At 41.1% G+C, this 288358-nt stretch overlaps 4 protein-coding genes across 7 annotated transcripts; all 4 read right to left on the bottom strand.

Moving 5' to 3' along the window:
- Positions 1–7503: 7503 nt before the first annotated feature.
- On the bottom strand, positions 7504–45543 carry LYPD6 (LY6/PLAUR domain containing 6). 2 transcript variants are annotated; one of them, XM_049811744.1, is made up of 5 exons: positions 45266–45543; positions 19195–19355; positions 17609–17707; positions 12224–12354; positions 7504–11139 (listed from the first exon to the last, which is right to left on the bottom strand). In XM_049811744.1, the coding sequence occupies exons 2-5, from the start codon at positions 19310–19312 to the stop codon at positions 10936–10938; spliced, it is 552 nt and encodes a 183-aa protein (XP_049667701.1). In that variant the 5' UTR covers positions 19313–19355; positions 45266–45543; the 3' UTR covers positions 7504–10935. The 2 variants fall into 2 exon arrangements, with proteins under 2 accessions (XP_049667701.1, XP_049667691.1); XM_049811734.1 differs by lacking the exon at positions 45266–45543 and adding an exon at positions 41625–41773.
- A 34895-nt stretch (positions 45544–80438) lies between these two features.
- LYPD6B (LY6/PLAUR domain containing 6B) lies at positions 80439–131412 on the bottom strand. The gene is made up of 6 exons (XM_049803077.1): positions 131364–131412; positions 88289–88370; positions 86840–86993; positions 85599–85697; positions 84544–84674; positions 80439–83151 (listed from the first exon to the last, which is right to left on the bottom strand). The coding sequence occupies exons 3-6, from the start codon at positions 86952–86954 to the stop codon at positions 82987–82989; spliced, it is 510 nt and encodes a 169-aa protein (XP_049659034.1). The 5' UTR covers positions 86955–86993; positions 88289–88370; positions 131364–131412; the 3' UTR covers positions 80439–82986.
- A 5255-nt stretch (positions 131413–136667) lies between these two features.
- KIF5C (kinesin family member 5C) lies at positions 136668–226412 on the bottom strand. Of its 3 annotated transcripts, none has more exons than XM_049808773.1 (26): positions 226125–226412; positions 199669–199759; positions 192732–192805; positions 188178–188282; positions 185440–185488; positions 184501–184556; positions 183488–183575; positions 181317–181441; positions 179131–179235; positions 178639–178787; positions 174147–174295; positions 169865–170040; positions 167686–167754; positions 163775–163981; positions 162643–162789; positions 160103–160291; positions 157550–157667; positions 156386–156462; positions 154910–155019; positions 153985–154086; positions 153274–153334; positions 150950–151021; positions 150048–150152; positions 147454–147670; positions 146324–146448; positions 136668–140471 (listed from the first exon to the last, which is right to left on the bottom strand). In XM_049808773.1, the coding sequence occupies exons 1-25, from the start codon at positions 226248–226250 to the stop codon at positions 146342–146344; spliced, it is 2874 nt and encodes a 957-aa protein (XP_049664730.1). In that variant the 5' UTR covers positions 226251–226412; the 3' UTR covers positions 136668–140471; positions 146324–146341. The 3 variants fall into 3 exon arrangements, with proteins under 3 accessions (XP_049664730.1, XP_049664721.1, XP_049664739.1); XM_049808764.1 differs by having other exon boundaries at positions 146335–146448; XM_049808782.1 differs by lacking the exons at positions 192732–192805; positions 199669–199759; positions 226125–226412 and adding an exon at positions 188362–188555 and having other exon boundaries at positions 146335–146448.
- Positions 226413–236188: 9776 nt separating this feature from the next.
- On the bottom strand, positions 236189–288012 carry EPC2 (enhancer of polycomb homolog 2). Its single transcript, XM_049815507.1, has 14 exons — positions 287611–288012; positions 268694–268853; positions 260466–260611; positions 256970–257176; positions 256016–256164; positions 255618–255750; positions 252735–252926; positions 252363–252452; positions 249632–249777; positions 249188–249531; positions 243536–243672; positions 241527–241686; positions 238856–239189; positions 236189–237464 (listed from the first exon to the last, which is right to left on the bottom strand). Exons 1-14 carry the CDS (start codon positions 287761–287763, stop codon positions 237392–237394), a joined length of 2424 nt encoding a protein of 807 aa, XP_049671464.1. The 5' UTR covers positions 287764–288012; the 3' UTR covers positions 236189–237391.
- Positions 288013–288358: the final 346 nt, after the last annotated feature.

The raw sequence follows: 288358 nt of genomic DNA, 5'->3' as shown, positions 1-288358 counted from the left end.
TACCAAAACAGGGCGTTTTCACACAAAATTTTCAATATTCGTGGGATTTTTTTCAATTTTTCTTACACAAAGCCAAAATCCATACACAATTACTGGTGTTCTCCCTGAATAGCTGTTGTTACCACATATGCATCAATATTTATATTTTTACTTGAGCTGTTGCTGTGCACATAAAAGTTGACAGGAAAACACTCTGGTTTAAGCTTCCCTTTCAAACAGCAGAATTTTACACCGGCTTTTTAGGACCCTCTAGGAAATCCACAGAGATAACCCACAGCTTGAAAAGTTGCATTTTCATAGCTTGTGTCTCCATAGCCTTCATGGCTCCTGACGAAGTCTTGCTGAGTAGATCCAGAGTGCAAATTCTACCGGTATTCTTGAGTTAAGATAACTCCCATTGAAAACAAGGTGTCCTCCTGTTATCACAGAGCTTTGATTAGTTATTAACTCAGGGTAACACTAGGAACGTAACGCAAAATAGCGTAGCAGTGAATTATTTCCTAAGGAAAACAAGGCAGAATGTGTTAGTGCTGCTGCTCCAAGACTGGCTTGTGTGTGCTATTCGGGGGGGGAGCCTCTCACTAGCTTATACTCACATGGTGGCTGTATTGTTTTGCCTTTTAGTATCAAATACTTCATTGTATGTCATTGTTCTAATTGGATGCAATTCTATGTTGGGGTTTTTTGTTTATTTTTCACTTGAAAAAGCATCATATGGGAAGGTACCGCTTATAGCTAGGTGTGCTGTGAAAGGGAACATGAGGGTGGGTCCAAAAAAGTATCTTCTGTGCAATTGCTATGTCAGGAGTAAGCATCAAGGTTAGTCAGAATTTCCAGCAGAGGAGACTAATTGCAGGTAAGATATTAATATAAAGTTCCTGCAGTTTATTTTAAGTGCTTACCTTTCCTCTTCAACCGTAACTTCAGCAGAGCTAAGTAATTTTAATTGCAATTAGAGTGGTGAAGCACTAAAGTTTTGACCCTGCTTTTAAAACTGTTGGCCAAAGAACTTCCATCAGCCATCAAGACCTCAGCTACCCCTGAGCACTAATTGCTGCCACTGATATGGCCTGGGCTTTTTTTTTTTTTTTTTTTTAAACTTTTTGGGGCAGTTGGCCAGCTGTTTTAAATTATTTCATTGAAGCCAGCATGCGCTTTCTGTTCCAAGCAGGTCAGTTAAAGCCTTTTGTACCCTCACGTTTTCGTGCAGGCTGGCACTCGCGTAGGGGAACTTTTCCCTAAATGTGGAAGTTGTCCAGGAGCTACATGCCCATATGCACACGCGCACCCGAGGCTCGCAGCAGCTGCTTGATGACAACAATAACAGCTTGTATCAGCTACAAGAGTAAGTTATGTATTGGCTGTTTCATAGGATCCTTCTCTGTTATAATTCTCTTTGTTTCCAGGGGAATAAGGGCATCTGACAGCCGCCTTTGTCACGAGCAGATCTTTGCCAGGGGACGCATGCAGCGTTGATGATATATACGGCTTAGGTCTGGTTTAGAGGTGCAAAGTTTATTTTTGCTGTGTGAGGGTTTTCTGTGCCCTGTTACCATGCGGGGTTTAACCTTAGGGCATGTATGCCAACATGTGCCTTAACCAGGTGACTGAGACTGGATTGTTTGTTTGCGAGCACATCCCACACATCACACTTAAACACAGAAACTCTTAAAATAGCAAATTCTAGCAGCAGCACAACAAAGCTGGATTTGCTGCAAGGCACCAAACCAACCCCATTTTCTAGTTAAACAGAACGAACCCACCCACCCACGGGTTACCAGGGGAGGCAAATTTTTGGCAGGTGGGTAATTGGGACTCAATGAGCTGCAGCTGTGTCCCTCTGCCCTGCCTGGCTTGTCCTGCAGCACAGTCCTGCAGTGGGGCTTCTTGTGCCGAGCTTCTGAACTAATCCTGCTTCTTCTGAGAGTATTCAGTCAACGTTGTGTCGCCTTGACGTGGGTGAGTTGTGTCTGTGGGATGCTCTTGTCTTTTTGGCTCTGGATACTGTGAAAATAATTTAAGTTGCTGTATGAGTATGTGGGTCTCGAGGCAGGGAAGACCCTGTAAATGTCTTACAGGTTTTGGAGAGGCTTTGTCTGGGCTTGTGCTGGTGGTGGGGAGGATGGGGTTCAGGAGAAGGGCAGTCCAGTGTGGTTGCGTGAATTCCTCCTCGGTTTGCAGGCGGCCGCAAACCTGCTCTCTGAGCAGCTGTTTGAGGAGGAAGACCCGAGTGTGACATCTGGCGTGGTCTTTGCTGAGAAGCTGATGTGGTGACAGGAGAAAAAGCCTCAAGATACTCAGTGAACTGGTGTTGCTAAAATTCTTGGTGTTTTTGTACCAGCTGGGGTTTCTCTAGGGCTGACTTTGCTGCAGAGACCCCAAGGCTGCTGCCTGGCCCCAGACCCTCCAGCTGATACACCATAGTAGTGTCTTAGCTCAAGAAAACCTGAAGTTGAAAAATCTTGAACCAAGTAATTCACTAATTTGAATAGAACTTAAATGCTGGAGTGCAGCTGATGAGCTCAAGAGAAATGTGGTTATTTAGTTATTTTCCAGGACTGCTTTATTTACTTGCAGGAGTTAGATATATTTCTCTTTTTATTTTGTCCAGTGGTCTTTGCTCCCTCTAAGGGGGAGTGTTGTGTGGCAAGTGTGTTTTAAGTCCAGAAGTGGATAAGATTTGAAAAATAGAGGTTGGGGATGAATAGTAAGATGAGAAGACCCAGAGGTGCAGGAGCGAGGTACACTTTTATAGAGGTGCGGAAAAGGAAATTGGGGGGTGAGGGGAAAGGGCAGCATCATTGCTGACTTGGTAGTTTGGAGTCTGAGAGGGGAGACAGATCAGAAAAGTTCAGAATTTAGATACAAAAGCATAGATGATAACATTAGTAATTCTTATAGGCAGGAATCAGAGTAGGAATCAAAGGAAACCCAGGTATTTAACTCCCTCCTGTTATTTATGAAAGTCATCCAGAGGAACACAGGACTTTCAGCTCAGGGGATTTCCCTACAAGCTGACATCCTCCTGGTTGTGCCTGCAGAGTTTGGGGGATAGGACCCCCCCATTCCCACCCCTTCCCCTCCTACTGCTCCTCTAATCCCAACACAAAACGTGACCATGTCCTTCCTAAAAACTGCTCAGCAAAGTACAGCTTGTGCAGGCATGACTCTCTTCCAGCATCTTGTCCCTTCCCAAGGGAACGTGTCCCATTTAATGACCCAGATATTCCACAGAAACGGGAACGAACGCAGGGCTGGCCCAGTGGTGCGTGGGGTTTGATCTTTGCAGCCCTCCAAGGCCACTGCTCTTCCAGCTAATCTCATTAAAATCATGAGAGCCACACACCTCCTATTGCTTTTGCCAGTTTTCTCTTTTCCTTTTTTTTTTTTTTTTTAACAAAAAACTTAGTAATCCCTATGTATATAGTGAGTTGTTCAATTTGGAAAACTATTTATTAGGCACTTAAGTGCAGGGATCCTGGGCTGTATGGACTGAAGCCTTTCACTTCAGACTGTGCATGCTCAGCAACGGTCTGTGAGCAGTTCCTCCTTCTCCATGCACATGTCCTGTCCTCATTTTTCTGAAAAGACATATATATATAGATGCATGGCGTATGCTGTATATAAATATGTATTGTACTTCTAGACAGATGGATAGTAGTGTGCCTGCCTGGCTCTTGCACAAGTTGAGGTTCTTACATGCACGCACAGGGTCAGAGGCTGAAAAATCTACCTTTGAACCTAGAAATCCTTTATAAAGGAGGATTTTCACAAACAAAGCTAATAGATCAGGTTCACTGGCATCTCACACTGGCAATTTTAGAATAATTCCTCTCTCTGCCGTCTCTTTCTTACTGTTCAGATTTTCTGCTGGGTCTGTGGCTGGAAAATTGCTGCAGACTTGCCCAATATTTGGTGTTGGAAGGGGCTTCGGGAGGCTGTCAGGTCCAACCCCTGCTCCCTGTGGGGCCAGCTAGGAAATCTGTGAGTTTGAAAAGACACTGAAATGTCTATGAGCAAAATGTGAATAAAACGAACCCCTTCCATCCCTGCTCCTGCACTAAAAAAAAATTGGTTCTGAAAACTTGTTGGAAGTACCATCTTAATGAAAATTTAACTGAAAAAGCATCTATTATTCCCAAAATTCTAGGCTAATGAATGCAGTTTTCTGCTACACACTTAACACCCACATCAAGGATAAGAAATAGCTGTTGTCTTTTTTTCCTCTTGGCAAGTATGCCACCATCATCCTTTAAGGAAAGAAACTGTGGTCTCGCCTGGAGAAAAGCCAAAGGCTGGTGGTGGAGCTTTGACCCCAGCACCCAAACCCACAATCCACATCAAACCCAACACTAAATAATAGTTGCAAGCTGACTTTGGCTTTTATCTTCCATGGCCTGCTGCGGTGCCTTTAAAATAGTAGCCCTTCACCTTGGCAATGGCAATTCTTGCTTTAATATTTTTTTTTTTCAGTAGGGCTCAGGCTGCTATTTCAGGAGCTGCACAAACACAAAGGTCTCATCGGTGTGGAGTCTGACAGGGGAAACCTAACAGGATTATGAGACTGAAATTTCATGCAGCTGGGTGTTATGCTTCACTGAGAAAGTAATCTCTACCACTAAAACTGCAGCATCTGGCAGACTGGAAAAGCTTAAAGAAAAGCAAATGTAGTCTGAGGGCTGGACTGTGGGGAGGGGTTTGTGTCTAAAAGAGACACAGTGATATCCCATAGAGACTAAGTGATGACTGCTAGAAAATGTTGGGAGATGAACTTGTTGGAATATATTTCCCCTGGCGGAAACTCAAAATTTTTGTTAGTGGGATGTTTTCAGGTGACACTGCATTGTTTTGGTTGTGAAAAAGCCATGTATGGGTGCATATGTTGCATCCTACCAGCGCTTAGGTTGATAAGATGTTAGTTGAGTGTGAACAGTAAGAAATACCCGCTCCAGGTGGTAAGCTGTGGGGTCAGCAAAAATCAACCCTGCATTCTTCTGTTCCCCGTGATACCTGCCATGGGCTTAAGGTGCAGCTCTTTTCTTTGGCTGTCCAGATACAGCACTGCATGGCACACAACCTCACAGCAGGAAGATTACAGTTTTTTACAGGGAAAACCTGAGCAAGTTACCCCTTCAAAATAGTTAACTACTTAAAATATTCTCCTTTCAGCACCTGGCAACAGAAAGGACTTGGCTGGCAGCCCCTTACAGCTGTCCCAAATCAGTGCTTTTTGGGTAGGAGGTGGGGGTTAGCCATTTCTAACACACGTGGACTGACAAGTTGAGGTTTAGCTTGTCTTTGGTAGAGCTTGATAGAAACATCTGTAGCACAACTAAAACCTGTTTAAATTTTACATTGGTGAGTAGTGAAATGTTTATAAATGTCAGTAAAGCTGGCTTGTGCAGGTTGCTTCTTGGCATAAAAACCTCTGGGAGGTTTGGTTCGGTTTGTTGTTTGAGGATTTTTTGATAGCTTGGTATCGCTTTGTTTTTCCAGTATCATCAGCCCTCTGTTGGATTTGTTTGTGTGCCTTTATTGTGGATAGGGTCCACCATGTTGAGGATATCCTGCAATTTTTTTTAGCCTAAGACGTGTAGGGTTGAGCTCCACAAGATGAAATGTGTAAATGTTACATGTCTAAAACCTGATGAAATCTTAAAAAAAATGATAGGAAACCTTAAACCCCATAAATACATAGAAGTTGAAATTGATATATTTAAAATGCTTTCAACTATATAATGTCAATGCTAAAGGAATGTAGTTACTAGTTCAGCCTGGGCGTCGGGTGGCTGATGGTTGGCTAAGGAGGAATCTAAGTTTGGGACTTGGGGATTAATGTCAAGGGGAATCCCACCCAGAGATGAGCAAAAAGAAATTGATACAAGAAACAATCAAATGATCTAATGAGATTGACATTGTAAAGCATATATTAGCAAGATGTAATAAAAATTGGGAGCCTATTTTGGTATGCAGCAGGGGCTGTAATTCTGTGGGAGTCTACAAGGACTTTATTCGGAGGGCTGGTTCCCATCTTGGTCTTTAAAGTCTGAATTGATGCTGCTGCTTTGGGCATTGCCATTTCCAAGGTTTGCACCTTCAGATCATGAGAGTTAACTTATGCTTGCCATTGATTCCATAATACACATCTTTCTTTTAAGTATATTTTCCATTTCCTTTCCCCCACCTACTTACAGGTATGATAATACCATTTACCAGAATCAGAGTTGAACTTGTTAGCGGTTTCTTGGTGGAAAGAGCAAGTTGTGATGCAGAGTCCTCTCCCCAGCCTTGAATGGGAATATATGGGAACCTCCAGGCATTAGTGAGACACTTGGGGTATAACCTTTGTTGGTTGCTCGAGCCTCTTTAAGGGGGTAAACATGCTCTCAAAAGCTTTGGCCAGCCATTTAGTTCAAACTGGGTTTTTTTGTGGTACTGTGCTGGATTTTGGCTGGCAAGAAGACCCAAGAAGAGGTTCTTGGGTCTCAAAAAAAGAAAAATTGGCTATTACAGCTGCTGCATTGCTTTGGCTGCCTTGGTACTAGGGGGTTTTGTATGAGCTGGGTTGCTGAAAGCTCTGCTGGGCTCCTTGATGGTTTGCCCAAGAAAGCAGGTAAAGGCTGTGTCTAGTGGCATTTAAGGGGAGGAAAAGAGCTACACAGTCAGGATGAATTGTTTTTACTGACACTGAATTCAACTGCTTTGCAGAAATTAAAGCATTTGTTAAGCAACATCTACCTTCAGCTCACGGCGCTGCAATGCTGAAAATCAGTAATTCACCCTGAGCTAGAGAAGTGCGTGCTGCAAGGCTGTGTGCCCCGGGGGTTATCCTCTTCCTGACCCTCAGCAGGGACTGGTGTTTCCAGAGGCATCTTTTGAAATGGGATAACAAAATCTCTTCCCTCAAGGCATGTTTGTAAGCCAAAGGTGTACCAAATGCGCAACTACCAGAGAGAAACTTATTTTGGGACTAAGGGGAGGTTTAGGAGCTCTAAGTCAATATACTGTAGTTAACTGTTAACTGTAAATTGCATTTATTCAACTTAAGGATGTGGGAATTGGGGCTGTGCAGAAACAGCTTTATCCAGCTTCACATTATCCACAAATAACTTTGTGCAGCTAATGAAAGGTTTCAGACAAAGTAAGTTGTTTACATTCAAGTAGTTGTTGGTTTCAGGAGTGGAAATCAGAAGTAACTGCATGAAAACCTCCAGAACATGCTGGGACTAAATTAGGGTGATGGCACAGTGATGGAAAACATAAAGCTTTCCCAGAGCAGGCAAGGGGAAGGAAGATCTGGGTGTTACAAACTAAACAGGAACCTCCCCAGACTTGTTTTATATTAGGCATTTAATAAAATAATTTGTAACAAATAACCATGGGAGCTCAACAGGTGGAAACCACAGGGAAGATTCACTAGCTACGGGGGGAGTTAAAACAAAATGTTTTAAATACAGCTCAGGTCTCTTTTTTTTTTTTCCTAATGGGACATCGGAGAAAGGAAGAGGGGACAGGGAGCAGACAGCAATGTCCCAGCACAGGGGATGGCACTGCACGGAAGAGCAGGGCTGGTGACAGCAATTGTACGTCGCTATTAAACACCTCACACACCATCTGAATATTTAAAACATTTATTTATACAAATGTACAGCATTTACAATAGTTAAAAAAATGAGACATTTAAAAGGAATATCACATATATAAATACGGTGCAGCTTAGCATTTATGTGCTTTAAAAAACCCCCAACAGCTCAGCGGGCAGCCCGGGCACATGGACCTGCTGGTGCAGAGAGGATCCCGTGCAGCTTCCTCACTTGCTCTCAGTCACCTTAATTTGCTCTTTTCAGCTCAAGGTCTATAATGCTTGTACCAGAGGTAGCAGCTCATTTGGACAGCGCTCAGGTCCCTTCTGAAGGGCACAACCGTGGGGGAGAAGGACCACCACAGCACAAGAACCAGCATTTTCTCCATCTACAGTGACATCACGGTCGCAGCAAACCTGGTGATGCGCTTGGGAGCGGCTCCTGCTCAGGTATTTGCAAAGCACTGGTCTCGGCATAACCACGTAGCTGGCAGCTGGATGCTCTAGGTGGGATGCAGCATTCATTTCCAAGCTGCTACTTCTTCTAGGCACATGCACAATTAACATAATTTAACCATCTACCTTAGCTTACAGTGAATCAGCCCCTGAAATACCATTTTTTCCTCCACTGACTGCAAGAGAAGTAGAAGTAACTGCCTTGGTTTAATACCTCTACAATGCCGATAACTAAATTTGATCAGTGGCATCCCAGTCTTTGTAGGTAGAGAGCACTACCAGGTACCCAAAAAAGTCTCTGGTCTGTCCGAGGTCCACCTAAACACAGGATGAGCCAGCGGGCACTGGAGCCCACGTCATCTCACACTGCAGGCACCACACTTCTAGTGGTCCTGAATCTCCAACAGCTTATGAAGAAATCCAGACATTCCTGCAGCTCAGCTCATGTGGGTTATACATATCTAGCTCAGAGTTAACCATAGCACAGGTTAGACTTGATGTTAAATAACAATAAAACTGCAAAATATATCGAAAATAAGGGGAGGTGATGTACAGAGAAACCAGAAAATGCAGCCAGAAACCTGACTGTGAGCTATCAACCAAGGCAGCCAGCTCAGGTCAGGAGGTAACATCTGCTTCTTGCTGCTGGTTAGGTATCTTACTGAGTGACTCCTAAATGCGCGTGTTGAACAGCAACACCCAAAGTGAAAAAGTAAATCCTTAAAATGTCCAGCTGAGCTGCCACCACCAGCATGTGAGCCCCAAGACAGCGGGGAGCTCCCCACGAGGTGCTGCTGCTGGCCACGTGCAACACAGCCTGAGCCTCAAGCTCACCTTGGTTGAAGAGATAAGCAAGATGTTCGTGTCTAATCCCAGATTTCCCATGTTTCTGCATCGTGCTGGCGTTACGACACGTCTTCTCAAAGCACGTGTTCTGGATCCAGCCCTGCTCGGACACAAGAGTGCTGCTGGAATGCTCGGCCAACCTGTTCAACCCCGGCCCCAGGAGAGTAGCTGAACCACTGAACAAGGTCCTTCCAGACTTAAACTCTTCCATTTCACAGGATAATAATAATAAATATTTAAATTGCTGTCGGAGAAGTCATAACACCCTCCACCGCATTCTCCCACAACCCGTAAGTACCTTGCATAGCTCTGCTCAAGTGAGCTTGCAGAGGAGAGGGACAGGCTTTATAAAGACTGCAAGGTTAATTTTTTCAGGGTCTCCAGAGATAGGTCTAACTTGCATAAAATAATAATACATTGCAACTGCCCTCTTAATACTAGTGATCTGTGAGCAAGTCACAGAAGAACTGAAAGGACAGCAAAATACAAGGTTTGTCTGTGAGTGAGGTCAGCCAGCCTTTCCTCAAAAATGTTAGTTCTATATAGAAAGTTAAAAATAGGAAAGAAACAGTGTTCAAATTTCAATTTTCACAATGATGTATATATACATTTTTTAAAAAACATCACCCAGCAAAACACACCAAGGCTTCCAGCCTGTTTTCCTTCCCCAGAGAAATCACCTGAAACTAAATTGGGAGCAAGTGCCACTCTTGGTCCTCCTCCTCCTCCTCCTTTGCCTCCAATAAAACTCCCCAGAGTGCAAGCAGAGTTCACTCCAAAGCTCAGATCTGCAGATTTCTCACCATTAATGGTATCCGAGACGGACGCTGGTAGATGAGGGCTTGCCGGTACTCTCTAGGAGCCCTTCACAAAGCATTTGGGTTCCAGCATTGGCTTCCTTCATCTGTGCTTCACTGTATAGCTCACTGAAAAAAGCACTCCAGAGCATAAGCATACTCTAACTCAATAAAGCACAAGTTATCTTGGAGCATGAGTAGCCAAAAAATAGCTCATTAAAGAAAAATTTATGACTATAGTGTTTTTTTTTAAAAAAAAAATAATAAAAATTAATTATAAAAAAGTTTGGTTTAACTTTAAATCAAGTTCATGACACCTTGCTTTTATTACTGACCTTGCAAAAAAAAGTTGATTCTTTTTTAAAAGCGATGCAAAACAATATATATATATTTATGATAATTTATATATTACAGGCTTACCCACTTGCCAAACAACCATCTTGCCTAGCAATATCAGTAATAAGAATCTTTTAAACACTTTAGATCCTACTCAACATACAAAAATAAATATTGCATACATGATTTCCGAGCAAAAGAGGTCACCAAAATACAGTTGTAGCTAGTAATAGTCCATACTCCGTAGCGGGAGTGCATTAAATAAAATAACAGAAGCTACTCGGGGTTGACACTCTCTCATACTGTAGGACTGGGTGTCAAAATGTGAAAATACCTAAAGCCCTGAAATACTGGGAACCCGTTGGCTCGGCAGGCACCAGCATCTCAATCCAGAAGGATTTCAGAGGAGGCATCTGTGTGCAACGCTGGCCTGATCCAAGCTGCTCCTGCTCCCTTGACCTCATCCCTTCCAGCAACTGCTGCCTCGAGGAGGAGATGTGGGGACACTGCAAAGACATACCGACTATATATTATTTACCCTATGTTCTCAAAACAGGTTAACGAGACACCAGAGTTAGCGCGGTAACAAATTACAGTGAGAAAGTTTCATATGCGTAAGTGGCGATACTAGCAGCCAGCAGGGATATAGTACTTTTAAATAATGTTTCTTCTTGGAGAAAAGACAGGCATTAAGAAAAGCGTACGCGTCAGTCTCAGCCATGGATTCTGGGAACGTTTGGCGTGAGTTTCTTCAGAAAACAGTAGAGAAGCACGTGATGGTTTTACCCCCTTCGACTACGTCTACCTCCCAGGCTCCCGAGTTCGTCATCAACGAAGAATGAGGAGGAAACCCAGTCCTTCAAAGACAACTCCAAAGATCGGAGAGGTTGACCGTTCACGCCGATGTTCTCGCCCGGCTCAGCTGTCCAGACCCGCCACGCGCGGCAGCGTCACCCAGTGCTGCGACATCAACCCCAGCCAGAGACACGCCGTTGTCAGCAGGACAGGTTGCGACAGCCGCTGTGTTTTGTTGAGGGGGGAGAGGGTTGTAAATATGGCGTCGGTTGTGTTCCGTGGTAGGGGCAGGTTGCAGATGCTTCCTTCGCAGCAGGAGGTGCAGATCTGAAAGAAACCAGGTTTAACTTGGTTATTTGAAAAACACCAATACCACGGAATAAAGACATAGGGGAAAATAATACAACATTTGCAAAGGAGTAGAGTGGCCAGTCTGATTTTTATTTTTTTTTCCTTCCCCCCTCCATTTTTTTTTTTAACTCCATCTACTCAGAAAACAATTTCACCTGTACAGGAACAGTACATTGGCTGGTATCGGGATGACACATCCATTTTGAAGAGGTTATTTTCTTTCCTACCCAAAATAAGTGAACTGATGAAAACCAGTGTTGTTTCACTGAAGTAGAGCTCACAAGCCAGAACTCAAAAATAATAATAATAAAAACCAGTATTTATTCACATAGGGGGTTTTTTTGTTTCCTATCACTTGGAGATGATAGGCAATTCCTGTGTCAGCCCATAAGGACACGCAGGTCTGCCTTCTCAGGGCTAGCAAGTGCCTGTTATAGCATGCAGCCAGAGCACGCAGGTTTAGAGCAAGAAGACTAATGCACCCAAGGCCAAGAAAGCATAAAATTATGTGCAAAAGAGGGATGGGGCTGCAGTGTGCCTGGCAGCTCAGAAAGCTCTTTTATTTTAACCTGTTGGTAAAGTTCAAAAAGGTCAACTATTGACCTTCAGAAAAATCTTTAATAAATAACTGTTTGAGTTGGATATAAAGCATTTCATCCCAAGGTTTTGGGGCTCCCCCCCCCATTTCAGGAAGAAAACCACAGTATGGTTTGTGGGCATCAGTTGCAGAGCAGAGGGGACAAAATACAGTGCAGTTCTGCAGGCAGAGCACTCCTCAGCCAGAAGGAAGGGAGTGGTTTGCTCCCCTGAGCTGCTGGCAGGAGAGTTATTTAAAGAGATTATTCTTTTGTTCTGGGAGAGGTTATTCCTTTGTTTCTGGAGCAAATGGAAATGAGCTGGAGCTCATTAAGAAGAGAAACTTCATTTTTGACAATGCTGATTTACCCACTGAACCAGTCGGACTTCTGGCAGAGGCCAGAAGGATTCTGCCCAGTTTTCATATTAAAAAAAAAAAAAAAAAAAAAAAAAAAAAAAAAAAAAGGAAATTTTTATCCCATACCTTGTATTCTTCATGCTTTACATATGTGCATCCTGTAGACAGACAGTCCTCTAATGGTACGCAGCGTTTGGTGACGGATACACTCTCTCCAGTAACTTTCATCATATGTTGGCTAAAGCAGTATCTTGTACCTAGAAAGACAGAAGAAAAATGCGTTTAACTGTCAAATTTGAGTTTTGGGATGGTCTACAAATGGGAAGAAATAGGAAAGATCTCTTAGATTTTTTTTTTTTTTCCCAAGCCTTGGGATTTAAAAAAAAAAAAAAAAAGGGTGGGGGGGTGGGACGACTTTTGTGTATTGCAATAAATACATGAAATGTCACTAAATACACACCCATAGCCCAAGCTCTGGCACAAACCTGAGGTTTCAGAGCACTCTGGAACGCAGAGATTTGTTCCCAATGCTAATGTGGGCCTCTGTTACAGACAAAGAAATGCACACAAACACATTGGATAATCAAGTTACAGAGAGAGGTTCAGATAAACACCCCAAATCTTGTGCACCATTAATTTTATAGGAATTATCTCTAAAAAAAAAAAAGAAAACATTCATGATAGCTGCTTATATCTGAAGCAAACTTTCGTCTGTATAGGTTTAATTTTTTCCTAGCTTCATGCACAACCACTAATTCTGTAGAACAACCTAAAGCATTACACATTGGAGATGCCTTTCCCTGTATCCTAGCAGCTCGTGCAAGCTGTCCTCACTGCTCACGCTCTCTCCCACGGCTCCTGCACAGCCCAGAGAAGATCCTTCACACCCTCTCTGTCCCTCAGTTTTATCATGTATAAAATAATGCCAAAATACTGGTAGAACAGTTGGGAGGATTTATGTATTTCACAGTTTCCCAGTCTTTTTGGAAAAAGCACCATGAAATGGACTGTCCCCCCAGTATTCCCATCGCATCTTCTGCATGCGTCTCCTGCGGGCTCCCCTGTCCCCAGGGGAGACCATCCTCTTCCTCCTCCTTTTTCAAGCTAGTCCTCTAGTGACATTTGTAAAACACACAGAAAATTCAAAGCAGGATGACTGACAAATACCATGGTTATCCTCAGGCATAAAGGAATTTGGGTTTATTTCATGCTTTAGTCAGCAGAGGGAAGTGGAAGGGTGCCGTTCCCCTTCTTAGCACTCCAAGATGAAAACACTGGATTTTCAACACAGGAAACATGCCATTATATATTTCTTCTCTAAATTACACCTTCTTATTAATCAACCTTATTATTAATAAAATTGTTGCTTTCACGGGGTGGGGGGGAAGTAGTGTAATTAATTTAAAGCGAGCATTCCTGTTCAGCCCTCATCTCCGATAGGTAAAGCCCTGCATACTTCTCATGTTTTAGGCATTCGGCAACAGCCGTGCGAGATTGCCGGCTGAACACATTATTTGTTAGGCAATAAAACCCCTCAGACATCTGTCATATCTCTGACCTGCTCTTAGCTCAAGTGCGATATCCACAGCAAACAGACTTAACTTATCACCAGAGGCTGGAGGCGCTCGGTGTCCTGTCTTCCTTCAAACCGGCCAGGGCTGCAACACGCGGTTTTTAATGCGTTTTCCAGGCTCTCCTGCCCTACGGGGTGAAGCTCACAGTTTTATCCTGCACGACGGCTTTGAGCTTCTCCCAGGACCTTGCCTGGAAGTGCCATTCCCCAGGAAATCTGTGCGTGCATTATTTCTCCTGCAATGACTCTGCAGCGGAGCTCACCCTTGGCAGGTAAAGCTTCTAGCACCTCATAACTCTTTTAAGGCTGTTTCATTCTTTCTTCCAAGTGTGTTTTTAGAAAAGATTGTGCAATCGTCTTGGAGATAGGTATTTTCCCCGCACAGGGGGACCAAGCGCGCCTCTCCCCACACAGCCGTCGCTGATGGCAAGGCAGGGCTGCAGCTTCAGAGTAAGTTCACAATAAGCAACAAAATCCACTCACTCAAATTAATATTCACTTTTGCACGGCATTCTGCTCTGCCTCTCTTCTCAGAGCAGGCTAAGTGTAATGAGGACAGGTGAAAAGGATTGGGCCAGAGAGCACCAAGAGCAAAGCAGAGGTAGGGAACATCACCGCGTCTAACCCGTAACGACTGCTCTGCAGATCGGGAGCCTGCCTGCCGGAGGAATGGAAGAGGAACTCCAGGCTGAGCCTGTGAAGAACGTGGGCCCAACACTACAAAAAATTTACCAAAAATATCAGAGAAGTTTAGAGCAATTAAAATAAAACACTGCAGCATGAACGTTGATGCTTCTAAGTAATGTGGGACCCAAGCCAGGCAGCAGTACGGCCACAGGGTAAGGATGGGTGTCGGTGGTATTGTACCAAAAAAGCATGGATTTGTGTTTCCTAAATTTTTCAGTTCCAGAGTGTCTTTAAAGGCACTTGAGAGCTAGGCTGATTGTGGTGGAATATTCAGGCTGTCCAGCAACGCATTCCATTACAAAAGCATTTGAAAATGAGATTGTTGCTCTATGGGATTATTTGGGGGATTTTCAGGGCTGTCGATTTCCACTGACCCCTGGCGCGACAGGTGACACCATCCCCTCTTCTTTTGCAATTTTCCTTCCTCTGGTGGAACTGTCTTGCAAAGATTGCATCATGCGCTTCAGCTATGAGGTATCTCCAAACATCCATAGACAACAGACCGCCTCGGTCTTGACCTGCCAGGAGCGATGGTGACCTCCAGCAGTATCACCCCACGGCTAAAACGCACATTCCCCATGGGGTCCACCTCACGGACACCCTTCTATACCCTTAAAGGCAGCCCAAATTGAAGAAACCAGCTACTGAAACCAGAAATCATGGTGCAGACCAACATCCAGGTTAAACGTAAGCAAACCCGCCCCACGTGTTGATACCCAGCAAGGCTGGTACGTGTCTCCAGTAGGAGAAATTGGACCAGTCTGCTTTAAACTGGGTAGGGAAACACTGAGTCTGGTATTTCAAAGGACCCAGAGTCACAAGTTGCCTTTTGGGAGCCCACTTCCCAAACCACAGCGTCTAACAGCGCTGGAACTTCACTTCAGTGGTCGCGGCCATCATCCCCTTCACAGGTTGTCGGCCTGCCCACAGGCCATCCAAAAACAGAGTACTGGGAGTATTTTGAGGGCAGCGTTTCGATACAAATTAAACCACAAACACAGTTTCTGCTTGAGCTGAAGCTAATAAATATCAGAAAACTAGGTTAATGATAGCAGGAGGCCTGCCTTCTAGGAAATGCTTTTTCTAATCTCTGTTCAAGATGGGGATTCACGTATATACTCTCCATTATAATTAATTTTGTTATACACAAAATGCAGTTCCCTTTAAGTCCTACATTATAGTTAATGAAAATATTTTGGTTTGCTTGTTTTTAAGACAGAATGCTATTAAAACAAAATAACACCAGCAGGATGGACTTTTCTTGTTTTCCCCCACCATTTAACCCAAGTGAAACAGCAAGGGTTCAGATCACCGTGGCGAGGGAGGCCACACCATAAGTGCACCCCTCTGACTCCCAGAGATAAGGTAATTACCTGAGGAGATAACCCCGGTCCCCAGAGGACGCCTGCAGTCACGCCTCAAACCTCAGCTTGCATTTCTGTGGCTTCCTTACGTGAACTCAAAATTACATTTGAAAATGAAAGCAACCAAATAAAAAGCTGCCTTAGTTAAAAGCTTTCTGACGTGGACGTGCATTGGATATAAAGCTAAGAGACGCCAACAAAAGCCGTCGGTGATGAGGCATCCCGAAGCAACAGCTGATTTCTGCGGAGTGGGGAGCAATGACGTTATCAGCTTTGCTTCCACTGCGACAGAACAGGGACAGAGCCTTTAAGCTTTAGTTCCCATCCCCTTTCCCCAATTCTCTGCTCCTCCAAAACACAGTAAATGCTGACTCGGCAGTTACTCCTTGGTGGCCGCCGGTACACCGGCTGCACCGGGGGGTCCCTGGTCTCACCCAAAATCCAGCAGCGAGGGGCCGGGGTCCGTGCCGCAGGCAGAGCCGTGCTCCAGCCCCAAGGCATGCTGTTTTGGGGCAGTCTGGGCATTAATGCGCCGTGCCTGGTGTAAAACGTTATCGGATCCCTCCAGTTTAAGGAGATAAGAAGTCCTCTGTACTGAAGATTAAAGACAGACTCGGATTTCTCATGGCTAAAACCCCATCCTTACATTATGACTGCGCAGTGGGTGTTTGTACCGGTGGGCAGGAGGGCTGGTGACCGTAACTAGCGGCTCTGGTGTGGATGAATGCAGCTGATGAGTTACAGATGCACCAAAGCATGGGTTTTCCCTCCCCTAAACAGCCATTAAGTGCTAACTTTGCTTTCCAGATTAGCATTTTTTTTGGTCAAGTCACTTCTGCTGGTTGTTACTAAAGGCAGGCCTTGGAGTCACACCTCTCTTCTTGCACAGTGATCTACAAGTAGCCATTTAAATACCCCCGATTCCTGTCAAAACAGGGAGTGTCCGTGAATATTGGCCTCATCTGATACCAGCCAGCTTGATCTCTTTTATCATTGTTGATGTTTTGCCGATTTCAGCTCAAAGCAAATAAATTCTCGGACAGATAACGTGCTCTGACACAGGCTGCAAACACAGCTGGTTCATCGCCATAGTGCTCGTCACTATCTTTCTCTTTCCAAGATAAATATTTTCTGAGAGCACTTGTAATGTCCCGCAACAGACCTGGATAGACGCTGAACAGGGCTGCCGAGCCCAGGGAAAGCACCGGGGAAGCACAGCATCCCTCTGCCTGCACGTGGTTCCCACACTGGTGAGGACACGGCCCATGTCCGACCCAGCTGAACGGGCTTGGTCAGGGGCTGGGGACAATCTTAATGCCTTGGGAATGTCTCAAAAAGAGAAATGGTAAGGGAGGAGGAGGTCTGGGGATCTCTCCGATACCTGCGCCTGATTTTTGGGTGCCTGTATTCCAAAGCCCTTTCTGAGCTGTTCCCAGCTTCAGACTCCAATGGGAGTTACGAGCCCAAAATACTGAAAACATCTCGATGCCAGGCAAAAAGAGGCAGCCCCGGCCGCCCTGAGGTGCGGGCTTGTGCCATAGGGGAGGGAAGCAAACAAAGCATGAACTGCTCCTCTACCCACCAATAAGAGAAACACAACCCTTAAATAAACATCAGCCTGATTTAATTTCCAGCTGAGCTATAGGAATATGGGGAGTAGATGAAAGTCCTAAACTTCATCCACCGCAAAGAGACAGAAAAGCTTAAAGGATTACTCGTATCGCTTACACATCTTTCTTGTTGAGGAGGCTTACAAGCGGAGGCAGCAATTGCCAGCATCCGAGTACACTCAAGGAATAATGGGGGCTCAGTGCTGTCCCACGGCAGCGACAGCGAGCGGTTGTGTTAAGGTGGGTTTAAATCAAACACTAGCATGCAGCTGGTTACCTCTTGGACAATAGACATCCGGAGCCCATCGGTTGCATTCGTAATTATCTGCTGCCTTTTCGCAGGTGAAACACTTAAATCCATGAGGATACGGTGTGGCTGAAAGGAATAGACAACATGCAGTTAAAAAGAGCCAATTAATCTGGTTCTACTAAGCTTTTCAGAGGCACGCAGCAACATTTGTTTTCTTTGGACATATCTTTCTATGTGTATACCTGTCAACTTCACCAAGTTGGTCCTGATTTGTAAAAATCCTACCAGCAATAGCAATGCAGAAAAGGCACATACAGATACAATAAGGACTCGGTTCAGCCGTGTTTACCTAGCAAAAGTGCCCACTGCTGACTTCAAAGGGAGTTAATGTGAGCAAGGAGTACTTACTCTCTTGGTATCAGAGCTCACATCCAATACCACTACTTTATCAGTGCTGATAACAAAATATCAGATGGATTAAAATACTTCTGGAAACTGTCCCACCGAGGAAACGAGCTACCCCTTTTGAAGGCAGGCTGATGTCCCCAAAGGAAAGGAAAATCAATTTGCTGAACCTCCAGTTTTTAACAACAGACTCTGTCCTAATTTATCTTGCCAAACGAAGAGCGTGACTTCTTAAGTGGTCTCCTGGCAGGGCTTCTGTCGCACGTTCAATACATCTTCAAGATGCTGCCACCTTCTCAGATGCCAAACGGTGAACGAATCACATTTATCTCCATGGGCGAAGTAAGCTGAACCTCTGCAGCCCCACAGGCCACATATCTTACCTCTCCCTCCCCTTGCCCACCGGCTCTGGGCCAGACCCCGTTCGGGTACGAGAGATGAAGCAAGAGGCATTTGCTGCTTGTTTCCCCAGGCTCCTCTGGGTAAGGACCAGCAAGTCACCTGGGAGCATCTCTGGTGGGACTGGTGCTGCCCTCAAGGAACAGCTTGGGGTGGGACAACACGACAGCACTAATTAAATTCACGCCTCTCACCCTGGACCTCTAGCAGGTCATGGTTATGGCATAAACCAAGAATTTCAACTTGCTTGTATAATATATAAACTTTTCAGCCAAATTCAGAAAGGCTGTGAGTTCTTACTGGGAGCAGGTGGCAGGCACAGATCTCTCCTAGAATTAAATAAGTTTGTGTCTGACAAAGTGAACAGACTAGCGGAAGGAGAGTCCATGGAAGGTTTGAAGATGCATAACGTTGCTATAGCATTACTTCAAGGAGTTACTGAAATAAAGCCAGGAGCGGTTAGTGCCACAGCTGCAAATGGTCGCGTTTGGCCCTTGCTCACAGCTATCGATGCTCCCAGGCAAACCGCGTGGCTTGGTCTTATAGCCAGAAATATTATTGAGGAGCAGAAAATAGCAAACAAAAAACCCCTGACACACTCCGCAACTGCCTGTAACGCTATCGCTCCTTTAATCCCTTTGGGCAGCAATGGTCCCATAATATCGACTAATTTTATGAGTAGTGGGGATGTTTATTTAATCTTTGCTCAGCTCTCAGCTCAAAGCCTGACATTTCTGCTGCCTGAACACACAATCGCCCTCGTCCTTACCCCCGCCCCTGGCTTTGCAGCCCGTGCGAAGGTGGCTTACTGGAAGGGTGGAGGTAGACGATGTCCTTCGCGGTGAAGTCCCTGGGCTGCGCGGCTGGCAGGCAGCCGGCCAGCAGGCTGAGCAGCAGCACCCACGCCGGCGTGGGCTGCGAGGCCATCGCCGGCCAAGGACGTACTCATGCGGCAGCCGAAAAAACTCACCTGGGTAATAGCAGAGAACAAAGGGTGAGCGGAGGAACCCCCACCCCCCCTGCCAAGGAGCCTGGCCGTCACCTCGGCCCCCAGCAAACCCAACCTCGCCAAAAGCGTGACGGTCCCGTGACCCCGCAAAAAGCTGCCCTGCCGTGTGGGCAGGCAGCGGTGTGGTTTCTTTGGCTCGGCTTCAGTGACATCCCTGGCGGTGCCTGGGAAAAAGATTTGGGCAAACCGTCTCCCGGCCAGAGATCTGCAAATACGAGCCACGGGGAAGGGCGGTCGGGTTTGTCACTGTTTACAATTTAATCGGTCAGTGACCGGTTTGCAAAAACCTCAGTAGGATGTTGATAAAGTCATCAGAGACTGCACTGCGACAGGATTTAACTGCTTCTTTTAGAGAATACTGGAAAATTGCAGAATTAGACCAGAAAGGAAGGAAACGGGGTAGCTAGACACCCATTGGGATGGCTGGGGGAGCAGCGATGGGTCTCCCACACGCACACTCCAACAGAGGCTCGCACCCTTCAGAAATGCACCTTTTTGGCAAACCAGAAGGTCCACGCTACTTTCCACCTATCTCAGGAAAGGCAAGGAGCTCCAGCTGCTGCAGGCTGGCTGTACCTTCAGCTGGCTGCTGTTAATAACATAAAGTGATTATTGCATTTTCCTCATCCGTGCTCCAAAGGGTCTTACTCCCTCTGTGATGCTGTTGACAAACAACGCAGCGTATTTTTCCCACGTCCCTGAACGAAGGGAACTAATTTAAGCAGAAACAAATACCCTCTTGCTGTACCACCTGCGAAGCTGTCCCAAACCCAGCAGCTTTTAGGAGCATCCCGATCCTTGTACACAAGCTACGGGGAGCCCTCCAGAAACAGACAACGCTAATACATCATTAAATACACAAGCTCATATTATTACAATTCCTTAAAAATGATGAAAACGTGCCTCAAAAACTGAGCGGGACAGGAAAGGCCCGAGAGGACACGGTTGCCGCACCAGGCAGGAGCTGCTGGCGTCCATCCAAAACACACAGGGTTGGCATTTTTTTCCACCCAGACTGACCAAGAGATCTGCAGTACCCAGATATTTCCTAAGCAACTTTGAAAGCATGGTAGTTATTATTTAATAAATCAATTTATTGTTTTTTTCAGGAAAGATGTTCCAGGGGCAGGGATGTAACCTTCCACCTCTGGCTCCAAATATTTATCTTGTAGCAGAGACCCACACAGGACTAGCAGTGCGGTGGCCATCGGGGGGGGTCTGTTGTTATCCTTGGCTCTTATCTGAAAACAGCCCTTTTATTAAAACCGCGAAATCCATAAAAATAGAGAAACAGATAACACGTAGCTTGGTACATTAAACTTTGTTGCGTTAATCTTACAAAGAGGGAAATGCCAATTTCCATTGGGTTTACTCCACAGATGCATATCAGCCAGGGGAAAATGAAATCCTGATTAGAAGCAGAAAGGAAATAAAACAAGCCTCTCCCAGCCACGTGAAAGATAAAAGAAATGGGACCAGCGGCTCTCCGTGGGGTCTGGAGGAAGACCCCCCGGCAAAGCCAGCTGGAGCCCATCTCGGCGAGGGAGCCAGGTACGCCCGTGGATTCGGGACTATTCACGTTTTTGAGATCCTCATGGCTAAATACACGCTGACCTGGAGCTGAGCTGGCCAAATGCCGATGCTGTCCCGATGGTCCTGAGCCGAGGACAACGGGAGCCATCAGCTGAACAAGCAACAGCACCAGGTAGACACGCTCCACTCTGGAAGAGTTTGCTTTCGGGGCTTGTATCTATACCTAACGCACGTCACACACCACGCTCAGCACGAGAAAACAAGATATATATTTGGAGTCCTGAGCTGAGTCTCTCCATTCCTACCCAAGAGGAGACCTGTCCATCACCACAAACACGTCAGCCTCTCTGCTCACTGCTTGACCAGAGCCGCTCAAAGGCAACTGGGTTGTCACATGTGGAAATTGCTTTATATTCATACTGTTGAGATAATGAAGGTTTGGAGGAGAGAGGGATTTGGGGGATTTTTTTTTTTTTTTTTTTTTATCCCAAACAAAACAAGGCAGATTTAACGAGCCCCGTTATTCGTTTCAAGAAATCAGCAATTTGCAGTGAAACTCTCTGTCAGCTCACAGGGTCTCAGCAGCAATCCTGTGTTGCAGTACAAAAAACTCAGGACCCCCGTCCCAGAGGCAGGAGCTCTTCATAGCTCAAGGCAAACTCAGCCACAAGTCATGATTAACATATGTTATCAAACAAGAACATAAGGAACAAACAGCAATATTTTAAGTTAAAACATAGCAAGATTCAAACGATGGCAAGAATTCCTCCCAGGTAATAATAAGAAAATAATTTGTTGGGATTTCTCGGCATAGTCACAAAAAGCACTTATACTTACAGTACTGTTCAAAGTCTTCCAGTTGAGGACACCAGCTTTCCCTCTATCGTATACGCTCCCTTTTATGGGACCAATTGCTTATTCAGCCAGTCTCCAAATGTCTGTACGTAACTGTCAATACTTGCCTAGTCGTCAGATTCAGAAGACAAGTGGCTGTTAGTCCTGCCTGAAAGGGTGGCAGAAATCTTCCAGCTGCACGCTAAAAATACTCACATCGTGCCTCTTGTCATTACAAGAAGCTTAATTGCCAACACCACTTCTAATGAGTTGCAAGAACCACAAATGAATATATAGAATTCACTTCCCCACCTCTATTTTATATGCTTGAAACAGATTTAATTATAGGTAAGGAATTAAAATAAAATAAATAAATTTTAAAAAGCTGTGTGTGTGTTACAAAATAATCCTGAGCAGACCAGAGGTTTTGAACCATGGCAGTTGCTGAAGTACAAAGTACTAATTGAACAAACCACCTGCCACCGCTACAGTCACTGCTCGTCACAACAAACACGTTCTACCTGGTCGTGTCATAGACACATAGGTAGTATAAAAACAGATACTTCTCTGGACATAGAAGTACCTACTGTCGGAAACCTGAATGCTCAATATTTCACAAATATTTTGAGTATGCACACGTGGGTACACATAGTTCTGTCTTTCACAAGGGGCAAAATACACGTACAAATATACTACATCCAATTGAGAAAATAGTTGTGGATATTCAAGGTAATACTGGTATTTCACAGAGAGTGGAATATCAACACCTGTTTTCAATAAAATCAAACATATTCGATAATTACTGTTCAGCACGCTCATTCTCTCTGTTTTTACAGCCACACATAAAAATAAAAAGTAATTGCTTTTTTTGTTTTTAAAGGAAGGCGAGATATATATGGATGCACTGCTTTAAAAACTGCAGACGTCTGACAAAAAATTGTTTTCAGTTCACTTTTTTCCCCAAAATCATGCAAAATGATATTTTTCTGCAAAGATGGCTTCTCTTCATGAAGCCTATAAGCCCCAAGAAGTTTCATCAAGGCCACGAAGGCTTTTTCTTTTGCTCATAAGCCCCTTTTAGTTCGTGGCTTTCAGCCAAAACCACCAAACGTTGTACAACAATATTTTTTAAAACGGTTATTGCTGACCTATTGGCTAGCACGGGGCTAAACCTCTGCTCGCAGAACAGACTTGTTCTCCAGCGTACGGGCGCACATTTTTTCCTTCTGAATTAACTCGGCTCCTTTCCAGACGTAGTAGCCTCTCTCGTGCATAGCAGAGTGCACGCACCAACCTAATAAGAAATGGCATGGCCCACTCTGAATTTGATACCGGATTGCAGTTAGGGGAAATAGTCACATGGTATTTAGATCATACAGTCTGTTTATAAAAGGTCTTGGGCGCTGACACAGAAATCCTAGTTAACTCAATCTTTCCAGCTTCACCAGCACCTTTCAGACGGAAAGGCATCCCCATCCCCGCTCTGCAGCAGGATTACTTCTTCCTGCCCTTTGCCCTGACACGGCGCTATGGAAATTAACCATTAAATTCCCTAAGCAGCAGCCCAATTGCCCATTTGTCGGGTCTCATTAGGGTGGCGATGTCTTGTCCTCGCCGTCACCAGCGCTGGGGACAATGGAAGGTCCCCGTTCTCCAAGGAAGGGCCGGGGAGCCCTCGAGCAGAGGCGCTGATGAACGTCAGACCTCCGGTTCTGGGGGAGACGCGTTGTCGGAGATGACGGTTATTTGCGAGGATGTATTTGGCCCTCCTGTCCCTCTCGCAAGCTCAGTAGACACCTGCTAGCTGGCCTTGAGTGAAGACCACAAGCTGCAAGGTTGCAGCAAACGTTGCAGTGTTTCGAGAGCAAAAAGAAGTCAGACACCAAATCTTCCCACACAAACACTTGGCCAAAGGAGGCACGGAGGAATTCCTGGTTTGTGGGCATTTCTGTGCTCCTCCTCCTCATGCGAGTATGGCACGTGCCGTGGCGTTCAGTACCCTTCCACCTCCCTCCTTCCCGTGGGAGATGAAGCATCGCCCTGCTCTCCCTGGTCATCTGATGCAGATGGAGGGTGCCCAGTCTCAGAGGAGACTGATGATTCTCCTGACATCTCAGCTCCACCTTCCTCCTACATCTCCTCCTCACTGTCTGGGCCCCATCTCCAGGTTTTATATCCGACTACCTCATTTAATCTTGAAGACATTTTCTCTTGTCGCTACACTCGGAAAAGCCTCTGCATCAGAGCACCCTAAAGCAACACTTCCTTCGGATAAATAAAACAGCAAAAGCAAATAAAAGCTTCCTTTCAGTAGGCAGCAGACATATCAGCCCTAAAGGACCAAGCACCGTGTGCCAAAGCAGCAACATCTGTAAGAAACTGCAGAAACCACAGCACAAATAATTTGCTCGAGCAAATTCCACTGTGAGAGGTCAGCTGGACCATCCTTCAACTATGCTATGATGTTTATTCATCAGTGATAAACCAAGTCAAAGGAGTCACCACCAGTACAACAATGCTGGAAGGCCTTTTTGTGGACGCAAATTCTACCCAACAGTAGCTCCTCCTTATGCGCGTCACCAGCGTGACTTGCTGAACCACTGCAAGAGTCAATTCACTGTTCTTTACGTTTCCTCCTGCCTTTCTTCCAATCTACATAAAGCTGCTACTGAAACTATAATATAAGTATTCATGTGCATCTCTCTACAGCTTCAAAAACTAAACCCCAAGTCTCTGTCTCCATCACTTCATCACTGTCCAAAGACAAACCCAAACTGCAATGGAAGTTTTCCCATCTACCAGCTGTGCAGGATCCTGGAGAGCAATCCCAGAGACTATTTGCAACTTTGCCATCTCTAATTGCATTTTTCCCCCTCCATCCCTATCCTGCTGAATTATTAACCTCCTTTTTTTTGGTCTCTTTGTTTATTTCCTGCCTTTTGGTTCCTACCAAAGACATCAGAAAAGTTTTGAACAAAAACTGGGATTAGTTTGAATTGCCTTCAAATCCAGCTTCTTTCCACTTGCCGTTTAGAGAATTTTCTTTGTGGTTTGGCCCTGGGAATGGTTAAATATACGCTACCCTCCCGATAAGATGGGATGTAGCAAAGCACACGCAACTTCTACCTAAGGAACCTGTAGGAGCTCTTGCAAAGGGGTTCGCTACCTCTCCTCAATTACAGTAAGCAAGAGTAATTAAACAATCAAACACAATTAGCGCACAGATTACTCCCAGAAATGTGGACGATCTAATCGCCTTGCTGCTAATTACAAAGCCTGTAGTTCATTGAGCTAAAAGCCCACGTCCTGGGGAAGTGAAGGGGGGTACAATATGTTCCCTCTCACACCATCTTCCCTTGGATGCAATTTAATACTTAACAAGATGTGATCTCAAGATTATTTTAGAAGGGGCACATTGCTTCTATTTTCAACCTGTATTACTGATATTTTCAGTCCTACTAGTGAAAGCTTAACTTTTCTTAGGACCTGTACAAACCCCTCATCTTCTAACGAGTTGTAGTAAAATGCCACTTCTATTCATGCATCCCCAGAGGATAGTTTGGCCTTAGGTAAACACAGAGGAGAGATGAAACGGATATATTTCACTTGAGTATTTCAGATACTTAGTATTTGACAGAAAAAAAAAGTTACCTTAAAAATCAGGCAGGCTTTGATGTTCATATGAGAATATAGAATTTATGCAAACTAACTGTCAAACCGAGGAGGTGAGATACTCAAAGTTAGACATAGTTCATTCCCATTTCACTCCACCATACATAGCACACAGTGGTGCGGGGACAGCACTAGTTTTTTTTAAATTACACATAATATTCAAGACTGTGACTATGAACACTTGTGAATTAGCAGCAAGATAGACACAGATGACCTAATAAATCATTTCACGACCTATCCCCCAGGTTTTTGCATGGCATGCAATAGAGGCAGCCCTGAACTCAACAGGATGCGTAAGATCAGGATTCAGCTCAGTTTGGGGATTTTGGAAGCCGGCGCTTGCCCCTCCCGTGTCCCACAGCACATGGGCTGACCTCAACGTGCGGGGAGCCCCCAAGACAGCCCGGCTCCGTGCAGACAGAGGTTAAGGAAACCATGCGTGAGCACAGAAATCCTGGGATTTTCCTGCTAATAAGCAGCAAAAAACCCCCAGTCATCGAGTTCCAGCAGCCAAGCCCCTCTGCAAAAGGGAGGAGGGGGTTTAAATTATTTCCTAAATAAACATTTAAGTTCACTGGGACAACTGAACGGGCTCCCCTGTCCAAGGCAGGGATGCTGTTTCTGTGGACCACATGTTGCATATGGCTCCTTTCTGCTCCTCATGAAAGTCTTGTAGGAAAAGGGGGTGCAAGGCTTCGTGCAGCTGGCCCCAGGGTGCCCAGGGAAGGGTGTTTCGGGGCAGGGAGGCTGCGACTGCCGGTCCAGGGTTGGTGGCCAGACCACGAAATGGCACTGGCAGTGGGCAGGGTGGTGATGCTCTCCTAGGGAAAAGTCAAATGAGGTCCCGAGCCTATGCAGCAAGTTAAATTTGGGTGAGGCTCGGTATGGCAACAGCAGCTGGGATCATCCTGGACCATCTTTCCTATTTACATTTAACCCAGTAGGCAAGAGCATTCCAACTAAAACACAGGGAAGCAGTGACGATACGACTGTGCAATGCATCTGCTAGGAAAAAGGGAAAAATACTGCAGCATGTTACCAAATAAAATGTAGCCAAAGAGTAAGAGGTGCCAAAGAGACAAGTGAAATCAAACCAAATGGGAGAATATATCCCATGCTTACGAAGAGGTAGCTGGCAAATGATCTACTCTGCAACCAACACATGAAACTCTTCAATAAAATAGTTTTCTAGTCTATGTACCGACCTGGCATATAGATAAACAGCAGTTTCAAAAGAATAAGATGATCCTGGTGAGCTTTTAAAGTTAGATTTTTATTGAGTCTGGAAAATTGGGACAGTCTAGAGACCAGGAAGATCATCAGCACAAACTCACTATTTCTAAAGGATTAAAGGAGCGACTGCTTAACCTAAGGTCAGTCCTGGTTAAACTCACAGAACAGTTTATTTGTGCTACAGCAACAAGCTTTCAAGTTGTAAAAATTTGCAAAAAAGCGTTTGGTAGGATTTTGTGGAAAATAGGTCTGTAAACAAACCCGTCATTTTCAAATGGGCAGGATTACAGCTCTGGCTGTGAAAGGAGACTGTTACACAGAATAATTGGGGAGAGACCAAAGCAGAGAGCCAAAGCACCAAACCCTTCTGATTACAAAAATGTGTTCTACCCAATTAACCAAGCATGCTCGGGCCAAATTAAAAAAACACAGCTTAGTGACATCTCAAAATATAATTGGTGAAAAGGACATCTTCAAATGAAAATACTTCCCCCCCGCTTTCCTGCAAGGCTAGGTTCAACATTTCTGTACCAAAAGTATCGCCAACAAGAAACTTCTTGTATTAAACACGGCAGAAGACGTTAAAGAGTGAGCCAAAACGCTTGTCTGTCATGCAACAAACTGTGCTTTAATAAAACCATACATCAATCTGCACCATTGTGTCCTCGCTCTGCTGATGCCTTCCCCCTCGGCTCTCCAGAGCGATTTGTGACAGTTCTTCTCGGACATCACCCCACACATTTGACATGCTAGATTAGGCACCGAGTCACAGACGGCTCAGCATCGACCCAAAGCAAGCTTTGTGGAAGTTCAGAGATCAGCCCCGAAAACACGATATTGTGGAAACGAGATTTTATTATTATGAACTAATTCAAAACTTGAGCTTTTCCCCTTGTAGAAGAGAAATGAGGGCTTTTTCACCAAAATCAGCGTAAGCAGGATCGGGCTATTACTATTCCTCGCGATAGGCGAGATATTAATGAACTCCCTTGCTTTTGCCCATTCATGCTGTAGTGCCATGTTTTTTTCCCCAATTTAACATATTTATGTAGTAGTTAATGAACACCAGGTGGTATTGTTCCAGCCCCAGACCCACATAGATTAGGCTGCAGAAGGGCTCTGTTCCCCTGGCAGTTCACCCGGAGTTCATGCCATTTTTTATTTCCCGACCCACACGTGAATTCCTGTTGGCACAAGGCACCAAAAATACTGGCAAGCTACAAAGGGAGGGGACATGTTTGAGGACAACACGGCCGCTTTTGCTCATTTCCAAAGAACGTGTCTCAAACCGGGCTGCAGAAGATGCCGCACTGATGTCAGCGGCTAACCCTCGGGGAAATAATTGGGAATGGGCTGACCGTTCCCAGCTATACGCTTTCGGCACCTACATAAAGTTTAATGAACAACGACCCGAGCCTCGCACAACGACCCTTTAGATAAGTATCTCATTCTCTTTTTTCTCTTGATAGAAAAAAGTAGCTCATGTTTGTGCGTGTCCACATCTAGCCGAGTCAGAGGTGGCATCCAAAACCAGTTTTGTGCATCAAAATAAATCAAACCTTTCTCTCGCGCTATTTTGTTATTTGTACTGCCACCCTTTGCTCCACAATGACTGCAAGAGACTTTGTAGGAAATGTCTCTTTGCAGAAATTTCCATAATCAGTTACATTAAAAGAGCAAAATTAATCTGATTACTTTTTTTCTATCCTGTGATACTGAAATTCAAATACTTTGCTCATAAAGCTTTACTCAAAGTTATTCTGCTGCCATCCCTCTGATTTTAATGCATATTTTATTTGGTATAAACATTAGAAAAGCTACATATCATTAAAGTCATGTAAAAGAAACCCAAATTAGAACTGACCAATTAGTGTTCTTTCAGCTGTCTAGTTAATCCATGGAGTAAACAAACACCACCATCATTAATTCATTCAGATTTTCAATAGCTTTTCCAGAAAAACAAAACCCAGCATAACCCAAACAAACAACCTCCCGCTATGCTTCATGAGACTTTCAAGTGTTATTTGAATTCAATGGCCAATTAATTATTTGGCCTCCCAGAAAAAGCCATCTAATTCCTATTTTTTTCTAACTTGTTTGTGGAAAAAAAAAAAAAAAAGGCCAATTAAAAGAAAATTATCATCTCCACTATGACGGGAAGCTATAAAATGCCATCCTCATTTTAGCCACTACTCCTGTGACCGTTTCAAGCTTCCAACACCGCACCGATGGGTTTCAGTGGAGGTTTCGGAGATGGAGACCTCAGTGAGCAACCTGGTACTTGTCTGCATATACGTGGCCTGTGAAGCTGAGCAGTAATATATACGTGCCTTCCTACAGAAAGTTCTTTACCCTTTGCTTGTACAGAAAGCTCCTCTGCAACAGTCACCCACCCTTGTTAATGCCCCCACAGACGGACAAAACGCTCGTCCCGCGACCTGTCGCAAACCGAGTCTGCCAGAGCAGCGCAGTCTGCAGCCATGCACTGAATAGCTCAACTAATGCTAATTTTAATTCATCTTTCTGAATCTAAAGTGATCTGAACCACTTTGCTATTGAGAATTTGGAGGCAACTGCTTATAAAGTAAATTAACTGTAGACAGAAAAACTCTCGGACTAAAGCAGAGACATACTCGTTCCCCCTTGTACCAGTTTCCTTGCGCATTTAATTTTTCATTTGGTTTTCATACAAGCTCTGCACCCTCCCTACATTTCACTTACAGCTAATCACTGTCAATCATTCCTCCATTTTACTGTGTAGAAATCGGGCATAACACAATATTCTCATTAAAAATACTGTTGTTATACGACACAGTTAAACGCAAAAACTCCCATGATCGTTGTCTGCTAGCATGTCATAAAGCTAATGCATGTATTTATATTTATTCTTTTTTAGTAACAGGAAATCAAGATACTGTACAGAGGTAAATGCTGTTGCACTAGAATCCCTGCAAGCACAAAAACAGGCAGACAGGCTCTCATGCTCCTGGATTTCTACAAAACCAGACCCATTCTTCTGTAAGCAATGTCAGAAAATTTTTTGTTGGTGGTGGTTTTTGCTGCTGTTTTGGGCTTTTTGTTTTGTTTTGTGGTTGTTTATTTTTTTCTCCCAATTGTTACTTTAACCCACCAGAAATAATTACCTGGAGCTCATCAGTTATTTACTGTGTCGATTCACGGTTAGCTTCAAATAACATTGCACAAGGATAGAAAAAGTGAACTTGCCTGAAACTGTGGTGCCTGGCTAGCTGGTATTTTCCCAAAATAACAAAATTATATTCATGCCTTCATTTCACCTCATGGCAAAAATAATGCCTACCTGAATAAAGGTACCTAAAAAAGGGCTAAGAGGAAGGGGAGGGGCAGGAAGACTCTGTGGGCTCGATCCTGAGAGTCATGGGACCACCACAAGGTGCCCAGCAGAACAGGTAAACCCTGGTTCTGGTAATAAAACCAGAACAAACAAAAATCAGGAGAACGAAGCACACTAAAGCGAGATCCTGGGAGCCAGGACAGAGGGCTGGACATTGCCCGAGAGCAGCAGAGGAGAAGAACAGGAGCCGAGGCATGAAGAGATTGACTTGTCCAGGATGGCGAGAAAACCACATTCACTGAACAATTTTACTACCACGTCTCTTTACGCTTCACGCCATAAGAAAATGAGGAAAATGCAGAATCTAGTGGGTCTGCCCTCCTGCCTCTGTGGCCCCGCTCGCCCAGAGGCACACCTGTACAAACCAGTACGGGTCTCGCTTGACCTGCTTCACTGGGGTAAACTGGAGCACGCGCCTCCATAGATCGTTCTGCATACGCACCGAGTCAGTATGTACCGCTTGGCAACTTCGCCAATCTCCAGTACACAAAAATTAAAATGTAACCCCTGCTTAGTATTAGTTAAGCTTTAAGCTTCAAAAAGTAATTTCTCCCTCCACCCTGGAACATCTCTGCAATGTAGTTGTCGTCACCCCTTTGGTCTTGTGCCTCTGATAAACCTAGCTGGGGCAGAGCTCCCATGCGGGGGGGGTCAGGCAGCCTCTGCGGGGGTTTGACATCCTCATCCCCCCTTTACCTTCAGCTGTAACCAACCCCACACCCTGACGTCTCGTGCATTTGCCACAGCACCTTTGTTAACACCTTCCACCCACCGTCATCTCTGCCGCTGTCCGTTTCATTCAGTTGAGATGCTTTAGTATCATCAGTTCACTGGATGGCAAACATTATATATGATATTAGATAGCGTATTCGATATCAGTAACTGGCAGCTAAGGCAGACCTCCTCCTGCTCCATCAAACCTCTCACCTCCTGGAGATCGAGCTTCGCTGCAGACTCCTCTGCTCCTTCGTTCATCTCTTCGTCTGCTGTGCCTGTTGCTAGATCCAAATGCCTCGTCATGCTGGCATTAGAAAGTCCGCTTTCCCAAGGTACAGAGTGTTTATGGAGTATCATCAGTAATTCAAGTGTCTGCCAGCTAAGAGATGTTATCTCCAGCGTAGCTGAAGAATACCTCAAAATCGTGCTCGGACTCATCTGCCTTAAACTCTTACATACAAAACATGCTAAAAGCAGATGCAGTTTTCAAACTGTGCCCCCCCCCCCCCCCCCCCCCCCCCGCTTTAACCAGTTGCTTAATTTTCACACATGAATCATCCGGCATTCCACAGGCCACGATATATAGCTTTCATTATGTCACCGCTGACATTTTCACTGCTGGAAGACCACGATTTACTGGTTTTCATTAGACACGATCTCCACTCTCAGTCCTACTCCCCACTTTTTGAGGAATCCATGCCTGATCAGTGAAATGTTGAAAATACACTGCTCTTCAGCTACAAATTTCTCTAAAATTGACCCTTTCTGACAATTACTTCCAATGATAACAGTAAGCATATACCGCTATAAATAATGAGCCCGAGAGGACATCTCTTCCTCCAGCCTTGGGAGAAAACAGGCTTCTAGCAAAGACACTCCACAATCATAGCCACAACACTACCATATTTTTACCACAACAAATACAAAGGAATATTTAAGACAAAATAAAACCATTTTCTTTAAAACATTTAAACTCAAACTTTGTACAGTTCTGCTTTCCAACTTAAACACTAGGCCAATATCATTATATTTCATTATACGTCTTTCCTAGCAAAGAGCTCCCTAAGCGTTGAGAAACCTCCTCCAAGAGGCTGAAGGCTCCTTTGCATTAACAGAACATTGCCCGCAGGTCAGCACAGCCAGTACTGCTGTCCAAAATATATAGCTGACAGCACAACCAGGCCAGCAAATTTGGCCCACACCATTATTTGAAAAGACAGACAAAAAACCCACCAGACAATAAGCTGAGCGCTAGTAAGAACTGCTTATTTGAAAGATTTTACAGATCATTGAAAACCTGAAAAAAAAAAAATAAAAAATTAAATCAGCCTAGAATAAAGTATGATAGATGTTTACTCCCTAAAGGCAACAGAGAGGCTAACTAGCAAACAGGCTGAAAATTCAAAAATCTGGCTGGTCCAAAGGATACGGGAGAACACATCTGATGAGAGGAATTCCAGATTGCTTTCTACAGCACTATTTTAGTTAATTTCTTTTTTATATGTAATTGAGACCTCATGAAAAATTAAATCAGGCCAAGGTTCTTACAGGGAATGATGGCCTTTCCAAGAATATTATGGATAAAGCACAGATTACTTGACATCATCTATGATATCCCCAACATAGTCACCAATAGATACACATTTTGGTACTGAAAAACTGATTTAATTTCCATAACGTCCAATTATGTCACAAGTCACCGGCTGTAAAACTATGTACGTGCTTAAATCCATGTTGGGTTTAATCTAAAGAAAAAGGGCATTTCTGTTCTCTTTTGAAGTAAAACACGCACTAGCTGTAAACATCTCAAACAACCAATGCAAGACAGACATTAAAAAAAGAACTATAAAAAGTAAGATTATATTATGGTGCAAACCAGCACTATAAATAGATAGCAAGATTAGCTGATAAAATTGCTGGTTGCAATGATTATCTATTATAATCCCAGGCAGGGGCCACAGGAGCAACAAGAAACAGTGCCAAGCCAGCGAGGCTCACCATCAGCTGCCCGTTCAACCCAAAACCTGCCACCTCCAAATGGACCAGAGCACCTTTCCCTTTAGTATCTGGGATCGTCCCATAGAATTTTTGAAGAGTCATCCCATCCTCGCTCCCCTTTCCTATTTGTTTCCTTCTTTTTTTCTTATGAAAAGCAGTTCGTTATCCACGATAGCTTCACTGGTACCTCCCATTTCCAATAATTATTCTCCCTAAATAACTCATGGTGGTTAAGAGGTCTGGGCTAAAAAAAAAAAAAAAAAAAAAAAAAAAAAAAAAAAAAAAAAAGAGAGAGAGAGAGAAAAGAAATAAAAATTAATGCTTATCTAGAGAGAGAGCTCTCTAGATGCTGGAAGAACCACCTGAGCAGGTGGTGGCCATGCAAGGATGCTCAGGGCATGGGCACTCGTGTGCACGCACGGCTCCTGCTCCAGCCTGGCGTTTGCACGCAGAGATCGCGGGTAGAAGCTGAAAAGCGTGCGGTTATCTCGGTGATCACACCCTCAATGCTCCTCTCGGGGGAAGCCTGCAGGGTTTGCTTCTATATTTAAGGGTAAAGCCCTGCTAACTCCAAAACCACGTGGAAACCAGAAATTCCCAGGAGAAGACGCTTCACTTGCTTCGTTTTCCTCTGGTATTCTGGTGCTCAGTGCGATAGCGTTTGGGGCAGCAGAAAACCTTCCACTGACCTCAAACAGCGGCTCCGTAGGGCCGTCGTGGCATTGTCCGGTGAGACGAGCATCCTCCCTGCAAAGCCCGAGCGAAGACCGGCGCCGGCGAGCGAGCTGCGGCACCCACCCGGACCTGGCACCTCTTACACCCACAGCAGCTTTACACGTAAGCTCATAATTGCAGCCGCAGCTCCGAGCGCCACAATTACGAATACACGCTAAAAATAGTTTGCTCACACCCCACCGGTCCAAGCGCTGGAGCCAAAGCAGTGCCGTCGGGTCTGGCACCAAGGAGTCACCGCATTCTCACCCACCGACAGCCAGGTCCCTCACCTGCAGCATAAAAAGACCCTCACAATACAACAAGCGCTTTTAAAAATATACCTTTCTGCAGAGAAGGGACACGTAACCCAAGAAATCTAGGCCTGCCGAGATGCAGCTGGATAAGGCGTGCAGTAACCAAGCCTCCCAAACCAGGGGAACATTATCTCTCTGAACTCCTTATAAAGTTATACAGCAGCGTGAGAAGCATCAGGAATTAATTAGAAAACAGGTTGCCACATCTGATCAGGTGTCTGCTCTTTCGGCTACAGCTTTGTTTACAAGGAAGACAGGCACCAGAACTGACTCCTCCAGAAGAAGGTGACAACTATTGCTCTATGCACGCTACTGTGGAGGGGGAAAAAAAAAAAAAAAAAAAAAAAAAAAAAAAAAGCAAAAGCATTGCTCAAGATAAAAATGTTAGAGAAATGAAGAAAAAAAAATACTGGATAGAAGTTTGTAGAGTTTGCTCTTGTATTTACTCTCTGTGCACATCCGTGCCTTCTCCCCTGTGCAATAAAACAGGAAAACAGAAAAGGTCTCACTCCTCCACAAGTGATTTGTTTCTTCCAGGCTCGCCCTCTATAAATCCTAAAACTTTGCACACTGTAGCCATGAAAATTATTCACCTGAGAAGAAAAAAAAAATAATCAGTGGTTTAAGTCTTCGCTTTATATTCTTTCGGCTAAAAATAAATAAATAAATAAATAAATAAATAAAATCACCTTTACACCAGAAACAAAGTAGCTAGAACTCTTGCAAGCTAAACTGCCATATGTCTTATCTGCCAGCATAGATTTATTATTTTTTTTAGCGTAACTGGAAACACGTGCAATCCTCATGATTACAATTCTGCCATAAATCGGCAGACCCGGGCCAAAGCGGAGGCCCCGCACCGGGACATCAGGTGAATTTCAGCCCCGAGAGCAGCAGAGGGGGCCAGGGCCGGCACCCATCCCCAGAGCACAAAACCCATAACTTCATCCCTTCTGCTTGCTTATACGCCGGTATCCGGGTCATTGCAACAGTTCAGAACATTTTGTCTTTCTTCTCAAAGCGGAAGAGAAGAAATAAAAAAATAATTAAAAAGAAGTGCCATGCAGCCTTCTCTTGTTATGACAGACTTGCACAGATATTTCAATTTTTGATTTATTAACAAGGGGGGCTTGGTTTCTATGAAGCTCCAAGCCATGCTGCTGTGCCAGAGATATGATGTCATGTAACTAAATTTCTGATTCCCCGCCAGTTTGAGCAGTAACGTTAAATGAAGCCAAAATAAGCTTCCTGTGCTAAACTGGAAACAAAAGAGCACATTTACAACGCTGCCCTCAGGGTTAATAGAAATATATATGCCTAACTCAAGGCACAGTTACCATCTTATCACCCTATCAGCTTCTACATGCACAGAACAAAAATACAGCGTGGGCTTTTACAGAACGTGGCTATATTTAAGTCGGCGCAGACAGGCGCAGAGAGATTTCCCGACAGCGGTGGGCAGCGAACCACCCGCTCCCATCTGCCCGCCGCAGGACGGTCCTGCCCGGCTGCTCCTCTCCCAAACGTGGAACGCGTGGCGTGGGGTAGAAGATGCGACCTCAAACCCCGACTGGAGACAGAGGGGTTACTGTTTGTTTTGAATTACGAGACATCGTTTGGATCTTAATTCAACATCACTGCCAACCTGGTCTGATGGCTGTAGACACCTGGGAGTTTTAACCACAATTAAGTCAAGAGTGCGATTATGGGTGGGATTTGGAAAGAGTCTCCAAAGTCGATGTTACGACTCACACCAAGGCCAACGGCTGCTTAACTTGAACAGCATTTTACCCGCACAGACGCACTCTGTTATCGCCCGGCTGTCTCCGACCTTCGGCCGTGGAGGATGTCACCCCTGAAGAACCGGGCTCGGTGGGTTCATCTCACGCAGCCTCTGCTGGGCTCAGCAACAGCAGCAAAAAGTGGCCAAAGATCTTTCTTTAAGCAATCTCAATGTGTCATTTTAAGTGTCAGAGCACCCAAAAATTTCAGATGACACCGGAAGTGCCGTATTACACAGTCGAGCCTCATGTCTTGCAAGGTCTGTCCACGGGACGTGACTTTTCTAGTATTTCAGTGGCACCTAGCTGCTCTTCCAGCAACGCAAGGCAGCTGCTGCGTGCACGACCACGCGTGGACCCCAAATATGTCCCATGTTCAATGAATCCGACAAGATGGACCTGAACCCCAGGAGATGGAGCCACCAAGGACTGAAAAAATAAAGATACTTACACCTCCTGGAGGTACAAGCAGACTTAGCGCCCCACTGGAGACCACAGTTACGGCCTCGCTCCTGAATAATGAGCCAATTTTAATGGAGCTGTTGCGAGACACGGTGCCCTAAGAAATACCAAGTTAACTGACACAGATCTGCAGCTATTTTGGATTTGAAAAGAACAAGCAGATATTAAAGTCTTACTTGAAATGATTGAGAATAATGTAAAAAAATCCAGCAAATGAATGGCGCTCAGACAGATGTAGCTAAGACTGCTAACTCGTGGTCCAGCCCTGCCAGATGCTGTTGACAGCTGCTGAAAGCACAGGCAATCATTTCCAGAGAAATCACCTTGAAAATAATCCTCCCTCAGGAAAGCTTATGATATCCAAGAAATGTAAACCGTTTTCAGACATCCGTAGAAAGAAGAGAACTGTAAAGATCTTGGAAAAGCAGTTTTATAGTATGGATGCCGATCAGAGAAAAAAAACCCAGAGTGAAGACAAAAGCTGGCAACAATGAACACGGTTATCAAGTATTCTAGACCAAATGGGACAAAACTCAACCAAATGGCTTGAAAGTCCATCTTCTGTTCCTGAAGATGCTGTATGCAAGCTAGCAGGCAGGTATGGGGTCAGCCTCAGAAACGTGAACCTCCACTGTCGAAGTTCATCAACCTGTTATTGAACCACAAACGCCAGAGTGAATTTGGATATCCGGCACACATCATTTTTCCATCATCGGAAGCTGTCTGAGAGCTTATGAAAAGCAGGAGTCCTTCCCTGCCTACAAAGCAAGTTATTTTACTGGAAATTACCATATTTTTAAAAAAAATTCTACAGATAATGTGTGCGCTAAAGACATCACCAGAACTTGCCCTGTTGGATAACAGCAACAGCTCAGCTCCTCTCCTTGACTCACTAACCGTCAACAGTTAAGCAGTAAGATGCGCTGGTGCCCACAGAAGCTCTGTGTAGCTTCCACAGCTCTGTACAACAGATGTACCAACACGTTTGTACAAAGACATTTTTCCATTCACAAAAGCAACACAAAGTGTAGCTGCGACACTTTAAAAGCGCTTCCCATAACAAGTCCTGTGAATGGACACCAGATACAAGCCTGCTAAATACACGACGGTCTTGAATTGAGATCAGAGCCAGAATTATCACAGCAACAAGTCTCTCTATAACAAGGCAGTGGTTATAATGTTGATCCTACTTTTTGGAACTACAATACAATTTTCATTCGCTGGCTCATCAGAGCCCTTCATGTCTATTTTGACTGCCAAGCCAGGCAAACACCCTCAGAGCATAAGAATTAAAAGGGAAAAAAAAGTGACAGACGTACAGTGCTACACACCTTGCATGGCAACAATTTGGTGCATGGTCCAAAGCACCAAAACCTGCACTAATCACCTTGAGCTCATTAATTTACAAAGCTTTGGCCCAACTGTATTGGCTGGCAGATGATCAACCTTTTAGTTGATGTGATTCAAACTAATCCACTAAAAGGCATTTAAGAGCCAGCTAGGAAATCAGTATTTTTCTATTATTAGAAGCGCTAAAAAGTTTTAATGACATCAGACTCTCACGGTGAGGGAAATAATACCCGGCTCCATATGCGAGGATTTCCCACCTCAAATCCATGCACTGGATCACCCAGTGGTTACCCCAGCTTTTCTGTACCCTTTCACTGGAGACAGCAGAGAAGCAACCTGATGCAGCCTATGCCATTTCTCCCTTTTCATCCTTCTTCTTCTGATCCTATCTTCAGCATGATTTCCTAGGGAAAGGAGGATTTTGCCATCGTACGGGAGTGTGTGTCATTATGCACCTTTCCATTCCCTCCCCCATCCAAAGCAACGCTCAGACCCATCGGTGACATTTAACTAGGCTAGATATGAAGGTAGAGGCTGGGAAATTAATGAACACGCACTGGAAACATCCTCCAAGTGCCTCAGTTAAGGAAACACTGCAGCTTGCATCAGTACCTCAGTAGACACACACACACACACAAAAAAAACCCCACCCCCAAAACAAAAAAACCAACCCCAAACCCAACGGAGAAAGACAGAAAGAAAACTTTTAGGTGCCCCAATCATGGAAAAAAATTAATTACAAAGCACAAACCAGCATAAGACACAAAGCCGTAAGAAAGCAGGCTTCATCAGACACTGATAGGGCTCGTGGTCTACTTGGAGCAAGGCACGTTGCTGGCTAGTTTACTGTCAGACTGGGTCATACTCAAAGATTTTTATTTCTTTGGTTCCAGAAAAGCAGAGGCTTGCTGTCTGAACACCAAACCAAATAACACAGAAAAAATATTTCCGTGTATATAAAATTCTACCTTTGTTAAGCAGGTAAATATTCATTGGTTTAACAATGTTCTTGGCTGCCTCAACTGAAGTTTGCTCAATAAAGCAGTACCACAGAAAAATGCTCATGAGAACAAAAACGAAGAAGAAAGTCTTTTTCCTTTCTGCCACTTGAATATCAGATCTAGAACCAAGGTATACCAAGGTAGAAGCTGTTCAAAACCTCTTCTATCTGGGAAAAAGTAAGAAAATTACAATACAAATTTTTAAAATATTTTAAAACCACAAACCCCTCTCTGTACTCTTCTATATGTTAAAGTAGTGTACAGTTTGGTATACGCAAGCTAAACTCTTGTTGAAAACAACTTAATAGCACTGAAACTTTCATACTTACATAGCAGCTTGCCCGATGCTGGTAAAACAACTTTAAAATCTTTTCAATCCTTGAAGACCAGCTAACAAATATATATATATTTTTTTTTTTCTATATATATACACACACACACTCCTCATTCAGCAGAGAGAGGAGGTAAAAGGAGGACGACGAGAACACTTACTCTTTTCTTGGGCTGGGGGGAATCAATAAAGTTTTCACTCCCCCCAAACTACTTCTTGTTGTTGACTCCCTCAGATGCTCTGAAGGACCACAATTATTATCCACCAGATGAACTTGTTTGGCAGCTATGTAAACCTACCCAAAGTCACAGTCGTTATCCCAATGACACAGGGTTCAAGTTCAATATTTACGGTTGGCTCCGAAAGCCGTACCCCTACCCTACGCTCACCCGCTCCTCCAGCGCCGCTCCACACCGTGGCCGAAGACGCTGGCCACCACCCTCGCCAGCCCCTCTTATCTCGCTGATGACAAGCCTCGCTGGGGGCTGGAATCTCCTTAAGAGAATAAACACATCTCAAAACATATTAACTCTTAATATCTGCAGACTGGCAGCTGCTTCTGCAGCAGTTTAACCCCAAATGTGGGGGTTTTTTCTGGAAAGCGCGCTCTAAAAGCAGTAGGGATTTCTAGGAATTCTAGCCCTGTACTGGTTTAGCTTTAGACTCCTGTTATATTAACACCAGAATCCCAGGAAAACAAACTGCCTCAGCTAAATATTTAAGCCCTGCAGGCTTTTGACATCTCTTCCTCATCAGCATCCACAAAGAGCTCAATAGATGTAGTAAAAATAAAGTATGTAAAAATAACTTAAAAGCCATTAAATATTTAGACATACACTGTTAGCCAAACTGCTCATGAAAACTCACTCGTGTTCATGTCAAAGCCACCTTTATCTGAAGGTTTGCCTCATTTATGGAAATTCAAATGGTCTGTTTTATTATGCCATAAACTTATGTGGCGACACTTGAAGCAAATATCATGCAAGACAGGTATTTATAAAACATCTTTGAATCGAGTCTAAATCAACTGCACGTGCACATCAGAACCATCAAACCGATTATCCTGCCTAAGCACACTTTACCGATCAACTCGAACAAAGTGAGCATTGCTGTAATTTAGGGAAGCCTTTCCAAAACAAACACGAGTATCACGTGTTTTATCCCTGACAACATGCATGAGAAACAGAGTTAAACATATCACAACATATCAGCGGCCACCCGATCAGATACCGTTTCTGCTTATTGCGTTGAAATAAAATACGTGCACTCACCGAAAAGGAGAGCGCCAGATGAAAAGGTTCACATTTATTTGGGATGCTGAAATTAAACTGCTGCTTCTTGGGATTTTGGTCGGTGGAAGCCCACGAGACCGTACGACTTTAGCAGCAGATGCACAGAGCGATATCTTAAGAGGCTAAAATTTTATCAAGGACTTCCATTATTCTGGAGACAAGAGCTATTGTTTCCACTCACACATCAGCGCTATTTTGGGAAACTGGTTATATACACAATTGCCCAAATTAGTTTCTATTCAATTATTCAAAAATAACATCTGAAAAGTAACCTAAGTGAATCTACTTCATTTGCTGCAAAAATCACAGATGTCATTGTGAAACAACAAACAACTGAAAAGCTGCACGAGAAAGCTTGGAGCTGGCAAACAGAAATCCAGTGGTTTAAGTGAAGAATATTTTGGTTTGATTGCTCTCCTCCTTTCTACCAACCTTATTTTCAGGTGACTGAAACCTTTATGGCATACCTTTACCTTATCTTCCAAAACACAACTGTAGACCCACGTTATTTACTTAAAAAATCCTCCCTACAGCTGATTAAACTCCAGAAATGAGCTTGTCAGGCCCCCACCTCCACCACTCAGATAAAAAAAAACCCTGATTTCCATAACAGTAATGTGAATATTGTGGCATAAAGGGACAACAAGCTGCAATCACCCTGACTGCGTTTCAGTACGAGTGCTGGAAAATAGCACGGACTTGCATTGCAAAGTGATTTCATCTGAAAATCTCTGCACGAATAAAGGAATGATAACAGTGAGAGGGAACAGGGACTGGAGTTAGCAATTTCCAACTATTTCGGGGGGAATAAAAAAAAATAATAAATCAAACACTAACACAGCAGCAGTTGATGCAAGTTCCTGTGAAAAGCTATTTTTTTGAGGAATTGTTTTAATTGCCCTCAGGCACTTAATAGCCATATCTAATAAGCTCAAAATTAGGGAAGGTCATGAGTATGCAGCCTTCAGCATTTCTGAATATAAAATACCAGGAAAATACCCTGTTTGCCCGATTTCCAGTTTTCTCTTGGCTGCACTATAAACCAATTTCTAAAACCCAATAATTTGGTCGGTTGATCTGTTTACATACTTTTCTTCTTTTGCACAGCATGTCCCTTCGTACAGAAACACCCTTCCCCGTACAAACCTCAGTAATTTTGTAACCTCCCTCATACTGAAATATTTACATTAACATTTTTCCGGCCAAATACCTTCAGCATACAAAGGAATCATCTGACAGCCAGTCAGTCAGCTACCTACAAGTCATAATTCGTCTGTACAACAGCTAATGAGATGAAAGCGGATACACACAAAAGCAGTAGGTTGATTGCTACAAAGTAATTGCAGGCAGAATTCGATGACAGTAATTTATGTAATTCTGTTAAAGGAAAGGCAGTTTTATAGGAAGAGAATGAAAGGTCAGATAAAACCCCCAGAATTTAAATAGAATGCACAAGGAATTTTATATACTATGTGAACACATAAAAGGAAGGAGGACACGATAAGACTCGTAATTATAATTGACTCTATTCCTCCCATCCCTTCCTACCATATTTAGCAGTTTATATAGCAAATTTAGCTGTTCGTATCTAAAGCCAGGCAAGGCGAGCCCCCGCAACAGCTTACTCGGAAACACACGCCGATGGAGGAGCACGCTGGATATTGGATGTCCTCATCCTAAGTACATCCCAATATTTAACTTCAAGGTTTCCAAGAAGAATTTTCTGAGTATTACAGCAAAGTAAAGTCCTGGCACGAGGCGCAGCTCCTGCTGGGTGCATCTGCAGTATCCCTTCTGAGACAGACCCAGTCTTAATGCCCTGCCTTGGCTGGGCTGCTGTCAGCCAAATAAATAGCAATATTGTGGATTCAGACCGAATCACGCCCCGCAGCACTAAAGAAGGGTCTGAACTGGGGATCACGTAGGCGCAAAGCTGTGCAATGTACCAGTGGCAGCGCCATTTATAGAGAACTTTTCCCTTTTTTTAACACCTGCCAATTGATAAACCGTGATTTTATTTGGTATACAAACTTCAAAAATGTTTAAGAAGTTAACAACGATATATGGTCCGTGATGAAGTAGCCCTGCCTACATACATACACCTCTACCAGGGAACCCTCACAGTTTCCACAGCAGCTTTATAAAAACTCTACCCGAGACAATAAAGTACCATCTATGCACAACAGACCAAATACTGGCACTTATGGAAAACGATGATTATTGCTGCGAACATATGGTGACTGAGGGATAAGAACTACGCTCTGCTCTGAGTAGGTCACACCACACAACAAAGAACGCGGTAAATTCGCCGGGTGAAAATGGGCATCTAAGGTCTACTACAGCTCTCGTAATACTTGGCAGCATGGAAAACTATGAAGAATTATTTACTTTATAAGAGAAAGAAGGTTTTCCAACAAGCAGGCAGCCTTGTCGTTCAAACTAACTCCTCCTCCTCCAAAAATCATAGAATGCAAAATGATTTAAAAAAAAAAAAAAAAGACGAAATAAACATGGGATATATTTGTACTCAGGTCCTTCCTCACCAATTACATCCCAGGAAGGTATTGCCTAATGTAAAAATCTATTCAGAGTGCCAAAGAAGTACCAGCAATTCTACCTTACCGCCTACTTTGTGCTATTCTCACTCAATAAATACCTTCTTACAAAGGGAAGATACCTATCAGCAATGGAGATATGCCATGTTTTACCCAGGGACCACGTCAGCCACCCTAGGATTAAAATAACAGTTTATTTTCAAGGCAAATGAGTTCATTTTAACTAAGTATGTCTTACTGAGCTTTATCAAACCAAACCATCAGCCGCACCAATCCATACTTCAATCTCTTCCGCAGCGTTCACCATCGCCCAAGCTCGGCTGTTGTATCGCTTGACCCCTGTAAGTTGTTCTGCCTATTCCAGCCCATCAATTTGACAGTCACTCCGTGCAATGTGGGGGCCAGGAAAAGGAAGGGGGGTTATAGCTTACTGCGGTCAGGTTCATACGTGGCTAAGTAACATCTTGAAGGATGTACAGCAATTATTTTAGCACTCCTTAATCCGCTATACTCGCCGATCAATCCAGTCTCTAACAGTAGCGGGAAGCCTGGACAAATCGAGGGATTCAGACTTGGGTTTCCACTGGAAAACTCCAATTCTACTCATAACTTGTTCTCTTTCCAAACAACATTGTAACTCATGCTTTACCTTTCACACCAGAGAGTCGGAGGAAATCAGACTCAAGATCAGACACACGAACGCCAGATAATTAAACAAGCGGATCACAGACGCATAAATCAAGTTTTAGATTTACAGCGAACAAGTCTTCTACTGTAATACAACCAGGATGACTTTTCAAAAGTTTTTATGTCAGTGCTGGCCTGAAAAACCCCAGTGGAAACTCAAAGGGTCGGATTCCCTCCCTGCTGGCACCTCCCAGGGCCGTAGGGGAGGCAGCAGGGTTAGACCCGAGGACCAGCCTGATTAAAAGCCTGTCCTCAGTGTTTGCATAACTAATCAGGTGAGTGTTGGGACTCCTTTTATCAGAGCAGTACTAATGACCTAAATCACTATTGTTATTGCAGCGATCACCCGCCCGGAAGCGCCTCACCGATGATTTATTTTTACCTTATTCCACAGCAAAGCAAACATGGATCTAGCGAAGAAACCTCGTCCGGAACCCTCCTCTCTACCAAAGCTCGGAGCCTGCAAGCTCATCGCTCACCAAAGCGGAAACACCGACGTTTTCGTTTCAGCTATCCTTCCTTAAGCCCTTGTTACGCAGCAGACGGCACCCTTGCATTTCCACGCCAGAAAACCAAACACGCAGGTCTGAAATCCTCGGGGCTCCGCAGCCGGGAAGCTGGGTCAGGATGCCGGAGCCCGTCTGACCTCCTGACACCACCGTCCAGCAGCAGCCCTGAGCTCTGATGCATCGAGATAGTCGTATCTCTCTGCAAAACGGGGTTTCCACCACAATAAAAGCAAAAAAATTCAACAAAGATCCTTCTAAAGGTATGTTAATGGCCACACTGGGGATCCCCACCCAGTTCATGCCGAGATCTTTGTTATTTACCATTAATTCCCACAGAACAAGCTCTCTGAGGCAATATACTTTTTTTTTTTATTATTATTATTTTTTTGCGCGAGAGAGAGAAAATACATATATTGTGGCAGTTCTGCCCACTGGAAGTTCACAATCCACGATAATCATCAGCCCCTGTGCTCTGGCGTGGCCTTACAACAAATCTCACATATACAAAAAAGACAAACCGCAGCCCTTCCGCGCAGCCTGGACTTCTGATGCCATAAAAATCAACAAATACACACCTAACGATGTACCGTGTTACACACAACAGACACTCCTGCAGGTATTCCCACAACGTGGGCAGGTTTTCATACCTGTTGATATCGATTACCAACAAGTAAGAGTTTCCAAAATATAAAAGAAATCACGCAGATGTATGAAAGAATTATACAGCTTGCCTATTATATTGGCAAGTGATGTCATTTAGTGTTTTCCATCGCACTAGCTAGAGATTGTAATTACAATTAAGAAACCGTTAATATTCCCTCCAAAGACAGCGTATTTTAGCAGAAAAGAGCGTATGCACTGGCTGCAACTGGAAACACAACTATTTCTCTAAGAAATTAATTTGATTTTTTTTACATAGTGAGATTTTTTTTAAATAACAAAGAAGAGCGGGACGCTTTTTTTGCACCAGCGACGAGCTTTTCCTGCAGACTCACAGCATACATAACTATTTCATTTGCTTTGACGTGGAAAGCAATCTGTAAAGAACTACCTTTTGTAAGCAGTCCCTCAACAACAACGACAAAAATCAATCAAAATCACACCTCCGCTCCCCTACCAAATCCAAACAACCCTGCCAGGGAGCAGGACCAGCCAGCCCCCTGTGTGTGTGTCGTCCCCCCCCACTGCCAAAATCCCCCGGAGGACCCTCTGCATCCTCAAACCGTGCTGTGCAGCCAAAGAACATAGCCCCTCGCCCCCCGTCTCCAAAAAAAAAAAAAAAAGTCTGTGGTAAGGGGGGGGGGGGGTAGCAGGGAAGGGGGGATTCCAGCCCCCGGGAATGCTGAGGTTTTACCTCTCACCTGACACAACAACCCAGCCGGTTTTTCTAAGCACGTGTCACCCGAGGTGACTTTTAAACCAAGCAGATGGCTTTTTTTTTTTTTGCTATAATAAAGGGAGAAAAAAACCCCCCACAACAAAAAAAGAGATTTTATGTCATAAAGAGACCCGTACCTTTGTCGGCTGTCTTTCCCAGCACGTCCTTCAGGGGGTTTCCATCGCCCCCCGGGCAGAGCCGGCGGAGGGGGGACCCCCCCGGTGCGCTCCCCGGGTGGGGGTCCAGGGGGGTACAGCCCGGCCGGTGGGTGCCCAGTCCCGGTGCCCGGTTGCCGGCCCTGGGTTCGCCTCCCTGCCGGGGCCAGCGGCAGCCACGCTGCTCGGTCATGGAAGGAATGTGCCCGCTGCAGCTCTCCTCTGTCGGAAAGGGAAGATTAGGATCTTCGCTGGGCACGGATTGTGCTGAGCTCTAGTTTTCTTTCACGCTTCATTAAAAATTAGATGCTGGATTATTTCAAGCATATATATACAGACATATCAAACAATTACGTTACTCTTCTTACACAAGTCGCCTTTGTTCCAGGAAAAAGAAATAATGATAAATATAAATAAACCACAGACAATAAAGCATAAATTCAAAAGCACCAGAAGCTCTCGGGGAGAGCAGCCAAAAGGGGAGAGGAACGGCAACCCGCCGCAGCGTGGCACGGCCGCTGCCCTCCGCGGCAGAGAGCCAACCCAGTGCCTCGCCAGCACTGGTCAAATATGAAATATAAACACTCCTGGCTGCGGGGTTACCTTATTCCCAGCAGCTTTTCCACTCCGAGGGGCTGATGCTGCCCTTCGCAAGGGTCAACACCGAGTGATTTCTATCTGCTCCAGCTGGGAGTGTCTCTCCAGCCATGAATCATGCCGGTTTATCCCAGCATAATGTCACAGAACGCTTTACTCAAGCAAAACTCCATCTATGAGGCTGTGGGTTTTCATCTCTTGCCAACTTCAAGTGGGTTTTGTTATCATTAGAACAACGTAATTACGTCTACCTCCCTATATTCAAGTCTGTTTCTCAACAGCCTGAACATAAATACCTACACGTATTTAGAGAAGCATGACATCACATTTTAGCTCAGTTAAGTGGCTTTTAGATAACAAGCAATGCCCCGTCCCCGAGAATGCAAAGATTAGATAAAATATTGGAGAAGAGCTGTGACTTCCAGCCATTTGTTTGCACATACTAGCATAAAGTTTAACAACGCAATTTAATTCATTTCGGTACATTAATTAGTCATGCAGAAAGTATTCAAAACAGACTAAGCAACAATTCATCAAAAAAGCATTAGTATTAAATCAGCACTGGCTGCCACCTGAAAGCTGCTAATAAAGCCAGGAATGCTCTTGCCGATGGGAGAAGCTACACAACTTGTCCCCTGCTCCCAAGCAAACAAATCAGGGGCAGGGGCTCCAGCGGGAGCCCGGTACGGCTTCACCGGTCTTTCCAGCTCCATGCTGCCTCCCTTTCCTCTTGCCATGTTTATGGGAATGTCATCTGCAAAATAGAAGCTCGCTCAAACAGTTCTCCGACACGGCCAAAGATGTTTTTGTCCTCTGGGTTTTGAGCACTGCCACGCGTACGCTCCTATGCATAATTTCATTTTTTAAGAGTTGCTCTGTTGATACAACCGTTGTTCGCTCACTGGAAAGACTGCAAAGGCAGACCAAATCCGTGAATAAATTGCTTATTATTTACCCTCATGGCATCTCGGAGAGGTCCATGTTTTCCTCTTAGGGTTACTATCGTATAAATACTCATTTTAGAGGTTCCTTAGAGTTTTGCAGGAAAAATACTGCATAATGGAGCACTGACCAGGGTCAAGGGCAGACCACTGTATCTATCCCACAAGGCGGACAAAGGCTGAAGGAGAAGCGACCGGGAAAGAGGGAAACGGCCTAGCAGAGCAGGCAATAAACACAGAGGTCCAGGAAAGCCTTGAAGGGACCGAGGACCAAACCTTTGCGCGGGCAGGGCGAGATCCCCTTCCTTGCCGCGCTGCAGGACCAGAGGTGCCGGGTGTTTCTGGACGACGAGCTGCTCGGGCAGGTGATTTGAAAGGCAGATGCCAGCTCCGGGCATAAGACCTTAATCAGGGCTGGGTGTGGAGGCAGAGAGCTTGGTGCCGAGCTGGCAGCGCTTGGATGGGGAAGGTAGGAGCCAGAAAAGAGGCTGTGGTGGTCCCGGTTAGGTACAGGGCATTGCTTGGACCAAGGAAAGGCATCGGACTGGTTTTACTCACTGGGTTCACAGATTGCATCAACTGGTGGCTGCACGACTGGCTGCGGCACGGCAAGCGTTCAGCGGGCCTCTACGGACTGAGGCGGTAGGCAGCCTTACCCCCAAAAATAAATGGGTAAAGAAAGAAATCTCCTTTTCAAGGGACCTGATGAGAAAACAAGGTTAAAGGAGTGGAAGAGGCACCGAGTATTGCTAACAGAGGGTGGACGCCCTGGGACAGAGTTCCTGACTCAGCTCAAAGATCACCCTTCAGACCAAAAAACCCTAGCCTGACACACAGGACTTAATAATACATAAGTAATTATTTTCATATTTATTCCCACGCATACCATTAATAGGAACACAGTCACCTGGCTGGAGCTTTCAGGGCTCATGAATCATCCCAATGAATCAATCGTAACAATACAGACAAGGAGCTTACCGAAGAGAAGGCAAAAGCAGCAGCAAGGCGACGAGACGGCATCATGCAGACGAAAAGTTTAAAAGGACGGGCAAGAAATCCCACAACAGTGTCCAGATTATAAGGGCTGTAAGTCTCGTGAAGGTTACAAAAGGCTTGTGTTTCTGTAGGGAGACTATGAGGTCAAAAATATCTAATTGAAAAGGGATTTATATGACTCAGTTTATTCCAACTCACTCCGTCAGTACCTGTAGAAGGTACACCAACCGGACTGCGAATATATGGAGTTATTTCAAACAGCCTGGAAACGTTGTATATAAAACCACTGTTAAAATAACTTGTAAAATTATGTAAGCTGTGAAATAAACTGTAAAGCATTTTAAGAGTCCCATACAGGCTTGAGGATTAAAGAAATAATTGATGTTAACCAGAAAAAAGCTAGGTAATTTATCGTGAAAGACATTTGTTTCTTCTCGTGAAGAGGATTGCTCACTACAGCCAAGCATCACACGCATCCCTTTGCCGAGAGTTTGAGCGCCGACATGTGATATTTAAGGCAGGCTGACTAGCCGCAATTAACCACAACGGTCCAAGTGCGTGCTATGGTGTCTCACGCCAAGTTAAATTGGGGAATCCTGAAGCATCAAAGGCCAGCTATTAATAGCTATTATTAATTCATTAATTTAAAAGATTACATGAAAGAATTAACTATCGTAGACAAAACCAGCCGGCAACATTAGTTCTGTTGATAGCAAATCCTGGTTTTGTCCTTATGGCGAATGAATGAGTGACATCTGTTCCTTCAGAAATGGTTGGGGGGGTTTGGGAGCCTTAAGTGCTGTGACTCTGCCTTTGTGCCCTATGTAAAAATAGATTTAAATTTTCACATATCTTCAGACACTTCCTAATTGGCCAGGCATGAAAACACATTACTATTTAACAGTATCTTCAGTGCAGCCCTTGGCTTCTGTGCCAACATTCAATGCATTTTATTCATCCACTTGCTTGTGATGGTTTATGAATGATCATTTCATAGCCAGGGAAGATGAAAGCCATTGCTTTAGCTGCATATAGCTTATACAAGCAGCAGTGTGCATCTGTGGCTCTTAGCACTGCTAGATTGGATGCCTCAAATTCCCCATAAACACTGGGAAAATAGCTAAATTGGGACTGTTACCATTTCATTCTCTGTGTCCACCATGACCTAGTCTAGTTTAGGCACAAAGCTGAAGTTCTTCGCATCTGTGTCTCAGAACAGCGAGTCTCCTATTAAGTGAACCTTATTATTACTATTTATAGTTCTCCACTACCAGCATCAGATACAACATGTCTGTCCAAATTAAAATTTGCTATATGCTTTTTCAAAAGCCTTCTGCCAGTTTTAATCACCTTTATATCTTTGCTGAAGCTTTGCCAAGAGCACCCAGCATTCGGTGTTTCTGAAAGAACAGCTCGGTTATTGGCAGTAGTACATAGCCCCTCAGAAGGCACCCTGCCTATTTTCTATAACCTCCAGGACTGAGACCAAGATTTTAGAAGACAAAGCGTGAGTAAATCATTAACCTTTGGGCTTGGTGGAATTAGGGCTGGACATCCATACTCAGGCTGTACAAAAGCCAGGGCATGACAGAGAGATGCTCTCACGCCTCTGAGCAGCCCTTCCAGCCCACCTTCTCCTGGCTGACACAAAGACTGGGACAAAAAGACCACAAATTGATGGTGAAACACAACAGCAATTCCAAGCAGCCGAAGCCTGGATGTGCTACAATGATCATTTCGCTCGTTGATGGGAACCGAATCTCCGCATCTTCAGAGATACAGGAGAGGGTCTTGACACAGAGAGGTTGTTCAAATTATAACCCTCCAGCTATCTTCTGCTTCCTACGAACCTCGGGGAATGGAGGTGTTTGTGTGCTGACCCCAGAAAGCACCACTCAAAACCCAGCAGTCTCAGCAAGAAAGAGTTCAAAATCAGCGACAAGGATATTAAGCTTCACATCAAAGGAACGCAACTGAAAGCACTGAGTTTTGAAACTTCAAGTTCAGTTGCTACCAAAATAATTCTAGCAAATTGTCTTATTTGGTAGAAGATTCAAGGACGATACCTTGGAGACATATTCCAAGTTATTGGTGTTTTATAGTCATATTACAAATGTAAGGTTTAGGTTCCTGCATGCCCAAACAGTCCTTGGTTTCATATGGAACTAGTGACATAATTAACAACATTTAATAATGTTCAACAGATACTCAGAGCCAGAAGACTGAACGAGCAGTCTAAATGGGCACCTTTCTATGATATCAGCAAGACTGAATTTTCCAGTCCTGCAAAGGGAATTAAGGTAAATATCTGTGGTGTCACTAGTCTCCAGCATTTGGAAATTACTTTTCCAGTAGTAAAACTGGGAACACACTATTAAATCACAGCATTTTATGAAGAACAGGACACACTGGGCATTCTCGTATCCTTCCTTTGACTTCAGACTTCCTAGTTTAAATATCACTTGAAGAGAGAGAGAAATCTGATCAATTATTTGTTCTAACTGCATCCAGTCTAACACCCCAACTGCCAAAGCAATCTCAAAAAGAAAAGGATTTCATACCCGTTCAGCATCCTTCCATTCTCAATAGCAGCTCTCAAAAACGATTCCTTTTGGACATCCCTTCAAGAGAGCACAGCTTGATGGAACAAAACTAACACCTCTCTGCTGTAATAAAACCCCCTTAATACTACAAATAAACAAGAAAATGTTATAGGAAAGAATGAGGTAAAGTTTACAGAAAGACGGGCAGGTAAAGAAAAGTTGGAAGGAAAAAGTAGGAGAGCTTCAAGAGCTTCAAGGGGGTAACATAACGTGGAAAAGGGGAACAGAAGATCTAAGACAATCCATGGTTAGGCGACGCGGGAAATAGCTATATCCTTGAGGACCTGCCGTCCTCAGCCTGACAAGAAACTAGATTAATTAGCCAGTGCAGGATTCCAAAATATTCTTGTAAGGTTTTAGCCTACGGACAACATGAGTTGGGTTAAAAAAAAAAAAAAAAAAAAAAAAAAAAAAAATAAAAGGGGTGGTGAAGTCGGTAAGGAACTCAAGGCAGAAGCTCTAGCCAAGTAGCAACCACCAAAATACCCTCACGCAGCTACGCAATTCTGCATTTCCTAGCAGAAGGTACTGAAGGCGTGTGGCATGTTTTAATAACATGCTCTGCAAGTTATAAACTACAGTTTCAGCATGCCCGTTGTACCCATCGAGACCGGTATTTCAGCAAACGACTCATGGTGTGTTTTTCCTTCATTGCCAGGCTCTGGCAGGAGACACCTCTGCACCAGGAAGGGAATTCCAGAGGCAGGTATCAACCATAGAAACTGTAGTTGGGAGCCTTTCTGCCAGATGAAGGATGCTTCACAGAAAGTGCACTTCAGGATCAGCAGCAGCCATAAAAAGCACAGAGCCATGAAAAAAAAGGATTAACAAAACAAACAAACAAACAAAAAACCCGACCCCAAAACAACAAAAAAAAGAGAGTTAGTGGAATAAAAAGTGGGTTAATTTTATTTTTTTTTCCACATGCTGGTGGTGGGTTTTTTTGCAAAGAGCAGGGAGAGGAGTGACAGGCATGAAAGAGACCCCGATTGCCTATTATTAACTGCTAGTAGCACCATTAGTTTATTTACTAGAGTGAAAACTAATAAGGAGACTAATGAGAGGTTTGGTTTGAGGCATTGTGGTGTTTCATTACAGTCTGGTGGAAAATTGGAAATGAACCCGATAGCTCAGTACTCCATTAACTCTTTCTCGCCGATCTGTGTGAAAATGCAAACACACATGCCTGTATTCAGCCAGGAGAGCTGCTCATGATTTTTTGACAACTTTAATCCCCCCAGTAGAAGATTTTTTGCTATTTTTCCTCTTTATGCCTAGCGTTGCAGTATTGCAACATTAAAATTCATTTACCATCCACATAATAGTAGTTTATATGCCTGTCGTGCCTTTGATCAGGGTCTGTCAAAGCACAGCATAAAATGTAATTAATTAAGCCTCCCAATACTCCTGGGGTCGGCAGCGGGATAGAGCAGTGTCACTTCACCTCCCCAGCATGGCGCAAAGAAACGTTAATTCCATCAGTAACGTGCTCCGTAAAGATAAACGCTATCTCCAACTCAGGAGATAGGGAGAAGATAGCAAAATGCAGTATCTGCTGAGATTGGGTGAGGAAATTAAATTCATCACCTCTGCTTGATCAGTATCTTAGAAACTCCAGTGTAAGTGAATACAGAATAGCACCGCACAAGGAAATTACAAGATTTGGAAAACTGTTCAAAAAAAAATAGAAACAGGAAGGAAACAGGTAAGATTTCCTATAGTTTAGGGTGATGTAAACAAGAAAACCGTTTTAACCGGTTGGGTAATAACGAGGCCATTTTTTTTGCAAGGAGCCATACGTGTACAGAAGACTGCCGCATCGCCTACCTCTTTGCCCACATGCAGTGTCCCTTGCGTACACCATCTCCAATAGCGATACTGGATCTTTTGACTGCTTGGTGTGTTCATTTCTGGTGGGGTTTGATGAAGAAAACCCCCACAACTCTGCTTTGGGAATTAAGATTTACTTGAATCATTGTTAAAAGAGCAGCCTCTATCCCCCCAACACATGCATTTCTGTTTCTTCCCTGATATTAAAAAAGGGTGGATGGTCTCGAGTAACTCATTGCAGATCCTATTGGTATAAGCGTATGTACACCGCACAGTAGGGAGCATCTAGGCTGTGTGACAAATAACCTAGCATTTTCACAAAATTACCAAATTATATCTTTTTGTTTGGTTGGGTTTTCACCATTCCTTCTAGAGAAGCAAGCAAAACCACTGCTATCGAGGACAATCTCTCTGGTAAAAAGTTACATGAGGAGCATCTCTCTGCAAATGCATCAAAACATTCAGATGCAAAACACCTGAGCTTTCTGGAGATGATCCATTTGGTTTCTTGGGAGGAAAAAAGATAATCTGAAGAAGATTCCCAATAATTTCTGATATTCATAGCTGACTATTTGTAATAGTTCCTTGATTAAGTACAGGGGAAATACCTGTATTTAAGTTCTCAGCTCCCCAGCATAACTAGGTAGAGAGCACAACCAAGACAAGACAAAACAAAACGATTTTAAAGAAAATACCAAGAAAATACCAAAGGGGGCTACACTGACAAGTTTTATATTCTTCCCTCAGGGAAAGTCTTTAAGCAGGTGCAGAGATAAGCAGCAGAAGGCACAACAGAGTGGTGCAAACATGACATGGAAGAAATAGCAAAAATCACATCCAAATACAATTACATCTCCTTCCCATGGAAATGGTGTCAGATGCATAAACGAGCTGGGCAAAGAAAGCAGCTCTGTAACTGCAAAACAGCACACAAGTTGAACGCCAGCCTCTTCCTTTGACCATTTCTCTGTGTTACTAAAGCATATCATTAACCGATTTCACTGATCCCAGGTCAGAAAGCTGTTGAAGGAGTACATGTACACACATTTGCTTCAACTCTTCCTCTTGGACTCCAAAAAAAAAAAAAAAAAAAAAAGACTAAGATGCATTTTTTCCCTAAAGGATTTTGTAACATTCTGGGAATGGGAGAAATCTCCTGAAACCTGCCCCCTTTGCCAGCATCACACGCACACCCCTTTTAGTTTGGAGACAGTTCCAGCCTTCGCTAGAACCAGTTGATCTGCACAGCGGCCCAAAGCAAAGAGCCCTTGTTGAGATTGAAGCTAGACACCTAACTTTATTAAGCACCTGATCCAATGTCCACTGAAACTGCATTAATGCAAGTCTCCCACCAACTTCAGCCTTGTTTGATTAGGCTGTAAAAAAATAACAATAAAAAAAAATTACAAACTTCTCTTCTCTCCCCCCCCGCCCCCAGCTAAATTCCATCAATGGATTAGTATTTTTTTTAATCATCAAGAACATCTTGGGTTTTGCCTCTCGCTTTTAAGTCAAACTTACTGGATATCTAGTGTCAGCAACCTAACCGTGTTGCCTGTTGCCCTTGTTTTACAGATGGAGTTGATTTCAGGAGATGGAGGCTTTGGGCTTATACATTAAGAAGATAAAATATGAAACGGTAGAATGACAAGCAGATTAAAAAAAATAAAAAAATATTCAGCAGTAATTGCTTAGACTACCATACTGGAAATTTGGCAGAATTGGGATGTGATCTTGCCATGTGTAATATACAGGATGAAAACAACTGTGAATTTAATGAAATAAGAAAATAAACAAAAGAAGGAGAAAAAGCCATTGAGAAATACTTTGCGTGTCTTTATAGCTAAAATGTTAATGGTCCAAAATAACATCTGTGTTCTTCCTACATTCTTAAAAAAAAAAAAATCTTACAAAAATCACTTGCTGATTATGTTAGCTTGCTTTGAAAGCCCACAGCAGATTTATTATTTCCTTTGGAAAAAACGTACTTTGTTCTTCCTACAATATCATTCCCATCAACTCTAGCATGCCAAAAGAAGCTGCTTTGGGAATAAGCCAAAAAGATTGAGACAATGTGCTATACTCTAAGCACAAACTATTTATGGGCTATGAGAGAAAATCCCTTTGTAATTTTTGAAGTCTGCATTTGGTACTAGTTAATGAGAAAGTTTGAGAGACTGAAAGGTCTCATTATGATATGTCACTCTGAGATTGCATCTTTGTTTTCTTAATTTTCTTTTAAGCTGCTCCCAAGCTGGCTAAAAAGAATCTTTATGAGAGGATGAGATAAACTTTGAGAATTTGAATGCAAAGATGGCCAGTCCAGATTTGATCCAGTTATTTTGCTCTTGCAGTGAGCTGGAGTGAAGGAGCCTACAAGTCACTGAGAAGAGAGTCGGTCGACAGGGCTATAAAACCCCAGCTGTATTTTTCTCCCACTCTGCGAGCATCTTTTTGGGCTGAGTAGAGAGTTTCTGGTTATTTACAATACTGTACATGCCGATACAAATTTAGTCCTCCCTTCTGTTTGGGAATCTCTCTCTTTTTTTTTTTCCCCAGGATCCCTATCATTTTTCCAAATTATTTACTAGGTAATCCTGAGCAACGGCTGTAATCGTGTGGGTTATCTGCAAGACTGTGCCCACCAGCCATAGCCGGTTTGCTCAGTGAGCTGCCTCCTTCCTAAATGGAGGACCAAAATGAGTTGACATAGTCTGAAAAATTACTTTATCACTAGTAACGGATTATTTCTACTCATTAATCTTCTCATGTGATTAAGTAAAATCCTTTGAAGAGAAGCCATTTCCTAAGTGGGCAAAGAAAAACCTGTCACATGAAAATCAAGAAGATGGTCAAAAGGAAGAGTTTTGGTGCACAGCAGGAAGCAACTGCTGCAGTTATTGATTAGCTGCTCAGCTCTAGGACCTTTGTGTTAAGCGTCTACATACAAATACATACAACTTTGAGTATTTCTGAAATAGTTCATCCAGTGGCTTCACGGGAGTGCTGGCTCCATTCTTGGAACCTTCACCATCTGCACTGGGCTGCTTAGATGATTTGTTTCAACCCTAGCATTGCAATTTGTTGCACGCTGCCTTGTTGTTCAAGGAGGCAAAAAAGAAGAGGAGCTAAGCTAGCGGCTGGCACATTAACTACGGATGCGTTCAGAGGGAAGGACGTACGTCCCCTTATCACACAGGGGACCTACACATGTAGCACCACGTCCTTTGGCGTGCAGTTTTGTGACCATATCCAGCCCTACAGTAGTCTTAGATTTTTGGCTTGACATGATGTTTTCATGAAATGCTTTTTTCTCTTGAACAGAGTACTGGGAAAGAAAAACAAGAAGCAGGATACTGGAGAGAATGTCCTTCACCAGCAACCCTCATTCTCAGCCATTGCAAACAGTTCCGTCACGCAATCTGTTTCACAAAGGGATCGACTTCCATGTTAAACACGCAGCTCCTCCAACGGGATGGCTGCTCCCGAGTCTCACTGATCTGGTCACCACCAGAAACACTCCCCTCCACCCATGGCTGCATCACATTCTGTACTGCGTTAGCTTACACTGCTCCCAGCAGCGAGAAAGGTCAGCAACAGGCTTTTCAACCCAGGCCTGCTCTTTTCGGTTCAGCGTACGCGCAGAGGAAATCATCAAGAAGAAACCCCTGAGGTTGTTTCTTGTGCCTCTTCCAAAGGAGTAAGGCAGCATGTCTTTGCCTACGCGTGACTCCAGTAGGTCGCATTTGTTCTTGTGCCAGCTTGTCCTTTCAACAGAGCAGCTCAATCCTGCTTGCCCCGAATGCTCCCAACCCGCAGGACTTGCTCTGTGCCCTTCCCCTCCCCTCAGCCTCCAAACTACTTACACAGCAGGAGAACATGTCCCCGGAGAGGGAAGAGTTGCTGGAAGAGATGTAGTCGTGGTTGGAGAGGAGCTGAGGTACCTGCAATGAAGCTCACCGGCACGGTGACACCCCAGACCCCTCGCTCATCCCCTTCTCTTCGCTCAGCCCCCAGGGACCCAGGAGCAGCACGCCCTACACGTGCCTTATTTTCAAGAACGAGTTCAATTCTGAGCATACCTACCGAGACCCATGGCTGGTCTCTGCAAGTTTCTTTCACTTCTGGAGCTAACATTAAACTAAGCTGGAGGGGAAAGTTCAGATATGAATTTATGTGTAGAAGTAAAAAATGGTAGTTCAACCTACTCCTCGTTGAAAGCCCAAGTCTGAAAGCACTTCTGAATACTCGCTGCAGAACTCAGTTCCTAATCTAACACTTGGATTTAGTGATTTTCAAACAGACTGAAGGACCCAGCATCAGCTACGTCAATGTGCTCACGCACTCTGGCTTTTGGCACACAGCAAGTCCACGGGGGAGGGCTGGAAATGGTCCGGAGTGGTTTATTTTTTTCAGTTCAACAGGAGGAAAGAAAACAACATACACAATCAATACATTACCTTCTAAATATAAGCACAGGAAATGTAAAGGCATCCAAAAATAGTACCAGATGCCACCTGTCAGTCATTAAATAACTTTGCTTTTTTTGTACTAAATTAATAATAGCAATTTCTAGTGAATCTTTAAATTAGATTGTGGGATTAAAACTGTACCGAGGAATCTTCTTACCTAACGGGTAAACAGGCAATATTTTGAAGGATTTATGATGAACCTGAAAAATAAACATAACTTCTCCTATCTGTTTACTTCTCGGTAACCGGTTTATGCTAACACCCATGGAGCCAAGCAGTCTGCTTCTCCACAGAAATCAGAGGAGCTGTAAAATTGCATCAGCATAAAGATAAATGCCCTCACCTGGGAGACACAGGGATCCACAGCAAGCAGAAAAGAATGTAAGATGAGATCTACCACAAACGCCACAACGATAATAGCTGGGTAACATGCGAACACTCCCCAAACTGCAAAACTCAGGAAACGCAGCTGAAATCCAGCCCTTTCCCCATCTCTGTGCAAAATGTTTGCAATCAGCCTGCTAACTGCTACTTTCCAAATACTTTTGATTCATTGGAATACACAGATATCTCTTAAAATATTAAATGTGCCTTGTGTGTTTCTTCCTGGAGTATTGAAAATTCAGAAAATTTTTTTCTTCAAATCTTGATTATGAATATCAAATATGATCTAGTGCTTCAGTGGAAGAGAAACCAGTGGGAGTTGAACCCTTTTTGCAGTTTTTTTCTGGTTTTTGGTGTGGGTTTTTTTCATATTCTTCAAGCTTATTAGCTGTCACTTGAATGATTCTGTTCTTAAAATAGCATAATGACAACTGATCATCTCCAGCCTATTTTCATCACAGAAATTTTCATCACTGCGATTACTTAGCTTCACACAAACTGTAACTGGTACAAAACTCCCTGTTTGAGAACAATTAATGCTCTGACAAACAGCAGCAGCCATGGCTCAGCATTGGAAAAACCAAGCACATTAATCAAGAACGTATCTGAACAAGGACGGGAATGCCTCATTCACAGCCACAAAGCTCTCCAGCTCTTCTACCATGGCCCTGCCCCAAAAAGCAAATTGCATTCAGCTGGGCTACTCACATGCTTAAATGTACATGTATGCTTAAAATAGTTTTAGATTGGGATCCAGTCCAGCTGGCGACTGGAACAGACTCATTAGAGGGTTATCTGGAGCCCCAGCTAGATGGGGAGAAAGGCTCTCATTGTGGTCTTGTAGCTCGTACAAGAAAAGGAGGACTTGGGCATCCTGGAAGGTCAGAAGGTGCTGAGCATCGACAGCTATAACAAACAGGGCCGGCCAGCACCACACCCCAGGCAGCAACAAAAAAAGCAACACTCACAGTTAACACTTCCACATCAGGAGGTTAACGTCGGATAAACTCCATCATTGCTAACAAAAGACAGATAAGAACCGAGCTGAAGAGAAAATACTAAAAATGCTGCAAAGCCGCGTACTCTTGGAGAATCGATGCACGACGGTGGCAGCGGCACATGCGGGAGGTGGCTGAGCAGGACAGCGGTACCAGGGTCTGCAAGAACTACCACAGCATCCTCTCTAGCAAAAGCAAAGGTAACGAGGGAAAGAAAAACTACACCAGTATGTTGAAAGGTAAGAGGGTTAACTCTCTTGGCTCTCCCAAACGTGAGGTACTGCAGAAGCCAACGTGCTCTCAGCTTGGCCCCGTTGGCCTGCCCGTAGCACACATGGGCCCCAGCAGAAGATGCCCTCACATCTCTTTAGACAAGCCAGAGATGGTTGCTAAACCAACCATTGTGCTTTCTTGAAGGAAACCTGCTGAAGTGGAGTTGTTCTCCAGAAAGGCCCACATTGCTGCAGAGCAAAGGAATTCACAAAGGAAAAGCGGGGCGCAGCCTGAACGAGCCTCCCCAGCGCCTCCCCCGTTGCCTTCAGCCTCACATACACACTCTTCCTCCTGCCTGCCTCCATCTCCTACTCCTTTCTCACCTCTGCCCACCTTTGTTCTGCTCCCCAGAGCCTCTTGCCCTGATGGCACTCACATCCTCCCACGACATTGCTTTAGGACAGGGCAGGAGAGGAAGAGAGAGGGAGGCTTGACCATTAAAGAAGGACAAGTGACAAAAAGAGAGCAGCAAGAAAAAACAGAGCTCAAAACCCCATGACCTGCAGAGGAAGGTCTAATGAGTGGGAGCTATTCAACCTCCAGACATTTTCTGACAGAATGAAAGGGCAAGTTCATTAAAGGTTGCCAAGGGACAACCTACTCAGCCCGTTCATAATAGAATTGAACGGATCTACTACAACACAAAAACTGCTTAAGCTAGACAGGAACAAAAACCTAACGGTAAGGGTGGTGAAGCATAGGAAGAGCTCTCCTTGCCTTCAGTGGAGGTCTTCCAGTCCAGGTTAGACAAGGACCATGGGGAGCAGAGTTGCCTTTGTACCCATCTAGCCGAGACGTCTCGATGTCCCTAATACCAGTTGCACCTACTAGCGAGGTGACTGCAGCCGTGCCCTACTGTGTGGACACCAGAACACCCCTGGAACATCCTCTGCAAACGGCACATCTCTGCGCACCATGAGGAACGTCTGCTCCCTTTCTTGATGCTCGGGCAATGGTGAACTTTATGACAATCAGCTGTCCCAGCCCCTTTCCAGAGGCGCGGGACACTCCAAATAGTGTTTGACAGGTGTACCTTGCTTTTTTAAGCCATTAATGAATACTTTATCTTGTTAATCTGAAAAGCTGGAAAAGGATAACTGTCTTTAAGATTAATAGCAGAAACTGGGCAGGGGGCGGGGAACATGAAACAAAATTCCTTCAAAGTCAAGAGCATATTTTGCTAATGCAGCATGATTAATGACAAGGATGGTATTATATTAATGGAGAAATTTATTAAAGTACACTTTCAAGATTTCACAATTAATCCCATTCTCCTGGACTACAAATTAATGGACGTTTTCCCAGACTTCAACTAGTGCAAACTATAAATCCCACAAGAGAGGGACAGGCTGTTCTATAACCAAACACATCACTGCTAATGTCACGTCGACCTCACGCTTACAGGCCAACTGCTTGTGTTTGCATATGCAAATCAAAAATCTTTGTATCAGTCTGCTGGTGTCTAAACTGATTTACAGCTGAAGATTTTGATGAGTGCTGAAAAGACTAAGATCCAAAAATCTGCTGATAAGGATTATTGCCAATGAACTGTCAAAGACATTTTTTCTTCCCTTCATATTATAAATCCGGCTATAACCAAAACACGTTTCTGTAAAGCTAGACCCTATGCAAACCTGACCCTCACAAAACACGAACATTGGCTCCCATGGCAAGGTATCGTATAGGAAAGATGTTCATGCCTTTCCCTTCCTCCAGCCAACTTTCCTTTCTCCAGATATTTGAGCCCCAAACTCACACATAGAAGGAAACTGTTGTCCTCAGGGAAGATTATTTCATCTCATCCCATCACCTGATTCTTTTCCCTCCCTCACCTTGTTTTGGATCTCAGTCCCGGTGCAAAAGCTCTGGTTTCCACGACTTACAGCAGCGAGCCCGCACCCCCGGCCACTGAGCCTAGCCCTTCTGTTGCGGACTGACGGCCGTCCCAGCCCACGCCGAGAACTGGACACGGCGGTTGCACAGAGGTAAAGTCCGAGAAAAGGGCTCGTCACCTCTTGCAAATCATCCTCTAGTATTTTGAACTACCCAAAGATTTGGCAGTCCATGCAAGTGCAAAACAGCCACGGCGTTTTGATGGTTCAGAACACTGTCCTCTCCAATGGGCTGCATGTATAGATTTTGCTTTATTTTTTCCAAGTAGTGTAGTGAAAAAGAGAGGGTTCACCATGTCTTCTCAGCTTCAGCAAGACAGACGTCAATGCTTCACCCTGTACTTAAACCAGAGCATTAATTTAAGCTCTTGGCTCATTTCAGGGATGGTATCTTAGCCCTCCATCTCAGATCACCAGGTTTTTTCTCCTCCAGGCCCAACTCATACAAAAAGCTGCAATTTCTAGTTGTGCTGGCTGTGATCTGGGGAGCCTTGTGACGGTCCTGTGCTCTCCAGTAGGGTTTTGACACTGTTTCTGTTGACTCGGACTCTTTGCTTCCAGTCTGCCAAACTTTGTTCCTCTAAGCGCAGATTTTTCTCTTCAGTTAGTCTTTTCCAAAAGTTAAGTTTGCTGCTACGAAGACATTGCATCTGGATTATTCAAAATCTTCAGGGTGTAATTCTTCTCACAGTGGTTCATAATGTTCTTCATTCAATAGTCTCCTGAAAACCCAAGCCTTTATTTTTCTTGCTCTTTATTTTTCTGCAGTGCTTGTTTTGCCACTGGTTATATTTAACTCACACATGCCATATACACTCACAGCAGCTCAGCGCCTTTGCTCTTCTGCATCTCTGTATGGAGGTTTTCTGACGTTTCTGAATGCACACACATCCATCTTTTGCCTTCCCAAGTCAGCAAACTTCCCTACACGGGCTACGTTGTCAGCTGTAGTAGCCGGGTCTACCTGGGCTGAAGCCCAAAGCCCTTCTTTACAGATTTTAAGTAGTGGTGACTACAGCAACCCACAACAGTTTTCTTAAAAACAAAAGCCTCTTTCTAAATAGGAGGGGGCAAAAGGCACAACACAAGAAAAAAAACCTCCTGCTTCTTGTTCCAAACTTTACACAGCTTGTTGCATATATGCCCGATGTTATCCTGTGTGTAAAAGAAGCAACTCCAGATAGGTATTTGGAGCGCAATGCTTATAAACCCCATATTCTCAGTAAGAGAATATCAGTAAGGGAATTTTTCCCCTTTCATATATATGAAGTTGTGGCGTTAGCTGATTAGTTACACGTGAACAGGGGCAAAATCAAAGACAGCAAAGCTAAACTCATCAGGTGTGTACACATAGGCCTGGACAGGTATATACTATATGAAGAGCATGGGAAAACTATGCACAAAAAGCAAAGTCTGAAGGCAGTATGAGCAAGCATCAGGCAGGACAAAACCAAACAGAACATGCTGAATGCCGTTCGAGATGGCTCAAAGCCACAGAGAATTGGAGGTGGAGATTTTAGCCCCAGAAAGACAGATGCAAAGGATAAACTGCAAATCTAAATATCATTTCTGCGAGAGTTTTCCTACAGTATCAGCTGTAAAAAGCTTCTGCAAAACCTACTTCAGGGCTGTGTAAGCTGACTGGCCATCTCCCTTGCTCCGTAGTAAATGATAAAGAACTTTTTTTGAGGAAGGATATCTCGGTTTGACGATGTTACCAACATTTGCTGAATTCTGGAAAACAGAAATGGGTCATTTCATACATTCAGGAGTCAGCCTGAATTTCAGACCCACAGTGTGAGGGAAGTCAAACATGGTGTTCTAGCACTCGGACTTCATCCAGAGTGAAATCATCAGTTTTAGCTTTAACTCCGCAGAGAATAAGATCTCAAACAGTAAGGGGCAGGGGGGAAAGCAAGCTTTTTAGAAGCACAAAGGATTAACATCAATACGCAGCTTAGATGAGATCAGCAGAAACAGTATTTCGGTTTAGCATATCATTAGATACATTTGATACCGTTTCTGTATCTGATTTTCAGTATTCCCAGCACTTATGAAATCGTTTAACAGCCAGCAGTGGACCTTGCTTCTCTGCCTGTGGATTGAAAAATGCCATTTCCCCACCACCTCCCCCCCCCCCCCGCAATACCTTTTCCTGTACAAATGTGGAAAAGAGCACGGTCCTGATTTTCTCAAACCCAGAAGGGTAGCCTATTTAATCACTCATTTTCCATCTTTGAAGACTAGCATGAATAACACCATTGTTGTACACATATCAGCGCCCAATGCTAGGGTTACACTACGTTTGGAAGTAAGTAGCCTCTGCCCCTCCTATCAAGTATAACGTTTGGTTTTTTTAAAAAGGCATAACAGCATACCAAACAAACACTAGAAAATTAACATTGCATCACTTAAGCTTGTATTCAGATAAAAAATAGGAATTTTTACTAGCTAGCAAACAGGTAAAACACTATCTTTCCTCCACATAAACAAAATAGCCCAGCCTTCCATTTGCACTATCTCCTTGCATTTATCAAGTTTAAACTAACAATGGGAATACTGAAGAAATCCAGTGAGGAAACACAGAGCTATTGAGCTGCTATGGCCTATCGAGGATTCTATCAATCTTAATGTCTAATGCCACATTCTTCCTCGCTTAGATTTCAGCGGATACGAGAAAGCGTTGAGCAAATTTTATGTAATTGCTGTGCACTTAAGAGGTTCAGAGGAGACTGCATTTCACATTTAGTTACTTTACAAGGCACAGACCCAAAGTATAGTGTGCTAAGTCACCTGCATCCACCTTATCTAACTGCCAGGACAAGCTCAATGCTTCCATATCAGTCATGCAGCATTATTTGACCTTCAGTTATAATATCCAGAAAGAAAAAAAGGAGGAGAAAAAAAAAAGGAAAAAAAAAAAAAAAAAAAAAGAGTCCACAGAGATATCCTTACCAGCACACTTTACTGGATCTTTAGACGAAACTCATGTTACTGCGTTATGGCTGGTGACAACCACCTCATCAGAGGGAGGAGTACAAAAACTAGCAAAGCTGCTTTTCACGTGAGACAAATTACTCAGTCTCTATTTGCACTGAGAAATGCATGTTCATGCTAGTTCTCCTATTTGAATTCAGCCAGGATTATTCATATGATTAAAACACTCAAAAAATCTGTTCCTTAAATGCATTTCTGGCAGCTTTAGCAATAAAACCACAGGGATTTATTAGCAATAAAAATTATCATGATTTTTATTCTCCATGGATAGTATTTTCAAGTGTATTGACTGACTTACAGCCTGTTGACCAGTCTGAAAATTTGGCTTTGGTATTTTTGACCAGGCTTTTAAGGATATTGTAAAATTCCTTAGGAATATAAATGGTTTTAAACATGCTGCTAAGTAGCCACTTTAAAATCTGACCCCGAAAAGCCTGTCTTTTACTGAAAGTGAGAAGAACTTTAGCCATCACCTCCCTTCTCTGGTTTGGAAAGGACACTTTGGTACTTCAGTGTCCCAGAAGTTAAATCTTTAACACCACGAGTAGCCTTGCTCGCACGGTGACACAAAGCTACCCGGGATGATGAGCGTGTCTGGCTTATTGTGCACCCTGGAAAGGATTCTCTCCACACTGCTTTTGGTGGTCAAAAACTCAGGTCAAGGCTATTTACACAATTAAACACTAAAGCCTTCAGGCTAGGTGCCTTCTAATATATCCCCATAACACCTCTGACACACACAAATTGTGTACTTTACAGAAGAGCAAAGATAGAAAGAATTACACGGCACAGTTGCGGAAAAAGAGAATTAGAATTAACCAAGCATTCGGAACACTTCGTTCTGCGTTAGGTTTTTTTTCCCAAATCTTTATGATAGGCAAACCTTTTTTCAGTGCTACTTTATTAGGTGTAGCCAGAGGTCTAATTACTAGTTAATCCTAGCGAGTATCAGGGGTTTAAACAGCTGCTGAAGCACAGTTCTGGAGGGTATCGGTGCAAGACGAGGCTATATACAACTGGCTCTGGTGCACGTATATTGTGCAATCTGGCTAAAGTGACCAATAAATAACTAATAATGTTTCATAAAAGTCAGTGGCACAAAAATGATACGATGACTTGTACTTTGGAGAAACAAATTGGATACCAAGATTTTTACTATTTCAATGAGACCACACACAGATGCATTCTACAGGGGTACTTCCTGGCTAAAAATGAAAGCAAGTCATGAGAATAAAACAAAAATGGATTTTTTTTTTTTTTTCTACAAAGGGATTTTCCTGCACAACCCTCACCTACTGTTTATTTTCTGAAGGTTTGTTTTTGTGAGCTGGATCCTTTTGTTTCACTTTGCAACTGACAGGGAAAACTGAGCATTTCTAGCCTAAGGCCCCACATAAATTCTTCCCTCCTTGATAGATGTTTACCTCCAGCTTTTAGACAGGAAAAAACCCAGTATAAAGTCCATGTGTCCTATGCTCCTGGTTGTTCTATGAGGCCCATGATGTAGACGCCATGGAAGTAGTGCTTACAGAGCCTAAAGCTGACATCCTGCAAAGATTTTTGTTGGGTTTCAATTAAAGTTCAAGCAGACAGGGCCCACAAGTGCCTTCAAGGTTCATCACAAGGGGAAAAAAAAAAATTATGAAAAATAGAAATAATCAATCAGTACACGTAAATGAGGTATAGAAGTGAAGAGCAATGACTCTGCCTCCCTATGCCGGTTCTGGACCCTTATATCATAGATAAGCAGGGGATGCTAAGTGGGTACCACAGCTTGATACTGGAGTCACTGGCTGTCCAGGCCAAGGAGAAGCACATGGGGAGGAGGTGGCAGGCAGCTAGCCTGGAATAAGGCAACAAGACAGTGCAGACAGGTCAGATGAACAAAAGAAATACTCGGAATGGTATTTGGGCTCCATTTTGGTCAGCAGCAGTCTGGCCATTAATGGAAGTGTCTCCTCTGAGGAGAGACTAATAACATGTCTCAAAACCACCTAAGGCAGTCTGTGACAAAGTAAAAAGATTCTGCTCTGAGCTGTTGAAAAGGAAGACATTATGGGGGAAACGTTGAGTACGTACTTTCAACACACACAGAGCCTTTGGTCTGAGCACACAATTATTCTATAAACATTAACATATAATTATTATTAAATGAATATTTAAAGTAGGACCTAAACGCCTTCTGTAAGATTGAAACCCAAAGGGAGCATGGTTTTTATGGTCATTAAGGCCAAGCAGGTTTTGCCCCCCAAATCCAGGCAGAGCGAAGCAGGGGTGTGGAGAAGAGCTTTTATCCCCACTTTGCAGAAACGGAATGGAGGCAAAGTTAGCTGAAGTCATGCAAGGAACATGCATAGGTATTTCTCGCATCCCAGTACTGTGCCTAGACACAAGCCTCTTACATTCTCATAAAAAAAAAAAAAAAAAAAAAAAGCACTAGAGCACATGAGTCTGTAGGGACCACATAAACATTTTGTACCTTTGTTTTCTGGGTCCGATTGGTGACTAACTTAGCTAATGTAAACTTATCAGAATCTTTTTCATCTCAATTATAACAAGGCCTGAAAAAAATAATTTAGTATATTAGCGTCTGAATCCAGTGAGCACTTTTATCCATCAGATTATTCTTTTATCCATATCCCTCCCATCTCTCTCCAAAAATCCACTCCCTCATCTTTTTTCAAAATAAAATAACAACCCACCTCCCCACCCCCCATAATTCAGTCACTATTACTATCTCCAAAATCATCTACCTGTGCTGGATTCATACCAGAGAGATTTACAGGACTTAATGGCAGCAAGGGGTTGGAGGTCAGTTAAGGAAGCTCTGAAATTACTTGCCTTAGGATAGCAAATTCCACAGCAGTTGCAGCAAAGCACAGGCATAATGACTGCTTTGAATGTGCTGATGACAGATGGAAAAAAGTTCTGTTACACGTGCAGTGCCAATGTCCTTGTACATGGTATAATTTTCCTCTTGATAACTTACTTTCTTGAATCAAGGTGTCTCAAGAAGCATCACTAACTGCACTCTCCGTTCATCCGAGTTAAACGTGCCGTGTCAGTGCAACCACTGTTGCGACTGGGAAGTACAAACACGTACCTTAACACAAATGTTATCTCTCTGTCCTAGCCAAAATGGTTTTAGGTTTCAAATCAAATTTACACCCTGCAGTTATATGATGAATTGCTGAGCTACCGCAGTTTCAGTAACCAAGATTGCCCTTTCATCCTTCTCTGTACAGAAAATTTCCGTAAGTCAAGTTTCCTCATGCTACTACTGTTTTTTGCCTTTCCTTCCCCACATTAAATCTCAGATTTCTTTGTAATCAGCTTTTCAAGAGAGTGTGGCCACCCCCTCCTCCCACCACGGCGGGCTGTGCAGGAACTGCTCAGCAGCTGCTGTCTCGCCACGCTTCCTTGCCTGTTCTCCCCTAATTCTTGTACTCTCCTAATCCATGTGCTTCAGCAGGACTTGCCTTTTTCTCCATACTTACTTTAGGTATTTGTCAGTGAGGAGGGCAGTGAAACAAAACTTCCCCGTGAAAGAGCTTGCCAGCTCTCCTGCTGATCCAGGAGATGATTATGCTCAGGGGGACATCTGATGCTTATTCTATGATACACCATCGAATTCTGACCTCACCAAACATCACACTCCCACTCGTCATATTTAGCTCCCCACAGTGACCTTTGCCATTTTTGTACCAATGGATATAGAGAAGGACAAGGAGAAAAGGTTTAATGCTAACTTTTTTTTTTTAAAATCAATGATATGTTTCCTATAGAACCACATAACCTCCTTTTACTTCCAAGCTACACAAAGAAGGTGCAGAGTATTTTAAAAATAGCTTACTACAACTTTAATAAGTTTATATTGAGCCTTTTTGGAAGCATCTACTATAAAATGGCTAGCACAATAAATTGTTGTGTCCTCTTTAATTTGCCTTTGGCTTCTATAAGCAAAAAGATTAATCTCTTCAACAGAACAGTATTCTCAGTAGCTTTCCTTTGCCCACAGCCACCCACAAATTCTTAGCAAATTTCTAAGGCTACTGATTACTTAAAAAGTAACAGGCTAAACAAGCAGACTACAGATTACAGCATAAAATGTTATATGATATAATGAACAAGGCACATTGTGCTCACAAGGCAATGCAAAGGAGGGAAAAGGAGAGATTTCCACTCTGCTGGAATTAATTGGGAGCTCCCTAGGATGGGGCCATGAGAGAGATACAGAAGATAAATAAATGAAATGCCCACTTCTTGGGCAGAGTGGATAGAGACCTTTTAACTTACTAAAGAAAAAAAGAAAAAAAGATAACCATCTCTTTCAGAAACTTAAATAGCCACAGGACAGCTAAAAGAATTTACCCAAATTTTAAAAGGGGACCTGCGTAAAGGCGTAGGTGAAGGCACGCTACCTTACCAAGCAAAGCTGCGCAGTACCACTTCGACAGCGTCTGGCACCCGAGGACCCAGAACCACCCTCGAATCTTAACGAGTCAAGTCTTCCAGTGTACGTGTGGGATTTAAGAGGATCACCAGGGCTGCGCTCTGAAATACCGAGATGTGTACGACAAACATTCCTGTTTCACACAGCCTTGAGGACATGGTGTCATGAAGTACACCTTATTTAACTGTAAGAGCAAGGAAACTGCAGAAAGGCAACTTGTGAAGAGTGAGGGTAGATTATAACAGAGGGAGAACACATCCCTTTTTACGCAGAATCCTTAATTAATTCCAGCGATCAGACCTTGTTTTGCAGCTAATCCAAAGAACGTAGTCTTGTAGCCATCAGTTCCTGGCCCACAGAAGGGAACACAGACTGCCTGAAAAAAGTTAAGTGAAGGAGAAGGTGCATTTAACCTTTTCTGACCCACACATCCCTTAAAGTTTCCTAAAAGAGAAAGCACCTCTAGGTCTAATTTGAACCTACCAAAAATCACCTTCCCTTCCCTCCTCTCCATTAAAAAAGTTATCTTTCAGTAGATCCTTTAGAGAATCCACAGAGCTCTCAAGTTTTAGTTTACAGCCATAGGCTAAGATCCAACCTTTGATCCGAAAGTGTTGATACAACATTTTTCTGGAGATTGTTTTAATTTCCTATCTGGCATCAAAGAAATGGAATAGAATGGCATTAGGAAAACTGATTAAAAGAAAAAAGAACATTTGAATTAAAGAAATAAAGGCCGTGAAACAAAATTACAAAGCTCATTGATAGTGACATTTCATATGAACTCAAAACTTTTCAGGAATGTTCATAGAGTTTAGAAGGAACTGTACCAAGTGGCGATCCCAGGAGCTTTCATTAGTCTTCGTAAGTTCAAATAAAGAATCTTGAAACATAGCTGCTAGCAGACGTAGGAATAGAAACCTGATGGTCTGACTTATATGCAAGCTACACTAGTAACAACCTCTTAAAACCCCTTAGTTTTTTGCATTTGCTTAAAATTAGGGGAGGATAAAGGATATTTAAACACATGTTACAGCAATGTAAACCTTAATCAGTGGTGTAGAGTTGCCAAGTGATTCAAGGTGTGCATGTCTACGTGTGCATATTTTTAAAGCATGCCAGGCATGGAGTGGGCAACAGCACAAAGTCCCAGCCAGTCCTCAACTGCCTTTATGCTTGTTTAAATTAAACTTTTAAAATCTAACTTAAAGGGGGGCAAAATCCTGAGAATCAGAGGCATACAAATGTGATTTAGAGCCTTCCATCATTAGTTACTATTAATAGTATATGTGAAGAAAAGTAGAATGACTGCATGTCAAGACCAAGTCTGGGATTTCTTGACATGTCTTATGTGTGTAAATGTAATACTTATTTATAGCTGCACTAACAAAAAAGGTTGCTCTGGAAATAGTTCGCAAACAGAAAGGAATAAATTGTGAGTCAAATGTCATTCAACTAAACCCCCTAGCACTGCTGATTTTTGACAGCTAGGGCAGGAGATATATTACATTTATATTTCTTTAAAAGAGACACTTTTAAACTTAGATTAGTCAAAGCATTTTTTGAGTGAACAGAAGGAAGTTGCAGAGAGGTGGAGATTTTTCTCACCGATCAATGAAGCCCACTTGCAGCACAATGACACTGAAAGCAAGGTATTCTGGGATCTTAGAAGACAATGCTAACAGCAATCCCAGCTATACACAGGTATCAACCACAAACACAGTTTTGACATTATAATTCCCTAAGCAGCTACACACATGCTGACCAAGCCAACTAAACACACACGATTGTCAGCACGAGCAAAAAAAACCCAATCGAAACCAAGAGATTCACGCTGTCTGCTGCAGTGACTGCAAGACAGATTTCATAGAATCCTAGAATGGTTTGGGTTGGAAGGGACCTTAAAGACCATCTAGTTTGAACCACCCGCCATGGGCAGGGACACCTTGCACTAGAAGTTCCATATAAGTTTCATACACAGACCCTGTCCAAAATTCTACGATCAGGTATTCACCAGATTCTTTTAATCTGGTGAATCTCATTACTCTTCATCTAATTACTTTTAATTGTACTAACTCTTCAAATATGGAGTTAAAGTAACATTAAAATCACCTTAAATTAATAAACACTGGATAACTCCATTTAGGTAAGATCTAGCCATTACTCACTCTTTTATGCTATGTTGTATGTATGTAACACACACAAATATTAGTCTGGTATAGAATATTGTAGTAAAATAGAAATGTTTTAGTGCTATAAGAAGATAGGCTAACCAAAATATCTATATATCAAAAGCAAAATAAGGTAGAAATCATATGTTTTTAATGATTCCTATTAAAATAACCTGCACTAATGCATTCCAACAGGTCACTTAGACTTGAAACCCATTTTCAAATAGAGAATCATATTAATAAAAACGCTCACTGTTCTCTCATTTCACAGTGGAATAGATGGATTTCTTACCGAGCCTGCTATACTGTTCTCTAGGTGTCTGATAAGACCAGAGTCTAAGGGGTTGTTCTACAAGGCTTTAAGGACCAGAAGTATCAATGCATGAAAAACCAACATATAAGGTCGTAAAACCTACAAAGAGTTTAACTTGTAATTAACACTCTATGGCAGGAATGATTTAAAGCTAAATGCTTACCTACGTCAGCCACAGTAATAATGAACTTCCTGACAGAATGATAAGTCACTATAGTCCTTCACAATTGCCCTAAAAAAAGATAAGTATTGCTTCCTTTAAGGCTTCAAGTTGAGAACAGCAAGATGTTCCCCAAACCGATAAGCCATCAAGAATCATGTAGGTTGGAAGAGACCTCCAGAGCTTATCCAGCCCAGCCCCTGGCTCAAAGCAGAGCCAGAATGTAAGGGAAGGGCGTATTCTCCAAAACTTTCTTCCTGTAAAGATGACAGTTTCTTAATCTAGTTCAGACACAGTATATTAGGTCAGCGAATTACATGTTTACTTACGGAAAGTGAAACAGGTAGAGAGTCAATGGTATCGAGTTCATAGTCCCTCCGATGTTAGGATCTGCAGCCGTACCCTGCCCACCTTAGAGATCAGATCTGTTGGCTTTGGCAGACCGTGTTTAACCAAAAGCCAAGATAAATATATCACAGAACTTCTGAATCAAATGGGGGGGGGAAGGGGAGGCATTTTATTTAAACATGCTTTATTGTGTTTTTATGGCATGAATGCACCCATTTACAGTTTCAGAGGAGGCAGCCAGAAGAAAACTGTCGGGCAATCAGCTGAAGGAAACACCAAAAGGAAAACAAAAATTAGGTTCAAGCAAGCCCTCTGAAACTTGCCTGCAAATGCACAAGTTAGTTTAGCCATGGGATTATAATAAAATAATATTCCTTTAAAAACAAGCAAACAATCAGCTTTCCTGTAAACAATTGTTACTTGTAGTTCTAAACAGTCTAGTAAAAAAAATCCTGTAAGGAGCTGAAGTACAAAGAGTAGAGAAGGATACTTTGGTTTTAAAAAAGCAACAGTCATTATTAACTCCTGATATCCTGGTGGGGTTTTCTGAAAAAAAATATTTTTTTTTCCCCAATTCAGTCTATTCTTTCTGTTTACTCTAGTGTAAAGTAGCAGTAAATTTCCGTGCAGGGAGCAAGAGATGATATTTTCTAAAATCAAGCTGGTAAGCAAATTGTGAACAATGACACAATAGAAAAGCTCATTAGTAAAGTATGGTTTCCATGAGAAGGATATATATATTTTTTTAAACAAACTTGAACAAGTGCCAGTATGCACACAGTAACTAGGCAGGGCAACTGTCCTCTTGAACCAAATGGTGATCCTCAAATGACTGGGTGTTATGCATTTGCATATGCATTATCCTGACAATTCAGGCAGTAAAAGTCCTAAGGCACCAATTAAGCTGTCCCTAAACCCTTACTTGACAACTTCAAAAGGTATAAAGTGATTCATAGGCCTAGGGCTGGCTTTCCTTATGTAAAGTGTAATATTAACTACGTAGGAGATAGCATAACTTTCATTTCCTACTTCAGTATCTTATCTAGAAATATATTAGAATCTTTCCCATATCTATTTTTTTTCCCCCAAAAAAAAGCAGTTTTATTCTCCCCACTACTTCTTGTCCCTGATAAATCCCAACACCACTTAACAAGATGGAAGTGAACAAGAAGCAGGCTTTGCAACAATTTCTCTAATCTCTTCCAATTCAGGTCCCGCATTCTCCATTAAGGCAAAATAAATTTATTTCAAAAGAACCCCCAAACAACCAAACGAAACCCACAAAACAAACCCCCTCACCCCTCCACATTCTGTTCTAACCCAAAAACAAAGAAAAAAACGTTAATTCCAGGAATTCCTTCTTACTGACAACTTTCATGGGCCACTTTCCAGACTAGAGGAATCATGTCCCACTTTGGGGGGTTCTGCAGGGAAAACTCGTTAATATAACGATCTCCACAAGACATTTCTAAAAAATTTGATTTACTGCCAATAGGGGCTGACTAACTATGCATAACAACTGCCCTCTCACACTAAATGAAAGCATTTGAACTCAGCACAGTTCTTAAATCGACGATAGGAATGCATTTTCTACTTTCAAGTATTCAAGATTGAACTCTAGTAGCGTGCAGTGGACAACACCTTCCCAGGTTCTGCGAAAGGCACATCTCCTGTTTACTGTAAGCTCACTGGCATTCATGAAAGAAAAGCATAGTTGCAAGAATACTTACATATTATCTCCATTGCCGAGTTTAGCAAAGAAAAATCTCATTATGGATATGATCTCTCTTCATCAGAGGATACAACAGGCAAAGCAAGTGAATAGGCATTATTCCAGGGTTTTTTTCCAGTGCTGAATACATGAAATGTAAAGCAGATTTGGTAATAGAAGAAATGCATCAGATATTTAATATTGGAGGCAAGCACTTTCAAAGTATTTGCCCTTTACAGAGCAAATAACACTACCATTTTCATTTCTGGATTTTAAACATCTGCATATCTTTGGATCCTTGGGCTTAAATCACCTCACCATTCGATAAACACCACAAAGCCTTACATTGAAAATCCATTTTATGCAGCTTAAGTAAACAAGTTCAAAAACAGGAAAGATACTTTGAGAGGCCATAGATCCAAAGGGAGCACTGTGTGTCTGGATAGCACACACTGCCCCATGCACATGGCTTTCAGGATGTGCTACTCCGTCCAGGAGCAGCATTTACAAGAGCTTTTTGCAGATGGTAAATAGCAAGAGGAGAGAGCAACCATATTCTCCTGATCTTCATAATTTCTGTAAAATTATTCTTATGCCTGAATAAGAAAAAAAAATAATAAAAAAAGTACTCTTAAAAAAATGCATCAGTGGAGAACACTTTCATCGCAGAATAACTGGGAATCATTTCCAGGGAGGCTACAAACTTGCCTACACAGGAGTTCATCATTAGTCATCGCTGATTAAGATCAGGTGGGGACACACTGCCTTATTCCTGTATAATTTACCTGTACCTAGTAAAAGGACTACAGTAAACAAGATTACCACAAGATTATTTGGGTAGAGTTGCTGTGCTTTAGCCTAACAGCCTACCTATATCAGCATTAATTTTCAAATGGAGACGAGTCCTGACAAAAAGCACACTGTAAGCAATGAGTACATTGGACTGGTTTGTGTCACTGAGGTCTAACAATGCAGGACACACTGCATGTTCCCTGATAAAACACCTGTGACCTCATTTAGTTAAAAGGTGACATACACAGCAGTGGTTTAAAATGCCAGGCCAGTCTGTAACAATGATACATACATCCTTATGGAATAAGCATAAGGGAAAACAACAACAACAAAAAAACCCACACCATACACCACCAGCATTTTTAACTGCTCTTCGCTTGGCTTCTTTACTTTTTCTATATGACTTCTACTCTTTACCTCAAATCTCACTATAATCTTCAAAGAGGATTGTGAGTCTTCAGTCTTTCAACTCTTTACTCAAGAGCTCATGAGTTTCCAATAAATGAATTTACCCACTCCATGCTGTAACCTCAGCTGATCTGTGTTATGACCCTCAGCTGCAGATCAAACTCTAACAGAAACATCTGCAGACCCCAAATCCTTGTATAGTCTATTCCATTCAACAGAGATTTCTTATTTTTCATGTCTTTCAACTGCCCAGGCTGTTTACATTTTGATATTCTATCTCCCTAAAATGGCTTAGGCAGGCTGAGGCACCCACTGCTTTTCACAGCTGCTAATACCATAAAATAAGTTCAAACCCAACCAAACAACGGGGGGGGGGGGAAGGGGGGAACCTCAAACCACTTTTTTTAATATTTTCCTCTGTGCACACCATCCTACAAGGAAAAGGACAGGAGGGAGTGCTTTGCACAGTGAATAAATGACATCCCATAAGGAGCGTGGGGGGAGAGGGCCGACAAGTTTGGGAAACTTGAGAGCTGATAAGCACACATCCCCATGTGCTCCACAGGAATTGAAATGCTCATTAAACTGAAAGTTTAGCTTCCAAAAGGATCCCAGAACACACCCAGAGAATACGCTTTGGAGAAAGACCTCTGTGGGATCACAATGATGACAGAGTCCAAACTTAAGAGAATGTGAAGTGACAACAAGGACCTGGCAATAAGAGCTGGCCTTTTTTCCAACAAGAATCACAGCCCGCGATATCACGGCTACAAGCTGGAGATGTTGAGGAAGAGCTTCAAATTAACCTCCAAGAATAATGCAATTTTGATCACATTTTTTAGAATTTTCTGATTTCAGATTACTTAACGTTCTTTCCTGAACTCAAGCCAGTTTTTAAACTTCTAAAGATTTCCTGCACTGTTAATCTTATTAACATTAAAGTAAGCCATATGCCTGATTCTTGTTATTTCTTAAAACTATGTCCAGTCAGATCTATGCAGCATTTCAAAAGTGGTGACAATTAGGCTTTTATTTTTAAAAAAACCCAAACTTTCTTTTTGCCACTTCGGCTATCAATTCACAGGCCAACTTTCAAACAAATCTTTTCAGCTGGAAGAAACAATTAAATGAGCACATATATCATCTGCAGCCAATCTTATTTAAAGTAATTGGGTCTTTTAAAAAGTCCTTCCTAATGATCACATCACCATGACTAAGCTCCAGCATAATTTACTGCAGGCCAATATATATATTTCTCCTATTTAATCAAAGCAATAATATAACTTACCTAACTGCACAGCAACACCTACATGTGAGCAATGACCATACATATACTGGTTAAAGTCCCAGTCCTACCATGATAAAATTCCCTTCAACTTCAATGGAACAAGGCATTCATTCACAGTATTTAAGACCTTCCCAGGTCACGGAAAAAAAAAGGCTTTTCCAAACACATCTCATGAAACCATTTATGTATCATATGGTTCTTTGGCAGCATTTTCTTTTTTCCATAGTTAAACAGAGAAGAAGGAACTGTATATCAGGCTGGAAATACTAGTCCATCAAAGAACAAAGCAAACCAGAAAATGTATTTTATGATTGATTTCCCACTGATCTGTACCCCATCTGCATACAGCAAGGGGAAAAAAAAGTATTAAAAACATCACTATACATACAGAAATATCTATTCCACCCCTTAAGAAAATAAAGTAGCTGTAGTGTGTGATAAGCATTTAGATGTGCACAGATGACTTTATATGCATCAATGTTAACCAGGCATAAGGAAAAGCCAAGTGTTTGCAAAATACCAGAACAATATCTGACAACTGCATTATAAGTCAAAACGGCAAATAAGCAGAAGGACAGTTGCTACTTAGGACTCTGGCTATAGCTCAGGAGACAGGTTATCATTTCTAATATGATAGAATAAGAGACGGGAGAGAAGTCAGCCACAAAAGTCTTCAAGTCAGCACTTAGTTCACTCCTCTCACCTCAAAGTGCCTGTAGTAAAACCATTCCCCAAGATAAATCTTGAGCAAATCTTTGCCTGAATCCCTCAGTCTAAAATGAGGATAATACGTTCCCTGCATTCTCAAGAGGCAAAATTCAGTAAAAAATACTCTGAGGACCTCTCTGTGATGAACGCTACATAATGCACACTTAACGAAATAGAGAGATGGACAGAAAGAAAAGTCAGGTGCAATGTAGTTTCTGGTACAAACTCAGAATCATATAAGGAAATAAGCCTGGAAGGAACCTTCTGAAGGTCTCTGGCACAACCCTTCTGCTGTGAGCAAGGATAACTTAGAAGCTACGTTAGGTTGCTTAGGACTTTATCCAGTTTAGTTCTGAAAAATCTTTCTGGCCCTCACTGTGAAGAATTTTTTCCTCATGTCTACTCATAGTTGCTGGCATCCAGTCATCTGCACTCTCAAAAACTATTTTCTCCCTGTAGTTCACAATAATGAACACAACCAGCAATGTTCATTTCTGATTATTCCCACAAAAGCAAAAATCTAAAGAATGCAATATCTTTAAAAGACACACCAAGAAGTACTTTGCTATAAAGACTATATTTAAACTTACAGTGTTACAGCCAGCTGGTAACCAAGTCAAGCTGACAAATACGATCAATTGATTTGAAAATACATACCTACGACCACAACTTGGAGTTCACGCTTATTCTTCCTCCTGTTAATGACAGGCTTTCAGATTTATATTCCTTTGCAGATTGGCCACAAATTAAATCTGAATGGTTTGGGATCAACCATTTTCATCCTTCATTTAGTGTGGGTGCATTGTGGGGAACTCTATTCTTAACAAATTCTTTGAATCCTAGCCAAAAACGGACATGGGAAAGCCTAAGATCAGTAAGGAAGTGCCGTTTGTAACAAGTTTGTGGGATGTAGCCATGTGCAAGAGATTATTTTTTTCTTTTTCAGGGTAGGGGGAACACACAATGGAATCTGTGAGACTAAAACCCTGAGGAAACACTATGACAGCTTGTAAGACCTAAAACATACATACTTTCTTCAAATTACATGAGACATATTTTGTATAAATTCAGTGAAAATAATTGCAAGTGAACTTGTCATTCACTTATTTTTCACCTTATTTAATATTCTGTTTAGCCCACCTCCACTCACATATGTATTTTCTACTTAATACAGTTCATTTTGCCACAGCATTCCCATTCCAGAACAGCACCATATCACCCTGGTTACAGTGGAACAGATCAAAGGGCAGAGATTAAAAAACCCCTAACAATAAATGCTAAGACTGGGACAAATTAACACAAATGAACTGTGCAATGTGACCTTTAAACCCCTATATAACAATGTTACCTTTCTCGTAGCATAAATCTATCCAAACATCAAACATCACAGTTTTCCCTCCTTTAACAGCAGCTTCTTAATACAGTACTGACAACGATGCTAAAAATGACCTTACCAAATCACCATAAAATTTAAACAATCTAAAATAATGAAGCGTGAATACTAAACACATTCATTCTTTTATGTTCTTCAACGCTCTCCCCCAAACTTACAGCTGTTTTTCTGCATCTCCTTGATTTCTTGAAGACAACAGCAGAACAGATGATATTAAAAGTTCATACAAAACACCAGACATGCACTTTCTGCAGAGAGGTAAGTCGGACTAATTAGTTACCTGGGGCCCGCCTTATTCTTGCGGGAAGCTAAATTGTCCTGACCTTTATTTACATCATTTGCCTGGTTTTTGGCCAGGCTGTTATTTGCCCCAGCTGCAAATCTGACACTGTTTCTCCATCAAGGTTGCACTGACCTGGATCACTGCAAACCCTAAATCTACAGGGAGCAACAATGACCCTACCTTTTCCTCTGAGCTCCACAGCTGGCAAGCTTCTTCCTTAGCTGAAAACAGAGGAGACGCAAAGACCAGAAAGATCCTCAAGCACTCAATAAACTGCTCCTGCTCCAGATTATCCTGCCCAAATACAAGAGCTAGAACACAGGAACAGTTACTGGGGTGAAGGGAGCAGGAAATAAGCTCCCTCTGCTCCTTTTAAGAGGGGGCGGCTGGCCTTATTTTCTCAATTTGAAACACCTGCAAACAGCAAGCACTACCAAATATCATGCACATCTTACAGGGCTTCTTCTAGAGTCAAGAGATGTTAAACAAACAAATGTTTTCTACAGAAATGGCTTTGTGCTCTGAAATAGCTAGATTTTTAATTATTTTTTTTTTAATCTTAAACTTTCTTTTGATGATATTTGCTACAAAAATCTGAAATTGGCATTTTGCCCTGTTTAAGTGAGTCGACTTGACTGTGTGCTGCTCGTTTCCTTAAATTGGATTTTTAACCTGCTCCTGGACTTCAATTTTTCTGGTAAGTTAAGAGGCCTGTGTAGAAGCACATTGCTTGCTTTGACACTTTTCTGATTAAATGCAATAGTAAAAGTTTCTTTCAATTTAAATACTACAAAACTATACTTAAAATTACTTTACTAATAACTACAGCAATCACATTTTCAGACACGCAAATGAAATCTAGTCTTCTTTGAGCCTCTTAAATGCCTCTGGGCACAGCATGTCTCTATCAGGATGAATTGCCCTCCAAGAAGGGAGGATTGGCATTGGTAAAGATTCTTGAAGCCACTGCTGGTAAAAGTCAAAGATGACAAAATTATATACCATACGGAAGCCATAACAGAATTTCATTTAAACTAAGATTTTACCAGTGTTTCCTTAGCTGTAGCAGGAGTTTAACAGGCAGCCTTCCCAGGATACACCGATATACACACATATACTATCCATAATGGTACCTGTGATCTTTCCTTCAATGGAGCTACATATGCAATGTAAAGCTATGTTTACATTGCTACGCCTTGCAATGCAAAGCCAGGAAAGAAGGGTGACTGTCACTTAGAAACTGGAATTAAATCCACAACTGCTGATTTGCAGCACACTTACCGAGTCTAACATATACATGAGAAACCGATGGGAAGGGGCATCTCTCTCAGCTGGCTCACGTAGAGATGAACAGTTTCTCCCTATTTCCATTTTCTGAAGCGGCAGAGCTCTTTCACATCATTAAAAGGGTTCTGACTTACGCTGCCTGGGGAAAAGGGGATCTCCATCCCATGCAAAGTGATGACCCTGGAAACAATTACACCAACTGGGAAAGTCAAAATAGCGATCGGTTCCCCCCTGCGCGCCCCAGGGCTCAAGTGCTCTCCTGTCTAGGCTTGCTGCCCCCATGTTTTTGGTCAGCTGCACATCCCTCCTACCTTGCTGTACTCGGGATACACCTTCCAGCCTGCCCCTCAGTGAATTTCTAGCACATATCAGAAGAGAAAGAGCTGCAGAATCTGCCCTCAGTGCAATTTCAGCTCAACAGGTTCCCCAATGCCAACAACTGGTCTTGTTGTCTTAAGCAGCAAAAGTATTTTTATCTTTTTCACCACAAACATTTTCCACCAGCAAATGTTTTAATATTTTTAATTAAAAGTGCCATTTCTGGAGAAGATTTAAAACAGTAACACTGCAGTCAGAAAGCATCATACAAACCAACATCGAATAGTGAAGAAGTTTTTCTGTATTTAAGCTTTTAAAAATAAATCTTCTATAGACTGTCCAGTGCAATGTAAAAAAAAAAAAAATCATTACACACACAGATCATAAAATGATACCTATCTTCCCTTGACTGCAAAAAATTGATCTACTTGCTGTTACTTATGAATTCTTTTCAGGTTCTAAGGGCAACACAAGGGGACCATTTTGCCCATCAATGCACGTTGAGTTTGGCACCCACTGATTTTAGCCAGTGCCTGCTGTCTCTGGAGATAAATACCTGCCCCATTACTGAGTGAGAATACAGTATTTAACATGTTATTGTTGGAAGCTGGATGTACACAGAAGTATTAGCAAACACATTTCTGCACATAAAGTTATGGATGTGCATTTACAGAAACGTCATTAGTTGTGCGGCTAATTTAGGCATTAGCAAGTCATACATATTTAAGGTACAACATCTGTGAACCAAAATTGAAATGCACAAAATACATACATTACGGAGCGCCCGAAAATTGTTTCTCTTGAGTCAAATAATACTCTTGTAAGTTCCTCAGTGAGTACTTCAGACAGGTATCTGATGAGAAAATATAGCTGATACCTGAATCTATTTAATAAAATATAAACATTCTACCATAAATTAACCTTAAGATTGCCTACGCAGTCAATCATGAGTCATGCCAAAAATACACACTCTGGTGAATTTTAGCACTATTTTCTCTAATAATCAGCACATACTGCTGTTCCTACAAAGTTAGCATTTAACATTGGCCTAAAATAAAATGTAAGCAGAAGCATACAGGTTTTTACATACATAAAAAGCAGCAAAGGGTAAAATTGATATTCACTCTTAAATTCTATATTTCTTCAGCCAAGTGCCTATTTGTGCAGCATTAACATTGCATTAACAGCTTTTGCATATTCATTTTTCTAGAAACAACAGTCCTAAACTTTGTAAAAACAAAGGTATTGATGTATCAAGATGACTAGAACTCATCCTTAATATCCTCCACTACTGGAATTCTATTACGCTAAAAAATAAACCTTTGGCAACACCAAATCCTTTCATATACCCAGGTTGCTGTCTTTATTGTTAATTTTAAAAAGATTACAATTAAAATCAAGCATACTATTTTTGCACTTCAGTGGAATTCTTTTTTTTTTTTTTTTTTTTTTTTAAATTCCAAACAATTCTTTACTAAATGCATTAAGTACTTAAATTATGAGTGGATTTCTTAACTTTTCAGTATGGCAAAAGGGGGAAAAAAATAAAAATGTTCAACCAAGAAAAACAAACAGATGGAGACCTCCCCTCCCAAAAGGTCTTTTGGCAGTTGCAGAGAACCTGCAGCCCATTTCCTCTGCCCCTGCACCCTCCCTCTGGGCAGCTCTCCAGGGTCTCCCTGGCCTCCCAAATGCTCTGGAATGGCATTTGCAGTGTAAACAAATGTCAGCACTTAGATTATTGGAAATTATTTACAATAAATTCATATAAGACTATAGGGCACTTTAAGGCCTTGTTAAGATTGCAATAATTATTCCCAGAAACTGAATTATGGGAGCACCTAGTGCTTAGAGGCAAAACCAGGAAAAATACCATGACCCAAAACGTGGAAGACAACTGGTTTCACTTTACTAAGGAATTCCCCAGTGAGCAGAGAGCAAACCTGGAATGATTTTCCCACACGAAGAAAGTTCAAGCACCCTGTAGATCATGTAGCAAAAGATGATGTTTAATGATGAAAAACACTGAATGTACTATGTCTGACACCAAGATTAATACTATAGATATGTTACCTAGAGGTGATCACTGAACAAAGGAAAAATTTCCTCAAAACATCCTCAGCATCTTGGCCGGTTGCATGGCACAGCAATGGTCATCAGAACCCAGAGCCTGGAAAACCTTGACTTAGACAGCGAGAGGTATTTTGCATCGGCAAGGAAAAACTGTTCCCATCCAGTTTTTGAAACTACGCAATTGCCTGTCAACAAATCACAGACTGACTTTTAGACATATTTATATATTCTAAAAATATTGTGTAGGCAATTTTAGAATGTAAACGAAACTGAAAACATTTCAAAATCTATTTTTCAGTTGCTAGTCTAAATACATTTAGCGACGTAAGACAGCAAATAATTAAGCCAATATTTATGTAAAAAAGTGAAATGCAGTTCTTCGACCCTGCTGGGTGAAATCCATAGCTGTGCTACAGTATCTTAGGTTGTCAGAGAAAGTTTATGAAGATGGCAAGGAGTTGGAAGAAACACAACTGGGCAAAAAGGAGCAGCCGAAATTTGTTAGGATTTTGGATCACATAAGACCATACTGAGAAGTCCTGTAATATCAGGACCTGCTGGTCTCTGCAATCAGGGTGTTTGCAGTGCAAAGAACATAAGCATTAATGAAGTAGCCAATGCAGATGCTGTAAGTCTGACCTATTAAAGACTGTGTTTAGGCCAGTCTATAACAGCTCGATCTATCAGAGCCCTGGAAAACACTGTTCTGTGCTAGAAGGTGTGAGAGTTCACAGAAGGGGCTTGTTTATGCTGGTCCGCATCACAAGGTTTACACAGGAAAACAAAGAAGGTTTTAGTACATCTAACTGTAATCTAAACTCTATTATTTGTCAAATTTGCAGCTGTTCATCTAACTGGTAAACAGGAATCTAAAACCTAAGGAGTCAAATGGTCAAACTGCAAATAAACCACATTAAACTCCCCAATATTGTAATGAAAAATAGAATCTTGGCCCAAATTTTTCAAATGGGGGTGGCAAAGCTACATAACAATGATGTCCAGAGGTCTGGGGTATCCAACAGTGCTGACTTACAAGTCGAAGATCCATCATGGACAGCAACATTTCTGGGAGAAACTTCTGCAAATCAAGAGAGAACACAGCAGATTTCTCTCCTTATTTATACCAAGTGCCCACTTACAATTTTTATGATAATGTAGCTGCTTGACCAAAGCTGCAATTTCAAAGTCATGGCATTACCACCACTTTGAACAATATCACATAGACAAAGATTCAGCTGGGGTGAGATTCTATTGCAAGAAAATAATCCCTTTGTGGGAGGGAAAGAAATTCTGATTTAGGTGCTCAAACAGTTCATAATTTTTAGACAGAAATTCTACATAACTTCACACTGTTTTAAAATCTGAGCGTGAGACAACATTTTACAGAAAAGAAAGATATAAAGTATTATTTTGTATTATTTCCAGTAGAAATGATAGCTCTGATCAAACCAGAAAAAAAATTTCTCTCATATATGTTCTCTATGAAAACCATACATGTTCTCTATGAAAACCATAACTAAGGATAAGCTTAAATACACCTGTTGATCAAGACAAGAAACTCCATGTTATTTATGCACAATGAAAACCAGTTTAAAACCAGTTTCCATTGAGATACCTGTTGGCACATCGCCCATCGAAAGTTCCTTTTTATCTCACCTGGGAAAGTGATTGTCTACAGACACTTTTCTCTGTTCAAAAAACTTGCCAAGCATATGTGTATTTTCATCATAACATAGTGAATTATAACAACTTGAGTTCACCCCACCGCCTAGTCAACCAGTGGGTTGTTGCGTTTTGGTTTTTTTCAAATACTGCAGGCCATATGAAGTATCTTCACTAAAATATCGAAGGACTTCATGATGTACACTTGCCTTTCCAATGTCCCCTTACATTTTCCATAATTAAGAAGCATCAGTGATTTCTCCTTGCACATACAGTAACAATCTTCTTACAGTTTCTTACGGCCCACAGAAAGGCGGACCCTCTCAAGCAGATATAATGGGAAGATGCTGCATCACAACAACGTGATCATCATGACTGATACAAGCACTGCCATGTTGACTGTCCGCCTGCTGCCATCCGATGTTCTCCGGGCATGCAATACAGCAAATACTGCATTTGTGTGATTGGTCGGTATTTCTACATTGCAAATCATGCCTTCGCAGCAAGAAACACATTCCTGTTGAGAAAAAAAGAGATCACTGGACATAGAGTAATTCAGCAGTGGCTTTGAGAGATATAACTTCTTTCAACTGGTTGCAAAGATTACAGCTAAACAGACTCGTTGCTTCCACCTGGCAGCCTGACCCAAGGCAGCAGATGGAGCATATATGCTACAACTTCTCTTCCAAATCATGCAGCACAGCCTTCCTAGAGTAACTTATCACCTAGTGCTGTCACTGGGCTTTGAAACTGTGATGTGATGTAATACAGCCATGTCAGCTGTACTGACAAGTTCACTAACATTGTAGAAAATGGAGAAAGCTTTCCACCACTTCCCCCTTCTAACACAAGAGCTAAACCCATGCATTTGAATGTTTCAAGTTTCAGCTTTTTAAGCTAAAAAATTCTGACCGCAAAAACTCTCTTCCCATCCATTTTCCCCCTCAAGCTTTTGTATTCAGTGTAGCTTTGCATGCTGAACTTCAGACTTTCTTTTTTCAGTTTTCTAGTGCCACAGAACCACTGACACAGCTGATTTTCAAGAGGGAATCTGAAAATAATTTTCCTTACTTGACAGTCCTTACTAGAAAAGCCAAGAGAATGCCAATTTTTATCTAATCCAAAGGCACAAGAACTCTTCTAAGATAAAATGTGGCAGAAGGTAGGCTGCATAGTCATTTCATGCCCTCAGTTCGCCAAAACCTGTTGAAAACAATGGAAGTTGACTCAACTAACATACAGATCCTTTTATATTTAGCATGGATGTTGTCTGCCTCATTTTTGGTGTCTGAAATCTTTCATGTTAAAAATAACATAACTGACCTTCGCAACTATTAAGGAATTAGTGGGTAATACTTTACTGCAGTAAATAATACTTTGGTGGGATATGCTTGGTTTTTTTGCCATGAAACAAAAACCTCCGTTGTATCTTGCTTAAGAGGATGGCCTTCATGGACAAATACAGTCTTGCTTTGTGTACCGTGCAGTGTTATCCAAGCTATGCTATGCAGAGACATGACTGGCGTACCGAACTCCCAGTCTGGCTTGCCCAAGGGCTGACAGTGACACAGCCACAGCACCACAGGCATCGGTGCAGGTTGCATCGCCTACCTGGGCACCTTACTCAGAACTCAGAAACCAAGGCCAATGCATTGGGTACACACTAGCAATGCCCCAGAAAGCTCAGGTGTTTCTTTAGAAGTTGTTGGTACATCCTGTCTCATAGCAACACAAATAAGAAAGTAGGAAGAAAGGGGTAGTCATGCTTCTGTTGCAGAAATCTGATTTCTATTGTTAAATACTGCAGAGTGTATCTTGGCACATCCTCTTCAGCTCAGCAGGAAAAACAAGTACTGAAATGCAAACCTCAAAACCAATGTGCTGCTCTTATACAAAGAGTAGTGCTTACTGTGTGGCCACTTTCCCTGTGATGGTGGCAGCCTACAAAATGGCATTCTTCTCCAGTAGCACATTTTTTGGTGACTGATGTACTCTTCCCATGGTCTGTGAAGAGATGAACTGTCAAGCAGTACTGAGTATCTACAAAATAAAATTTAAAATGTTTATTTGCAGAAAGTATTCATTCTTTTACATGGTTTAAGAACCTCACACGGTTTAGCAAAATATTCCTAAAAAATTACTTATTTGGGCTGTATAAAGCCATTTTTCAACTTGATCAAAATACCATTTAGCAAGAAATTCATTAGTGATGAAATCTTAAGCTTAACAGACCCTACAAACCTCCAGAAAGGCTGCTATCATTTAAACTACTCATTAGCACTATAATCTACATGTTTATCTTCCATTCTCTACTCTTTTATGCAGCACATTCTTGCTTTGTTTCAGACGTTTCCTCATTCCTTTAGTTTGTTTCTTCCCCTTTCCCACTGTTACTGTGAATATCACTGTGAAGAAAAATGAGGAAACATATTTCCATTCTTTTCTATATATCTATCATTTTCCTATACAAGTATGATCCCTAGTCATTCAGGTCTTGCTCCTGACAAGCAAGCCTATAGCCTAAAGAGACCATTATAACTTGGGATGGTATCCAAAAGAAGGGGATGAGGCTACAAAGGCAATTCTTAAGTTTTTTTAAACATCTTTAAAATTAATTCCTAGGAAACACATAGCTATATATACACACACATATAAAATTAACATATTATTGATATATTAACAATAAATTAACTACTATATTAATAATGTATTATATATTATATACAATGTTTTATACATATATAGATAGATATAAATAACTTTTTACTGTTGCTTTGCACTCTGAAATGGTCAAAATATTCACCTCAGCAGAAATCGTATGATTCAGTATTACTAATAACGTAACTGAGGGCACCACTGTGTTGGCATGTTAATCCTATTCAGTTAGATTTCTACAAGATGGCTGAGTCAGGGAGAAGCAAGTTTAACTATCATAAAGAATCTCCTTAGTACAGACGCACTTACTTTCAGGACACCATCTATCTTCAGCCCATCTGTTACAGTTGTAATTGTCCACTGCATTATCACAGGTAAAGCACTTAAAACTGTTTGGAAACGGAGTGGCTTTAAAAGTATTAAAATATAGTAAGTTTGCAAGTATTAAGAAAAAAATAAAATGTTCAAAATAACACTCTAAGTGCCTGTACACACATATACTTAAAAAAATTACATACATTTACATATTTTCAACGATACATCACTGTTAGACAAATAAAACATATGAAATAAGTTTTGTTGAAAGCTTTTACATTTTTAACTGGTTTTGCTATGCCTGAACTTTAAACACCTCCTTCTGTTTTCATTCTCTCTCAATCCAAAATACCATTTAAGTAGTGGTGGGAAAAACAGGAAAGAGAGAACATCTTATATGTATGCACATGATACTACATCCGCATGTATGTTTGTACAGATACACAAACACAATCTACATTCAAATGGCTTTTGATTCCTTTGATGAAAAACTACATCTTCAAAACCCGCTTCAGATCTTGATCTCCAACTCTGGAGAATTTTGATCCCTTTGACAAAGGGATCTCTCTGAGGACTATTTTAAAATCTTATTTACATTATATAAATATATAAATGATTTTAAGATGCACAGTTCCTTAGATGCACATATATACCTATTATATCTAGCTGTACTGACTGTTCTGATGATACATGTAATGAAAATCTTCTCCCCTTAAATGAAGGAATAGAACACTTGTGGTGCTAGATAAGAGGCAAAAAACCGATGCTATTAGTGACAACTGGCTTCACAGGTCTCACAAGGTTTTTAATTACCTTGAGTTGGAATTAATTGCGTACAGCACACCTATTCTTTCCTTTACAAAAACCCCAACAAGATAAAAGACAAAAACAGCTGTTCTCTATTATTTATGAGAAATCCACTGCGTAATTTGCTCTGTAGGAAGACATTTCAGAGACAGAAAAATATAACACAAAAACACTTCAAATGTGAAAGCCCTCATGCACTCTTTAATTTAGCAATGCATGCAGTTGTTTGTTTTTATGCAGTCAACTTATAAAATCTTAGAAATAAACTAAACTGCTCTGGGTTGAAAAGCAAAAGTTTTATTTTAAACTTTTTATCCTTCACGTTTGAAGAAGACAAACACCTAAAAACGAAAGGATTGAAAGAATATGGCAATTAACTATGTTAAGCTACAATTGCATACACAAAAAAAGCATAACTGTCTACTTACGGTCTAGTGGAGGTCTCACATTGTAAAAGTTGATGTTCTCAGCTGAAATCCAATTTCCTGACAGGATGAAGAACGGAAGAAAGGCTCTGGCTAGCATGTGATAGAATAACAACATGCTGAGTATTATTGTACATGAAAAGCAAAACTCTTAGGCCTAGGAAAGAAAGGGAACACATTATTAGGGGAAATCATAAAGAACTGAGCATGTAGAACAATAAATTTCCTATGAACTACTCCTGAAACCTTGAAAATTCAGTCCGTAGATCTATACTGTGAAGATGGCTAATGCAAGCAAGCACGCAATGATGAACAATGCAAAGCTGAGCGGTTACTGCCTTCTGCTGGCCAGGATCCTGTACAGAGTACTTAAATTACTGTTAAAAAAGTTAACTTTCTTTAATCTGTTTGTCCTTCTAAGCAATGTCAACCTTATAGATTCCTTGTAAGCATTCCCAAAAATCAACACCAAAACTGAGCTGCTTTATATCCTACTTCAAACAGACAGGATTACACTACCATTACAGAAAGCAAAATGCAGAAAAATGTCATTTTTAACACCAACAGCCTAGAACCCAAGACCAATTCCTTATCCGATATAGACCAATGCGTGTCTGTTGACTTCAGATAAGCTACCTCATCTGAATTTTAAGTGCACTTATCAGTGGCACAGCATTAAAGGTCATGAGTGTAAATGAGATTTCTTTCTTTTTAAAGTGCATACCAAGGAAATGCTAAGGAAGATGCCTGGTGATGGTACACAAGTTTTGGAGAACTGCAAAGTAGAATGTTCAGAGAGATGAGATACATGTTTTGGGTGTGCTTTGCACATTTATTTGGGGCCGCCTAGGTACTTTGGCAAGGCTTTATAGAGAAGAACTGATCAACGAACATTTTGGTCAGTTGGATATTTAGATGTACACACACACATATACACACACAGGTATGCATAGAAAACTGCAATGATACCGGAGACCTAGTTCAGGTATTAAAAAGCAGAATCAGCTTAAATGGCACTCCGCCCATGCAAAATCCTAGCAGGAGAAACAAGCTGGAGTGGAGGCTCCCGCCAAACCAGAGACGTTGCTTTGAGCTGCCAAGAGCATTCATTCAGAAATCTCTCGGCGCACCCCTGCACAGGCCTATGTAGATGTACACTGCGCCTGAGCAGGAAGCTCTGAGTGAATCCAAGCACTGAACTGAAAATGGTACTCCAGAGCATGGCAGAGAAGTGAAAGGATTCCCTTCTTTTTCCTGTTGTTTGTTTTGTTTTGTTTTGTTTTTCCAGTTGACACGGACAGGAATTATTTGAAAGATGGTTTTGCCAACAAACCAATCAACAGAAAGTTCAACTTTATGCATTGGGAATTTAGCCATCCTCCTTAAGATTTGTTTTTTAAATCATGGCTTTATGAATGTATTTCAGTAGATACTGAGAAAGCCACAGTGTACCTCTACTTGCAATGTACCTCCAAGACTATTTTCTGTGGATGGTCCAGATTTCTTCTGACTATAGCCCAGGATTAAGAAGAATCTGTGGAAAACAAACAGCAAGAGATCATCACAATTCTGTCCTGAAGGAACTGATTAGCTGAAACACTGTATGTGCACCAAACCCCTTCATTAATACCATAACCAGTATTCTGAATGAGTTGAAGCGTTAAAGTCAATGTAATAACAAAATGTCATAGGTACTGGAAGCAAAATACATTAGCATAACTTCTATAAAATTATACTTTCCATGAAAATAGCCAATCTGAGAAAAAATTAACAGCTAAAGATGCACAAAGGCTAAGTTAAGAGATCTTTGCTCCCCATACAGAGAAGAATTCGTACGTGGCCATTTGAAAATAAAAATACCCCCAAAGCATAGAATATGAAATGCAATTATGCATTATTGAATTAGCCAGCTCTGCAGTAATGTCCCCATTTTCTGGTGTAGAAGACACATCCCTCCTGACACTCTATTTACAGATTGTCCTTTCCTATTCCTTCCTATAGGTATCTCCTGTCATCTATTACTGGAGTCCAAACGTGGAACAACAAGTTGTTTGTCTGACTCAGTACAGCCCCTCATTCCTACGGTCATCCCATTTATCCCACTACTCTGAGGAAAGAGATTAAAGCTACTTTTAACAGCAAGGTGGAGTTTTACTGTGCTGAGACACATTTCCCTACCTCCCCCTGCTCAGCCTTTCCACTCGGAGGAAGACAGAGGCAAGGGGATGGCACAGCCAGGAACGCTGGAGTAAACCAAGCCTGTTTGGAAGCTACTATTCCCTGTGCCAGGATAAGCTGGTCCCCAAGCCCTGGGAGGGAGTGACAGAGTAATCTTTCGGTACCATCCCAGTCTCTGTATCCTTTGCTAGGACACCATAAAGTGTCTTTCCATGCAGAATAAGTACTAGCTCAAAATCAGAACTGCTACATATTTAATTTTTTTAAAAGAAAAGAAAAGAAAAAGTACAGAAACCAATGCCAATATGTGAGTTAAAAATATAGTAACTCCACTACAAGTAGGCACCAATTTTCAGAACCACACCTTCCTGATCCTAATTACCTTGCTCTTGTGTCCCTGGACAGTCAAAGATCCACTTTTCACTGACTCCAGTAAGGCAGCATCAGGCCCTTAATGCACAGAGGCTGCTTGAGGGCTATCGGTAAAACTATGAGAAGAATCTTTTTTTGTGCCTCTAGTGCCAACATCCTTCTTCACGGATCCCTTGCAAAATAGCTCTATTTATGCCCTTTGAATAGCAGAAGCAAGTTACTTTTAAACTGGCAAGCCAGTTTTAATCCAGTAGCAAATTTCAGTGTATTTCAGGCAGCTCAATAGCATTTAATTCTTCCAATTTTACTCTGTAGGAAGATAGGGTATTAAATCACTTAAATGCGTAACAGTTGCAAAATTTATCTCCTTAACATGTATTTTCTGCAGTTTCTGCTAGGTTGAGGAAAATTTGCCTTTATGGGGAGGCTGGCCTGTAACTTGATCTGATGCACCTGGATAGCAAATAAAAGGCACAATTACACTTGTGCCAGCTTTCTACAAATTCAAGCTCTCTCCTGCTCCCTTCCCCAAGTTCCTATTGCTTTCCCCAGAGAAGCTCATGCCAAATGGAAAATTTTAGAGAATATAAATACAAAACCCCTAGTCTTCCATTGCTGTAAAGCACAGTAAATTGACCTCACAACTTGCTGTAGTCAAAGGTGTCCTTGTTTGCTAACCAGGCCAATAAATAATGGATGTTGTTTGACATAGTCTTAGTTACACAGCTGCACCAGAAGTCATTCTCAAGTAAAATAGGAAAACATTGGCAAAAAAAAATAATGGCTTTCATATCTTATCCAAAATCTTTAAAATGCTTATTTTCTTCATAGCTTCTTATCTCTGCTGTGCTTCCATATAATATTACCTACTACCATGAGTAAACATTTCATTATGCCTAATTAGGAACTCTCATTAATGAAGGAAAAAAACTGTCACAATACAGAAGATTAACTTCTATAAACAAAAGCAAACATGGAGATGTAGCTTTCCTGGGGTGAGGGAAGAAGACCCAAGAGGGAAGGGCTGTTAATATATGCTCTGTGAAGAACTTGTAACTAAAGCACATTTCAAGAAAACAATGAGGAATACAACAGCTAAAATAACTAATATATTCTAATATAACTAATATATTAAGGTTTATCTTGCAGTGTGTAATAGAAGAGTAGGAAGCAGCGTGCTTGATTTCTGATTTTAATAAAATTCAAGTCTGTCTACATTGTTTTTCCTGGCAGACTCTGTGGAGGATTAGCAGATTGAACATCAGATATGGAATGCAAATAAAACTTCCTCCTGTCATTTAGTAAGCAATTTTCAGGTGCTATTAGATAATTGCAAATGCTTATGTTAAGCTTGTTAAATACCACTTCAGGACATAAGAGTTAGAAATACATAGGCAGAAAGGTATGTATGTCAAGGGCTGAAAAAGTTAAAATCAACACCTGACATCATCAGGTGTTCCCTACAACAAATCAGAAAGGCCAAAAGTGACACTTCAACTTATCTAAAAAGGACAAAACTAGCTTCTTGTCTTCCCCATTTCTTAGACAAATACTGCCATTCTCATTCCTCTGGAGACCATTTAATTTGATCTGTAAGCCACCACTTCAAAACTCAGGGAATGAGTAAGTGGATAGAACAAATAATTCATTTTCTTTGGGAAATAGGTGGAGCACATTTAAAATAAAAAAAAGGGGGGGGGGGGCAAGAAGGAAATATTTTGAGTATTAAAAAATGCCAAAATACTATTACAGATCTGCAAATTAAACCTGTTTGTTATACAAGTTCTACCTTTTCTTATCTACTGAGTTGAAGTCTCTATTTTCTGATTTTTTGCCTTACAGCATGTTATCATTAGTACAGAATAACATAGGAAAACAGATTTTACATTACACTGACAGACATCTGCAACTAGTAACACTGACAGAATAAAATTTAAGTTATCAACTTTATTTTTAAACACAACACATTTCTTTATCTTCACCCACAGCACACTTAACCATGCCTGGAATTAAATTTGGTCTTAATTACAAGAAATTATAGAGTTCTTTATCTAAGATCTTATAAAAGTAAAACACACACAGATCTGGTAATGACAGTATCATTTAGCTTGGGGTATAATGCTGGCATGGGAAGCTGTGATGCAAACTGATAGCGAGACATGGAGGTGTATGACTACACGATACATACAACTGCAATGACTTTGAAAAAAATAATGTATGATTAATGTGATAAATCTGAGCAGTACCATTGAAGTGAAGTATTTGCAAGGATAAAACATGTATTTGTTTTTAAGCTCACAGAAAAGAGAAGATCCGTGGAATGAAAACTGCATTACATCTCATTCCTTTTATAGCCAAAACTGCTCAGCAAGAACTAGTCTTGAGCACTGACTTTTATTTTAAAATTCAGAATCCCTGATCATCTTTGGAAAATAATTTATTCTATCTAAAAATCCATTAATGAGAGATAAGTTTCTTATTCCCTTCTGCAAGTATATAATTTCCTCAAAGAACTGCACCTTGTCAAATCTATGGATGACCAAAAGTTTCACATTTCAGGTTGTAACAGCTTCTATATATCACATGTGCAACTGTTTTAAATCTCTCTCTCTCCCACCTGTGCAAGACTGGAAATAGGAACTTAATATTACTCTAGAGAAAAGTGATTATAGGAATAAGCAGCGCTTTTTCTTTCCTTGAGCTCATAAAAGCACTTCTGTAAAAATCAGTTTAACAATATTAATTTTACAGAATATTTTGTTAAATACCTCAGTGGATCAGACCATTATTAACTAGTTAGGCCTCACTACAAATGGTGGAATAGAAGTTAAGCAGACCTACCTCTCTGTAGGCAAGCTACTGGGACCCCAGTTTACATGAGCCAAAGGCCCCAGTGAACACCCAACCAGCTGAAAGTAGAAGACAAAATTCTGATTTTCCATATCCTTCTACAAGTTTAGCTCCAGACCACAGTCAATATTTAAAAGACTTCTTTATTCCTGCCAAGCTAAAGTTAGTCACATTCAGCAAGACTAGAAGGTAATACTACCGTGTGTTGCACAAGTTCTTCAAGACCTGTTCTAGAACATGAGAGAGGTGGGACAACAATAACATTGGTCCAGTGAAATCAAGAGATAGCTGTATATTTCTATATACCATCCACTAGTTATTATTAAATGGAAAATGGAGGTCTTCAGACAGTTAAATTCAGCCTCAGAAATATGCCTTGGTTTTAAGGCCTGTTTTTCCAAGTGAAATCCTATTTCTAACATAAACTATGCCCAATATACACAGTTACATATGCCATAAAGTTACATACACTATTCTAGGCCATAAAACATAAGACACTCTAGACAACGGAAATGAGAACCTACATGATTTCCATTTGTGAAATATATATTGCATTCCCTTTCAAATTAAAATGTCAAATCAAGATATGCTCAGAAAAGACCTGCTAGGAGAAAAGAGTGTTTGCATGCAGTCCTACATCAAATCTTAAATTCACCAGAATCTGTTTGAACCTAGAATGGCCCTGTAGGATCAGACAAATTAGAAGGTATGACAGTTTCTGCATCACAAAGAACATTTTTCACAAGCTTCACATTCAGATGTATTTCAAAACTAAGATTTAAGCTATGCACCAGCTGAGTTCATAAACCTGAAAAGCATGCTCTTTTACCTGACACTGGTGTCTGGAGTGAACTCACTGACATCAGCCTTCACTTCTTTACTCTTGGTCGTTATCTCGCTACCTTGGTGGTTTTTTCCCCAGCTGTTTAGAAAGAATAATAGGTGCAAAAAATATGAGTTCCGCTGCCCTTTCCTCCAGTCTTAGTTGCAACCTTTCCCCAAGTCACAAAGGGTTCGGTATTACATATGTGCCAATACAAACTCACATTTTGCGCTGAAAGAATATGCAGAAAAGGTAAACTAACTTTGTCTAGTTTTATTGTACCGAGTGTCAGGGTCCAAGCTCTCATGGCAAAATGTCCTTTAACTTCCTATAGCAGGAAACATCAATAAAACCATGTAAAACTACATTTTCTACACAACAGTAGAGGGACTATTTTGCCTTCACTTTCTCAGTAATAAGAAAATGGTCAGTAATGCTGTTCTGCCACCAGTTATGGCTGTTTAAGACAGTAATGCAAATCAATCCGCACCGCAATTGAAAAAAAACCCCACACAGAGTCAACCACTGGTTTATATTGGCGGGGTTTAATGTGTGAAATTTATAGCACTGGTACTTGTCTGATACTATCTTTGCCTCATGTTTATATCAGCTTTTTGTTACTACGCAATCCTTGAAACCGTAAACAATGTAATCTCCTTGAATGCACCAGGAATGGCTGCAAATGCTTCTGGAGAGATGCCAGCAGTTCCCAGTTGTGCTGTACCATGTCTGGGGAGCCGCAACAACAAACTCCTGCTATTGAATGCATTGTTTAAAAATCGTTTGTGAAGAACAAAGAGTTTGTCTTCATGTTGAGCTCATTGAGAAGCAGCTTTGGTTCCGAAGCACCTGAACTCATTTCAAGAGCTAGGAAGTCCCATTTCTAAGAAATACACATATCTGAATTAAACTCCTTATTGTAAATGGAACTTTCAAAGCAGAAATCTTTTGCAGGTTATATTTTCATGGCCTACATCGTGTTTATGTTTATTAAAAGGACTGATCTGAATTGCAAATGTCCTGGAGGCAGGGGAAGAGTGAAATTCTGATTACTGTCAAGTCAATACAGAATCTACTAGAGGAGTAACTCTCCAACTGACAATAAAAAGAACCTTCCTTGAAATCGCATTACCTACAGAGCTGGACTGCAGCTCAGTGTCACACATCACATATAACATTACCAGCAGTGTAAGATAACTAGTTTTGAACAGAAAATTAATCATAGTGTCACTGATTACACTTCTGAAAAATGTTTTGGATGCAAAATTCCCTTTTCCACATTACTCTTCCACATTTCTAAGGCCCATGCTTTCAGTCACTGAAAACTGATCAAGTATTTGAGCAATTTCCATTACTCTGCCTTGCCCTGCGCAAGCTGACATAACATCTCAAGCAAATAGTCTTGCAGATGTAATTCTCAGTAGATGAACCCAAATTGTGCATTTCCCCCATTTTTCTCTTTAAAATCTCAGACTGCTCCACTCTGAAGCAACGGATACTTCAAATATGGCTTCCTCAAATTACGGATGAAGATTTTTCCACTTGAGATACAACCTCTAACGGAGAAGAGATGATGAAAATCCAATTTCCAAGCCAAGGTTCTCTGCAGTACTCTGGTTTCTATAACCCCTTCCAGCTGAACTTTTCACTCCTATTATTTGCCACCAAAGCGTGAGCAGAGAAGCTAGCACTGATGAGAGTGCTTTTGGTGATGCCTTTTAGGAAAATCTTAGTATACATGGCAGAATATATCTACATGCATATTTTACACCATTGTCTTCTTAAGGAAAGATTTATTTGGAAGATATGTCCAGAGGTATGTGAACACTGCAAAAGCAAGAGATGAAAGGGGAGAAGGAGAAAAAGGCTTTATTTTTCTAAGAGTACTAACAAAGTCTGTTTCAATTCCTTACAGAATTACAAACATAAAAGGCTTAAGAGTAATTTGTTTGTTTTGAAATGCTTTAAATGAACTAGGCTTAATAAACTGCTGACCCATCCAATCTGACCTAGTGTAAGATGGCATTTACTTCCAATCAGCACTCTAATCCAGACAGCTGAAAACAGCAAAAAGCAAATCTCAATTTTCACTAGCTGAGAACTATAACCCACAAGCAGTATTTGGCACAATTTGTTATTTGAACAGCCTCAGTCAGCCTTCTGTTGCATTGCGAGAGAAAAGTGATTTGCCCTCATTTCAAGGGGAGGGACAATACAAACATAAAAACCTCTCTTTCACAGGTTCACAAAAGCTGTGTTGACATATATGCCATATCTCCAACTACAAAATCGAAATGCTGCACTGTTTTCTTCCTCTAAGGCTCAACTTTCTGGAGCAGAAGCATATGGCTTCCATGTTGATAGACACAGCTTTGTATTAAGCGTTAATAATTGAACATACCTTCAACTAAAATTATTTGAAAATTCTAAGTTTTGTACAGTTTCTCTCATTGTCCTTCACCATAAACATCCATGCTCTAGGACTGGAATCACAGCACTATGTATAGCAGCCGAAAGAAAAATCACACTTCCATCATCTTGCAGTTACTTGTTTCATTTGCTACAGGCTGAGCCTTGAATATTATAATAGCTAAGGAAAGATTCCCAGGATTCAGAAAAAAACAAACATCCATCATTTCTGGTCTTTTCATCATTGTCCAGGACATACATATAGCATTTCATAGCAATTTTTTCATAATATTTTTCACTAAAGTGTCGCTATCTTTTTTTTTTTTTTTTTTTTTTTAAAGCCTGAATTGAAACAGTGCAGAAGACAGGGACTCAACCACTTCCAGTACCGGCCATTTCTGTTGGAACAGCGTCCATCTTGTCCCTTCACTTCTTGCAGCTTTAGCTCCCACTTACCTCCCTGGCAGTTGCTGAAGTAAATGAATAATAGCACTGGTTATCTTACAAATCTTAACCATTTGGAATGGTCCCATCCTCAATTTAGTAGCATACTGAATATTAGAAGGAACTAGGTAAAAGTCTATTGCATGAAAAAACCCAATCCTGACACCTCTTTTATTACCACCATAGGGACAGAGGTACCTCTTCTCCTCATCATTTCACATTACAAAAGATACTGTGACTGTGGGCGCAATTCTTGGTCTTTGCTCTAAAGAAAGCTACCAAGCGTCTTGGTTTTGTCTAGAACAAATGTCCCCTTCCCCTGACGCACATTTCCCATTTCTCAGCTGTTTCATTTTTTTCCCCCCTTATCTCTTTAGTGTGGTGCTATCAAGGCAGTGAAATTTTCTCACTTGCTAGTGGAGGTTATGTAAGAGTTTCATAATTAAAGTGACAGAATTGCTTCTATTGAGTACTGTCCTAGCTCTTTGTGATATTTTCCAAGCACAGTAAGGCTATTTACACTTCAGATAGTCTTTCCCACCTTCACACCTCTGAAGTCCTCTCTGAGAAGAAATCACCTTTAGCTTCTGGGTATTCCCACAGAGCAGAGACTGGCTTGTATTTCTCAAAGCCTAACACTTGCTAAAGCCTCATGGCTTACTCCTTTCAATCAATGGAATAATAAAACGAAACATGGGAAGTAATTTATAATCTGAACTAAAAGATAGTTTTAATTCAACTAGAAGAGCAATGGAAAGAGACAAAGTGCACGCTCTACCTCTGCACTTATCTGCCCCAAAGACGATGACACATTCTTAAATAAACCAGCAGTGCGGTAACAAGTAACAATAAGAATGCCTCTGGGTGGGGAGATTTATTTAATATACATATTGCCTGCAACGTGCAGGATTTAATTTGACAAATTAAAGTTGGCAAATTTTCTGTTTCCTTCATTTCCTGTTCAGAAATCAAGAATAATGCTAAACAGAAAAGCGCTACAAGTAGAAAAAATAAATAAATCCTACTTTACTAAAAACGATAAATCCCTGGCAGGTAAGGCAACCCAGAGTTAAAACATAAAAGTAAGTATGGTATTTTAGAAGTGAATGCCAATTTCTGCATCTGAAATATCATCAGTTGTTTTGCAGCAGAATTTCTTCAGAGATTTATGAACTGGTACGAGGGGACTAAGCTCCAACTCAAGAGCAAATTTTTTTAAAAAATTAAATTAAATGCATTTCCACATAGCCTGATAACATTCCCTTTCAAAGAATAGCAGACACCCAATACTGCATCCGTTTGTAGCAAACTAACTTTGACTATTGATAAAAGTTTACCACCTAGAACACATACAAAATACCATGTGCAAATCATGCAATATTTGCACACTGTGTTTCAAAACAGGTCCACAACTCAACATAAAGGATGAATTAATAGTTAATTGTAGCCATTTCTCTTTATTGCCCTTTTCATATGCTGTAGGCCAGTTTCAAGAACTATCAGATGCCATTTGAGTAAGCTATCCATATAAATGAACACAGATGAAAACTTGCCTTACTACTATTCCCCTCTAAACAGAAAGCAATTCACTGGGGGAAAGAAGAAATCTTATTCCTTTTGTGTATGGGAGCTCACATTCTAACTCTTTACAATCAAAGGCACCATGTGCTTTTTCATAAGGTTACTCAGAGCCTTGCAGAAATCCTTTGTATAACCTTGCGTGTATTTTAGGCAGCTAGGTCATTCTCAAATCAGCACCAGGATAAATTGGAAAAAAAGACATAAGAAAAGGAAAAAAACCCCCACCCAAACCCCACCCAAAACCCAACCCACTAGTAATGGAAAAAAACCCCAAGCACTAGTAAGAAAATAAACTCTAGTAAGAAAAACACTGCAGTGCCTCATAACAAAAACTATTGCATACCTTTAGCTATTATTACTATTAGTCTCTTCAGGTCTACATTCTTTCCCCAGGCTATACAGACTTCCCTCAGCACTTGCAAACATCCTATGAAAAGGGCAAAAAGAAGAAGTATAAGGAAACACAGATGTTAGGCCGTTTCGTTTTGGAGGATTTGTAGGATTTCGCTTGATTTAATTATTGCCTCTCTGGACTGACGATACTTAAGTATTTCAACATGTCTTTCAATACTCTCCCTTAATGGATGAGAGCAGATTTTTTTCACTTGATTTTCTCCCATTAGATAATACATTTTTAAAAGTTTTTTTCTGTCAGGCTTCTTCCCTGTAAAGAAGGAAGTGGTGTTTGGGAGATGGCTCTGAACTGTGGTATGAAGCAGGAGTTATGAAGCTCTCTTTTCTCCAAAACTGCCCAGCAACGAGTCATTTCAGGGAAGAATACACGAACATCTCAGTTTACAGTGATAATTCCTCCTGTATATACTCACCTTCCCTTCCCGACAATCTGCAATTCAGGAACTTCCTGAGTCAGAGCGTACATATCTTGGTGTTTAATTACCTGTCCATGGCTTGGTTAATTGAACTGTCCATGGGTTATTACTGTCAGTTTTTGAACCCGTCTAGAGTGTTGGTAACCACAACATCCTATGGCAATAAATTGCAAAGTACAAACATGTACCTTTTGAAAAAGTACTTCCTTCTCTTTGTTTTAAACCAGCTGCCTGTTCCATTTTATGGCATCTAGTCCTTGCACTGTGACAAACCATGAATGACCACTCTCGGCTTCCTTTCTCCGCACTTGCCGTGATTTAATTGTTGTCTGCCACATGCCTGATACAGTTATCTCTTTTTCTAAGCTGAAAAATGTAAACCTTTTTCATAGAAGTTGAAGACCTTTGTTTATTGTCTTCTGCACATGTTTTTGGTTCATAGTATATATTCTGAAATCAAGGGAAAAGCAACCACTAAACAAAGCATGAGTACATATTACAAGGGAGGGGAGAGATACACACACACTCATGTACATGCATAAGCCCTATACTCCAACCTAATCAGACTTCATACCTAAACTGAAGGAAAAAGTAAATTTTCATTGCTGTTAATAGTATACTAAATTTTCTTTTGTTAACTTTATTATTATTCACAACATATGTCATGCAATATACCAATTATCCATAGGTTGGAAATACACATTTTTAGAGGTTAAATGACTTTCAGGAATTGTCAGTTGAGAGTAAGTCCTATGTGCACATCAAGCAATTCCTCAAAGCAGATTCTGTGAACATCAACAGATGAATAAAGAGTTTCAGAGGGTAACCTGTAGCTTATTACTCTCATTCTGATACCTCTAACATGGTACGTGGATTATGCAGAAGTTGACACAAACAGAAAATTAATTATCCACTTCAAGGATTTACAGCTGTGTATAAACAAAATAAGAACATAACTGAAACATTTTCAAACTCAGATCTCCAAATCCAAGTGTCAGCCTGGAGCAAAATTTTGTGTCTGAGCTACAGTGTTAAATCCCCCAAACATGGGAAGGTTCAAAAAGAACATCGTTTCAGACTCTTAGTTATTACTGCACTGAAAACTAGAGGTTAGCAAAAAGTCTTTGCTGTGTGGTGACAGAAGGAGGAAAAACAGGGAAAAGAAATGCTGGATGAGCTACATCAGTAAACCTTACTAAGACAATGAAACAAAAAAATGGACAAAAGGGCCAGGACACATTAATTAGTAGAGAATCTAGAAAATGAGCTGAATCAGGAAATTTTAGGGCTTTAAGTGTAAGCTGAAGAATTCTACAGAACTAAACTACCCAGCAAGGTGAAAGCTATCCCTTCCATAATACCAGGCAAATATATAGGAAGCAATAAACTTTATTACAGGAAAAAAGAAGTTCAAAAGTCTTTTGAAATAAGAGAACTTTCTTACTGCAATTCTGTGCTCTCACTTATCTACCATGAATGGGCTTCAGCGACTGAAATCCAGCAGCAGGGAAAAGAAAAAAAGAGGCAACATTCCTGAACAGCTCTCAGACGATGCTTTAATAATTTGTATTATCAGTATAAAGGGATGCTGCATCAGCCAAACCTCCTCAGTGTTTTCAAGAAGTATGTTTATATATTACCAGAGAAACATTGCAGTATCTATGAAGAAGTGGATGTAGCAGCAGAAGGGAATGCAGCTTAGAACAAAAGGGAAATGTCTCTAACAACCGTCATTGCCTGACAACCAGAAACCTCACACTGTGCATCTGGTCACTACCTCTGATGGAATAGAATTTCATCTTTTAAGATAGCTAGTTATATTAATACATGCAGCTATATGCGCTACATAATTATCAGAAGGTAACCGAATATACAACAGTACATGGTATTTGCCTGTACTACAGGTATAAATCTGTAACTTAGCTATGCGGTCTTATTAAAAATTAAATAGACCATTTGACCATAGCAACTGATTAGAGTCTGTAAAAGGTACTTGTGTTTGTTTAACAAAATACATCAGTAGCTAAGATAAACCATTGAATAGAAAGGTGTTGAGAGAAGAAAAACATTCTGGAAAAGACCATGTAGGTTAGCAGAAGAGAGAAAGACTAAAAGCTAAGTTCTTAGAATGTAGACCAAGACAGAGCAAAATGCAAAAAGAGATACTACTTTCCTCCTGCTCTGTCTCCTTCCCTCCATCCTCTCCCAAAATCCTTGGTTGCTTAAGCACTGGTCACCTAATTAAAGAAACAAGCAGGGTACTTGTTTGGATAATCATTATGCTATCTTCTTATGATATTGCCCACACATACTCCTTCAGTCAATAAATATTTATCCTAAGTGTGCTTAAGTCTAGCCTTTTCTGTTAAAGTTCTGAGTGCTTGATTCCCCAAGAGTTTTTAAGGTGACAGAGCAGCACCAACATGCAGTTAGTAATGTTACCAGCCAGCCGGCACGTGCAGTTATCCAGCAGAGTTCAAGTGCTTCCCTGGTCTGCAGCAGAATAACACAGAACAGAAAAGGAGAGACCTATTTCCTCTGTCATTTAATTCCTGCAAACCAGAAAATACAAGAAGTTACATTAAGCTTTGGTGATAACTGTAGCCAGATTTCTCCAGCGCCATGTTTTTTTCCCCCAAAACATCCTTCGACCAACATACCAAGAAGATAAAGTATCATGACGTTTTTAATACAAAACAAGATTAAAGGTTAAATACAACAACAACAACAGATCTTTCAGAAAATGTTTAAATGATGAATGACACTCAAATCCTCCCAGTTACAGGGAGGAGGACTGCTGATCCAGTCAGATCTGCTGATTTACAAAAGGGTGCAAGAAGAGGCTTCAACTCAAATGCCTAACAGCACTATGCTAATTTACAATTATTATCTATATGTCACTTCCTGCACTTGCCACACCAGTGCGAATTACCTCTTTGATGTTTCGTAGCTTTAAGTTTAGCCATGCATCACCCCACTCGCTTCATCCTGTAATTCCACCACAAGAAATGTGAGTGTCTATGCCTGACCTTTAATTTGAACTATTTATTATGGCCTTGACGAGCGGATTGCAGGTTTGAAATACAGTCGGATGATTTCAAGGATGTAGATAGGCAAACACTTGCAAGAGACCTGACCACACGCACGCATGCAGATCTCAGCCCACTGGCTTGGGGTCAGCGCTAAGAAGAGAGTTTCTTCTACTAGGCAGGTCTCTGACTTCTCCTGTAAAGGATATCTGGTTGCTGCTGTTCTCATCACAGGTACAAGAAGCGGCAATACATTCACATTGCCCATTCGCCATGCAAATCGCATGCTTCTACCATGCCTTATGCAGAAGAAAAAGAGAAATTCACAAAATGCAAACACAAAAACACAGCAATGATTACCCCATAGCAAGCAAAGTACCAACTCCACATCCATCCTTCAGTTCTCCCTATCAACAGTGGAGATAAAAACTATAGGATGAAGCCTATTCGGGGTCTTTAGCTTATCTATCAGATCTAGAACACAGTTCTTAAGAGAAAAATCCGATTTAAATACTCATTAGCCTATTCCAAAGCACTCAAAACACAGTCAGCCAATTGCATCACAACAACAAATAACTACCATAAAAGCATGGTGGAAGTATTTTTAGGTAAAAAAGAAACTCATTAGTCAAGAAGAGAATATAAAAGATTCACACTTTATCCTTTGTGGAAAATGAGAATCTGGGAGAAAAAATGCAATGCATACTTTGCCTTATACAGTAATCTAAGTATTTTTTCACTCCTACAAAACAATTTCACATTGAACACAGTGAAGAGATGCTATAACAGGGGGCAGAATTCCTCCAGCTCTTATCTGACACTGTGTAAACACTATAAAGTACCGTGGAAAGATAAAGTTCTCCATCTGCTGATCGTTGCTACTGTTAGCCAAAATGGGGTCAAAAGTTAACTCACCCAGCTTATGCATGAGGTTTTTATAGCTTAAACCCTTAAGAATGAACCCACGTTACTAGGCATTTGGAGAAAAAAAATACTTTGTACGTAAGAGACTCAGCCAGCCAAAGGGAAGAGATAAGGCATGTAAAGGACCAATAAACTGACCCAAGAACAGCTTACTCAAAGCAATCTGAGTAATCAATAACTAGAGACAAGAAAATTAATTAACTGTTGTACACGTCTCTCCAGAATTGATTCCACAGACAAAAGATCACAAGTAATTATCATTAGTTTCAAAAGTTAGTCATAATAAGATTTAAGTACCCTCAAAAAATCAATTGACTGAGCTTTTAGGAGTATATCAAGCAAGGAAAAATGACTGTATTATTATTACTAGCCTAAGACTTGGAAGGAGTGGGCCCAACTTCCCGCTCTACTATGAACGTCTACCATCTAAGGCAAGTCACTAGCCTTTTCATTTTTCCATCATAAAAAGAATAACTGCATACCTTAAACATATTTAACCTTACACTAATCCATGACAGACCAGGAGATATTTGTTGACAGCCATAAATGCTATATTCTTACAGATATTAATTCAATTTTACGCTTAATAATCTTGAAGGAAGCAAGTTTGTTGAAACCCCCAGTCAAGCCTTAAACATCAGACTGTATTTCGAAATCTAATATACAACTTAGTGTAATTACTTCTATTTCTTAAAGAACAGAAATAGCCAGGATTTAATCAACCAGTGCTGACACACATCGCATAGAAGGAAAAAGGATTATTTTGTCCACAGTTTAACTACAGAAAAATTAAGTACCAAGGGGGCTTCCTACAGAATAGAAGCAAAAGCATCCAGCTGATGATCACAGGGACCCATATTTATAAACTAATATGCACTTCAATCCAGTTAGGGCTGGGATTTACAGCTAGTCAGAGATTAGCACTGGTATAGAACTGGGCCATAGCCCGTACCAATCTCTTTCTCCATTCTCACAGCTGCTCTGAACAAACAACTTGAAAAAAAACGTAGGATCTCCACTAGCTTGCCTCGGCTGTAACACACTGAGGGCAGTTGACAGACTTAGTACAACATCAAGAAATAGCCAAAATGCTTACTGTACACTTCCATGCACATTCAAACAATACTTCTGTATTCACACACACACATCCCAGGAAGTCAGTTCATCCTAGAAATTTTTGGTTCCATCTTCCAGTTTGGAAACTATACAAGTTCGTGTCTCTGCTTTATTCTTGTTACGCAGAGAAGAGCAGGGATGCAGTAATTCCGCTGGTGGCATCATCTCATGGTCCCCATTTGATAAAATTCTATAAGGTGCCAGAAATCTCTGACACTGGAAACACTCCAGAAATAGGAGAACTATGACAGACATGCCAGACAGCTGGCCTCTCTTCAAAGGCTTGAAAGTGTAGGGTGGGGAAAACAGGGGTGGAGTGAAAAAAATAATCCTAACTTAATTATAAATATAGCTTAAGAATCCCATCCACGTGAAAGTTCTCCTGCTTTGTATCATGAATACCTCCAGGGCTCATAAAGCTGCCTTGAACAGAAAACACTTGGAATGATTCTCTTGTGAGTGGCTTTTAAGCGGTAATACACGTGAAGAGGACAAGGGAATATTCCTCAGTAAGTGCACCTTCAACAAACTGGTAGAATCATTTGTTATTTTGCTCCAAGTTGGAGGGCTGCAGTCCATACCAGCATATGGCCTCTACAGCTGGCGATCTTGGTGAAGGAGAAGGTGTGAATGACCCATAAAGCATTTTGCGGCCATGCTCTCCCCAAGCCCAAAAGCTTTCCTCCCCTTCTTACTTGACTCTGACATCAAGCTGCCTCTGCCTTTTGGTGTCATTCATCTCTTCCCCATATTCTTCTTGCTCCCCCTCACAGTCAGACGTTACTATTTTCAGGTTCAGCTGTTTTAACCACTCCTGTAATTAATAGGTGAGAGGAAGAAGCTGCAGTCAGGGATGGAGGAGAAAGAAGACACAAGATGACGCTCCAGAAAGTATAAATCATGGCAGCCTGAGAAACAGCTTCCAACTGGAACAGTGTCGTGAATCCTCCGAGCGCTCGCTCCACTTGCTAAACAGAAAGCTCTCTTGGACTTCCCTGCAAATACATGAGCCCTTCTGTGTTACCTGTTTCCTTTGTCTACCTTTGTGTAAGCTGCAAAGAAATCCAATTTTATAATTCCCTATGTCAACTACTTTGAAATGCATTCCTCAGGTTCAAATGTAACCACCGACATCTCAGCAGAAAAAGAAAATACTAATAAATCTAACATTTAACAAACAGCAAGCAAAGATCACTGTAGCACTCTGTACCAAACAACGAAAGAGCCAAAGGTGCTGTACAAAGCTCTATTTACTAAAAAATATAAGAAACTAGTCCTTGAAATGTCAACTGCTACTTCAACATCAAGAATTATTATAAATTGCACTAACATAGTACAAAGCCTACCACTAACTGTGATATAACTGTAAATGAACCCAGAGGAAAGCTTTATTAGAAATTTTTTCTTGAATTGAGAGCAACTGCTGCTTGAGTGAAGACACGGTAACCTTCTAGGAAGCGCTTGGAAGCTTCTGAATCACAAATATAAAGCGTGACAAATGGAGTTCTCCACAATTCACAAATTGGATAAGAAGATTATCACAAGCCTTGGAAACTATTTACTCTGCTTCTTCATCTCCCTTTCAACACTTGTCACTATAGAGGCATGCTACCAACATCAACCAACACATCTACTTGGGTGATAAGGGATAACAAAAATGTCTGAAATAACTCCATGCCACCTACAAAGGCTGTAGAAGCTCTCAAGGTTTCCAAGTAGTTTATTATTTGCAGAGCATTAACATGTGCAAACAGAAAAATGGCACTAATTTTCACATAATCTTCTTAGTGTTACGTTGATAACTTCTGCAGAGACAGCAAATACGACATGCAACTCCACTAAAAGCTAAAAAACGGACCAGGTACGTTAGGCAACGAGGGGCAATCCCATTTGAATTTTTCATAATCCTGGTACCATTAGGCCCCGTTGCTCCCCTCCCTAGTTCCAGGGCACGAAAGCCAAGGAGGGAACACCACTGCGGCACTGCGGCTGGGGGGGGGGGGGGGGGGGCAAAACCGGCTGTAGCACACGTGGTCTCTCGCACAGTCGTCAGGACAGCAGCGCTCCCCCAAAATGCTCCAGAGCTCATCGCCACCACGGCAGCCCGCGCAGTCCGTGCTCAATCTGCAAAGCCACCGGGGATCGCTGTGCGCGGCAATAACTATTTGGTCCTAGATCAGAAATGACAGTATTGTATGGTGGAAACATCTCCAGAAAGGCCGGGAGAGTGCCCTTGCCTGTGCTGAACTTGTGTTCTGGGCTGGCAGAATATATACATGATGTATTTTAAGGCCAAAATCTTCTTCTTGTTTTTAAATTCGTTACACTTTTAAAATAGCATACAAGACACAGAAATAGCGTTCTCACTTTCATGAGACAATATGGATCCAATTCCTCCAACAACTCACCGGTTTCAACAGCTAGAGATTTCTGCTTAGCAGCTGCTGTTGAATGCCAAGTGTTGTGAGTGTTTCTTAAAAATTTCTTTTTAGAAACGTATCCTACATACCTTCCATTCTAAAAGTCAACCTAAACTTAATCTTGGATGTGAAGTATAAAAACTGCTATACCTCTTCAGCCTTTGCGTATTCAGGCTTGACAGACAATATAAAAATCAGCATCCAAATGCTTATGTTTCATAATCCCTTTACATACAGAAGTATGACTGTTGGCAGAGTTCTCTACTTTAAGCGTGGTGTTTTGCTTGTAAAAATGCTGAACAGAAGTTTCAAGGCTTTAGCTGTCATGATAGCTGTCACAGCTGCTAAGAAACTAACACTCTGTGCTGTGTATCTCTCACAACTGTGACATTTTTCTCCCATTATGTTACTGACAAGGTTTTTTCCCTGTCTCCAGTATAAAAATCACTTAGATACCCTCTACTTCTAAATAACCAGCCTGCAAATGTATTCACGCTTTTCTGTTTTGTTTTGGTTTTGTTTTTTTTAATCCGTGTGTCTTAATAAATACCAAATGGTTCTAGTTTTACATAATCTAAGAAAACAAAGTACAAACCCAGAAGAAAATAACAATTAAAAAAAAATTTCAAAATTTTATTCTCTGTTCTTATACCATGTTCTTAACACCATTTGTACAGTGTGTGTGTGTGGGGGGGGGGGGGGGGGGAATAAATCTTTCTCACAGAAAATGTTAAGAACCAAATTGCACACAGATGCCTAAAGATAAGCATAATGAATTTTTGCCTAAAAAGCGTCGGGATCGAGAATTATTTAGCACCACCCACGCTTGCAGAATTTAAGTACTAATACAGCCATTCGGCATCCTGAAGTGCCTCGTGCTGAGGTCAGATGCGTGCCAGGGCCAGGAGGGCAGCTGGAAGGCCAGGGAGGGATGTGAGGAAAGGCAGCCCCGCTTCGGGAGATGCCTGCAGCCAGCAGCAAGGCCATACCACCTCCTGGGACTCCAGGTTGGACATTCAGCAGCATTATTTCTCCAGTTAACTTAAGCAGCAGCCACCTGCCAGTCCCCAACCGCTCATTCCCACCTCTGGCTTGCCCCCCCACCCCAGAAAGCGTGTGTGGCCACACCATGAACCGAACGGAGGAATTGCTCCGGGTTACAATAAACCCAGAAAAGATTGCTTTTGAGCCACGTTCCTTGTCCTGGCTCGGTTCACTTTGCAGCTGTATAAATGCCTATGCAAACACAGCACAGGACCGAGCAGGAACAGACAACGTGGTTACTGTTTTATGCTGTCAGAAAGGTACCTATGAACTTCACCCCCCAAGCAGGCTCTCTTAAAATAAACTATGTTCTTTCACTGCCGCTCTGAGCCGGTTCCTGGGTAGCTGGTTTGCATTCCTCACGTGCTTTGGTAATAGATCAATAAATACTCAGCAGGTATGCCTGTATTTAGACACCTAGGTGATAAAAATACTAGACACAGACGAAGTCAAATTGCACTGTACAAAAGCCTGCGGGGTTGTGGCTGCAGATTTATGGAAGGCTATATGACTAGGCCCAAACAAAGAGTTTTGTGAGGCACAGGCTTGTGATTTTGACCTGATTATACTGTAGATGTTGTTGGAGCATGATTACTGTCATTAGTCCGTATGCAAGAAAGTACACAGACTATTTAGCCAAACAAAAAAGTAGAAACAAGCGAAGGACACAGTGGAGAAATGAGACTGCCAGTTTAATAAGAACTCAGTAACTCCAAGATTTGGAAAGGCAACCAATGTGAAACAACACAAACCCCTGAGAGGAGAAGTGGCGACTCAGAAGAAGGTAACTCGGGAAGAACAAGGACCAGCCCGCTGCAAGGACTAAGCAATTAAGGGAGGCTGACATTCACAACCTGCCTACCAAACACCACCAGGCTGCTGAACCACGCACAGCGAGTATTTCGAGGTTTAACCTAGTACCATGCTGCTTTAATCAATCTACTTCTTGCAGGATTAGTCTGCAGACAAAGGAAGAGCTCTACACTTAGAAACTGTACGTGTGATCACGCATTCTAGTCCTCATACACAACAAAATACACCCAAAGAAAAGTGATCCAAAGATTTGCTGGCTGAACAGCTAAACCCATGTGAGCGCTGGGCTCTCGGCTCCCTTCCCTAGCCATCGGAAAAGATCACGCAGAGAAACCCTAGTGTAATAGATGAATAAATAAGTAATCAATCATGGGTTAAGTAGCTGACTGAACAGCATACAGGAGCCAAAGGAGCCTCACGCCCTCCTTGGCATTGGCTCCGCACCCACCTTACCCCACATTCAGCGCACTGAGTGAATTTTCTGGCAGATGAGCTTTCTGCCGCATTAAGCATGCTGAAATGGCTTGGCCCGGGTCCAGCGGGTTGCAGACCTGAAGACAAAAGGACGGGAACACAAGGCATAAAATGGAGGGAAGAGGACTGCACCACAGAAGTCAATAGTTAAATTGGGCTTAGGCTGCCGTGGAAGTGCAGCAAGACTTACTGAATAATTCCCAGCTTCTGGATGGGCCATACATTTGTAATAAATATACAGTAAAGAAGCAAAATACATTTCCTGGTCTAAATGACTAACTTGAAGACTAGATTATAATCTCCAAAGGTGTTTGCCTCCTTTGTTCTGCTGGATTAGTATCTGCCAACATCTAAATAGTCCACTCTGTTCCTTTCTATTTCATTTGGTCAGCTACTGAACACAGGGAACAGTCTTCTCACTATTTTTAGAGAGAGGGGATATCTAGACTGCCTTTTTTTTTTTCTTTTTTTTTTTTAAAGCAGGACTTCCCTCTGAAGGCCATTCAAAAAGGAAATTAACTACTCATAGAGAAGTGTGATGACTGTTCAAAGCAATTAATGAAATTTGACTTGGCTCTCTGGGGATGTGTGCATTAAAGATAACACATGGACAGAGTAAGTAGGCACACGATCTGAGTCTGCTTCTCTCTCTCTGTAAGGGCAAATACTACTAAAAAATGTTTCCTTTTGCACAACAAACTATTTTGAAGTGGTCTTAATTTGCCTGAAGAGGCACTTGCTAACTCGTGCTCCAATGCCTGTTACTACCTACGTCACCCTGAGTACTCCTGCACCATAAAAAAAAAAAAAAAAAAAGGAGAATTTACACATAAATTACAAAAAAGGTAATACTTAAATCACCTTCTTGAGGCTAAAAATTATGTCTCCTACTTAGCATAGCCAAGTTGCAGTACTTTGCCCTCTTTGTGCTCCTATCCCCAAACGCAGCTTCCAGCAATACAGTTTGCACCCACCCGAGAGCGAGGGGCTGAGTGGGTCCCCGTCAGGGCACTGGGCTCCACTGGGCTCTCAGCACCGGCACTGGGGGGCTGCCCTCACCCTGCTGCCCAAGCCCAGCCACCACGCAGACACAAGGATGCATTGCTTTGGCCGTGCCATCCTCGAGAAAGCTGCTCAGCCCCAAATACTGCATTACAGGAGTACCAGGAAAACGTGTTTGAAGGACATCCCGGTCAAAACAGCTGGAGCTTTCAAAAAACAGAGGAGAGTTTTCTTTAAAAATCCAGGGGCCACTTTTGTGGCCTGATTTTAATAGGAGCACTTTTTTTATTTACTTATAAAATCTTACCAAAATATTTCATTGGCTTTTTGGGTTTTTTTAAAAAAATCCTTTAATGACATAGTGTTTTCTTTCAATTGTAGAACCAAAATGAAAGTTGAGTAGATGGTAGGAACTAAACCCCAGAGAAGCGTGGAAGAGAGAAGCTGGGGATTTAAAAAAAAAAATAAAAAATCTTACTTTTGCTCTACGATAAGAACAACAGAAATATGCAGAGCATTAAAGGCATTTAAAATAATTAAATTCCTGATCATTAAAAGTAACAGCAAAATTCCCCATCGACCTCTACAGGGCCAGAATTTAACTTCAGAAAAATAAATTCTGTGGAATGGAATACATCTACCTAAATGCACATACAGAAGGTAAGATTAAGTCATTCTGATCACTCCTTTTCTTATTCTTACATTAAAAATAAAATTTAAACTTCTTTTCTCCATATTACTCAACAAAGAGTGTGGAAGAAGTATTCTTACAATAGAGGAGAGAAGGCTGTAAGTCACCATCAAAAGGTGATTTGAAGTAGAAAGGTAACTTTAAGCACAGATAAAATTATGAACAGGACTTTCACAATTAGAACTTCAAATATCCAAGAATGTAACAAGCCTAGTACGTTGCAAAAAACCTGAAGTGGGAAACAAGCAAGCAAACAACAAAAGTGAAACTGTTTCCCATGTACCAGATTAGCATCTGGGCACAGAAATACAGTTGAGATTCCTTTTTGAGGATGTCAGCACTTTTCCATAAATTTGAAGTCCAAAGAAAGTGGAGGAAACAATAGAAATATTCTTAGGCACAGTTTTAAACTAAATGAAGATGAATCTCTCTTGATATAAGGGAGATGATATAATACATCAGCAACTTGTAAGACCAAATGCTGAGGAAACCAAAGCAGCGAGTGACTATGAAAGCACAGCTGGAGAGAACAAGTCAGAACAAAAGACAAGACAGGCTGGACTGAAAAATGCTGCATTTACATATGGCTGAACCATACCAGAATCTCTCGCATTTGATTATCCAAATGCAAAAATTAGTCCTTCCACTTCTGGCCCTCTTGCCACAGCCGCTGCTCTTCAGCTCTCTTGTAGGTACGCAGCTGTTAGGACAGAACAAATACAGGGTCCGCTGCTGGGTATGAGGAGGGAGGTTTTAGTTGGTACAGATCTGTTCTGGGGACATAAATGTAACCACTGTGCCATCCGAACAGCTAATCCAAGTGACAGTGGGGGGGACAGAACAGTACTGATGAAGCTATGCTAGGATTCAGTAAAGCATATGCTGATCAAATAGATAGTTACCAGTGAAATATGCGGCAAGTATATTTGAACTGAAATTATCCACTGGATCCTGGCTCTCAGCACATGAATCTTCCCTTGCTGCATCCCATGGTAGTGCTGTTTTATTAAGAGGGATTGAAGACAGGTGATGTGACCAATGAAGTTTTTATCGCTACAGATGAATTTTCTTTGCTCAGTGGTCGTTAATCACAGTTTCCCTGAAAGGAAGTAGTAGTTCAAATATTTTTCTAAGTGGATAGAAAGTTTGCTTGGTTGCGTTGTATCTCCTGTAATCCCCTCCTATTTCCTTTTAATAGAAAACAGTTGTAAAGTTTTACAGCAAAATACAGCATCTTCTAGGACTTCTAACAAGATGCTTCTTATAGGATACTAATTAATAACTTTTAAGATGGGCTTCTAAAACTGTAAAGAAATTGGAACTTGATAGCCCTTTCTGCTGCATTTTATAACTCAGAAAACAGAAATGTTACAGTTAAAACACACACTGAATATATCCAGTATGTTCTATCACACCAGTGAGGCCAAGTGGAAAGAAGAGATGCCTAATTCACTTGCAGTCTTAGAAATCACTTGCAATAGTGTCAGTGAGAGTAGTATTTTAAGCTGGTGAAATATCTAATTTCTAAAATCAGAATACCCTGGGCAGTCAGTCAGGTAGAAGCGTCAGAAATTGCCATTTGAAAGTGTATTGAAACCGAACTCTAATACCATCGCCTGAGGAGCACTTTAAGGTAGTGTTTGTACTGAAAAAAGTTGGAGGCCTCTCCCAGCCTTCAGCAGCCTGTTTTCAACTGTGGTTTTTTTTTCCTTTAAATTTTTTTTTTTGGCCTGGCTGGGTGTATCCCAGATGAGCTCCCTGCTCACGCTCCACACGTGGCCTCCCAAACAGCGGCAACCGCACCACGCAGTAGCAGCGCTGCCTTTTTAGCAGCAGTGCCAGCTCAATGCGCTTGTCAACCTGCCACTGCGGCTGGGGACTTCAGGCAGAAGAAAAGAGTTGAAACAGGCCACGGAGTCAGGGAAAAGCCCAGAGGATTTCTTGGCCACCATCTGCTGCTCTCGGAGTAATTGCTTGCAGCAGAAAGCCCTACCACCACATAGCTGCGTTCGCTCCAATAATTTACTCAGTTGTACGAGCAGTTGCAGAAGCATCCGTATCGCCTCTTCGTTCTGCAGAGCGGCTGGCAGAAAATGAACGTGCAGGGAGCAGGAGGGTGGATGGGCTGCAGTGGGAGGAAAGAAGGAATCGGAGAGCAGGGAAATTACACAGGCTTTTTTGGCAGCAGCAAGCATTCAACTCACCACATCGGTTATCACACAAAGGCACAGGATGCTCATCTTCATGTGTCATTTTGGTCGCATTTGGGGATTTTTTTTCTTCTACCTTTTTCACAAAATCAGCTTCCTTACCAAGTTCATACCTACGGAGCTGCCACATTGAGGTTAGAGAAAGCAGCAATCCCTGAACCACACCACACCTGAGAAATGCAGTACTAATGGCGACAAAACAATACCTGCCACCTGCAAACGCTTAAAATGCCCATGACTGAAAAATCCCATTTAACATGTGTCCTCCAATATACCAGATGAAACCATTAAAAAAAGAGTTAAAATAGAATAAGCTTTTCTCATTTAAAATGACTACTACGAAACGAAAGTCAGTAATTGTTAGCAGTTTCTTCTCAGCACTGAAGCATCTCTAAAAGAAGGGGGCTCATTACACAGCATCTGATAAGTTCTTGGCAGAGTTTAATGATAAACAATGGGACTCTGTCTGGAAGTCCGCTAAGAATCAATGTCCTGCTAAACTCCTAACTGCCAAGGAGACAAAAACCAATGCATTTACAATTTTCCCAGCAAGCTAAAGAAAGCAGGGTGGTTAATTTAATGGACTAAAGCCAAGTAGAATTACTGTATATTCAACACCTGTAGGTCACACACTTTGCACTTAAAACACATCAAGCATGAGGACCCTCTTTTCCCAGAAAGACAAATGCCATCTCACTTGAAGCACACTTTTTAATTGGTTGTTATTTTAAACAAGTGCTTTTTTTTTTACTTATTTAGAAACAAGGAGAATGTAATGAGAATTCAAGAACAGTGGTTTCGTTTTGTGAAATGAAGACCACATACGTGTTTTATGCAAAGTAAAACAGGATATCTAATGCTCACTTAAGGCAAACAATTGCTTAGGCTTGGAGGAAAACCCTACGCATTAAAACAAACAACTTCTCAATTTCTCTATGACTAGTAAAATGAATACAAAGACAATAAACAAGCACATGGCTGACAACAATTCCCGATACTTCAAGAGAGTAGAAACTACAGATTAAAGAATTTGAAAAGTCTTTGCAGGACAACTAATCCCTGAGGAAAGATTGCTTTGTTTTTGTCATCTGGAACCACGTTTTGAAGTAGACAACTGAAGGAGGAGAAAAAAAAAGGGCTTCTTCTCAAAGTAGCACTGCACTCAGTTACCTAGCAAAAGGAATAAATGTTTGCTTGGGGTTTAAGTGATGAAAGCACAAACTATGTAAAATATGTTGAGATCAACAGAAACCTAAAAGAAAACATCACCAGATGCAAGGAAGATTGTACTGGTTTTGGCTGGGACAGTCAATTTTCTTTTCATAGTAGCTCATATGGTGCTATGCTTTGGATTTATGACCAAAACAGTGCTGACAGCACACTGATGTTTTCGTTACCACTGAGCAGTGCTTACCCCGAGCCAAGGGCTGTTCTGCTCCTCAACCCATCCCACCAGCGAGGAGGCTGGGGGGGCACAAGGAGCTGAGAGGGGACACAGCCGGGACAGCTGACCCCGACTGACCGAAGGCATATCCCAAACCATATGATGTCATGCTCAGCAATAAAAGTTGGGGGGAAAAGGAGGAAGGGGGGATGTGCAGAGTGATGGTGTCTGTCTGCCCAAGTAACCATTATGTGTGACGAAGCCCTGCTTTCCGGGAAATAGCTGAACATCTGCCTTCCAATGGGAAACAGGGAATGAACTCCTTATTTTGCTTTGCTTGCATTAATAATTCATTAAGTAAAATACGCACTTCATACACAAATATTATTTGCAACACAGAAGAGTGATTATGGATGCGGAGCGCTCTGCAGCACTGATGAATCAGAACTGCAAGTTACACGTAATTTCCAAGAAGAGAGAAGAATCTACTTATGTCCCATGCACATATATTTTAAGAAACTACAGGGTGCATCAGCTGCTCAACTCTGCAAACAGATGCCTAGCAAAAGGATTCTCCCCTGCCCTACTTCGCAACCATACCTTTGGACTTGGACAACCTGCTGCGCAGCCTGCCAGACCCAGCTAGCATCACCTCCTCTTCTCTTCTTCTGTCAGTGCCTTGTATTTCCTAGGTCACCAAGTTTTTCTCCACTCTCTGTAAACATTAAGAATTTGGTGATTCCAGCTGGGGGAAGAGACAGTGTAACATCCCCTGTGGCCTTTTCTGCTCCTGGCTGAACAAACCCAGGTGTCTCAGCCTCTCCTGTGCTCCAGCCCCCTGTCCATCTTGAACACCTCTGCCGGACTCGCCGCACTTTGTCAGTGTCTTGCTTGTATTGGGTGTACAGAACCGGTAACATCACTCCGTACGTGGTCTCGCAACGGCCAAGCAGAGGGGAAGGATGATTTCCCTCAACCAAAGCTGCACTCTTGCCAACAGAGCCCAGGATCTGGTTGCATTCCTTGCTCCAAGGCCACACTGTCGACTTTCATTTAACGTGCTGTCCCCCAGGGTCCCTTCTGCTATTTCTCTCACAGCATACGAAGCATGTCATTACTTTACAATATTTGCAAAACCCACCTGTAGCACCTCATAACATTAGTTTCATCCTTATATTCAGAGGTGCTTCTAGCTCTCTCCATTACATAGTATCAGCACTACAAGTGATTTCAGCATTTCAGATCAGCAGCAATCTGGACACTGTGGGAGAAAATGCAGGGCAAAACCACTGAAAGGCTAAGCGTGGATTTAAACAATTCAGACCAATGTTACCTCCTTCATCATGGCTTTAGCAAGCTCCTTGGTATACTTCACATGAAGCTAAACAAGAACTGTGTCCCAGAGACATGAATTTGATTTGATTTTGATTTCTAGTAAAGCACAGTATGTGCAGTTACCCTTAGCTTCTGCTGGGAAAAGCCACAATTCTACTTCAAACACGTTCTGAAGTCTTGCACTCAGTGCAAGTTCATTTAAAAAGAGGGCCTCAGCACATATTCTCAGATGTCTCTTCCAATTTCACAGTCTCCATCCAGACACTCGTTGAGGCCCATTCACCCTTGGCAAGCTCCAGCGAAAGAAACCTCCTGGTCCCTAGTTTGCACTAAAATGAGCTTCGCTACAAACGTGTTGTCTGGTTCTAGACACAGTATTACAAGAAAATAAAAATCTAACAGAATCTAATTTGTGGGAAAGGTTTGCTAGCTTTTCAAAACAAAAAGGTTGTTGCTTTGGTTGTTTGGGTTTGTTTTTTTCCCCCACAAAAAAATAAGGAGGAACATTTTTTAAATACTTTAATTGCCCCAATTCACTTCCATGTCCATAATACGAATGAAGGCATGGAATACTGACAGGATTCACAAATAGTATCCCAACAACCATGCAAAATACTTTCAACATTGCCCTGTAAGAGGCCCATGAAGGTCACAGGGAGCTTGGTAACAACAGGCAGCTCTCATCAGTGCAGCAGTTCAGCAGCAGGCAGAATACTGACTATCAAGCACTCAGCTACAGAAAGCAAGATATGAAGGGCTATACAAAAAGGCATTTAGGGTTTTTTTCCAGGAAGGGTATAAATACGTACCTGAAAACTCTATTAAAGAAAAAAAAACAGACAAAAACCCCAAAAAACCCAAAAAAACGGATAGTCATATAAGAGCCAAGTATTCTAAATATTTCTAAGCAATCTCAGCATAACTTCAAATAAAGAAAACCCCCTCAAATCCCACCCACTATGCAGTTTGTACACATGCAAAACATTTTTGCTACCATAGGCACCATATAAATGAAAAAGTATAGCCTATTAACAGGCCATGTGGCTGAGAGGCAACAAACTCTGCCAAATACTGCGCAGAAACTTCCCCAAACCACCACAGAGAAGCCGCTGGTCTGTGCCGGTGCCCTGGCCTACATGAACCGCTCTGCTGTACTGGTGACGAGGCCTTGCACTGTTTCTGACACTCTAGAAGATCAACGAAGATTCCCTTTTTTCCTATTATCCAGTGATGATTCTGGTAATGAATTTCTTAGCTTTGTATTATAAATAGCATTTGAATTTGAGTTATTTGAACTATACAGTTGTTCCCTTATACTTTTTTTAAATGAGAAAATATACAAAGTATGTGATTTGCATCTCCTCTACTGTTTCTTCTATCATCTCTTCTCTATCCCTGCTCTACTGAGGTCTATCATTTTTGTCACTCAACATGAAAACTTGGGCTTGCATCCACCAGTTTTTTTCTCAAGTACAAGTTTCTATTCCATTTTTCTACAGATTCCTGTGCACTTTTTAACAATATGCATTAGGCCACAAAAATGTTGTTGGTATAGGCTAGAAGAACTGAAATCAATTTCCAAAAATTAAGATGAAACCTTGCAAGTAGTCTATTTTATAAATCTTCTGAAGGCATACCAGGTGTTGCACTTCAAAGTGAAGAGAAGCACAGAAGAAAAGCACGACTTTTATTGGTTCTTGCTGTTAAAAAAAAAAAAAAATCAGGTTCAGTATATATTATATTACTAGACCTTATGACATACCTAAATGCTACATCTAATGTCATAGTTCTCAGCCTTTTCAAGTCTGTTTGCACGTCAGGAGCTTAATGAGCAGAAAGCCAAACAAGAACTCCAAAGAAGATCAATGTCATTCAACAAAATCCTCTCCTTTTGCCTTTTTTTTTTAAAAAAAAAAAAACAACATTGCATGCATTCTTGAGAAGACAATGATGACAGATTGAATGTCAAAACATTTTAAAAAAATTTTCTAACCTTTTAAATTTTTTTAAACTCTTAAAAATAAGCATCACTACTTTGAGCTTATGCAATGTGAAAGCCAAAACCATGTAATAAAAAGTACACTTTGCCTTCAACTGAAACTAATTTCGAAGCTATTATTTCTTCCACAGGTCTAATCATATTTTATTGTGAGAAACACCTTCCTTTATTATTATTAAGATAAACATTAGAGGTGGTTTATTGTGGTAATTTCTTTAAGATAGTGAATATGGTGCTATCATGATTCAAGTTAAGTGCAGGAAGCCATAACTCTGGAATTCCTTTTCCAGCATCACTCCAGGCTGCTATTTACTCTTGGAAAATCACTTCCCTGGTCTGAGTCTTGGTCTCCACTCATCTAGAAAGCATCTTGCCTTCAGGGCTGGTACTGATGTATGCCATACAAGCAAACGCAGATTAACAAAAAACATCATTTGATCTGAAGTGTAAATTCCCAGGTATGTTCTTTAGTCAACCTCACTCAGATTCCAGACCAGCAAAGCTCTCCACCACAGGCTTTCCCATTGACTGTAGCAGATTTATGATCATAATTAGATTCTTGGCTTAACCAGAGCAATACAAAGATAAGCTAGATTTAGTTCACAGTGCGATTCCAGACCTAGTAGAGCTACAGCAGAGAAATTATTTTCATGCACTTTATGTTCCAAAAATCTTTTGAATGAGTTAAGGGAAACTTACGTGGACTGAAAGCGTGCAGCTACACTGCACCACAACCCAGAGCTTCCCAGGTCAGCGCCCGGTGAGCTGTCTCTAGAAGAAGAAGCTGAAGAGCTGTGCTGCTGCTGGAGTACTGCCTCTGGGACCCACACTGGTGCACGTCTCCCTCAGCTCACTGATATTACTGCGCGGTGGGATGTCGAAATGCTCTATGAGCTACACTGATTTTACAGAAAATGGTAATTTCTTCTTATAGAATAATGCTCATTGTATTATCAAAGAAAGGAAGAAAACTCCATGGACAGCACCTACCACCTACCACTATGGAGAAACAACACAGAACCCAAATAAACTATCCATTTCAGTAGGGACTCTGACATTCATTATATTATTAATACCCTTACCACGAGACACACAGATCTGGGGACCAGCAGGTTTTTGGGGGTTGCCTAACTACAAGGTGTATCTGCTCTCTGCCATCTGATACCTGTCCTTAAAAACTAACCTTCTGAGCAACCATAGATGAATCTCCGTATGCCTTTGAAAAGGTAATATAATCAAAGCAACAATTTGCTGCTTTTAAATGGAACTGATTTCTCAAGACTCAAGTCACAGTGGGAAGCGGGATCTTAAGTTTTGAGTTGTTGCAAGTCTGAGCAATTAAATCTCATACAAAAACATAGTAATACATGGACCATAAGTTTCTGAGGTGAGGAAAGATTAATAACCCTGGTATTTAACATACTATTATAGCTACAGGCACAATGAACTTCCCCTGTGTCTGGGATACTATTGAGTATTGCATTGCACGATACATATTCACAGCCTCAGGCTTTCCTAGTAAAATAGAATATAAAAATTCCAGCTTTCTAAACCACTGGTCACTGCACTGGCAGGTCAATCCATCCAGCAGAGATGCACATTTGGGTGATTTGTCAATACTCAGGATGTGAAAATGCATCCAAGCACAACCTGCTAATCCTTCAATTTAAGTCTTTCTTCACCAACATAGAGACTGGAAAAAACTCAAACAAACTCTAGTCAAACCATTCCTGTGTTAGAACTGATACTAGCCATGAACTGTATGCCATTCATATACATAAATCCACCATCAGAATTTACTTCTGTGATTGTATATTAGAGAGTTGAGCTGAATTTGATGAGATGGACTAATACGATATTTTTCCTGCAGAGACTGAACAGCAATTTTTTCAAGCACCTAGGTTTAAAGCCACAAAAGGAATTTATATTTTTTTTTAAAAAAAACAAAACTGAAGAAAATCACAGTAGATACACAAATGAAAAACTGCAGTCCTCACATTCGCCCTCTCAGCTGCTATGCTACCAGGATTCCCCAGGCACCTCAAAGTTTTCCATTCTCTAATCACACGAAATTTTGCTTTCAGACACACCCAGTTTTGGCAGGCCTGAGCAGCTTACCACCCTATCTCGCAGCTTAGTCTCACACTTGTATTCACAAGCCCTTCTTGAGGGCTTCATCTGAGGGGTTTGATCCAGATGGCACTCAGACCGGATTCCTTCACTTGTGGGTAGGCAGGCTAGTGAGGTAGGGCGGCTTTGCCCAACTCAGTAGGTCCATTCAATGGGAGTTCAGTGGCACGCTTGCCTCCGATGTGGGAGATCTGGGTTAATTCTTGCCAGGATTCAGATCACCGTTTCTCCAAGAAAGCGTTCTATCAACAGCCGATCTGTTCATTTGTAGCGGGAAGCTCTTGATCTCTCCTGTTGAAACTGATACACCTCGCAGGGAACATCAAAGGTCCATCCTGCAGACAGAAAGGCAACGCGCACACAGCGAGCAGACGATCACCTGGGAGGAGGAAAATCTGCATTCCAGTCTTTGTTTCAGTTATCAACTCTTTTATCCAATGACTTTGGCATATAAAACATCTGAATTTTTAGTGAAGATAAACGCCTCTGGTAAACCAGAATAAAGCTCCGTATTTCCAAGAGAGTCATGGTTTAAAAACCTGTATTTCCCTAGCGTCCCTCTTCTGCATACCTTCGGGTATCTTCCCACAGGTAGAACGTAGGCCCTTGACAGCTGCCGTGAATTCCCTTATATTAGTAAGGCATACAGAACACTGACGTTAGGTTTCCATACATTTCCATGACTCCAATACCATTTTAAGGGCTATTTTTGAAACACATATCAGAGTTTTCATGGATTTAGCCACATGTCAAAGCTGTATAATCGATGTCTATTATAGCAGACTACCGAAAACATGCAGCACTTGCTGCTGCAGGGAAAAATGCATTTCACCAAATTAGTTCAGGCACTTCTGAGTATTGGTGATAGTGATTAACAATTAACCCTCTTCCAAGCAGACTTAGAAGTTGATTAACTACTGCATCCTTTATACAAAAAGGAAACAATTCAGTTAAAGAAACCTGAATAAACACAGTTTAAGACTCTCCCAGAAGAAAATAACCTGTTTATAGGAGCACAGTTATTTGAAGAGTTCTGAAGGGATTTCCCCTTATCTACTTCTTCAAAGAATATGTACTATATTCACAATATAACCAATGTGCTTTACGCGTATATACGTTACAAACATTTTCCTGCAGTAGTAAAATGAGTAAACCTGAAACTTTCAAAGTAATTTTATTGCTCATTTTATAGATTTTCCTAGCCCTTTGATGAGCTGCCATTCCAGAAGGCAATCTTAGCTTCATACCTTTGTTGCTACTACTCACGTCAACCACACCCATTTCCAGGTTGTCTGTGGGAATAGCAAGCACTGGGAATTAGCCAGGCATCTCCCATCAGTAATCCACACAGCAGAATGCCAAATCCCATATAGTGTCACAAAGGTTTTTTCCAGCACATAGTCCATTATGGAGAGAAACAAAATATAACGTGAATAAGATACAGAGACAGAAGCCACCAACGAAATGGTATTCTAGAAAATCCAGGCTCACCAATGGCCATTTTTTAAGTAATCTGAAATAAAGATTGGATTGCTTTATCTCATATTCATAACTAAATAAATAAAGCTTAAGCCATGCTGTATCCAAGTGCCAGGAGACCTAAACATCCTCCTTCTAGCAAAGCAGTAACTGTAAGCATGTAAATCCTCTGCAGGTGTAAGCCTCTAATTTCCAATGGGTCAGATTCCAGAGGACTTCTTTAAAAATGAAGACAAGCATACTATTATACCCATCACACAGTACTTTATTTCCAGACAGAGTAGAAACAGTTGGACTGGAAGCCGATCCATAATCGCTGTATGCAAAATATTCCCTCCCATGCAGAAAGCTCATCTTTCACTGATGCCCACATCTTACTCCAACCACAGTGTTGACATTAAAATTACTAATCAATAATGCTGCTAACAGTACGTATGGAGCCATGAGGCACTCCATGGAACATAGATTGTTCCCTTCAGGCAAAGGAGCAGCAGTGCTGAGGCTGACCAAAGAAATGCAAATCTTATACGCCGTCCTTCCTAATCAGAGTATCTGGCATGGCGAAGTGCAAGAAAAAGAGATCAAAAAAAGCTATAACCAAGTAGACAGATGAAAATGAAAGATACTTGCCACAATCTACACAATTTCTGTTACTGCCATTGTTTTGGGGAATAATTAAATGCTCAAGGTGCTCATAATAAAATCCTTTATTTAAATACCCAGTTTCAAATGTAAATACCTAAGAACTATGCTCTAGATTACCTAGAAACTTAGATGTAAAGATTATTATTTTTCAGATTTGTTGTGCAGACCAGTTCTGCAGCGGGCTACAGTCTGGTGGAGGACAACCCACTCATCTGCCTAGCTAATTTGACTGAATGCTATCAGTGTCTTTCTTAACAGAATTTGTACTATATTTCTATACAGATTTTATACAATTTTTTAATACATAGACACACACATACATACGTATACACACTGCGACTTCTCTGGTAAAATAACTAGTACTAAAACATGATGAACCCTGGTGGCATACCCCAAATTCTCCAGCTCAAATACCACTTTGACCTGATATAAACTTTAGTGAAAATTGAAGACTTATGCTAATAGCTGGGACCAGGCCCAGACTAAGGTAGTACTTGAAATGATTTTTTTTTTTTTTTTTTTTTTTTTTTGCTTTTCCGTGATAACAAAGAAACAGGAATGACAGTTAAAGAGATGCACTGTGTCTGCTTTAGCTATGATGACTTAAAAGCATATATATAGCACCAAGTTTCAAGTTTCATATCTTGCGTATGTCCAGACACGTGATTTAGCACGTTATCAGAGCAGTCATAACCATTGGAGCCTCTTCTATGGAAGCACTGCAGGAAAACAGCGTAGCGTAGTATTGCGGAAGGCCAATCATTACCTTTCCAGCTACAATGGATTATTCTGAGAAACAGTCACTTAATAAACTGATAACATTCCTCAGAGCACAGAAAGCTCCTCTCAAAGCCAAAGACAATAGAAAAAGTAAAGCACAAAGTAATTTAAATGTGAATTGTATCATCAATCCGTTACATGTTAGCACGCAGAATAAGACAGTCCATGATCTTATCTAGTGGTGGTTAACCACAGGCAACGTTGTAAACATGGATTTAACTTGTACATTCTGACAATTCAGAGCAGATTTCAATTTCCTTTATTTTGGCAACTAAGTATACAAGCAAAGATTTCTTTTGCAATTGCACATTCTTACAACAGTTTACCACATAATTACTTCACTATGGTGGTCAAACTACATTGACAACTCACAAAGCCACATACGGAAGTATATTTTTAAGAAATATATACTTTCCACCTATCTGGGTATTACTGGGGGAAAAAATGTTTCACACCTACACAGAATAAATGAAACCCGCCCTGAGAAGAGTGATACAAATTGGACTCTCTCATCATCACAGAAGCAATGCTGCGTTCTTGGCAACATTAAAGAAGATGGAAATGTGTTCTTAAAGCCCCCAAATCATAGAAATAACTAGACCCCTAACTAATCTATGCTTTAAAAGATCAAAAGTCTTCAAGCGTACACAGAATTCCACAATTAAACATAGTCAGGTAGGATATTAACAAAATCAATAAAATTAGAAAAAAGCAATTTGGAAATACTCTGCCAGTACAACAAGTCTATCAGCACTATTTATTTTCTTGAGTACATATCCAGAGAAAGCCTGCAATATCCTGGATTCTTACTTTGAACAAGTCTTTGTAGTCTCCTCTGGCCAGAAGCCAGAGGAACCACCGTGTTCTCATGGTTGTCCGTCAGTTTGAACTACAGGCATTAACTGCCCAGTTTCATGGCTTATAATATCCACATTACTACTTCGATGATAAGGAACCGAAACGGACCTAGAGTGTCTCCTTCACAAGACCTCCAGGCCTTGAGGTCACCCCTAAAACCATTTTCACTTCCTCATTACTGAATTAAGTCAGAGCTGTCCCCAGAAATAATGCAAGGCTGCCCAAAGCAAAGAAAGGAAAGGAAATACTTCCTTTTCTTTCTGCCCTGCCTAAAATTATCCTACGTCCATCTCTGTGACTATCAAGATGGTACACAATGCATTCACTCAGCCTTCAAAATTCCAGGATCTATCTCTAATTGTACTTACTCTAGCATGACAGTGGGATACAAAGAACGTTCATAAATAAATTCATGTGTCCAATGACATTTTCCGGTGTTTGGACACCACAGGACATTTTTTCAAGATAGAATGACCCTTTAAAAACAACTAGAAATGGCTCTGTTACTTGTTGATTCCCTGTACCTACCATCATTAAATTTCTGTATGGATTTTTCAAAAGATCTGACTTCAACAGCTGACATGTGTTTAAGAACCTGACCTATACTGTAGCTCTTCAAGCATTTTCTACTGAATTAAGGAACCAGAAGAGTTGCTGTTTGCCCTGTGCATTTTTTTAAAAGAAGTGAAAACACAGTCCCTTTCAAGCCAAGGGTGGTTTTGTCACCCAGCTTTTTGGGAGGCAGTGTTCCACCCTACAGCTGCAATTTCTAGAGGCTTTAAAGGTCTTGTTTCGCAAGGAAGGGATGGAAGCTAGTGGTTTGAAAATCCAAGAGCAGCTACAAAACTAAACACACAAGTTCAGGTTATCAACTATTACTGTATGTCTAACGCTCCAGAAAGCGCTAGTCGCTTTTAGAAATTGCTTATTGAAAACGTAAAAGAGAAGTGAAGTGGCCCCAAGAGCCACTCCGTTTCTGAAAGTTAAGAGATTAAATGCTATAGGTTAGTCACGCTGTCTGACCAGCAGTGAGAAAGCTGGTTACTTTCATTCGCTTTTTTTTTCCCCAGGCGGGTCACACCAATGGCAAGCCAAGTCAAAAGTGGGTACGATTGGAAAAGCTATGTAGAACGGTACAAGGCTCTTGCACAAAGTTTTGCCTGCCATATTACACGACTAATAAAATAGTCTTTGGATCTATATGCTGCCAAGTCATTAGGTACCTACACTACCAGGAAGTTTAGGTTCTGTAGTCTCTCTCTCAGTTCTGTTCCCTTCCTCCTTTAACCCTGTGGTTGATTAAGCCCAGACAGCAATTAAACACTCACCAGATGAGTGCCCACGGTGCCCAAGCAGGGCACCTACAGCTGGTTGTCCAGGACCGTGTCTAGGCAGTTTGCTAATATTTCTAAGGAGGGAGACTCCACAATCTCCCTGGGCAACTCACGCCAGTGCCCAGTTGATGCAGAAATACAAATTCTGATGCAGAAAGACAAATTCTGGTTGTTACATATGTTACATAACAGACAAAATGCAATGCATTAAAATATTTAATGTGACTTCTGTTACGTTGTGTATCTTTTGGCATAAATAACAAAAGGTAAGAAACCTCTCTCTATCAAAAATCCACAACTAAGAACTATCCTTTTTCAAAGCTTGCCCTACTAGGTGGTGGGCTCACTAAGTTCTAACAGGGAAAAATAAGTCCTGTGGCAATAAAGTATGTCAGCAAAGGGCTTTTCTTCCTCTCCTGTTAATTCTTAGTGAAATATTTTTCTATACCCCTGAAATCTGGCTTTGAACTACAGCAAACAATTCCTTCCCATCAGACAGCAATCTATTTGTCAAATCACTAGGGCGTTGCTAAAGTCAATGTTGGTCAGGAAGGGGAATAAAATCGACTTCAGCATTCTCTCAGGACGTTGACAATAGCTGAGGAATTGCTCTAAGAGAACTGAGATTCTGAATCCTGGCAAGTAGGTGGAATGTATAAATCTTACATACCAAGAGTGTTTATACAAAACAGTCAATCCTACAGTCACAACCAGGAATGATTACAGTTGGCAAGTACTGCTGAAGAAGGACACATCATGCTGAAACGCATACAAACAGTCTCACAATAAAACCAAATGAACAACAAACACAACAACAATGATCAACTATCTTCAGTATTCACACTGTTTCACAGCCTAGCTGAGATGCGCAAGTCTAATTAAAATTATTACTTGGAGAAGCACAAAATCTCACAAGCTAATACACTGATAAATTCAAACTGCTTTACCCTAGAATACGGACCAACATGTAACTTTTCCTTCTCGACAGACACCCTGATATACACCCCCTGCCAATCCCAGCCTACCAAGCACCCTGATCATTGACGCTACCGCCCTGCGACACCCACGAGCTCCAAGTGTGCAAGTCACATAAGGTGAAATCACTGACGACTCTGAGCAGGCATCTCTCACTCAAGCTCATACTTTTAGCTCCAGAGGCTTCCAGTTCAAGTCTAATGGCACCATTCGAGAATGGCAGCCGCTATATTAACGCGAACGTGTGGTATTTTGATTCTCTGCAACACAAATCCATAAATAATATAAACTGATATCTCCATTACTTCGAAAGTACAATCTGCTTAGTTCCTCAGAACCCAGGAAGTACTTGCACTTTCTTATAACTAAATAAGCTATTACCCAAACTGTGCCAAAACAGAAGGACCATACAGCATGATCATAACTCATTAACTTGGACATGAGAAAGATAGCTGCGATAACACAAATGAAATATCTACATATAAACAGATATTCTGTTTACGCAAAGTATTCCACGCCACCATGTTTCACATTAGATACCCTACGATGACAAGACCTTATCAAGATGATGCAGTATGGAGTACATACACTACATATCCTGAGATTAAGGTAGTATGGTCATCTCAGGAAGTGTTATTAGTCCTAACACCCGACAGTTTCAAAAAGCTGGTTATTCACAGCATCAAGGGAGGAAAAATAGAGAACTGCTGTGAGCCTGAACACCAGATGCCCTGAATTCCAATTTGATTTAGCACAGAATTCACGGTGCCTGGAGGCACTCAAGGTAGGCAATGATAGCCCTTAATCTCTGCCTCTAAAAGACAAAAAAAGCCATGCAGATTTTCAGTAAATTAGCAGGCTGGTTCAAACAAAAACTTATCACCCTAAGTATCTTATAGCACCTGTATTACAGCGTACAGTTCAAACAACACTCTCAGCTCTACACACAATTCTGTCAGAAAAGGTACGAATCTGTTCTGCACACCGAATCTCTCATTTCCTATAACTAGTGAAGTAGAAATCCTACCTAACTTGACACATCTTTCTTCTTGTCTAATTATACTGTAATTATTAACTTCATTTTCTTGCTTCACAGAAGAAAAGATATTTTCAAGTCTGTGCAGATTAGTTGTAAATCTGCAGCTCGTCTGTACCTCATTAATATTTTAAACACCTATTTTAAGTTTTGCCACACTAGACATAATTTGTGTCAGTGTAAGTTCTTTTTAGCTGTAGTCTCATAAATCTGGTAATCTCTCCAAATGTGAGACTCATTACAGGGGAGGGGGGAAGGAAAGATGGGAATTTTGTTTCTGAATAGGATTATTTTGAACTTGGATCGTTTCAACAAACCAGCTTGCAAAAGAACTGTACTGAATCAACAGAGCAGAGGCAGGTGGGAACCATAAAATAGCTTTAGGTATGCATACACACCCTCTCTCCCACAAATCTCAGCAGCACAGGGATGTTGGTAGCAGAGTCTGGTTAGACTACTCAGACTACCAAAATGTTTAATACCAAGAAAGTACAGAAACTATAACATTACTGGATGTGGGTAGGCTGAAAAGAAAGAAGTAGCAAAATGATGTAATCGGCATTTCCTCTGAACAGGACTGCTTTTTTTTTTTCTTTTTTTTTTTGTTTTTTTTAATATACTGACACAATTTACTGCTCCTCATTCCCTTTGGTCAGCTGTCCTCCAAGGGTAGCAGCCAGTGCTGTATCTCTACCTTTTTCCCTCTAATACAAATGAAGCCAAATAGTCAATTTGAAACATTATAAAGAAAGAGGTAAGCAAGTCCTCCTGAACCTAACAGTGATACTCTTTTAAAGCCTATCACTTTATTACCCTTTTCATTTTTGATCTAACGAATGAGTGAGAATTTTCAAATCCTGTTCTACTATTTAACAATAACTCCTGTAAAACTACAGTACACACCTCAATGAATAATATTTTACTTAGTTTGATTTGTGTTTTGGTAATAATACATTCTTAAAGCAATAAATCCCTCAGATTTATTTTGTTAAACCAAAATAATCTGATATTAAACGTAATTATTAAGGCACAGAGTATCGATTTTGCAGCACCTGATCAGAGAAGTTTCCTTATTAAAAAGCAAACAAAAATTTAAAAAACTCAGACTAGATTAAATCCAACAGTCATTTGTCAAACAAATGAAATGATCAGAATGTAGCTGCCCAGAGACAAGTCCTTGCGTAGCTTCAGTGAGGTGCTACCAGAAGATCACTATGCAAACAGCTATTAGCAAGTAGTGGCCTAAATATGGGTTATCACCTGTTAGAAAAAGACAACCGAATCAAGTTTTCAATAAGATGACAGGCTGACATGGGAGATGGTGGTGTGAAGCCGGGGAGAGTGCTGAGCATCCCTGGTAGAAGTTCCCAAGGGAGAAAGGACTGTCCAAAAAACCAAACCACCACCACCAAAAACCACAGGAAGGCTCTTTCCTGAAACTGCAAACTGCAATAATCTTTCCCTTCTGTGCTGTGAATTTTGACTTTTATCAGACTAGACTGGTATCAGGCACTGTTGTAATTATCTTAGAAAAATAAAATAAGAGGAACAGAATGCAGCCCAAGGCTGAAAACAGCATCCAGAATTAGCTTTGCAGAGGGAGATTCCCCAGCCCTTACAACCACATGGTGTTTTAGTAACTGATATCTCTCACCTCTAGCTTTTTTGGACAAACTGCTTTCTTGACTTCTGTAGAATCTGTGCTGTTGCTTTTTTTTTTATATACTTGAAAATAATTTTTATATGTTTATATAAACATCCTCTAATTTGATTCTAAAAACCATGTAAGACATATGACATACCATTACCTTGAACTTGCACCCCACAAGAGGAATGTTAAATTCACATGTACCAAAAAGAGACTAAGAAAGGGTCATGTCTTCAGGTATACCACATAAAATAAAACTCACCATTTACTCTATAATCCCAGTGTGCTAGTGTCTGGAAACCAGTCTGTTCTCTGACACTTCCAAAGAGGGAAGAACCACTGTAATCTTACTCTTTTTTTTAAATGTTTGACTTGTATGCTTAGTTTTAAAGGATGGATACAGGACCTGCCCTTTGAGCAGACTCAAATTTTGGAGCAGCCACATTACCCTGGATAGCTGAGATCAAGCATCTCATAATGCTCTCCGTCCTGCCACTCTTGGATGAAACGCCAATTAGAGGATTATCCTACACAGTCCCGCAACCACAAAGAGCTGGAATCTACAGAAACAACCATCACGATGAGTCTAAGGAAGACGTTGCATTACTTGAGCCAGGCACAACAGATGGAGACAGCGGACTTCAAGGAAAAATGATGACCCCAGCCAGAGAACAGTGCCGGGACCTGTACACCCGATGCTCTGCAGCCATGAAGCTCTGAGCTAAGGAAAGCGTGGCCACAAGAAAGTATAGCCAAACTGGATTTTCTTAGTTACCAGTTGAAAGAAGGAGTGTCATTTTAAGCTCACATCCAACAAATACTCCTTATGTAGGCACAAAAACTCTTCATATTTGGCCTTAAATGAAGTTTAAGTCCAAGGCAAAACCAGTGCCTGTAAACAAGGTTTTAAGCACTGAGATGCTTACCACGTTAGCCATACAAGTTACGCGTATGCCTGTGTTTCTCTCTATTTCATAAGCTTTTAGCTCCATTTCTGTGTATTAAGTTGAGCTCTGAATTAGTGCAATTTGCCACAACAGGTTTATTCACATCAAGACAAAGCTGGGGCAGCATTTTTCAAAAAAAGGATTAGATGACTGTAACTACTACCATCTGCGCTTATGCATGTTTAGACTCCGAGAAGGGTAATCACCACACTTCAGGGCATGATCTGCAGGGGTCAGAAAGATAATCTTACGCCCATCTTTCTGTTTTTGACATTGCCCAATTGGGTAGGTGCATAATAGAGGATATTAGTCTTCCCTGAAGCATTAGTTATTCATCACTGCCAGAGGCAGCTTTACAGATCTAAGATTATGAGCCAGTCTAGTATGGCAACCTGTTCTTTCAAACTCTGAAACGCACTCCACAGTCCAGAGCTTGAACACTACATTGTATTTCAGATACAAATACGAGATAATCTACGAGTACGCCACAAGATTTCATGGAGCAATTTTGGAAGGGATTATTATTATTATACCAAGGGCCTAGACGCCACTAAAGATAGCGAGTATTTTATGGAGGTTCTTTTTGTTTGTTAAATTTCCATTTACATAACAGACAGAAATTACAATATCTGGCATTTACACGTAGGGCAGATATGTAGACACAAATCAAGCATCGCTCCTGCAAATGGTGTTAATTTTCAATCTATATAACCCAAGATAGGCCTAAGGATTTCGGTCTTAATTTCTCTATCATTTGGAAATATCAGTGTAATCTTCTTAGGCTACAGGCAAAGTAGACACATTTCTTTATAGAGACACAACAAGGCCACTTTGAGTGACACAGGAAAGAAAACGGTTCACACAGACACACTAATTTATGAGTGAAACAAATTAAGAGTGTGAAAAACTATGTTTAAAATCTTGAATAAGCAGTTAAGTTCCATCTATTCATACATCTGATTTTTCACCTACTTATTGCAAGCATCTCCTCCCATTTTGCTTATTAGCACGCACTCCTATTTTAAAAAATGAAGGATACAGCCTTCTTTCCATGAAGCTAGCCAGGAGATAAATTCTGCAGGATGGAGTGGACTTTCATCTGGCTTGAAAGCTGCCAGTGGAAACACCTGCTGGCCCTGGCCAGCCATCCCAGCAGAAACAGCAATCTCCTCCTTTCCCCAGCTCAGATGGTCACCTCACAGATGATGATCTGATTGATCTTTAAGTCATTACAGCTCAAACGAGTTGGGTTAGCTTAAACACTTAAATAGCAAGTCTTGGTCAACCCAGCACATTTACACTGCAAGGGCGTAGGGAACATTTACAAAACGCAGCCCTGCCTTAGATCAAAGAATCCACAATTCTCCAGCAAGAGCATTGAGGGCGGGATGAGGTTCAACCAGCAGTGAAAGTGTCACACATATAAACATCAAAATCACATTTGGGACTGTGAGTGAGGTCCCAGTCCACAGTAGAGTGATTTTACATAACTCACTGGTTAATAAATGGCACTGCTACAGTACAATGGGTTTGGGTTTTTTCATCTCAGCATTTCAAATAAGCACACAATTTTTCCTCACTACACTTTTGAGAGATGGGATTTGTTATTGAACCGTTTTATGGACTATGGGAAAGAACAGAAAAGGAAATAGAGTTCAGAATTTTTTTAAAACGCTCTGATAATTTAGTTTAAAGCTGGACTACCCGACACTGAAAATAACTTTTTCTAGACATACTATAGGGTTTACAGAAACTTTCAAGTGGAAACCTTGATCTTGGACTTCCCCCCCTCCCCCCCCCCCCCCCCACAAGGCCCCTGCCCTGCCTTGACCTATCGCCATCTTTAATAGGAGAGAATTCCACATTCCACATGTAGTGCAGTACATGGTTAGACTGAAACATGGGAAAGCTCAATGTGCTTGAATTACTTGGGGTGAAACTGGCACCCTTAATAACGCTATCACTGCAGTGCTGTTTTCACTGAGAATTCTTTACAAACCGATCAACTTTCACAGCAATTCATGGAAATAGAAAAGTCATCATCATTACTCCCACTAGTGAGACAAGAAATAGATGGAAAGAAGACAAATGACCTGTCTAGAACCATTCAGCAAGTCAGAATATAACTAAAGCCTGGATCTTTTAACAAAAAGACTCACGTTCTAATCCCTTACTGCCCCATTTCCAGATCTGTAAAGTGATATTAACAATGGAGTCTGTAAGTTTATTTCAAGCAGGTTTCACACAACAGTTTAGATTTGTTTAAATATCAAAGCAAAATCTAGACAAAAACCACCAAATGAACACCATTTTACCCTAATTTGGTTCCTCGCCAAAGCCTGTAGTTCAAACCGGGTACATCAAAAAGCCCCAAGCTTCAGGCAAGAAATCCCAATCTAGTTTTGTTGGCATGGCTAGAGTGGTGCCGTTTGAATGTGAAAACGGATCGTAGGTCGTGCCTGGTGTTCTGGCTTCTCATGGGCACTAGGTTCCAAGTGAGAAAAATAACAAATGCAAACAGTTATACTGAGCCTTCATTTCAGCATTTGGCACTCAGAATAACCAGCCTGGTAATCAGATGTCTGCTGAAAGCACATGCAAAGTCTAGAAGATGAAGCCTCTTATTTAGACTAAAAGATTTTCACAGCAGTTAATGGAAAAATAACTGCCAACAACACATGTATCACACAATACAACTCGATCCTTAAAGAAAGTTGCAATCTGAAATTCCTTCTGAAGTTTACTGGTGCGGCACTATCGTACGTACCTTCTCACCACTTCTGAACGGTTAGACATGCACCTCATCCAGAAGTCCTTTGAGTCATACACACGAATAACCAAAGCATTCCTTTCCTTCGAATGTACAAAATCCAGCTACTGGATGTGAAGAAAGGAAAGAAAATATTGAGGAATTTAGACTTTAAAAAAAAGGGGGGGGGGGGGGAGGGGCAATTTTATAAGTATCAGAATTCATGCAGAAAAATTTGTTTTAAGATGGAGAACTTTTGTTCCAAAGAAGCCCTCAAACTAGTAAACTAAAGGAGAGGTGTGGGGTATTTTGGATGTAGCTTAGGGGCCCTTTGGACTGAGAAATGACAGACAGCCCTGGAAAATTCTTCACCCTTCAATTACCTTGCTCTCCTTGAGAGGCATTGAGTACCCTTAATATGTAAGGTGCTGTCATTCTCTTTGCCTCACCTCTGCTGCCAAGTTCCTTACCTGCCGCCTGCACTGGAAGTGTCTGGCAGGGATGGGTAAGATGCGCTGTACTACAGCATGCACGACAGCCTTGGTGACTTCTGTTTTGTAACTTAAGTTTGCAACTCCTGATTCCAGATGGGGCTCCCCTACATAACTGACACAACTTATATAAACAGTATAAAAGGAAACATTCCCTATCTCTTCTCCCACAACTGAAGCTTAGGCAAATGGAAAACAAGGCAGGAAGAGATCGTGATAGATTGACTGCATGGCATGAATCAACCTATGAGTTAGCAAGGTACAGGTATCTCTTCCAGAGAGTTCCTAAGGGTGCAGGAAAAGGTGCCCTTTCTTGCAACGCAGATTCTTTCCCCTGCAGCACCTTGCACTTGCCAATTGCACGCCTCCCCGACAAAGAAACCGTATCTGCCCTCACCTTGGCTACGCTCTCCCTCTTTTCTTTCTGCCAGATAAAGCATCCAGCACCTGGTGCCAGCCAGAGGACAGAACTCATCAGAAGTGTTTCGAGGATCAACAGACGGGATCCATCCTATGTAAGCTGATTACAGGATTTACCGGGCTCCTGACAGTTAATATCACACAGCCAGAATGCCACACGTCAAGCGTTGGAGATATGGCTCTGACGAAACCAGGCTAAGGCAAAAGGCCCTAAGATTATCCGCTCTGGGAGGGATGTCATTGAGAGGATGCGACTGGCTGTGAACAGAGCACTGCAACTATCACAGTAGGAAATGTTAATCAACTTAAAGCAAGTAGCTCATGATGAGGAATGGCAAAGACTCTCATCAGCAATACTGGTAGCTAAGTTAATTGTGGATTGACTAGAAGAGCAAAAGTATTACCATGCAAAGATTGATGAATCACCAAGCCGTGCCCTCTGTAACAAACAGGACAACTCCCTTCATCCATGCTATAAAACATCCATCTACAATTACCTCTGGAATTCACCTGCAGGACTGTACTGCTGGTACACGGCCGGGCCACGCTCAGCCGGGGTACCGACTGGCACTGGTGATGCGAGGCAGACGCACCAAACTGAGGACGTACTCTTTCAGCTTTGAATACTCATCCTCCGAGTTGGTGTGTGCGCTCTCAAATGCAAGGCAGGACTTTATTCTTTCCCATCGTAAGCCTTTAAATTTTTGTCTTTTTCTTAAAAACTCACCTGAGGAGAGGCAGAACGGGGTGCTGCCATCAGGAGGTTCATAGTTATGGAGGAAGCTTGAGCACTTTAAACTTAGAGGTTCAAAACCAACCTGAGAAACAGCGATCTCAGCATTAAGTATTTTATTATTTTAAACAAAAACATGTTCATTGAGGGAGGGAAACTTGACTCATTATCTGAGCATCTGGGATTACCAGTACTGTATTTATGAAAGAGGTTGCAGTACATGGCTCTCTGCAATTGCTCTGATCTCTGCATCTGCGGTTCCAGGCTCTACCCGCATTACCCTCTGACAGACGGGAAATCATACGAACCTATTTTCCTGAGATTGCCCTTAGGAGTCAACCAGCTGAGTCTTGCAAACCAGTTCTATCGGCGTGAACCGTGTACACTCATCAACCCTGGGACTGTTTTTATTAAACCATATTACCAGAGCACCCATAGGCCTCGCACAGGACCGAGCCCTCGGCGCCCTCGATACCACACAAACACTGCCAGTCACCGTTCCGAGGACTCCACAGCCTAACGCAACACCAGAATACGCATTCGCCTATCGCAAATAATGCCCAAGAAGCCCGCGTCCGTTTTCGGGAGGAACACCACGCGAAGGGCAGCGCTCCTACAACCTGCCAGCGCGAGCCCAGCACCTGCTGATGTATTTCCACGGCAGGCACCTTGCAGTTTTTTACTTGTATTATTTACTATACTTGGGTTTCCTTCATTATGTACGTATTTTAATGTTTTGTTATTTTCTACGGTGAAACCTAACGCCCTTGCTTTTAAGAGTGAAAAGTTTGCTGACGTACCTGTGAAAAGCAAAGAGCCATTTCTTTTTTTTTTTTTAGACAGCTGTATAATCATCCAGACCAGTGTTGCAATAACTGCAGTTTTACAACGTACCCATAAAACACGCTCCGCGCTTCGGCTCCGAGGCGCTCGACGCCGAACGCCCAGCGCTTCTCACCCTCTCCCTTCTCTCCCGGGAGCGTTCCTGGCTTTCCTGCCTCCTTCCACCGAGGCGACGGGATCTCCCGCTCCCACCTCACGGCCCGGCCCGGCCTTCCCCGGGGGGCTCGGCACCCACTCTTCGGTCCCGAACCCGGCGGGACCCGCAGCAAGGAGCCGGCCCTCCCGCTCCCCTCAGCCCGGCCATGGCGCCCCCCTCAGCCCTTCCCGCCCTTTTGCCTCTCACCCCGCGGCGCCCGCGACGCCCTGAGGGGAAGCGATGGCGGCGTAGGTGTCTCTCCCCGGACCCCCCCCCTTCCCCTCCTCGCCCCACAGACGACTCCCGCTGCCCGGGGAGTGGAAATACTCACCCGCTGTGCCCGCGGTGTGTGTCGTCGTCCCGTCCCCCCCCCGCCGCGGGCAGCGAGGAGCTCGGCGTGAGGTAAACGGCGGCGGCGGCCGGTTCGGGACGGCGGTAGCGGCTCCGCGGGAGGCGGGCGGTGCCGACTTGCCCCGCGGAGGTGGGGCCGGGGCGGGGAAGCGAAGGGCTCGGACACCCCCGCGACCGCCCCCCGGGCGGTGCCGCCGAGCCCCGCCGGCCCGGGTGGGTTTCCCCCCCGCCTCCGCCGCGGGGCTGAGGAGGACCCTGGCCGGCACCTGAGGGGAGAGCGGACCCGGGGACCGGGGGAGGGAGCTATCGGGCCCGGGCTGGCTGTCCGGGGGCCATCGCCACCCCTCGCCCCAAATTTGAGGCACACGGCTAAAAGCGGGTGGTGAAACCGGGTGGGTCGGGTGGGCGGCGGGCTGCGAGGTCGAAGTTTTCATAACCGAGGCGTAGAGTCAGGCGGGGGAAACTCTGTTCTTTCTAATCTTCAGCGATCCTGGCCGCGGATCGGCTTCGCGCAGCCCCCTTCAAGGCGTTGGGCAGCTGCACCGAGGAGATGGGGAGAGCCACAAAGCAGGCTGTTCTCCAGCCGAAGGAGCTCTGGCCATCCGGGAGCGGGACGTGCTGCCAGCGTTATCCCGAAGAATGAACGGACTTGGGATGTTCGAGCAGCTCCTGAAACCACCCTGACCCGATGAGACTTCGCAGATGCCTCCTCGGCATCGCCATCGCCCCCGAAATACCTCGGCCGCAGGCCTGGCTGATGGGGCCAGGCATCGCATATCGGAAGCGTATAAAGTAGGAGCTGATAAAGCATGCCCAACCGGGGATCTCGAGCCGAAACTACTGACGGTCCTCAGTTTAGGATAAATACAGTCTCCACTGAGTTCAGCGCTGCCGGAAGCTAAATTTCAAGTGTCTGAGATTTAGCAAAATAAGTATTTTCATCACTAGTGACAGATTTGCAGCAAGTACTTTTCCAGGGATGCAAACCCCTATCCTTTTGGTTTTTACTGTAGTCTTGTGTAAGATGAATCTTGGAAAGGGATACAATAATTTGTGTTGTTTTGATAGAGTTAATTAACTGATGCAATCCCACATTCTGAAAACGAAATTGTAGGGAAACACTTGCAAACAGTCTGCTCTATAATTGAGTTCATCCTCCAGGCACAAGCTTTATCTAAGAGATCTTAAAGGGTGCATCGTTTTAACTCACGGAAAAAGCTCTGTGGCGTGGCACCGTACAGTGTTTGCCTTCCTCTGTGGGACTAGTGGGGAATGCTTGGGACTCCCCGGCTGCTCTCCCTAGTATAAACCTTCTAAATTGGAAAGCCTTTTCCTCCCCAATGAAGCCAAAGCAGTCGCTTCTCAGACAGCGTGAGGAAGAATTGCCTCCTATGCATTGAAAGTAGCATGATCAAAAAGTGCATTCTGATTTAGAAATAATTGACTCCCATTTTCTTAACAGATGTAATATTTAAGTCTGCTAGGACAGTGGTCTGTCCTACTAAACGCACTGGGTTAATCAGTGTGATTATATTAGTACATCTACGTAGTTAGCGCATCCAAACGCTTAGTTGTTTGGTGGCATTTACCTAGCTCCTGGACACCTGTACTTGCCACCCTGACTATCAGCCACCCATCCCCAGCAAGAACAGCAATAAAGCCTGGCTGTAAGCGGCTTCCTACGCTTCTGGATTCTGAGCAGGCCCCAAGCGAAAGCAGCGTGAGCACACCTAAGTAATGATGCAAAACCACATAATCCTCATTAGAAATCTACTCAGCAGCAAAAACAGAGCAATCCATTTCTACAGAAATTCTGGCGTGCCAGAAATTTGCATTGCTGAGTAGAAAGGTAATGATATAATTGAGAAATGCTCAGATTAATAATTACTGAAAACAAGCCATTTATAAAGCTCCCAAGTATGACTTAAGGGAGGTGGCAAGGACGCAGGAATTTCTACTCCATTACACTGTATACAAAGGGAGTGTAACATTCCTATAAAAATGGAAATGCACGCAGAGGGTAAGTGGAAAAGTCTCCAGGCTACTGAAAAAGAGTCGGAAGAAGGAACGTTTCCATGGAGAGGTAGTAGAAAAGATGCAATTATTTGATCACAAAAATAAAAAATAATCCTGTGTTCCATTTCCCAGTGAGTCACCCAAGCCTTTTAATTACTTTCTACAGATTTTGAGGAAAAGCTAAAATCCAGACAGTGGCCTCAGATGGGGACCACAGCACGCTCTCAAGTGTGGTTCCACTGAACAGGTCACTCCCACACGTCATGGGCACGGGCAGAGCGCCCCAGTTACAGGGATGCTGTACATAACGTGTCACACAACATGCACACCGCAAAGTTTAGTTCAGTTTTATTTTCCACTGTAACGGTTTTTGAATGATACATCATGCAGTCTGCCAGTGTATCCATCCATCTCTGATGGAATTTTAGAACGAAGATAAAAGACTTTATCTCCACGGGATGGGGGAAGGAGGGTTCAGGTCTGCTATCAAGAGTTTAATACATTTCAGCATCGTTTGATGCAATGGCAAAAAATTTCCCCTTGTTACCAGCAAAACGTGTCCACAATTTATTTTTTCCTAAATTGAACACTACTGTAAAGATACATAGAGCCCAGAGAATACACATCTGCAGTACACGTTACACACTTTACAAACTAGACATGTATAATTCTACAGAATGCCTCAACCCCCGTGGTTCTCCCACAACAAAAAGTGTTTCAGTGGACAAGATTGTGAGAGCGAGAGAGGAACTGGTAGAGTGGTGTTCCATCCTGCACAGCGGATGTTCTCCAGTGCACTTCGCAGTTCGTACAGGCACAGTGAAGATGAAAATCAAAGCAAGGGTAGATGAAGATTATCCTGCCAATTTATTTTTGGATTCCTTCCATTTCCAATTGAGATGTACTTCATTCATGTTTACACAAGGTCTTTCTCCTCCAGCAATGGAAATCTGATCAGGCCTCTTCCTTTTGGGCCTTCATCACCATTTGGTTTAAATACCTGTTTATTCAAATAAAACAACATTCAGCTTAAAATTCTTTATTTTGTGTACTTCCAAGCCTTATTTATCAAAATTTCAGGCAAATGTGCATCTTAGTCCATTAGGCTTTGTAAAATGAAATTTAAAAGTTACTTATAAGGTTCTGTAGGCAGAAATTATTGTAGTAAAGTGTTTTTGTGACTTATTTTTTAGGTTTTTTTTTATATATATTCAGGATAATCCACTCTCACCCTTGTTGAGTTAAATACAAACTTAAAAATGCATCAGCCAAGATCTTTCCAGGTTTAAAACTTTCCTTGCTGTTGAGAAAACAAGTCGATGAAACGTGAACTCAAGGACAAACAGATTTGAACAGATCATTAAGAGAAGCTCAAGTGAGCAGGAAATACTTTTTAATTACTAGCAAAAAGAACAATATGCACTTTAGTTCCATCTGAAGTACGTTTTCCATTTGTGAACGGTATTTCCACCAAAATTTGTCCCATGCATGACATTTCAGATGTGAAATTTAATTTGCGCTATACAAATCACAACTTTAAAATTAGCCTAGAATAAATACAACACAACATTCAAAGAGCAAAGAAAGTAAAGTAGCATCAAGTAGTGGAAATATGAGGAGACAGGTTTTGATCTCTGCTGAGCTGTGTGGTTTTCATTTCTATATATAAAATGTGTAAGACTTAAAAATGGTACAAAAGTTGAATATACAATACGCAATACAAACTTAAGTTGCCTAATTAAAATAGGCTTACAAAACAAGAATCTATATATAAGCAGAGCAAGTTCAGTTGACAATTAGTAATTTCCAAATCGAGTGAATATCTTCTGTACTTCTTTTTGAGAATTTTAGCCTAAGGCATCTTTTCAGCGTTTCAGTTATAGAAAGTCCTCCTACAGTCTTGATGTAAAAGTTAACTTGGAGAAACTTACATTATTTCAGCTAGGTGAACTGACTGGCTGATCAGCACTAGCACAATTAAGAGATGTCAAAGCTAACTTATTACTCAAGCTGAAGAAAGCTGTCTAAACTGCCATACATAACTAATGGTGATGCTGCGAGGAACTTAATACACTTTTTTTTTTTTTGAAGCTAATGCTGCGTCTACAATATACTTCCATACAGAACTTTGAATTTGAGAGACAGAACAAAAGTTTTACTACAATACAAAATCTTTGACAGCAATTAAGTTTGGTATCTTTTCCAAGACAACTGTTTTAGAACCAAAACAAGAGGATCATTAGTTCATAGTAGAAATTTCAGCTCTGAACAGCTGATAAGATAGCACAGAGTAGTTCTGAATTAGTAATTTTATTAAAGATTGCATATGGCAAGTTCACAGTTCATTTTTCTGGCAGTGCACATGCACATAAAGAAAGAAAATATAAAACTTTGGAAAATACAAAATAAATTAAATACATGCAAATTTGCAACTTCATTAAATATTTTTAGCAAAATGCTCCCCAAAATAGTGCAACATTAAAAAAAAAAGTTAAATTAAGTCCAACTTACTTTGCAACAACCTAAATAATTTCAGTAGAAAAAAATATCTAAAGTCAATTCACAATCTTTCAAAACGCTCTACATTAACTAAATAGTTCTACGTCTACCAACAAACACGTTCAGAAATTTGGGAAAAAAAAAATTAAAAATCAGTCTCAAATGAAGTAAGAGCAAACGTCTGCAAAACAAGACTAGAGGGCTATGCTCAGCCGTAACCTTCCTAGAATCCACGCTTCGTGAAGACATAAGGTTGCATCCTATGCACATCTGAGCAAGGAGGAGGATGTGTGCGGGTGGCACAGGAGCAGTAGGCAGCGAGGAGCAGCAGTAGCTTCTGCCTGCCAGCGGAACCTTCCCGGAACGATTCCAGTGCCCCCTTGCTGAGAAGATGGAAACTTTCTGTCTGGCACGAGAGAAAGATCCAAGGCAAGCGGTCTCATCCTTACCTCCGTGCGCACAAGCGTACCATCCGTAGGATGACTTGCGTACTGTAACTTATAAAGACGTTCTTTTCCCCTGGCTATATATATGCTCTTCACCTCCTAGCAAATGTATTCCCAAATTTGGTCTGCAAAGGACAGCTCGAGTCTACAACTCTCGCCTCCTTTTGGACTCTCTCTGTATAATTTTTTTTAAGGTAGGGGCTGGGGTTTGGGGGGGGTTTTGTTTGTTTGTTTCTTTAAGGTAGCGTCTGTTCTGGTAGGGGACTGTTCACTCCCATACCTGAATTCCGGTGTGAACAGATCGGGGCTTGCCAAAGGCATGCGGGAAGGCGAAAGGGGGGGATGCTTGTCAGCTTTTCCAAGACAAGATTTCCACAGCATTCTGAAAGCCTTCAAAATTTCATAAAGAACAATGCTTACAAACACGTGGCTAGCCATCACACTCCAGGAAAACCCACCACCGTAGGGAGAACTACAAGCAGATCAGATCTTAAATTTAAGATAGGTCACACAGATATATTCATGTAACTACCAAACTTCAAAACCTAGATCTATACTAACAGATTTCTCTGCATCCCATTTGATCTTTACCAGGTACTGCAATAAAGCTTATTTTATACAGTCCAAAGATTTTTATCAGGATATTACAAATGGTTCTTTGGGGAAATTTACTTCTGAAAATGTAAGCAGTAAAATTAAACCATATAGCAGCACATTTTCATCCCCTAAAAATATAAAATAATATGTATATTATACAGTAAATCAGTCATGACAGAGCACAATCACCTGCCTTTGATGGCACTTGGTCATTGAATAATTAATTCTTTGATGCCAGAAGTCAGGATTTACTGATGCAACAGAGGACTTCGAAAAAGCATCAATCTGAGAGTAGAAGCCCCAACCTAACCAGCGCCAAGGGGTCAAACGCAGTCCGTGAGAGATTCTGAGTGGCAGACTTCCTATCATTACTTAGATGGTTATGTTAAATACATTGTACAAGTATCTGTAGAAGAGTTGAGCTGAACACTTCTGTACACGTGGAGATCCTACGAAGCTCAAAATACCTGGGACCAGTGCATTGCAGATGGCTGTAGGAAGCGCAGGATGAACAGGATGTGGATCGGGTTGAAGAGGGGAAAAAAAGAAACTAGTGACTTAATGACAGTCCTTAACATGCTAAGTGGAATTGACCTGTCGAAAGAGAGCAAGAAAGGTAATGATAATTAGTGGATGTCTGAGATTAGAAAGCAGATGTGCAACGCGGCAGATCAACTGATACCTACACCTCACAGAAACGTGATGCACAGGAACCAAACAGTCACCATAACAGCCACGAAACGAGAGTCACGTCAAGCACAGTTTTAACAGCTCATGAAATTAGGGTCTCAGTTACTAAGTCTTGGAAAGGAATTTTGTCAGATCTACCTTTAAAGTTTCCAGCCCACAAACTTGCACAGTCAAAATGAAACCATTCTCTTGATGAAATTCATTCTTTGCCACCTGTAGCATGGCATTATGTCTTGCCTAAATACATCCTTAAACACTATCTAAAGATCTAACTCCTTTTTTTCCTTTTATCTCTCTGTTCTTTTAACGGGATTTTTCTCTCACTGGTCAGCAGTTGGATACGCTGAAGAGGAGTTGTGTGCATATCTTATATAACAAGTACGGAAAGTAACTGCAGTTGGGTTTCAAAACTTATTATAAAACGAAGGGGTGAGAAAACACAAATCCAAAACAATCCTTCTGTTCTATATGTCTCCTGACAGAGAGGTGCTTTCCTGAGACACATATACACACACACACATATATGTGTGTTTACAGCAATATAAAAAATATTTATATATATTTTGATAATATATTCTAAAAATATACTAATTTTATATATAACATATATGCTTATTATACAGGGATCTTTCTCACTAATTTAATAGTAATTCCATTCAGAAGCAAAGTTCAAGGCACATTACCAAGTACCAAGGTGATTTAAAGTTGATTATAAAACATTTGAAATACAGACTTTTAAAACCTCTTGGGTTTGTATTGTTTTTCCCCCACACTTCTCATTAGCCATATGGAAAGCACCACATAAATAACTGAGCGTGCCTAGCACATTTTTAAATTAGCTAATACAAAATCAGCCTTACAAAGAGAGATGTATTCTCCTCAATTAAGCATTTACTTGTATAGTTATTTGAAAAAACCCCAAGCTTTTCCATATTCAAGATCAAGTTATAAAAATAAATGAATATTGATACATCAGTGTTTTTAAATTTACCCTAAATTAATGGTGGGAATTGTAGTTAGCTCCTCATTGTCATCCTTATTAACACTTTAAAGGAAATCCGGATGGTTATTAATTTATGCATCTTAATGGCTAGATTAACTATCGTCTGGCTAGATTAAATACAGTTATTAATCTTGCTGAAGGATGGAGAGTTGCTGGGAACATACCAGAGACTTTAGGGTAAGGGACATGCAGACGAGAGCCTGTTTGCACAGTGTTTCCCAGATCCCAGTACAAGTTACTTTAATAATTTCAGTAGGCCATGATGGAGCATTAGTGCAATCGTTAGCGCATCTTCCCATCACTCCTTTCCTTCCCTTTCGAAATGAGGCATCAGACAAGTTTGAGCAAATATTAGAAGGGCAGATAACTAGCTTCCTTCAGATTTGAAATACATCTGCTGCTGCTCGCTCTGCCCAAGGTTTCCAGGCAGGTCCTGAGCAGCCCTGGCGTGCCAGCTTGCCCACAGGTCTGTCGATACTGGGAGAGCATCCTCCAGCCTGCAGCTCAGTCATTGAGAAAGGTGTTGGAAAAACGGTGACAGCAAACCTCGAAGTTTGCAGACAGCACCTGAAGTGCCCTCCAACAAAGCCTCGCAAGTCTTCAATCTTGTCATCCGTGCTTTCCCTGAGCACCAACCTTAGCTGCCCCCGAGCTCAGCTAGTGCCCCTCTGTTCCCTGTGTGCAGGGCCAGGTTAGGTCCAAGAGGTAATTAAAGCAGACTCCGAGATGATCTCTGGTCCATCTGGAGAAAGTCCTTCGCAAATCATGAGCTGCAGAAGAGCAGCACCACCGTGGCTCACCTCTCCGTGAACGACCCCAGTAACAGGAGTCTGGGGGGGGCTTCTGAGCAGGTCCATCTCATGAATTTAAAGATAGACCTTCAAAATGAGCTGATTTGTACTAACATTGGTCTGGCCACATAGTTTAGGCATGAAAAGCAAGTCAACATAAATTTCTACCGCTTAATGCATTTTTCCCATTAGTAACTGCCAGATGGAAGTGAATAACTAGCATGCTCCAAGGGACATCCAAGTTTGCTCAGACACTGCCTTTATGCTTATTTCCATTTCTAAAACTCATCATTATTATAGCTTTTCTTTAACAATTTAGAAAAAAAACATATGAAATCAGACTGCATAGTGACTTTGATAATTTTGTGCAGTTTTTTGGCCTAAACTTTGTGAGGCGGCATGAGAAAGAGTCAAAACAATTTGGGTTTTGGGGGGTTTTTTTCCTATCTAAAGCAAAATACATACTGTAGGTTTGGGGTTTTTTAATTCCTTGTATTATTTGAAAAACTTTAATATTAACATTTTTTTGAAACCTGCACTGTGTTTAGTTATGATTATAAAGTATTCCCGTAAAGAACTTTAAATATGACAACAAACAACTAAGCTCTGTAGTTGACCAGCAGAGATGCTAATATGCAACCATCCACATGATGTGATTTGCAGCTATTCATGCGTGGGGAGTATTGCTCTTTAAGGTTTTGTCAAAATACTTCTCCCCACAAAATTAAAAAAACTCTGTGAGATTTACACTGAAGAATACATTTCAACCACTTGTATTAAAACAGAAAAGATTAAACTGTAAGAACTAACTCAAAACTGTGCTACAGAAATAAACATTTAGAAATTCCCAAGGCTGTCTCCATGAAACCCTGGCATAAATTTAGCTATACGGTTGTGGCAATTCCAGCACCACCTTCTTACAGAAACGCACTGCAACCCAAACAGGACTCCTACTGCAGCAATTGTTATCCCGTTAGCTGCACCAATGTGAATTCCCTTTCTGATCCTTTCTGAAATCTAGGTTTGAGGTATGCTCCAGGTAACAAATTCATTGCACTTGTATTTTCAAAAACATCTGCAATGTAGACAGAACGAGAAATTATCTTTTAGAGATTTGCAGACACTCCTTGGCCTCCTGAGTCTCCTGTTTAAGCCAGTTACCGGCAATTTGCAATTTCAGGACCACATTTTATTAACGCCCGCATTTCTATCTCTTCCATCTGCTACTGTTATTCATCAAATGCTATGCTTTCTGGGGCAGAAATCATCTCCTTACATCATGCATGTGGCCCAAACAGGGTGAAGTCTGAACTTTGTCCTGCTTAGTCTCACAGGCTTGCCCAGCTCTGCAGAAGAAATTTTAGCAACAACCTTTGTGAGAACAGCAAAAGTAATACTGGCTGTTACTGAGCAGTCGGCTGCTGGGTTACTAAATCATCATCACTGACCAGTCTAACAGCAATAAGCGTCTATCATCTTTACTGTGAATGATGAATGAACATAAAATAAATTGCCCCTCATCTTGGTATAAAATTTTCATTCCAGAGATACGGTATGTTACTTGACAGCAAACATTTAGATAGAAACCCCACCTTTATTTCACTGCTATTAAATGAATATAAAAGAAAGTTCTGCTCTAATTCTAGCTGCGTAGAACCATGCCATTCAAAAGCATGGTGTAGTTCTACAGAGCATAGAAATGTCTCAACAATATCATGGAAATAATCTGTATTAAATTTTCCCTGCACAAGTAGTACCTTTACTAACATCTCTTACTCAGTCCCCTGGGCTTTCAACCAACAAGCTCAGAATTCAGATTACTGTGATACTCCAAAAATCCTTTGGCAGCCAAATAGTTGCAATTTGCCAATAATCTTCTCAACTGAAGGACCAAAACTGATGAGAACTGACCTTCTTTAATCACTGCCCGGCCTTAGTTTACTACATCTTCAAGACATCTTTCTAGATGTGTGCAAAAAATCTAGAACTTGACTCAGTTTAAAAACCAATTGTAAAGCCTAAAATATGGTTCTCTGAAGTAGTAATCATAGAATAGAATCATAGAATATCTCAACTTGGAAAGGACCCAGAAGGATCATTGAGTCCAACGCCCACAACATTTCAAATTGTTGCCTTACACATAATATGCAAGACCTAATATAGCCGGGCATATTAGACTGAATCTCAAGCAGGAAGGAAAGTAGACCAATAAAAGGCATAAAGGAGCACTACTGTCAATTAAGAAAAAACCACACATACATACTTTTTAAATGGCTTCATTCTGACCTCTAGGGCTTCCATGTGGTTTTCAGAAGTTTTTCTAATTTTTTCAGAAGCCATAAACCTGTAAGTTTACCCACTTTCTTCTAAGATCTTCCATCTTCTTTTTCTCTACCCACATTGTCCATGAGCTCCTCTGCAACATGTTCCAAGTGTGGCATGACTCTGCTCATTCTTCACCATCCTCAATTCTAAAACTCAGCATCTAAAACATCTGAGAGGTATTCCATGCCTTTCTGATTGCTTTCTGTTGACTTCCAAAGTCCTACCTTGTTATACACTCATCTAGTTTTAAGTGTATTTATTTTGTTAATAACTTCTATTAATCTGCAGTTGTCCACTTGACATGTGCCTATACCTAATGTGTGGCCTGTTCGAGTTTGACACTTAATTTCATAGCAGATGGCATATTAAAAGCCCACCCAGTTTAGGCAGGTAGCAGCTTTTTTTCCCCACAGAGCAGCTGCTATGATATATGTTTAGAAATTTTTTACATGCCTCTGTATCATACTCTTTCCCCTTTGCTCTTTCACAGAGGTGGGAATGCAATGAAGTAGATAGACAGAGGCCATCTCGCTTGTTGTGAGATGGAAAAGCCAATTTCAGTTCAGAATGAACTAATGCACAAAAACACTCAGCAAAGACTTGCCCTAATTCATCCACAGTGAAAATATGTTGCTTGCAGCTACAGAGCTCATGGAAAACACAATGAACAGAAACAATCTGCACAACACAATAACAGCTTGAGTGCGATGTGATGGATGGTTTGCGTGCATGCATGACTTGAAACATTCTCAAAAAAAAGAAAAAGAAAAAAACACCCAAGAATGCTGAGTGCCTAAAGGAAACCACATAGTATCAGAAGAGAGTCATAAGACAATTAATCCTCAAGAAGGAGAAAAAACCCAAACTCCGAGGGACAACTTAGCAGTCCACTGGCTGCTTTTCACAGCCACTCACTACTGTCCAACTCTTAGTATGCCTGTAAAATAAAGTTATCACCTAAAATATTAGCAGATGTAAAATAGCTCAGAAATAATGAGCATCTAAAGAAATAAATGGGAAGGTAGGATACATGAAGCAGTCTCATGGGAATATGCTGCTCATCTTCCCAGGATGAGATTTTTGCTTAGGAGAAACCCTCAAGCCCTTGCAATTAAAGTAAGATATTTACTTTTTTTTCTGAAGAGAGCTGAAAAAGAGTACAAAGCAAAAGAAACAAAAGTGAAGTTTGCCAAATGGTGACACTCAAATTTGGAAAGCTCTGTGCTGCTGCCACTTATCCCTGTTCTACCCCTGTCCCAGGCTGGAATATCACAACATGGAAAGATATTCATGTTACAGAAAGCAGAAAATTACACTGGCAGAAGGAACCTTTGGAACTCTATTTTTACTACATGAGTTTCACACCTCTTGGTGTGAATTTCAGTACAGCTTTACCAGAGCATTTTAGTTTATTAAAAGAGTTTTAAGTGATAAGTCATTAAAATAAAAACTCTCAGCAGCAGCTTGCAAAGCATTCTAACAAGGCACTCCTCACTTAAATTACTAATTTTCACAGTTAAATTATTAGCAAACAACTCCTACTAAAACTAGGAAAAAAAGACTGTGGGTCTTCTAAAAGCAAGTCTGAAATGTAAGAAAACTGGGCGATTGGTGAAAGAACAAGATGAGTGAGTTACTTTGGTCTTACTTCTCGTCTATTTGGTGTTGTGATAGTAGCTGGAGTTTGACATCCCTCCCCCTCGGATGGCATGGACAGCTGTCGGAGAAGACGCTGGGTAATGACCAGGGCGGATGGGCTTGGCTGCAGAATAAAAGTAGGAAACCAAAGATGACGTTTAGCTTTCACAACGTTTTCTACCTCACCTCCTTCTCCAGTACCAATCCCATTGTTTCCAAACAAGGAGCCGTGCTTGGCAGAGCAGTCTGTAACCTAGCTCTGCAGAACATAGCATTCCTTTACCTCGGCCAACAATACACCCATTTTCTGCTTGTGACGGAGCCGTTGAACCATCCCATGCATGCCTCCCATCTCTGCAAAGGTTATGGACTGTCTATACAACAGAGGGATGTCACAACCCACTTGGTGGTCAGTGATGTACTTCCTATGTCCGATTTGACTATTTAAATAATTCCAGAAGATGCTGAGACAAAGCTGTCAATGGCTTTCTACAAGAGGTAGCATAGAGCAGGAAATATTGTGTGCTGTCTAATTCTCTCTCAGGTTTTAAGACACCAGTATTAGCATCACCATCCAAAATATTATTCTTCTACTTTAGCAATTACAACAAATAATTCCAAAAATTGCCCCATTTTAAACACCATTTGATTGTATGCACACATTCAGATTACACCACAAAGATATATCAAGCATTTGAATTATATAGGAAGATTTTTGACTCTACACAGCCCAAATTAAATCACAAGGAGGAGTAATCAGGGGAAAAAAAGAGGAAGGGACAAGGTCCAGACAGGCAAGGAAAGAAAGCAAGCGCAGGAGAGTATGTGGGGGAGGAAGAAAGTGAGAGATTGATTTAAAGAGACAAGTTTTCAGGTCACTAGAAGGGCACACAAGACCCATTATGCCATTTATTTACTGAGTTAAATAGCAGAGGCTCTTTAAACTTTAGGTGGGGCAGATTCTATTAAAAAGTGAAGTCTTTGAAGATTCCTGTGCAGCAGAGGAGAAGCAGACCCTGTGGTTTGCCCTGGACTACTGCTTTCAAAGCTCTCTCTATTTAAACATGAGCAAACAGACCAACCATGAAGTACGTGAGCAACCACTAACCCTTTAGCTCCATGTCCTTACCAATTTGAGCAGAGTGTGCTCTCCGTGCCATGTTTTTGGCTCTCACAGCCTCCTTAATGCGATCTACCTCCTGCTGGTACCGTTTGCGATCTCGCATGGCATTCTCCTTGGCCTCCTTCAGTGCGCTCTCCAGGGCCTTAACTCTCTCTGCCGTAGCTCTAAGTCGTTTTTCCAGCTTAGGAAGCTCACAACGAAGATCTGCATTATCACGTACCAACTGCGAGAAAAGAAATTTAAAAAATATACTATGAGAAAGTTTATTCTATTCAACAAAATCTCATAGATCTTATCCTGAAGGGTGAGGGCTCCAGGACAAAGCCTGATATGGCAGGGCATTCTACTACCATACTTGCTGTTCTAGACTTTAAGAGCAGCTGTGGCAGAAACTGTGCATTTCTTCAGAACGCAGAAATGTTCAGCATTTTACAAATACTTGATCACCTCATTATTTCAAAACTGCATTGCTTAACTATGACTTATGGACAACACCGGGTATCATCAAAAATTCATCATCTCCAATGGTTATGGCATGCTTACCTACTTGTTCCCTACTCGAGCATATGGGAAAATTGGAAACTTTAATGCCTCAAACATCGCTAAGACGTCACTTAAGGCCTGCAGCTATAAATGTGATGATTACATGCAATTTTGAATTCAGGCACTTCCTCAGTTAAATATGAACCTGAGCAAGGTCTGTCAATTATCAGAGTAACATCTAACTTTAAATGCAACAACAGCCAAGAGAGGATTGATTTTTTGATAAATAAAAAACTGATGCAAACAGTTAGAAAATCCAGTACAAATTCTACTGAACAGATTATACCAGTACTAGAAGTCAACACAAAACTGTTCCAAAGGAGTGACTCTCCCTTTTCTGGAGTGAAGGGAAAAAAAGTGGTTTAACTACCACATTAATAATACAGTAAAGCAACAGCATGTAGTAACATTCACACGTTGTTTGACAATCAAAATGTTTTACACCTGCTAGTCCAGGCTTAGTGCCAGAAGAAAAACACAAACAAAGCTAAAAAAAAAAAAAAAATTGTCACAATGAGCTTTTTCTACAAGTGTTGAACCCTTGTTCTACGAAATAGTTACGATATGAAATAAGAGCAGGATGACACCACATTCGGGTCAAGTCCAATGTTATTTTTCCCTCTAAGTTTCTTGTGAGACATGGACTTCTACTTGGTTTTGAGTAAATATACGCTAATGAGAGCTATAAAAATCCGTATCTGAAAACCCAGCAGATGCATGAACTGAGTGCAAAACAGGCAAATCAGTAAAAGGAAAAACACTCCTAACATGTCCCCATTTCCACATTTAGAAACTAGGTCTTTAAACCATCTGTTCCCTGGGAATCTCAAAATACTGAACCTTAACGGACACTTGTCATGATCCTGCACTGCTTGCTTTTTTGGCACTTCCACAGGAATAAATAAAGCCAATCTCGGACAGTGCTGTGTCTCACTAGTAACAGTTTCAGAAAACTGCACTGGGGAATGTTATGTCACTGTTAAAAAATGAAATCAAAAGCATCTTTACTATTTTGCACTTGCAGTGGGATGCAGTTCAAAAATACTGACATCTAACAAGAGGGTGGAAGCTTGCTTATTGGCAGAAATAATCCAGTTTTGTCTAGTGAGGTGCTACCTAGATATATAGGCACACCACTGCTATATACACACTTCCCGTAAGCAGAAGGTAAAGTTCTTTCCTTGACGTATACCCAAAACGCTTGCCTACCACACATCCCCTCCACCCCCCACTTGTACGGTGGGAACCTAGGGTGAAGGGCTCTCCATAGCCCTTGTCTCTCTGTACAGCAGAATTCCAAAGGAAATGGCAGCTCCATGAAAGAGGGAGGAGACAGATGGACGTGCCCAGAAATAACCAACCTCAGCATCCCGAGGAGGCACCAGCCCTTTAAGCTGCACAGAAAACCTCTATTACTTTGCTTTCATATTCTGCTGGTTGCCTCCACTCAAGTCACCTCCAAGGGTGCCATGAAGCAACTTTAGGCCAGGAGTCAAAACTGGGGGATACACAATCCATCTAGAAACCAGCTATCAGCATACAAGGCAATAATGCGTTCCACCAATACAGTGACAATTAGTCCTGCCAAAACTGCTAGAGTCTATTTTCACAGAAAAAAAAATTGTTTATTTAATACATTCATGAGAAGTACGGGTAGTGGGAAAAGCAGCTCTAACACCAACTCCCAATGACAAGAATTTTAGTTGAGAACTATAGGTACTATTTCCTCAGACAGTACATGTTACCTTCAGAAATTATCCTTTTAAAGGTAAAAAAGTATATTTTTTTTTGGAAGGAGAGGAGAGGAGGAAGGAGAGGAGGAAGGAGAGGAGGAAGGAGAGGAGGAAGGAGAGGAGGAAGGAGAGGAGGAAGGAGAGGAGGAAGGAGAGGAGGAAGGAGAGGAGGAAGGAGAGGAGGAAGGAGAGGAGGAAGGAGAGGAGGAAGGAGAGGAGGAAGGAGAGGAGGAAGGAGAGGAGGAAGGAGAGGAGGAAGGAGAGGAGGAAGGAGAGGAGGAAGGAGAGGAGGAAGGAGAGGAGGAAGGAGAGGAGAGACGCTACCTGTTTGTGAACCTTTGTAAGCTGTTCCAGGTTGTTCTCAAGAAAGGAAATTTTCTGCTTCTGTGCAGCACTTCCACCTCCGTCGTCGCTGTCAAGTTCAACGCTCTGCACAGAGAGTTGCAGAGTTCAGCAAAGCCAGGCAGAACCTCAATAGGAAGCTCAGGTCTTTTGTGAATTTAAGCTTCCCAAAGGCAGAAAAGTCTTCCAGAGCCCCAAATCAAAGAGAATTTATTTTACCTATTCATTTGATATCTAAGAGGCACATTCCCCGCTACACAAAAAATAAACTATTCTTATTTAACAATTATGGGGGATTCTGAATATGAAGATCATAGATTTTAGTGGGGAAAACCCCCTTTCCCTCTTTTTTTCCACTCCCGGGAGACATTTTTATGCAATATAGGTTTTCAACCTTAAAAGAAAAAAAAAAAGTATAAAAACTCTTCCTCAAAACTACTCTAAAGGACTAAAAAGTGTTGCAAATTATGCAGCTCTTGACTCTTTAACAGTTAAAAGTACATTAATTTCTGCCAAATAATAATTTTGTCAGAAAAAGGCTGACTAGTCACAAGTCCATAAAAAGAAAGGGCTGCAGCATTCAGTGTAGCATAAGTTAGTGGAAGTTATATTGAATCATTTCTGACACCCATTAATAACGTCTTTGAGAATTAATTTTGTAGCTGAACTGAATTGGATTGGTACGTTTTGCTTAACCACCAAGATTTGCCCTTAACATATTAGGACCAAATAAAAGCTCATGAACATCAGAACAGTTTTAATCTTATTACTCACTGTTATTAAAAGACAATATCCCATTTTGTAACAACATGCACTAAAAGCTTCCAGCAAATCACAAGAATACTGCTAAAAAGAGACTTTGGTTTAAAAGAGTATAGTCTTACTTTTTTAACGCGGGTGGTGAGATCTTGGACAAACAGTTTGCGTAGGTTGTGAAGAGTCTGAAGTTCTCTTGCCTGGAATCAACATAATTAAAAAAAAAAAAAAAAAAAAAAAGCACAAACCAGTAAGAGATAGTAGATACTCCAGTGTAAAAATTCTCCTCAGTTTTTAGTCGACAATATGACTTCATTTATGATTTACTTATAGAGATGTACCTGCCCGTAGGTATAGGCAGCTCACAGAAAGGCAGTGCCCATGCTGTTCCCCACGGAAGGGCTCTTGCACCTCCCAAGGTGTTCACCACACCAAAGCTACTTCTGAAAATATGTTGACTCTGTCTTAGGGGGTGGGGAAACAACTGCAGAAAGCTCAAGTCTCACAAATTGGCCACGGTTACAGACATCCAGTGACATGAAAGAGCTCTGGATTCACTCTCTGGCAAACGCATCGGTCCCGCTCTCAATGCTTACTCACAGGCACTTAAGATGTTTAAGTGCTTTTTAAGTTTTGGCAAAAATCCAGGCTTTCCCAGCTTTTTTTATATGCATCAACTTCTCAGGCTCAGCAAAACAATCACCTTACTCCAGACTGGAGGTGTGACACAAGAAGCGGCGACCCTGCACCTACTCCCAGAAGGACAGAAGCACTAATCCATTTGCAGGAAAGGAAACTATGTGGACAGGCAGCTCACCCCAACCCCATACCGCACCAAAGCCATACTGAAGAGAACTGTCTTTCCGAAGCTGAAAAGAGCAACCTTAGCTTTTCCATTTTCTGCTTATCCACTCACATAGTGGAATTTAAATGAATTGCTCAATAAGCTCCACCACAACTGCAAGCTTTTGAGCTTGAAATTTTTATCTTTATGTCTCAAATGAAAAAGGTGAAACCGACTGGAAACCAAAAAGGAAAAACTTCCTTCACAGACGACTAGAAACCATACATTACAAGCACAGCTTATTTATGTATGTGTGATGGGGTACCCAGAAGAGGCACCGGGTGCCACACTACGTCAAACATGGGTGCAGAGCAGACACCTCCCCGAGAGCCCCCGTTCTGTTCTGGGTGCTGCCTCCACCCTGTCACCCCCTCCCACGGGACCCCTTCTTCTGCTTCCTCACCAGCCCAGCACTGGGAAGGAGAACGAGCCAAAGCAAAGGCAGCCGCTGTGGTCCCACCAAGACTGTTCTTCATCCTTTCCTTCTCAAAGTCATCATCCAAATGGCACACAATGCCCACGGAGTCTGATGTCTCCCCATACCAACGGACAGGGATGAGCAACCGTTTGGCCTTTGATGGCTCGTGTTTTCCTGTAATTCGCTATGCTTTATTTTTAATTCCTGCTGCAGTAATTATTAAAACTCTAACAAAACTCTGAACAAAATTTTAAGGTAAGGTAGTTCAAAGTTGCTTATTCATAAATTAAAAAAAAAACATCTGGGTTTCTGCAAGCTGACTGTATGGTACCGCCTAACTCTGATTTCCAGCTGCCTTACTCATTTGGCATACAGGGCAAATCAAGTCTACATGCAAGCTCTGTAAGTATCTAGCGAGTACAGTTCATATCAGAAATGTTGGTTACATCTCTCCCTTGCAGGAGTTTATTTTAACAAGGCTTATGTCTGGGGGAGCCATCAGGAGCCAAAGCTGAAAGGACCTGAATAGTTCAGCTTTGGATTTTTATATGTAGTGAACTCCAACGGATCCAGAAGCCACTATAAGCTTAATTTTTGAAGCATCACACAGAGGAGAAAATGCTGGGTTTGGGTTAATAACCATGTTAACACTAGCAAAAAATCACTGAATGGTGCTCCTAAACCAGCTATGGTTTTGACCAGCTTCTGAGATCTTTGAGAAAGCTTGCATATTTTTACAGACAGATAAAAATGTAGCCACCAACAAAACTGTGCAGCAACAGCTTCACGACTGACGTCATCCATCATAGACTGCATTTTCAACATTGCATGCACAATATCATATGTCTCTGTAAGCTGCTACACTGGTCAAGTTAGAGGCAGGTACCTATCAACTAATTATAGCTGCACTGTTCAGTACACTGGTTATTTCAGGTGATTTGAAGGAACAAGGACAGCAAAACAAAGAGTACCGGTAGATTTATCAGTGGTAGCTTATTCACAGGAGGCAACAATAATTGTATTTAACCTTAAATTTTAAAATTCAATTTCATGATTTGGCGAAATGCACAAATTTAGCCTATTATGATATAAATTGGTCATTTCCTTGGGCCCAGATGCAAGTGTTTGGTAACACATCAGTGATGAAGACCGAGGGGAAAAAAGCTCAATAAAATGTAATTAAGACATACCACTGTTTCCTCCAGCCCCTTAAGATCTTCTCTTGCTTGTTCCCTTTTATCATTAAGCAGTCTAGAAAGATCACAACATTAAACACAAATCAAAAATATTGAAGTCAAACCAAGAGAATCAATCAACATTCAGCTTGAGTAGAACATCTGCAGATGTGAGCAAATAGTACATTTCTTTGCATCTGTAATTACGCTTTCGAGTGTTCCAAATATGCAGCTTTCTCACATGGAATACTAAGCCACCATCTCCATTTTTTGTATCCACACATGAAATTTTTCTCTCTGATTTCCAGGAAAGACTTTTACTCAGACATCTGATTTATTACTTAAAAAACAAAACCAAAAAACCCAAAACCCAACAAAAAAAACCCCACAAACAAAAAAACCACCCCAAACCCCCAACATCTTTCTTGTTTGTTTTGCTGTGCATTAAGGAATGAGGGATTTAACACTTGCCATGATATTTCATAAAATCAGAGCTCTAAAAAAAATCTTTTTTGGCAAGTATCAAACCCACAACTGAAAAGCCTATGATAAAAAAATATGGAGTAATTGGTAATCATTTACTAGTACTGCATGTTGGCTTTGTTACTGAAATGATATTTTCAGTGTGAATATTTTAACACAAATGCCTCTCGCTAGCACATTTCCTGTGGATGCATTAAGAGACACTATATTTAGGGACACCAGGTGAGAAAACTGTTGACTTACATGAGCTTTTCCAGTTTCATTTCTCTTTCCTGGTCCTCAATTTTTAATTTATCGTAATCAGCACTCAGTTTCTCTTGCTCCAGTTGCAGCTTCTGATTCATACTAGAATGAGAAAGAAGAAGTCAGTACAGCTTAGTCCTGAACCCCATAAACAAGGGTGGGTAAATCTCCATAAACAAAATGGGGTTAGACACAGAAAATAAAGCTGTAACTCGCTACTGAAAAATTCTGAAGAAATTAAGCATAAAGAATATTTTAAAATATTGGAGAATTAAATTCAGTGGCTTGCTTCCTTTATCTAAAAGGACACAAACTGTTCTTGCAATCTTTCTGTCCCACTTCCCGATGCTTCTCATTCCTCCATTATTAGTCTTTGGTCACACAATAAATATGATGAAAGAATGAACACTACATCGGGATTGCCTAGATTTTATGAACACTGGCAAAAAGAAGAGTATGGGAGCAAAGAACTCCGTTTTTCAAGTGCTGAAGTATCTAACAGAGTTACCTTGCTGTGTGAGGAAGAAATATTAAGTGTATGAAAATGGGACATGTTTGAGTCCCCTAGACTCTCAGAAAGTCTGTGGCAGGAGTAATTGCTATAAGAGGACCTCAAAACCTCTATCTTTTAAAATCTGTTCTCCAAGCTTCTCTTGCCTACTGACCTGCAGGTGTAACATTACTCTTTCTTTTTCCTCTCTATAATTTTATGGACTTGTTAAAGTTCCACAATAAAGCACTAGGTACTATAATCCACCCTGCAAAATAATTAGAGGTTTGGCTGTTGCATGTACAGACACTACTTTCTCTAAGACACCGAAAAACACAGACATCAATTAAAACTAACAAAACCAACCCCAAAACATCCCTACAGCGTCACAGAACAGGCCAGGAACAGAGAAAGTAATGGAGTGAGTGAACATACTCTCTGATTTCATCAATTATTTTCTGCTTCTCTTCAATTTCATCCCTCAGCCTGGACAGCTGCTTCTGGTGGGCTTCCCTGTGACTCTCCATCTGCTGCTCCAGTGCCTTCTGCAGAGTGCAAAAACCAGAGAAATCAAGTAACGCACAGCTAAGCTTCCTTCTTATGTGCCAGCTAAATCAACCTCTTTCTGGATTTGAGTGAAGCTTACCAAATCACATTAATTCAGGAATCTGCCTGGTGTATCTTTCTATGACTACAAAACTGTGCAACTACTCATCCAAGCATTTAATGCAGACAGTTTTTAGCAACAGATGTACACCAATTTCTACTCATTTTCTTGCAAAAACTACCGCATGCGAAAGCCAGGGCCTTAGCATATCAAGTGTCAAGAACGACACTGTTTTTACCAGCCCTATTATTTCACCTGTTTATTCACCAGGAAAATATGTATACAGCTACACCTGTGACAGAAGTAAAAGCCGAAACACCCTCACCCTCCCTGAGAATTGTTTATCCCCAGCCCTGTTATTTAAATTCTAGGATTAGATATATCTCAAGTAGTAAGAAAAACTCAGTGCATCTCTTTAGATTGCTAATAAAAGATTTGCATTTTTCTTCCAACTGTAAGGCATAACTGTACAACTGTTTTAATAACTTTAACTTTTTATAATGGAAGTAAAAGTTCTGAGGTTGACAAACCTCTATCACTATACTTGTAAAATTGTTTTTTTCCTTTTCTGCGATTTACAGCCCCATCAGAAACATAACTCACACGTTATTGCCTAACACTTCTTCGCATGCCAAAGGAAGAAGAAAATACCAGAAAACAGGTTTAGATTTCATTATTATTTCTAGGAAAGAGTCAGAATTCTTGCCAAATTATTTGGGAAAGTGGCCTCTTCTTTTATAAAATTTTTAGTACCTTAATTATATTAACCCCAGTAGCCCGATTCACTACTCGGCAAACTGACTTTCAGCAGAGTTCCACCAGCAAAAAATTAGAGTAACTTCGAGGTGAATCAGTATCATTTTTCAATCATATATAACAAAATTGTTCTCAACTATGGACACGATATACTGGGTCTTCTATTTTGGCTCTCCGTTTGTGTGATTTGAGGAACCCAGGCATCTCCAATTCAGCAAACACAGTCCACTGAACCTCTCTACTCTTTGAAGTTGGCTCAGCTTACAAACTGGTCTCAGAAGACACGCTCACCTCAGATGTTCAGACTATAACTTACTTTTTTCCATCATCCGGTCATCAACCTCAATACTAGCAAGTTCTCTAATTTCACATTGCAAAGGTCGCTCAATTACAGGTTTTCTAATGGAGGCCAGCAATTCTGACAGAGGCTGGAAGTGTTTTCTAAAAGCATACAACGTGTACAGGAAGACAAAATTACACCCTAATTATCAGCTTAACAAACGATCTCACTGAGACATGCCCTCTAAAATTGCAGCACGCCATACTACCTTCATCTCCTCAGCGTCCTGAAGCCGGGTCAGATGCTCCTTCTCCTTATCCTTGAAACTCACTTCATGCATTTTTTCTGTTTAAAGTTGGAGAGAATTGAGTATTAACCGTGCAGTTCCAGGACGTGCTATGTCCAGCCATTTAAAAAAAAAACCAAACACCAAAACCAAAACCCCAGTTCCTCATTTTGCAGGGGGCAACGGGATCGGGGAGACAGCTTTGGAGGGGCAGAACCCAAGCTACGACCACGCTGCCCAAACCCCCTTTTCATTTACTAACAGGCCACATTCTGTTTTCAGCCCACCCAGCACCTTTCCAACCTACCCTTGTCTCCTTTCACTTTCTGCTGGGAAATGCTGCTTCTAGAACCAGGTCATTTCTTATGAGGGGGGTAGGAAGATCAGGAGATAGAATAAAAATTCTATTCTAAAAATGCAGGAAACGTTTTAAAAAAAAAGTCTTGTCACCACCTGCTGCTCCCAGAGTCAGAGAAGATTCCTTGTGCAGAAATCTGGAATAAAGTTTAGGCTACTAGGTCACATTGTAATTTTATATAAACCAGGAGCTTAGCAATGCTACAAGAACTGCTTTTGATACACATTTTCCACATTAAATCAGAAGGGGAAAAACCAGCAATTCTTAAAAGGAAGTCAGGTGGATCCGATATAGGAGCTAGGAAAGACGCACCTTTTACTTGACCCTAAGGGAAGCAGCTTTATTTTGAATGGGGCAGGGCACTTGCCAGAGGGACAACTGAAATTAGACATATATCCAAGAATTTTAGAGAATACAGATATAGCAAGATTGATTGGTGCTCTACGGCTAAAATATTTGTGGGGGTTTTTTTTATCTCTCACATCATTAAGGCACAAGGTGAAGCTTGTCATAAAGTTTTTGATTCTTTTGAAAAATTAAGTTTCTCTGTATTTTGTGAATGGACTAGGCTGAAAGGGATAATTCTGGTTTTATCTGAAGCGTAATATACTACAAGGAAGTGCAATGTGTTAAATATTCTGCATCATAATTTTATGTCTTCACTGCAAAATACTAAGCGGACAATAAAATGTTGTAGGACTACTGTACATAGAATACTTCAGCCAATACTGAATTTTGTAAGGTATCGTTGGTAAAAGAAATAATGACCACAAGACCCAGTGTTGTACCTTGAGCACGCAACTTCGCAAGTTCTTCATTGAGAGAGTCCTGTGACTCTTCCAGCTGCCTTCTCTTCTGCTCCATATTTTGCATGTAGTCTGTAAGGGACTTGATCTTTGCTTCGTGCTTTAAAGACAAGGGGAATAGCAATGAGACGCGAGTACCACAGCTTGCTACCTAGGACTTCAGGTACTGTCCTACATAAAGGAGGAAAAATAGAAAGCTCTCCATATCCAGAGCTGACGGCTAGGAGAAAATACAGCAAAAGATCTGAGAAGAAGCTAACAGATCAAAACAGACTGCATTTTTAAAGGTCACACTTAGTAGCCCAAGACATATACTGAACAGCACAGGTAGTAATTCCAAAACATCATTGGAAGCTCATGACTTGGTGCTAAACAAACAGAAGCAGCTTTCTAAAACCAGCTGAACACTAGGCTTCTGAGGTGGCTTCCTGGAAGAAAATCAGATCACCTTTTCACAGCCATCCTGATGACTTGCTTCTTGCTAACACCCTTTTGAACTAGAAAGGCTTATGTTTAAATAGCAAATAGTGAAGAACATAATGAAAATATATAAAATTGAATTAAAATTTTCTAATTTGGGGATAAAATGAAGATACTCTCTGGGAATTATTACATCCTATTAATAAGGCCACTGAAGCACTTGTGGTTCACTGTTCTAAAAGTTCACCTTGGCAAAGAGGGGTTGAGACCTCTGGCTTGGTGCTACTGTAAAGATCAGACTTGAAGAGCAGCAATCCTTAGCAGGAACTAAAATAGTTCAGACCCTCCTGGCACCGAGGTCTCAAGGAAGGAAGAGCACATGCCCGAGTTATATGCTTTCGGCAGTAATGGATTCCTAAAACTGACAAGAAATTTGGCCAACTCCCAGCTTGGCTCCAGATGACCAGGCCCCAAAATGGAGACTCTTGGCATAGCACGCAGCAGTGATGCACCATTTTATGGATCAGCTTAACCCTGTAACGGTGTAGCCCTGTGACAGGGCATTGCCATTGCTAGTAACAGGCCACCAGGTTTGGAATGAGTTTGCAAGGCCTCAGGACTGAGGCTTGCCAGGCTTGATCTCTCTGAGTTCTTCCTGACCTGCCTTGCAGGTTTGGTTTTTTTTTTACTTGGTGTCTTTATAGATAAGGTCCACTTGCCCATTAACAAGATTTTGAGCATACCACAGCCTGTTGTCTTCCCAGTTTTAAACACAGACAGGCCTCAGTATGCACTTAGATGTATAACCTCCAAAATGTCAAGGCATGGTGATCGCCTGCTAAAGAGTATTTCTGCTTGCTTTCTTCCCCACGTGAACATACAGTACTTGGATAAAACTCTCAAATCCTAAATCTCCAGTCTCATGTCTGCAAACAGGTACCAAGGACAACAGTTAGGCAATGCTCGTGACAAGCTCTGAGCATTGAAGCTCGCTGTGATTCCAGTGTGACGACAGTGTAAGGGGACGAACGCCATCCCCACAGAGGCAGGCGGGCTGCCTCCCACTCACTCCTTCACTGGCTTGGTGTCAGCCAACACCAGGGCTGAAAGAAGCTGTCCCACCGCCTGCGGCCGAGACCTTTATTCCCAGTGTTGTGTTCCTGCTCCTCTCCTGCCAGCAGAAGTACGCATACCAGCTGCTTTGCCAGTCAAGCCTTAATCTGCTTTACTAATGCAAGTTCCCACGGAAAGGGAGCAGCACAGGTTGTCAGGATGACTTCCTTCAGTGGCCATGCCAGCCAGGGTCTACTTTAAGACAGGATGAAAAGTATTGGTTTTACTTAATGTTTTTGGACAGGCAATACCCCCAGGACTCCAGCCTCCCTGTAATACTAAGAAGCACGCTTCCAGCTACAGCTTTATTAAGTAGGACTTAATAAAGACATTCTGCTGCAGGACAAGAGGCTATCCTTGCCCCAGGTTTTCTTAGACTAACCGGTAGCAAATGAAATACAACAAACTGTATCGTCTCCTCCCCTTCACATGTCCACTTCAAAGCAGTTGAGCATGTCAAAGCAGTTAGCACCCTCTCCTGCAGCAGGCTGCAGCAAGCATCACTGCTTGTAACTGCCACCCACCGTGGAGCTCTCCCACCATCTGGATTTCTATCTTACGTAGTAATGTTTTCCATAACATATTACTTTATATATTGTTGCCTAGTTATCTTGGCAGTGTACCAACAGACCAGATATGGGGGGGCTCTCTGAATGTTTTGCTAGTGAACCATACAATCACTGCTTCCTTTCTCAGGCTGCTTTTAAAGGGAAGGTACAAGATACAAATTCATGCTGAGGAAATCACTCCGAGGAAGATTTTCACTATTATGCCATTTTGAGATCTACAGCAGGACAGGATCTTGCCACAGAACATGCTGAAAGACAGTGAGAGGGAGGAATGGGAGAAGAGAGGAAAAAACAACAAAACAGACAAGAGAAACAGAAGCATTCTGCTCCCTTAAGTCTCATTTCTCACTCCTAGCACACACATTTCACGAGGAAGGAGGGTGAGAAAGTCACCAAACTCTGCTGCAAAGGGACAAGGGAGGATCAAACGTACTTGTGAAATGAGGAGCTGGCAGGCTGCAAGCTCCCTCTCGCTAGCGTTCATCTTCCTGTTGGAGTCTATCTGGGCGCTCTCCAACTGCTTGCTGCGGTTCACCAGGGACTTCACCTCAGACTTCATCTTGCTGATGTAAAGCCGTGCCATGGTGAACTCCTCCTCAATCACCCCGTTCACATCTGCTAACTAAACACACAAAAGATTGTCATCTTGAAGGTGTGGTTCGTACAGGTAAATCGATGCAAAGCAGTCTTCCTGCTGTGAAACTCTTGTCTAGAGCTAGGAAGCCTCTGAGAAAGCACAGCAGCCCTTAAGGAGTACCCACAGACCTTCAGGTCACCTTTAAACATGTTACACCACTCTGCTTCTTACAGTCTTCGCTGATAAGCCTCGAAAGTGAGAAATTAAGACTTAAGCTCACTGTGTGCTTCATCGATTTAGTGGTTCAACATCTAAAGTAATCAAGCCCACCATCATGACACTTCTCATGTCACTAGCACAGGAAATTTTCCTTCTTTCAAACTGCTAAAAGCTGAAGAGCATTTTCAAAGTACTCCTTAAAAGAAGTCTCCTCTTGAAGGCTTGTGCTTCTTCAATAAGGAGCTGTGAGACAGACATGGGTTTGGAAAGCGCACCTGTCAAGAGAAAAGTAATTGCTCTCATCTCTACATATTAGTATGATTCTATTTACACATCATTTCTTTCCCTGGCTTAACATAGTGCCTTTTATTTGTTTGTCTTCCTTTTAATGATTTTTCTTCAACTACTTAATTCATATGACCCACTGACGAGTTGTGAAGGTTCTCCTTGAGGGAGCATATGGCTAGCAACTTCATCTGCTTTTTGCTTCCACCCAGCACCACCAAAAGGAAGGTAACATACGCTGTATCTTCTCCCAACAGCCTGAAAAATGCAACCGCTTCCAAAACTCTCAGTCTGGTCTGAAATTAGACACACTTTGAGAAGATACTAATTGCCAACAAATTTAAAATTATTCTTTTAAAAGCTTCTCAATCTGGCCTTATTTACACTGACAGCTGTCCCGTAAAATGCTGACAACTTAGTTACTATAAAAATTTGTACCAAACAGCCTCTGCCCCCATTTTCAAAGATTTCCTCTTACAGTTCCTATTACAACGGCCACCAGAGGTTGCTGTAACATCTAGCGAAGTCTAGTCTTGTGGTCCTGGCATCTGCATAACCACATCAGACAACAGGGATCCTGTCCTCCGCAGTAAGAGCGGGCTGGAGCATCTGTTGACCTAAGGGGGCTTTAGCAGGATATCAACAACTCTGAGTCAACTCAAAGCACTCCAGCCACACATACTCACTTTTAGCTTTGAATGTTCAGGAAAGTTCATTGCTCAAAAACCGAGAAGTGAACTAAAAGCAAGAAAATGGAGTGCATTGCAAGGAATTTACAAACATCTTGAAAATTAATTTCTTATCCAGTTTTAGCAATTGCTCTTTTCCACATGGTTTTAAATGGACAGAGAAGATGGCATTAACATCACCAGGAAGATTTTTCAGGCCATGAAAAGTTTCCATTAGAGATGTGCCATTTAGCAATGACCGTACAAATATCTTCTGAATGACTTAGCATTTTGCTCATCTACAACAGAAGTGTGACACAGTGAGTAGCTACCTCCTCTACTGTATCTGTAAACCCAAGAGCCAGACAGAAGGCAAATTCAAAGAAAAGCTTGCCAAAATTTGCACTATCTCCAGGCACGTTCAAATACCAAGGTTTCTTCCACTTCAATCACCTTCACTCCCATTCTTACCTTCTTACTTCAGAGGGAAATGATCCCTTGCAATTTTTTCTCTATAAAGGTCATTAGTCAATATACAAAAGTTAAGCTGGTCTTACTGTCATGTAATTATTTGTGTGTTATCTAGCACAAATTTACCAGCGCTGGAAATCGGTAATTTTAAAGCATCTTGTATTCAGAAACACATACAAAAGCGTGGGCTTTGATGAAGCCAGCCACTGTTGAAAGGTAATAAACACCAGAATGCAGAAAACACAACTTCTGTGCAGATCTTTTCATTCAGGTGCCCTGGACAGTCATCAGTACAAACCTCTGGCTTTGAGAACTCTTCACCTTCAGCTACACAACAGTTTTAGGACAAACTTCAAACAAAAAGGTAGCGACCCAGAAGTCAAATTTCACCAATAAAGATTCTTATGATTCTGGGAATACTGGGTCATGCCAGCTAATGAAGGAGTAGGGCTACATGTGTATTGTTTTGGGGGGAACTCAGTCCCCCCCATTAATAAATGCATCAACAAACAGATGGGCTGCATTAGTCTGGCTGCAAACACTGAGCTGGGAATAAAAGTGGTAATTGTGTGCACAGACACTGACCATCTCTGACCCAGACAAAGATCTCTTCAGTATTTTACTCTCCGCTCTAGCCAGGATTTAAACGGCAGTGTCCTCAGAGAAGGACCGCTGTATCACACATGTTCCATGGCAAGTATTTTTATATTGCAGAAGGTGTGGCGGGACAAGCAATAAAGTCAGCCAACTTACTGTTTTAACATCATTAGTACCAATGATTCCTCCAATCTCTCCCAGGTCCTTAAGCAGCAAGTTCAAGATTTCTGTAGCTCTCTTCTTCTGATGATTACTGAGCTCCTGCAACTGGCCCAGCTCCCTCTGGGTCGCTGTCAGGGCACTCTGAAAAGGTATAAAAACAGAAGTTACCTTCCCCTCCGCAAATTGGGCACCAGTTCTTCTGCAATATCTAGGTTACACAGTGTTGTCTTGTATTTTCCTGAACATGTCTACCAGCACAATGTACTGACACGTGCAATTCCACCTTGCCATAATCCACTTTCACAACTCACTTGCTAACGAAGCTACTTTAGATCTATTAAATGTAGTAAATCCAGTAAGAATCTTATTTGCATAATACATGTCAAAGAAGGTTAATCACAGAGAAACAGGTATAGAAGGATATAATATTCAATTTTTTCTAATGGATTTCATAGTAATCTGTTTTACTGAAGTCTTCCGTGAAAACAGACCTCTTAACAATAGCTTCCTCAGTTTGTGCAATGAATTAAGGAGCAAGGATGTAGTAAGCTAGTAAGCCAATCTTGATTTTTCTCAGATCAGATTTTTTCCATGAGATCAGTACACATCAGCTGAAAAAGCTGATTTTTTTTCTGATTCCTTCCTTGAGATCCCCTGACTCTACATAAAATCCCTGCTTCAAATCCAGAGAAACGCAGAACGCTGCAATTTGCATAAAGCAGATTTTCACATCTTTCTTGGCATAATACAGTTCTTAAATAATCAAAACACAGAATGGCCAGTTCTCACATTCAGTTCAGTTGCTGCTATGGTGTGCAAAATACAGAGGTTGCAAGAGAGCCACAATCTGCCATCAGGTTCCATAGAGCAGTTTCTGAATAACCTTAATTTTATCGTTTAATTAAGATAGAAGAGAAAGAGTAGCATCGGCAATTACGGATCTTTTAACAGCTTCCTGGCCACTCCATTTTTAAACTGCCTAACAACATACTTGGCAGCAGTATCTGAAAGATTCCTGAAATGGCATAGGCTGGCATTTATCTGGGAACCCCTATGGAAATCTTTAGGGGAGGTGCAGAGTTAGGGCATGAGGAGGGAACCAGCACTATAAACCGCTTGCTCTTACACTCTTCTGTGCCAGCTCGTCAGCCAGCTGCTCGTTGGCCCTTGTTTTGTCCTCCACTTCTTGGGATTTCTGGTCATAATTGACAGCTAATTCTTCCAGGGCTTGAAGGACCTCTTTCACTTCATCTTTCGCTGCTTCGTTCTCAATCTGAAGACGGGTCAGCTCCTCTTGAATCTTCTCATAATCTCTCCTAGTGGAGGCCAAAAGCTGGAAACCAGATATCACAGAAGCGTTAAGTCACCCAAGAACTCATTTAAAAGACAACACTGAAAAGGGTAAAAACAAAGAAAGAAAGTGTGAGCATGCAAGCATGTGTGCAAGAGAGACAAAGCAGGAGAGAAGAAATCCTGCTACTCTACCAGAAACAGCATCAGTTTGAGCATAAATGTATTTGCAGGAAGCAAAAAAGGCTCTGAGCTTCAATGAAAAGAAAAATCTTAATCAAATCCTATCATGATAGAAGACTGAGGCAGAGAAACTTATTTTAAACAGTATCATAGCTCCAAATAAATTTTCTGCCCTCAATCCAATGCTGCAGCTAGGACCAAAAAATACCACAAAGTAAAATGTTTAAACACAGACTCACAGCTTTGAACTGAACCAAGTAAAAGGTCTCTCTGAGGCAGTCTCAAAGATCTTGTGGCATTAGAGAAATATTTTGATAAGCCAACCTATGATGATTATTCTTAGCTATCATCTGAAGCATGATGCTGAAGACAGATTAGCTGCTCGTATTTGCTGAGGCAATATATTAACTAAAGAAGAAAATACAGACTTCACGCATACTAGTGAGTATTTCCAATTTGTAAAATGTATTAAATTTACTATTTGCATGCTCCTGAGGTTGATGCTGAAGTTTCAGTGACAGTGCTGATTGTAAGAGGGTGGTTGCATGATCCTCTCCCTTGCCCTTGCATCACTCCATCTTCATTCAGATGTTAAAGTCTCAAAAATTCAGCTATTGCGCTTTTAGCACGAAACCACACTCAACAGCAGTCATACACTGCAGAATGATGTGAAAATAAATAAAAGGTGCCACCTAACATTTATTGTTGATATTGTACTTTTGAGAATAACAACAAAATCTGGACTTAACATTGCATAAAAACATAAAATATAGATCAGTAACACATAAAAGTAGTACATTAGATACAAGAATGCATTCATGCTCATCCTAACAGAAAAATTTGGATCTTCATTCACAGAACTCACTTATTTCCAAGCCTTCCTATGTATGGATTAGTATAATAATATTGTACTGCAGCTTTCTTGGACAGTAGAAAAAAATCTGCACTATTGAAGTGTGCTGGGTGGACTTCTCCTGCCCTGTCCCACCACTGCCCACCGGCTCCCAGGCCACGAAGAAGTTGCGTGTGAGACCCCAAGCAAAACAGCAACATCTCTCTAAAACGGACCACCTAAAAGGAGAATGTCAGAGAAGACATTGCTTTTTTTGGCTCAGAGTGCTAATGGAAAATAGGAAACCAACCAGGCAGCTTCAGATGCTGGCACGTGCCCAAAGTGGCAAAGAGAGGATTCAGATGTAAGGGAAATTTATCTCACTGGTAATGCTGCAGCCTCAGAAGTGCACTCACGTTATGGAAAAACCCACTGAATTGCCAAAGCCAGATGGCATGTAAATATTTAAACAACAAAATAGCTTAAAATAATCTTTCTACTAAACACAGATGGAACTATTATTTACATTTACTTAAGAAATTTTCTGTGTGAATATTACTGTGAATTCAAGTAAAGGGAAGTGTTATATATCACCTAGAGCATAAACACAGCTCCCCAGAAGATTATTGTTGATACAATGTGGGAAAATATAGCAAGATTTTTAAAGGCTATTAATAACACATTATACCGATCAGTTGTAAACAAAGGGAAGAAGACAATGGCTGCAGCACTTCACGTATCTGTTCACAGCACGCAAGATGCAAGGGTGGAAGATTCAGAATCTCCCCAAAACACACACCCCAAGAAACAGCCAGTGGTGAAAAGGTACCAAAAGATACCAGTATCAGCATAATGCCATCTGTGGCAGGCCTTAGATTTATAATTAACCTGCTAGCTTAATCAAGCAGAAAAAAGTACTCTGGTTAATTAGGGGGAAGCAGAGTGAGGCAGCTGCTCTGCAGCTAATACATCATGGAGCTAATCACAGCTCTAAGAGAGAACAGGTACATCGCTCCCGCTGCGCAGGTGAAGCTTACATGTGGAAGACAAAATCTTGAAAAATTCAGTTGCCTTAAAGAAGAAAACAAAAATATCACATTAGCTTGCAAAAGTAAGAAATGGACAAACTTATCAGATGAACTAGGTAAACCTTCTGAACAAGTGGTGCAACACCAGCTGCAAAGATTTCAGTAAGTCAGCGAAGCTAGAGAAAACATGTGCAAAAAATGGGAAAAAGTGGTAAGGCAAGGATTAGAGGCCCCTGAAAACTTGATTCATCTTCCAGATGTAATATTGATTATGGAACACAAAGAGGGTGGGGAATAAGCCGGTGTACAGCATGCTCCCAAATATCTAACACAAAGAAAGGAATGCACATCACTCAGAAAATAAGACACAAGAAAAAACTGTGAAGGAAAAAAAAGCTTTAGATAAGAACACTGATGTTAAAAAGATGGAGAACTGAGATGGTGTAAATAACACACATCAGAAAATAATGTTGCTAACAATGCATAAAATTCTGTTACATTTGTATAGCCACAGACATGGGTAGCACACAATACGAAGTAATCAAAAGAAAGTTGTGGCAAGTGAGTGAAGAGCTTCATTATGGAGTAGAATAAAGCTGGTAACTCCTGCAGTGAGGATAAGTCCCCAGAGGCAGCAGGTAAGTCATGAGTGACAAGTAACAGACATTTCATACCTTGTTCTCTCCCTGTTAAGGAGCTAAACCTTGGAAACCCTTTCTGAGGGCTGGGATAAGGATTGAGACATGGACAGAATAATTTTTCTATGACAAGAGAGGTTTCACACCCCAAAAAAGCAGCCAGCATAATGCTGTATTCCAACTGAAGTGGCTCAGGCAGCTGGGAGAGGTACACTCCTAGAGAATCACTGCAGTGTTTCGTGTAAACAGAGACCAACATTTCAGAACACTAATGATGGGTGAACTCCCACACCAAGATTATATTCTTCGTCTGAATGGTCCTTCTCCAGTTTCCCCCAGTTTGAAAACCAGCATAAAACCATCCTCTAAGAAATATCAGAGCAACACTTGGGGAACTTGTTGATTTGGTAGCATTGCCAGATTTTGCATCTTCAAAACCTCTCGTAAACAAGTGACAGATAAGGAAATGACCTGACTGTAAATTTAGTGATGATATTCCCTATCTTAAAAACAAAACCTGTTCATGTTACAGGCAGAAACAATGAAATAAAATGTTTAAAGCAAGCAATCCAAGATTTTAAAGCAAATCCGTGGTAGCACCAATAATCAATTTTTCAGTCTCACCAATTTCTCTCAGTACTGTCTCTGATTGCCAAAATAATGAACATCAGTAATTTATTACCAGGAGTAATTTTTATACTGTCAAACTAGGAAATCTGTAACTACCTGCAGTCCATAGTGTCTAGATACCTGAAAGGATACAGACATATTGAAAAACAGGTTTGAAGTGAAAAATACTGGCCACGTTCCTACCTTGGTGTCTCCAGCATCACTTCCCAGCAGGATGGTATGCTATTATAAGGAGTTATCAAGGCTTCACGCTCTTCTGAGAATATTATGAAATTTGAAGTTTAAGCTTAGCTGTCACACAGGTTTCTCTTACCTATTGAATTTTAGCCAGTTAATATGAACAACTTTGACAGAATCACTTAACAAGGCGCTAATAAGCAAAATGTAAGGGGTTTTTAATTTGTTGGTTGGGGGTGGTTTTTTAGGGTTTTTTTACCTCCTCTTGATCCAACATTTGTTGCTTTAGTTTTTCAGCCAACTGGCTCTGCTGGTTGATTTCATCATCCTGCAATGAAATAGGGTTGGAGATTTTTAATTTCTTTCCACAGTTCTCGTTTGGCCACTTTTTTTTCCCCTTTCTAGAAAAGAAGTAAGAATAATGCCATAGCAAACCTTGTGCACGTTTGAATGGTATGAGAGGGAGAATAATATACATACACAGAGCTATACAGTAAAAGCAATGCATACATGCAGTTGTCTCCAGTGTATACCTAAGCAAAGGTCTCCCTGCTGGTAAACAAGACACTGATGTGGTCAGAGTTGCACGTTATAACTTGCAGGAGACTTTGCCAACATATCTGATGTTTTATAGATGTACAAATACATTACCCCCCCTCTTACTCTGTCCCCAAATTTCAGCTGAAGAGACATCATTAGAGACAGATTTATTAACCAGCTACAATTTACAGCTAGCTCTGAACTGCATTAATGAAAAAGGAAGCTCAAATCACAGAGCTTGGACCCCTCAACTGCAGAATTTGCATTTTCCCACTTCATCACAGCCCTTGAAGAAAATACTGCCAGGTAATGCACAGACAGGCATCCAATTTTACTGGCATTTCAACTTCCTTGTTAAGACAGCATCCTCATGGGTCGGAACTGATCTTAAATACAGAAGAGAAATGACAATGACTCCACTGTACGAGTCCTTCCTCCAAGACGCCCCAGGAGGCACACCAAGCACAGCCCCTGACCAAGTCCCCCTCTGTTCTTGTGATGGATGTCCTTCTCTAAAGGAACTCAAAGATAAATGGTTGTTTTTTACCCTATCAGAGTCAATTGATATTTTGTGTTTCACTGACAAGCATGCTAATAGATTGATTTCTGATAGCAAATACAGCTATCAAGTAGAATATATTGAATCATTCGCTAATACTAACATAGTCCCAGATATAACGTAAGAATGGTCTACACTGTAGAGTTATAAAGTTAAAAATGGAGATCTTTTGGTTTTGTTTTGGGAATCAAATACCTTATTTCCTATAGTACTGCAGTAATGCACCAAATTATGCTTCCCATGTTTTCTAGGGTAAAAGTCAAACCTGCTGCCAGTTCCCTCAAGTATAACTCAATGGGCTTTGCTACTTTTGATGAGGGAAAGCGAAAGAATGACTGGCTTTTTTCCTTTTTCTAACCAACACCTAAAAGCTAGAGACTGCTACTGGGAATGTATTCTCCATCACAGAAAAGCTGTAAGTTCTTAAAGACCTTAACTGTTATTTTGAATGCCATCAACATACTGCTGAGTGGAACTGGGCTGTGCAGAGAGACCTCACACGCATCAGAGTTAAGGCTTAAACACAACTATCCACACTCCCTCCCTCAGTATTCAGAAACAGTCAAACTTTAATATTAACATTCAAGGAAACAGTGGGCTTTTTTCTGATATTTTCTTGCTAATTGCAATTGAAAGTTAAAATCAAGTTTTGATTCATGATTAAAGCTACCCTGAAAACTTTTGCTAGATAGCCTTTTAAGCTGTTCTCATCCATAATGGTCAATGATCTTAGTATGCCTTTTTTTCCCCACTTCTTATCTTTACACAAGCCAAAGCTATTAATGGCAAGTGCTCAGTAAATGTACTGCTGATTAGCTTTAAGTGCCAATGATGTATTTCAAGCTGTGCAAATAAATAAATAAAAAAGCCACCTGCACTCCAGGCAGTGTTCACAGCTAGAACAACACGAACAAAAGAGACCCAAGGAGTGGTTATATATTTTCCTGAAAATTCTAATACACAATAAATATATAAAAACTATTAAAGATACAGCCTCCCTTTTTTTCTTTCTCCTGTGACTCCAAGATGATGCTACAGTTTGCTGAGGGATTTACAAAAATCACTGAAGGAGTGCTGAAAAGCCTATACTAAACCCTTAAAATTAAAGGTAAACTTGGCTCTGATTTCACAGAGAATGCCCCCAAACACTATCTGCAGAGGGAACAGAGGCAGATAGCTGACACGACAGGACAAGATCTGGTTTTATGCAGCGATAGGATTTTGAACTTTGGGACATTTTCCAGTCCATGGTGCTCAAGAAATAGGCAGAGACACCCACCCATTTTAGCTTAGTTTTCCATTTACGCCCAGCGAATGGAGTCAAACCAAATGTTCACACCTTATCATCCAGCTGTCTGTAGAGACTGGCAATCTCATCATCATATTTCTGCTTCTCCTCTGTCGAGATGCTGGCAACAACCGGTGTGATGTTGTCAATAATTGGGGTGTTATCGCAAGGCTCCAGGTTCTTCTGGTCCTTTGCGCTGATCTGTTCATCTTCAGGCACAGCTTCTCCTGCAGGCACACAATCCATGGTCATTACAATCCAAGAGAGAGGGTTGCCCAAAACCATGGACATCCTAGGATGGTCCTTCACAGTTGCCAAAAGGGCTCAGCAAAGCAAAGAAGGGCTGGGCAAGGCAGGCAACTGCAATGTATACAAATGACAGGCAAAAAATAGGTGTGGAAAGAAGGCCATCCTCGTTAGAAAGGTAACCTCCACAGTTAGAAACACAAACACACAAAATGCGGCAACAGTGCCAATGGCTGCCATGAAAAACACTGAACTCCTGGCTCCCCTTTCACTCAAGCCAGCTATAGATGGGATTTGCTCCATAGATTACCAGAAGTGTAAATAAGGAGGAAAAAAATCCGACTTTCAGCCTAAAGCCTACTGGCAATTAAATGCCTCTTCCTCTCCAGATTTCCAACTGCCTTATCAACTTTCTCTCCCCCATAATGAACTGCTGGAACATCAGGACAACAACCAAGACAGCTGCATTTAAAATGATATTCACTTTCTGCCTTGTCACATCTAAAATTAAAGCGCCTACACCAATTTTCAGATGTTGCTTAAGCATACCAGACAGGATGTTCTCCCTATACATTTTCTTTCAAAATCATTTTCTCCAAGGAGTATTTTCTTCGGTAATGTCAGTGCATTGCAATTATGAGCCTGCTGCAGTTCAGTGAAGAGGGACAGGCAAGGCGCTCATGCCAGAAATTGAATCTACTCTCATTAGAGTCTGGTGAGAGACTCTGCGAGCCATGGAATGCTGCACGTGTTGTTCGAGGTGCGGGAAGATTACACCCAACCCTTCTACACAAACAGGTTTTTTCCTTTTCTATGAAAAGCTTTACTCCCATAAAGCTTTACTAGCCATGCCCCTTGCCAAAACAGTGTAGGCACTCTTTATCTTACTGGCAGGGAAACAAGGAAACAGGACAAATATATCAAAAAACAAAAAGGCAGGCTAATTCAGGCCCCAAAGCAAAATAAAACAGGGCATGAAAGAGCACGACCAACTAACGGAGAAGATAATTTTTTTAAGCTTAAAGCATGAAAAAGAGTAATTTGAAATCAAGCACCATAACCTCTATAAAAGTACTTCACAAAAATACTTTTTGCCCTGTTGCTAATGGCTTGATGGTATTTTATAATGTTAATGAGAAAAATGTAAATTGCTTTTTCATTGTTGCATTTCACTGGAGCAGACTAGGAAAGGTGGGCTCAGTCCAACTGTGGGACCTTGCACACACAGCAGCGCTCCTCAGGCTGCAGAGAATCCATCAGGAGCCTCCCAAAATGAATCTTTAAATTTTTGTTCATTGGACGAGAACAACCTCCTACCTGTAAAACACAGACCAAATTGTGCACTTGGATACAAGTCTGCTGAAATCCTGCTTCAGTGAGAAGTGGGCACACCCATTTTCTGCTACAATTTTATTTTGTATGTGATTTTCTACATTTATAGAATAAGCTATACCAATAGAAAATTCATGCATCTATCTTGCATTTCATATTCAAGATGCAATTTCTGTGACACTTTCATTTGTAAAGAGCCTCCTTTGACAGAATATCCTTCCAAACGATGCTATTGCAGAAGGTCAGACAAGAAATCAATTGTATTTTGAATGCATTGAATGTATTGCTGGGTAACGCCAATGAGAAAAGAAGGATGGACGGAGGGAATGAGGAGGTGTGTATATTTAGACAAAACAATAGAGACAGCACGTTATAAAGCTTGTTTACACAGCATATAGAAAGGATCTATACAGGGTTTTTTAAAATAAACATTTCTAGAACGGGAAATAAATTAAAGTCATCACATTTAGCAAACACAGAATGAAACACGCAGAACATGAGCAGGTTATAAATCCCCAGCACTGCCCAACACCACCAGCAGACCGACCGTCTCCATAGCGATTGTGCTATGCTGATAAGGGAAATATTCCCTGTGCTGAAGTCTCCAGAGAAAGACAGGGAGTGCAATCATTAGGTAACGACCTCATCTGAAAGGCAAGTAAACAGCGCAGGGAGCTGATAGAAGGAAGCAATTTTTTGCACCCATAATGGTCAGGTATTATCTTTTAAGTAGTGATTTCACCCAGGATGTTCAAAACCAGACTTGACTGTGCACAACAAATTGTGAGTAATAATTAGATCACAGATTTGTTCTCGCTTTAGATACTTCACGTTTGCAAGAGTTACATACTATTGAACTGCGGGAGACGTCAATACGTAGGACCTGGATGACAAGCAATTTAGAAAATAAAAATTACTCCAGAGAAACAGTATTTTACTTCTGGGGCTTATTGGGATTTCAGGCTGAAGGGTTTGTTTCTTTGGGTTGGGGAGTTGTTTGTTGGTTTGAAGTTTGGGGGTTGATTTTTTTTAATACATGGAATAAAAAAATTAAAAGTAAGAATGGTTTGCTAAAATTATTTGTCAATGTTCCACATTAACTAAAAATTCTTTAATTTGTATATATGCAGAAAAATATTCTTCCTCCTCTACCATGCTACACTTCATCTTACAATCTACCCTGAACAGCAATTCCCTATGTTTCTAAACAGAAAATTGGCTGTTCTCAAAATAAATTTCACTTAGAAGCCACAGGAGACAAGTGGTGATTCTTCTAATCAGATGACACTCCTAATCATTGTACTAAAGGACTAATTATTCTAACGTTAAACTCAATTATAAAAAACAAAACAAAACAAGATCTAGTTACTTTACAGCATAATGGAACTGACAACAAAAAACCAACCAAACATAATGACATTTTACCTTTTCTTTATTAGTATTACTAACATTATGTGCTGGTTTTGGCTGGAGGAGATTTTTTGGTGGGAGGAGTTCATTGCAACATTAAATGCTGTAACTTGACCCAAACTACTACAGCAAGAACCACATGAACCAAGGGAGGAGAAGCCTTACAAGAAGCAGTGCAAGTGCAGCAGGGACCCGACTTGAGCTGGCTTCGGTGCCCAGTAACTCCACACAACACACTACCTCCCCCGTCCCGAGTGACGGCCAGAACTGACGGAGCCCAAAGTCAGGGACTACATGAGCTCAGCGGACATTTGTGGACATTTTACAGACATTTCACAGGGGTGGTCCATAGATGAAGGGAATGATATCTGTGTATTGTATCAAAGGATGGGCAGGGTGGTGGTGGCTAATGAAGTTGTATTAGACAGTGTGGGACCTGAGCATGACATAACCAGTATTGAATAAGGGGTGGAGAATGTGCTGGTTTTGGCTGGGATAGAGTTAATTTTCTTCACAGTAGCTAGTATGGGGCTATGTTTTGGATTTGTGCTGGAAAGAGCGCTGATAATTCAGGGATGTTTTAGTTACTGCTGAGCAGTGCTTACACAGAGCCAAGGGCTTTTCTGCTTCTCCCCGCACCCCACCAGCGAGCAGGCTGGGGGGGCACAAGGAGTTGGAGGGGACACACCCAGGACAGCTGAGCCCGACTAACCCAAGGGATATTCCGGACCATACAACCTCACAATCAGCATGTAAAGCTGGAGGAAGAAGAAAGAAGGGGGTGGACGTTCAGAGTGATGGCGTTTGTCTTCCCAAGAAACCATTACGCACAATGGAGCCCTGCTTTCCTGGACATGGCTGAACACCTGCCTGCCCATGGGAAGTGATGAATTAATTCCTTGTTTTGCTTCGCTTGCATGCGCAGCTTTTGCTTTCCCTATTAAACTGTCTTCATCTCAGCCCACAAGTTTTCTCACTTTTACCCTTCCAACTCTCTCCCCCATCCCACTGGGCGGGGGGAAAGTGAGTGAGCAGCTGCATGGTGCTTGGTTGCTGGCTGGGGTTAAACCACAACACATTATTAAACATTATTGATGACCTCCCATATTCTCTACATCTGATATCACACTAGTTTTGGCATTTAAAATGGTACCTTCTGTAAATGGCTGCTGCTGGTTTCCCTGGTTTTTGCTTCTTCACATTTCAGTTATTATTATGAAGCATGAGCGACAACTCTGAATGGTGAACTTAGAATTAGTATGACTCTTGTGATTTAAGCCAAGATTTAAACATACGTAACTTAAAAATACAAAGACATGTACCCATTCCCATTTCTGGTACGTACCATTTCTCCACCTGTTCAGTTCCAGCTCTAGATGCTGGATAACATTCTTTAGACTCTTATTTTTGTCCTTCTCTTTCTCGTACTTTTTCTTCCACTCCTCTGCAGTCAGCTCCAGATTCACAGAGACCGTGTTCTTAATCGTCTTAGCTCTGCACAACGAAACCAGAAAGTGTCAGTTGCTCTGCAACTTTTATCTCAATACAACAGTAAGGATTCAGAAATTTTTCCATAACACATAGCGAAACTACTAAACATTTGCAAATTATTTTCTAAAGTGCAATGCCACAATTCAGTTTGCCCTCAAACCCTCAGTACCATTACTACCTGGAAGCCTCAATAGAAAGTTTTCTGTATCAAAATCCAGCAGCCAGGGACCAGTTAGACATGGATCTGCCTCTTCAGACTCTTCCAAAGAAAGCAGCTCTGGAAACTGTTCTTGGATTAAGGATAAAACCAAGTCCTGTCATTATTGCTCTCATAGGTAAGCTGTCACCTCGCAGCTTCTCCTGGCCTGGCACCCACCGTAGTGTACCCCACACCAGTGTCTGACCACGGGCTTGCCCCATCCCTTAACAACCATCCCTTAAACTCTACCAACAAAACTCAGCCATATTTCGAGTGTCACAGTGTGAAGGATATCAACGCATGGAAGCAGAGATATGGAAATGTATCCTTCTTAAAAGCCAAACAGCACTTTCAAATACATTTTTGGGGGTGGAAGTAAAGGAAGGAGGAGAATCACAGGTCACCACCGGGTAACTGGGCTACAGCTGGGCTGAGGAAGGCTCTCGGGGGGAGGGAGGCTGAACTCGTGCCTGGGCCACTGTAGGCAGGCTCACAAGTTACTGCCTCTCTAGGCAAAAATATCACAAAATTTAAACCCTTTTAACAACCACCACCACCACTCCATTATTGTGAAAGGGCTTAGCTCCAACTGAACCTAAACAATTGCACTAGGAAATGCAAAGCAAGCAGAAAAAGATGCATTGCACCTACTCTAGCAAATCCACATTTAAAAAGAAAAAGCAAACAAATCAGTATGAATTAAGAAAGCTTCAGATCTCTGCTCTTCACTGCTCTGACACCGAGTCCCTCCAAATGACTCTAGCGTTATTAATAAAATAGAGGCTAAGTAAAGGATAACAGACAAACCTCCCACTGGTTTGTAAAGTGTAGGCTGAAACGCTCATGCAAGAAACTACATCTGGGAATGGGCTATAGATGCACTGGCTGACTCTCCTTTGGGGCGAGCACATGATCTTAATTATTTTCTTCACACCTCCACTTACTGATTCTAAAGTACCCTTAAAAGTGTGGCCAATCACTAAAAATTCTGAAAGTTTGTTTTGTCAGCAAGAAAACACTCCCATTTCTGTACCTCATACTCCAAATTGTGCTCCAGTGATTTGCGCTATGTGGCAAGCAGGAGTTTTATTACCTTAGCAATATTTAAAAATAACCCTGTAGTTCTAAAATAATGCCTAATGGTTAGCTTTTACATATTGTCTCTGCCAAAAGCACGGCTCAAGTTTCCACTCATTTAACTGTACCAGGGAAAAAAATGCCACACCATAAAGTTTATCGACTGTGTTACCCTAATGATGTATGAAGTAATTACAGGCAACTAAAATTAAAAATAATATAAAAACACAAGAAAAGATGAGCAGAAAGAGAAGAAACCGACTCACTATAACAGAGGAGCACGTGCACACGTTGATTAGTACAAGTGGACCTGCTAAGATGAATTTTACTCCTGACACTTATTTTAATGGTGACATAATTCTTTTTTGCTAGGAAGAAATGGAGGAACCAGTAATCACCCATAACTCATATACCTTCCCTTTAATGTTATTCAGGCCCTTATACTGTCACATCAGAAAAATGCAACATCACAACCAAAGAGCCTGTAAAAGAAACCACTTCCTGTAGACAGCAATATTCCTATCCCAAATGCTAACAAATAACACTGTGTATGTATAGTATGTGTGCAGCTCTGCAGGTCTGGTGCATCATCAGTCCTCCTACTTGTATTTCATTTCTTACAATTAAATGCTCTCCATGAGGAACTCCTATTTCAGCCCAATTCTATAGCTTTTAAGCAAACAAAGACCCCTTAATAAACCTCAACCAACCACTCTCACAAAGTATTTGGCTATTTTCCCAGTTCCTTCAGCTGACATCCTAGTCCTCTGTAAGGAACACCTTAAAAATGTTCCTTTTCCTAGAAAAGTGTTAGTCATGTCACATCACTCTCCAAGCTCTTCTAGCCAGGGTATGCAGAATTGGTTTGAAAATTATTTTGCCCCAAACAGAAAGGCAAGTTTCACTGATTACTGAAAAGAGAAATGAAACCAAGAGAAATGGAAATAACACAGAAACTGGATTTCCTCTAGTGCCCAAGCATACAACCTCCCTGAGATCCTGGAGCACTGTTATGCGTTACAGAGCAAAAGCAAACCCCTTTTAATCTAGATTAAAAAAATAAAATAATTTAAAAAACGCTACACTACCTTTTAATCCCCTTAATCTGAGCTATTATATTTTACTGCCTACATTTCTTTCTATTTAATACCATACCTGCAGACAGAGAGTTCAGCATAACAGGAAGCAGACTGAAACCTAACACAGCACCTACTCATCTTTTTAAAATTAAATGTCCCTTGCGGCTGCGTTACTGCCCTGGAGCCTTATCCAGAATGAATTAGGAGGGCCTTTGGAACTGCTCTTCAGGTCTACAGAGGTGCAAGACTCACAGTCGTCTGAAATCACCTGCAGTCAGAAAATTGTACGTGGGGAGGTTTAAACTGTGAGCCATGAAAACATTTAAACTTTTACCATCAACAAAAACTGCAACTCATTATACTTGAGAGTTGTTAACAATCTTCATTTAATTACTGCATCTTAATATTTGCATTTACTCAAAATTTCTGTAACACATTATAGTATACTGGATTTCAGTAGAAGCTTACATCTTCACTGACTTAAACTCATATTCATCATACAACGGTGAATTAAATCTACATAGCAACCCTTAACCTGATTATGTTAATGACCACTTCCTCCTTTTATAGTCCTCTTCCATAAAAACTTACTGCAGCGACCTGTGAAGTTCCCTTTGGGGAGCTTTTCCTGCATGCTGTGATTTAAGTGAGTAGCTAATAGTTCTGCAGTGAAGGAAAGAAACGCTACAGGAAGCGGAGATCAGAAGAATTCACACTTTTTGCATCTACCTGGCTTGCAGCACGTGGGTCCCTCCCCACCTTGGACAAATCCCAGCGGCAGATGACAAGGACCAGTCAATACTGGTTCTGGCAATGCTAGATGGAGAGCGTGTTGCAGAACTGTCCTCCAGCCCTATCCTGCACTAATCCGCAACTCTCCATTAAGAAGGACTGCACCCCACTGCAGCTGTTTTGTCCTGCACTTTGACGTACTCTCCTATGGATACACTAAAGGGATCGTCTTCCCTCCTGCAAATCTAAAAACAGCTCACATTAAACGATAAAAGTGGGGCAATGAATTAATAGAAGATTGTCAGATTAATTTTTTATACATGATTTTACTTGCCAATATAAAATGCTCCTTCGCAGTATGGGCTTCGATGGAAAAATTATGTATGGTGGAAAACAACCCATTTTCAGACAAAGACAAATTTATTGTATTGTACAAACTATTCAGTAAATTCTATTTCAAACAATCATAACTTGCTAATATTTTTCCTTTCTGCTTCACACAAATAAAATGAGTAATTTTCCAAAGTATCAGAGTTCTCCTCAATTACAACAAAAGCAGTAATTACGTAATGAGCCTGACCTATTTTCACAAATTTTCCAAATGTATTTCATATGACTATTGCCAACTAACACATATGGAAGAGAAATTTTCTTTCTGAACACTTCCACATTTATTTCATCCTTCTTTGTTTCTGAGGACTTGTTCCTAAATTGTTAAGATGCTTCAATCATACAAAAATGTCTGTGAGCTATCATGGTAATCTATTGAAGTTGTCAATATTACACCGTGTCCACCACATTCTTTTCTGAAAGGTTAAAACCCATTTTTTACAACCCTACCAATAGTCCCTGAGATGTCATTCAAAGAGAAAACACATCTTAAAAGCATCGAAAGCAGTCTCAGATAAAGCAAACCCAAACATTTTCCACTGAGTTAGCCAACAGAAAACTGCCCAATACCATTATCTTCCCCATAAAATTTCAAGGAATTACCATAACGCTTTGCACTTTCTGCAGGAAAAATTACCAGAGCTTCTAAGTAGTGCAGCTGCTGGCCAACATTAACATTTATTTTTCTGGTACCATAGGGAAAAGATGGTTTTCTCAAGTTCTCCAGTACTATTTTTGAACAACTCCAGAAACCATAACCTCCTTATTTTAAAATGCCTACTCATCTTGCTCCCCTCCACACAGCTGGCTCGGAACACGTGGAAGAGCCCGAGTAAGTGTCATCCAGCCTAATGCCGAGTAGGACTCACCGCTGTCCAAACATCAGGGTCGACTTTGTTTCTGCTTCGTTGAACACAGAAGGAGAACAGCATATCACGATGGTGGTTCTGCAGTTCCCACCAAGTGAATCCTGAAGTATTCGGGTCATTTTGCTGTCTCGGTATGGAACATGGGTTTTCTAATCAAAATATAAGTAAGAGACAAGAAGAATTTTTTTAAAATAATGATATTGTAATGAGAAAGAACATGAGTCAACAATGACAGGTTTAATGGATTTGAAGCACACAGTCCTGAAGAGTAATTGTTTTGATTGTGCTAAGATTGGATAACCACTCAAGTGAAATCACTGAGAATTAGTTTCCTATCTTTAGTGGAATAGCAAAAGTGTCACTAGTTTGTGGTTGGAAAGCTAATATTTTCTTCTTTTTGAATTGAAACGTTAGCTTATTTTTTTACGTGCATGGCAAAGAAACAGATAAATAAAAAGCCATTCTTCAACAACACAAAACAGGATTACTTACAGTTCCTTCTGCCAAGGCAGATATCACATTGCCTAAAGCAGACAAAGACTTATTGATATTTTTAGCTTCATCAAGAACAGCGCCCTCCGCTCCGGTTTTGCTGACCTACCAAAGAGAGCAGGCAACAGTCAGGCTCAGCTACCAGCAAGCGCCTCTACAAATACAGCTACAGAACAGATAGTGCAACAGTTAAAGATGCTGTTGGATGAAAAGCAAAGCAAGCTTATCCTCAGCATGAAGAAGAAGAATTTTATAGGCACTTCTTTGTTAGTGGAAGCCTGTAATACATAAGGCAGGCAGTCCCCCTGCAGCCCATGGAGGTCTACAGGGGAGCAGATCTCCACCTGCAGCCCATGGAGGACCCCACACCGGAGCAGGGGGATGCCCAAAGGAGGCTGGGACCCCGTGGGAAGCCCACGCTGGGGCAGGTTCCTGGCAGGACCTGCGGATCCATGGGGAGAGGAGCCCATGCTGGAGCAGGTTTTCTGGCAGGACTTGTGACCCCGCAGGGGACCCAGGCTGGAGCAGGCTGTGCCTGAAGGACTGCAGCCCGGGGAATGGACCCATGCTGGAGCAGTTTGTGGAGGACTGTCTCCCGTGGGAGGGACCCCACGCTGGAGCAGGGGAAGAGAGTGAGGAGTCCTGCCCCTGAGGAGGAAGGAGCAGCAGAGACAACGTGTGATGGAGTCACTCCAAACCCCATTCCCCATCCGCCTGCGCTGCTGGTGGGGAGGAGGGAGAGAATTTGGGAATAAAGTTGAGCCCAGGAAGAAGGGAAGGTGTTTTAAGAATTGGGTTTATTTCTCATTATCCTACTCTGGTTTGATTGGCAAGAAATTAATTTTCCCCAAGTCGAGTGAGTGATCTCTCCCTGTCCTTATCTTGACCCACGAGCCTTTCGTTATATTTTCTCTGCCCTGCCCAGCGGAGGAGGGGAGTGACGGAGCAGCTTTGGTCAGCACCTGGCCTCCAGCCAGGGTCAACCCACCACACTACATTAAAACTACAGTATCTGTACTTTCCTCTAAAATGCCACATGACAAAAAAGGAAACATAACTGTATACTTTAAGAAGACTATCTACCAAGGAAACCCTTATTTCAGGTTTTCTGTACAATGTCCAAACAAACGTAATGAACCACAAAGTGTAGTTTTCAGAGGAGATTAGAGCCTGACTAGGCACTCATTTTCTAAGCACCACTAGGAGTTTTTAATTTAACATTTAGTATTATATGCAATAATGGAAATTAATACGATTAATTACTGTGGTGAATGGCTTCCACGTTGTACCAATGGGTTATCAACTAGTGTGTCCCAACGAGCAACCTGAAAGCTCCACAGTCCATCAAACAAAATAATTTATTTTACTTCTCATTTTCAGAAAGAAATGGAAATCTATAACCACAATGAAAGACATTGCTTCATCATGAGTAATTATTTTGACATGCACAGTTGTCATCCAGGATCCAGCTTGAATAAAGAATTCCATAGCGTTGCAAAACGATGAGGTTTATAATTTATTTATTTCATTTACAGTTAAGCAATTTGAACACTCCAAAAGAAGAACTGGGAAACAATGACATTTTTGCACTGCAGTACTGTTCTAGACCATTACTCTTTTGGTAAACAGATACAAGTTCTTTTCTGGTTATGATTTTTCTATATTGGAAAAGAGAAATAGTCATCACAAACAAAAGAGTCATTTAGGGAGCTTCAAATAGACTTCAGCTGTATAACTGCATTAAATGCTGTTATTTCATTGATCTAATTTGTGACATAATTACAGAAAACCTAGAAACAGGACATGTCTGAATATAAGCAAATTAAAATAGCTGTCTAATTTGACAAATTACATTAAAATTACATTACTTTCTTCAAATACCCATAAGTAAATGTGAAGCTACATAAATGTACACTGGTTCAATCCACTTCATTATAAATGAAGCTACATTGGAGATTTGGGGTTTTTCCATTTCATACCAATAGTTCTGATCTGCTCCTGTTCCCCATCCCACATAAAAAAAAATAAATATAATAAAATGAATAAAAAAAAAATTGCCATACTAATGATAACCTAAGACAAAACTTCTGTAAAACCCAGCTTAGTTTTGCACTGACACGCATTCACATGATCAGTTGAGTGATCCCACTAGGATCATTCAGCAGTTTACGAAAAGGAAAGATTACCTTCTCGCTTCCAGCCAAGTCTACCAGGTAAAGCTTTCCACTGAGTTTCTTCTCAGTTTCCACATTCTCTTGTTTAATATTAATGAGGAAGATACTGTGGCTCCTTGAGCTGTGTTCATTCATATCTGCAATCACATTTGAAAGGTTCTGCTTAAATGACTATAACCTGACTAGAAATTATTTTGCATCAGAGCTAGCCTATGGCTAACAAATTCAAAAGTACGAGGCAATTCACTGGAGAGTCCAGACCACTGTACTGACAGCAGTGTCTACACCAAAAACTGTAAATAAAGCTACAGAATGAGCTCCTACTTTCTCCGAGCACGACTAAATTAACCAGTTTCACAGCAAATGACAGCCTTGGGAAAAAAAGCTTTTTTCAATTTTATTTTATTCTGTCTTTTTGAAAGTTTTTTATTCCACTGAAGCAATAAAATTTGACCAGAAATAGTAAAAAATAACAACAAAAAAAGTCATAGCATAAGAATAATAAAATAAAATTTCACAGATACAGTAAGAAATAAAGGTTCTGCCCTTTTATGCTTTGTCATGACTATAGACAACTCACACAAAAAAAACCTGCTGTGATGTAACTTACACTATTTAGACACAGAACTACAATGAGGATGTACGTTCAGCATCCTGGACAGAGGAATAATTTTGAGCTGAGCAAGAGAATTTAAAGAGAAATAATAATAGTAGCAATAAAAAGAAGTTGGGCAGGTCTCAGTGCAATTGTGTGATGAGATCTCCCAATATTTTAGCAAAAGTTTTCATCAAAACCATATTATTTAAGTCAAAATTTTAGAGTGATTTTTATTGCTTATGTAATTAAAAATCCTCCTTCAACCAGGCAGCAGGTAAAACACAGGCAGCTACAGTTTCAACTTCCACTTATTCAAGTTTGACTGTAACCATGTCATGCTTGAAGTTTCATAAAGTAGCAAAAAGAAAACATTATGAATCAGTAAACCACTTCCATCTGTTTTCTCTATTTTCTCTCTCACTTTAAAATCCACTACCACCTTTCCCCATTCACATTCACAGCAATATTTATATTTATCTGAATTCCCTTTTTCTCCTCCATCTCCAAACTCATTTGTTTTCAATAAGAATTCCAAATTTGCTCCTCACCATTTCAGTCTAGGTAAAATTCATTCTCTGTCAACTTTTGTCAGAACTTTTCTGTACGCATCAAATGCAACAGGTAGTATCACAGCAAAAGGTGTATCTGGATATTTTTTGTTAAATCAGAATAGCAGCAACAATGGGAGGAAACATTACTCAGAAAAAAGAGAATACATTTCTATTAGTATGAAGAGAAAGGCATGGGGAAGCTAAAGCAACACAATATTTATCAAAGCAAGAAGGTAGAGACATGGAAGAGAAAGAAGTTGCCCACTGCATCATAAAAAATAAAATGAAATGGAAAAAAAACCCAACCAAACAATGAAAAAACCACCACCCAACAAAAACAAACACATCCCCCAAAACCCATGCCACCACCAAGATTTGAGTTACAAGCTGAGGTTCTGCCAAGCTCACTGTTTGGATCTAAGACATCTTACAGTATAAATTGGGAAACAGGACAAAGATACCTGCCCTTTTTATCACGCTAATGCTAGTAGGCTGCATGCAACACAACATCAACAAATTTGGCACGGGCTGAAGTGATTATTATGTTTTTTAATTCAGAAAGATTCGTTGGCTTTGCCATCATTGGAACTCAATCCAAGTCACTACTTCACTAGGATGACTCGCAAGAGGTAAACAGGCAGAGTCTGATAACTGCTTGGCAGTCTTTGCCTGCCATTTGACCAGTGAATTGCTCCAAGTTCTTGACTTGTAGCACAAAGTAGAATGTACGTACATTATTTCAGTTACACATAATTTCAAAATATCTATACTATGTGTAACAATACATATTTTGAAGTTTTATATAACAATACTATATAATGCCATATATTAAATTCAGGAGTTCTCAAAGCTGAAAGTCAATAAATGTTTCTGCATGCAGTGAAGCGGTAAAAAAAGTACAGCTCTAGTAATTTGAAAGCATTATAATTTGTGCATCATTACATCGTTCACATGAACAGGAAGAATCAATACACCACTAGGAAGCTACAAACACCCACACTTTATGGCCAGAAAAGCTTCCACAGAATACTTACTTGTAACAGCTACATGACGGTTCGCTTTCCCTTCATCAATGACATCCAAAACTTCTTCAGGACTAGATACAAATCTTTCTGTACAACCCTAGAAATATGCAAGTTGAAAACAGAAAAGTTTAGGAAATGTCCCAGTACTCCAAATGCCATCAGGAAGATGTCTATGTCATTAGCACTGATGAACAAAATAATTAGAAGAACCATCAACATCCAACATGATCATTAGCGAGGCAATGGACCAAAACATGCCTTTGTATGACTTTCAGGAGGAGTCCACGGGATAACTTGAGAGACAATTTTCTTTCACAACATTAAAGACTCCATCAAATCCAAACATGCAGCAGAAAAGAGCTTCTGTATGTAGACGACATGGAATGATACAGCATATATTCCTGTTACTAATTTGGGTTAGATTCCATACCCAAATTAGTTTTTCTCTCTCAAACTGTAAGACAAGATGCATAGTCCTTGTTCTCTGCCCTAATGTAATATTACTGAAGGATTTATTTTAATCAATTTTTTTTTGCCCTCACCAGGATGAGAATAAATGGAATAATATTGTACATATATTATTAAGGCTCACATATGTTCATAACAAGTATATCACATTTAAGGGAGGGCCCAGGAAGTCATAAAACAAATTCCTAACTAAACAAATCTGTTCTAAAACATTGCGAGATTACAGCATCTATGCAACAAGATATTAAAGAACAAAATTCTTCTCAAGATGTTCTCTTTCATGGCTGACATAAAACGGAATATGAATACCTAAAATTTAACACCATACTAACAAAATGTAAATGTTTGAAGTCAGGAAAATAAAGCAAACGTGATTCAAGCCCATTAATATTTCAGGAAACTGTTTAAATCCAGGGACCAATACTGCTTGAACATTCAAGACTTGAACAAGAGTTGAACCATTTCAGCAAGTGCACTGAGATACAAATGGAAATGTGTAAATAAATGCATAGGTAAGAAAGAATGAAAAACGGAGCATCAAATTTTCCTTGTACCTTAACATATGGAACTCTGTTTTTATCTTCATGTACAGCGAGGTTTGTCTTTGACACTAGAAAAAAAGATGGACATCATCAGGAATATTCCACAGGTAATAATGTGTCAACTATAGGCATGACAGACAAACACCGTGAATGTATTAAATTTGCAAATGAGAATTGTAGTCGCTTCCCACTCCTTATGAACTACAAATATTTCTGTTATATAAAACTCATTTCTTGTTCTGTCAATCTTGTGCCTGTTTCTTTAAAGTTAACTTTACGGCACAAAAGCTTTTGTTTATTGCTTGGTTTAATAAAATAAACACAGACCAAGCTGGATTTTGCCAAACCAGCAAGAATTTCAAAAGAGTCAGAAGAACTCACCGGAATTCAAAAAAGCACAAATACATGTTCCTGGTTTTGTGTTACCATTAGCATACATTTCCCTATCTTCAGACTGATTCAAACACAGACAATTCACACTTTCATTAACACACAGCACACATATACAGAGACACAAGCTGTAAGAGAGAGAGATCACTCCCAACAGACTCTACCTAACAGAGGCAAAGCAAGGGATATGTTGAACTGAATGTATTCTAAATTTAACAGAAAAACCTCAACAGAACAGTATGTACATTTTTAAATTACTGTTTTACTGTAAGAATATACAAGCCAATGAGGCTCAGACCTGCTTTGAAGTATGTAAAATTCTCTGTACTCACTGATTTATAATCAAGCTATGTAGCACTGCAGAAGTAGCTGTGCAAGAGTCAGAGATCAGATAACTTAAATTGCAAAATTCTCTTTCACAAACCCTGTCATACAGCTTAAATTTAAATCCCTCTCAAAGAACGTAACTCTTTCCCCTTAAGCGTTGATTCAAAGCACTATACCAAGCCAAAAAACACTTAAGAAATGCAGAACTTACCACATGGGAAATGCAGAACTTACCATCAAGTAGGTCCCTTATTTTGTCCAAATATATCTCAAAGTAGGAAACCTAATTAATCATAAACATTACCGATTTAAACTTTGGCAACTGAAAAGCCTCTGTACCTATATTTCCATATCTGTCAAAATAAAAAGCATCAAAGAAAAAATGAAACCCACCCCCCACATAGTTTGACTTGCATCTTTCATGTGAACATACTTGTATTTTGAATGATTTACGAGTCATTGATCTTTCTCCATTTATCAAAGATTCATCAGGAAAGTATACAAAAAAAAACTTCAGACAACTCTCATCATCCTTTTTTTTTTTTTTTTTTTAATACAGGTAAAATTGGCAAAAACATTGAACAGAATCAAGTGAATTCAACTATTATCATATCAGTACAGCTGCATCATGAGGAAGGACATTTGACAACTGTAAGAGGTATATTGATATTCACCAGCACAAAAGCAGATAGCACCTTCAGTGGTTTAACATACAAGTTACATAAGCCTAAGCAATACAGATTAAACTTTTAAATAAAGCATATGTAGAAGTTCTGTCTTGAATCAAGTCCCAAAGAAGAAACTGAAAATGAACTCTTCTGTAACAGAGACAATTGTCCTCAGGAACAAAAAAAAAAATTAAGGAGAGTGAGAATGAATGAATGACTCTCTTAATAAAAGCGTATTTGACTCACAGAAGCAAACAGAAATGTGTTAGGGGCATGGTGTCTAACCGTACCCTAAATAAACTTTATCCAGGGATTATTTAGCTAGAATAGTAGATGGCTAAATTCTAGGTATCCATAAACTCTAGCTATTTAATAAAGTATCATTTTCTCTCGTGAAAAATAAATTATGTCTGGGGTTTTTTATACTGATGAGTTGATCTTCCTATGTGACCACTGCTATTAAATACAGATATATTTTGCTTTTGTGCATTTACTTCACCTGTGTCCCCTTTAAAGCCATCCGCTGGACCAGCTCATTTCAACAGACTTAACTCACGTGCTTTATATTATCCTATTAACACACTGCTAAGGACCAACACACAGAGGTGATTACCAAGTTCCCCTCCCTGTTCTAAACAGGTCTCTATTAAAGAGGGAGAGAGAAAAAAAGATATTATTTTTCAGCGTTAGCTCAGTCATTAAAAGAGTGTGACAGTTTGGTTAAATTCTTGCTCTCAATGACAGAACTTGCATTTCTCTCAATGACAGCTCCTTGTATAATCACTCACTCATTCATTGCTATTTAGGCAGCTTTTCTGTTAAGATATTCATAAATGTCAACTACCATAGGAAACCACTGAAACAATTCAGTGCTGGCAGAACGTGATTTATGAAGTGATAATCTTCTGCCGGGACAGGAATTTACTACATCTCGTACAACGGGGTCCCCATCTGTCGGTATCCAAGTGCTATCATGTAGAATAGCAGTAGCCACAGGACAACTTTACAGATGATGATAAGAAATCAGTGTCACTTCTATGGAAGCCATTTCTATGAAAATTCAGGGGCCTCTCTTCTTAAGCAGCTCAATATTTTACAATCTAAGGTCTATTAAAATATTTAGATGACTTATTTGTACTTCGCAAGGCTGCTTCTTCTGACTGTACTTCATAAGCACCCCCACAAACAGGCACTTCTAAGAAGCTTCTCGATACAAAATGACCTAGTCCTTCCAGAAGATCAGCAGCTCATTCAGAGGTACTCTGCTATATTATTAGAATACATATACACACATGTATACCCCCAGAAGTGCTTCAAGGACTTTAATGCAAGCAGCACTAAGAAGTCACTCATCTCTAACTTCTAGGCATGAGAGGGACAGAGGAGGAGGAGAGGTCCATTCTCAGAAAGCATCACCTGGTCACAGTAGGAGAAGGGACAGTGCTTTCACATTCTACCTGTGCTCAGCTACTTAACTTTACTGAAGCCATCTAGTTATATTTTGTGTGTTTTGGGGAGGGATGACACAGAGGAATACTCATTTTTCCTGCAATCTACTGGGTAATTTTACTGATGTCTGCTTGGAAGCAAGCTGTAGCCTGACCCCCACTCTGCCAGATGGACCAATGCCCCCCCATGGCTGGCAGCTCCCCCGGAGAGTGGATGAACGGTAGGAATTAAAGGTCACTCAAAAAATTTGAGAGATCATATGGTTGGTATCAAGCTAGGGACATGGAAAAACATAGTGGCTGTTCAAATCGAGACTTAGACCACCATTTTAAGGAACCCAGACATAAGCTTTTGAGCTAAAAATTACTTTTAAATATCCTTCCGTAATTGCTCAAAGCCATCTTTCCTCCATTTCAAACCTACATATTAAGGAGGACTGTTTTCATCGTTCAGATAGGAACAACAAATCAGTATTCTCACAAACATTATGCAGATCAATGGTATTTATGGCCATAACTAGTGGGGCTGAGGCACAGTCTTTGGAGAAGCTGCAGTGAACTAAGCGTTTTCTTACCGTGTTGGCTAGCCTATCAACTCTGGTGAGAGACAAGGCAATCAACAGACTAGCAAACCTGAGCTGAAAACATGCTCAAGAAAAACTTCCGTCAAAGGCTAGTAACTAACTGTATTAGATTATTCCTAGTAAATATCCTCAGTAACGTAATGGGTTTTTGAGCTATAAAAGGCAGAAAGGAAAAATTCTGCAGCACAATGTTATAGCATGAATGCAGATTTCCCATCCAGCTCAACTTTCTTCCATCTGACCCGTTACGTAACACGTCATTCCGCATTTACCTTTATATGAAACTCCAGGTTTTCATCCATGGAATAGATGTGATCAAAGATGTCATGTGCAATTCTCGGAATGATTCCCATGAGCTGAGGGTCGTGCAGCTTCCCCTGCGGACACAGAACCAAACTGTTAACTTGGAAAGCCTTGCTCAGGTACCAGAGAGGAGCGAGCCTTGTCCAAACACACCTTCCTCCAGCAGGCCCCTATGAACGTGTCTGCTGCTCGGGGGGGCATTTGCTTGATATAAGTGCACAGAAAAGGTGGCAGAACAACTCGAAGCGTTAGCACTCCTCACCCGATGGAGCACCTATTTCTTTTGTCAGCTCCTGCCATTTGCCAAGCATGCTGTCCTGCCGCTATTTACACTGTCACTCTCTGACCAAAGAGAGATGAATAAACACAAACAAAGGTACAAATTACAGCCCGGTTCTCCCAGTTAAATCAGATATTTGGAAACATGTCAGAAACAAGAAGTATTAAAGCATTTTGTTTCTCTTTCACCACTATGCTAGAAAGCTAAAGGAAAATCTGGGTTGCGGGGATTTGGGGATTAGAATAATATATTCTGATTTGAGCTTGCTGGGCCTATTGCCAGAGAACCATGCCTTACAAACACTACTGTTCTCCATGTTAATTTGCACAACTACCTTCCTCTATTCTTTCAAGAACTGAATATTACCTAAAAACAACAATTTCCCTGGCTGCGTGGCTCCTTTTAGTTGCATTGCTCTTTTTCAAATAGCCATACACGTACAAGAAAGCTAACACCACTTGAAAACTGAATAGAAATATAAACTCGAAATAAAAACCTTTTCTGGCTATAGCATATACTGTTTTGTTATTTCCAAATGTTTTATGAAACTGCTTAAATATGCAATAATAAGTCAGTAGTCGTAAGACTCCACCAGAACATAGCATCTAGAAACTCTAATATACGTTTTGAATATATCTTTGTCTAAGTAATACTGCCCATATCAGCACAACAAAGCATCTTACTCCAAATAGTGGAAGCGAATTTTTTTATTTTTTTTTTAAATATAGTGGGTAACCATACAATTCCAAATCATGGGAAGTCAGATTTGATCTGTAATTGCTAAAGATTATTAAACACCAAATTTTTTTTGGCAAAAGAGAAAGAAAATCATACACATGTACATGTGCTTTTCAATATTATGCATGATTGTGAATGACTAGTGGGTCACATTGACCTGTTTTCCAAGTTCCTCAGCCTTTATTAGTATACTTGAACATGGTCTTCCTAGACATCACTTCCCTTATGCTAAAGCTGGTGCAAATGACAGTCAGATTCTAAGCATCAACCTAGGATGAAGGAAATTTAACACAAAGAACTGACATATTCTCTCCCTCTATGTCAAAGCCTGTATTTAGAGCAGTTACTAGGTTTCTGCCCTCAAAATACATACACATCTTGGAGAAAAAGAGGGAGGGAATATACATGAATCAGTTACATTGCTGACTGCCATCCCTATAAAGCAGCACTCAGCTGTATCTAAACTGTGAATATTTTATTTATATTACACAAATATTTATATTATACAAATAATATTACCTTCTGCAGCAGAAGCAGTTAAGTGCTATACCATATCCAACATTCTATCAAGCTTCTCAAAAACTAAAAAGTCCTTGTCATATGATACACCATTTTATTTCAGACTATGAGAATGAAAAAGAGCGTGATTAAATAAGCTAAATCCCTGATGGAGGGGAAAACTTGTTTGCACAAACGCACACTTAAAACAAACCCCAACACTTTGTTTTACCTTGGCACCACAGCCCTCAGTTCCAGCACACAGCGCTGTTATTGAACAGACTGCAATACAATTTTCACACTATCCATCCCATCTCCCTGAAGAAGTCGTTGAAAAGTTCACGGAAACCAACTGAATACCCTGTATTACTGCACGGCATTTTCCCAAAGAGGGGAAAGGAGTTTCTCCTAAACTAGGATAAACAGAGAGTTGCTGATATTTCTTCACTGCGCACAAATCCAACCAAAGGTATGTCTACGCTATAAAGTACTGCAAAATGCAGCAAAAGCAGCTATAGAACCAGAAATGCTGTAGCTTTGCAGTGCCCCCTTTTCTACAGCAGCTTTGATCAAGCTGGGTTGTTGGCTCAGCCAAAGGATGGTTTGAATGCAAAGTTGTGTTGCAGAGATTTCTGTCTGCACAGAGGTGCATCAGCTTTGGAATCACTGCATGAGGTAAACATATCCCCTAACCATTGTTGCGAAGTGGCAGCTTATAAAAGTATTTAATTAAACATGCTCCCAACCCCAACAAGCCCTGTAATAATTATGCTTTCCTTTATATAGCTTTCTCTAGCTCAGAAGAGAAATCAATCTGTAAAACATGATTGAATGTGCATGTAACTCAACCACCGTATGTACAACTTTTTGGGCTTGGGCCTTCGCAATACTTAAGTCAGTAAAAACTTTGGTGAAGCAAGATCATGTCCAACGAATACAATAAAGAAAGAGTTAAGATCTTTAAAATGCTGTCACACCAGCAGTCTGTGATGCATTGAAAAATACTCATTTTTCCTCTATTATAAATGGATTTTTATTAAAACAAGAGATGATTGCAGCAGATCCCACTATAATTTATGGAGACCATAAACTGGAAGGGAAGAGAATGGTAAAGGTAGGCTATTCACTGCAAAGCTGGAAGAAGAAAAAAACCCCACTCTCATAGATTTAGCTGTAACCTCAGAAAGAGTTTGGAGAAATGTGCTGCTGCTGCTGCCATGCTGACATTGCAGTTAGTAAACTCCCCCAAAACACCCGGACGGAGAGTTCACTGCTCATTAAAGCCTCTCATTTTAATAAGAACATTAATTTCCACATTTAAACACAGCAGGCAGGCAGTGGCTAGTGAAATGTAACATTTGAGACTGCTGTTTTATTTCAGGATGTTGGCATAATGACTACAATCTATAGGGACCTAGTATTGAAAACTGCTGTAAGGTCAAAGCCCATCAATACAATCTTATGGGCAAAAATATGTAATTCTTAAGAAGGTATCTATCCTGCTATACAGGTTGGCAAATGTTTTATCTAGCACAGGAGAAAGACCTATGTATGTCAGAAAGTCTGTCCTGGCTGTATTATACTACCGTGTCCTGTTTAAGCTTAACATTAATACTATGAAGCATTTCACAGAAAATCCTCCGTAACAGCTTTACCAAGAGGATTTACTATTTCTTCAACTTCAGACTATTTTTTTCTTCCACAACATGCTTTAGCAACTTTACAAGAGGATGTTAGGTTAAAAGGGGGATTAAAACTGAATATAGACTTGATTCCACTTTAAAATGACAGCTTTTTCTTTATGAAAGAAGCAAACCAGCCATTTTTCTACAGTCATTTTCTTTATCACAGCTTGTAATTCTCAATATAAACTGGCTTTAAGAGATCTTTCCCCATGCCATGTGGAAGCACCAGCTCAAGCCCTGCAGACATTTTGATTTAATTACATTCAGAGCTGGTGGATTACTCAGCCATTGTGCCATCTGTGAGGGCTGAGCTAGTGATTTCCCCCATCTTTGCAAGGACAGACTTAATTAGACATGAGGCATCAGTTATTGCATCCTCCAGGAAAGGAGCAACTGTGGCAATCAAACAGCAATTTCACCAGGGCCTGCTGGCTCAAGAGAATATTGCTTTCCTTCTCCTTTAACCTTCAGGTTAGGTAGGTCACCTGCGTTAGTCGTGTAGCAAAACCATCTGATGCTGTCAAACAAATGAAAGCTTATTTTTTCCTTTCATTTAGCAAAACTTTCCTGTAGACCTCCTATTTAAAGTTCACAGTTGAACTGAAATGCTCCAGGAGGCATACACTCAGCTTGTACAGCGTTGTGATGGAACAATGCTAGGCAAGGATTAAATGCTTGAACGATCCTCCTTTTGTAGCAAGAGACTAAAATATCTAACTGTCTTCTAACTGAACAGTTAAAAAAAAAAAAACAAAACACAGAGGAAAAAAACTACGCTGTCACACTTCATGTAGCAGAAATATGAACGGACTTAGGACTTCAGCCACTGGAATTTGGTATTCTCCTCCTCCAAAGCAACAATTCTCAAATTCGTGCATCTGTGCTGCAGCATGAGAGACTGGTATTCCCAGAAGGGGAGTGCAAATGAGAAAACCAATAACCAAGGCATGAATTTTTATAATCCTGCATGCAAGGGAACTCTACAGACTCTTATTAGTATTTTAATTTGTGGATTAGCAAATCTCACTCAAATCCTTTAAAATATATACATACCTAAATTTTTACAACAAATAGAGAGAAACTATTCTCGATACTTTTCATTCACCATTTGTTAGTTTACCTAGACATGTGTAGACATCTCTTGGAAAAACTTCCACATTGAAAGAAATACCACAGCTTAAAAGACAGTAGAAGCTAAACATACCCAGATCTTTATTTATATGTCACTCACAGCTGAGTGCTCCAGATAGCTGGCTTGTTCAGGTAATTGGTACACATAATTCTACTGCTGCTACCAAACTGATTTAATTTTGCCACTGTACCTCCATAGTATGCGTTTTTCCTGATGATGTCTGTCCATAGGCAAAGATTGTGCCATTGTAGCCTTCAAGAACATCTGCAAGAAGAAAAACAATTAAAACTCACATTGACATCTTAAAGCTGGATTATCAGCATCTCATAAGTCTTCTACAATGTTGAAGCTCACTTAGAAAATAGTTTGTGCAATAATGAATGGGGAAAATACGACATAACTAGCTACCTTTAGGCCAAAAAAAAATAAATTTCATAATAAAAACTAAATTAGAGAATTACAGAATTATTGACATCTCTCTTACTTTCCTGGGGGGGGGGGGGGGGGGGGGGAATCTCTCTAGACACTAGATATTATCCAATATACCTGTGCAACATGAGAAAGAGAAAACTTAATTGCCTGCATTTTAAACCATCACGCACCACAGAGAAAATTAAACAAGCTCATACTGAATATTTCTACTACTCTAACACCCCCAACAGTTCACAGCCTCATTAATTTCCAAGCTTGTCTGCAAAGCAGGAGAGCAAAGCAAGAAAAAAGTCAGATGAACAGGAATTTGCTTTATTGAAAATATACTTCTCTCAAGGCAGAATGAATAATTTTATATTGCATTAAGATATAAAAATATTCACTTTTAACTTTGTAGCGGTTAATGTCTACAGCAGCTTTCAGAAGTCCGGGAGGGTTGTAAACCAGCTGGTTCTCAGGCACAGTCCCACTTCCATTCGTTACCATTGAAAGGATTACTGGGTTGGACTCGCTCCAGGCAAGTGAATTTAAAGACTTAAGTAGGGCTACCTATTTATGCAGCTTTCATGTAAAGAAGAGTAACACTTATTATAGTTGCTGATGAAGAAGGAAGGAAACCTTCAATCTAAAACCCAGTGGTGATAACCCCATTGCTGCTCCCATCAGGCTCCTCTCAAAGACCCCCCAGAGCCCCCGGGGGCAGCGAGAAGGATGCTGGCCAGCGTGTTCTGCTCCGGGACGCCCACCTTCCCATCGTACTAGGTACCGGAGCTCTGCTACGGGCCTCCGGAGCAGAACCACCGGACGGAGATAAAGCAGCAAAGCCAGGGGGGAGGCAACAGTGCAAACATAAAAGCAAAAGGAAAGCTCGACTCTTGCAGCCTGCAGAGGGTACAGAGAACAGGCACCAAAGCCCAGCTGCCATCTGGCAGGGCAGAAAGTTCCCTGTCCACGGCCACTTCCGAACGTGTCTCCTGCTTTTAGAGTTGGCCTTCTCTGCTTCTGAAATATTTGTTACATTTCCCATCCTCTGTATCTACACTAATAGAGGCTACCAGGAGAAAAAAGTGTGTGTGTGTGTGTATTTATAGTAAATATATACACACAACTATATTATATATTATTCCATATGATGTCATACATATTACATTTACATCTTACACACACATATAATCTCCTTATTTGTATCTCTATATGTATGTTGAAGTTCCAGATAGGAAGGATAATGAAATAAGATACATTAGATAAATATAAAAAGAATGAAGAAGGAACAAGCACGAAAAAAAATCAGAGAAAAACCACAGGAAGGTGATTTCAAAGAAAAGAAATGGATAAAAAGAAAGGAAAGGGAAAGACATCTTTTTCAAAGACAACTGCTACATAGAGCCACATTTCCTACACAGCAACACTGAGTAAGGATGAAATTGGAATGAAGCCATTTAAAAATATATATACTAATTAAACACAGAATGTAACTGCTTTAAGTTGTGGCAGAACTATTTTGGAGAGCTGAAGAGGACAGACATTTCAGAGGTTGTATAGACCTCCACAGAGTACTGCTGGGTAAATTTTTCAAATCTTGACATCTAGGAGAATGACAAAGTTAGAGACTATAATTACTGTCATTCTGGTATTAACATTTTGTATGAATTTAGCATCCTCATCTGTTTATAAAAATAGAGACACTGCTTATATCTTGCTTTAGGGAAACAAAGTTTAAAATTAGTAATTATAAATAATAATTACATAGATAAAAAACCAGATGTCCAGCCATAGATGCAGCGCTATCCTGAGTTCATGCCTTCGACCCATTACTTCACCAACAGGCTTCTAAATAGGGCCAAATTCCACGTTATTGGTATTTCAAAACATTCATTCACCAGTGCTTTTCTGAAGGGAATATCTCATGGATTTTCAGTTCAACACAGAACGAACTTGAGTGGAAGGGAAGGACTACAACGACAGTAGCTTGAATGCAGGAGAAAACACCTGGTGAGCCTCGCTGCTGGCCCTCCGGCTGCACCGCGTTCACAGTCCACTCACGTGAACATTCATGTGTGCAATGTTAATGGCATTTTTTCCAATAAATCCTCAATATATACTAAGCGTTGCCTCTGGAAGACATTAAAGCATTAGCAAGAGAAAACCAGCTGCTTAGCAAATTCCTGAAGATTGTTGATGATTAAAACTTCAAACCGAATTCTGCTAGGAGCTCCACTCAACTTGCACCAATGGGTCTAGCTTGGGCGAACCAGCAGAAACATGAAGAGCAGGACCAAGGAGGTAGAGACAGAGATACACCCAAGGATCTGCAGCGTAAGAGCAGTGGCAGCAGCTCACAGGAGATAAAAGTTATACCTTGTTTTTTTAATACAGAAACATTATTTCCTTTTAAAAAGTTCATCAGGTTAATACTAAATTTCAAAATAGCCCATAGGCAAGGCAATATTTAATGCAACTGTATTTGAATTTTTTTTAATAAAACAGGGAAGCAGTCACATTTAACCTTTGAGGCTACAACCAGTTGTAAGTACTCCCTATCTATTGTGTATAGAAGGTTCCACCTTTGTTGGCCAGCAAGGAAGGAAAATATTTGTGTTTGGACTTTTTTATTCTGAACTAAAATCTAGCTGGAAGTTGGAAAAGAAGGTTTGTTCATTATCCTCTTTAGATGAAAGCCAGGCACATGGGGAAGATGAGCTAAAATGTCTGGAAGGTGAACTGAGTAGAGTTTCAAAGGTGTTTAGGCACCAAAAAATATATACAATTGTCCTGGAGGGGGTGGTTCAGAAACCCTCGAGCAAACATGTGCAACTCCTGTTTGTTTCTAAAATACCACCTAGCATCCAAATACCTTTGTATTTCCAGGACAGTTAAACAGAATCTAAGAGTTCACTACTACTATTTCCCCTTTTGCCAAACTTTGTTAAGAAAAGGGGAAAAGGGGAAGAAAAGGGGAAAGGGGGAAAGGGGAAAAGGGGAAAAGAAAAGTTTTGATTTAAAAAAAAAAAAAAAAAAAGGCTTATTATCTCCAGGTGAATGCAAGGTACAATGTCAGCTCTATACTGGTACACAGCCTAGGGGGAAAATAACCTGATTAATCAACTGTTATGTAAGAAACTTGCTCAGAATTTGCATCAATGCATATACTAAAGATACATTCTGCTTGAGGAAGCATAGATAAGAAATTTACCTTCCCATTTAGCAAAAAATACCTTATTCTATAAAAAAAAATAGTCCTTTGCATCACCTGCAGTTAAAAAAAGTCAGTGGTCTCAGTAGTCGAAGAGGTTATTTTTGTTGGAAGGCTTTCCACCTTATGACAGTTAATATACCATCTGTCAACTGAATAAAGAGAGAAGACAGTCCCAGACAGAAACAGCCTGCACAAAACTTAAGGGGGAGGGAGGGAGAGGGGAAAAAAACAGATGAACAAAGTGACCGAACAAAGATCAGTTGGGACTTTTACGTAACTCATAACAAACAAAAAAAGTCCAAGTGCTTTTCTTAATTCCTGGTCCCGCTCTCCCCACAATGATTTTCAGTTTGATTTACTCTCCCCACAAAAGCCAGCTACTCAACTCAGCCACTGAACTGCTGCCAGATGGCCTTTTTCCTGACGAGGACAGACAGGACAAGTAGCAACGGTCTAAAACTGTAGCCCTTGTGCTGGGGCTACAACCCAGACTCGCTCAGGCTGGGGACCCAGAAAGCCTTTCCAGCAGCACCCAAGTGCCCAGCAGAGCTCTGCAACAAACAGCCAAGGGTGGCTGTGGAGTGAAGACCTTTCAAATGGACCACGGACAAGTACAGGAGTCTTAATGGCAAGAAGAAAGACCAAATGGCTTTACAGAAGTCCTCCACAGCCTCATTTCTACGACCAAATTTTTAGCTCTATACTTACCTTTTCCATCTCTAAGCTTTCTAGTTCTGCGACTCAGCATTTAAGGCCCGTATTTGTAACCAGAATAGAAAGTCAATACACTACCCATTGACAGATCAACCCCACTGCCCAAAAAATCATTCAAGCAATTTTCTCCTCCTCAGAGGACACACAAATGTGCAGATGTTCACACGTGCACTAACGCGCTCAAAGCTTCAGTGCTCAGCAATAGCTTGGGCCATTATATATTCTCCCCACAATGTAATTGTAGGAAAGATGCAAAATCCGGATACAGACATCCATCTGTGTAGACTGAGAAGACAAAGCTGTTTTCTGGCAATAGAGAGCAGTGGGAAACAAAGCAAAAGTGATGGCAATCATACACTATTGTTCCCTTTCAGATTTAGTGGTATTTCTTAGTTTGGTTAAAAAATGCAAACACAAGTTCTCAAACTGTGGTCACATGCACCAGTGACGATTCCCCACACACTTCCACTACTGGTACTTCTACCCTTGGGAGTACCTTGAACAAACACCATCCCAGTGCCCACCCTGATGCAAATTGCTGTAACACACAGATTTCTTCTCCTCCTCTAAATTAATCTCCTTGTTTCTCATATTTCTCACGTATGGAATGTGAAATACTTCGACTTAGTCATTGAGCTGTTTACTTAAACCTAATCCCATTTCTTCTTTAGTGAAAAAAACCTCATTTAGATCATTCTTACTGTCAACATAGTTATTATAACCATTGTTTTAGAGACTGTTAGGCCAGCTGGCATTTTCTGTAATAACGTTAATCACAATGAAACCATCAGCCATTTCATGGGAGTATAATGAAATCTGATAACAAATGGTAACCTTGAAAAGCTATCTAAAAAAGTCTTAAAGATTTAAATAGCGCTCCAAGTTGTAATGCAGTCAGCTCATATTTCCATGTAGTAAATTACATTGTTCCAGTCTATCAGAAACAGCCCAGTCCATTTCACATTCTTCACTTTATTAGGCTTTAAACTGGAAATTAAACATAAGGAAATGTAAGCCCAGAGCTCAAGAACACCACTCCGGTAATGCTGTGCTCTCTCTCCCTCCCTGTCTCATACTCTCCTTCTCTCCCTCCTCTCCCTTTCTCTCCCTCTCCATCACTCCCCTCCTCTCACTCCCTCTTTCTCTCCTTCTCTTTTTTTTTCCCATTTCTCCTTCTCTTTTCCTTTCTTCTGCACCCTCCCCCCCATCAAACTTGCCTTTCAAGTTATCTAGATGGTCCAAGTTAACACGCATGTAAAGGTATGTTTGACTTTGGAAAATATTTGCCTTTCTATTTGGTTAATGAAGAAGACTTAGTCACTGATTTAGGTCTTCCAAATTGCTCTCAAACGGGATTTTATTTCTCTCACCATTTTCAGAGGAAACCAACTTCCACAGGGGATATAAATACCCTCCACAAGTCTACAAACAGCGATGTGCTGCTTCTGTTGGTACACACTGTAGTATTGAAACAGTTCCCCAAACTTCAAAAGTCGAGTGGCATGTCAGCAACCCGAACTAATGATTTCTAAGCTTTACAACTCCAATCCCACCAGTTTTTATTGAAGGCTTACTCGTCTGAAGTCAGAATTGCCATAATTAGGCTCCCCTCTGAGAAGAAGCAGCTGAAATCTTATGACTCATTTCCTCTCTCCAACATCAAATAATTTTGCTTCTACTCCTCACCCCCAATCATCTAGACTACACACATGTTGGTTTGCTCGAGGCTGTCCGAGTGAGCCAACCAATTTCCCCCAGAACAGAACCCAGAGTTTGCAGCAGGGCTGCTCACCCCAGGGACCTCTCCCCACCGGCAGGCACACAAGCTCTCAGCAGATCCAGCTCCATGCCTGAAACGCTACTGAGTCCTTCAACGCTGCTTCAGCAACTCCTGCTGAAACCCCAAATCTCTCATGCCACATAAATTCCACAGCGTTCAATGTGCAGCCTTGTGTTGCCATACAAGCACAACTCTGACCACCTCTGACACAACTACCACTGTCTACATACTTTTATTCAAAAATAAAAACTGAGGATCAGGTCTTGGGGGGCACAGGGACGCCACAGAAGGCCAGGGAACAACTAGGCCAGGTACTGCTCGTAAACCCCGAGACGCTGTAGCAGTTGCAATACCGTCGTGGATGGACTATCCAGCATCAGAACCAAGTGGGAGGTCCAAGGGTGATTTGGGAGGCAGGGGAAGTATGGCAAGCAATTGAAATGCACCCAAAAAGTTTGATTCCCAAGTTATAATCTTGAAATTTCAACAGTTTATGAAGGTTTTGTTTTAAACAAATAGGGTGCTATCCAATGGCCACTTGTGTTCTCATTTCATTTTTAAATGCAAGCTATCTGCATGCAAAGCAGCTACAAAACCAGTGCCTTCTACATTTTCCCTTTAATGGTCCATCCTCCCATTCAAAGACATGCTCATCCTGTACTGAACAGTCTCACGCTGCATGAAGAACATGCTTTTTGTTGCTTATCATATATCACAAAAAGGAAGTATTTGTGTGGAACAACAGTCACACACAAGGAGAAAGTAAGGCACTACTGCAATTCCTTCAGCTCTTTTTCCTTTTTTTTTTTGTTGTTTGTTTGGGTTTTTTGGGTTGGGTTTTTTACACAGACAAGTCCTTAGAAAAGGAAATGCTTGGACTTACTAATTACTAAACTCCCATACAGACATCTAAACATTTATTATCCTGTCTTTAAACAGCTTGAGGGGACAGGGAGACAACTTTTTCCCTCCACCCAAGCAGGAATGAACAAAGACAACACCTACCTTTAACAATCTGCTTGGCACAGGCATTATAAACTTGTTCCTGGGTTGTATTAGGAGGTAACACTCTATCAAAGACATACGGCTTCCCTTGCTGCAAACAAAAGAGAAACTCTGTAAGATAAAGAGCATTTAAAACAGTTTATAGACCCCATTTAACAGGCAACCCGAAATGCAGCATTTACTACAAAGGAAGCCATTCAGTGCAATGGAGATGACAATATTTTGTTGACTAAACAGATGTGACATCTCCTGTGTTCCAAACCCATCTTTTCTATAGCTGGCAAATAAAACACAGCATATGTTTTCTGTGTGTTCACATTTGGGTCAGCAGCTACAGTTGCAGGAAACAATAAGCTGAAATACCAGCAATTGAAAGTTGATTATTTTCTTCCTCTCCTAGGAGTTAAGAGGGAATAGCCATGTAGATATTTGCAAAAGATTTGTTGTTTTTTACTGCAAACTAGTGAAAGCTGTGGTGTGAGAAACAGCAATCAGACCTGAGAGAAGCAGAAGTTTGCTGGGCAGGGGTGGCCCGGCACAGTCCAAGCATGGTCCGAGCACACTAAGTGTTCCTTCAGCAGAAATAGCCTGGTTTCATTCCTATGCTAAACATGCAAACATGTGTCGGTAAAACCATAGGTTAGACCCAAACCAGGCAGTCCAGTCGACTGTTGTGCTGCCCTAAGCTTGTATTTTATTCAGAAATTGTCATGATTTCTATCCTTAGTACAATAAATAACAAGATGCCATGCGGAAAGAGCTCTAAAGTGACGTTTTGAAGAGGATCAGAGCCATTTCCAGGTTGTGAACCACCACTGTCTCACCACAGACACTGAGCTGCCCTAATTCCCAGGTGACAGCACGACTGACGCTTACTCATATGTATATACGGTGTAGCACAACCTGCACATCACTTCCAGAAAATTTTGATTCCTCTTGGTAGCGAGTATAATTGGTTACAAGAGAAACACGTATTAGCAATCCAAAAAATAGGTTTGCATGACACATGAAAGGCAAATCAATTCTTAGGACAGCAGTTCAGCTCCTTACAACTCAAAAACAAGCAAGACATTTGCATTTAAAATACGATTCCTTTATTTAAAGTTACACTAAGCGGACGTGTAACATCTTTCTCATCTCCCATCAAAGCCTGTAATATTCCCCTTCGAAGATGTGACACCTGCTCCAAGAACAGCATAACAAGGGCTTCAAAGCAAACTGCAAGGTGGCTGGATACCCAATGCAGGAGTCTTGTTCTGTTGAGTTGATGTGCCATTTCTGCCATTTGCAGCCAGCTGTTCAAATGCTGTGCTCAATTAGCCATCTTTGTCACACTTTGATTTTACTTCAAGCAGATCATAAGCTTACACTTGCCTGCTCCTTAAACTTGGGTACTTAACAGCCACAGGGGAAAAATATGACAGAGTTGCATTCCCCTGCAATGCGTGTTCTTCATGTTTCATCCCAGAATTTCAGATCTCAAGGATAAGAAGGCAATTTATAAATTGTTTAGTAAATAATTCATGGTCTTCTGTTGGCATGGGGTGAACACTGGGCCATGCAAGCACCCCACTTGGTAAGACACAAGCCCAAAGAAGCAACTCAGACTGACATCACCAATGCAGCCCCAGCCCGTAATCCCCACCCGCAGCAGCCCCTGCCCCCAGGAGAGTGGTGGGACTGCTGGGAGCACCCAGCTGGCACCTACCCCAAATTCTGTCTCTCCGCAGCTTTCCACGGACAGTGCACGTTGCATGGCTCTCAGCTAGACAAAGCTCTTCGCTCCCAGGATGAGAAGGGCTGCCCAGCCCTCCTGTAACTATTCTGGAACAATTTCTCAAATGGACTTTTTACCTACTTACCCCCATTTTGCTTATTCCAAGCACTAGACAATAAGCCCTAATGCAAGAGGCCAAAAAACACACGGACACACAACCTCAGCCATCCACTTATCCCATTTATTTCCTTCATGCCTGAGTTGAGGCTTATTAGCTAAGCAATGTGAGAGAGCAGCAGAGAGCGATGCCAGTACATCATCCTACCATGGCAAACACAGCACTCCAGGCAAACATTGCTCTGGTGCAATCAATCCAGCTCTTCTACTGAGCTCTGAACAAGTATAATGTCAGAGAGCCCCAAAAAACAATCTCATCATAATTGTGCTGCATGCAGCTGAAAAAGACACTGGCTGCAACTGTTACTTATCTGCCAAACTGAAAAGCCACAAATGTAAAGCAGCCATTCACAAACGTGCTACATAGGTCAAATGTCTTCCTTGGGATTTTTGTTCTGGGAAGCTAAAAGACTGAACACCCATCACTGATATCTGAAGAAAACAAATGAATGTGAAGGATCACAAAGCATCAGTCACCAACCACACAAAATGAGCATGCTCCATTATCCAGCAGCACTTATGGGTTTTTAGGGAGGCTTTTTGTGCTTCATCTCCACGTTGATCTTGGACAAAGACAACTCAAGGCTCACGCTCCCTTCCGCAAAGGAGAGTACGATGACTGGACACAGACCCTGTCTATCCTCAGTTTGAGAGGTTAAACTTCTTTTGCTCTACCACCGCGTCTCCTCTGCCCGAAATCCTCTCAGTCCTGATCAACCCTCTCCTCCCCACCTACACCACCAGCTGCACTCCATGCTCCTTCAGCTCCTCCTCCTCCTCCTCCTTTCTTTGTTCAGAAGATCCTGCTTGGGTCTCTGATGTTGGAGAAATGTTGGGCATACCTCCCGAGTCACCCCACTCACCTTGTTCAGCTTTCTGACCGTTCCATCCCACCAGCTCTCCTTGGAGTCCTCCTCGCCACCATCCCCACCCAGCTCCTGGTAGCAGGCTGTGACCTTCACCGCCTCTCCCACTGGCTTGTCCCTCACCCCTTCCATGTCTCAGCAGGGCAGCCCACAGACCCACTCTGCACGTGTCCCACAGGAACTCGCCCTTAGCTTGTAGTGGCTGGAGGAGACCACACCTTATACAGGGAGAAGATGCCCAGCCTGAAGGAAAGCTGTGGCAATTCATCTGCCAAGATACTGTTAAGATAGAAGATTTTTCTCTGGAGGAAACTATGGATTTGGGGTTTTCTTTTGGTTTTGTTTTGGAGGGTGTTATTGTTATAAGCTCTTCATTTTTGACAGACCTTCCTCAAAGGAAGCAAAAAGCCATATCCATCCTACAAAGGCAACATGCTGGCAGATCCAAAGGTTTTGCTCCAAAACAGAGAGGGAGGGTGAGCAAGCATGAACATCACCTTATTTTTAGCATGTTCCCAAGCAGTACTTTTCCTCCTATTGTCATCTTCAGAAATAACACAACTGCTTTTTTTTTTTTTTTCCAAATGTAACTCACCTTGAATTAAGTACCAAAATCAGGAAGATTTCAGCTTTATTAGAGCTTATTCAAGAAAGTAATAAGCAGCTAGAAATAAAGTGTTATTTTCTGAGTTGATGCCAACAGCTTTATCTGTGCACCTCCTCCATACATTATTTTCCAAACTTTCTCATTATATGCAATGTATTACCTCTCATACATAAATCACATCTTCCTTCCCATGCCATTACTTCCTACAGTCCCCCTGACAATCTGTTCCATTAACTTATGCCATTGCTGCATAATGGCTAGGATAAGTGCTCTGGTCCACCCACACAATTCCTGTTGAAGTTGTATTGACAGTAAGATAGATTCTGTTCTGGCCCTTCAATAACACAAAGAATACTATTCATATGTATTACCAATTATTATTTCACCAGCTTTATGTTTAGAGTTTCCTACCAAGTTTACAGGCTTGGCATTTAAAAAAAACCTGAGGATTTCACAAGCACAAAAAGGTTCTCAACCATAAACGCATGTCCTTCCAAAACCATCATTTTACAAGCAACATCACAGAGCAGTACTATAACTGGAAGCTAATACAGTCTCAAAGATAACCAAATACATCTCCTGTTTAAAAAAAAATCTCTACCCCCCCCCCCCCCCAAATTCCACATAGACAGGAAATGAGAAGCGGTCAGTGCTTAGAGCTGCATGCTGCCTAATGCAATTTCATGATTAATTCCCTGTGATCTTCAGACATTCAGGGTCAACTCCACCAGTGTCTCTGCAGGTTATGATGCTAAGAAAGATGACACCTGACTTTCAGGCATTTGAGCTCGGAGGCAGAAACCACAGTCCAAGGTCCATCCCCAAAGTGCCTTATAAAAACCATGGGCAAGGTGAGATGGCTTAGAACAGAATTTCCAACAGTCAGCATGTAGCTCAGATATATAATTGCTAAAGTAGAAAGGAAGAAGAGAGAATACAAAATGCTGAGTTTCTTTGCTTTTTTTGTGGCTGTGAGGAGACATTTGAGTCAGATGAGGAATTACAGCCTCCTATGAAACCATCCCATAGAATTAGAGATACCACCCAGATTCATCCCAGGACAGATGCAAGTTTATTCTGCTTGAGCAGAAAATAGCTGTGAGCAAGTTATATGACGACTGGCGGTTGTGAATATGCCTAGTGCAGTTCTGACCCCAAATATACAAGCTCTGCTGATGGCGGAGGTGAAGTTCATTCATACTTGCCTGCAAATACTGTGCCAGTACATCCTCGAGAGAGGTATCGTTTCAAACAAGACTCAAGAAGAGGTTACGCCTTCATTTTTATAAGACAGAAAACCAGCCATCAGTACATCCAAGGCTCATCTCCACACATCCCAGGGAGCATAGAAGCACAGGGGCAGACAGGGGACCCAAATGGCCGACTCCAGGAAGAGGCATCCTGACAGGGCTCCTGCCAAGGCTATGTCTGGAGAGCATCTGCCCCACGGTCCAGGTGTGAAAGCTGTCAAGATGGCTCTCAGGATCACCTTTCAGACTGCTTAGTGGTATAGCACACATAATGGGATGCAGGGGAAGAACATTTCAGGATTGCACAAGAGTTAGGGGATGATGGGGGGGGGAGGGGGGGGGGGGATGGACACACAAAGGAAAGGAAAGGGGGGGATGCGGGTGATTTAGGGAGGAACAAACATGTAAGCAAGCTGTTGGACACTATGCTTGTCTGGCCATGCCCCACACCCGATCAGCACAGGCCTATCTTATAGAATCATAGAATTGTTTAGGTTGGCAAAGACCTTAAAGGGTATCAAGTTCAACTGTAAGCCTAACACTGCCAAGTCCACCACTAAACCACGTCCCTAAGTGCCACGTCTACATATCTTCTAAATACCTCCAGGGATGGCGACTCAACCACTTCCCTGGGCAGCCTGTTCCAGTGCTTGACCACCCTTCCAGTGAAGAAATTGTTCCTAATATCCAATCTGAACCTCCCCTGCCGCAACTTGAGGCCATTTCCTCGCGTCCTATCGCTAGTTACTCAATAGAAGAGACCAGCACCCACCTCACTACACCCTCCTTTCAGGTAGTTGTAGGGAGCGATCAGGTCTCCCCTCAGCCTCCTTTTCTCCAGACTGAACAACCCCAGTTCCCTCAGCCGCTCCTCATAAGACTTGTGCTCCAGGCCCCTCACCAACTCGGTTGCCCTTCTCTGGACACGCTCCAGCACTTCAGTGTCTTTCCCGTAGTGAGGGGCCCCAAACCGAACACACGACTCGAGGTGCGGCCTCACCAGTGCCCAGTACAGGGGGACAATCCCTGCCCTAGTCCTGCTGGCCACACTATTTCTTATACAGGCCAGGATGCCATTGGCCTTCTTGGCCGCTTCTTCTTGGCATCATCTTACTAAATTCCTTCCAAACTCTTTCTGGGTGAGGGAGCTCATTCTGTGTGCATGCATGCGTATGGGGGTCTAAGCACCAGGAACTGAAGTGGGACCACAGGTCACAAGGTCTGTGTGTCCGTGTTGTCAGCTGCATCTCTGTGCAAGGAGGTCTGGAAAGGGGCTCAGCCTCACCTCTGCCAGGCTGCCAGATTTGGCTCTTCCTAACAGCCGACAGTTAGGGCACTCAGGTGAAAGGGGCAGCCAGATCGTGTGTACAGGGTCCCTCTCATTCATCTTAGTCCCCTGACCCCTCAGAAGGCAGAAATGTTCTTTTCTCCACAACCAGGTCAAATAAAGGCATCGCCCTTACCCCTGTAAAAGGGGTGCATCAGTCATGCAATCATCAGCCGATAGCTCAGGAAAATTTTTGGTCCCTGCAGAAACGAAAGTGCCAAATCACATGGTTCAGTTTATCAGATAAATCATTTGGCAAACCGTGACTCTGCTGAAACCTCTGTCATTATTATTCTGGCTCTCTATTCAAGTCAAAGAGTTTTATTGATGCGGTTGGAATGAATGATCTATGAGTGGGTTTAACACACCATACATGATGCCACTCCCAGTACACACAACAGATGAGTATACAGGTAATAGAATCACGTGATACGTAGGAGCTTAATTAGGGGGAAATTATTTCCCAGCTAGTTTTCACTACTGTAAGTGCTCTTGTAGGAGGGGTTTTATAAATAAAATATATATAATTGCAGGCCTGGAAGACAGAATTTTTCAAAGAGCAGAAAGCAAACTATTACCAGCGGCAATTCAATTTTTCAGTCACGGCACATCCCTCGCGCAGCACTGAGCTTCTCCCTTAGAAGGTGGTATAAAACACATTTCTTCCCTCCAGCCTGTAGGAGTAGGAATTAAAGTCTTTACTCCCTTTGAAAACATAGAGACCACATTACTGAACACTGCATCAAGCTTGCTCCATTTGCAAGTGGGATTCGCAAGCTGGCCCTGCAAATTCCCCCTGGAATTAGACAGAACTTGTTAGATAGGAGGACTTAGCTTCCGCACAAGTTACAGAGATTCTGCAACTACAAGGTTGTTACTATCTTGCTGATAAAAGCACAAAGGATCTATCTCATTCTCCTGAAGCCACCTATCTCTAGTGCGAACTGAAAACATGCTTGAAGACAGAGGGAGAAAATAAATGCATGTTAGCAAAACAGTTAAATTTAGTTATTATGTCTTCTATTATTCAGCTGTACTGACTAAGGAAAAGCTACTGCCATCCTATTCATTTTCTATGTTAGCTTGCCCTTTAAAAAACATTGGGGCAGTAGCAAGTCACCTAGTGGATAAGAATTCAGAATACTTGGGATAAAAAAAATTAAGGAAATTTATTCAGAGTAACCTGAATACACTACATAGTCAAACCAAGTTGTCCAAAAAGAAATTCTTAAATCTTGGTAATGCTCCTAAAACTTGGTTGGAAAATAAATTAAAACAAGCAGTCATGTATGAACAGGCACTGCAGAGCAATCTGAGTCAAACGCAACATTACTTTTGCATAGCGGGCTTAATTATTGATCTACCTTATGAACATTTCTGTGGAGCTGACAGAATTTGGCTCATGGCCAGCAATCCTTTCAGCTTTCACTCCTGGCAGAAAGAACCTTAAACTCCTTGCAACAAATCGTGTTTTCAGCAAGCATTATTTTATTTTGGTATAGATCTGCAATTTAGGAAACCAAACCTTAGAAATTATTTTAAAGCTTTTCTTCCACTTAGATGCATGACCTGGAGAATATACTCTTTAAGAAACTTTGTATGAATTTTAAGTATAAAGATCTCCCAATACAAAGCTAACTATTAAATAATACTCTTCAGCAGTCTTTTTTTAATACTTCTGACACAGCAATACTCAGTCATAGTTCTCCATTATTATTTACTTGCAGTGGTGCAAGCTAGTCCCCACTGTCCAGAGGATGAGATGGACCCAATGTCTCCAGCCACCATGGACCCCGCAAAAGCTCTAACCCCTCGCTGGTACTTCTCAGCCTCTCAGAGGGGATGTTATCTATAGAACACTAGTCACAAAAATAAAAAGCAGTGCAAACTGTCTCCCAGCCCGCAGGCTGGCCATCAGATGATAACCTGCAGGCCGACAGACTCCTCGAATCTAGGAGGAAGGCTGCAGCAAGGAGCTGGAGAAGCAAGCAGTGCCCTGGTGCAGCCAGGGCTCAGGAGCAACATCCTTGCTGGAGGTTGCAGCCCAGCCAGGAGCACCCACCAGCACCACAGAAAACAGGACCTCTTCTTACCTGAGGGCAACCGACTCGCTCCTCCTCCTCTTCCACAACTCCCCAGCGCCGTGTGGCTCGGGAATGGGACAGAGAGGTGGAAAGGCCCCAGGACACAGCCTCCTCCAGCTCCTTGCCATCTTCTTCGCTTCGCGGGCAGCCTCAGCAGAGGCACTGACCGGTTGGCGACTGAACGCCCGGCAGCACCAAGCACCGTGTGTGGGTGCTGCATTACTAGCAGCACTTAGTCCGAGCATCCTTTGGTACTCCTTCCACTGTGCAGCCTAATGCCATCAGGATTAGCACCATCTCTCCAGCCCGCCAGCGCCCTGCATGCCACATGGCAGCTTGCAGATTTGGGCCTCGATTACTTAACTGCTTATGCAACGGTACAAAACTGGGTATTTGAAGAGTGGTGTTATACTCCTGCAGTTAAATTTAATCTCTGAAAAGGTGAAGCTATGTTAACAATTGTGGGAAAATGAAATTCATTCGGTGCTCTGTAAAGCAGTAGCTTAAGATGTGCATCATTCCCCCTTTCCCAGGTCTTTCACCTCACATTAAGAAATTAAGATAACTTTTTCACACTTGTGTTTCTTTTGCAGAATTGTTTCTTCCATCCTTTTTCACAAAACTAAGTTTTAAGTAGATATGTGATTGTAAGTTCAGCAGACCTCTCCGCTTTATCATAGGTATAAAACCATCAGAACGAGGAATTAAACACAGGCTACTCTAATGGTCCTACGGGAAACAGAACATAGTCCCCAGCACCATCCCTCTGGCTTTCAGGTAGCTTGCACCACTGTATTACCTGTAACAGATAACTACTGGTTTAATTTAATGTGCTCTAACTAATTTAATAGACCTTTTCAGGCCTATTCAAAGCTACCTTCATAATCTACTCATTTTACTTCAGCAAAGCACAGACAAGCTTAATTAAATTAACTTTAAAATGCTGTCACTCACATTGCAGATAAAGGTCCTCTGCACATCAGAGGTTCTTAAGTAAACAGAAATCTTGCAAGGGCATTTACTACAAAATATTCCAAGCCATAATCAGCACACAGGGTCCTTGTCAAACCTGCTTTTGATGGCTTCCACCTTCAACAAACACCTTCCAAACCCTTCTAGAAAAAAAAGCACTCAATGAGCTCTGAAGGTAAGCCAGACTCAAAATTATCCAAAATTTCTCTGGTTTTACCAGCCTCTAGCATTTCAGCTAACCCACCTTACTCCCTTAGACCAACAGGATGAGAGAATTTGATAATTCCTTTTGTATATAAAACCATGCAAACCAACAGTTTAGAAAGAAAAGACAGAAAAATATTCTTTGCAGAAGAAAAGAGAAAGAAAGGTACCATAATTATAGAAGCCTGAGACTCCTCTAACTAAAGGTCTTGTGATTTTACAAACAGTTGAGAATGCAAAGAGAACAATGTATTTATTGTCTACTTTGTAAAAATGCAATCCTTCAAAATTGGTTTTAAACTACTGGGGTTTTTGTTACTTAAAGAACCCTATGATTTTCTTGTAACAAAAATAAATATTTCATAGCCAGAAAATACTGTAGTAAAACCTATCCTCAGGCAGCTCCCTACAGCAGCAATGGAAGTGGAGTCAGACAAGGCCACCTCATGGGTGGGGCACCGCAGGAATAAGTTGTGCATGGAGCAGCATCTCTGCTTATCATCAGTGTTTATAATATTCTAACAAAAAGCAAAAAAGCTAGGTGGATATTTCAAAACGTGAAACGAAGCAGTTTTGGTGAAGTCAAGGTCCCAAGTAAGATGCTGACCTTCAGCTCCACCTACAGAAGAGAGGTGCAACATAAAGCAGCCCCGGTTCAAGACATAACTACATCTTAATTCTTCTGTGGCAGTGTTGTGTTAATCTCCACTTTGTTAAACATATCACTTACAGATTTATGGGGCAACTGGGTGGCTCAGGAGATTAGTAATGGGATACTGAGCACTGTCAGTTGTAGATTCAAATCCACCTCAGGTCAGGAGAGGTCAAAATGAAATGAGAGGGCATCACCGGTCCGTAGAGCAGCTTTCTTTTCAGCATGCTCCACAAAACCAAGGATTGAAGAGGATCAGAGAACAAACTACACCATTGGTCACGGAGCATCCCGTCAGGCTGGATAGACATTGCCAAAAAGGAACAAGTGAGATGCTTGCACCCCACTGCCTGCATTGTACAGTATTTGTTCTGCAGAGAAAGCATTTCACAAGCATAAACTGTCACATTTGCAGCTGGGCTATATACTCATTCAGTCTCCCGGGGATTAATCCAGAGCCACTAGTTTATTGTGTGACTGAATCCTGAGGGAGGAGTTCCTGGAGGGTCTCGAAACTGTCCTGGCAATCACAACAGCAGGAAGCCCAGATCCCAACAGCCAGCGTATGCAGTGAGTCCAGGCACATCTCTGCTCCCCAAACTGACCCCCTTCACGCTGACCTGTGCAGAGCCAAAATATCATCTGCATGGCAGCACACCATGGGGAGAACAGGGTTCTCCACTGGGGATGTTCTCCACCCAACAGGGTTGAACTGTTCTCATCTCATCATCACCAATAGCAAACTGTAGGACCAACAGCAACACTGATACATGTAGATTATTCTCCTCTGTCCTCAAGAACTGTAAGATCTAAGTGTTCAAATGCCCAGACTAGTACCATCCATGACAGGTGAGAGAGGAAGATACCAGCGTCCATGATCTAATGGAGTAATCGTACTCCCAGAGATCATGAAATAACCCTCACCCCTTGATACCTTGCTGGTTGAGTGTGTTCCTGATTCACTGGGAGATCAGTAACAACAACTTAAGACTTGCTTCCTCATTTACAAGCTGAGATACTAAATGCCAGTAGCTTGAATGTTTACTGACCTCATGTTGTAGCAGGATTTTAAAAGCCTATAATATAACAGAAACATTATCACTAGTCTGCCCCAGCCTCCTTTCATGCAATGTAATTAAAACCGCATGCACTGAAAACACATCAGAGAATTAAGGAAGGAGAATGACAGCACCACTACTTCTGTACTTCCCTCTACCTTTTCCACTGAAAACTGATACTCAAAAGAAGAACTGAAAGGGCACCAAACAGTGCAGTGCTGTATCTGATTTTATCAGTAGAGATATTTGATGCACAGCTGCCCTGGCATTACCTTCTATTTCGTAGCTTGACAGCTTCTAGCCTAGACTACTGTTGTATATTGGAAATATTCGGCTCTGCACCTCAACGACTATAGTAACAGCTACAATTTGAGCATGGAAGAGCCTTCACAGGAGCTCAGATGTCAAGGCAGGCAGAGCAATTACCCTGTCACCGAGTAATGCAGACAAGTTGCTCCTGGCAACAAACCTCTTCAAACATGGATGGAGAACAGTGTTCAGAGAACAGAGACCCCATGCACGAGTGCCGCCATTTTGATGAGCTTCTGCGCATCCGCCATTTCTCTCTGTTCTGGTACTGCGGACTCTGCGGCACCCAGGGCAGACCCTTTACTGCGAGGTTCGTGCTTCACACGTGAAATGCATGTCTAAAAGTTCATTTAATGAGAACACGGAGCAAGATTAGATCTTCCAGGAAGGAATGTGCAGGAACCATAGTGTTTCACGTGGTGTTTCAATCCCACTACAAAATCACTGACCTTCTTTCACCATGATAACACTTCCATTGATTTCTTTTACCTTTTCTTCTGATTCTTATCTCAGTTTGCCCGGTTTCTTCTCCCCCTGCCATTTCACCCAATTTAAGACAGGCAGGGGTGGAGGAGATCGGAGGCAGCTCCCCTTTGGGAGGAACGAAGCCAGCCGGCACTGGCCAGGCACGAGCCCAGTCATTTGGAGCCTCACCAGCTCCTCTCATCCGTACCCTCTGCGTAAAGAGGAACCTGCTCACTCCCATCCATAACCTTACAACCAACAAGCTTCTGCTTCTTGGCTCGTTGCACTGATTTCCTTATATATCTCATCTCATTATTGGGGGGGGGGGGGGGGGGGGGGGAAGCAGAACTCTCAGTTTTACTCAATATGTCCAAATCTCACAATTTTAGCACCAATCATCCAGTCTTCCTCAACCTGAAGCATTTGGGGCCAGGCAATTATACAAAAATCATAGTTTTTCATAATATTAAAAAAATAAGGATTCTGTCTCTGATGTAGTGGAGGCTAGGAAAGCTTAAATAGGAAACTGTTAAACAGAGACCCCTATGCTATGTGTACAACTCATACACGTTTGCGGGAGCCACGCCATGATACCGCAGTGCTTGGTTTGGTAAGACTCAGCAATCTTTTTCCAGTACAGGCATTCTTGTTTGTACCTCTAGTTCATAAAAATCACATTGGGAAATTAGCCAAGTAGAGACGAAAAAAAAAAATCTTCCTTACAAAAACATCGTAACCCCTTACAAACTAACTACTGCCTCCTCCATTTGGCACCTGCTATCAGGAAGAAAAGAGTATTTAAGAATCCGGTTTTTGCATTTCTGGTAAGTTAATCCATCACTGATAAATTAAGTCAATCATCAAGAAATGCAGAACTGTTTAAATCTCATTCAAAATTCAAGTGGAACTGGTTCCAAATGGCTTTGCATTTGGTAGCGAGAACGTCTATGCCAACTTGTCCCATACTGAGAAATTTGTGGTGACAAGTTGTGCTTTCCTGGACAGCTGGCAAAGTGGTTCTGATTGTGTTACTACACAGAATATAGCTCAAAATGTTACACAAATAATATGAATAAAAGTGATGTTATAGATCTGGTTAAAACACACACACCCAGGCACACACAACAAAATATCCTCCTGTGAACTTCTGAAGAACAAACAGCTGCAAAATTTCATTTTGAAATGCACTGCTTGGACCTTCTTTAGTAATTTTGGGGGGTTTTAAGTGCAAAAATAGATTTTTCTGGCTCATAACCCTTTCCTGTGCCTTCCCTGCAGCTAGAAATGCATTACAACTTACATATACAGCACATCTCTTCTTACAGCATAGCAATGAGATCAGCAGACCAGCGCCGCTTTCTGCTAAATTATCCAGAAATAGGCAATGCTGCCTGGAATTATCTGACAGTAATTCTATTATCAGATTTAGTAATGCTGATATATTCCTTCTGCATTTCCCAACAAAGCAGGGTGCAATATGGCCTGCCACACACCGTTCCCTTACAGTGTTCAGGAGGCACAAAAAATGAACATGTTAAACATTTATGCATGTGAGTGAAAGCCCTTGTGCTGTTTCTTGACCCACTGAGGCAAGTAAGATGAAGAAAGGACCATGACCCATAAGACGACAGTCACATAAACACAGTACCTGTCTATTATGTAAATCATGATTCATATTCCTATTTCTCTTTAGCAGAAGCAAACAAAACCTGTGAGACACAGGACTGTCAACTAGCAGGAAAGAAGGAGGATAAGGAGGGAGCAAACCATCATTAAGACCTTTTATTTGCATCAGTGTAAGCAGTTGCTCTTCCCGTTAAGTCAGAAGCCATTCTGCTGACAGACTTCAACCTCCAGCCACCCTGCTTACCTTCGAGTTCATCATTTGGCATTATTTCCAAAAAACCCCTTAGTCCTGAAGCCAAAGAGGTCTCTTGTCTTCCCCGGCCTTCATGTTTATCCAATTTACATTTCCTACATCCCAAAGTCTCTGAAACCCATGACATTCCAAATGGCAGTTTTCAATAATAATAAAAAGCAAAAATAAAAAGCAAGCGGTTCTTGTTACACAAACCAGCTTGGCCTTGGAGATAAGTGGTAAATGATCACAGCCTCCTCTCCACTGGGCCCTTCTCCCCTGTAGCCCCTCAAAAGAGGGGTAACTTTTCCCAGGCACACCACGTCTGCAGTGGCAGGAAAGAGGAGCTGCCCACTTTCCCTTTGCGGCAGCATACCTAGAAAGGCTGAACACTGCCTACTGCGTGCAACCAGGGCAACAAGGCATCTTTATTAACAATGCTCCACTTAGATGATCGTGGGGAGAAAAAAAAAAAAAAACAGCGCAGGATCAGAGCAGTAGCAGCAGGACAGCGCTGCTGTCCTTGCCCCTACACAGCTCTCAGAAGGAGCAAATGCCGCTGCTCGCGAGCCTGGAGAGCAGCGGGGCTCCAGCATTTGCCCCCGCACACCTACGACTGTGTTCACACAGTTCAGCCGTTGCGTGTGGTAGAAATACGCTTATACGGTTACCGATGGCTCTTCAGAAAAGCAGGACAGATACACAGCGATGTACTCCAAATCCTAAAGACAGAAGGTACCTCTCTCCAGGATGGAATAATTGCTCTAAATTCCCAAGTCCACCAGCTGTTTCAGCTTTCAGGCTTCTTGTGTTTTAAAGAGGGAGCCCCAAATGACTTTCTCAAGATGAAACTGAAGTGTGTACCAGCAGCTACCATAGTACCAGATACCAGAAAACCCTGAAATTTAAACCACCAAATCAAGGAGTATTTCCATTGTATAAACAGGGGACCAAGGAGCTGACGAACCTAAGGTCACTTGCAAGTCAAATCCAGGTTTGTTCAGTTCCAGTACAAAGTCTGAATGCAAAACAGGCCAAATGCAAGCTCTACTAAGGTTAACAGATTAAAGAGCTGCATCAAGCCAGAAGACTAACATACTCAGCTCAGTAAAAATTCTACATTCATACAGTACTGCCTTTGCTGAAACAGCACACATACATATCATAAAACACAACACGGAAAGAGTTCACTTAATTTTGAGAAAAACATAAGTCCCATATTAAGTGATACACTATTGACCAATTCTGACAAAAGTAAATTTAAAAAAAAAAAAATTACAAGACAGGGGAATAGTTCAGTCTGCTTCTAGAAAACAACCATGTTCATAAGCCTTTCCACTAGCTCTGCACACAGCTAGCCTTCAAAAAGGACTGCAGGCAGCAGCAGGAGCTGCTTCCCCCTGCGATAGCTCCTGTCCTTCTGCCAGGAGAATGAACAGCCTGGAGGGTTGCCGAAGGCAGCGCTTCCCACCGCTCCGACCCAGGCAGCCAGTTCTGCACTTGCTGCACTTACAGATACTTGTAGCCATCTCAGAAAAGCAGCCCTTCAAACATCTTGATTGGAGGATGGAGATAGCAGTGACTCATCTCAGCATTTTTTTCCCCAAAGGGGAGCAGTTCTGGGGGTGAGTCGGGTGTTTCCCGAGCTGGGGACTGACAACCAGGGGTTTCCATTTCTCATTCTTTTTTCCCAGCTCTGGCGCTGGCTCACACAACACACCCTGTATGAAACCACCTTAGGTGCTTCCATTTTCCTTCAGCTCTTTGCAGCACAGTCCTACCTTCCTCCCGCACAGTAAGTGGGAAGGCAACTCTTACACAGTGCTTCACAGCTCAACGATCACATATGGTACGATTAAAATAAATTGTTTATGCTGGCAACAGTTTTGTTTGAAGTTTATGGCTAAGGTTATTCTATAATACTCAGAAAATCTGGGCTGCGCATAAAGCAAGCAATGGACAGAATAAATAAATAAAAATGTTATTACCAACATAAGCAAACATTTTTCCTCAAGTATAAAGAAACATGTGCTTCTGTATAGCGAGATTAACTTTGCTTTAAGATTTGTTTGCATCGTAGAACTACTTTGCTTTGAAGTTAAACTGTAAAAGATATCATAAAGTGAAAAATAATCAAGCCAATGTGTTTATTAAATGACAGCAGAGTTTTCACTGGGTATTTATGGCTGACCCAGAAAGTGGTAAGAAAATAAAAAAGCATACAGATAGGTTCTAAGAGGAGAAAAACCAAACAAAATGCAATATAAAAAGGAACAGGAAAAAAAAGGTAATATAAAAGGGGAGAGAAAAAAATGTAATATAAAAGGGGAGAGAAAAAAAGATAATACAAAAGGGGAGAGAAAAAAAAAGTAATATAAAAGGGGAGAGAAAAAAAAGTACTATAAAAGGGGAGAGAAAAAAAAGTACTATAAAAGGGGAGAGAAAAAAAAGTACTATAAAAGGGGAGAGTAGTAGAGGATGGATACAACATGGGGGTAACAGTTTGAGACTAACAGGTCATTCTTCAGTAGTGGCATTTTGTACGATTTATATGGTGCCCAAAAAATCAGTATTGGGCTGTTAAAGAGGAATTAACTGCTGCAATTGGAGAAGATGGAGCTGTATGGGTGCAGACAACTGTGTTTGCAGTGTAACTGAAACAGCTACCAAGAGCATCAGCAGTAAAACCTAGAAGTAGCATGGCTTCCGAGGGTCAGAGAAGTCATTGCATTTTAGAAGGGCATGCAGCATTGATCAAGCCATCAGCAAATTCTGTCAGGTACACAGTGAACAAGGAAAAACATATACGTTTGCTGTGCCTGCTCCAGCTGAATTAGCCACAAGTATCTTTTGTTGGAACATCACTGCATGTTATGAGCTAGTCTACTATACGTATAGATAGGTACATAGATATATACATCCTCCAACTGCATTCTGCGCTTCCCTCACTAGGCTCTAGTGCCTGCAAATACATCTGCTCAGCTATTTGTATTACAGAGCAGTGTATTAAAAAAAAGCCAGATGACTTTTCTTAGTAGATTTTTGGAACAGATTATTACTAAGTGAGCAATATAAAATCTCAAAGCTCTTCGAGAAGTTGCAGCATTATCTACATCTCACTGTTGCCCTAAATACAGAAATTCAACCAATTCAGGAGAACTGTACAGTCAAGAAAAGAGATTACAAATGCAGAAAAATCTGACGTCTGTTAACAGCTTTGCTAAAAATATTCACTAACCCAGTTACCCCAATTCAGATAACGGTCTCCTGCACATCCTTTGCTAAGTGAAAGAATAATTTAGCAGCCAGAATCGTACTTGTGTATCAGAGATTCAACTTCCCTGTAGATTCCAATGTAACCTTAAAAGTCAGCTTTTACCTCCCAAAATAAGAGGTCATCTTTACCTCACTGGCTGCCACATGGACAATTAAATAGAAAAGACTATGTCGTACCAACAATTGTGACTGTAAATATCTTAGTAAATTCAGGAATATTTTGTCCAAGAGTACAGCAAAAGTCACTGTAAGCCTTTGGGGCATTTGACATATAAGAAAACATGGTTTTCAGTACCATATTGTCCTCATGCAACAGAAATGTTTCACAGCAACTTCAAAACAACTACAGTTTTTCAAGAATCCTACTGCGCTCTGACCCAGAAGAGAGTCTCTTACACCAACCAAGAGCATCTCCTATCCATCATTTTAACTAGGTAGCAGAGTAGGATTTCTTTTAGCAGAGAGTGAAGCACTGAAAAAATGAATCGCTTTTTGCAAAGACATCTAAGAGACTACTATGAAATATTTAAGTCCTTATCTCTGAATACTCATTTCTCATGGGGAAAAAATCCAACATTCTTGGTTTCAATTAGACTCTACCTCATAATTTGAAAATATGCATTTTCTGAAGCTGTCATGGGACCAATTATTGATCTTATAATCAGAATCTGATAACAATCACATGCATTTCCAGGACATCCCATAGAAAGTCAAGATCCAAAGAGGTCATAAATATATAGAAATGGCTTGGCTCTTTCCAGTAGATAAATAAAAAAAGAGGAATCCATCAGAAATACTGCACCTGTGACTCCACACGTCAAGGATCCCATTTTGGATATTTTGAGGTAACGGGTTTTTTTTGCTGTTGTGTTGGTTGTGGGTTTTTTAAGTACAGACTATTTTGACACTCGAGAACCCAATAAAATTAAATAAAGGTATTTTCCCAGTTCACAAAGCCATCACGCAGACAAGCACCATTATCCAATGTGCACCTTCCAGTGGAGCTAGAAAACCAAACATTGGCAACACCGCAGTCAAGTCAAAAGCATCAAACGATTACTGAGCAACTCTAAATCACTTTTCTGCTTCTACACCTGCAGCGTCAGCTGAAGCACAGATTACCCTGTATTGCACACCCAAGCTGTTGTCTCAAATGACTTGGATCCAGTGTCCCTATATTTTTCAGCCCGCTGCCAAAGCAGAGCTCTGCTGCCTCACCCTGCAGCATCCTGGTTCTCAACAATAGAATTGAGAGCAGACCCTGAACCAAGACTCATTCCCGCACAGATTCATGTTTTTTCAGTCATCCGAGTGACTTAGTAAATATCTTTTCAGAATTAGTCTTACCTTGGCATGACCTCTGAGTTTTAAAAGGCTGCAGCAACACAAAAGCAAACAAAAGAGGGAAAGTAAGGGGTCTGAAAGTAGTTGGTAGGTAATTGTGTTTGGTCTTGTTGGGCTACATTATGACACAACGTGTCAAGCTCAAAGGGATCCAACAAAAACAGACAAAACATCCTGTGCACAGGACTGCTGTATACGTTAAGAAAAAAAGAAAACAAATAAATCTTTTTGTGTAGAAGAGATCTTTTGATGAAAACATTCATGCCAAATTCCAAATGCACTTTTGTATTCAACTAAGCCAGCCAGAATTTAAGAAAAAATGCATCAGCAACCAGACCGTCCCAAGCAGTGGAAGCTAATCAGGGGAAACTGGATTATGTGTGTTTCTTTTCCAAGCAGAGAACAGATCACCCCATTCATTTGTTTCTTCTATGCCACTGCCCCTTTTTCAACACGTGTCCAGGACTCCCCTTTTCCCTATGCATACAGTATTACTGATGAGCAACACAGCTCAGTTCAGGCATGCTGAAATCTTCAAACCAGAGAACTGACAAATACTGATGACACAAGTTATTTAACATTGTCCTCAGTGGGAGGAAAAGCCCACCTTTAAGAAAACACAGTTGCGAGATCTGCAGGTGTTGCAGTTCTGCAACTTACACTAATCCGCTGCTTACAGAGTTAGAAATGTATGTTAGTGCCTGGAGACACATTAGTCATTTCAGAACAAGTAAATTTGGAAGAAAACAAATCCTAAGGTGAGTCATTTTAATGATAGCAGGAAGGACACCAAAGATAATGACAAGGGTGTCAGCAGTCTAGTTAAAAACTGTCAAGAAAAACTAAATTAAATAATCTCTCCTCCGATGTACCTGTTTTTACGGAAGCATCCCCCTCCCCACTCCAATTCTCAAAAAACTACTACAGAGAAAAGTATATTAATATTAAAGACTTGTAAGCGACATCTCATCCTTCATTTCATCTTTTGCAACAGCTTTTATTCTTCTGGCACAGTTTGAAACACTGAAACAGTATGTGGAGATGTAAGTACACATCACTCCCCCACAGCTTCCTCACTGCACGTTAAGCCTTCGTTTAGGGCAGGAAGCTTCAGGAGAAATCATCTCCAGTGATGCAGGGAAAAAAAAGTACTCCCAGACTTCCCCAATACCGATAAATCTGACTGTACCAGACTGAAGAGCCATTCGCAAAAATGAATCCAAACACCAGTGACTAACTACTGCATCTCAGGGGAAGGAAACAAAGACTGCAACAAGCTGGAACGAGGTACACGAGTACAGATGCCGAATGGCCTAAACCTTCTGGTTTAAAGCAAAGGCATCCTGCAGGAGCTACGGGAGGAAAAAAGACACCACCAAGAATGGCATGAGACTACATTTTCCAGTTGTTTGACAACCTATCTTCTTGAAATATATCATCTATATTTTAAGTTTCAAAGCTTTAAGTAGGAATCCATGTTTTTGACAGGCTAGGTATGCAGGATGAAGATATTTTTAGATAAAGATATCCAAATGGGATTAGAAAAAGATAAAAGGAGCTTTCGATGCCCCAAGAAAACACAAAAGGGAAATTGCTTTGGTGAAAAAATAATAAGCTTTGTATTTTGAGTAAATCATCTTTCTAGCACCACCAACAATAAATAGAAGCTATTTTCACACCTTATTTCTCACTACTTTTTTAGAAAACAGAAAAGCATGCAGAAGTTCAACTTCATCCAAGAAGCACACATTGATCTGTGTTGAATAATCTTCCCCCAATTCAGCACTTACAGACAAGCTTGAAAGAATACCCTTTCCAGGACAGAAACAGCAGAGGACTCAGAAAAGAAACAAACAGAAATCCCCCAAACCACATTGTCCCCGCCGAAGCGACTATCTACGCTTCAATCTAGCAAGAACACGCCAAGCAGCGTTTAACAAGCCGAGGATTTTGCTTCAAAACTTAACTGGAAGGGAAGTATCTCTGTCTCAGGAGCACCTTAGAAAACTGGTTTGGTGCCAACAGAGTCCCAGGAACCAAACTGGCTGCCGCTCATCCTGATACCTGTGGTGCAGCCTGGGGACCCCCCCCCCCCCCCACCCCGAGCATCGCCTACCACGGGGCTCGGGCAGACACGAGGGCATTGCTCATACGGGCCACTTGCTATTCTCTGAACAACAGCACACCCTGCCCCTTTGGATATTCCATGTTTCAGAGCTCTACATGAGCCAAATCCCCATGCAAACCCGCAGCTGCAGCCTTTCCTTCGGGAAGCTGCCTCCGCATCTCATACTGACCCAGCCCAGGTTGTAGGACTGGACAGATGCAAAGGCTGGTGGCGCAAAAGGAGAATGTTTGGGGTTTGAAGAAACTCAGAGACCTTTTTGCAAGCCCTTATTGAGACAGATTTTTTTCCACTGACTTACGTTATGGGAGAGTAAATAATATTTTACATTACATTCATTTCAGTGCTTTATGGGAGTATCACTGTATCAAGAAATAAATGTATTGTACTTCTTGGTAATTAGACCCAGAACAGTTTTGTTCTTTAGCCAACACGCTGTAAAAACAGAACTAAAAAACTACTGTGCCGGTCATCTCATCGGACCCATGCTTTTAACCTTCTACACAAGCTCCTGAAAATAAGCGTGAAGCACAGCAGCATGCCTTAAGAAAACAACTACTCTCTTTAAATATCAAGCAGGTGAGCAGCTCCCTGAATGGCTACCACACCAGTTCTTCGGTAAATGGAATCATTTCTTCTGCAAGGCAGAGGAAAGCCATCTGGACCCACTGGAATCATCTTGCATTTGTTCTTTCCCAAATGAACAGGAATGTGCTATGATCTACAGACTTCCACTTCTTCCTGAGATACCTACTGGCTTAAGCTACTGAGAGAAATCACCCCAAAAAAGCAAGTGCCAGATCTGTCAGTCTTGTGCTGCTGCTGCTCTGGAAATAGCCTGACCTGAAAGCAACATAGCCCAAAGCCACAGGGGAACGGGCACAGCACATCGTGGTTCATCTCATCCACAAAACAGGAAAATGCAGCAGGTTAAAGACGTTCGCAGCTTATGCCAGGTTACAGGAAAATCTTAGGGTGTAGGAGGATTAGCAACGCTTTTGAAAGAGTTATTTTGCCAGCTCATGGTGTCTTCAGATACCATCAATTCCATATAAATGTCATGCTTAGATATGCCAGCTACTTGTATCTCACAGCAGTCCTTCACAAAACCTTTCATACAAAACTTGCTCAGACTTCACTGGAAAAGAAGAGTTGAGCAGAGCCGGAAAACACACCAGAGAGGCTGGGAGACAAAGCAAGCATTAGCTTCCCAGATTAAGTATTCTGCTAGGAAAATGGCATGCTATATATCCACTGACGTATTTTACACCAAGACAGAAGTTCCACCTCACTTAACATCCTACATCAAACCGGTATGAGCTTTTTATAAAAGGTATTTATAGATATGTCATGAACAAATCCTCCATAAGGAGAATTGTTGTACATTTTGAAGTAGAGATGGATGTTTGCCTTTTGTTAGAAGCACAATGTACCACACCCCACGAAAAAAGCCATGCAGCATGGGGTAGTTTTTTAAAATTTTATTATTTTTTTTTTAAGTAGTCATTTATCTACTATCACAGGGGGTTCTTTTAGGTCTGTCTTAACCACAGAGTGACAACTGCTTAACAGCATACAGAGATCTCTGTACAGCAGGGACTTAAGAACATGTCTTCTTTTCATTTGTGCAAACTGCTGACTTCACCGGCATACATGAAATAAAAGGTAAAACATATCCAAGTATTCTAGGGAAGGAAATAAGAGAGAATCTCTCCACAAGAGATTCCAAACAGTACTTACAGCAAAAAGTATTAAAAAAAAAAAAAAAAACAAAAAAAACCAGGACCCTGCACGGATTCCGCCCCACCCACTGCAAAGGAATCAGCCATCATTTCTTGTTTTCCTTTATTTCATGGAATATGACACTGCAAAACAGCAGTAACCATTGCACAGTAGCAGAGTACCAGGTGATGATTTTTTGTTTGTTTTTCAGTTACATGGAATGTTTCACGCATGCAGCAACAGACTTTTCCCCCCGTGTGAGTAAAGCACAATCCCGCAGGGACCCTCCCTGTTTACCCTGTAGCTCTCCAGTGGTTTTCTCACGGGCAGTTTGCCGAGAGAGCTGGCAGAGTTACGCTGAAGCCCCCCAGCTCGGGCAGCGAGGGTCTGCGGAAGGCTCTGCGCTGCCCGCCTGACACCGAGCGCACAGCAGAGAACTGCAGTGCTCAGCAGCTCCTGCTAAGCTGGGCTTTACACATGCCCTCACGCTGCAGCTCAAAAAGCAGCTGACAACCAGAATGAAGAGTCTTTTATCCCCTTTCTGGTAATATTAACATGAGATTTCTGAGCTGGCTAGAAAGATTCGGTTTAGACATTCTCTTTTCTAAACAGGAGGTATTTGTCTGAAAAATCAGTTTCAGATCAGCCTTGTACTAAAAGGGAAGCAGTCACTCTAGACCTAACAGAAAAATGAGATGAAAATACTGTCTCCTTCACGACTCAATTCCTAAATATTTTACCACAGGGGAGGGGAAAAAGGGCTGGAAGCGCTCTCTCCCATAAACCTAAACCAGAAAAGTATCCTCATGGGAAGCATCCCATCAGGTGCTGAGCCTCTCTGCATCTTTCCTTTGCAGATGCTCGGGAATAAAAGCACTCAAAGGAACAGGGAGAAACGTGAAGAAGCCCCACGCCAGAAGACTGCCTCAGTTGCTTACTACAGCAAACAGCTCCACGCTCTCCGACAAGACCATAAGAAGCAAGCCAGCTAGAAAAATACATTTTTAGGTATGTCAGCCAACACAATCAATCAGAGAGTCACCTTGAGGTTGCAGAGGAGCAGAAACATAAAATGAAACTGCAGTCTGTTGAGACTGTTGGGTAGCTAACCGCAAAAGAAAGCCATGGATTTGCCACTGTCGCCTTTTCCTGCCATGGTTAAAGATGAGATACATCTAAAAGGCTTTTATATTTTAAACTTCAAAGTAGAGTCAAAATACAGGGGGTTTTCTCTGTTTTAACCAAAGGAAAATTTAAGGTAAGACATTGTAATCTTCCACGTTTCACTGCGTTGCACGTGCAAAGCGCGTGAAGATGGATGGAAGAGGCCAGAATATAAGACACTGGATCAAATCCCAACTCCAAGGGGTTTAAGTGGTTTGAAGAGAGTTAGGACATTGCCCTAGGACTTCCCTGACAAAGAGCTCTCAACCACGCAACCACAGGCATCGTAGAGATACAGCTTTAGTCACGGCATGAAAGATATCCTGGGGAAACTCAAGCCTAAGTTGTCCAACTTCCTTCACTGCTGTTTGTTTTCAAGAAATACCATCAACTCATGATCTTTAATTTTTGTTGGAAAATCTGCTCAAGGCCCTAGGGAAGTATAATGGGAGATGATGGTGGGAAGTTCAGAAAGAAAGCATTTTCCCCATAGTTGTTTGTTGGGAAGGAGAAGTAAATTTATTCAGACTTACTAGTCAGAAAAATAGACATTCTTTTTAAATCAATTATAGATTTTTTTTTCTTATGTGATGACAGAATTCTTCAGGGCAGGGGGGCAGGGAGGTTGGTGGTTTTGTTTGGTTTTTTAAAAATTTTATCAGAGCCACTTTCTTTCCAGTATTTTATGGAACAAAAATAAAAGCTGCATTGCAGTGTTTTTCAAATGCTATAGTAAAACAAACTAACAAAAAAAGTGTTTGGTTCTGGTTTATTTTTGCTTTATATGATGTTTCTAAGAGCTTTTGAAGACCAAAATCCTGCTTTTCTAGAAGGAAGTCTACTCTGGCAGTGCCTTCCACCAGAATTGGGATTCCTTGCCACTGCCAGGCATTATTTGTTGGAGCTAAGCAGCCACCCTAAACCAGTAAATAACAACAACAAATACCACTTTCTACTAACGTACTGCAGTGGCATCCACTGTAGATCAAGTTATACACCAAAGCACAATGAGCCCAGTACTGCAAATGAAGAGGACAAAGAATATGGAAAGATTTTCATGTTCGTTTACACTTATAAAACCACAAATATCCCCAAGGAACCCCAGGCGGATGGTTTCTCTTTGGAAAAAATGCAGCTGTATTTGAGGACATATTGCACTAGTTAAGATGACTAAAATGCGCACCCAAACAAGACCTGTATTTTGCCCTGTGACGGGGAAGGAAAGGCACACTCTAAGCTTCTGACTGGATTTTCAAGGTGGCAAATAATCCCCTCAAAAAGATCCTGCCGAACTGAACATACATCTAAAAATAAATATTTATATGTATTTATATAAATAAATACATGCACATTTCTTGTTTCTCTCTAACAATTTTTTAAAACTTCCATGGTAGGAAATCGACAGTGGCTGTTATTTTTCCTTTTTACCTTCGCTAAAGTAATTATCTCCTGTCTGTAAGATATAAATACCTTTTCAAAGCATCATAGTTACTGTTTTCCCAGACAACAGATACTTTATAGACAAAGATGCATTATACGCTTGCACATTCACTTAGGTGGGAAAAAAGGATTCTAAACTCTACTTCTCTTCAGAAAATAGTATTGTTAAGGGATTTACAGTAGATGTACTTTGATCTACTTTTAGTATGTCTGAGGGTTTATTTATTGGGGGGAGGGGAATTTGCTGACATTTGTCTCTTAAACACCCAAATGACTATGCTACAGTTGTGCTTTCGTTCCAAATATCTGTTGACCAAAGACAGCCCTCCATTGCCGACTGAGATGGATAACCAATTTGATTATTCTGTTGTTAACAGATTATTGTGGGTGTTATGACTTTAACCTTCAAATAAAGAAAATTAATTTGGCTACACAAAAAACATTCAATAAAAAGAAATTAAGAAAAATAAGTTAGCCACTTCTGTCCAGAATTCAGCGTGCGTTCTTCCTCGCTTTTCCATAACTGTTTGGCAACTTTCATGAAAAAAGTTTCTAAAAAACGCGAGGTTTTAGTAAGGATCTTGACAAATTGTACGCACGATTGCTTGTTCTTTGTATTGACTTAGTATCAAGATCTCTTTCTCTTTATCGTAGTACAGTATGGATCACGTTATCGGTTTAACACAGTAAACCGATATGTAAAACAAAGCCCCAAAGACATGGGCTGGTTAGACGGCAAACCAAAAATGTACCTCAAGTTCAAGTGTTGTCTATGTCGACCCACCAAAACCGGCACCAGCAGACTCCTCAACGCAACCCCAACCCAGACACCCGCTATCGGAAAGCTCCAGTGCCGAGAACCAAAGAAAAGCAAAGGCACTTTCCTGCGCAAGGCTGATGAACGCGCTGCGCCATGTTCAACGCTCAGCAGAGGAGTCACATCGCGGACCACGGCGGGCCCAGATACACGCACGCTTTGTTCATTTTTAAAGCCTTTGCTATTGTCAGCAGCCAACCCCCTGCGAAGCGTGGGGAAAACGGAGAGTTTGGGTATGGCGCTGCTGCAAGCTGGTAGGGACTCTATTTTTTTATTTTTGTTTAATGAGAAGAAAAAAAAAAAAAAAAAAACTTCACCTGGCCTAGGTCATTTTAACTAACGATGCTCCTGCAGTCCCCACAGCCGTTCTGACCGGGACCCTCCGCCAGCCATGCGGGACAGGCACGTCGCCCCCACCCCCCCGGCTCGACCACCGCTGGCCCCCGGGCGAGCAGCCAGCTCGGCTTTGTCTCTCAGGGGCTCCGCGCAAGGGCGGCGGATGCTACACGGACCCCGCTCCGCGGAACTCTTCCCGCATTCCTCGGCGGAGGGTGGGATTCCCTCCCATCCTACCCCTCACACCGGGGAAAACTTTCTCCCCCCACACCCCCCCCGTCGAGCTGCCGCAGGGGCGCGGCGGAGGCGCGGACGGCCGCCCCCGCGGAGAGCCGGCGAGCATGCCCAGTCACCGGCATGACATCAGCGCCGGCGGCGGCCGCCCCCGCACCCCCCCCCCCCCCCGCCCCGGTTCCCGGGACAGACCGGCGACCCCCGGGGATGGGGGGGTGAGGAGGGGGGGGGGGGGGGGGGAAGCCCAGACCCCTCGCCCGCGGTGAGGGGGTAACCCCCACCGCCGCCCCTCCTTCGTTCCGCCGCAGCGGGAACAATGGGCGCGGAGCCCCCGGGGGGCGGCGGACCGGAGGGGGGGTGGTGGATGTCTCCCGGGACCGCGGGGAGGGATGCTCGCCCCGTCACGGCACCGCGCGGGGGGGTGGGAGGGAAGAAGGACGCGGCAGACTCACCCCGATGACCACCGTCTCCTCGCCCTTGAATTTGGGGATGAATTTGTCCCCCCGGAGGATCTCCGCCTCGTTGAGGGGCCGGAACCGGCACATCACTTTGATGCTGCACTCGGCGGGATCCGCCATCTCGGCGGAGGCAGGCGGGCGGGCGCCGGCCTCAGGGAGCGAACGCTCCCGCCGGGCAGGTGCCGCAGACGCCCCTGCTTGCCGCCGACCGGGCGGGGCGAGGCGGGGCGGGGAGAAGAACCGTTCAGCGGCCGCGCACCCCGGTTCGCACCCCCCCCCCCCCCCGCCCAGGCGCGGCTGCGCGGGGAGGGAGAAAGGGAGGGAGGAACGAAGGGCGGCGGGCAGCCCTCGCCCCCTCAGCGGCCGCGGGGGCCGCGCCTCAGCGCGGCGCCTGCCGGGAGGCGTAGTCCGCGCGCCAGGTAACGGCCGCTAACGGTCCTAACGGCTCCCCTCAGCGGCGGACCGCACCCCCCCCCCCCCCCAACGCCGCCAAGGGCGGGCTTCTCCCCCGGCTCTGCGTGCCCCATTTTCAAAGGGTAGGTGCTCTCTAAGGGAAGAAAAATAAGACGGGAATAAGGACAGAGGACTGGAGCCAGGTCCGTAACCTGGTTAAAGGAATTTTCTTGCTGGGATGGGACGGCATGCCAGCGCTTCCCTTCGTTACGCGGCCCTTTTTTTCCTCACAGAAAATAGCAGAAGCAGTAGTATCTCTGGGCGACGCTTTGACCTTGTTCAGTTTACAAGAAGTTTGTCACGATGCAGCCAGTGAATCAGCATCTGGGAAAAACAGCGTCTGGAACCTGTTCCTACACTTCAGGGGTTTTGTCCTCCTCCTCCGCCCGTCGCTCTCTGACAATGCCTCTTCCTTACCTGCTAAGAATACATGCGACTTACCCTCCTGCCCCCAGTGCCGTGCCAAGACTAGTTCATGGCACTGGATTAAAGTTATTGGAAATAGTCCAATGTATCACGCATAGTCTCCTCCTCCTCCATCATTTTCTCCCTGCAAGAAGCTAGAGTGCTTGAAGATGAACGTAACAACTGTTGATGGCTTCTGGAAAGTTGCAGACAGTCCCTGGACTTCAGCAACTCTGAGCAACTTTTGAAACTGGTATCCTCCAGAGTACCAGTTTCATTAAATTTGCCTTAGTCATGCAATTAAGATGAGAGTGGTCACTTCTTCAGGATTCCTACAGAGATTTCCCTTTCCTCTAGCCCCAGTGGTTGTCCTCATCACCTGATGTGGATGCAAGAAGAGCAGGCTAGTTCCAAAGGCTCTCATGCCCTTCTTAAAAGCAATTACATCATGGAGAGTTAGCAATGTGCAGCATGTGATAAGACGTTATTATATAATGTGATTTATTCCTGTGGATTACCAATTATCTAGCCCTTTTATTTCTCTTCTGTTTCAAGCTTTTTCCCTGAATAGCAAATTTGTTAGTCCTGACAAGTAAGGGCTTAGTCATAAAGGACAACCGTTTCAACGAATTAATCCTTATTTTTCTCCATTATCAAGAGCTCATTTTGAAGCAAGATAGGCAAACCTCTATTTTCCTATTAGAGCAGGTATAATCTGCCATCAGTAAGAATGCACTGAAGAGCCATCTTTTCTTAGCAGTTTTGTCACAAACAGTATTACATTGTCTGTACTGGAGACAATACCGTATTGTCACAAAGCTGCTCTTTTTACTACTTATTACCAGATTACTGGGTTAAGCAGCCTAGTCAGAACATTACTTTTCAGCCAGATTCAGGAGTGGTCAGAACCTCCTTGAGCTTGTGAGCTTCTTCCAGGCTGTTCTGGATGCCTGATGGAAGGTATGATTTACAGTTCATTGGGAAACTGCTTCACATAAAACATGGAACTATCAAGATACAGACAAAAGCAGTCATACTCCACTGCTGTAATCTTAGGCATTAGCATTATTAATTTCTTTAATTTCTGAAACCACACATTTTTTCAGACTGCGTACTTACAAGCATATTGGCTTTGTGTTGCAAGGATTTGGTAACGGAGGGTGTGTGTGTTTGTGTGTGTGTGTTAGAGGGGCGGCTTCTGTAAGAAGCTGCTGGAAGCTTCCCCTGTGTCCGACAGAGCCAATACCAGCTGGCTCTAGGACGGACCCGCTGCTGGCCAAGGCCGAGCCCATCAGTGATACTGGTAGCACCTCTGTGATAACATATTTAAGAAGGAAAAGAAGTTGCTGGGACAGACAGAAACAGCAGCCGGAGAAAGGAGTGAGAACACGTAAGAGAAACAACCCTGCAGACGCCCAGGTCAGTGTAGAAGGAGGGGAGGAGACACTCCAGGCGCCAGAGCAGAGATTCCCTTGCAGCCTGTGGGGAAGACCACGGTGAGGCAGGCTGTCCCCCTGCAGCCCAGGGAGGTCCACGGGGGAGCAGATCTCCACCTGCAGCCCATGGAGGACCCCATGGTGGAGCAGGTGGGTGCCCAAGGAGGCTGGAACGCTGTGGGAAGGCAGCACTGGAGCAGGTTCCTGGCAGGACCTGCGGATCTGTGGAGAGGGGAGCCCACAGAGCAGGTTTTCTGGCAGGACTTGTGACCCCGTGAGGGACCCGCGCTGGAGCAGTGCGCTCCTGAAGAACTGCAGCCTATGGGAAGGACCCATGTTGGAGAAGTTCATGGAGGACTGTCTCCCATGGGAGGGAGCCCACGCTGGAGCAGGGGAAGAGTGTGACGAGTCCTGCCCCTGCGGAGGATGAAGCAGCAGAAATAATGTGTGATGGACTGACCGTAAACCCCACTCCCTGTCCCCCTGCACCACTGGGGGGGGGGGGGGGGGGGAAGGTAGAGAATGTGGGAGTGAAGTTGTGCCTGGGAAGAAGGGAGGGGTGGAGGGAAGGTGTTCTGAGATTTGGTTTTACTTCTCAATACCCTACTCTAGTTGACTGGTAATAAATTGTTAATTTTCCCAAGTTGAGTCTGTTTTGCCCGTGATGGTAATTGGTGAGTGATCTCTCGTGTCCTTATCTCAACCCACGAGCCCTTTGTTATATTTTCTCTCCCCTGTCCAGCTGAGGAGGGGGGAGTGATAGAACAGCTTTGGTGGGCACCTGGCATTCAGCCAAGGTCAACCCGCCACAAGAAGAAACACCACTATAGCTAAAGTTCGCTTGGGTTTACTGAACTACAGGCACCAGTCTGCAAAAGAATTTTCTTGCTACCAGTACCACAAAAGTAAAAGAGGGCAAACCTTGATGTCATCTCATTTTCCTACATTTCAGGCAAGTTCTCCAGCTGGATACTGGTTTAGATCACCCTGGCAGATTAGATACGGTATGAGAGCAAATTGATTTTTCCTGAAGAAATTCTCAGGCTGAGCCAACCTCAGCTGGGACAGTTCACTAAACAGCCCAAGATGTCGAAGGTCTCCAAAAGGAATAACAAATCCACTCCTCAAAGACTGGGATGAAGCGGGACAGGCATAAGAGAACGAGATTCCACTTCTTTGCAGGTGAGCCACCAATCCAAGAAGGGGGCATGGGATAGAGGTTCTGAACAATGGCAGAATGTGGATTCTGATAGAGAGGTGGTCGCATGGAAAAAAGGGAATAGATGCTTGGGCATTTCAGAAGTGAAAAACCAATTTCCTATCCGCAGAGCCAAAAGAACGTTGCTTCCTTTCATTGTTTCTGGGCTCCAGGAACGAGCTTTGGAGTTGGGAAGGCGCTTCAGAAGAAAAAGAAAAACAAGGTTGAATTTCTGCTGTCTTTAACAATTCAGTGCAATGAACAGACACCAGTACTGGCCAGGGGTGTAACTTATCAGCAGGAAGAGCATCTTTAATGTAGATTCCATTGATCCTGGTGTCTCAGCAATGGCCATTGAGATGAAACTTGATGATATGCTTGTGTCATCAGTGCTGAGATATGTCTACGGGTAAAAAGGTGGTGAAGAATTTCTTCCAGAAGGTACCAAAAAGGTTGGGATCCCCATGACAAAAAGCAATTTTAAATGGCAAGGATAGTTAGTGTCCCACAGATGCCAGAAAACACTGTTAGGAGTACCTCAGGGAAAATGTTGACAAAGCCAGAACATAGTGCTTAATAAGAAGAAAAAGAAAGAAAGAAAGAAAGCAAGGAAGCCAAAGACTGAAGAAGAGGCAATAAAATGAGCTAAAAAGTGCTGAGAAGGCAGCTAGGAGGAACTGAGATACAGAAACAATCTAATCCGCACACCCACACATCACCAAAGGCAAGGAGACATATTTATAGTTTAGGAGAGACTGGGCTAGAAGACCATTGGTCCAGGTAAAGGAAAAATTTAATAGCAAAATGTATAGGATCTGCATAACTGACAGTCACCCAAGATGATTATCCCAGAAGCAATATTTCTCTTGGTCAGACAGGTAATGATTTCTTTGGTGATCCGGTGCCACAGGGTTGCCTTTCTCACACCTCCACAGAAAGGTCAGATGTCAGATTTGCAGCTAGGGTACTGCCAGTCAAAAGATACTCCATCAGAAAATGTTTTGGCTATGCTAGCAAGGAGTTTAAGAACAGCCAATGTTTCTGATTTTGTTGGTTATTCAATACTCAAAATATTTTTCCAAGTTACAATCCTTTCATTTGGATTACTCAATAAATAATCTAAATAAAAGGACTGTAACTTGGAAGAAGAAAAAAAAAAATTGTCTTCCTTAACTATAGGAAGCTATAAAGCAATCAAAAATCCCAACTAAAGAACCCCGAACCCACTAAAAAATACACAACTCCAAAACACAATGCCTCCACACTGCACTGAATTTCATTGTGAGGGAGAACATGTCCATTGTCAACCCCCCACCCCCCCCCATCTTTATGCATGAAGATCCAGAAATAGTTAAACAGCATTACAGGCAGATGATGCCATCTTCTGGTGTCACTTACACAGCTGTTGATTTAAAACCACGATGACTAGTCTAGTCAGATCATCATCAGGAAGATAGGGGATGATGTTATTTTAAGTATCACTTTATCCCCAGGGCATGGTTCAATGAAATAACATTAATTCAGGAAGAGTCAGTGAAGCATTAACAGCGATGGTGGGAAAGCGAGCACCAGGCTGCCATCAATTCACAGCGAGCTGCCACCAGCCTGTCCCCAGGGGGTGAAGTCGGGGCACATGGGCTACATGGCAGCTTGCTGAAGCCTTACATCTCCGTCAAAAATCAGTCTGAACTGCCAGTGAGGTTTTGAAAGTGCAACTATTAACTGTGCCTAGCCTTGGTCAGTTGATCACCTTCTGCCCCATTAACTTCTTTCTGCTATCCTTAGGAGAGTTCAACAGCTGACAGGCACAGTACTAGTTTATTTTTCAGACATTTCTGAATAGATAAGATCTTGCCAGAATACGACAGGATAGGTATGGTGCTGTGGTCAGAGTCTTTTCATTGTACCTGTCAGAACTCTGAGGAAGTGGTTGTGTACTCCTATCAGACAAAAAGATTTAGGCCAATATATCTGTTCCATTACAAGTTTTCTCTTATCATTATCTGCTATAGTATAGCCTTGATTAATCGCCTCCCTCCTTTGTTTGCCCCTTGCTCTTTAATTGATCTTTCTACATTATCCTCCCTGTGTAATTACATTTGTATTAGAGTTAAATCAGTGTGTAATGGATTGAAGCCAGATTGGACTAAACAGATTTTCCCATTCTTAGTCACAGAACCAACCGTAACTGTAGGGAAAAAAAACCCACAAAAAAACAGTGTAACTGGGGTACAGGGGAAAGGCTATTCTGGCACACCGTCAGGGCTCAAGACATCTCTCATTTTCTGCACCGGAGATTTTGGGCCATCACGTCTCTTCATGCCTGCACATCCACTCGCCCCGAGACTGGGGAGGGACGCTGGGTTGCACTACATAATTTTTGCAGTTGGTACGGGGACCACCCCATTCAACACTACTGCGTACAGAGCAAGAATGGGAAGATGATGCTGATACTCAGAGAAAGGAGTGGACAAAGCCACTAAGGAGTGGACATAGCCCATGTTCAGGAAGCAGTTCAGTTGCTTCACTGTTACTCCCTTCTAGTTTTTAGATTTTAGTCCTATTCCAACTACATTAAATTTTTTTTCTTTGAACTATAATTACTGGGTCACAATACAGACTGTGATTAAATGGGGTTAAATTCATAGCAAAACGCAACTTGCATGGGTGCTCTTCCTTATTTTTTTTTTGAGATTACACCATTAAAAAATGCATTTTGAGATACACTAGGTGACTCGGAAACAAGCAAGCCACTGAGAAAAGAGGGAACTTAACTTAAAACTCCCTTTTCCTCCTGTATCACAGAAAGGCACTTCAGAAACAAAAACTTTCTCACATTAGGGAATGTCATTTTGGGTACTGACCGTCACTGCAGCAGGATGGTACACAATCAAACCAGTTTAGGGACACGGGAGAACCTCACATCACCTAGCTTCAGCCACTGCTGTTGGGTTCCTGCAAGTAGGATGCCGGTAATCCTAGGTTCTCCCTTACGCAGTTCAGCGAAGACACAACTACCTTCAGTCAGTTAACAGAAGTCATGTGAAAGCATTCTGAAGTCACTCCTTTAAGAAGGCTCTGTATTCACTAGCAGGAGGATAAGACACAGAAGTTCAGTGCTTGGTGAGCTAGGTGCTTAGAAGTACAGAAAATGTATAAGTAAAAATCACAGCCTGCTTCCAACTCATTCTTAGCCAGCGGACTTTCTTACCAAATGGAAATGAAATCAGTATTACATTCCCCTTCCGGAAATTTAAGTAAAGCTTTGTAAAGAAAATTACCCAAATATATTCCCATTTCATACATATGCTATTCTCACACATTATCACTGGCCTACAAGAGAAATGCTGCCATTAAATGCATTTAGGCACTCTGCAAATAGCTAGAAAGCTGCTTTATTTCTATGTAGGCTAGAGCAATGTAGCAGGGTAACTGTCAAAGACAAGCAACAGGCTCTCCAGAATTAAAAACTCCAGACAATGCAGTTACCGTAGGATGTGCTGGGAAGCACAACAGCCCTCATTGTGGATCTGTCCTGGCTTCAAGTAACACTTCCCTTACCCTGACACGGCCTGTTCTTTTCCTGAGAAATGCCCTTCCAAGCAGCTGCCTGCTTCAGGGCACTTCCCAGGTACGAGTGGTTCCACACTGGGGCTCCATACACTGACACACCACTGCCTCCACGCTGGTTGGTCTGAATGCCTTTCCTGAGAGATTAACCTGACCCAGGGTTGCTTTGGCTCACAGACAGCAATCACCCATATCTAATGTCTTCCACGTAATTAGCTGGTTAGATCAGAAGAACAATTATCCACCATGTGCCTTTGTTCACATGTAAACACTTGGACCTTAATAGCTAACCCAACTTAAATTGCCTGGGTCTGCTGCTACACAGGAAACATTTCCTCTCCCTTTTACAGAGATGCCTTTCATTTTTCCTTCTTTCCCAATTAGCAGTTTACTGTGAAGGCATGCTTTAATTTATGAAGGTTATTCTCCATCCTTCTAAGAAGTCTGAATATTGCAAAACCTAAAAGTAGAAGAAATAAGGAAGCGAGATTTGAAACCGTTTCCCTGAAGTCAAATCCAGGAAGTCAGTTGAGATGACAGCCCTGTATAAAGTGTTTAGTTTGCTGTAGCCTTCAGAGCTTTCCTGTTTGAAGACGTGAATTTCTACCAGGGCACTCTATTCTGAAGGTCAGAGTAGTTCTTCCGGAATGGTACTGGAAATAGAGAAAGGCTGACTAGGTGCAAACATGATGCCGAGTCCACTTGAGGATAACTCTCTCACCTCCTGGAAGGCTGCACTGTCTGAAGATTCTGCTTCAAAAATCACAATTACTATAATAAGGAAATAGGAAACATTTCTGTTATTTTCTACAAAGGAGCTGGAGTAGTATAGGAAAATGGACTATCAGGGAAGGCAAAGCAGTCTTGAAGTCAGAGCCTCAGGAAAACTGTGAAGGGCTGCAGTAACTGTCATCTTGTTGGGGGGGGGGGGGGGGCATACAGACTACTATAGAGGATTAAGGAAGAGGAACATCTCTGTAAAGAGAATATTGTTTAAGATATTGTTTGGAAAGGGGAGGAAAAACCCTATAGCAGAACTGGCAACAAGATGCCTACAATTAAAATACATATCAAAACTCCACTCAATCTATAGATTAAATAAATTAGATAATACTTATCAGAAAAAGAATCATCATTTTCTAATATCTGACATTTAAGGGAAAACTCTGCACATTACACTTGTAGTCCAATATAAATTGCTGTAGATAAACTACATTCAAAAAATCTTACATGAACATTCCCTAATACGTAATAAAGCAGAAATCACTATTCAAATCATATTGCAGAAATGCATGATTGCATGATGTTCAAATAAGGGGATTAAAGAAGAACGTCATAGCTTCAACACACACTTTTAAAAGAGCGCACAAAAATAACTCAGTCATTGGTATTCCCTGCTGTATACCAGTATCAGGAGAAAGTAGAAGACTTGCTAACAATACTCCCCCCCCCCCCCCCCCCCCCTTTAAATGAAGTTTTCTATGGACTACAGTATTATTCATCATGCTCCTTTTCTTGCACTTGAGGCACACAATTGCTAAAAATTCTTAAGATGACTATCATAGTTCTACTTTACAGAAAACTACATCAATACTAATTCTTTAAATGCAAAGTATGGCATACTTACCATTATAGCCTTTGGAGTTTATGAAATCCTTTCCTCCACCTCACGTTTTTCCACAATCTATTAAAAGCCAGAATCTCCAGCTAGAAGTTTTTTTAAGTAATTAGATGAGGATTAGACTATACCAAGTCATGGATACACAGCAATCTTAGAGACATTTTCAGTCCAATTTACCATGAAAGTGATCTACGTTTGTAGTGAGAAGAGTCTATGTTACAGAGCTCAGTAGCTGTCATTTGCTAAAGCGAACAACTTTCAATCTGCAGAAGAAATGACCTCACATTTTCATTAAACCTTAAAAGGGTTTTGGGAATATTTTAGAGAAGCAAGGTTATTTTTATCTATCAAGGAGAATAACTTTTTTCCTTTCAGACACAGTTTTGCAACAATTCTGCTTTAAAAAACAATTCATTCATACTTCAGACTACATAGGTCACCGTCATTCCCAGAAATTAACCCGGTTCTACAGAAAACCTCAGACATACCTGAAAAAAATCACATACATGTAACGAACAATTTGTCAGGGAGCAGCAGTTCCAAGGAAGACATGGTGCAGAAAGTGATAAACAAACATGCATTTGCAAAGGTGCCTCCCCCTTGTGCTGACGCCCCGAATCCTGCCATCATGCCTCGCCTGACCAAGGCGGTGACACTGAAAGTGTCGTGGGTTCCTTTGACTATTCTCAGCAGATATACTCTATTATGATCTCTCCTTGAAGACCTCATAGGAGGAATAGGAAATAAAGCATCAGTTAAGCAAAAAATAGTTAATTTTAGACATCTGAGTTTCTGACAAGCTCTTGGTATTTAAAGCTCTGCAAGTGTTTTTAACTGTCAGAACTTTTAACTTACAGAACGTATGACAAAACACGTTTAAGCACAACTTAGATTAAAAATAGCTCTTTATATAAAAAGCCAAGAGGAAAAATACACTGACTGCATGACATATAGGCAAATCATTATCTTGACCTTATTTGGGGAGGAGAGGGTGGACTGGACTAGACAACGTCCCAAGGTTCCTTCCAACCTCAATGATTCTATTATTTATAAGAAATACAGAAACATTAACCAAATCACAGGTAGAGAACCAAACAGCAGAAAATGCAAATGATTCACCCAAAGTAATAGCAAAAGTTTCTTTGGCAGAAAAGAAACTGTCTCATCCCGATTATTCCCAGGTCACAGGTCCCAGCTACCAGACCAGCCCTTCCCTACCGTATACTGTAAGCACAGGAAATAATCACATAAACTGAAACCTTTTGGGAAAAGGTGCATATGCTTTGGTCAAAATCATCAAAAACCCACTAACTGCCTCTAAAATTTACACTTATATTGCTTGCACATTGTGAAATAAACACATATGCAACATGTCCATGTTTTGATATGTATTTTTATTTCCCTGCAGTTTTCACTTATCAAGAACAAGTAACAGGGAAAGTTGTCTGAACTAGTGCATAAACAAACATTCTGAAACACCACTACACGTATCTAATTTACAAGAACCGTATAAAAAAAGTCACTAAAACACTACACTACAAAGGTGTCCAACGCTTACAGTCAGACTTTTTCCAACCCGTTACTTGCCTTGTAGCCACAGGAAAACTCTCCAAAATTGAAAAGACAATCTTGCCACAACCCTCCCTCCCCCCCACCACCTGGGATGGCTCGATATCTAGACATCCAATAATTAATTATTGCAATGATATATAATGCAATACATACCTGGTAAAATATCCTTTATGTGGTGTGTTACAGTTTTAAAGCCGGTTAAAATATGCAGTCTTCAGATAAAATGTAATCAGTTGAAAATTTTCTCATATCTGCACAGTTTTATATGTGCTAGATGCATAATTTTCCTAGTCAGTTTTTTTCCTGTGTAATTATTTTTTATAAACTGGTATTATAAATAGAAATATACATTCAAAATATATGGAAAAGTGAGTTACTACATTAAATTTGCATGTATCGATCCATCCCTTTCCCCTGCACAGTAATAGAAAATACTATTTTGCCTTGAACTTCATATTTGACAGTGAAATGCCACTAAAGTATTTACCAAAAAGTCCATCTAGTCAAATTGTGAAACAAAATGAACCAAGTGAAAACTTTACATTTTCTTTAGAAAAAAATTACAAGAATTTTGTTTCCTAGCTATGAATCTTTAACTTTTTTTTTTAGACACAAAGTTGGATTTATTTGTACAAGATACAAAATGTAAACATGGCAAAATAAATAGTTAAAACAAGTGATGCAGGATCCCATTTCATGCTCATGATCCCATTAAAGAATTATTTTTTAATCCATTCAGTTGCAAATTCAAGTGCAAAAGCATGATGATGAATATCTACTATTCAAGTAACAGAAATAATATTGATGATACAAATAAACTATTTTACAAGGTAGTGATTTTCCCAATTTTACAAAATTTACATTATATATCGACTTAATACACGATATAATGATAGTCCATTTAGGTCCATTTTAGTTCTCTGTGATCCACAGAGTGCTGTATTTTGCATTCAGTTGGAATATAAATGACTACACCATTAGCACAGGTTGAGACTCTGGTTTGAGGTTATGTCACTTCCATGGCTACTGTTGTCTCTGCTATGCCATTTAAACCCAGTCGTTCTGGTTCATGGTTCTCTCTGCAATAGAAGAAATATTCAGTAGTTACAGGTAGAACATGATTATTTCCTTACACAGTTTTAACGATTTCCTGTTTTTACACAGCTGTTACGCGGATCAGGGAGAAACCTTGACATGTACACTAGAAACAGATTATTTGAAACTAAATACTGGCATTTAAGAACTGCTTTTACTCCACTAAAAATGCAGTCCCTTCTACAATATTATTGCATTTAACTGTAAATTACCAGCCTGAATTATGGATAAGAGTACTGAAGATCTCCTGAAGGAGCGAAGTCAAGATATACCATGATGACTCAGTATCAAATATTCTGTTAGTGAGCAAAGCATTGTTCTAACAAAATTCCCCCCTCCACATCCCAATTCCACTTTAGCACTAATGCAAGAAATCTTAAATGCTTTTCTAATTTGTTATCATTCTCTGTAGAGAAGCCTACAACTTATTCAGCCAAGGTGGTACTCTTCTTCAAGGCATTTACTGACATGACTTGAAATACCCCTCTGACTTGAGGGAAGTAAGAACTAAATGCATTAGTGATATAGAAGTATGCTTTAAGGTATGACTGCTAATTTAAAAACACCTTTTTCTCAATCTATGCAGTGACTAAATTATACATGCAATTTTCCATCTCAAAAAGCTCTTTTTAACCTCTCCAGAAGCTTTATGAAATAACAGTAAGCCACATTTGCTAATATCCATTTTTTTTATTTTTCTAATTCATAAACAAATGTGACTTTTTTTTTTTAAACAACACACAATCCAGCAGAGACTTAAAACAAAGCCCAAATATTGTAATTTTCAGAAAACTTAGCCAACTGCAAGCTCCTGCCACTCCTGCGAAACATCTTCTAAGTGTCCTGAAATAAGAATGCTGCTATTCGATGAGAATGAATATCTGTCTATATATGTAAGAGGCAGGCTGGTGTATATCCAGTTTATATTTTACAGAAATATGTAACACATATATCCATATGTATATATAAAATAGGTATGTGCCAGCCTGCATCTTACAATATGGGTACACAAAATTCTGGAGAGAACACATGGAGAGTTTGATGGAATCTACCTGAGTGCTGCACGAGAAGGGACAAATGAAAATTATTAAAATGTAGCCATTTTAAACACAATAGAAGTTTGCCAAAACTACTGGCACCTAACATCAGTGCAAATTATGTGGGGGTCAATCTCTGAAAATCAGCTTTTGAGGTTTGTCATGGCCATGCTGAAGATACCAGCAGCTGGATGTTTTTGTGAGGTTGAAACTATACTGAGAAATCTCTGAGATGTGGAAACAATTCTATTTAGTGCTCTAGTGCAGAGTTGGGCGCATCTATGGAGACATGTAGCACAAACCTAACTTAAAATTGCTCCAACTTGCTACATGCTTACCTTGCTATACTGCTGATGGCACTGCTAGGAGTTACCTTTGGCACTCTGTCCATACTGGCAGCAACTGTGGCGAGTTTTAAGGCTGTTGGCGATGGTGCTGAAGTCCTTGTATTGATATGCACATTGACTGGAGAAACAACACTGACATTGTTGAGGTGCACTGTGTTCGTCAGGCAAGAATTGTTCATGGGAAGCGTTTGAGGGCTGCTTGTGCACAATGCTGGAATTAAGTGGTTTGTGGTGGTGTGGCCGACTGTCCTTACAAGCTGTACAGTTGAAATCCCTGGGCTGGATGATAAAGCCATGTTGGTGGAGTACAAAGTTCTAGAGGTTCCTGTTACAAAACAAACATTGTTAATTAAAAAGATGCCATTCCTTAGATTCAAAGCCAAAGATTAACCTCAAGGGTAATGCTTTAAATATATATGTCACTGGAATTGTGCAACAATCTGGTTTTTAGAGATCCACAAAATGTAAAATTTTAGAGATATTTCTAGTTAACATTAGAAATATTTCACTTTTTTTTTTCATTCACAAGAACATCAGAAAGTTACTGTATGACAAAGAACTTTTACGTTGCCCAACTTTGTAGGCCTCATTTTAGGTGCCTTAAATTAAAGGGGCAATATTCCCCATGAATTAAACTGAATGGGGAACACCTTAGCTAGGCAACCTCAGAGACCAACTGTGAAGCCAAATTCTGACCCTCTGAATCACCTCCTCACCTCCTACCTTGTTCTGCTGGCAATGTAAAGAGGTTCTGGGGACCAGTCCCTCTCTAGACAGCAAAACTAGGGGTCTAAGACTAGGCAAAGTAGAAAACTCCTTTCAGATTATGTGTCAGTGCTCTGTTTGCATTCCTGAGTTGTGAGAAACTTCAGGTTTCACAGTGTATATACAAACCAGAGGTTCTCAAATTTCATCTTGGTATCCTAGCCATTCACCGTTCTGATTTTTATCACAGGGGAACTAGATATATTTTCCCCTAGACTCTTACTCCTGAAAAAAAATGTGGTTTCAGCTGTCCTGGTTTCAGCTGGGATAGAGTTAATTGTCTTCCCAGTAGCTGGTACAGTGCTATGTTTTTGAGCTAGGTATGAGAAGAATGTTGATAACACACTGATGTTTTCAGTTGTTGCTAAGTAATGTTTAGTCTAAAGTCAAGGATTTTTCAGCTTCTGATGCCCAGCCAGCAAGACGGCTGGAGGGGCACAAGAAGTTGGGAGGGGACACAGCCAGGGCAGCTGACCCAAACTGGCCAACAGGGTATTCCATAACATGTGACGTCACATCTAGTATATAAACTGGGCAGAGTGGGGGTGGGGGAACTGCTGCTCGGGACTAACTGGGTGTCGGTCGGCGGGTGGTGAGCAATTGCAGGGTGCATCGTTTGTATACTCCAGTCCTTTTATTATTACTGTTATCATTTTATTAGTGTTATTATCATTATTAGTTTCTTCTTTTCTGTTCCATTAAACCATTCTTATCTCAATCCACGAGTTTTACTTCTTTTCCCGATCTTCTCCCTCATCCCACCGTTTGGGGGGGGTGGGGGGGAGTGAGTGAGCAGCTGCATGGTGCTTAGCTGCTGGCTGAGGTTAAACCACGACATCGGCTAACATTTCCTAATTTACAAGTCTTCCTATCCTAAACAGGAATGGCTATTTTACATCATTGCCACTTACAGCTTTAGAACAGTAACATAAGTCTAATTTTATATGCATAATATTTGCAAATGGTTTTCATCAATCTTAAAGCTGTGTACCATGTATTGGCATGGTATACCACCATGTGCCTGATCTTATACCCATTGAAACATTACCCTCTCAGATATGATCTTACAGAATTAAACATAGATGTCTTTTTCTTTCCTGGAACTGTTCCAGTATATTGATTTTATTCAGTTGTGTTTTTTCTCCTTCTATTAATTTCATACTATCATTAACCCAGCCTGGCAGAAGGTCTATAAAACTAATCACATCATTAGCTGTTAAAACAACAAATTACTCTAAAAGCCTTTTATTTGTTATGGCAGTCAAATGCCAAATAATATTTGTCTCTCGGCAACATGGCTACTGCACCAGGATGACTGGCTTTACTGCCTTCTGATAATGGAGGTTCAGAAGGAGGGGTGGGGGGAAAGTTGCGAACGCCAACATCTACACTTTTGCCTGAATTTGGGAGGTACCCTAAACGCAATGAAACCTGAAACTTCTAGCAATTCTTTTGACATTAGTGTAAGTAGCCTATTAATTAGTAAGTTTGTCTGAATACGCAAGTGACATAATGACCAAATAACGTAGCAAGTTTTCTATTTCCTTCTCAAACTACTTAATGTTTAAAGCAACTGATATTTTTAACTACACATTCACCATCTTTTTAAAATGCTGTCACTTATGCTTTTGATCAAAACAGATTATTAAAAGACAAAAGCCGGCAAAAGAAAACAGAAACAATACCCTTCCAATGTAAAAGAGCATTTGGTAGTTTTATTACCATACTAACCTACAGGCCATTGCACAAAAGTATTTTAGAGAACAATCTTTAAAAAGTATCACCATTAATATATTTGATTCTTTTTGTTTATTAAATAGTGTTGTAGAAATCAGAAGTAAGATCAGTTGACATATTCACAGCTCACACTAGACCCCAGGTTTTAAGAAATCATCACCTGAAGGCTGGACAACACCATTAATATTGTTGTGGCTGGTGTTTTGTTCCTTCGTTACCTCACTGCGACTAGGAGCAGGTGCACTAACCACTGCAGATGCAGCAAAGTGGGCGCTGGCTGAATCAAGTGTTTTTGACATACAGTCAGAGGTGCTGGAGCCCTGTGGGAGTTAAAAAAAAAAAAATTTATTTTTTTTTTATAATTATCCGAGTACAAAATTAAATACGACATTAGGATTGCTATAATGCACAATTACCAGCAAATAAATACATCTTCTAAATGTAATCTAATGCACGGTAACATTAAATATTTCCGTATCACAAATCTGATAAAAAGTTGAAAATTAGCATCCAAATGAGCGTCAAGTAAGCCCTGCCCAATTCAGCCAGTCAATGGTAAATGCAGTTCTTAGCACAACAGATCTCTTTCATGATGTGTTGTTCAGCCTGGAGTAGAGAAGGCTCCAGGCAGACCTTATAGCAGCCTTCCAGTACCTAAAGGGAGGCGTACAAAAAAGATGGGGAGGGACTTTTCATCTGGGAGTGTAGTGAGAGAACGAGGGGTAATGGTAGATTCAGATTAGATGTGAGGAAGAAGTTCTCCGCTGTGAGGGCGGTGAGGCACTGGAACAGGTTGCCCAGAGAGGTTGTGGGTGCTCGATCCCTGGCAGTGTTCAAGGCCAGGCTGGATGGGGCTTTGAGCAACCTGGTCTAGTGGAAGGTGTCCCTGCCCATGGCAGGGGGGTTGCAACTAGATGACCTTTAAGATCCCTTCCAACCCAAAACATTCTAGGATTATATGTGTTTGAGAAGCTTCCTCAAAGAAAACACCTACGCCTTCTCCTGTCTCCAAGCAGCAAATACACTGCAACAGCAAGTCTAACAAATTTTCAGTATTTATGGTAAATTCATTCTCATGGAGTAATCTGTACCACGGCATAATTGCCCACCGCATTCTGGAAGTAGGTATCTTTTATTAGTCCAGTTTCTCTGAAAGAATGGTAAGTACCCGAAAGACACCCTGAAATGGCAAATGTATCATTCTGCAATTTCAATTTATATTAACTAAGAAAGTGACTTTGCATAGACATTCAGAGTGTCTTAAAAATCCTAAATTCAATCCTTTTTTTTTTTTAAATATTCTGGTATCATGTCTTTACACTTACAAAAAATGTAATCAGTAACCACCAGTACAGAATCCCTGATTAATCAAAGTAGAAAACACTGAGGGCAAAGGACAAACACCACTGGCAATTAGATGTAATATACTCAAAGTAAAGCAAGATTTCCTAGTAATAGACAACAGCAACAACTGTTGTATTTTCTTGGTAAGAAACTAACAGAAAACTAAGCTCGACAGAGAAATGTATATTCTTCCCTTGCAAGGCATTACAGAGAAAAAATGTGATTCTTTTAGAAGACAGAAGTAGTAACACTGGAAACGGGGAAGGAATCAAACTGAATATGCAAAACTACGTTTTTCCTCTCAGAAGTTACCGATTTTTAATACTCACTGAATACCTGTTCATAACAGAGTATATTACCTCACAAAGTAGTTTTAATAAAGAAGTCTCTTTGGAGCAGATATATAAAGGAGGATAAAACCAGTGAATATAGTACGACTTGACAAAGCACCGACTCTTTCTACACTGACCGATTCTGTGAACGCAACTAACGCATTAAAATATGAAGTCTCTTACGCAACTATTAAAATGCAGCCATTATATGTAACTTTAAAAGAAACAAAACCCACAGGTTTTGATATTGAAACTGAAAATATTATCTCATTCTAAATAGAAAAATGAAAGCGAGGTATTTGTACTAGCTACAGCTTAAGTTGCCTTCTGGGCACTACAGAGCAAACTGGAAAAGCATCTTGACCCAAAGCATTCTACATTCATTCTAAAATTTAACATATTTACTGAGGTGTTATGAGCTTATAAGAGAAATGAAAAACACAGTAAGTAAAAAGGAAGATAGCAGCATATGACAACAGTTAAGGTGCATTACCTGTGCTTTCGGATGTGTCTGTTGTGAGGAATGCTGAGATTGCTGTTTCTGCTGAAGCTGAGCAAGTTGTTGCCTCTGCATTTGAACTAACTGCTGTTGATGTGTCTGAAATTGTTCCTCTGTGATACCCCCTGTTACTACAGAAAAGAAAGCGAAGCCAGTGTTAAATAAGCCTGCAGAAAACAAATACATCTAGAATGCAAGACTGCATCCATGTTGGATAACAAGTGGTCGAAAACAACATACATCATGTTAGATGCCTGCAAAGATCTTCATATATTCTTATGTAAAGGAGAGGTCAAGCTACATTTGTTTGTTGTGTTCTTTTAGTGTAGAATAAATTCATAACAGAAGATTTCATAGCTTTTGTTGCTTTTAAGCAGTTTCTAGCTTTGTGGTTTTCTCTCCAGTAGCTTTATGCAAAAGCTTGAAGAAATTATTCTCCTAGCTTTCAGAAAACAAGCACATCCTAAAAATCTTAGCTGAAGAAGTAGTACACTGAGCTGAGCTGGGTGGCTTCTCTTCCAGTGAGCACTTGGAATTTATTGCTGTACAACTTTACTTCCTACTTCCTACTTCCTACAACTTACTCCCTTGTCCCTTCCTACAGCCCTTTTCTCTGACACCAGAATGTAAAGGAAGCATATGCCTGGTATTCGAGAACACCTACTTCAACAGCGCAACCAGAATTCATATATTTAAATAGTTTGTTACAGTTCTATACCAACACTCACCTGAGAGGACTGTAAACTAATATACAACAAAGCTAATCTCCAGGTCTAAAACTTAGTAAGTGTTTGCAAATGTCACAAAGCACTGTTTATTTAGCAAATCCAGTTTGACCCTCCTATTTCACACTTTTTTTTCTCCTGAAGGAAGTGCTTAAGTTTCACCTGAACAGGATTTTCTCCTCCAATTAATTTTTTTAAATAGAATAAGAGTTTAAGAGTGACATGATATATTTGTTTATGAGAACCAGGTTAATGCAACCCCAGTAGTATCACAGTCTCAACAAGTGAAGGGAATGGTGAAGTCAGAAAAGCTGTTCCCAATATTCTCCCCCCAAAGAACTGCACATCTAATAAACTGAAAATACTGTCAAGCGTTCCATGTTAAAACCTGAGGTTTGTGCAGTTGATGCTAACCTGAGAACTAAGTTCTCCTAGGAAGAAGTAAAAAGAGCATTCACTTTTCAAAGATTCCCATTAAGTACCTTTCAGCAGTTTATTCTGAACTAGATTTTTCAAAGACTGAAGCCGTCACTCATCTCAAACACCTAGATTCTGCAGGAATATAATCTTATCAAAAGACACTGAGCTAACATTAGAATATGAAGTGATCCATCTTTCAGGGTCTGGCTCTTTCATTTACTAGTTGTAATACTCACAGGTGTCCTGAAATTCCATTCCGAATAAACACCAAAATTAAGACTGTGACTGTTTAGAAATTAGTAGCGAAACTTCCCTACTGCTACATTATTAAAACAGGCTTCAACCACAGTAAGAGGGCACTTAAAAATCCAGTGACTTATACAGTTACTCCTCTGAGATTCTAGGGGTTTTATTATAATTTCCAACATATTCTAAAATAAAATTTATTTCACATTTAGCTTTACTTTGTTCCTCTTGAAGATTCTTACCTATTACTACAAGTACTTAAAGTTCAGTCAGCTAAACTTCCCAAGTTCCCTCACAACAGTCTCCCCAAACGTGTTGCATTACTAAAGGCAACAGAGCCAAGAGCAGCATTATGGAACATTACATACATATGTATTTCTATTTTTAAGTTCTGAGGTAACAAATTCCAGAACATGTCTTTTATTTTATTAAAAAAAATGTTTTGGAACAAGCTTATACAGCACAAAGAAATACATAAATTGCATTTAGATGTAATTATTATTTGTCTGCAGTACAGGGGTATTCATCTAGACTCAAAGTTGCATTCTTCTATGGACTGTAAAGACATAACGTAGAAAGCAGTCTCTCTGATCAAAGGATCATCTAATTTAGCCTACATATCAATTCTGCTTTCAGCCTCCCTTCCTTCTTAGTTTGACAGACCACAAAGTCATGAAACACTCTATTACAAGGTACAGGAAAGATACTGCAGTAACATAAAAATCACTTACTCTGCCTTCACATGTTTAAATGCCAGTCAGTTCACTACCTATTGACTGAACTCAGCTGTTAGCCTTGTTATAAAACAGCAGATGTTCATTAGCACATTTAATATCATTTGCTTCTGCCAAATCAAACAACCAAAGGGTTCCAGAGAAAAAAAGATTGCAAACCTCTAGGATGTCCCAAGGTAGGCTTTAAGGTCATAGTTAAGTGCAAATGTTCTACAATTTTTATAAAAGGTTCTATTTACCAGATTTTAGCTTCCACTGCTGAATATCAGGATTTTCTATTTTACCATAGCCTGACTGTATTGAAATAGTACAATGGAACAGGGTAAAAAAGTCAATGTGAAATTAAGTCTTCCAGACTCCTCTCCTCCTTGATGGCTTTGGTTTGGACTATTATGTCACTTCTCTTAGGATTTGAAGGCTTTAATCAAAGATCCATCTTTCAGGCTGCACCCAAAGTACTATTAATTACTTCTACATGGTATTTAATTCTGGAAAAAAAATACCTCTAAAAGGAAAAAGACTGTTCTATGAGCAAAATTTTTCAACTGAGAATGCCATCATACGCAGTTGTCTTTTGTATCTAGGGACATGGTAGCTAAACAGATAACTGTTTGAGCAGGTCATTGGAACTGGCAGCCGAATACAGCATTCTGACTGGACTGCAAGTTGCTGAAGATTTCGCCTAAAGCCTACTTCTTACTTTAGTCCCCAAAACCAGCTGAATTGCGCTCTAGGAATCCAGCAAGCAACTTAAGTATTACTCAGCTGTCGTAAGTAGTACCTTCTACAAATTCCTGGTAACTTACTTCCTCCACCATCAATCCTGATGATCAGTTGTATCCCTAGCTCATCAGTTTATCTCATTTTAGATTAAATGGAGAATTCTTCTGGAGGTGTCTCTGGAAAAAAGACCAACTAACTTTGTCAGAGAGAGTGTGTAAGACTATGAAAAGTTTACACAACTGATAAAAGGGATCAGATTGTTTCAGTGACCTTGTCTCATGAAGTTCCTCAAATTCAGTTTTCCCACTTGCAGTTCTTATAACATGAGCAAGAGAGTAATTTCACTTGAAACAGTGGTTCTTTATTCATGCACTGATTAGGCACTTCCAAAAAAAGACCAGTCACACATTTTTAAAGTAAGTCTTTTTTTCTGTTTGTACAATGCCTAGCATTTGAGGAAATACCAGAGTAAGAGTTGCTTTATTAATACAAGTGAAAAATACAATGTAGAGGTAACTTTGAATATTCTTGTGCACCGAAAACCAAAGCAAGCAACTCCAAGTCTTCTCTAAACTAAAAGAAAAAAAAAAAACAATCAGTTTAAATCCTGTCATTGTTTCCTCTACAGGCAGCTTTATGCTTACAGGTAAGTGTGCTATAAAATCAACTGATTTCAACTATCATCTCCCAAACAGAATTACTTCGATAAATGCAGTGATAGTATCTGTGCTCATTTAATGCACAACCAGACTTTGACCAGCCCTTTTAAAATTTACTCCCTATTTACTAATGAGAAAAATCTAACAGCAGTGCCTCTTGCTGGCTCAGTTATTTGGTGAAGAATTCTGCTGTCTATTGCATCTGATCATTTACCAGAATTACAGGATCTGGTTTGTAATTTAAATCTGGAAAGAAAAAGTTCTTCCATAACCGTAAATTTCCCTGCATAATGTACTTCAACTACTGAGTGATCTCTATTCTAATCTAAATGTATTCTTCAGACGATTTCTAAAATTATGTAAGAGAGGTTAATTACTGTTCCTCTAAAAAGTGGCTTAGATCCATCAGATTTGGTTTTATGCATTTTTTTAGGTAAGGTAACAGTCTCTCCCATCATTAAAATACATACTTCTCTATTCTTTCCTTTACTTCTCTTTCCCTAACAGTGCAAAACCTGAAGTACATGAGTGCTAGTCCACATACACAATATCAGGTCTGTCATTAATTTGCCAGATAGCACCAATAATTTAGGGTTTTTTACTCTTGTTGATGGTATTACCCGAATCAGGAAGGGCTGACATTTTTTTTTTCTTATGTATACACAGTTCCCTACCAAAACACCAGCCCCCTTCCTTTTCCCTGAATATACTGCTTAAATACTGTTCTCATTTTTCTTTCCTTATTATGTGCCATCTTTCCTATAGCTACTGGAGTTCTCTTCCACGGCTGCAATCTTCATTTATCCTAAAAAGCCAGGTATGGAGATTTCACAAATCTCTTCACCCTTTTTTCTTCACTCATTTCTTCATATACTATTAAAATCAGATATATCAGCTTCCATACCAAAATATTCTCTTACGTTTTTCAGGTTGACTTTCCCTTGGGGGCAGGGAGGGAAAAGCCTCCCCAGAGCAGAATTCAAAGCCTCAAAGCTTTATATCTAGCTAACCCCTAGACAATCAATTGATATTATTACATTATCATGAAAAATTCTACAGGAAAAATAATCAACTTAACCTATATCTTTTTAAGCAACTTTCCTTACCTTGGTGTCATCATACTTTATTCATGCAAATAGAAATCTTGCAGTATTACTTGCTCTTGTTATAAAAAGAGCTACCAGCAAATTCTCCGTTGCTCCTTAAAGCTTATAGTCCATGTTTCACATCCTTAAATCTGACAAATAGTATTCCTTTCTATTTTCTGCATTTGCTTTAACAAGACTTCTCTTGATGCTTATCAATAATCCCATCACACAAAACTGCCCCTTTCTGCTACAGGTGCAACTCTCCAGACCTTCAAGTTCCTTACAAAAAAAAATTATACAAAATATAACCATAGCACATGTCTGTTCTCTTCAAAAAGCAGAAATATATTCTTGTGCAAATCTTTGCATGAGAGAGAGAACAATATAAAGGTTGCAAAGACTATACTGAAAAGTAAGTTATAAAAGTACTAGGCTGGAATAAATATTCTGTGTTTATGTCAGTACTACACTGATGTTACTTAGTAAGATAATGCTCAGCCTTTTTGGATGCTTCCAGTGTCAAAATTTTTACTATGACAGGTATCAATAGAAAGCGCTGTTTTCAGACTTTTTCATGCCTGCTCAGTATACTTACTAACTTACTACTGGTTTTCTGAGATATTTTGACAAGATTCAAAAAGAAAAACTCCGACAACAAAAATGACACACCCACACCCCCGCCTGAAGAAACCAGCTGCTTTTCTTTTGCATTTATAAAGAGCATCCTTCTCTCCTTAAAGGTAGACCAATTAAAAGTCTTTGAGACTCAATCGTACCTAAGCAATTCTTAAATACAAGCAGAATCCCTCCTTTGAATAATGCACATTTAAGTCCAGCACTTATCAAGATTCTGTTGAAACCATAATAAAAACAGGAGGAAGAGGACTGTTTGTGGAACGTTTCTGTATATTCTAAGAAATACAAAATAATTATTAGCTTGTATCTTTGGTTGAGGTACATATCACTGCTGAAGAGCTTATTAGTCCACTCACAAGTAAAAACACTAGAATTCAATACTTCCAGTTCCAGAAGAATTCAAATCCTTGCCTACCTGATATGCCATTCTTGCTGGTGTTCAATAAAGCTACAGATGCTGCAGAAACTCTTTTATTATTCACAGTCTGCCCTGGTTTCCTTGAGGTACATTCTTCGCTATCACTGTCCTGTAGATTTAGTAGCCTTGGCTGAAAACACTGCAGTCGACATGATCTGATATTGCTTAGTATTTCAGAAAGGGACAGTCTGTTTTCACAACGTTTATTGGAAGCATTGGTCCGTGAAAAATTAGAAGAAAAGTCTAAAGTCTGGGAAGAGCTTGAAAAACTGTTCAGCATTTCTGGGTCAATCTGTCTCAAGACAGGATCATGTTCTGTGGATATTCGGTCCATTATAACCCTGATTAAAGAGGGTGAAAAAAAGACGTTTTAGTTTAATTATCTTTCTAATACTTTTATCCTTTGAAAGGGAATGAAAAGTTAAAATGATGCGACTGTACCTTCCACCCCTGCCAATTCGTCTTCTTGCAAATCCTATACATCTCCTTGGAATTGTAAGGGTTGTAAGGCAATGCCTGAACCTCAGTTTGTCCAATTCTGCCAATTCTGAGTTTTCATATGAAGAATTAGTTTGGTCCAAACGAGGCTGTAAAGTAAAAAGAAAAGGCAATTTTGCACTTATTTAGAGTGTATACTTTGATTAGGTTACTACTAAGTGATTATCATGCACAGGCTACAGTATAGAAAATTCTGAAAATGCCTACAGAACTATCACTTGATTAATATGCTCAGATCATAAAAGAACTTGGAAGACTTTTTTTTTTTTTTAAAGATGAATTCATGAAGCGGAAAATCCTCTTTCCTTGATTAGTCATAATCTTAGATGCAACAACCAAAATACAGAACAAGCTGGAAGTAATTCATTCCACCAAGAAGCATGTAAAACTGTCCTACTCAGACACCAGCCCATCTGGCCCAGTACCTCCTGTCTGATAATGGCTCTTTTGGTGATTCATCACAATATACAAAACACAGCAAGCAATTCTTTTCTTGTTACAGCCTCTGACCTTCAGGCTCTTAGAAGCTGGAGGACTTCCTGCAGCCAAGGCTTCACCTTGGCTATGTTTTGTAATCAGGTGAGGACCTATCCTTACCCCAATTTTGCCTAATCCCACTATAGTAAGGGTCAGTAGCATAAAAGTTTTTGTCTTTAAAAATGTGTTTATGAAAAATAATTGATACAAATACCTCAAAACTATATGCAGAACTCCAGTGCTAAGTATCACGTTACAGAAGAACACTTTTAGTATTTATTGTGACAAAGGAAAAACCAAGAAGGCCTGTTCATTTATCAAGGATCCTGCTGAATCTCCAGCTGTACAAAGTGACAATTCCCAACTCAGAAATCTTGCAACCTAAGCGTGTAGGTAATTTCAAAAGTGGTTCCTAAATCTGAAGTTTAATTTTACTCATGAAACACATACTGCCACAGGTAACAGATGCTGATCTGAATGGCCTTTGTTCCAATACACAGCATTCCATTACCAGATCTTGACAGTGTATTTTCTGTATCAGCTTACCTTAGGGCATTTTTATTACTCCATGAGTATCTTCGTTACTATTATGAACTCAAAACTGCATAATCTTTACAAGCAGAAATGCTGTGTGCTGTCTGATATGTCTTATATGACAGGTTAATAAATACTCATTAAAATAATCAATTATTGTCACCAGGTTAAATCTACAGCAACAGTAGTGCTGTAGATTCAATCAATTTGTTAAGAGTTAATCAAAACTCAAGTGGCTTCAGTAGTTGGGAAAAAAAACCAAAAAAACCCCAACCAAAAACCAAACAAAAAACCCCACCAAAAACTAAAAGGCTAACACTGAGGTTTTTAACTAACCTGCTTCTAAACAGAAATGGAAAAGTAACAGAAAAGAATGAAAATACAAGTTTTCAGTCATCTCAACTTCTTTTTGCAAAGGAGTTAAATCACAGGCTAAGGGAAAAAAAATAGGATAAATTCCAAGCAACAGAGAAGCTTCAGCTAACTCTCTGGAGCAAAGCAGAAAAGGTGACTAGATTACCGGTCAACAGGTAAAAAAAAGAAGTCACCCAAACTGGAAGAACAAGTAAGTTAAGAGGCCATTCAAAAAACAGATGGCACAGAGAAGTATTATCTTAACCCACTAATAAATCTCTAAAAGAAGAGTAGTTAAAAATAACTACATATTCTTAGAAAGATCGAGCTGTCTGTGGTATTCTGGAAGTGACTACAACACAGCAGGACACTGCAAAGCAGGCACAGGAGCAGGCACCAGCTCACATCTGACCTGCGCAAAGAACTTTCAGTACAACTTGTGGGAAATGCTCATGCTACAATTTGAGTATTCTGGAGGATGTCTGGGTTTCTGAAACAGCCTACCTAGTGACTAAATGACTTCTCTGTAAGTGGCTTTAAAAGCTACGCATTTACACAATTATTTTGCCATGTAACTTCATTCTTCCCACGGGAAGCAAGCAAAAAAACTGCAGACCCATTATAGTGTTGTGTTGCCTTTCTCGGTCCTCTGCAGCCTAAAGCTCCCCATCTATAAGCACATGCTTGGTAAAAAAATTTCACTGTCAGTGGTTCTGAGATTATGACAGGACATCTATAATTAGTCTCTGTCCTCTGCACACTCTTGCAATTGCAACCTAATGTTTCTCAGTATATCTGAGAATATCAGTTTGTGCTGATTTAAAAAAAAAATTTTGACTTAACTATATGAAAACACTCCTCAATAGGATTAAACCCCTCTGCTTCAACAGCAAACTCTACTCCATGCCCCAGTAGGATGTCTCAGCAGGTCTGAGAACGGGGACAACCAGTATCTAACTCTAACAAGCTCTACAAGCTGGGAAGAAAGATGTGCTAAGAAAACTGAGGGGGACAAAAAAAAATAATCTCTCCCTTCTTAGCAGTGGCTAAATTAGTCTGAAGGCAACACATTATATTACCTTCAGGTAATCACACAGGAACAGTACAATGAGAACAATCCTCGAAGACTGAAAATCATTGTATTTGGATTCACCAAATCATTAAAGCTTTGGTGGTGGAAGTGGGAACAGAAGAACTATTACATTAGCACTACGCCAATCTCAATTTAAAAACAAACAAACAAACAAACCCCAAAACACAACAACATCACAAAAACCACCACACTAAATCCAACAACAGATAGTCTTACAGCATAATACTGGCATCCTGCTCTTCTCCTGAAAGCACAAGGTCCATCAGGATCATTTTCTTCTTCTGCTTCTGATACTGGTGAGGGTACCTAGACCAGAAAGCAAAGTCATTCTTCCAACTGCCACGTTTATATAATTTTTTAAATTTATTATACAAGTTTATATAATATGAACTGCCACTTTTATATATTAAATGCAAGCTTCTCTGAAGCACAGCTTAGAAGAAGAAAACAAACTCATAGTTTATGCAATTATCTTTTATATATCCACTGTCCAACAGAGTTATTCTCCATCTCAAGCTAGACTGGCCAAATTACAGGCAACTGAAATTTCTGCCTTCGGTACACTGAGATTTTGTAACAGAGTGTTACCTGTGGGAACTCGTCTTCATCTGAACTGTGGAAGTCATACTGTTTAATATCACTCTTGTTGATAACAGGCAAGGGCTCAGCAGAGGGCTGTTGAGGAGTTACTACACACTCTATTTTAGGTTTCTTTAGATACTTCTTCTTTTGACGTACAACATCTGACACCTCCTCCTTTAGAGATGAATGATGAGGATGCTGTTAGGGAGAAAAACAAAAAATTAAAAAAATAATTAACCTTTCCTCTTCTCATGCCTTAAAGACATAACTGCTTATCTTCCAAAGCCTCTCAACACACAGCATCTGCAGACTGTTTCAGACACATAATGCAAAATTTATTCAAAACATTAAAAAACCAGAACTTTACCTCTGATCGTCTTTACGGGTATTTATTCACAAACAAACTGAAAGCTTTCAAGCCACGTGACTACCAAAGAGGTTCTTTGCTTTGTAGTACACTCAGTATATCGTAATTGGAAATCCTATTCCAATTATTTTCTGAAATCTCAGTTTTCTCCTGCAAGCATTTTCAACTTTCTGAACTGCTCAGATACGTTCAGAACAAATGATCTAACTTGTTTCATGTTGCTCAGTTTATATTTTTGAAAATATTTAATGTTATTCAGTTTTGCTATTTAAGATTTTGCTAACATAAACCCTCTGTAGTAAGCAACTCCACCAATCTTGAACTGTTCACTTGACCACAAGTGCTACTAAACTTCAAAGGTTTTAAATTAAAAGGAAGATTACTTCACTTGCAAAATTCTCAGTTACAAGTAAAAATCAGTGCAGTTTTGAAAATTCTCCCCGCAAACTGAAACTAACCCCAGTAACAGAGCTCAGCTTCACAACTGGATATGAGAAACACAAGGCATAATAAGGAGATTGCTGTGGGAAAGCCAAGGCGAAGGGTTTGTGTTACAACAATCCCATGACCAGTAGATGTCGCGGGTGCTAAATACAAATTCCAAAAGGCCTTCCACTCCCCAGCCTTACTTCCAAGCATTTTGTAACAACTAGTATTTCAGGTTATTTCTCAAAAACACATCTTAATTCAAAGGCAGGTGCATTTTTTTCCCCTGTCACATTAACAGTGGAACATCAGGTCTTATCCTTTTTCCATACTGTACTCAGTTCAGTGAGCTTCACTATAATGATGACATTAAAATGGCTTGCAGTAGAAACTTGTGTTTTGGTTTGTTTATTCTAAAAACATGACCATCTAGGATTTATGTTTTAAAGCAAAGACAGCTCCTAAAAAGCACAAGATACTTATGGCTTAAGGAACAATTAAAGGAAACACAGTGTGAAAAAGTAGAAACAAGACAAGTAGAACAACCATGTGTAATAATACAATTATGCTAAGATTGGAAGCAGTTAATTTTGCAATTAATGCCCATATTAACTGGAAAAAAACCCAAACAAAACAAAAAAACCCCAACCAACCTTATTCCTAAGTAGTCCTTTTAAAACCATTAACCCAAGATGTATATATTTGTCAGTACTGCTGGTTGTAGTGTAAACTGCTTATGACTGTACTACTATCTTTCATTTAATTCCACTGGAACCACACATCACCAGAACCAACAAATACAGTTAACCATGACTAACTAGAATCCTCTGGAAAAAAGTATTTCAATTCTCTTCTTCACAGTTGTAGACTGTCCTTGTAGGAAGATCGTAATGAATATACAAAACATTACGATCCTATTCATTACTGGATCTGAACAGTGACAGAAGATACAGAGTTCTCTTTGATGTTGGGTTTGTTTGGGTTTTTTTTTTTGGTTGTGGGTTTTTGTGGGGGGTTTTTTGAGTGGAATATGTTTCTTCATGAGACAAGAAAAAAGAAAATCCATAGCTAGAAATGTTAAACTAATGCTTATTCTTATACTACTACTTCTCCAGATGTTGCTAATCAGGTCAGTTATAAAAATAAAACTAGATCCACTGGGTTTCTGTACAGATCAAAAAAAAAAAGTAAAGGAAGACTTTGTCAAAGTAGCATTAAGTACAGCATTCCATAACTTTGCTTGTTTTAGAAAGACAAAGTAACTAGTGTGTGTCACACACCAACTCAAGTCTTGCATTCTTTTGCACTCATGCTCTCAGAGCAGCCTTCCATCCCTTTGCAGAAACTAAGGGTTCCCAAATTTACCTTCCTATGTTTGCTACTTACCTAATACTGAGGGCCAAGAAATGGCAGATACAAAAATGCCTACTCAGTATCACTGAGAAGTGTACAGCCTTCAGTAATAACAAACTACTACAAATTCCAGCAAGTCTTTTTTAAAACATTAGTTGCTTGTAACTTTTTTCAGCTGTCAGCAAGATGTAACAGTTGCATTCTTGTGCCTGGAAATGCTACTAATCAAAGATTACTTAAACGGTTCAGAATAGTTTCTAGAATCCTTTGGCATTCTAGCTGTAATTCAGTAAAATCCCGTATTTTCAGGACTATCTTTCCACTGAGGGCCATTCAGTACTCATGGACAACCCTATCAGAAAAATTCAAAGCTCTCATCTCCCTTTGAAGGGAGAAGGAAAAATAATTTACTATACTTTGCAATCTCATGGTGGTCCTGCTGTTCACTTAACATGTTCATGCTTACATCACCTTACAACAAAAGAGACAGAACTGAGAAGGAAAACGAAGACTACTACTGTGCTGTTATTTACAGAAAGAAACAGCAATGCCAACCAATCATCTTAAAACTTAGGTGGGAAAGACAACAAATGTTCAACTGTAAGCAAGCATAGCAGTCTCCTTGTCTCCTACCTTCAAGTATGGCAGCCTCCTACTCAGTTTTCCAATGCAAACATCTTCTGGGCATCTCCAAAAGAATGATGAAACTGGTAACAAGAGACTTGCAGCAGAAGAAAGCTTACCTTAACTTTACATTCTTGAACTTTGTGATGATTTCCATTATGAAGAGTGGATGGAGTTGTGCTCATCTCTTTTTCAGGTCTATTAAGCTTCACTTCATTGAGGATTTCACCTCCATAATCACCCAAATGGTACCTCAAAAAACACAGTTAAAAATATAATACTGCATTTCCACTGGGACATGTTTAAAAGACACAAAACAGGCAAACAGCCTGCATAAAACCCTTCTGTTTTAGCTTCTGAAGTTTATGGTGCTATGTAAGTCTTCAGCCATGCATGTGTGCAGAAGACTAGCATCCATACAGGAATAAATTACGGGAGGCGTTTTCAAACCTATTTGATGAAAATTAAAACCTTGGTATTATAAATTACTTCTTACAGATATAATTTGCAATTTTACCTTTTCTCAACAACTTCTAATGTTAAATGCAATAGCTCGCGCTTTGTTTTCTCTCTTCTCTTAATCATCTCCAAAATTGTTATGGCTCTGCTAAACTCTCTTCTTAATTTCAACATCTTCTCATAAGACGCTTCATCATTCTTTCGATTCTATTGAAAGATTGAACAAATTTTAAGTCAAAAGCAAAACCTGTGAGGCATAGATAGCAAAAAAAAGTTACATAATGCTGCTGCAAGTGAGAATCATACAAGTACACTTAGAAGCAGCTTTTCCTAAAGCATAACCTACCTAATTGGTAAACAAAGCCACAAAAGAGCAAACAAAACCCAACTTTTAAGAGTAAGCTGAAAAACTTTTCTGCCATTTCCCCCCATGCTTTGTTTGCTCAGATTCCATATCAACCCAGTGGAAGTTTGTCAGAACAAGGAATTCAAGACTTGGTTCCTAAAAACACTTTTCCCACCTTGATTCTGCACACAATAAGGTTGTATACACATGTGTACAAAGCTGATGCAAAATGCTGAGTAATTACAGATTTCCTAGTTCAAATCAATTCATGCTACAAATACAAAAACTGAACCATTTACTCCATGGCAAATGGAAGATTGTTTCCCCCTCTCACAGAAAGGCAAGTTTGTAACACAGCAAGTCCCACTGCTGCTTGTTTATGTGTCAATACCTATAAATCACCCTTTGAGCCTCAGTTTTCTAGAAAATGGACAGACTGTAAATTGTCTATAGAGATCCAATGGATTACACATTGACTACATCATTCAGCAGGTTTGAAATTTAGCTGGGTCATCCAATATTGCAACTATTAAGAGAGACAATCAGATTACTAACTGTGGATGCTGTAGGACAGATACTGCAAGATACTGGATAGTAACCTAAGCGATTCCTATGACTGCAGGATTTAAAGTGACAAATTTAAAACAGTGAAGTTAGACAAGTTACCTTTCTTGTCTGCATCTTCTCAGTTCTCCTCCGGAAGGCAACATAAGGGTCGTTGTTGGTGGAACCATCCCTCTTTTCTTGTTTGATTTGGGGGATGAGAGATGGTCCTCTGCAATTCTTACGCTTTCTTACCCAGTAGTCATATACAGCCTTAATAAGGTAGTCATCCTCATTTAGCAGCAATTTAGCTTCCTGAAGTGTTACAAGCTAAAAGAGAAAATTCAAAAGGTGCAGTTGAGATGGGGGTGGGGTGGTGGTGCAAGGAGAAAGTCACTGCACATTCACATCTCTTGTACACATAAACCTGATTCTTTTCTAGCACAGGAGAGTAAAGAGAGGAAAAAATATTGATCTAAATTGAAGTACTTAAGGCACCAGTTGGTCTTCCGAAGTTAAATATATAGTTCTCAGCTTTTCTGAACCATCATCATCATCTCAAATTTTCATACAATAGTCTAGAAGTTCATCAATTTTTCATGAAATCTGAAAACACTGTTTGAAACAATTACAAGCACAGTATATAAATAACTTACTACAGTCTGCAGTTAATTATTTGGGAATCACTTTAATTTGACAACTTTTTTCCTAAAAAAAAAAAAAGAAGTTTCTTATTGGTTAGCCATTATTAATGTATGATTCTTTGCAGTTTAATGTTGATTCCCCTAGAAGATATTTTACTTTAGGCAGATATATTCTGAAATAAACTAGTTTCTTAATTTTTCCCCCAAAATGTTTGTGATAGAAAAGGATAATGACCATCCCTGTTTATAACAGCCCAGAGACACAAAGACAATCACTTCTTAGGTAAGTTATTTCAGTAGGAGGTAGTTAAACACAGGTAATTAAATCATAACCTTTTTTTTTTCCTTTTTATGTTCAGCTTTTCATATGGAAATCAGACTCTAAATCAATGCAAAACCCATCACTGACTAACCAGTACATTAGTTTAACATGGTCATATCATCTTAAACCCCTTCATTAAATAAAAAGATAATAGTATCTCTAGTATTTCTTAAAACAGAAGTTGGATAGCACTTCATCTTCCCCATAATTTGAAAAATACCAACTGAACAACTTACATTTGCCATTTGCAACATGTCAAGCTATGTTAAATCTTGTCCCTACATTAGGATACGCAGAAAAAGAAACAATACATTTCAGAAAAATAAGGATATCCTAAGTGTAACCACTGCTAGTATACAAGTGCTAATTCCAGCCAGAATAGAATAAAACCCTTGCAATCTACAGCAGAATTAGAAAAACATTGAACTGTTTTTAAAAGAAAGAAAGAAAAAAGAAGTCACTAATCCCTCTGTGCTTGTGACCTCATGCAGCATTAAAACAATAATTTTGCCTCTTTTCTACCTAGAATGCACATTAGCTGGTTAATCAAACACACATACTCACCAGTATACCCTATCTATATGTAAAAGTTGGTATGATTGTGTGTGTAGCTAATACACAACTTAAAACACCATTCCATCACTGTGAATATTGCTTAAAAACAATTTCAGTCTTGTTTGTCTTTTGTTCCCTTTTTTCCATTAACATATTTCTTAAAAAAAAAAAAAAAAAAAAATTTAAAATCGACTCTGCCTTAAGTATACTGCTGGAAAAGTTAAATTTTGACCCTGCTTGCTTGTTTTTGCAAGTACCACCAGCAACATGGATGTAGAGTCCCTGTATTCCTTGCTTAAATCAGGTTATCGAAATGCCCAAGAGGAATGTCTGGAACCCTGTCCTTGGCAAGGAAGGCATTCCTACCAGCATCCTTTTACAATTCTGAGGTAAGTCATATAAACTCTTCAGTGAATTGTGTAGTAGTCCCAAATGAGATTCAAGAGCATTAGAATCCCATGTGGGGAAGGAATCTGCCAGGCAGCCAAACTTCTTTCTTTCCCAGGCTCCAACAACCTGCAAGATTTGTTTTTATCTTACCATTCCTAACACAGAGCTTAGGACAGAGCTACTCAACATCAGCTGAAAATTTTCTGTAGTCCAAAAGCAGGACAAGAAGGATGAACACACACAACACAATCCCTGAAGTTAGGCAGAAGATCCTATGCAGGAAGTCCCATAGAAATTTCACCCACAAAGGGGGCTTTCTCCTTACATACCTTACCTTCAAGGGGGAGCCTACGTTATAAGAATCAGTTACAATGCTTCATGTACACATAAGATCTTTTCTGTCATGGATTTCCTTAAATAAGCACTTTCTGGTTCAAAACACTCTTCACCTCTGTAATGCTTCAGTGTTACTTACATTTAAGGGAAAGAGAAAGGGGCGGATGCCCACAGAGAAAAATCCATATTCTTATTTTATTTTATTTTAGGAAAACATCTTTCAGTTCTTGAATTTAACTTCATTACTCAAGCAATGAAAGATGAAACCAGCATAAGAAGGATGCAAATTAATCTTGAAAAGTGATAACCAAAACTGTTTTAACTGAAAGCCAAAACAGGGGTATCTATCTACATCAAAGCTCTGAGAGATCCAAGTATCACATGTTCAACAAGCATCATCCAATGTACTCTGCCATTTTTTTCTTCACATCCCACCTTCTTAGCATAGTAAGAGATCTTTACCTAATCCTTGTTAAAGTTGCTCTAAGATGTAGCGAATACAACATTTTGGCCTCTTAACACGTAGCATTGAACTAAACCAGGTTAAGTAACTGAGGCAAAGCTACAGATCCTGCAATGGATTTTTCACTCCTGAAAAACATCCATCTCACTGAGAAACAACCCCACCTATTTCAGACTTGCCTTTCAGAAACTGACCCTTCAGATGCAATTTTCAAGTAATGTTTTTGGCTTTAAGACCCTTGTCCAGACACTGGCCTCCTGGAAGGCCTCAGGAGCTATTAAGTTCCTTTAAGTTCCATTAAACTATTAAGATACTGGTACCCTTCTGATAAAATAACGAAGTAATTCACAGCACATGCTTGCTTCTAAAGCAAGGAAACCACCCTCTAAGTCTGAACTAGAGTATAACTTACTTTCGTGCATCTGTGCAGTTTCTACTACAAGAGCCCAATCTTAACAAATGCTTTGCTTCACTGTCTGCTTCTAAGTTTCTAACTTTCAAACATCAACTGAAGTCAATGTCCATTAGTACCAAGTGAAACAAAGAATTTGGATTCTCATGTATGTTTATAGCCAAACTTATACACCTACCCATCACCACAAGCTTCTTTCACACCAACACAGGGAAAACAAGATGTTGTAAGCTGTCTTCTCTAACACACTGTGGTCAGGAATTAAAATTTAAAAACAGTTCCCCACAACCAGCCCCCAAAAGCTCCCTCCCAACCTGTTTTTTCTAAGTTACCAATACTGACAATAAGAGACAGCAATGCGATTTCTGTACAACTGCAGACTCACACAAACACACTTACCCTGTTAGTAGGAAATAAAACAAAAGCCACCCAGAACCACCCCACCAGAAAACTCAGAAATCAAAAAGCCTCAGTGATTTCTTAACACAGTACAATACCTGACTAGAACTGGCTTTTTCAAGTCTGTCAACCATTATTTCAAACTGCAACGGCTTGATTTCCATCTTCCGATTTAGTCTGTTCAGTAAGGTTTCATCCTCAGAGTCCATATCATAATCTGGCTGTTCGTTGTCCAGATTAAAGGCTGAAACAAAACCATATACAAAAGAAAAAAATTGAAATGCTTGGTAAATAACATGCTATGGAAATATAGAAGCATGCATCTGAAGCATATAGAAGCAATAGATAGAAGCAATCAGATATCAAAAACAATCTATAAAATTTCAGATTAGCACATCTCTGCTATAACACTTTATACTAAAAAGTTTCCCTATATTATATAATAGCTGCAAGCCAGTAGTTAGAAGTTGCTTGCCTCTGACTTCCAATATGAGCGGAATCAAAGCAGTTTCATTTTATTTTAAGTGGCTTGAAAGGGTGACAGGAAAAATGCTTTAGTTTAAAAAATTACCATAGAGGCACAGAAACTTTAATATACCTTTGCAAAACAAGAGCGAAAATGCTTCTTAATGCTGTTAAAATACATCTCCTCCAGAATATCATGGTAAGATTCTTAACAATTAAAATAATTTTCAATCAAACCCCAGACTTGGGAGAAAAAGCACTTAACACTGATGCTTCACAAGAATTTCAGTTGCCCATTTCTAAATAGCTCAACAAACTTAGAGTCTTAAAATACTTAATAGACTAGACTTTTTCCTTCTTTCTTTTTCTTTATATAACTACGTGACAAACTAAAAATGCTACACCAATCCTGTGGGAATTGTTACTTTTTTCTCCAAAACCAACTCAACTCTAGATGTAGAACCTGAGTATTCCTCCATACTCTCCAAACAGGAAGTTCCCCACTTTACAGCAAAGCTCACGTACTTATTACAGATTGTGCTATTCATTTTCCATAATTAGACAAAGTTTCTGGTCCTACTAAAAGCAGAAGGAAGTTATCAATCGGGTAACATAGCAGAAACTAAATTTTACTACAATTATGAGCAAATTGCATAACACAGCAAGATTCTTAACCTGAAATGGTAATTGTACCTAATAAAACCTTGAAGAGGTGAATAACTACAACACTCCAAATAATTCAATCAACAAGTTACTGGATTAACAGCAGTGAAGGCTTGTTGAAATACATTCTATTCTTATTAGACAAATAGCACTATCTTATCTTTGTGCTCTTAACTCACGGCTATATCTGACCGCTAACTTAAAGAAAACCTCTGCTACTGAGCTTCCCTGTGTGCTTTGAGAGGACCTTAAAACAAAAACTTGGAAGACCACGAACAAAAGAAGAACACTAAAAAAAAAAACCAACCAAACAAAAAAACCAAAAAAAACCCCAAAACCAACACTTTAAAGCAAATTATAGTATTTTCACTTCCACAGTCTAACCAGTCAACAAACAGGTGGTAGGTAGCATATTCTTGCCCTATCTCAGATTAGCCCAAGACCACTCACTCTGTATTCCAATGCAACACATTAGCTAAACCACTACCAGCATTTAATCTATTTGACTATGCATGGAAACTCAGTCAGATACAGCTGTGAAGTGCTAATAAGCAGTCCCTTACCGTTTTCAGCTGCAAACTGCTACCTCCTAGGGGAGACAGTGCTCAACTGTACTAACTGACAACAACACTTGGTCAGAAGGCTCCTCTAGCCTAACACACACACCGTAAACATACTATAAAAATTTATATCAAGAAGAAATTAATAATATTGCACTGTAACTATGTATTAAGTGGAATTATTAATAATATTAACTCAATAATACAGGTTGCATGGCTACTTTATTTAAGACATTGTCATTGGGCACATGACCCGCAGCTCTCCCTCTAACAATTAACAACTGTATATTAGACTTAAAAACTACAGCTTACAACACTGGATCCTGCTTCTCCAGTGGCAGTCTCTAGGAATCAAAAGTTTTGAGATAAAAACTGACCAGATTTTTTTTTTTTTTTAAATTCATAGTTTTTAGAACTGCATTAAAAACATCACCAGGCAGGACTACACACTTGAGAGAAAAGAAAGATTGTTACAGTACCTGGCGTGACTGCCACACAATCCTGTTCAAAAAGCTGAACAGCCAGCGACTAGCCAAGTATCAATGAACCAGCTGCCAAGTATCAGCGCTGGACTCGATGAAACCAGTCTGCTACATATCACCTTCAGCTCCTGCAAGCTTTGCTCCAGCTTCTCCTGTGTGGTCCCAGCACAGTCCCCTGGGAGCACAGAGTGTTGGCACCAACAGCGCATCACATCAGCCATACACTGAAATGGGGTGAATTGTCCCACCTGAGCTGTAACCCTCACACTCCTTCACTCCACTTTCCAACACTGGAAAAAGCTTCTCTCACACAGCACTGACCGCTGTTCAAATGTGGACCGAGTATGCCTGACTCCACCTCTTATATACTGGAGTTTCAAAACTCTTCAGAGCTCCCCCAGGCAAGTCCAACCATGACAGCTCATACTTCTGCTCCTGCAGAATGATGCCCGATATTGCACCTCCCCTCCACTACAACCTGTAATTTGATGACCTCTTATGCATAAACTGCTACTTTCACCAGAAAGGAAATTGAAAGTTTCCCCTACCCTAAGACCATCCCCAGCACCTACAAAACTACTGCAGTCCTCATGTACACTATGAAATCACATTCAAACAACTCTGCTCAAGGAAAGCGGCCAAGATTTTCTAGACCAGATATTCCCAGTTCTCCTAACAATAAAGCAGGTCTCTCTACTCCAAAAAAACAGGTGTTTAACCATGTTCTCAGAGATGACATAAGAATGCACAGAAATCCATTTAAGTCCAGAAAAGGCACCGCTTGTTTAGCCTCAGACAGATGTTGATCTTACTCCAAAACAAAGTCAACCTATTACCTGTCAGTACATAATTCAGTAATCCCCTGCAAACAAAATGTTTCCAGTCAATCTTTCTAACTCAGTGAGCAGCAGGATCCCTATAACAGAAAAGACATGATACTGTTTGCCTGTAAATTGTAAGCCGTGCCAGTAAACTTGCCTTCATTTCCACAAAGAGGAAAGAAGAGTCACTGGAAGTTCTTGAACCATGCACCTTCCTGAACCACCTTTCAGAACAAAATCAGACAGGCTCAAGTGAGATGTAACTAGCAGGAGACACTAACACTAGCAAGAAGAAAAGAAAAAGCCCAACCATTCCATCAACAAGCAACTTAAAAGACCAACCACCCTCAGGAATGCATTATGAATGTTAGTGATATGAAGGCGAGATCTCCATTTCAAATAGAGAAGGCACATTACTGCACTGCCAGCATCTAAAGGGACCCTATGGTGCACCTCAGCTGAAAGCAGGGGAGTCCCTCCCTTTTGCTGCTCACTGTTAGAAAGTTGAACCAGTTTGCAGAGGCATCCAGTAAGCATCGGGACCAGGCAAAGGCACACAGGGGTATATGCAACCAGAAGTGGAACAGGGAAGACAAGTGGAACCTCCCCTCCTGGCTGTTATATTGGTTCATCTGCCCCTGTGAACCACTGGCTAGGTAACATGTCAAGTGCACCCCACTTCATACATAGCACTAAATTATTTGCTGATAAAACATCAGCTATCTTAGCAGTCATTCTGAGACTTCATGAATAACAAATGAAGTGCTGAAAAACTGGAAAATGGAAAAAACCCGTAATCATTAAAAAAACAAACCCCCAAATTACACCCTGCACTTCAAATCTACAAAAATATTTTGACAAATAGTCAAAATTAGTAGATTAAAGGTATCCAACACGTACCTGCCAGGAACAAGTTACAACGAATAAATCCAGTCTCATTTTCTTCTACAAAAAGGCATCGGTACTGTGAGAACAGTAGTAGCCCTTGTCACATACCCCGCTTTTCATATCTGCTAGCAATGCTTTTCTTTTGCTAGCAATGCTTACCATGCTCTTTGTCATGACCTGTAGTTATCAATATAGCACACTTTCAAAGAAAGGGGGTTTACACAGAGGCTGCAGGTTAATGACACTGAAGTAATGGAAGCAATACTTGCATTCCACCTCCTGTTTCAGTGCAGACAGGAAGGCCACAAAGTCTCAGCAGCCTGTGCAGGTCTACAAGTCTCAGAAAATGCAAGGCTATCACTCTTCCTTTAACTGGTGCATGCAATCATGAGGAGTTAATCAACCCCAAGCTGGCTCGTCACAGCTCTGAGATGCTCATGGAAGTGTCCTCCTTCCCTGAAGGTTCACCCATCACCGCACTTTGAAACATAATTTCAGTGACATCCTTAACCACGAGTTTTCTTCTTTTTCCAAGCACAGAGTGAACTGTACTCGTTCCAGAAAAAAGACATTTTTCATCCTGGAGTTGGCCTATTGTATGGCACCTTGCTGGCTTCAAAAGCCATCACAAGACACAGGTGGTTTATGTGCTGTGTGATGTAACTATCCATCACCGCCCTCTGCTTCTGCCCCTGCCAGAGCAACAGATGCAACTGTTCATTCACACCTGCAAGAATTACTGAAGAACTGGACTCAATAACAGAAAGCACTGTATTTCAGATGACCTGCTACTAGTTAAGTGTTTTAAGAACAACCAATCTGCTAGTTCATGTCGTTAAAAATGGATCATCTATATCCCTTCCTCCAGGCAGTTCCTGGGAGATTCTTGTGATTGACTGATGAATCTAGTCTTCCCACTCCAAAACTTAGGCATTTCTCCACATTGCATGTTCCTACAGTGCACTGTTGGACAGGGCGCCCGTGATCCTACCAGTAAAATCTACCTCATATGAATGCTCAGAACTCATTGGCTCGCTAATTGCTCTTCCAAAACCAACATCCTCATTTACATCCTCTGCCACTTTAACCACTCCGCATGGCAGTACCTGTCAGAGGGATTTGCTTTTGTTTACTTGAGCTCCCCTGGGAACGGAGTTTAGACTAACTTGCAGAAGTGCTATTTGTTTTTAAGTTAAGTTACCTTAAATTGGGTTTAACTTAACTAAATTAACTAATTTCATTTAGCTAACTAAATTAAGGCTGTGGTTCCACAGTCACTTTAAGCTGACATGAGTGTGAGTTACCACCGAAACAAGCAGTTCCACCAGCTTCCCTCCCCAGCAAGCCACGTTCCTACCACCTTGCTTGTGCCAACACAAGAAATCATGCAATGAGCCAAGACAGAAAACTGATAAATATGGAGGTTCATCTAACCAAAAAATGAAAGATAAGCTTTCTACCAGATCACCTGCCAGACTTAGCTCACCCATGAACACAACTGCCACCAGAAAGGCACTGGCAGTAAGAAAGGAGTGGGCAGTGCTCATCCTGATAGCAGCAGATACAACTGTGCTGACCAAGGGCAAATGAAGAACCACATCATGGTAATTATATCCATAGTAGTAACAAAGCAGCAAAACACCACCTCAATGGCAAGTCTGCAGCACCCAACTGGAATAGAGCTTCCAGCCCTCCCTGCCTGCACCAGAATGCCTCAGTTGGGGAGGGATCATGCAAGTACATGTTTTACATGCCCAGGCTGCAAGCCCGCAGCCTGAGCAGATCCTGCTACAGCATCCTCTAAAAATGTAGAACACACAGCGAATAAAAAATAGCCAACTCTTAATTATGTGAAATGCACACACTTAAAGAGTGACTAGAGGTCATCCCACACAACTTAATGAAGATTATTTGACCTATATTTGAACAACACGACTGAGTTACTTACAATAAAACATTTGTTTAGTATCATTACCCTTTATATACATGCATAGAAAAATATATTTCCATACACAGAAAGCATTTTTTGCTCCATTCTTATTGTTTTTGTTAGGGACACTAATTTTCTTACATCCACTTAGCTATAATTCCAGCATAGGTACAAGTGCGCTAACTTATTCTCTTTGCTGCATATTAATAACCTACAATGCATCACCATGTTACTGAAACTACAAACTTTGTTGGAAAATAATTAAGCATAATGGAATAGTTAGAATAGTTCAAGGCTTTTGTTTTATATTCAGTTCAAAGTCACCTGAGATGGTGCTACCTAGGTCAACTAAGACCTGGAACCATGCTTATTCATGAATTCCATGCCTCACAAAGAAACTCACTTTTCTCTGCTTGGAACCACTGGTCTAAATAAAAAAAATTATAGTGGTAAAGTTTAATATTAAAATCCTTGGCTACCAGACAAAGAGCAAAACATAATTTGCTAGAAATAACCACCAGTAAGTATGGATTACAGTACGTGGCCTCTTGGCATCTATCAGTTTACATAACTTCCCTGGCCAAAGTAAGTATTGTTGCTCTTTGTGCTTTTAGCATTAAAGCAGATTTCTAAGCAGTTTATGTAGGATAAAGCTGCCTTGTATCACACCTACTCCAACCAGAATATGTGGGAAAAATTATCTTGGAGCAGTATCTGATGTTTATCTTCAGCTCAAATACCTTCTGTAATTCTGTCCAGAAAGACTGAGAGTCTCAACAAGACAAAGAACATTTTGGCATAATACATGTAACACTTTTAGACATGTTTATTAACAATATTTACAGTGTTTCTGGCAACATCCAACAAAGAAAAGAATAAAATACATTCCTCATTCAGCAGCTTCATTTCAGTTAATTCAGCCCGCCTTACTTGCAGGTTTGTTTCTTCTACTAAGGGGAAAAATACTTAAATCAATTTTCTTTAGCTCATTTCTCACCTTACCACTATGATCCCTAGTGTATCACAGAGGATCTTGAGCATGTTATTTCCAGAAATGTATTGTTTTCTAAGTGCATGGAAAAAAATAGAAGATTTCACCATGTTGGTGAGAAATGATGGCAAGGATCTTCAATATACAGCTGGGTTTGGGCTTAAGAATCTTTGCCTAACTTCAATTTCAGTTATGTCTATAAGCAGAAGACACACTAACAGAAAATGCTTTCTCTGCTCAAATCCACATGCAGATCAACGGCCTCTTGTTGAGGTAGCTGAAAAAAAGTGCCTGAGGAACGGATTATCAACATGCTCTGCCTGGCAGGATGAAGTTCAGTAAGATCGATACTGTCCTCACAAACCCCAAAACTAACAATTGAGGACAACGTTCCTGTTCAAGGTGCTGTAGCACACCCTTGTCAATAGTCTTTCCAATACGACCAAGAACCAAAACCATAAGTGAGTGATGAGCCAACTCTTCTCTGCAGAGACCAAGGACTGAGTCTGTGCTTTACCTTAAGGACTAAGGAGCCCCTGCAATGACTGAATCTAAGATTTTGCTACAAAGATAACTCCTGGGAGAAGTCCAAGTAACAAAATAACCCCCTAGAACCACATGCTGCAAAGGACAAACATGGTTTGGGTACCAAGGAACACCTGAACTATAAATGTGTGTCACTTGCCAACAGAACATCAACCAAAAAAGTGTTAAAATTGATCCAGAGACCACTATAACTAACTACAACTTTAGATTAATTAATTTGATCTTTTAAGACATAGGAAGCTACACTCACGCAACAGAATACTTCCTTTTATCTATAAAATAAGCTCAGAGTTCCCTACAGAAAGGGAAGTCTCTACAGGTTTAGCAAAACACAGAGGAATAATAACTGTTACTCATAGCACCGAATACATCCATGATATAGTGAATAGCTTGAACTCCACTGTTACCACAGTTGAAACTGAACCTTCAAGAACTGTATTACGATCAGTCAAATGAAGGCTGATCTCATTACAAAAACCCTTCTGTTTTACTGATCTCCATTTATCTAGGACTTTTGAGTTAAAAGGCATTCCAGACTCATTCAGTGAGCAAGACAACCCCTCTTCCACTCCCTGCATTAGTATAAGCAACTGGGAGGCAACCAGGCTAGTTCAGTTATTCCTTCTTAGAAATAGGAGAGAAAAAAAAAAGAAGAAAAAAAAAGAATGGCTTTAGGAGCAAAACTGGATGACCAACAGACAGAATAAGGCTTGCCAGCTACTGTACACAGACATACAGTATCATCACTGAGCCCACAAACAAATACAGCAGGAAAAACCTCACATTTACCTTCAACATTAAATTCTTCCAGAACTTGAGAAGACATACTGGAATTTACATATATAAATCCCCCTTGGATTTTTGAGTCTTCCCACTTTCTGAATATTGTAGAAACTTTGTCCTCAAGATTGTCTGAAGATTACTCAATTTAAATAAAGGCGGAAGGGGGGAAGGAACAAAACCAACATTTGTTAACTTACGTTGAATGTGAATGAACTGCTTTGGTTGCTTAAATTCTCCTTTATACAAACGATTGTAATAGTTGACATTGCTCTCCGCTTCAGGGACTGGGATAACCATGCTCTCTTTCTTTTCTCTGAAAACTTGTTGTGCTGAGATAGCCCGTTGCAAATGATGTTCCTGCAAGAGGAAAAATTAAGAGTTTATTTATTTAGGTATCAGCATATAGAAGTGCATACAGAGATAGTCATCCTTTTCTCTCACTGTTTTCCTGGTGTTCTACAGGAGACCCAGATAAAAGAGTTGAGGCTTTACTCTACTTTAGAGGACAGCAGGATGCTTGCTTCTATGTTGATGACAGGAGATGTCTTCTCCATCACTTAGTATACCATGGGGTTCCTAACCGATAGGAATCTTAGAGCTCCAGTGAATGTAAGGCAAGCCTACAAACATATGAAGAGGTCCCTTTGTTCAGACAATAGCACACACCTTCTACCAGACTGGGAAAAAGTCAAACATTCAAACTACAGAAAATAACTTTAGTAGAAAATTAGGCCTGATATAAGCCAAATTCATCAAAACCTGTCATTGAGAAAATCTACACAAGATCATTTAACAGATGCATAGTAAATCCTTTAAAGTATTATAAGCAACAGATTCAAATCAAAAGAATAGCTAATTTCATCATTCCTGTCTACCCAGCAATTCTGACTGGCTTGCTTTCTTTAGAAGTTGAGCTAGTTAAGAGCAACAGAAAGAGTAGTCTTCACAGAATAACACTTGAAAAGCATGGACTCCCTAAACAGGTATCACTTCATTTTATTCTTACAGGACAGGAGACAATTGCTACAGAATCATTTAAAGTAAAACACAGATCATAAGTGTATTAATTTACAAAGACTTTTTCACACAATTTTATTATTTAACCCAGTGAAACTCATCTACTGCTGCAAGTTAGCACTAACCTGTGGCTTTTCTCTCACAGATTTTTCATCAATACTCGTGTTAAACTTTGGCAGAGAAAACCAGTACAAATGCAGTGTTCTGCTTCATGCTACCATCTACGTATCATTTCAGTGCAGCCTGCAGAACACTTGATATGAATTGACTGGCAAGAAGAGGAGCCTGTCTGGCAGACTGTCAGGTAACGGGATGATTTTGAGTGCTACCCTTCTCACTGTCTCCCTCCTTCAGCCAGAGGCAGCTGTACAGTGTATGTGTATGCTTCAGACCCTCCCGTGCTGTCTACTCACTTAAACCATCACAAAAATGTCTCGTGCTAAGACTCCAAATGGCTACATTGGCGCATGCTGCCTTCTGTGTGTCCAGTAAAGAGGAAAAGTGGTAGTCTTCACCAAGATGAGATCTGAAATCACTACAGCCATTAACTTGGGAAAGTTAAGTCATGAGCTCTCCATCCATGTAAGTCAGACACAAACCAAGCAAACGGCGGTCTCGTAGCAGATTAACTACTAGTCTCTAGCAGAATCAAGAGCCTCTACGTTTCGTTGTCCTTTCACTGTTACCCCCACTGCAGCACTCTTGCCTCCAGCTTCCAAAATTTGGGGGGAGGAAGGATGGCACAGCACAACATTAACTTGAAATTGAAGCTCAGCTCTGTCATAGATCTATACAACCTTACTCTGCCTACTCCAGGGGCTTCAGGTTATCCTCTAGCCATTCCCACACACCTCACTGCTACAAAGAGTATTTGTTCTGAATTGGGGAGGGGGGGAGGAGAACAAAAACAAAAGCCAAAAAAACTTTGCTAGCCTGTCTTCTTCCTTTGGTTTTCTGGGGTACCCCTCCCACAATTAACACCATTGACTATCCTGCCTCACAAGAGGCCAGGCATCAACACCACAAACAGGAGAACCAGCCAGTGTTTCAATAACTTGACTGCAATGCGGTCTGGCATACACGGCGGTCTTTTGCACTGAGATTCTGTGCTACACACTTGGTAAATTCTCTCAAGAACAGGCTTTCTTCCTCTTTAATTCTACAGAACATTATTTTAAAAAAGGGTAGTGAATGAAAGCAAATCTTTAAAAATATGTAAATTACATTTAAGAAATTATTCCCTCTTAAATATTAAGATCTTGCAGAAACGCAAATAACACAATTTCTGCAAAATTAGAATATAACAAATCAGTGACTGGAAGAGCAGCTTTGGGACTCTCCTGTAGCAGATGAAGCAACATTAAATCAAACTATCAGGCTCCCAAGTGAATGCTATTAGAATTAAGACAAGCATGCAATCAGATATCTGGTGTGATCTGCTTGAGTTACTACATACTGGGTAAATCTGTCACTCCACCATTAAAATGTGTCTTGGAGAGCTTCACAGTGCTGAGTAGGTAATTCAACTAAAATAAAATTTGTTTCATTACTTGTGTTGCTTTCAACTGATGTCCCTAGAGTTGTCTCCTAACAGTTAACACCACAGTACACAGGAGTACCACATAAATGCTGTTAGGAAGGACTTGTGGAGGTTATTTGTTCAACTCCAACTTGAAGACGATTATCTCCAACGCTAGATAGGTCAGACATGACTTTTTCAAGTCCTGAAAACCTCTGGTTTCCACAGCCCCTCTAGGTAACCCGTTTCAGTGACGTACTAACCCTCTTTTTCCAGAAGTAACAAGAGCAGTTCCCTCACCTTCTCCTCAGAGTAGCTACAGTCTAAGCTTTTACCCACTCTGGCAGCCCACTGACAGATTATCTTCAAGTTTCTCAACATCTTTGAGAAATTTGGGGAAAGCAGAGTAACAGGAAAGAGCATTCCAAGAGCAGCCTCACCCCTGACAAGCAGAGGAGCATCACAACTTCCCTCTCTGGTTGCCACATTCATCCTAGCGTAGCCCAGTCTACAGCATGCGTTAGGCACATGGTGTGCGCACACTGCTGGCCCATTACCTGGTCCTTTCTTTCCATCCGTGCTGCATCAGCCAGGCAGTTCCCTGCCCGTATCGATGCACAGCATTATTCTTCTGCCCCAGGTACGGAAGCTGTGCACTTCTAACTCAACTTCGTTTCAGCTGGGCCAGTCCTCAAGTTTCTCGGTATCCACAAAGATGGACACTGTTGGAAAGCCAACCACTCCTTCTAATGTAGGATCATTGACAAATGGGCTCAGGATGCATTCCTTACACAGCCAACCAACTGAAGCTGACCAACTTATAGCTCCCCACCGCACCCCCAAAATAAAACAAACCCAGACACTTTTCTAAAATGGGATTAAATAACTTGTAGAGAAGCCACTCTAGTCCACAGTGGCCTAAGTGATGAATGGGTAAATAAGGTTTAACTTTCAGAAAAGGGGAAGAAGGACATGCAGCAACCAAAACTCATAACATCTTTTGGCTTCACAGCCCATTACACAGTGCAGATGAATAATTCAGATTCTCAGTTTTTGTAACACTGCTAGTAAGCATACAAAGAATTCCCAAGGAAAATCTGACAATAGGTGTTAGTACTCACTTTACTATAAAAAGCCTTCAAGCATAACACAGCTTTCAAACAGAAAAGTCTTAACACTATTATTGTCACTCAACAATCAGTAGAGCTTCAACAGAGATAGATAAGCTATGTAATTTTTAAAATGGCGGGGGGAAGATGTTCTTTCTGCTGAACATGAAGTTAAGGAAAATATAAATTTTAACTCCTGGAACAGTTCTGTTTAAACAAACTTTTAAGACTTTTATATGAAAGTTGGTCTAAGTAAATGGCTTTATTAAACCTGAAAAAGCATTTTTAAAGATAGATTTAGTAACTGGTATACCAATACACTTTCTGTCTATTTTTCACCTTTTCACCTTTTCTTATGGTTGTGAAAGACGTACACCATATTTTAACTTGTACTTCATTCTGAAGCAGGGGAGATAAGATCTCACACAGAATGACTGAACATTAGAGGAAACAGTGATGATGGCAAACAGACCATGCTGCCATGGGAATAAAAAGGACTACCTGTCAAAGAGTTATTACCCGCTAATTCCTTAAAAAGCACATCCTAACCTTTCTCACTAGTATGACTAAAAAATTTCAAACAAATACAGCTTAGATTGCACTATTTCTTCAATTAACAGCATAACAGAATTAGAAATATCTAAATGTTTAGTAAATGTAATAATGCTGCCTTAGCATATTTACACATTAAAAAAAATTATTCTCCAAGTGAAAGGTTCATCTCTCTAGACAGACCCCAGCCATGCTGGTACCTTCACTGTACAAAAACCATACTGACAACAGTTTACAGCAAATTGCTCAAGTCACTGGCTTTATATAATCCACTATGTCTTCTTGGTGTAGGCAGCCTGTCCTGTCAGCACAAATCCACTCATTCTGTGCGGAGCGGCACAGAAGAGTACACTGCATCTAGCAGTCTCACACCACCACCTTTGAAGCTCCAATCCAAATGACTTGACAGCCATTCACAACAAGGTTGACAGAGAGAATAAGTATCAGCTTTAGTCCAGAACAAGACTTGAAATAATGCCTCTGAACCCACACTGAGACACTGCAAACCTTGCTTTAATTTTTCCTCAGAGGGGAAAACTAAAAAATCCTACAGCACTGGTACCCAAAAATACTTAGCTTTGGTTGCACATGTTCAGAACTAGGCTCAAAGCCCAAATCAGAGCAAGGTACCTTCACTGCTATGTCCTTTCACCCCTGAAATACCACAGGTTTCACGTGCTTTATCAGGGAGTTTCTCCACTATGAAAAAAACACTTCAACAATAGTAATAAGTCAACAGGTAATATTCTTCTAAAGATTTAGTTAAACTTTAATGGAAACAGTGATTGATACTGAACATTATTTTTTACCCATTAGAAATGTATTTGCCAATACACTCCCTTTCATCCTGCTGCTGCAAAACAGAGCACTTGGATCCCACACACCAGTTTGGTTTTTTCTTATCCTTTAAGTTCCCTGTTGCCATCCCCCATAGTAATCTCTCTGGAACAGAGTTCATCATACTTTAAATAAGCGTGCTATTTTTTGGAGGAACATGGTTGGAGATGCCTGTGGTTGAATACCATCTTCACACTGAAAAGCTGATCTGTCTTAATTATGAAACTGCAATGAGCAATCCCATATTGGATACAGACACCCTAGGAGACGAACCTTTAGGACTAAACATATCTGTTGCCTTCTTCATTCCTTAAAACTATAGCATACAAGCGATGCTACAACTCTTTAAAAGGTTATTTCACCACTTTTATTCACTTACTAATATTTACATTTACCCCGTGAGGTAGAAAGTAATGAAACATATTACAGTTTACGGTGACACTATTTCAGAAAAGAATTTCCTCTTTGCCAGTCCTTTCACAACAGAGCTTCAGGTGACACAATTTACATTAGATATTTGCAACACTGTAGACTTGAATGAAAGAAGTATCTTGACAGATATTAGGGAGACTTAAGGGAAACAAAACATAACATACCACAGCTTAACTGTCAAAATCCACCCTGTTAACAAGATAGATGGCTTTAACTCCACAGCACTCCACTGTTAAGTACGATGCAAGAGAAAAGTGAATTTAACAGCTTTACCTACTCAAAATAAGCTATTTCTAGGACAACTTAGGGTCAGCCTTCCAATCCACCTGCAATCCAGAACAGAATTAAAGCAAAAAAACAAGGAAAACTTACTAAAGCCTAGAGGACCTATTTGCTTAATTCAAATTGCTTAATTTCAAATTAGGAAATACAAATTAATTGACATTTTTATATTTAATATGGAGATTCAGAAACAAGTATAGCATTTTAATCTGAGATGTGCAGACTCATCTTGCAAAGTCTCAACCACAGCTACCAACACCTGTTGCCAACACTTACAGAAAAAAGTGTCACAAAGCTCAAAAGCTGCTTTGATCAAAAGCCTCTCCCCTTCTAAGCCACAGCCCTATCTACTCCCTCTTTGCACACACACAGAGTGGTTTTTATAAAAGATTTCCAAGATAAAAGTGTAAACTCAAGCACCATCTTCTGCTTTCTTCTGTGGTTAACCCTTTCAATCTCTAACTGCCAGAAAAAAACATGGCCAATAAATATTTATCCTCCTTAGTGCAGAAAGAGCTTGCTATTTTCTACCAAGAAGGATTCATTTGTCTCCACAGCACCAACAGGATGAACCTCTCCTTGAGCTGTTAGTAGCTTACTGGCAAAGCTGCCCCCCCCCCCCCTTTTTTTTTTAAAGAGATGCCTGAACATGTCAACTTAGTATAAACAAAATTATGACTAATTACCTGAAGTATGATTGACTTCTTGCCTTATCATAACTGAAAGCAGATATATGCAGCTGAAAGGCTTAAGAGGGGAAACAAAGAAAAAAAAGGGGGGGGGGGGGGGGGGGGGGAAACATACCTACAGACCTGTTTTCCTTTCTTTCCCATCCCTCTGCCCTGGGATGGAAAACAGTTAACTGAAATAAGGAGTCACACATAGAGCAGGAAACCTGTCTGTGCACCACAGCAATCTTCAGCCTTGAGACAGCAATGAGTATATTAAGAGAAACTCACTGCTTCATTTCCAATTTATTTTGAAAAGCAAATATTTTAGTGAATTAGCAAAGCTGATCTTATATTTTTTCTACTGATCCAATGGAGAACTAATCTATTCAGTAATCGGAACTGTTTCCTCATGCCACATGGTACCCTTAAAAGGTTGTATTAGTTATGAAGTAATGCAGGGACCTGGGCAAACAACAAAAATTCACATATTGAGTTAAAATCAACACACCCAAAGCAAAGCTGCTTTATAGGACTGAAACTCCTCTCGGTTTCCTTAAGGGGTTTCTGACACTCAGTGGAAGGAAGCTCAAGAAAACCCACAAGAAGCAGAAGAAGGTATGGTGTAAGGGCCTCCTTACAAGTGGAAAGGGTTCATGGAACCACTTCTCAGTTTCACTTTTGGCCATATCGTGTTTTTCCAATTATATCCTCCACCTTTTTTTTTTTTTTTTTCAAATAATCCCAAGAACCACTCGCCATATGCTTGCTTTCCATACTGCCTAATTATGTCTACAGGCCAAAAATACCCATACAAATGGTAGCCTGCTGTTACAGATAACTCACTGAAGGAGGCAGTGGCCTAGTGTATCAAATTGTACTACCCCATCCTAAAAATTCACAGAAGTCCCTGGAATGGATAAGATTTTATTATTTAGCTACTCTAAAGTCATTCTATTCTTTCAGAAGTGAGTGAACTAATATGTCAACAGAAAAAAAGTAACACTTTTCTGTCACTTTCTTACCTTTTCCAGTTCTTTAACAATTGTAATTTCACAAAGCTATGCTAGTGCTATCTAAAAACCAAAGACAAACCATTCTGTGAATACTTTACATACAAATCATCTGATTATAGACAAATCACCTGAATGTTATCTCAAAAATGCTGATGTAGGATGAAACAATAGAACAGAAGGGCCACTAGCAACACCTAACCGAGCCCAACATCCTTGGATGACACTTCTTGTCTAGATAGATAGGTCGACATAGGAGCTGTGTATCTAAATGAAAAAAAAAAAAAAACAAAAACAAAACAACACAGTTTGGACCAAAAAAGGCCCCCCAAAAATTCCTTCATTTCCTCTCTGGCAGTCTGACTAAAGCCAATTTAAGCACTACAAAGCAACTACAGGCAAGCTATGAAAAAAGAGTGGAAATTAGCCCATGAGACACTGATGGAGGTATAGGGGAAGTGAGATGACCAGAGGATATCTCAATCATTTTTGTGTTTCTTTAGTTAACTTTGCAGCATAAAAACCAAAACAAGCTCCAAATAAGTTAAATGCAGAAACAGCAAGTAATAAGATTTCAATCATCCTATGTAATAATGGACATGAAACAACTGTGAGACATCCCAAATATTACCCTACTGAGTGGGACAGTAGTAATGTATGAGAACATGAGCAATCTCTCATTCCTATAATGATTGTTCACTATTTATAAGCATATCATTGACACAAAACTGTCACTGTTTATGAAACGTCAAAAAAACCCAACCAAACTAGAGCACTATATTTTAAAGCCACATTTAATTATACAGATTTCTAGTCTGCCAAAATGTGAATGTACATGAATTATTAAAAGTAGAATTATTGTTATAACAATTAATTAAATTGAATTATTAAAAATTCCTTTTGGAAAGGCTGAATATGGTACTTTATGAGAAATGTGTGTTTCCTGAAAAGCAGGACCTTTCTTCCCCAAGATGCCTTTGCATGAACTTAAGAGAAAATTGTTCTAAATACTGTAACATCTAGTCAAAAGACATAGAAAGTAGTCTTCATCTAGCTCCTTGTGATACATTTGTATCATTCACCACATACCAAATGCAACCTTACACAGAAAATATTGTTAACTAATTGCATCTGCGGAATTGCTTTTTATTTTCTTTACAGTCTGCTTCACTTAGCATAACTTGATTGTCCCAAGTCAGACAAGCCAGGATGGAAAGGTATACACCTACTTACATACTCTCTCTATTTTTCATGTCATTAACACCACGATGTATTTTAAAAGGCTGATACTCCCCAACAACTAGTTTTTCCCTTTATTAAATTACTTTATTATACACAGAATTTGAACTCAGTTTGATTCCTGGCTCCACACATCAAAACCTTCACGTGACCACGAGTCACAAAACTGTGTTCCTTGCAGAAGAGGAGAGGAAGAGTCACCAGGAGGGAAATTCTCCAACAGAAGCTGGTAACGGCTCCCCATGGGACCCGTCTCCCTCCTGGGAGGCCACAAGGACCTGCGAAAGGCAGCACAGTAGCGGCTGCCGCCTCGCTTCATCACACAATGAGAGATTTGTATTACCCAACAACTTCGTAACAACACATGCTGTTTCTGGTCCCAGTACAGAAACCTCAACTTGAAGCTACTCAGGAGGCCCATGTGGCTAAGATGTTTGAGGCTACTTGCTCTATGGTATTTGTTAGCAAAGAAACTGTTACCTTAATATTAAGGATCTGGTCTTTCAAAACATCGGTTCTCTCTCATGCCACACAAGTTAAGTGGGGTCTCGTCTTGCTGGTGCCTATCAGAAGCTTAAAGGCTGGTCAAAGATCAAGAGGTGTGAACATCTATGACTCCTTAAACAAAAGATGGGCATTAAAAGTAAATTTCTATGGTCAAAGCAGAATTTATTGCCTTGGCATGGAAGTTCAGTTACCAAGAGTTTGGGCAGCAATGCAATTTCCTGAAAAGTTTCAGGTATAACTTTTACATTCAAGAACAAGTTGCTTACAGTTCCTCTCCCCCTCTCACTGTGCCACGCATCTAACCTTCTGACTTGTAACATTTTCTTTCCAGGAGTAGGATCCAAAATTCTTATTATGAATTTTTATTTAACTGGGGTACACACACTAATACCAGAGAATTTGTATTTTACAGAGTTTTTAAAACAAATGTTCTCACCAAAGTGACAAGACCTGGAGTGCTGAACACCTGATGAACCAAACAGAAATCAATCATATTATAATAATACAAGAGGTACCAGATATTGGTTCTAAAGTTAGGACAACTTAGAAAAAGGTTAAAAAAATTAATTAAAACACAAGTACACATACAGTAATTGGTAGAAATTAAAATAATTAAAAATTAACTACAAAATTCCATTTTAACACAAACACCTTTAACTCAAGAAACATATATATTACTATTTTTTAACTTTCTTTAATAACAGCATCTCTCTTACTTATCTAGTCATTGGATACCACAGCAAGACATCCAGTATTTTGTTTGTACCCAAGTTGAGCACAGGGGAATCAGACATTACCAGGATGCTTAAGTAGAAATAGTTTTTGTTATACAACTCAAACTGGTCAAACATATAAAAAGTATGAGTTGCAGCCACAAAACCAGCAGAAAGCTAAGAAAACCAAATTATAAAGTAAAATGTAAACAGAAAACAACTACGGAAAAGGGGGGAGGAAGCATTTCTAAATATGCTGGCTAAGAATTGATACGTACATTAACTACTTTGTGTGTCACAGTAGACATGATGAGATAGTAATTTACTGATGTGGAAAACTGACAGAAAAGTGACATCTAATGAACTGGAGAACAGTCTCACAAGGCAAGCTGGGTAAGCCCGAACTTCTTGTGATTGAAGATGACATAAACATGAGAAAACACCTTACAGAGAAAAATTCTACTGAGGTAGACATATTGGTGAGGTGTTGAGCACACCAAACTTCAGAGACCAGAGAATTAAATATTAGACAAAAGCAACCCAGTTCTGTCCTCACACATTTACTGGTGGGGAATGGTGTTCTTCTTTGCCAAGTAACTTATCTGAGACGATACAACTCTGGTATCAGCTCATCTACTCTTTCCACTCTGAAGTGTGCACTTAAAATAATAACAGACCAAAGGCATATTTCTACCTAATAAAGTCCAAAATTCTTACTCCAGGCATTTCCTTTTTGGCTTATTTCTGAAGACATAAGGGTTTTTTTTAAAAAAAAAAAAATGAGAATCAGGTGTGGTCATCTCTCCTTTTACCTTAAAGGATTAGGCATTTTACTCATGTAAATGTATTAATCACAATTAGAATTGCAGATTTTTTTCTGCAAACTTCTGCTCCCTTATATTTAGAGCGCTTCTGTCATGAACAGGTACAGTATTTTAAGCCAACATCTCCAGTTACACTGTAGGGTAATTATTAGATATTAACAAGTAGGAATTTGCAAAACAGATTAAAACCAAAAATTCAAAATAGTATATCCTAAAAACACTTCATTTCTTTGACTTAGAACTAGTCAACATTAAATGCAAAATTATGACAGTCTATACTGATATTACTTTTAGTTTCATAAAACTGTTTTCTCTGCTTCTTGTTCCTTTTCATACACAGTAATTCAGTTCTGGTTCAGTTCTTCTCTACTTGTTATAGAAATTTCAGTTCTACAATTAATCTTCACCACCAATGGCTTTTGAGACACCAAAGGTTTAACCGTAATTTTGTTTATGTAGATATTAAATGCGTTATTCATCTTTTAAAAAGTTGAACAGTTAGAATGATGAATATGCTAAGGCATATAACCATTCAAGTAAGTATAAACAAGGCAGAGTTTATTAGCTTTGCTGGCAAAATAAATTAGAAGTAACCTTCTGAATGTCTAACACCAATCAAAATGATCTTTCTTATGAAAAAAATTAAAACCAAGATTAATATAAGCAGATTTAATGTCTGTTGATCTAAATTATTCAAACAGAACATCTCAACTGATCTCAATCAACACAGAAATTGTACAAAGCTGACTAATGCTCAATTTTGCCAACCAGGAGCAACATGAAATCCGGCATCATGTAATTCAAAGCACAGCTGAAGCTGCCCGAGGTATTTCTTTCCAAGGTTTTCTTAAATTGAAAGAAAAGGAAAAATTGCTACCTACATTTGAGACGTTCCAGAGCTCAGCGACAGAGCAGAGGCAGATTTCAAAATGTTCTCCTAAGCTTTCCTCATGGAATTACACCTCATCCTGAGGAAACCTACCTATAAGGGAAAGTTCCTGCATAATGAATTGAGGTGTGACTCAATGTCCATGCAGATACCATTGTTCTCTACTATGGACTCAGGCACCCAAACCAGTTAGGGCAGATTTCACTGATAGGGCAGATTTCACTGGTGTTAATTGACCTTATGCATAGGACTCTAGCCTGCAGCGAAAAGGCAACTTTTATCTCAATTAAGAGTGTGGTTTTAAGATATGGCTGAACCCATCCAACCTCAGGATGAGACCAAAAGCATACTAGTCTCAGGCTTCTCCATTCCCAAGCCTTCTATCCCCACGTGCTCCTACCGCTTCTCCTGAAAGTACAGGATGCTAAACTTCTCCATGGTGGGCTTTCAGCTCCCATTATCGAGTCAGATGGGCCTCAGTACTCTGAAAAGCAGAACACCCCTACCAGCTGCAGGCCAGTTACTCTGGCTCAGCTGTATCTTAAAAGCACACTCCAAGATAAATTACTTGACATTTGTCACAGGCTAAGCCTATACTCACAAGCAGTTGTTGCAGGTTAGCTGATAGGTGTTAATGTGATAAACCCTAATAAACTGACCCGAGTTTGAGACTAAAGAGCAAATCTTTGTATTGTTTAACTTCAGCCACATAAATACAGCCAGAACAAATCAAAACAAAAGCTACTCAGTTTAGCAGCTCACCAGTTAACTACACTCAGCTACTCTAACATTTAGATGAGGTCCACATTCAACAACAGCTTATTTTCATCCCCACTGCAGTATCACACTAACACAGTCCAACCTGCTTAGTGTTAAGTCTGATATACACTTATCGAATGGGACATTAGAAAGTACCAGTGGTGGACTGAAAGGAAGTTTGTTAGCCACAAAAATATTTTGCAGGTAAAAGCACAGGAAGGGTAGAGGATCACAGCTGAAAACTGAAATAATGGCTGGGAAATGGAGCTGAAATGTGCACTTGTGAGGAACATCACTGCATGATGCAATGGGTCTCAAAGGGAGGGAGAAAAATACAGGACCTGAAGGCAGGGAAAGAAGTCTTATAAACAGAACTGAAGTTTAAAATTCCATGAATAAAGATTACAGCACAGCATTATGCTACCTACTACCAAACATACTTCAGTAATCCCAGCAGTCTCCAAACATACCCAAAATAAATAAATAAATACAGGTGCTGAACTCAAACTGAGAAATAAACTTCCACTGGGAAATTACACTTCCCCAACACATAAGCCAGTTGATTCTAATCAAACAAACCCCATTTCTTTCCTAAGGCAAGTCTGCTGTCTCAATTTCACTTAGTTTTTGCATGGAAGTACAGTCTTTCAAATTTCCTACTAAACTTCCATAAAATGTTTTTGAGGGACTTCTGTTTTACAGAATATTTGCATGGTTTGAACTAAAGTTATCCTCTGTTGACCTTCTATTTCACACACTGGTGTCCCGGCTTCTCCTTTGTTCTACAAAGCCCCTCATTTGTAAGCAACTTTGAGGGTTCAACCACAGGTTATGAATGCACATCCAACATACAAATCTCAAGTTAGAATAGGTTCTGTCCACATGGGAAGTCATTTATGCACTTTTATGTTTTGAAACCTAAACCTGAGTGAATCAGACAGCACCAGGTAGGTACTTCTAATCAACAGCTTAAGTAAGTCCTCACACATTTGATAGCTCCCACCTTGGAGATATTCAACAGCTATCTGGACATGGTTGTGGGCAACAGGCTCCAGGTGGCCCTGCTTGAGCAGGGTGGTTGGCCAAGATGACCTCCAGGGTCCCTTCCAACCTCATGCTTTCTGTGACAGTGTATAATACTTAATTGCATTTATTTAAGCACCTTTCTACAAGTCATGGACATCGACAGCACAACTATCTACAGAACTTCATCTCTCTCTAAAAGAAAATACCATCAGCATCATAAAATTTAAGCTAATTGTTTTAAGGCACCTATTGGTTAACAATTGTAATTCAGTATAATTATTGCTAAGCTAGATTAAAAGGAAAAAAAAAAATCTATTCATGCTATGAAAGCAAATACCTGTAACATTTCCATATACAAAATCAGCTGTGAAAGACTTATGTTTCCCAATAAAGATGTGATAGTGTATCTGAAGCGGAGCGGGGAGACTTGAGCACTGAACTCCAAACTCTGATTTCATTGCAGAAAGCAAGCCAGCAGCACAGGGGCACTCAACACAACTCCAGTGTGTATAACGTGTATCAAAAGCAGACTACTCGCCTTTACATTGACAATTAGCTGTAATATGTGAACAACTTCATGAATATCCACATAAAATGAATTACACTATCGATTAATGCAATGTACCAAAAAAAAAAGCATCATCTGTAAAATGTGTACCATTTCAACAACAGATAAAAGGGGCAAAAGCAGAGCACCCCCAAAGCGCCCAACCAATACCAATGTGTTTACGCTCACACATTGTCCTGGTTTCAGCTGGGATAAAGTTAATTTTCTTTCTAGTAGCTGGTATAGCGTTAAGTTTTGGATTCAGTATGAGAAGAATGTTGATAACACACCGATGTTTCCAGTTGTTGCTGAGCAGTGTTTAGACTAAGTCAAGGATTTTTCAGCTTCTGACGCCCAGCCAGCAAGAAGGCTGGAGGGGCACAAGAAGCTGGGAGGGGACACAGCCAGGGCAGCTGACCCAAACCTGCCAACGGAATATTCCATACCATGGGACATTATGCCCAGTATATAAACTGGGAGGAGCTGGCCAGGGGGTGCAGATCACTGCTCAGATTCTAACTGGGCATTGGTCAGCGAGTGGTGAGCAACTGCACTGCGCATCACTTGTTTTGTATATTCCAGTCCTTTTATTATTGTCATTTTATTATTGTTATTATTCTTGTTATTATTTTCTTGCTTTCTGTTCTATCAAGCTGTTCTTATCTCAGTCCTCGAGTTTTACTTCATTCTTCCCCCAATTCTCTCCCCCATCCCACTGGGGGGGGGGGGGGGAGGGAAGTGAGTGAGCAGCTACATGGTGCTTAGTTGCTAGCTGGGGTTAAACCACGACACACATGCAGGATGAAGCCCCTCCAAGAAAACGATTAAGAAGTGACTGCTATTTTATCTTATAAACAGAAATCACACAAAAAAACCCACCACAGAACATTTAGGCATAAGAACATGTGCAAGAAAATGCGAATGTAGGACCAGGTCATAACAAAGTTTTAGAAAAAGAAAGTAAGAATTGCCATAAAATTACTGACGTCTCTGTGTGTACGCATGTATTTCGAAGTCCTCCTGATCGAATTCTTCCAGTTCACTGTATCAGCAAAAATATTCATTACGTTACACTGTATCAGCAAAAATATCCACACAAAAAAATATGACTTGTGAAAGTTAATGCTTCCTGCTTCAAAAGAAGAATGGATCTGCTGCTTTAGAAGCATCACTAGCTCCAGGATGCCTTGAAAACCAGATGCTGAACACTTCAAGTTTCCAGTGTTACAATAGAAACTGAATGAACTAAAGGATGGAGAGAGTACAAACAGAAAAGAAAGCAAGAAAAAATTTCTTCAAGTCAACTACTTCCAGCCTGTCAAAATATTCAAAATTGACCATTATATTTAACGATCAGTGAAAGATCATCCCAAGGTGATTACTTCAAGGACTGAGAATGAAAGTCACTTCTCATTCGTACTCTGTCAGCATTTTAATAACGTTAAACCATATCCTTAACTTGCTATTCATGCACTTCTTCCTCTATAACCTTAGCCTTGTCATGTGATGTCAAACTTGGCTGTAAGTGAATGTATGTTCAAACAAGAATTTTGAGATGAACATTCAGACAGCTTTGACCAGGCAATCTAGGTATCATCAATTACCACCATGCTTTTAGCTTCCTAACAACTCAAATTTATTTTCAAAAGCCTTCAGCCTGAATTTGCCTCATTATTAACCGCGATTCTTCCCCCACAACGTGCAACTCGGCAATCTCCAGTAGTGCAACTCGGCAATCTCCAGTAATACGTATTCAAATAAAAAAAACACATAGTTATGCGAGAAGAAACAAAACCAGGGCTTATCTATTCTGCAACTTTCCCCCCTTCTAGCCAAAACAATTCATTAACATTATGAAATACAACTCTTACTCATCAGAAAAAAACAATACAAAATGTTCCTGCTCAGTTTCTGAAGCTCACAAAAGGAAATCTTCCTGCTTTTGCTTAATAGTAATCTCTCTCTCACATGAGTGTAAAAACAAAAAACAAACCCACACAATTTTCCTCCTCAGGTTTAATTTAGGGTAAATTATAAACACTTGCTAACAAACATGCTACAGACCAGAAGCTTAATTCCTTCACAGCTGTAATCTCCAAGTAAGAGAAATGAGCTGCTGACTTGTAAAATGCTGCAAGTGGATATAAATCTCTAAGATACTTAAATAGAAATAGTTCCAGAATATTCACCAAGATCAAAGCAAAAGAAAAGTCAAAGATGCTTGTTTGACAAACTGGACAGTATTCTTTCTTGTAGTGGTATGACCGGCAGCGTGTATTGTTGCCCAGTCTGGGACTACAGTGACTGTATGACATTTTAATACACAGTCCAAATAACTTTAGTAGTAGTAGTAGAAATGAGTGATAATCATTAAGGTGTGTTGACCCACCCCTGCCAGACTTTAAGCCTTTCTATGTTCCAAACAATAGTACTAGTTTAAAACAAAAAACAAACAAACAAAAAACAAAACAAAAAACCCAACACAAAACCAACCACAAAACAAACACATTAAAAGCATATGTACTAAAAGCTGCAATTTTGTATATACAAAATATCAATCGTGACCAAAGCAAATCATATGCCTGTACTAGCAAGAGTAGGTTATAAAGAACAGGTCAGACAGACATGTCAATCTTAACCATTTTACATCTTGCAAATCTGTAAATACATCATTACTTTCAGTGAGAGTCAGCCCTGGAAGATGGTATCTGACCCCATGATACACTGTCCTACAAGACCTTTCTGATTTCACCAAGGCTTCACACAGGGTGGCACAGCAAGGGAAGCAGCATACTGGGGCCAGTGTAACATGAGCTTTGCGTCTTTGTACAGCAAATGTAAATCCTCAGCTACCCTGATGGTTCAAACACCTTTCACAAGATGCACCCCTGGGCAAAAGTCCGGGCTAAAAAAAGGCCTCGAGACACTCAAGTAACTGAGATGTCAGAAACGACTATATGCATCTCTTCTTCCCCCCAAAAGTCCCTTCAAAATACATCAAATCGGTCATAGCAATATTTGCTATGAATAAAAGCTGTTTAAATATATCTCAAATATTTAACTACTGTCATCCTCAACAGCCTTTCCTAGAAGGGCCTCACACACCACTAGCACAGAAAATTTACACTAAAGAATTATTTGTGCAACACTGGAAAAAGAGCTACCCCATGAATGAAAGTGTCACTCCACAGCAATTATCTGCACAATCTATTAATAGTACAGTTTATAATCTTGTCTGGCTGATATATCTAGCACTATGCTTATATATTGCTTCAATGACCGTTTCATTTCAAGACTATTACATAATACATCAAATATAGCCACAATTCAGTACAAAGAAAATAAAATTCATTCTTACAGAAAAGCAACATTTTAGTACAACACTAAAGCAGTTTTACTGAAGTCTAATCTTCACAATCATTTAAACAGTTCACAAGCAGCTTGCTTGAACTCTTACAGCATTTTTCCATTTACAAGTTTATTTAAAACATAATTTATCAAAATAACACAATCATTTATTAAAAAAAAGGAAAGCCATATTTTATAAACATTAAATGCAAACAGAGAGCTGCAAGATAGACTTTAAAGACTGAGAAAACCAAATTACTCTCCAAGATTGCTTTGTTAGTACCACACTGTTGTTCCTTTTAAATACACACGCAGATTCTAGCAGAAATTTACTCTTTGGGAAGCACTGGAAGTTTTGATCATGGTGTATTACCCACTGTAAAACAATGGGGGAAAATAGCAACAAAAAAACCCAAAACAAAACAAAACAAACACACCAAAACACAACGGTAAGACAGAGGAATCCTTTTAATATCAACAGTCAAGTGAGAAAAACCAATCAGAAAGGCATGGAGCCTCCTTTGACAGCTGTAACCTCTGAAAAGCCAATCCACACGCATAGGGGTTTGGCTGAGGCGGAGACACAGATTCATTGAAGAAATTCTTGAGGGTGCATTTACTATCGGCTCTACATACAAGTACAGACACATTAGGCGACAGCCTGTATCTAAGCCTTATACAACTCTAAGGAGCACAAGAGTCGATGTTTAAAGATCAGTAAGACCAACCAGTACATTCAAGTGACACCAGAACTGTGGGCAAGGACTTTCAAAGTGGTGCTGTCCTACTGCTTGTCAAAAACCCCAGAAACTTACCTTTACTTAAGCGGACAAAAGCCTCCTCCCCCCCCCCCCCCCCCCCGCCCCCCAGCACTATAAGAAGAACAAGCATCGTGTATCTATTTTTTAACACTTGCTGGTTTATTTAGAAATCATCTAAACGCTTGAAAGCCTAACGCTTAACGCAACACATCCAGCCGATGCGTCCGACATCCGATGTGCACCGTGCAGCGCAAAACACCTCTCTCGGAAAAAAAGTACGAGCAGGACGCTCGCTGGTTAACAACTACCGAGAATTTCTCCCACAGCATCTGCAGCAGGGAACGAGCTCTACCAGCCACAGCTGCTCGCCGTCCCCTCCAGCCCCTACCCTGCCGGCGCACATGCGGACAACCTGTAGCAAGCGCAAAGCGCAGCCCGCAGCGGTCCTCTGCTTTCAGCGGGGGCCGGACAAGGCGAAAGGCCGCTTGTCACTACACCCACCGAAGCGCCCGCTTTGCCCGCGCGGCGTGAAAAAAAAAATAACCCACGCTGCTCCGGTTCGGGGCCGCGCAGCGGAACGGGCCACTCTCCAGCGCCTTCTACCACAGCGGGAAGCGAGAGGCAGGGCGTCCCGTTCCCTCTTGCCTCCGTTCCCCGTCCGCGGGGCCGCCGCCGGTCCGCCCCGCTCCCGGCGCACAAGGGGAAAGCGGCGGCAGCAAAGGCACGCTACGCCAACTGCGGCCGCAGCGCTCGCTCGCTCATTCAGAGATGCATCTTGCGCCTTCCTCCTTCTGACGCTAGCGTAAAGGCCTCCCCCCCCTACCACCCCCCCCCCCCCCCACTAATCAAAACACTCGCGAGTCGGGACGCAAAGAAGATGGCGGAGCAGGGCCCGCTTACGGCGTCGGACAGCAGTTTACGCTGCGCTCTTTGCGCAGGGCCCCGTAAGAACCGTGCAGCGCTGCGGTGGGGAGCGTGCGTAGTGCGCTTGGTGAATGCCAATGGCCTATTTCCCGTGAGGGGAGGGGGGTGTCTGATAAACAATGGTGCCCCCCCTGCGCGGCTCCCTTACCGATTCCTCCTCTTTCTCCATCCCCGTGGGCATCTGCGGCACAGCCCGGTTGATGGAGACGCAGTCGTTGAGGTCGGGCATGTCCTTGCCGCGGTAGATGGGCAGCGGTTTGGCGGCGTCTAGCGCCCGGGCTCGGAAGGAGAGTTTGCTCATTGTCTCCCCCTCACAATAACACCCCGGGGCCGGGCGGGCGGGGGGGGGGGGGCCTTCAGTGCGGCCTCGCCGCCGCCTCCCAGCCGCTCCCGCACCCGGCCCGCACCACCATGGAGGGTCCCGCCGCCCCGGAACAGCTCTCCGCGGGGCCGCCCGTAGCTCACAGCTCACGCCCCGCAGCCCTAGATCCGCGCCGGGCTCGCTCGATCCGCTCCCTGCGCCATGGCAAACATGGCGGACATTAACCAAAGCGGCCAGCGATCCCGACAGCCAACGCGAGAGCTCGGGGGGGGGGGGGGAGGAGGAGAAGGGGGGAGAGAGGGGAGGAGGGAGGAGAGAAGGAGAGGGGGCAGCCGCGGTGCGCGCGCAGCCGAAGGCGGGAGGCTGAGGGGGGGAGATGGGGGGGGGGCGGCGGGGACGCGGCCGTGTGAGGCGGGACGGGACGGGGACGGTGCCCGCTGAGGCGAAACGAGACGAGACGTGTGGGGAAATGGCGGGGGTGTGTGAGGGGGGAGAGAGAAAGGAACTCGCTGTTTCCCCCGCCCGCCGCTGACGGGCGGAGTCATCGGGAGGAGCTTGTGACTGGAAAAAACGG

Source organism: Accipiter gentilis, chromosome 1, assembly GCF_929443795.1.
Source record: "Accipiter gentilis chromosome 1, bAccGen1.1, whole genome shotgun sequence".
Classification (NCBI taxonomy): domain Eukaryota; kingdom Metazoa; phylum Chordata; class Aves; order Accipitriformes; family Accipitridae; genus Astur; species Astur gentilis.
This window is presented reverse-complemented; position numbering and strand designations above follow the sequence as displayed.

Excerpts from the sequence above, each read along its gene's own strand:
- LYPD6 (XM_049811744.1), bottom strand. The coding sequence starts at position 19,312 with ATGGCCTCGCAGCCCACGCCGGCGTGGGTGCTGCTGCTCAGCCTGCTG. Across the intron at positions 17,708-19,194 it reads CGTCTACCTCCACCCTTCCA|CCACACCGTATCCTCATGGA; the intron begins GTAAGCCACCTT and ends TATTCCTTTCAG. Across the intron at positions 11,140-12,223 it reads TAAAGCATGAAGAATACAAG|ATCTGCACCTCCTGCTGCGA; the intron begins GTATGGGATAAA and ends GGTTTCTTTCAG.
- LYPD6B (XM_049803077.1), bottom strand. The coding sequence starts at position 86,954 with ATGTTGTTATTCTATCACATGCTAGCCAGAGCCTTTCTTCCGTTCTTC. Across the intron at positions 85,698-86,839 it reads TGTGAGACCTCCACTAGACC|CCACTCCGTTTCCAAACAGT; the intron begins GTAAGTAGACAG and ends ATACTTTTAAAG. Across the intron at positions 84,675-85,598 it reads AGATAGATGGTGTCCTGAAA|ATACTCAGTACTGCTTGACA; the intron begins GTAAGTGCGTCT and ends TTTATTTTGTAG.
- KIF5C (XM_049808773.1), bottom strand. The coding sequence starts at position 226,250 with ATGGCGGATCCCGCCGAGTGCAGCATCAAAGTGATGTGCCGGTTCCGG. Across the intron at positions 199,760-226,124 it reads AGGAGACGGTGGTCATCGGG|CAAGGGAAGCCGTATGTCTT; the intron begins GTGAGTCTGCCG and ends TTTTGTTTGCAG. Across the intron at positions 192,806-199,668 it reads TGCCAAGCAGATTGTTAAAG|ATGTTCTTGAAGGCTACAAT; the intron begins GTAGGTGTTGTC and ends TTCTTCTTGCAG.
- EPC2 (XM_049815507.1), bottom strand. The coding sequence starts at position 287,763 with ATGAGCAAACTCTCCTTCCGAGCCCGGGCGCTAGACGCCGCCAAACCG. Across the intron at positions 249,532-249,631 it reads CGAATTGGCAGGGGTGGAAG|GGTTATAATGGACCGAATAT; the intron begins GTACAGTCGCAT and ends CTCTTTAATCAG. Across the intron at positions 239,190-241,526 it reads TGGTGTTGTCCAGCCTTCAG|GAACCTCTAGAACTTTGTAC; the intron begins GTGATGATTTCT and ends GTTTTGTAACAG.